The 288,358-nt window shown below is 43.1% G+C and overlaps 1 protein-coding gene across 1 annotated transcript; it reads left to right on the forward strand.

Annotated features, from left to right (window-relative positions):
- Positions 1 to 26,550: 26,550 nt before the first annotated feature.
- On the forward strand, positions 26,551 to 206,000 carry LOC147621085 (GPI transamidase component PIG-S-like protein). Its single transcript, XM_086823782.1, has 14 exons — positions 26,551 to 26,705; positions 65,153 to 65,993; positions 109,686 to 109,770; positions 123,887 to 123,976; positions 124,194 to 124,267; positions 142,963 to 143,047; positions 143,223 to 143,303; positions 143,430 to 143,560; positions 162,381 to 162,462; positions 204,523 to 204,570; positions 204,875 to 204,947; positions 205,241 to 205,344; positions 205,470 to 205,601; positions 205,704 to 206,000. Exons 1-13 carry the CDS (start codon positions 26,561 to 26,563, stop codon positions 205,587 to 205,589), a joined length of 1,959 nt encoding a protein of 652 aa, XP_086679908.1. The 5' UTR covers positions 26,551 to 26,560; the 3' UTR covers positions 205,590 to 205,601; positions 205,704 to 206,000.
- Positions 206,001 to 288,358: the final 82,358 nt, after the last annotated feature.

Genomic DNA, 288,358 nt, shown 5'->3' on the forward strand with positions numbered 1-288,358 from the left:
ATTTATTTAGCCAAAAATCCTAACCATTCAGAGAAGACAAAGCACGTGGATCTAAAATACCACTTCATAAGGGAGATGATTGAAGAAAGAAAGTTAACTCTTGAACACATATCAACTGAGCAGATGTGGGCAGATTTTCTGACAAAGCCTGTTAGTACTGAGAAGCATGAAACCTGCTGCAGTAGCCTCTCTCTTGTTCGGCTACCAATTACAGAAAAACTATAGTGCTATTAAAGGGGCATGAAGAAGTGAATAATACCACTATAAGTTATTGATCAATAATAAATATATTTATATAAAATCAAAGGACGCAGCGTGAACCGAAAGGTCACGAATTGCAGTTGTATAAATCAAACATTAAGAAATGAAAAGGCACAACTGATTGTGTACCTCTGCGCACTCTGTGTGTTATCGTCTACCTGTCTTCTCCTTTTCTACAGTGGGTCATCGTGGGCAGGCTAGTGGAGGAAAAAGACAAGGCAACCAACTACGTGGAGTAGATAAGGCAAATCTACAAACAAGCGTGCAAGGGCTGTGGCCGGTGGAAGAGTAGATAAGGCAAATCTCTGCAAACAAGGTAGCAAGGAAGAAAACGGCGAGCAGGGGGTCGTTGTGGGCTGATGGTTGGTTTCTCCTATATATGTATACATATATATATTAAGGGGAAGGTTCTCACACATGAGAAAATATGGGATTTTACACTCTTTTACAATTTCTTGTGGAAAGACTTGTTCTCATAGAGAGATTGGATACCATCACCCATACTTTGAATTCAAGATTTTACTCAATGACTACGAGGATGGGAGTGATGGAAGATAAATTAGCTCAACCCATGAGTCAACACCATGGAGATTCCATTGAAGGAAGAATTGATGGTTTTCATGATGGCAAACAAGTTATGCATGAATCTTCTCATGATCTCCTCTAAAGACCTCATGATTTGGATTCATGATGGATGCTAAGAGGTCACTTATGAAGGATCTAAGACCATCTAGATTTCAGTCCAATCTATGTCACTTGAATGACAAGCCACAACAAGCCTCATGTAAGCAAGTGAATTCATGCTTTGGGGAGTCCAAGAGAATACCCATTAATCGAAAGGCAAATCAACCCATAGTGGTAGATGGGAAGATGTATTGGGATGAAGAAGAAGCCATGCATGATTGGGAACACATGACTTTCTCACAAAGGCAAAGGGAGGTAAATGATACATGGGTGGAGCTACCTTATTTCATCAAGGAGTACAAGAACTTTTCCCAATTCATGAACTCTTACATGTAAATGTAAAATTACAGGCCTTGTACCCATCATGGGATATATTTTTAGCTTTACCCCAAGAGTGAGCAAGAGAAGGTACAATTTTCCTCATTACATATAGAGACTTTGCTCACCAATGGTGGATGCACTTGATCAAACAAGGAAATCTAGTGCACTCATGGGAAGACCTTAAGAAAATTGAATTTGTCTTTCACTTCACCCTTGGTACTTGATAGGTACCATTTTGATAGGTACCATGTGAAATAGTATGAACTTTCTCAAACGGACATGGTGGTGGTGAGAGAATATGTTAAGAGTTTCATGAAGCTTTCCATGTATTTGGAAGGCCTAAATAAGGTAATGAAGATGAATAAGTTCATACATGGGCTGGATTCCTTCATTAAGTCAAATACTCTCAAGGATGCTATGAGATTGGTGGAGCTCTATGAGCCTAAATATAGAAAATCTCAAACCATTTCATTCATGAAGGATTCACCCAAGTCACCTATTGCTTCTTCCAACATGAATAGAAACTCTCTCCCTACACCATCATCTTCCATTCCTAGATTTCCTACAATCTATGAGGGTGGACATCCCAAGAGTGGAGTTCAATTTGATGTAAAGAAGGGGAATGATTTGAATAAAAATCCTCTGCAAACCTTCAACAAAACTCAAAGGATGGATTATCCAAAGATTGAAGAGTTGACAAGCAATGGATTATGTTTTAAGTGCAAATATAGGTGGTAGCCCGGGCATATATGTAAAACAAAGAAATTTCTGGCCACTATGATTCTCATGGATAAAGGGGAGGAAGCCAAGGATTTTCATGAGAATGAGGAGTTTGAGGATTGTCATGAAGATGTGAAAGATGAAGAGTCAAAAGAGGACCATTCAAAAGAGTCAAAAGATGAAGAGTCAAAAGAGGACCATTCATTTATAAAAATGTGTAAGGTCCTCCCCTTCTAAAATAGGGGAAACACTTAAGATAGTCTACTGAGTCTTAACTTGGAGAAAATTTCATACTCGCCGACACCTTGACCATGCAAAGATTCAAGGATACGATTTGTAGGTAAGACCTAGTTCTATCCCACAGGGGGAGCATGGTCTTTTAAAAATCAAATCACCCATAGGGTAATTGATCATAATTTAGACAACTACTAATCTCGATTCCTAGAGATAACGCTTTTTTTCTCATCCATGCAAGGCACAGCCGCTAGCCTAGTCTTCTAGAATAGAGTTGCTCAAGAACCTATTTATCTAGCATAGGGATTTCATTTAATCTGTTGAAAAGTTACCCGACTAATCGGGTCCATCCATCCGTATAGGGGATGGTGCCGTCAGGGCATTCCATCCTCCCACTTTCTACCCTACTCACGCGTTAATTTGTTTTCTAATTAATCCTACCACACTGTTTGACATAAATAAACAAGTTCCTTAATTAGGGCCCTTTCACAAGGTTCGTTAAAACAGTTTTTTTCCATAGTACAATAATGCCAAAGACAAGATTTATAGAAAAAAAAAGTTTATACAAGAATCAATTCCATACAAGCCAAATTGGCTCTCTTATTCTTTGCCTTTATACTACCGATGATCTAGAATTTGGCCTTCCAGACTCTACATGCTGGGCAAAACCCTACGGGACCATACACCTCGTCACGTCAACCTACGACGAGGACTCAAGCTGGCCTATCGTCCCCTCAAGCTGCGTCGCTCGATCCTCCCACCCCTCAGAGGAATGTCTATGCATGCTAGGGTGGGCTTATTCACCGCACTAGCCTGGGCCCTCAGAACTAGACAACATCACAATCACTCATCTCAATCGGCGAGCCTAATTCTCCCAATGGTATGAGGGATACCATGGGCCGACTCTAGGCCTTACTAACGTCTCCGTCGTCCGGCTACACAAGCACAAGAACAAGGCAACGTCAAGGTAGGGAGAAGTTATACCTGTACCTTAATTTAACCAAGATAACAATCCATTTATTCAACTAAACCATAGGACTAGAATCCACGTTACCTTCTTAAGAAAACAACCCTTTCACAAAGATTTTAACATTTCAACTTGAGATTGCCAATAAGGCATTCTTTATTAAGGCATATGCTATTGTTTAAAGAATAAAAGCTTTAACTAGTAAATCAATCAAATAGATCACTATTAACAAGTAATAGAGAAGCCGGGGCCATACCTCAACCTCTAAGAATGATATATAATTGAAAAATAATCTATATATATATATACCTTATAGAAATTTATCGTTTATCGTTGTCTTTTCTCGTTAATAAGAGATTCAGAACTTGATATATGAGAATAGAGAGTCTTCTAATACCTTCGCTTATGATTGAAATCATCCGATCATCCCCAAGCTTTATCTCATCTTACTCGTACTCTGACTTTTCTCTCTTTCGAAGGTCTATGGTGGCAAAGTAGCCTTCACTTACAGGGCTACAACATACTATTCTTTCTTTAAAAGAAAAGCTATGGAGTAGTAGTCTCTTCCTCATAAAGGTCATAGTAGCAAGCTAGCTTTCTTTTCTAAGAGATTAGATAATAATTAAGGGATATATGCATCTCAAGTTTTAGAATCACCTTGTGGCTACTAGCTACATTCTTACAGTTTCCCTGTGTAGAGACCTTAATAGAACCAACGAATTGTTTCGGCCATAACTCTCTGCTAAAAACTTAGAATATGGTCATGTAAACACTCAAAAGAACCAGAACATATCTAGTCTACAAGCCAACGCGGGGGTAAACGTATGTATATAGCCGCAAACGCGCCATCTTTAGAAACGTGTTGTTTTTCCATACTTTTTAGTGTGCATGGACTCTAAATATGTAAAAGTACTATAAATACGACCTCCTATCACCTAAATTCGAATTTCTATTTTTGGAGATACTTATCTCTTAATAGAACTATTCTTGTCTTCTTATTTCTTTTAGGATTTTTTTTGGAGCTAATATTTTTATTCTATCACTTTCCTAATGTTTCTAGCCTTATTGTCTCACTCTTCTCTAAGTGCACTCTCTTTCCTTCTTGAAATCTATATTAAAAGAGACACATACATGGCTTGGGAGAGGGACCTTACAAAATGGATGATGAATTCCCATTTGATCCCAGTGATAATCAACATGACATCCCAAAAGTCTAAAATTTTTGAATTTTTAGATATGTTTACTCTATATCTCAAGAGCTTAGAAGGGTGAGTTTCAAGGGCCCAAGTATCCTAATATTTGTGGGATCCATCAATGGGAGAGTTTCTCACATTCTAGTTAATTCAGGAAGCACTCATAGCTTCATTAATCACAAATATCTTAACTATCTAAAGCTTACTCTGATGGAGTTACCTTCAAAGTACAAGTGGCCAATGGCAAAAAGGAGGAAACTAGGATGGCATGCCCTTCTACTACCAAGGTGGTTTTATCCTCTTCATACACTTGAGAAGGTGATCTAGTGGTATTGGACATGGGTCCTATACCACTAGATCTAGTGGTATTGGACATGGTTTTATCCTCTTCATACACTTGAGAAGGTGATCTAGTGGTATTGGACATGGGTCCTATTGATGTGCTAATAGGGTGTGACTAGTTGTCATCACTTGGTGACTTCTATATAAATCTTCACAAGGGATCATGAGCTTTGATGATGAACATCATGGATAGCAAGTAGTAATTGCTAGAAATCACTCAAAGGAGCTCTCTTTGATAACCCCAAAGCAACTAAAAAGCGAACTCAAGAATCTTGGCACCATCTATGTGTTGCATTTGGCCCAAGAAAGGATGGAAAGTGATGGACAACATATAGATAAAGTCATGGCATCCCTTCTTAAAGAGTTTGAAGTAATTTTTCAAGTGCCAAAGATTTTGATGCTGCCCAAGAGGGAGATTGATCATGCCATTATACTTAAACCAAATGCAAAGGCCATCAACAAGCCTTCTTATCAATTGTCTAAGGTGGAAAGAGAAGAAGTGGCCAAGGAAGTGCAAGATCTACTTTCCATGGGTCTTATTCAACCCTCACAATCTCCATTTGCTTCTCCCATTCTATTAGTGAAGAAGAAGGATGGATCTTTTTGCATGTGTATTGACTATTGTGACTTGAATAAGGTCACTATCAAGAATAGGGACCCTATCCCACTCATTGATGATCTCTTAGAGGAAGCAAAATTCTTCACTAAAATTGATTTGAGATCAAGATACCATCAAATAAGTATGAAGGAGGATGATGAATAGAAGATTGCATTTAAGACCAAAAGGGGATTGTTTCATTTTATGGTCATACCCTTTGGCCTACTAACAAATGCAATGGCCACCTTCCAAACATTGATGAGAGTATTAACACATTTTCTATTCAAGCTTGTGCTAGTATATATAGCAAGAACAAGGAGGAGCATTTGTTTCATGGTTACTTTATTTAAAATTTTAAGGTAAATTCCCAAAAATATGTTTACAAAAGGGGTTTTTTTATTGATTTTGAAAAAAACATGTAAGTTCATAAAGAAAAAGGGGTCATTTTATTCATGAAAAATTCACAGGTAAGGAGTTTTTTAAATACCCCTTGAACACACATGATACTATATAGGGTCTCTTAGTAGTGCACCCCTTGAGAAGATACATAGCTTGCTACTTAACATAGTGTGTGATAGAGACACTAAATTCATGGGAAATTTTTGGAGATATTTTTATGAGAATATGGATACAAAAATTACATCTACAACCTATTATACTCAAATGGATAGTCAAATAGAGTGTACCAAACAAGTGGCTTGAGGGGTATTTGAGGCATTATTATCATGGAATACAATCTTTATGGATGGTCAAACAGAGTGTACCAAACAAGTGGCTTGAGGAGTGTTTGAGACATTATTATCATGGAATACAATCTTTATGGTGTGAATGGCTATATCTTGCTGAATTTTACCATAATTATAGGTGTGTGTGTGTGTGTGTGTGTAAGGTCCTTACACTCTTCTCTAAGTGCACTCTCTTTCCTTCTTGAACTCTATATTAAAAGAGACACATACATGACTTGGGAGGGAACTTACACACACACTGTGTGTGTGTGTGTATGTGTATATATACATATATATACATACATACATACACACACACATATACATATACATATACATATACATACATACACACACACATACATACACATACATATACATGTACATGTACATGTACATATGTACATACATACAAACATACATATATATGTATGTATGTATGTGTGTGATGTATGTATAAATACATACATACATACATACACACATGTATGTATGTATATATATATACATACACACACATACATACATACACGTACATATATATATATATATATATATATATATATACGTACGTACGTACGTACGTACGTACGTACCTACATACGTACACACACACACACACTTAGTTGTTTTTTATATTGAGGAACTCTAGGTTTTTTTTGGGTTATTTCTATAAAGGCCTTAATACCAGCCACATAGGGTTTGGCTCTATCATAATCAATATCATTATCATATTGCTCTGGCCGCATTGGATGGGCTACTCTGCACTGATTTCTTTACAGATTCCTCATCAAAGACGATGGCAGTGATAGTTGGCTTTCTCTGCTCGGCTTTGACTATAAAAGGGGCTTCATCTTGGTGAGTTAGCCTCACTTAGTCTGTACTCTGAATCACGGGTGTTGTTTAGCATGTCTCTTGTTCTAGCTTTTGCTGGGAGCTCATCCTCTCAAGTGTTTGTCATTTAGCTATGGCTTGTTTACACTCTTTAAGCTATATAATAGTAGTTTTTCTATGAGATATTGAATTTTTGAATCCCAACGAATGGATTTTTATGGGTTAACACTTTAATTTGGCATGCACAACTTGCTCTAATAAATTGTCGCTTCTCTAATGGATTATGGGATATTATATTCCCTGAATCCTTTTGACAATTTACATGCATGTAAGCTATGAGAGTTAAGGGTATAGATACTTTGCTGCTTGCATGACCTAGATAAGACTATGGTTATCTTCTTATATATCTGAACACAACATATTTTTTTCCTAGCATTGCATATGCATGTCTAGATAGGGTTCTTAACATTGGTGATTTCCAAAAATAATTACTTTGTAATTTAGGGCATACACATCTTGCTATTGCATGCCTTGACTATGGTCTTGTTTTTCTGAATGTTACGACTGAATACTGTTACTCTAGTTTTGATTAGGAGTTTTATGGGATAATGAGTCTCTGGATCCTAGTTTAATGGGGCTTTTTTATGGAGATTAATGTTCGGCATCTACATTTGATGTTTGCATCCTGCATGTAAACTTTGAAGATATTAATACTTTGTTTGGGTATGAAAATTATAATTTGATGAAAGGCTAAGCTCTCGCTTCTCAGATGGACCCTTGGATAATGATTCTTGAATCCTTCAAGGACTACCAGCATGGCTCTAAGAATTCGGAGCATTTGGATCTTGCTGCTCACGTAGAAACTGTGATTGATCTGGCAATGGGATATTTAACATCTGCTATTGTTAAATATCCATAGCTAAATTGATTTATGACCAGCACTGGGATAATTCTCTATGATTAGTGAACCCATTCATGAGAGGTCTTGTTAGAACTTATACATAACCTTTTGAGATTGGTATATTGCAGTGAGATCTTTGACCAGACTCTTATCAGGCACCATAGACATGTACATTATGGTTGGACCCATTGTGAAAAAAATCCATTAGGATAGTGAATTAGCATCTACCTTTGTGCCTTCTTTGCATGTTAAACACTTCATTTATCAAGACTGATTGGGTTCTTGAACTTTTTGATTGGCTGTAGATATGTTATTAAGATAAAAAACACACATGCTTGCTACAATGTATACCCTTTTCACAAAAAGAATATACGGAACCCCTGTCTTGAAACTTTATGACCTTGGAGTTTAGCTTCCCTCACTATCATAATGCTCTAGGGCCAATAGTTTTTAAGCTGGTAGCTTAACACCTAGGTTGAGATTATGAGTCACAGCAATAGTGCTTTGCTTGCTGGGGTTATCTATTTTTCATATATTCACAGCAGACATCACACAATGCTATGAAAATTTGTAAAGAGGAAAAGTAATCATCCATTTACTCAAGACTTAAACACCATTATTGAGCCTTTTCACCTGGTAATATACTCTTTGACAAACCCTTTTGTCGCTTTTAAGGATGTCTCTAAACTGATAAATAAGTTGTGGATTCTAGCTAGTAAACGAATGGCCTAGGGTTAAATTCAGCCCATCTTTACTTATCAACTTATTGAGGAAGGAGAGACATACTCATGGGGATACTGCCTCAATACTTATGAGTATGACGCCTTGGTAAGGGTGGGCGCACACACGCGCGCGCGCACACACACACACACACACACACACACAAACACATAGACACACATTCACACTTAGTTCTTTTTTCGATGTTGATGAGGAACTCTAGGTTTTTTTGGGTAATTGCTATTAAAAGCCTTAATACCAACCACATACGGTTTGGCTCTATCATAATCAATAACATTGCCATACTGCTTTGGCTGCATACGATGGGCCACTTTGCACATGATCTCTTTGAAGATTCCTCATCAAAGATGATGATAGCTGGGGATTCATGTTGGTGAGTTAGACTCACTTAGCTTGTACTGTGAATCACGGGTGTTGTTTAGCATGTCTCTCATTCTAGCTTCTACCGGGAGCTTATCCTCTTAGGTATTTATCATTTAGCTATAGCTTGTTTACACTCTTTATGCTATACAATAGCAGGTTTTCTATGTATATATATGTATGTACAAACAAACATACATACATACATATATATATGTATGTGTGTGTGTGTGTGTGTGTGTGTGTGTGTGTGTGTGTGTGTGTGTGTATAGAAAACCTCCTATTGTATAGCATAAAGAGTGTAAATAAGCCATAGCTAAATGATAAATATATAAATATAAATAAATAAATGAATATATGTATGTATGTATGTATGTATATATATATATATATATATATATATATATATATATATATATATATATATCTATATATATATATATATATATATATATATATATATATATGTATGTATGTATGTATGTATGTATGTATGTATATAAATTCTTTATGCATCTATTTATGCATAAAAATCAATTTTAATGGGAATAACACTTTTGAAATAAAAATAATTCCCTTATGCATCTTTCTATGCATAAAAATCAATTTTAATGAGAATAACACTTTTGAAATAAAAATAATTTTCTTATACATCTTTCTATGCATAAAAATCAATTTTAATGAGAATAACACTTTTGAAATAAAAATAATTCCTTTATGCATCTTTCTATGCATAAATATCAATTTTAATGAAAATAACACTTTTGAAATAAAAATAATTCCTTTATGCATCTTTCCATTAAAAATCAATTTTAATGAGAATAACACTTTTGAAATAAAAATAATTAATATCGTGATATCCATGCATATTCATAGGTGAATATGTACATGGAGTAATCAGAATATTTCTTTTAGATGCAAAAATAGTGGGAATTACTCTTTTGGAATAACATAAAAACAATCTTTCTTTTCCACAAAATTCTGGAAAATTTTGCCATAACCTCCTTTGTATGGCTGACCATTTCTCATTTTTATCATTCTTTAATTGACTTAAATTAACCCAAATTAGATTCATAGAACTCTAATCTACATAATTTTCTAAATTCAAGAGAGTTAACGATAAGAAGAGCTTAATTAATCCTTTAGTTAATCTTTCTAGGATTAAGAAAGGCTGGAATGTAAAGAAGAGAAGGGGATGGCCTTTTCATCAAGGCATAGCGTTTGTATATATACATATATATATATATACATATATATATATATACACATATATATATATACACATATATATATATATACACATATATATATATACACATATATATATATATATACATATATATATATATAGAAACACTTGTTGAATTTGGCTATCTTTAACCCATCATATGTGTAATCTATATATATATATATATATATATACATATATATATATAGAAACACTTGTTGAATTTGGCTATCTTTAACCCATCATATGTGTAATCTATATCAAAATTTCTAACTTAATCTCTCATTTATAATCTTATCATAATCTCTATAATGCTTCCTAATGCAATCCCTATGTTAATCTCTAGCATACTCCCTAACATATTCTTAATTAAACTTTGATTAAAGAATCAATTATCTCTAGCTTAATTTGAAACAATCACAACTTGGGCAACCACTTCCTAGTTGGATATTCTAGGCTTCATAGTGGCCTCATTCTCGCCTCTTGGATTGATATAGGCCCATCCTATTGGGTTTCCCATTTTCATGATTTGGGAAGAGAAGGGTCCTTTTAGGGAAATATTTCCTCAGGTGGCCATGTTGTTTACACTTGAAGCATTTGTCCTCAAGGAAAAGCTCATTGTGTTGTCTTTATTCTTGATATATAGTTGAGGGAGGGCTCTTCTTTCTAATCTTGTTGTCTAAAAGATTGGTCTTTCTTTTGATCTAGCCGAGGATGATTTCGATCATTTCTCACAATTTTTAAACAAGCAAGGGCGAACTTGCTTCTTTAATTATGTCTAGCTACATCGAAGTACTTGTCCATGGACTCTATCCAAGCCTCTACTTCTTCTCCCATTCTTTCCTTCACCTTTGAATGGTTCTCGTTGGGCTCCATGTTGTGTAGAAACCCCAACAGAACCAGTAAATTGTTTTGGCCATAACTCTCTGATAAAAAGGTTGTGGAGAGGTTGTGTAACCAATCAAAACAAGCTGAAGGCATCTGGTCTACAAGCCAACGCAGGCGCGCCATCTTTAGAAATGCATTGCTTTTTCATATTTCTAGTGTGCATAGCCTCTAAATATGTAAAAGTACTCTAAATATGACCTCCTATTACCTAAATTAAATTTTTTATTTTTGGAGATATTTATCTCTTAATAGATCTATTTTTGTCTTCTTATTTTTTTAGATTTCTGGAGCTAATATTTTCACTCTATCACTTTCTTAAAGTTTTTAGTCCTATAGTCTCTCTCTAAGTGCACTCTCTTTCTTCTTGAAATCTATATTAAAAGAGAATCACTACATGGCTTGGGAGGGATATTACACTTACACACATAAATGACTAGGGATATTTAGTGAACATTACCAACAAATCTTCCCCCTCAACAAATATCTTATTACTTAGTGGTCAATTACCTAGGTAACATGCCACGGCTATGAAGGTAGTCTATTGCCTCTTAGAATATAAGTAGAGACAAAATGAGAGAGCCCACACTATGGGGTAGTCAAAGATGAGGGTCATCATCCTTGGCCTCTTTATAAAGCCTAATCATCAGCATCATAGTTGGCTTCATGAGAGGCCTCCTTCTCTTGGTCTTCATAGCTCAAACCTTGTTCTTCAGGAAACAATGTTCTTCAGTGTGATATAAGACCAACAAGTCTTCTCATTTATGTTGATGTAGCCCTTCTTTAGAGCTCTTTTGCTAGAGGTTCCTTGATTGAAGAACTTCTTCTTTGTGTAGTTTGACTCATTATAGTTGTAGAGTAAGCTTTTCTTCTCTTGAAACCTCTTGCATTATTTAAGTAGTGTTGTCTCCACACCACCTAGCTTAGGTTCTTGTAAGTTTTTCAAAGTAGACATAAGATGTGAATATTCCTCATTGGGCATGCTTTTGAGAAGTATCGATACGGCATTTTCATTCTTCCACTAGTGCTCCTATGGCTACAAGCTAAGCCATTATACTCTTCATATAGTTTATGTGCTCTAGGAGACTATCAGATGATTTCATTTTAAGTTGATAAAAATAAATTTTTAAGCTATTTATGAATACTTCCATTTTGCTCCAAAAATGTTTTCAAGTGTATCCTAAGCCTCATGTACATTTTTTGCCTTAGTGATGTGATATATGTATGTGTCACTCAACCCTAAAGCTATTATGGAAAAAAATCATCTTTGGTAAGCCATAATGTTTCAATATCCCCCTGGTTGTTGGTTTCTTATCCTTCCCATTAATAATATTTCAAATTCCCTTTTTCATCAATACAAACTTCACCTTGTTCTGCAAAGTGTGAAAGCCTTTCCCATCAAATTTATCAGTGTGACCCTTGGAATCCATTATTTAATCAATGTCTTACCTCTTTGGCTTATAGCTCAAGGGTAGTAGTGTCTAAATGCTTTACACAAAAAGATGCTCAAATAATCATGCATTAGAAAAGAACCTCCCTCTCCCTTAATGATTATGCACGAAGCTCTAGAAACCTTCCTCTTTTTTATCTTAACCTTCAAGTGTTTCACATTTGTTGACTCACATGAAGTGGACATCACATGAAGTGGACATTGAAGCTTTGGTTGGTGTGAACATTCACTTTGGGTGTGAACTTGGAGGATGAAAATGAGATTTTGCTAAGAATAAAATGAGAAAACTAAATAGTAATGATTGAACCTCAATTTAAGCACTATAAATCTTTGATTAAGCATTATAATTAGGATTAATAATGATGATTATACCAAATACAATCCTAAAGTATGCAAAAGCTTTAATGGTGTCATTTTCTATAGATTTTAACCTTCTAGATGTGTTAACCTTTTAGCATAAGGAGCCAAATGACTTCTCCTATATTCTCTCCTAGCCCCACTATTCTCTTTCCATGATTCTAGCTCCCTAGATGCATGGTGGGTTGATTAGCATCTAGCTAGCCATTTGAAAATGTAGTAATTCATTAGTAAATAAGTTGCTTTTATAATTTTAAAAATAACCTTAGACCATACGATCCTTATACATGTAAGTGACTAGTGATATTTGGTGACCATTATCAACATGGGGGTGGTTTCAAGAGAGCAGCTTCAGCATGGAACCAAGAGGAATACACTCTAGTAATGTTGGTGGAAAGAGAACAAACGACATGATATTTGTAAAAAGGTTAATGCACATTAGCACTTGAGAAAATATAGTGAGGAGAGAAGGAGAAGAAGAGAAAAAAGAACAATATATGCTATTAAATCTAGCATTTTGACATAAGGAGTATTTTGATATTAGACCATGTGAATTCCCCATAGTAAGAAGTGTTATAAGTGGTTAGTTTATTCTTTTCCACGTCTTATAGCTCCTTTATGAACTATAATAAGTAGTTTACTTGTTTTCCACTCCTCCTATAGCTCTTTTAGGAGTCTGCTTAAGTTGGTTAAATCTATCTTAATAGGATTAACTCTGTAATAATTTCACCTTCCTAGAAGGTGTTAGACCCATAAGCATAGAAGGAGATAATAGATAAGAGACCCCATAAAGAAGACATGGAAATGGAGACCCATATGTGCTGAGGATCCTAAGTAACTATTGTAAAGTTCTACTTAGCCAATGGCCACTTTACCTGATCTCAAACCAAATCATTGACAAGCTTCCCAATATGTTGTCCTATGATGCCTCTTTTTTCCCTTTTAGTTTTAATGATCCTATTTCATTTAGCCTAGGTCATAAACTCAATTCATCTTCTTTCAATTTTCTTTCTTCCATGCCTTGTTATATGAAGCCCCCCCAAGCTAACCTAGCAGCATCTTCCACTTTGAAGATCTCCACTACCCAGTCTCAAGATGGACAAAATTAACAAGGTTATTTTCAGGCAACCATGTAGAGATTGGCCAATCAAACATCAATCAAGCAAAGAAAAAAATAGCTTGGAATTACGAGAGGGTTGAGATGGAGTTCCATTCACTCTATCATCTACTTCCCCCCTATTGTTGAGGTTCCCAGCTCTCAAGAGGTGAAAATAGCTTCTCTCAAAACAAAGTAGAGTAAGTATCCTTGCCTCAAAATTTCTAAAAGAGGAAAGCTCCCCTCCTCCATTCTCATATTGAAGTAGATATAGAAGGTTTTTACCTCTAGTGGTGATGAGAATGGCCAAGGCGGTAATGCTAACTCAAGATCAACAAGTTGGAGACTATAAAATGTGATAAAGGTATGTTTGTTTTGCTCTCCAAACAGTGATATTAATCTTGCAATTCAAGCATACATGTACAGTGTAGTTGTAGGCCTGATCATGGTGGCTCTAGGCCTCTCTTATGAAAATATTTAATCCTAGATTAACCTTTCTTGGAATGAAAGACCCATTACCTACCTAATGGCTATATGTTCTCTAAATTTAAAATGTTGAAATGGCTAAAAATGTTGTGGGCACTAGGCCATTAGAAGTTAGCTCATGACTCCTTGTCTACGCTGACCTAATTTTAATGTTAAAAAATCCAAACAAGCCACCCTCTATATCTAGGTGGGTCAAAGATTGGGCTAACATTTATCTTTTCTCACAAACCTAGATGTAAGTAATCAACAAAATCCTCATTATTATTACCTACAATACCAAATGCCTGATTTAACTATCAAGGTAAGGGGTGATATCATCTTAGATTTGCAATAAGAATATCAACCTTGATTTTTTAGCCTTGCAGTAATAGCAAAGTGAACTACTACTTACACTAAGAAATACTATCCATGGTTTCTTTAGTGTGATCATTTAGAAAATAAACGTGCTTCAGACAATGGGATGAGAGGTTAACTCACTTAGGCATCATGTTCTTTGTATGAGATTATGTTCTTAATATATACAAGAATCCATGGTGATTTCCCACATCTTAGCTTCTAATTTTTGCATTACTGATTCTTCACTATAATTGGTATTAGAGCTCTTGGCTTGATCCTAGAAAATTTAAGCAAATTTCTATAAAATACAAGGGTTCTTGATTTCTTGATTTCTTGATTTCTTGATTTCTTGATTTTCTTGAAACTTCTCACATTTTCTTGAAAATCTTGATTCATGCATGAAATATTTCAAGCTAATCATACTTAGATTAGTGGGCATGAAGATCGTGGTACTTGGCCAAGATTTGAACTTATTTTAGAGAAAATTGCATCAATTTTGGAGTATTTTGGATGATCGGACATGTTTTGGGCCAAAAACTTGACTAGGGTAGACAAATTATGGAGGTGTGTACGTGCAAATTATGGAGGTGTGTACGTGCAAATTATGCATCTTCTTTCCTCTTCTTGTGAATGGAAAATTTGGTGGAGATGGAAGGCTTGGAAGTGGCCATTGAGCACCATGGTAGCTTAATTAGTCATTGAGGAGATTAATGGAAAGTATAAGCCGTGGAGGAGGGTGCAACTGGTGGTGGATGGGCGTAGGCAAAATCAGTGCTAGAAGCTCAAGAATGGCCACCACCTAGCATGGGGTTTTCCTTCAACCCTAATCATCATCTTGTGTCATTTACTGCTTCTACAAGCTTTCGAAGGCACTTTGCTGGGCCGAAGGCTTTAAGTACATCTGATTAGGTGACTCTAATATTGCTTAAGATACTAATGAGATGCTCCCATATTCTCTCCATGATTATAATCCATAAACTGAGCTATCAATCAACTACATTCCCTCACCCTGATTTCTCTCCTACTTGATTTCCTCTTGAGTTGCTTTTGAGAGTTTACTACTTTGGTGATTACAAATTTGACCTTTGCACCTATTCCCCTGAGGTTATGCTTCATATATTATCTCTCATTCCCATGTATACATCAATTTTATCCAACATAGATGTGCTTGTCCCCTATTGTCTTTTCTTAGCTCAACCTTCCATTTATGAGTCATTTGATGCATGAGTGCAGCTGCTACTATCGGTGCCGGCCTATGGTTCTTTTTCCCTTTGCCGTTGACCTTTGGAGGCACTATGCTAAATGATGCTTCAAATGGGATTCCTTCATAGAGATTCCTTGAAGTAGTTCCCATGAAGTTATTATCAAAATCTATGGCACTCCTGTAACATGGCTCAACGTTTTTATGTTTTTCAGAGTACAAGGCATTGTGCAAGGTCGAGTCAAGGATTCCTTCTAGGAAGCTTCTAGTTGGCTATTCATTCAAGAATTTATCAGTGTTAGCACATCGAGAGTGGACGTATCTCACTTTGTCAATGTAGTCTTTGATCGGATGTATATCACTTAGTTGATGTAGTCTCTGATTGATTCTTTCTCTAGCTATGCTTGACATGTTAAAGTTGGTTGACTGGGTTTCACCTCCCTATCGGGAATACCTAATTGTGAATACGGTTTTCAAGGTGTCAAAATCAGCCTTGTCTTTCGGTTTGTGATTGGAACCACTATCTTGCCTTCCTTTCCATGGTGAGGCCAAAGGCACTCACCATGGTAAGGCCAAAGGCACTCACCCTTACCAGGTCATTGGGTCGACTACATATATCAGACATTTGATCAAACATTCCAAATGTGCCATGGGATCTCCCATCCTATTGAAGTTTGGCGCTAACTTTGCAATTTGCATCGGTCTGATTGTATCTGGCTATCTAGGGTTTTGTAGAATAGCTATGTAGAGAAATCGGCTAGTGGTGAAGTTGCTATGTGCATCAGTCTGATTGTATCTAGCTATCTAGGGTTTTGTACAATAGCTATGTAGAGAAATCGGCTAGTGGTGAAGTTGCTATGTGTCTTGCAACCCCCCTCCCTATTTATGTTGCTATCCTTATAATATCTTCTATGGTTAGTGTAGTTGGTGAGTGACAGTGTAGGTGGAGGTTGAGGTAATGGCTATGATGGATAGTACATGTACTGGTAGATTGGGTGGCAGCATGGTATATCCAGGATATTACACTTGGCCTTGAGGTAAGTTGGGGTACCATGGAGGGTAGCCATGTAATGTTGGGACATATTGTGGGGTGTGGGATCCTCTTACTGTCGGACCTATTTCAGAGTCTCTTACTCCTTGATATAACGTTTCTACTACAATGTAAGCAATAGCTTGGTTTGTTTCTTCAGCCTTAGTAGCCTACATTGTTGCTATAGCCTTGCACGCAAAACTGAACCTGAAACCCACACCAAGGTCTAATGCTACAAAGACCGAAGATGCGATAGGCCTCCAACACAGGAAGTCCCAAATAGTCCTAAGTTCATATTTTAAGAGCTAGCTAAGCCAAAATCTACCAATGAACCATTGTTAGCAACCACAATAGTTGTGGTTCTAGGAAGGATTACTCCCTCCCCTAGAGGGTTGACACTTCTAGTTCCTAAACTAGATTAGTTATGGTCCACATCAAGAACAAATGGCCCTATGGTTGGTCTTTCTAGCCAAGACTTCTTGTTTGCTAGTTGGTTTGGTGATTCTTTGACTCCCACTTGTCAGTTAGGCATCCCATGTGATAATGTCCCTAATTATGTCTACAAGACTCCTTTGAGTGGTTTTAGGGGATTCAAGTACTCTGACTAACGAGGCCCTACAATGATAAGTTCCTAGTAATAACAGGCTTCACACATCTTTGCTATACTCTGTTAGGAGGGTCACCTAGCTCTTGTAAGGTCCTAGGGACTATGAAGTGTGTAGTGACTCTTGAGATGGTGCTCCTCATTCTGCATTGTTTGAGGCAATCTCCTCTAGTGGGGGATTGAGTTTGAAAATCCTTCCTAATTTTATGTACCTGTAAGGGTGATTAGCTTAGAGCACACCTTGCTTAGACATATGGCCCTAGATTCTCATGGATTTATTTTTTTGTTTTTAGTCTCTGTGGGACTTGCAAACGTGTGTTCACAAGTCAGATAACATGTCTTCCCTCTTGGCTTAGTCAGGTGAGATGGGAATGTGTATGGGCAAGTCCTTGCTTAACTTAATAATGTACACTTATAAGTCTGAGAATGTGCGTTGGCAATGTGCGAACATGCATGACCAAATATAATGGGAATGTGCATGGCCAAGTATGATGGGAATGTGCATGGCTAGATCCTTGTTTGACTTGCGAATGTGCGTTCATAAGTCAAGGAACATGCATGGCTAGCTGGGTACATATATGTACATCAATCTAACAACTCTGCCAAACTGCAGTGGGGGGATTTCAAGCCACATGATGGTTTAGATTTTGGGTCACGTGATGGTTAGATTTTAGTCGTTTTTAACATTATGGCCATTTACGGAAGGAATAGTTTCTATCCTTTTCAACCACAACCACATGATGGTTTAAATTTTGGGTCATGTGATGGTTAGATTTTAGCCATTTTTATTGTTATGGCCATTTATGGGAGGAATATTTTATAGCCTTTCCCTAATGAGAATATTTTCTAACCTTTCCCTTGTGAGAATATTTTCCCCTGTCAAACATAGAAACGTGTGTTCCTACTTGCAAACATGTGTTCACGGGCTCTATCGAGCATTTACGCATGCAAACCAGAGAGTATATTCACAATTTTAACCAAAAATTTAGGTTTAGTCCCTCTAATCCGTACTTAATGATGCATTTTTTGGTTTCTTTATTTGATAGGATAATTAATACACTCTTAATTTACCTACTGTAGCCTAATGGTGTTTCTATAAGGTTTAATGGTGAGGTTAATGCCTAGAATGAACCAAAACTCAAAACTTAGCAAGAGCAAACAAGTAAGCATCAATCACAAGACAAAGAAAAAATCAAAATCTATTGTGAGAATGGGATTATGTGTTTACTCATTAGTTAAAATGTCTTATATATAAGACTCATATTTACAATGCCCGACCACCCAAGAAATGTCCTGGAACCCAAAAGCTAATCTAGGCCAATTTCCTAGTCTAAGTAGATACTACTAGCATTACACATGTCATAAGCTCGATTTTGACTATCTTCTAACATTACACAAGTCATCAGCTTGGAGGTTTCCCATAATCATTTACATGAAACACTTTGTGTGGTACAAAGAGTATGGCTTAAAAAGTATTGCCATGCATTTGGAGTAATGTTAGCCAATGTGGTTAATAGTGCAGCTATGAAGTACCCTTTCTCTAGTACCCAACACCTTTTTTGGTACATATTCAACCATTCAGTCTTCATCCATAGAAGGAATATTATCATGCATATGTACCTCTAGCCCCACATATGAGATACGTTGCAGACATCATGTATCCTAGCATAAAAGGGAGTAGTTATTGAAGGCTAATTCACCAACCCTTCTCAACACTTTGTAAGACCCACAAAAGCATTGAGCAAGCTTGGTGTTAGTATTTCCCTTGCCAACTTTGGAATTCACAAGAACACAAAATCCTATGAGCATCCTCATAGTGCTTCATCTTCTCTTGAGACCTCTTTAAGTTATTCCTATAGTGTTAGAGGAGTGCTTGTATTCTTTCCACCTCTTCCTTTGCAATGGGATTGACTCCATATTTCTTGAAAACTACCATTGGCAAGTTTACTTATAACCGGTTATACATAGCCTTAAATGGTGACATTTGAATGCTAGAATGATATGTGCTATGTTATAAGAAAAATTGGCCAAGTACAACCACTTATCCCAAGCATGTTGACTCTCAAAACAATAGTTCATCAAATAGGTCTCAAGCCACATATTTAGCTTTTCTGTTTAACCATCCATTTTGGGGTGATAAGTTGGGGCTTATGCTTTAAAAAAGTGATCTCCAAAATGTAATTACAAATTTAACATCTTTATCACATAATTTGCAGTGACATCCCATGCAACTTGAACACATTTTCCATGAATTGAGATGCCAACATTAATGCCGTATACTTCACCTTTAAAGTCATAAAATGGCCTACCTTTATCAACCTATCCACCACCACATAAATGTTATCCCATCCCCTCCTTGTAATAGGAAGTCCCATGATGAAATCCATAGCAATGTGAATCCATTTACCTTCCAAAACGAGTAAGGTATAAAGCAAGCCACCGAGCTTATGTGTGGAATCTTTGTTGAGTTGACATGGCATGCATTTAGATACATACGCATGTATATCCTTCTACATTTCTTTCTAATGGAATATTTTCCTCACTATATTAAAGGTCTTGAAAGGACCCACGATATCGTAGGCCTTGAAAAGAACCAAATGCCACATCATTGGAGAAGAATGCATATCTTTTAACACTTTTTGCTCGAATGCCAAAAAGGGCATAAGATGTAGTTTATTCTCATAGTAAAGGAGTCCATTTTGTAACCAAAGGTGACTGAAATCATTACTAACACCTTGCTATAATTAATGAACCATATGGGCTCCCTCCTCAACAAACAAATACTCGTCTTGGATATCTACTTCAATATGGTTGCTAATGATTAATGAACCATATGGGCTCCCTCCTCAACAAATACTCATCTTGGATATCTACTTCAATATGGTTGCTAATGAACATGCCCACATCCTAGATAATTAATTGGAAACCACATTACCCTTTTCTTTGGTGGATATGATCTCAAAATAATAATTTTGCAAAGTAACCAATAATCCTCTTTGCTTTAGAGAAAGATTGGCTAAGAGGGAAAGTAATTTAGTACTTTTTGCTTTGGAGAAAGATTGGCTACAAGGGAAAGTACTTCAGTACTCATATGATCACTCCTTACATAGAGCCGACTCCCATAAAGATAATAATGCCAATTCTTAATAGCATGTATAATGGTAATCATCTCTTGATCATACATATACATGCTATTAAGAATTGGCATTATTATCTTTATGGGAGTATTTCCATCTCTTTATCACTTAGTTTATGACTATTACTCCATGATCTTGATATAATATGGCTCTGATACTTCTCCCATAAGCATTGGATTTCATGAAAAAAATAGCTTAGAGAAGTCTAGCACACCAATATAGGGGTTGAAAGTGAGCAATCTTTTGAGTTCTTCAAAGCTCATATGGGCTATAGCATCCCAAAAGATAACTTCCTTGGTTGGGCTTGTCTCGAATGGTGTCATAATTTGAGCATATCTCTCTATGAGCTATAGAAGGAGGAGAGCCCTAAGAATCCTCTCAATTGTGTGGCATTGGTGGTGGGAGTTGGCCAATTTTTAACACACTCCACCTTCTTTGGATCCACCTAACTCCATCTTTGCCCACAATATGGCCAAGATACTCCACTTTGTGAAAGTGCATTTACTCTTCTTAACATATAAAAATATCATATGCATGTGCTTCAATGCTCCTCTTGACTTTTTTTATACACCAATAGGTATGTTATCAAACAACATTAGCATAAATGAGGAAGGGCCAAAGCACTTTGTTCATCAAAGCTTGAAAACTAGTGGGTGAATTACATAGCCCAAAGGATATAATCATGTAATTAGGGACCCCTCTTGGTCCTAAATACCATCTTGCACTCTCCACCAATCTTCATTATTAGTGGTATCTTGATCTCAAATCAATCATGGTAAAAAATTATGCACCCTTCAACTCATCTAAAAGATCATCAATCCTTGACATAGGGTGCCTATTCTTGATTCAGATCTTTATGCAAAAATCTCATGAATCCTTGCTAAAAATTCATGATAATGGAACCAAGTATTTGAAGCCAATCACATCCCAACATAATGCTAATTGACTCCATGTCAAGCACCACTAAATCAACTTTATATGCATATTCTTTTGTGAGATCTAAGTCCACATTGTCACACACCAATGTGCAATCCATATATGGACTATAATTTAGATTACAAAATGATTTGGCATTAAGAAATCCATGCGTGCTCCCACTATCGACCAAAACATAACCCACTCTACCATTGATGTATGCCTTAAGCCTCAAAGTGTTGCCTCCCTTACAACTAGCATAATCATACGATAAAGTGCATAAAGTGGCTCCATTGCATGATGCATCCATAGCATACATAGAAGTATTTAAACTATCATCATAGTCATATTTATATTATTTTTCACCACTAGGCTCAAATGGAAATGCACCCTCAAGCTTAAACTCATTGTCCTCATCCATCAATTCTTGGCAATTATCAAAATTTTTAGCTTCATTGTCATGATCATCCTTAATCATCATGTTGAGAGCAACATTCCTTGCCTTCCAAGACTTTTTATGGTTCTTATGCCACCTCTTTCCACATTTGTAGCACAATCTTCTACTCCACAGCTCATTAATGCAATCCTCCTTCACAAATTTGCTCTTGTTTGGCACATTAGATGTCTTTCCTTCCCCATTTAAATGCTTTAAAGAGGCGTTACTACCACTCTTTCTCCTGAGACTATTGGAAAGCTAGTAATGGTAAGAGTTGAATATGTTTCTCTATATGCTTTTCATATGGATAAGAAGTCAAATTAGCTTGTAAAAATAATATCATAACCATTAGCTTGCAATGTCTATCCCTCCAAATGAAAGGTAGCAAATTATAGCTTTGTCTTTTCACTCCTTGGATTAAAATATAAGTACAAATCCATCTTGTTTGCCCATTCTTCAAAGTCTTTTTTTGAAGTGCCTTCATGTAACATTATATAGTAGTGATGTGTGTAAACACACTTAGGACCGTTGGGGCACTTTTTCTCTCACTAGGAGGTTTTCTCCTCCCCGTGCATATGTACACCCACTTATCTACTCATTTTGGGGTGTGTACTTATCTTTTGTATCTGATACACATTTATTCATTCTAATCTAGTGAGTTTGTGTGCTCTCAAGCCTCTCTTTCTTGTGTACGTGCATTGTTGCAACCCTAATCCTAATTCCAACAATTGGTATCAGAACTAGCTTCCTTGGCACTTGATCTAGTAGTTTGCCTCCCTCCTCTCACAACCCTGTTTTTCTGTCTCCAATTGAGATACCCTCTTAGGAGAAGAAGGTATATACTATAGTGTGTTGTATACGAAGTATATAGAGTTTTTAAGGTCCGCAGTGCGATTCGGGCATGATTCGAGTGTTTTGGACACCGCAAGGTTTCACCAAACGTTTTAAAGAGGCGTCATTTTGGATTGGTTCTACTCAATTTTGGGTGTTTGGGCTGTGCAGCCGGCAAAGATTTGGTGTGCAGCAACATCTACAGTGTCTTCAACAACGTCGACCTTTATACTTTCGCAAGTAACACTATTATCTACTCCCTGTTATTTTTCATACACTTTACAGGTGATTCAGTCAGTAGCAGCAATCCAGGGTTGCATTCAGTGAATACTGAGTACTTACGGGTGTGTTCAAAGATTTTGCATTTGGTAGATAGACATAGCTGGTAGTAGTGATGTATTCAACACGTTGTTTGTTTAGGACAAACTTGATGGGACTAGCTGCCCATTGTGATCCTATATGATGAGGCATGTACTGGTTGCTAGAGGCCTTTGGAATGTGGTCAGTGGTAGTGAAACTCGTCCAATTTCACAACTACCAGTGCAACCAGGTGCTGCCAGGTACATCTGATATACAAATGTGGCTCCTCCACATGCACCACCAGTACCTCCGATTGCTGCTCAAACGAGATGGGATGGAAGAGATGCATAGGCATATACATTGCTTGCACTTTATGTGAAGCGAAGCATTATTCCTCATATTCAGTCATGTAAGACTTCAAACAAGCATGGGATGCACTTATTGCATTATACCAGGTACATAATGAAGCACGTGTTGCATATCTACGCAAACAGTTGGAGTCCGAGCACATGAATGAGGGAGACACAATGGAAAGATTCTTGACAAAGATCAAGGATTTTAAGGAGCAGCTCGCTAGTGTGGATGAGATATATTCTAATAGTACATTGGTGCCCATAGTTCTCAATGCATTGCTGGATTCTTATTAGAGTTTTGTCACTACCGTTAGACTTATTGATGAAGGGAAATCCAAATTCCCTTACGTTTGATGAGCTGGCAGTACTCTTGCAAAGAAGAGCAGACTAGGCAAAACAGATCTGTTATGCGAGTTGGTGACCAAGCTTTTGTAAAAAGGCAAAGGTAAAGCTTCTTTGCATGGTGGCTATAAGCTAAAATCAGAATCCTCATATAAGGATGCATAGACAGAACGTGATAAGCCTAAAAATAAGGGCAAGTGCCACTATTGTAGGAAACCATGGCTGTGGGTGATGCATCTGCACCAAGTGCAGAGAAGAAGGAATCTGCAAGTTTTGCTCAAGATGATTGGGCATGGACTATACATTGTAGTTATGACACTTCTGTTGATGATGTATGCATGTTAGTGGCAGAATCGGATGCTTGGTACTTTGACAGTGGTGCTAGTAAGCATATTACTTCACAATTTTTTTTTTCTCATCTCTGGAATCTGTCCCAAGTGCAGGAACCGTCCTCACATGTGCAAATGGTTCCCCATATCTTGTCAAAGGAGTTGGTAGAGTTGTACTCATTGCTGCAAATAGGGACACATTTACTCTTCCTAAAATTTTATATGTCCCAGGCATCAAGAAGAACTTGCCAGGCTTGATGGTGAAATTTGTGGATGACAAACATACAGTTCAGGATAGAAATGATGGTTATTCTATCATTGGCTCAGGTACCTTGTTTCATGGCCTATACAAGATGGATGTATTTGAGAAGTTGCAGCATGATACTTGCTCAGTCTCTATGACTCGTGCTATGAGTGATGCATAATTATGGCATGCACGATTTGGCCATCTGAATTATGGCAGTTTGTTATGCCTTCAAAGGCATGATATGGTGTCCAAGTCTCTAACTCTTGAGACCCCTGCTAAACATATATGTGAGGGGTGTATTCTTGGTAAAATGCATCGGACATCATTTCCAAAGGATGAATTTGTGAGAGCTGCTAAGAAATTATTGCTTATACATAGTGATGTATGTGGTCCTATGAGGACACCATCTATTGGGGGATATCTCTACTTCGTTACTTATGATTACTCTAAATATAGCTAGGTGTATCCATTAAAGCAGAAGTTAGAGGTTTTTATGTGCTTTAGGCACTTTGTATCCATGGCTGAAAATGCATTTGAATGTAAGATCGAGGGGGGGGAGTATATGTCCAAGGAATTTCATGTATATATGGCTGAAAAAGGCGTAAGGCATCAATGTACAGTGCCATACACACCTCAAAAAAATGGTGTGGTTGAGAGGAAGAGAAAGTCTCTCATGGAGATGGCACGATGTATGGTGAAAGCCCAAGATTTACCTCATGGTTTTTGGTTAGAGGCAACTATGTGTGCAAACTATGTATTGAACAAATGTTCTACCAAGGCCTTGCAGTCTAAAACTCCTTATGAAGTTTGGCATGGCAGGAAGCCTCCTTTAGCTTATTTGCGTGTTTTTGGTTGTCTTGCTTATGCTCTTGTGCCTGAGCAACAACGCAGTAAGCTTGATGATAAGGCAGTTAAATGCATATTGTGGGGGATATAGTTCAGAAGCAAGGGATATCGACTCTACCATCCGGCCTCAAAGCGGATTTTGGTAAGTAGAGATGTTTTTGTTGAAAACTCAATTCAGCTCATGATTTCATGCAAAAAACAATAGAATGTATGCTCACAGGACATGTTTGATTTGCTCCTACCTTTGTTTAATGAAGGGCAGCCATATGTAGAGCAATTGAATACTCAACCAAGTGCTGAATACTCAACCAAGTGCTGAAATTCAGCCTTTGCTGGTGCAAAATCAGCCTTTTGATGAGGCAATTATTGAGGATGTAGTGGATGAGGAGAGAGCAGCCATAGAAGAATCTAGGCATATGCCAAAATGGCTTATGCAGACATTGAGGGATAGCAAGTTGGCAGCTCCTTTACCTAACAGAACTCGTGTAGGTTCTCATCATGCAGATTATTCTCATGTGGATAATGTTCTCATTTCTACTTTATGGAATGAGGAGGAATCTGCTTTCTTTAAGAAAGCACAGGATGATGATCCTTGGATGCATGTTATAAAGAGTGAGTATAACTCCATACTCAAGAATGACACCTGGTATTTGATAGATCTACCTCATGGTGGCAAAAGAAGGCCATTGGTACTAAGTGGGTTTACAAGTTAAAACGCAAAGTAAATGGTAGCATTGATCGCCTACAAGGCCAGACTTTATAAAGGGGTATGCCTAGCAAAAGGGCATTGATTATGATGAGACCTTTGCACCCCAATCTCATATGACTACCATTAGGTGTCTCATTGCTTTGGTAGCACATCATGGGTGGAATGTACATCAGTTGGACATTAAGACTGCATTCTTGAATGGTGATTTACATGAGGAGGTAAATGTATCGCAACCTTCTGGTTTTGTTGTGAAAGGAGAAGAGTCTAAAGTATAAACTACACAATATGATTTATTTCTTTTTTAATAAAAGTTTTTGACCTTTTTCCGTCACATGGAAGGTTCATATTTTTCAACCTTCATTGTGAAATGCAAATGTTTTATATAAATTCAGTTTTTCCTCAAGCGAGGTGGTGTATGGAGCCCGCTATGCCTTCTAGTTTTGTTGTGAAAAGAGAAGAGTCTAAAGTATAAACTACACAATATGATTTATTTATTTTTTAATAAAAGTTTTTGACCTTTTTCCTCATGGAAGGTTCATATTTTTCAACCTTCATTGTGAAATGCAAATGTTTTATATAAAAGCAGTTTTCCCTCAAGCGAGGTGGTCTATGGAGCCCGCTATGGAGATCGCGGCCTCCAGGACTAGCAGGCCCGGGAGGAAGCGGCTTTTCCTTGTTTTGTCCATCCTGCTGTCTTTTATCCTGGGTATGTGTCCTTCTTTGTTGATATATTGGTATGTGTTGTGCATGGCGCGCGCACAGAAAGAAAGAAAGGGAACTCTATTAATGTCTGCGGAGGGCCAAAATAAAATGACATGTGAGACCATAAACGAGCTTCAACATAGGATGGACTTCAAAAAAAGTATTGAGAGAGGTTATCGAGGCTCATGAGAAGCAAACCAGACAGAGCTGGTATTGTCCTTTTGGTTACACGGGGCTTGATCACTCTTTTCTTAACCTTGGGTGAAGGCATTGGAGTCCAGCCGTAAAAACCCTTCTTCGTTTTGACCCAGAAATGTGTCTTTAAACAGTTATCTTATCCCTTTGGAAAAACTACCCCTATGTATGCGCAAGAGTCCATCACTACTTGAAGTCTTCTGTGTTTATTACCTTACTTCAGGAATGGACTTTAGTTTATTGGAAACCTTATGGAAATGGAAGCTCAACTGGGAAGTCAAGTTTCTAGAGCCTGTTGAAGAGCGTAGTCCTTGCACAACTCCGCAAAGCAGGGAAACACTTTGTTGAACATGGCACGTACAGTAATTGCTTAAATTACTGCCGGCAAATGAAAATGTGATCCTAACCATCTGGTTCTTTAGCTCTGATCTTATGGGCTTTCGAAAAGTGCCAGCCGTGGACTTGTAAGTATTCAAATGTAGATCTTGGTCACTCTGTGGCTCACCATTATGGTCTTCTTGTCACTTGGTTCCATGAGGGCACCATCTTTATGGAGAGGATTTATGGTATTTGAATACTAGGTTTATAGAAAGCTTTAGCAGTAGAGAAGTTGCCAGAGATGGGCACATCAGTTGTTAATGGAATGAGATTGGCCAAAAAATCAAACACCATGTAGATAAAGGCAAGAGGAGAGCCGACATTGGTGAGGAGGATGTTCATCCCACAGCAAGAGAACCAAAGAGTTCAAGGTAGGACACAAATCTGTAAACTTTGAGAACTACCATCGCGAGTATGACTCTACCAAAGCTTTATCTCATTGCCTAGTTTAAGATTGCCTTTCATGAGGGAGAGTTTACCGAGGAATAAAGCTAAGACTTGTTGGCATGTATTTGAAAGATATTGTTGTACATTGTTGGTTGGTCGAGAAGTTTTCCGGCAACACCATTGTTACATGGATTGAATTCAAAAGCAAGTTTTATGCTCAGTTTTTGCCTCCCAATTTTGCAAAAAACATACGCAAAAAGTGGGATTGGTTGTGTCAAAAAGAGGGGGAATCAATCACTTCTTATGTGTCAAATTTTTGGAAGGTATTATGGGAAGTGATTTCTTTGATGAAGATTAATGAAGAGGAAAGGAAGAGAAAGTTTGAGTTGGGGCTTCAACCCATTGTTTAAGATGCGCTTGAAATCTACCCTGATCAAATTTTGGAGCAACTCATAAATTTAGCTTTGGGCTCCGAGCAACTCAATGTCAAATGGGTGCAATCAAAGATTGACCTAAGCATGGAAAAAGGAAGGACAAAGTTGGTTTTAGCATGCAAAAAGGGACTTCAAGGATATAAACAATGCTCCAAAAGCTGTAAATGCCAATGGGAAGAACCATGGAACAAGAGGAGCACATTTGGGTCGTCTCCGCACAGCAAAGGGTGTAGTACATGATGCGAGAGGGAAAATGCTTTAAATGTGGTAGTAAAGACCACATGTTGCATCAATCCACAAACAAAGATAAGAAAGCAGACGAGCCTAAAGTGCATGTGAGCATGGTGCCCAATTTGCAGGGCAATATGGGTCATGCAACCAAGAATAGAGTAGTATGCAAAGCATAGGGGCAACTAAAAAATCAGCCCGCCTTATTCATGCTCTATCGATAACTTCATCTCCACTCAAATGGTTACTGCATTGAGCATTAAAGTGCAATGGGATCTGAAATACATGCATGTTCAACTTTTATTTCGAAGGATGTGAAGGTCACTCCTCTTATTGGAGAGCGGTGAATTCACATCTAAGGCTACCTTGACCACAAGAACTTTCTTATTGTACCTCTCAACGGAGGTGATGTATTACTAAGCAAACCGTGGCACGCTCACCTTGAGCCTTGCAAGAACTACAAAACAAACTCACTCTCTTTTATGTATGAAGGCCGAGAGCATCTTATAGATGCATGCGTATTGGGTGAGACTATCCCTATTGTATCTCATGTACAAATCAATAAAGCACTCAAAAAGAGTGTTTCTTTGTACTTGGTTTTTGTATGCAATGATGTGGAACATAGCAATGTGCACGTAGATTCTCTTACCCGTGATAGGCTGAATTTTCTAAGTGAGTATGTCAAAGAAAGCAAAGCAGACTCTTCAGTTCATTAAGGAAGGTCGGTGCTTCACTTGTGGTCAACAAGGGCACATGAGGATGAACTGCCTACAAGCGAAGGCAAGTCAAAGTCAAAGAGAGCCCATGTGATTGAGGTTAAAGGTAAAATTACTTTCATACATACTATTGTTTCATATGATATATCTGAGTTCTTGTAAGGGTTGTAGCTATAAGATGAAAGTTTTCATTCCTGGAGACCTAATATGGATGTATGGGTCAATTGTGGGAAAAATTATCACATCTTTTTAACCTTGGGAGTACTTACAACTTCATGAATGCCAAGCTTGGTGCAAAAGCTGGAAGTGGAGACATAGCCAAGTGATCACTAGTATCGTATCAACATGCCATCGGGCGCACGGTTTTGGGATTGACGGGTGTCTCTGCTGCCTATAACTATACAGAGCTACTTGGAGCCTCTAGATTTCATGATTATGAAATTGTATAGAGTATATCTTATTATAGGAAAAGAGTGGTACCATAACCATGATGTAGGGATAGCCTAAGGGTCATAAGCGATCTTTCCTCATGGACAGTGTCCAGTTTTGTCCACAGGGTGATTTTGATGTCTCATCCACTACTCTTGTAAACGCATTTGAAATTTGTTCTATAGTAAAGGATTCTAATTATGAAGTGTTTCAATCTATTCTAGATACCATATCATCTGATGATAATTGTGAGTTTAATTCAGTTTGACTTGATATATGGGAGAAATAAGTTTTAGAGAGTATCAAGGCACAGTTTGTCGATGTTTTTCCAGCTGAGTTACCTCATGGTCTTTCACCCAATTGGTCATGAAATATGTAAGTGTAACATGCGGAAGCTTCGGGGAGGATCGGTATCTTCAATGCTCAAAAAATCAGTACACTTTTCGTGACGGAATTAACGAACAAAACTGAATGAAGATGTGCATAAAATAGAGAGAGAGAGAGAGGGAGAGAGGATAGGACACAATATTGGGTCCCGAATACCCTCTGTAGGGCTCCCACCACGAATGGTGTATTTGCTTTATTAGAATGATGCAAATCTGAAAAAAATATAGAAAACTTGACCTTTCTTGGCTGAGATAACTCTGCCCTTGACCTGCAGTCCTTCACTCCTTCGCGTTAGCAACTTCTTGGCTGTCCTGGTCCTTGTTTGCCTTAGCTCTTGGTGAACGATGAGATCACACAATGGGATTGTGGGCTCACTATTTATGCTACTCCATAAAAGTAGTCGGCCAGTATTAATCCAGGCGGCCAGCTTATATTCTGCCCACGATTGAAATAACAGCATTAAATGCTGAATAAAATCGTAGAAATGCAAGGTAGGACTGGGCAATGTTTACCAGTTGTTTGGGGACTACAGGCTGTCCCATACTTGTCGTACAACCATATAAAGGCTGCATATTCTGTAAGCTACCCCTGGCCTGCCCCTAGGGCTGTCCTACAGCCCCTCCATGGCTGGTGGGTTCAGCCAGGGCCTTCCTGGCTCTCATGGGGGTGGTTTTACACTATCCCCATGCCCACACAAGGACTTGGGGTAGCCCTATGGGCTAGCCCCTTTTCCCAAAAGCAAACCCTAACTACATACACAATGATCTGGCATCTAGTATCATACCAGATACATAGAATCATTGACATCATTCCAGAGGGAGACTCACAGTGCGGACTGGCACTACTTCATGTGTAGGACAATGCACACCTGACCTTGGACTCTTGTGCAGGACAATGCACACCTGACCTCGGACGACTTGGATGGAACCCTGGCTGACTCGTCCCGGACTGGGCTCACATGGGACGAGTTTACTATCCTAGGTCCTACACCTTCTGTACAGATATGTCTACGTGGCATCCAAGTGCGGGATGCAAGTGACATCCCCTTCTGCTTGACTTGACGGAAGCTGCATAGCCCCCAAATAATCTGTTAATAACGTTGGATAGTCTTCGAAAAACTCTTTGTCAATCCATACCGCGTCGTGGGTCCCTCGGTCCTGAAACTTCGTGAGGAACTATCTTGGTCTTCGGCCTGAGCCATGCTTGAAACGGTGCAAAAGAATCTATTATGGAACCATAACTTCTGCTTCATCAACAATATCTGGTTTCGCCTCGTCTTTAACTTCTGAAGGGATAGGACCTGCATATAGCTTTAATCAACTAACGTGTGTAACTTACACAATGCTAATCAATACACTTAAATACACTAAGATTTGATGGACACTTGTTTAAATACAAGAAGTAAATTGTTGAATTGACAAGAGACACACAATGAGCTGGAACAGCCGACTCCTCCCTCAAATAAAGTATATTGATCTTGGGAGAATCAAGTACATAGTGTCATGGGCATTTCTGACTAGATTTCCATACCAGCATATGAATACAGTATTGCAAACAAGTGGTTGTCGATGTAGACTTGCAACCCACACCCTCTCAGGTGTCCATGTTCCCTACCATCTGCTCTCTATTGTTCCACCAACACATGGTAGCAACAATCTGCAAGAGTCCCTTCTTGCTTAAAGCATCGGCCCCACTGGATTGGCCTTTCCTAGAAGGTACTCAATCATACCACCGAATTGTTGGAATTTATGGCTCCAGCGGTGTCGTCGATCACTCCATTGTGCACTTGGCATTGTTTGAATCCGACGTAATGCCTCATGGTCAGTGTGAACCTCAACGTCACGGCCATACAGAAAATGTTTTCAATGTTTCAAGGCCTGTATAACTGCTAGGAGTTCACGATCGTAGACCGAGTAATTTTTCTTTGCGGGCAGTAACTTACGAGACATGTAAGCTACTGGATGACCATTTTGTTGTAACACACCTCCAATTGCGATGTTACTCGCATCGGTGATCACTTGAAATGGCTCGTCCCACGAGGCAAGTGCTAAACAAGGCGCTTCTGATAAAGCCACCTTGAGGTTCTTGAATGCCTCCAACGCTCATGGAGTCATTCGAATCCGTTGCCTTCTTGTCTTCACTCCCTTTAGGAGATCGGTGAGATCTGCCGAGAGGTCAGAAAACTTGTCTATGTGGGTGGAGTATGCCTGGCATATACCCACAAAGGATCTGATGTCATAGGCTGTCTGAGGTATTTTCCAATTGACAATCTCGGCTACTTTAGTCGGATCAAGTCGAATGCCTTCTGCACTAATTATGTATCCCAAGTAATGCACTTGGAACAAATAAAATTCCGACTTCTACTCATTGACGTAGAGCTCGTTGCTTTCTAGCAACTTAAGAACTTTCTCCACATCAATGTCATGTTGCTCAACCGTAGCTGAAAATACCAGTATGTCGTCCAGAAATATAAACACACTTTCCAATCAAATCCCGGAAAACACGCATCATCATGCGGTTAAATGTAGCTGGGGCGTTCGTCAAGCCAAATGGCATGACCACAAATTCATAGTGGGCCCGTTCCGTACGGAAGGCTGTATTGGGGATGTCCCTCTCCACAATCCTCACCTAGTGGCATCCACTCTTTAAATCAAGTTTCGAGAACACCTTTGCTCCATTCAGCCTCTCAAGAATATAATCTATCCGAGGTATCGGGAATCTACTCTTGATAGTCAGCTTATTGAGTGTGATAATTAACACACAAACGGGAAGACCCATCTTTCTTCTTGACAAATAAGATCGGTGCTGCAAATGGCAACACGTTGGGGCGGATGAAGCCAGATTGCAACAATTCTTGGAGTTGGCGGTCCAACTCCGATTCCATAGCCTTGGAAAGGCGATACGGAAACTTGGTCGGGGGTTCTGAGCCTGGGAGAAGGTCAATCTTGTTGCCCTCCGGTCTGGACAGGGGGAGCTGGGGAGGGAGGCCGTCCCGAATAAAAATCTTCTAGAACTTTTCATGGAGAGCCGAGTACTTCTCAGAAGCACTGGCCATCGTCTGGGTTGTCTGGATGTATATCATCGCACAATGTGCGCCTTTCCTGACTGCTCGCTTAGCCTGCAAGTGGCTTATGAGCGGAAAGTTCGGAATTCCTGGCTCGCACTTAATGGTCACTGGGGCGTTTGACACATTCCGATTGATCTGAACTTGTGCTTGTCCCACTTGACATCGGGAAGAAGCTTGTGAAACCACTGAATACCCAAAATTATGTCTGCTCCTACAAGAGGGGCAACCATAAAATCACGCACAAATTCTATGCCCTGAATAACTAATTTAGCACCTAGAGCTTCATACTTGACGCTTGTTGTCGTACCTGTGCTAAAACCCTCAACCTGTTTGTCCACCAAAGTCAGGATGAAACGGACACACCTAGCGGCCTGTTCTGTGACCACATCCTCCTTGCTGCCGCTATCAAACAAGACAATGACTCTCTGGCCACCTATGTAGCCAAAGGACTTGAGCAATTCGTTGCGCTCATACTCTTAGTCATGGGCGCCCTTCTGCTTATCTTCGAGCTCGCGGCTAATAATTGCTCCAACTGAAGCACCGGGATTTGAAGAACTAGGGGTAGCCACTGGGGTCTGTGGGGGAGCTGAGCTCACCACGGAAGCTGTGGAGGCAGCGACGGCGAGCTTTGGAGGCTTCTTAGGACACTCCTAAGAAGTATGTCCTTTTGTATGACAAAAGAAACATCTACCCTTCTCCTTGTACTGAAAAAGCTTCTCAGCACTCAACTTGCCACCTGTCTTACCTGCCTCTGCTTTCTGGTCTGGAGTAAGCTTAGACGCATTGTTCGAGTTCTTGGAGTCAGAGGCTCCCGGGTTCTGTCCTGGGGAAGACCTTGTCTGGTTCTGGCCTTTTCCCCCCGAGGCGGTAGCCTTGGGAGTAGCTGGCTGGGAAGTCTTGGGCTTGTCACCATTATGCTTCATTTCTGCACTTTGCGTGCGTCTTCAAAAGTGGCTAGTCTAAACATACGCACCTCCCATTGGATTTGCGTGTCAAGGCCATACAAAAACTGCCCTTTCTTGTCCGAATCAGATAAAGCCTAATTGCAAACATAAAGTTGAAATTCTATTGGCAAACTGAAGGACTGGTTGCGTGTTTTGACGCGCTCCCCTGAACTCGTCTTCAAACTCGTCCCACACAATCTGGTGTGGGCATGAGCCCACTGAGTCCACCAAGGGATGGCCTCACCTTCCAAGTACCAACTAGCTAAGATCACTCTGTCAGTATCTGCCTTTCTAACTGCGGCAAAGTAAGCTTCAAACTGATGCAACTATGAATAGAGAGTTGTGGGGTCGAGTTTACCATTATACTTACTGAAGTTCATTTTGTCGAGAAAATGATTCGAGGGTGCTGCCGGTGTTAATCTGGCGTCCAAAGCTGCGAGGTAACACTCGTGTTCCACGCGTCGCATGGCTTCGTCTTCACGTTGCCGGATCTCCAATGCACGCATCTGCAACTCAAGCAAAGAGCTCGGTTGTGGTCGTGACTCTGCGAGAGGGTCCCAGGATCTGGAATCTGGGATACGGAAGGAGAGGGAGGAGGAGATGGAAAACGCGACGCTGGAGAACGGGTACGTTCTTCCAGAGCCAAGATTTGCGCCTTCTGCTCTTCCCCATCCACACTGTGTGTGGGAGACGTCCGGAGGCTGAAAACCAACTGTCCGTCACTCCGAAAGGAGTAGTCCACCGGCGTATGAAAACCAACCACATGAGCGAGAAAAAATTTTGGTTTCTTTGCTGAATCTTTGCACTTGAAGTAGGCTCTGATACCACTGTAACATGCGGAAGCTTCGGGGAAGATCGGTAACTTCAATGCTCAAAAAATCAGCACACTTTTCGCGACGGAATCAACTCACAAAACTGAATGAAGATGTGTAGAAAATAGAGAGAGAGAGGGAGAGAGGAGAGGACACGGTATTGGGTTCCGAATACCCTCTGTAGGGCCCCCACCACGAATGGTGTATTTGCTTTATTAGAATGATGCAAATCTGAAAAAAAATACAGAAAACTTGACCTTTCTTGGTTGAGATAACTCTGCCCTTGACCTACAGTCCCTCACCCCTTTGCGTTAGCAACTTCTTGGCTGTCCTGGCCCTTGTTTGCCTTAGCTCTTGGTGAATGATGAGATAACACAATGGGATTGTGGGCTCACTATTTATACTACTCCATAAAAGTAGTCGGCCAGTATTAATCCAGGCGGCCAGCTTATATTCTGCCCACGACTGAAATAACAGCATTAAATGCTGAATAAAATCATAGAAATGCTGCACATCTCTTCCCTTGGCTGGTTGGGCACTAGGCTCATGTGCAAGGTAGGGCTGGGCAATGTTTACCAGCTGTTTGGGGACTGGGCAGCCTGTATGGGCTGCCCCATACTTGCCCTACAGCCATATAAAGGCTGCATATCTTGTAAGCTACCCTTGGCCTGCCCCTAGGGCTGTCCTACAGCCCCTCCATGGCTAGTGGGTTCAGCTAGGGCCTTCCTAGCCCTCATGGGGGTCCATGCCCACACAAGGACTTGGGGTAGCCCTATGGGCTGGCCTTTTTTCCTAAAAGCAAACCCTAACTACCTACACAATGATCTGGCATCCAGTACCATACCAGATACATAGAATCACTGGCATCATTCCAGAGGGAGACTCACAGCGCGGACTGGCACTGATTCATGTGCAGGACAATGCACACCTGACCTTGGACTCCTGTGCAGGACAATGCACACCTGACCTCGGATGACCAGGATGGAACTCTGGCTGACTCGTCCCGGACTGAGCTCACATGGGACCAGTTTACCATCCCAGGTCCTGCACCTTATGTACAGATATGTCTACGTGGCATCCCAGTGCGGGATGCACGTGACAGTAAGCTCGGGTTATTTGGTGGAGTGTGTGAACACACTTTAGAGGTGCAAGATATTATCTTGTGAGTTGTGGAAAGATAAGAATGCCACATGAGATATTTTGTGAATGGTGAGAGCCACATGAAAGAATTTGGTAAAGGGATTGTCACATGGCATGACACATGTAAAGGAGATTGGGCTAGAGGCTATCTATATTAGAAGTCTCTCCTTTTATGGTTTACAACACATTGCAATAGAGATTGGTTGAGTGTGCCTTTCTTGTCTGACTTGCATTAGTGTGCTAATTATCATGATGGATTTTCTTGATTATTTTGAGCCTTCTTAAGCATATGCTAATCATGTGATTAGACTAGGCTTAGCACGATTTCTTAAATTCTTAATATGGTATCAGAGCAAGGTTTAGCTAAGCCTAGGTTATTTGTGGTTGGTATTTTCCTTATGTTTTCTTATTTTCCTTATGTTTTCTTTTACTGTTTTGAGAGAGAAAAAAATGGCACGCTCATTATCATGTGGAGGCTACGTCATTTGAAATGCTGAGAAGAAGGGGGAGCTACAGTCATCAACCATCTCAAAGAGCTGTTGCTAAAAATAATTTTATGATATGGTGCAAGTTCAGTGTTGTAATTTTGGTTGAAATTTATGTTAAGATGCCCTGCGTCATGTGGGGACCTTTGTGAGGAGCTGGTTATAGTAGTAGAGGCTCTACGTTGGGCACCGAAAGCAGAATACCCACTGCTGGTGGGATTAGAGCCATTTCATATCATGTAGCCAACCTATATATTATATCATGAGTTTCTCAGTTTTATAATTTTATTGAAGGTTCCTGCTTTCTTCATTTACAGCAAGCTTCAGACTAGAGTGTGTAGATGCTTCACAGCTGAGCTTTTAGAACTTGAATTTCAGCTTCTGCAAATTGCACCTTGGACTTCTTATCATTCTAAAGACTATGAACTCAGCATCTTTGACACTGCCCCCTCTCCTCTTGGTATATCTCATCTTGCCTCAACTTCTTGCATCAACCATAATTCACCATCAACATGTCGGAATGTATAGCGGAAAATGAGATGACTGTTGTGAGAAAGAAAACGTAGAAGTAGAGAGAGAGAGAAGCTGTATAAACTTTGCCATATACAACAAGATCCGGTACAAATGGAGTGTGGGGGAAATACCACCCTAGGCTGCTGGTCGGCCAGCCCAAAAACAGTCAACAGTAGCAAACATGTCCACGATTGGGTAAAAGACCTGTTGGCCAGCACATATGCAGTCGGCCATGACAAAAATGAAGTCGGCCAGTACAGAGGCAGTCGGCCTATAGTCACGACCAAGAAAAATAGAAAAAAAACATGGAAAATGAGGAAAAATGGAGACTACTCCTAACTTGGGCGGGCACACCCACAATAGAGGCCCTCACTCCCTATTGAGTAATATGGTACAGACAGGAGATGACTGCTAACACCCCCTCTAGGCTCCTGGATGTGGAACCAACCCCAGTGAGTTGGAGTGCTGCCGGAGCATTGCCTGAGGTAGAGACTTCGTGAAGAGGTCTGCTGTATTGTCCTCCGTTGAACAAAACTCTAGCAAGATGTCATCAGCCAAAATCTTCTCACGAACAAAGTGACTCTGGATGATCGTGGGTTCCTCTTGTGGAAACCCAATCTCGCAAAGTATCCTCCACAACCACACCACCTCGCAAGCAACACCACAAGCAGCCCGGTACTCTGTCTCTGTAGAAGATAAGGCAATAGTTGGCACCAAGAAATAGCTCCCGAGTCAAGGGTAAATCCGTAGCTTGATGTAGATCTCCTCGTGTCTCGATCTCCTCCCCAATCTGAGTCACTCCAACCTTGGAGTCTGACTCGTTTCGTCGTTTCCCCTCTAGTGTCTTAGAAGAGTCCAAGATCCTTCGTACCCCGCAGATACTGCAAGATCTGCAATCACGCGTCCAACGAGTCTTCAAAGGTGTTTGCATGGATGAACTCAACAGTCCCACTGGAAAGCTCAAGTCCAATCTGGTGTTCAGCAACTAAATCAATGAACCAACAAGCTTCCGATACAAGGAGGCATTAACTTGCTCACAAGGATCATTAACTGTAAGTTTGGTATTCGGGTCCATCGGTGAAGAAATAGGCTTGCGGTTCTCCATCCCAAAGGTCTCCAGCAACTCATGAACATACCGCTGCTGAGAAACAAAGAACCCCCTCTGGCTCTGCCAAATCTCCAATCCCAAAAAGAAATGGAGTAAGCCTAAGTCGGTCGTCACAAACTCCTTTGACAAGGCAACCTTTGTCAGAGTTATGTGCTCCACATGACCGCCACTGAGAATGAGATCATCCACATAAAGGATAATCAACGTGACCATATTGCGTTCTCGGAAGAGATACAAGTTAGGATTTGCAACTGATCTCTGAAAATCTGTCCGTAGAAAGAAGACATCAATCTTCTTATTCCAAGCCTTGGGAGCCTGCTTAAGACCATACAAGGCATTCCGTAACCTGTAATCCATCCCCTTTGATCCCGGAACCTCAAAGCGTGGAGGTTGCTCAATATACACCTCCTTCTGCAAGTCACCATTAAGGAACACAGATTTTACATCCATTTGATACACCGGCCACTGTTGAGAAGAGGCAAGGGCAAGATTTGTCCGAATCGTGGTCATCCTCGCTGTCGGTACAAAGGTATTCTCATAGTTGATGCTAGGCCGTTGAGCATAGCCCTTAGCCACAAGTCTGGCCTTGTGCTTGTCCATAGACCCATTAGACGTATACTTGGTCTTATAGATCCACTTGACACCAATGGACTGACCGTTTTTACGGCCTCGAAATCAACTCCCAAGTGTTATTCTTCTCAATGGCTTCAAGTTCCACTTGCATGGCGTTCCTCTAAATCTCCTGGGAAAGAGCTTCCTTAACGAAAGTGGGCTTTTTGTCCCGAATGATAAGAGACATCAAAGCATAGTTCACTTGTAACAGCTCCTCTGATTGACTTTTATCATGAACTTTGTGCGATCTTCGAGGTCCATCCTTTGTGGTCCACTCGAAGGGATACTCCGTAACACCCGACTCCCAAATGGTGTCCAACAACCACTTTGGTACTCGAACAAAACGCGGAGCATCCTACTGCTATTGGGGCTCATCTCCAGCCTCGGGCTCAAACTCGACAACTCACTGAGGCTGTCTAACTAGAACGATAGCTTGGGAGTCATCCTCAGACTCATCTGGTTCTCCAAGAAGTGGTGGCTTATCAACAGTGGAAGCTGGAACATGCTTATCAAAGACATCATCCCTGCTGACAACAACCTCGTTCCGCTCTGGGTCGTATAACCTGTAGCCTTTGGAAAGAGAGTTATATCCCACAAATACAACCTTCTGGGACTTCGAGTCAAGCTTACCCCTCTTCTTCTTTGGTATGTGAACATAGGCATCACTCCCAAACACACGGAAATGGGAGACATGTGGTTTCCTGCCAAAATAAGCCTCGTATGGAGTCATCTTTGGTACTGAAGTCGTCGGAGATCGGTTGAGGGTATGGACAACTGTAGCCACAGCCTCTCCCCAAAGTGGATGAGGAAGATCACAATGCTCCAGCATCGTCCTTGTCATCTCCACCATAGTTTAGTTCTTACGCTCAACTACTCCATTCTTTGAAGGTGAACTTGTATTGGCTAGCTCCCGCTTGATGCCATGCTCCGCACAAAACCGCACAAAAGCATTAGAAGAGAATTCCCCTCCTTTGTCAGCCGGAAGAGTCTTCACCTGCAAGCCAGACTCCTTCTCCACTATAACATGCCACTCTTTGAACCGAGCAAAGGCTTGGTCTTTCTGGGAAAGAAAATAAACCCGTGTGAACCTGCTACAATCATCCACAAGTAGCATAAAATACAACGAATCTCCCAAAGATGGGGTCTACATAGATCCACACAAGTCAGTGTGTACCAACTCCAAAGGTTTCGAAGTTCGCCTAGTAGCTTGCTTCGAAAAAGATTCCCTGTGCGGCATACCACGAATGCAAGAACTACAGTGTCCTCGCCTGCTGTCAACATCTGGCAAGCCATCCACCATCTGGTCCCGAAAAGCCCGTCAGAGCGCATCCACATTCAAGTGGCCAAAACGGAAATGCCACAAATCATCAAGCTGAGCACCTGTTAGGAAGAGAGCATAGAGAGTTTGTAAATCCCATTCTCCACTCCGCCTTCCCAAACAACGTGGTCTGTTGCTTTGTCCTGGAGAGCAACATAATGCTCATGAAACTCCACCCGTATGCCAGCCTTGCAAACCTCATGTTGTACTGACAAAAGATGAAAACCAAGAGCTGGGACATAAAGAATCCAGGAGAAATGCTTCTCCCCTTTGCCATCGGGAATAATCTCCATCCTGTCCTCACTGTAAATCGGGATAGTGGAGTTGTCACCAATGAAGATACGACCTGTCTACCGTTGAAGATCCTGTAATAATTCTCGGGAAGGAGTCGTGCCTGGAAGCACCACTATCGAGAATCCACTCCCGAGTATCCTTGGCAGTGAGACTAACTCCCTGCTCGAAGAAGAAGAAGCGTTTGTGTCCATAATCTCCAAGTGCACAAAAGCTGGAGTCTTTGCAGCTGTAGTTGAAGAATCAACACTCTTCTCGGTACTCCGTTGAGGACATTTCCTCCAATAGTTTGCTGGGCCTTCAAAGCATCACGCTCTGAGTTGGGCTTCTTCTCAGAAGACTTCTCTTTGCCCTTGTTGTTGTTGTTGTTGTGGCCTTTCGATTCGCTGGCCAGTCAAGGCCTCAAAACCTCCGCCTTGTGAAGGGTTCGTGAACTGCTCTTCTTGGTCCAAGACCATAAGCACAAGCTCCTCCCATGTGATGGTACCGAGCCTCCCACTGGTGATCAAAGAGGAATAGAAAGTTGAATATTGCGAGGCCGGATGAGACAGCAAAGTGATAAGGGGAGTGCCATGCCCGAAGTAGATCAGTCCACAAAGGGGAGCAAGCCCAAAGCTTTGCGGAAAGCTTCGAACTTCTCACGAGGAAGTGCCTTTGTGAAAAGATCGGCGAGGTTGTCCTGTGTTGGCACATAGGCCAAGCTGATCTCTCCTATTGAGAGTCTCTCCCTGACATAGTGATAATGCACCTCAATGTGCTTTGTGCGAGCATGAAAAACTGGGTTTCTCGCAACTGCCAATGCACTCTGACTGTCAGTGAAGATAGAGGTGGCAGACTCCTGTCCAACACCCAAGTCAGCCATAAGCCGTCTGAGCCACACACACTCAACCGTAGCTGTGAAAGCTGCCTTGTACTCAGCTTCACAACTAGAAGTGGCCACAGTAGGTTGCTTCTTGCTCAACCAAGATATGCATGAGCTACCGAGCATGAAATAAAAGCCACTTGTGGACACTCTTGTGTCATAGCAACCAGCCCAATCTGAGTCCGAAAAAGCATGTAAATCTAGCGGCAACGATCCCCCCTTGGGATAAAACAACCCAAGATGTATGGTGCCACTCAAGTAGCGAAAGATGCGTTTAACTGCCTTCCAATGCTGAGACCCTGGGCTATGCATAAACCTGCTCACCTGGGAGACTGCAAACTGAATGTCCGGCCTCGTAATGCATACATAAATGAGGCAACCAATAGCTGTCTGATAGAGTGTGACATCAAAGTGATCTCCAGCATCATGACTCAACTTCAAACCTGTCTCCATTGGAGTAGCAATAGGCTTACAGTCTTCAAGGCCAAATCTTCACAACAATTACTCAATATACTTTGTTTGACACAAAGCAATACCTCCATCACACTGCTTAAATTGCTATATCCTTTGAAGATATCTCCTTCCTAGCTTGAAGAACCTCCTGCTGAAGAGCTTGGAGTTTGTTGATGTGCTCTCGCATCATCGAAGACTTTGCAGGATTCATCACTCGCATCTGCACTTCCAAGGAAATCTGCTTCATGGGTGATACCGTGTTGTAGAGAGAAGCCAAGTGTTGCCAAATCCCTCGGGTCAGCGTCATGTGTTTGATATGATTGATCACTAGGGGTGTGCAATAAAGGAAGATGAAAGAACGCACACGGGCATTGACATGATCCCATAACTGTGCTTGATCCTCCCGTTCTTTCATAGTAGAAGGTAAAAGCTCCTTGTCCTCCAACTCTGGTTGTGGAACACCAACCACAATGAAATCAGCCAAGTCATAAGACTCCAAGACAGACTCCATCATTACCTTCCAGATGCCATAGTTGGTCCCGTCCAACTGTCGATCCACCGGGAATGTGGGGAGAGTGGGGATCTTCACATGCTTCTCAGCCATCTCAAGAGTTCACAAGGCCTTGTGAAGGGAGGGTGGGTGGGAAAAAAAATGAAGAGGAGGCCGCAAACACTATGCAAGGTGGCTGTCCAACAGTGATGGCCGCCTTCTACCGTTCTCCAAGTCTTGAACAGCCCAAGAATTCTCCAATCAGCACCAAAAAACAGCAAACCCTCAAGCTCTCACTGTCTCCAAGGTTCAAGCCACTTGGGGCTCTGATACCATGTCGGAATGCACAACAGAAAATGAGACAACTGCTGTGAGAGAGAAAACGCAGAAGTAGAGAGAGAGAAGCTGTATAAACTCTGCTATATACAACAAGATCCGGTACAAATGGAGTGTGGGGGCCAAGGGTGGTATTTATACTACCCTAGGCTACTGGTTGGCCAGCCCAGAAACGGCCGACAGCAGCAAACATGTCCATGACTGGGTAAAAGACCAGTCGGCCAGCACATATGCAGTCGGCCAAGACAAAAATGAAGTCGGCCAGTACAAAGGCAGTCGGCCTACAACAACAGTCCCCCACAACCAAGAAAAATAGGGAAAAAACATGGAAAATGAGTTAAAATGGAGACTACTCCTAACTCGGGCGGGCACACCCACAACAGAGGCCCTCACTCCCTACTGAGTAATATTGTACAGATAGGAGATGACTGCCAACACAACATGGCCATAGTGAGCCTCCCATTATGCTCACAGTCAAGAGGTTGCTTCTTCAAGTCCATTGAGGACCTTAGCTCCTCCCTTGAGCTTAGTAAGTCTTCATAACCCTTCTTTCTGCTGCAAGTTTCCAAACTGCCTCCTGCCTTGAGGCACTTGATTCCCTCCTGGCCCAATCCAAGGCCACTAGCCATGCATCCTATGGCTTCTTCTAGTTGGAGAGACCATCTCTCTCATACAAAGCTTGCTTACCAAGCTTTCATGTGCACTACATTTGTGCATCCACTATGTGCCTTCTTCAACCAAAAGCACCCAGCTTCATGCTCAACCACCTTGAGCATATTCTAGCAAATTTCTTGTAGCAACCATAGTGCTCCCTATTGAAGCACTCTCCAACTTGCCCCTTCTCACTGTTCTTGCATCGGCCATCGCTTGCACAAAAGGCTCTGAGCCCGCCATGTCAAGGTTATAGAGGTGGGGGAAGGCCAACCAGAAAACAAGCAAGAGCCTCATGGGACATCGTTCAATAAAGAACCATCGAAGGAGAAGAGAAACTCACTTCCAGCCGCATCAAAGCATAAGGAAGCACAGCGAGAGCTACTGTAAAACAACTGAAACAGCCAGGATCTGTAGTGCGTGGTGACCAAACTTGCAGAAACTTACTAGCAAGAGCTAGACAGTTGAAGAAGGGCTGTAGAAGAAGCTTCCGTCAAGGCAAGGCATGGAGATGGAGATGATGAAAGAAAACGGTGGGTGCCACCCACCACGGTCCCGGTGCTACATCATCGCTATGGCATGAAGGTGCAAAAAGGGATAAGATGAAAATTGTTCACATATGTGGATAAGGGTTTGAAATCCTAAAAATTTAAAGGTATTTCACACCACATGGTTAAGCAGTTGTTTTTATGCAGAAGGTTTCCTTGTTGGAAGTTGGAAAATTTGAACCCTCTTGAAAGCACGTGTTCTTACACAGTTTTTTGTAAATGATTAAAATGTCTCCTTCCACCCATGTTCACACGGGCATGCAATTTTTTTTGGCTTTTTTTGAAAACCATGTATTTTTGACCACATATGTTTGGGCTTGCTGTCTGCTGGCTGCCGACAGGGTTCCATGCCCTCCAATGATGCTTATGCAACTGATGGTAATGCTGCTGCTATGATGGTTGTCACGTGCACACCCTTCAGGTGTGCAGTGACATGGCATCATTTTAGCATCATAAACATATAAACATCATCAGGATTTATTAGGCATTTTATGGGCATTTTTCAGGCATTTAAATGAAGGTTTTCAGCATGTACCACATGGTATGGGCTGGATTCAGCATTGTAGCATCACATTAGCCATTTAGACCAAAGCATTTGGGGCTTGTGGAGGCAGCCGACAGAGTTTGGACAGCAGCCGACAGCATTTGCAGCCAAGATAGCATTTTATGCTATTTTTACATTTATTTTGTCCAAAGTTGCTGGCTGACCAGCCTTATTTGAGCTATATAAAGCAGGCGCCTCTATTCCTCACAGCATTCCAGCATTCAACAGTGTGTTCTTCAGCGTTTCTACTCCAGGAGGGCTGGGAACAGCAGCGCATCCACGCATCACAGCATCTACATCAGCATATTCAGAAGGTTGCCAGGTTACCACCCAGCAACAGTTTAGCAAAGGGGAATGTCACGTGCACACCCTTCAGGTGTGCAGTGACATGGCATCATTTTAGCATCATAAACATCATCAGGTTTTATCAGGCATTTTATGGGCATTTTTTAGGCATTTAAATGAAGGTTTTTAGCATGTACCATATGGTATGGGCTGGATTCAGCATTGTAGCATCATATTAGCCATCTAGACCAAAGCATTTGGGGCTTGTGGAGGCAGCCGACAGCATTTGCAGCCAAGATAGCATTTTATGCTATTTTTACATTTATTTTGTCCAAAGTTGCTGGCCAATAGCAGTATGGTGGCCGACCAGCCTTATTTGAGCTATATAAAGCAGGCGCCTCTATTCCTCACAGCATTCTAGCATTCAACAGTATGTTCTTCAGCGTTTCTACTCTAGGAGGGCTGGGAAAACGCATCACAGCATTCCAGCATTCAACAGTGTGTTCTTCAGCGTTTCTACTCCAGGAGGGTTGGGAACAGTAGCGCATCCACGCATCACAGCATCTACATCAGCATATTCAGCCATCTTCCCAACTCCTACATAGAGGGATACCAGCATACAAGTGGTGGCACTCAGCATTGGAGTCAAGACAGCCATCCTTCATCATCCTTCAGCATGTTTCCCTCTCTTCCAGGGGTAGACATCATCTATGACAGCATAGATCCATTTCATTGCATTGCATTGACACTCATCTCTCTTGTGTCCATCTCAGTTTATCATCTCTTAAGTAAAGTGTAGCACTAATCCAAGGTTGCTTAACATTGATCAGTCCCTGCATGTCACAATGGTGCTGATTCTGATGCTGATGCTAATGATACTGATGACGATACTGATAAAGATGATACTGTGGATGACCTAAATGCTGTCTTAATTGATGGATGAATGAGGGATTATGCTGTTCATGCTGGAGATTAGCAATGATTGTCCCCATGGGTTTGTTAGTACCGTCACCAGCCTGGACATTTTCCAGTATGAAAGGAGTTTGGTGGACTCCAAGATGTCTAAATATTTGGAAAGTACAAGCTTTGGGAATGGGGGATTATCCTAGAATACAAAGGGACCACACTCCTAAAATTTAGGAGAGTTGCTATTTTTTTTTCGAGAGAGAGACTTCTATTAAGTATGAGAAAAACATACAACAATCACAGCTATAAGCCGGAAGAGAATAGAATCACCCCAATATGTAAGGTGATTTCAACCACTGAGGAGCATCATAATGCCATGTAAGACCTGTGGTACTAGAGGAGAAGAAGATGCCATGGTCCCATTCCCGCATAAATATCACATGCTTTGCCTGCGCAGAACGAGAGGGCCCCTGAATGCGAGCCCAAGTAGCCAAAAGAGTGTGGATGATATCACCCCATATAGTACTAATGCACTTCCCAAAAATCTGGACACCCTCAATAGCCTCCGTGCATCTAGCTCTCCAGATCTGCCATGTTGTAATACTGGCAATAATCTCCCAACTGGTGTCAATCCTCTGTCTAGGGGGTATATAATCAGAGTGAGGAACATCCTGCAATAGACCATGCTGGGCAATACCTCTACGAATGAAAAAACCAGAATCTGTACCACTGCCCTCATAAAAAAGTTGCGGACCGGACTGGGAGAGCCAAGCAACTGCCCCCCCCAAGTCAGATGCATGGCTCGGCCACTCAATTTGCCCATAAGTTGGGCTACAAGACCCCAAATCTGCTGTGCACCCCATAGACAATGTTGTACAGACTCAGAATCTGCCACACATCTAGGACAGGAAGGTGCTACACCAAAAACTGATCTCCACTGATTGATGGGGAGACCACCATGTAAGAATAACCAAAAGAAATGAGAGATTTGGCTCCTACTGTATGAGTGCCAAAGTCTATGCCAATATCTGCGCTGTATCACTGGAGAAATATCAAAGCTCTCCCAATGAGGCCTGAGAGTAGGGATCCTATGCATCTGTCGAGTGAGGAGAAGCCTGGCATTCCGAACAGTGAAACTAAAAAAAGGGAGGCTTTTCAAAGGATCGAAGGCATCAATCCACTCCCACTCTCCTGGATCCCACTGAAGATATCTGATAGGACTGCCACCATATAGCCACAAACACCAAGAGCCATGAGTCACTATCTGAGGAGAAGAGTCAATAAACCAGTGCTTTCTCGAGCGACCAACAATCCTCACTGGACTAAGCCTAGTGTTTGGTATGATCTCCTCCATACTACATCTCCTCAATCTCCCACCAGGCATGATAGAATACATGAGAAAATCTGTATCCTCCTAGCCTGGCAGAGCAATAACCTGCAGAGGTATGCCTATCCTCGAAAAAACTCCCAGCCAACTCGGATGATAGTCTCCGTGAAAGGTCCCAGAAAGCCACTCATGCGGAATAGCTGCATCAATCTGATCAATACGAATGTGAGAGCCCCTAAGATGCTGAGTGGATGCAACTCTCCGATCCTCCGGAAGACTCTTAAAGGTCTTCCAAGCAAGAACTGTGTATGCGCATCTCTCCCATCCTGACCATTGCATATAACGAGATGCACCAAGTGGCCGACCAGCCTCATCCCTAATGAACTCGTTCCACATAATAGGTTGTTGGTCAGCCTCGTCCAAAGACCTAGGAAGCCTTTGTCGCAAAAAATATCTCATGCTTCTCCATGCTCTGACAATGGCTGCAATAAGAGGGAAGATGGTGCCCTAATATTAGCCTTTGTGAACAAAAAACACGTGTTGGGCATCCAGTCTCTCCCGACCCTGGGTGTACATCTGGAAATCTGAGACAAGAAAAAATCCTTCCAAGGCTCAGTGCCGGGTAGGAAACCTTTGACCACAAGTTTGCAAAGCAATGCCTTGCATTGAACATCCGGATCGATAATATTCAATCCCCCCTCTCTTTTGGGATGAATAATTGTGAGCCAAGCTACCCTAGCACGAGTCCAAGCTGAGGCAAGCAAAACCTGATTAGCCACCAAAGCTCTGGAGGCTAAATCTAATCTCCTGGAGCTCCAATGGAGGAGCTTCTTCCGGATACTCATAAGTACCGGAGCAAATTGCTGTGCAGGAGAAATATCAATCCCAACTTGGCATCCCAAATATCTAGCAGTATATCCTCTGTTGATCCAAGTAAAACCAAGCTTTGCACCCCAATCAACTCTCGGTGAATCACTAGACCAAAAACCAACAGATTTGTGCCAATTAATGAGTGCCCCTGCTGCCAAACAGAACTCCTCTAGTGCTGCCCGGAAGGAACATAAGCATATATGTGAAGCCTCCAAAAACAGGGCTGTGTCATCAGCTAACTCAGAGTCAACCAACTCCTCATGACTACGAAGAGGCAACATCAATCCTGAAATACCAGCAGTGGAGCGGAGAAAGATGCTCATGGCCTCTGCAACTATGATATATAATAAAGGGGCTAATGGGCAGCCCTGTCGTACTGAGCGAGAAATCTAAAACCGCTCTCCTCTATCACCGCAAGCAAGAACTCTACTGTGGGCATCACGATACATGCATGAAACTCCCTTGATCCATCTCTGAGAGAAGCCCATATGACTAAGAGTACCCTCAAGAAAGTCCCAATCCACTCTATCATAGGCCTTCTCAAAATCCAAGAGCAGAATGGCTAAGGGCTGATTGCTCGCTTGAGCCCATTCGACGGCCTCCCAAAACGAGAAAATGTTATCAAAGATGCTTCTGCCGTGTAAGAATCCATTCTGGGTATCATGAATAACATCCTGCAAAATTGGCTGCAATTTGATGCTTAGTGCCTTAGCAAGAATCTTATAGGCAGTCCCAAGTAAGGTGATAGGTCTCCACTGGCCAATCAATGTCTTATCCCTGCTCTTAGGAATAAGATAAATAAGCCCCTCAGTGAGAGAAGAAGGCATAGAACCTGTGTTCCACATCTCCTGCAAAGCCGATGTTATCTCAGCCCCAATCTCATCCCAAAAAGTAGTGAAAAAAACAGGGGAGAGGCCATCCTCCCTTGGACACTTACCATGAGGTAAGGCATGAAGAGCATGACTGAACTCCTGCATAGAAAAAGGGGCATCCAGAGCGGCACACATCTCCTCGGTGATCAAATGTGGCAATGCATTCCAAACCTTCCTCTGTGCCCTGTGTCTCAGATCAGAATGCGGCTCAGCACTAAGAAGCTGGCAATAGAAATCAGTGGCAATGTGTCTAACCATGAGAGGATCTGAGTGAAGAGTGCCATGTGAATCCTGCAACTGCCTGACACTATCTCTGGCATGAGATGGGTCGTGAGAAGCAAAGAAATGTTTGTTACATCTGCCACCCATCTGTGTCCCAAAAGGATTCCTGGGCATGGAAACGATACTCCGCGTGCTGCTCAAGAGAGTGATGAAGTTCTGCTCTAATAGTACATAAAGAATCTGCAACCCATTGAGCATGAGGATGTTTCTTGTGCTCTTTCTGCAAGGCAGCCAATCTATGTCTAATAGCCCTTTCTAAGTCCAAGGCCTCTTGCCTCTTAGACAGGGCACATGTGTGATAAAAGTCACTAATGTCACAGAGAGCATAGGCTAGGCTTTGAGAGGCCTGTACGAAGTCATGAGATCTCCAAATATCAAGCATATGACGCGATAGTTCTGCATCTGAAAACAAATGATTAGGGATGCGTACATGGGGTGCTGATCTATGGCAATTCGGATCTCTAATACATAAAACCACTGGGTAATGATCCGATTTGGAGGTGCCTGTAGCAATCAAAGTATGTCCACCTTTGTCAAGCACCCAATCATCCACATAAAATTTGTCTAACCATGCATAGATACATCCTACATCTCTTCTCTTGTTAGACCATGAATAAAGAAGAGTGGATGGACTCATCCTCATGCCAACAATCTCTACCATGAATGGAGAGTATAAACCTCTCCCAAGACGCTCTTTCAAGAGGATGCACTAAGCCCTCATGTCCATCTCTTTTATCCGTTGGCATCTCAACCATGTTAAAATCCCCACCAATAATCCAATGGTCGGCAAGAGGCATCAATGTAGTGAGAGATTTCCAAAAGGCAATCCTCTCACCTCTATGGTTAGGAGCATAGAGATTGAGAATACCAATGCGTGTAGTACCCTGCATAAGAAGGATCCACTGCGCTCTCGCAGGCAAAATGACACCATGTCCAATGATGCAAGGCAAGATCAAAGCTGAAATAGAGATACAAACACCACCCTTGGTACCAACAGCCGGTGACCAAAAGGTGTGTTTCGAGAGAAGCTTGCCTGATCTCCCACATTGACTAGCATCCAGTTTATGCTCTTGCAAGAGCAATATATCCATAGGTCCACCTGTGACTGCACAATGAAGCTGGGTTTTTACAATTTGTTTCCGTCGACGTGGAAAAAAACCCCCAAGACCCTAAATGTTCCAAGAGACAATCCTCATAAAGACTCAGAGTAGGAACGACCAGATCTCGTGGTCGACGAAGGACCCCCTTTAGAGGCGGAAGTACGTCTCGCATAGGTAAGGGAGGGAAAATCTGACGATGTAAACCTTACGTCTCTCTCCCACTCCGGGGAAAAGCCAGGGCTAGTCCTCAGAACTGGAGAGGTACCATGACAATGCGAATGTGCAACATCATCCTCAAGGGTGCAATCATCCTGTAACTGTAATGGAGCATCCTCCTGCGAGGGATCCAGATCATGTGCGTGCAAGGCCTCATCCTCCAAAAAAGGATCAACATCCTGTGAGGCAAGAGCTGCATAGGGGTTAGGGTGCTCCACAGGGAGTGTGGGTGAAGGGGCAGGTACGGGGGTCCGAGGGTGCCTGCCATCCCTAACCACAACCCAACGTTGTGTGGTCTGTTGTGTCAAAGGAGCAGCTGGAGTCTCGGCATCTGCAGAAGGCCTTTGATGGGCAGGACCACGCCGCCTCCTAGCATGGCCCCTCGATCTAGGACAATCTCTAGCAATGTGACCCTGTCGACGACAAATCCGACATTGGTCAGGTCTGCCTGCAATCTCCATCCTCTGGCGGAAATGAGATCCGTCGAGTCTTTGAAGCATAACATGATCATCAGTAATCGATGGATCAGGAACAAGCACAAGGACCCGGGGTACACCATCAAGAGTGGCAGTAACGGCCGCGAAAGCTGAGGCGGGAGAGCTCGGGAGGATTGGTTACCTCTAGAACCTGGCCAAAGGATGCCCCTATGGAAGCTAAAAGCTTCCAATAGGACGAAGGAAGAGCAGGGAACCGTAGTGAGGGTAAGGCGCCGATCCTACACCACTGGATCAAAGCCCACTTGGTACTAAAAGAAGAAAATCTTCCTAGGACCAAGAGGAAAGGGGTTGCTAGCCAAAGCCTAAGAAGTAGCTTCTGAAGAATGAAAGTCCACCTGGAAGAAGCCTCGACCAAGTAAATGAGTATCCTGAAAGTGCACAATCAGCTCCGAAGGGAGAGCTGCTAGAAGCCATTCACGGGCCTGTGAGAACGAGAAGGGTGGGAACCATAAACTCTCGCAACAAGAGTAGTCTGGACCTCAAGGTCAATGTTGTGCTGAAGAGAGGTGAGCTCGTCTTGTGAAAAATTGATGATTCTCCCGGCCAGTGGGGGTGATGAGCGATTGGCTGCGGCAGAAAAAGCCATAAGACCAATCAAGAAAAGTGGGCGGCCAACTTGAATCTAGATAAAATAGTTGCTGGGGAAACGGGAGCAGAGGAAGGGGGGCAAAGGTGGGGAGCAGGTGGGGAAGCAAGGGCAAAGGGGCAGGCGGGGGCAGCAGAGGGGTAGGCGGGGAGAGTTGCTATTTTTGGCTTGACTCCGATGGAAATTTTGTTCACGTCATTACATCTGGAATTCAGCAGATACCAAGAGTTGGCAAAGTGCCTATGACAGAATGTTTACCAGTTGGGATATTTTTAGAGATAAAGTTTATGGAAGGACCCATCTCTTAGATTGGGACATGTGGCAAGAAAGTGGACCAAAGTGAGACAAGTGGCCTGACACTTCTTAGAAAATGGATCAAAGTGAGACAAGTGGCCTCACACTTGTCACTTCAGCTATTGTGTGGCTCTCCACTTGTCATTGTAGCCTCCTCTTGCCATTTTAGCTCATGGGAGGCCCAAATCTATAAATTGGAGCCCTCTCTCTTCATTAATGAAGGCTCTCTTACTGCACAGTAGCCTCTACCACCGTTGAAGACTTCCCTAATGATGGCTACTCTCTTTCTCTCTCTCTTGAAGGCTGCTCATGAAGAACACCGGTTATTGGGGACTGTTCTGGAGGCTTCCATCGCGAAGAAATACTGAAGGCAAGGATATTTAATCATTTATTATGATTTCTAGCCATTTTACTTGTTGTACCAGCCTTTGTACTTGCTATACCAGCCATTGTACTGGCTGTACCAGTCCTTGTACTTGTTGTACTTGCTATACCACCCATTCTACCGGTTGTACCAGCTTTTGTACCTACTGTACCAGCCATTGTACCTACTATACTAGTCATTGTACATGTTGTACCAACATTTGTACTTGCTGTACCAGCCACCATACCGGCTGTACCAACCTTTGTACCTACTGTACCAGCCACTGTACCGGCTGTACCAGCCATTGTACCTACTGTACCGACTGAATGGAGAGTTGTACTTGCTGTACGAGCTCTATTGCATGAAGACCCGTGGTTTTTGGGGAAGAATCAGTACCCACACAGAGGTATATGGATTATATTGTTGGCTCGGCATTTCTACAGCCTATGTTCCGGCTTGGTTGCCTCGTGTTGAGCTGTGTTATGGCATTTGTATATGGATAATCCGGCACCTCCCATGGGGGTCTCACCCATTGTTTGGGACATGGATTCTTTAGATATATTGGATTTTTGAGACCTCGCCCACTTGATGGGACATGATTATATCTTGAATATATGGCTTGAAGCTTAAAGTTGCGGACAACTTTTAAGAAGTTGGGAAGAATATCACTAGCTTGGACATTTCCCAGTATGAAAGGAGTCTGGTGGACTCCAAGATGTCTAAATATTTGGAAAGTACAAGCTTTGGGAATGGGGGATTATCCTAGAATACAAAGGGACCACACTTCTAAAATTTAGGAGAGTTGCTATTTTTGGCCCGACCCCGATGGAAATTTTGTTCGCGTCATTACATCTGGAATTGAGCAGATACCAAGAGTTGGCAAAGTGCCTATGACAGAATGTCTACTAGTTGGGATATTTTTAGAGATAAAGTTTATGGAAGGACCCATCTCTTTGATTGGGACATGTGGCAAGAAAGTGGACCAAAGTGAGACAAGTGGCGTGACACTTGTTAGAAAATGGATCAAAGTGAGACAAGTGGCCTCACACTTGTCCCTTCAGCTAATGTGTGGCTCTCCACTTGTCATTGTAGCCTTCTCTTCCCATTTTAGCTCATGGGAGGCCCAAATCTATAAATTGGAGCCCTCTCTCTTCATTAATGAAGGCTCTCTTGCTGCACACTAGCCTCTACCACCGTTCAAGACTTCCCTAATGATGGCTACTCTCTTTCTCTCTCTCTTGAAGGCTGCTCATGAAGAATACCGGTTGTTGGGGACTTTTTTGGAGGCTTCCATCTCGAAGAAATACTGAAGGCAAGGGTATTTAATCATTTATTATGATTTTTAGCCATTGTGCTTGTACCAGCATTTGTACCTGCTATACCAGCCATTGTACTAGTTCATGGGAGGCCCAAATCTATAAATTGGAGCCCTCTCTCTTCATTAATGAAGGCTTTCTTGCTGCACACTAGCCTCTACCACCGTTGAAGACTTCCCTAATGATGGCTACTCTCTTTCTCTCTCTCTTGAAGGCTGCTCATGAAGAATACCGGCTGTTGGGGACTTTTTTGGAGGCTTCCATCTCGAAGAAATACTGAAGGCAAGGGTATTTAATCATTTATTATGATTTCTAGCCATTTTACTTGTTGTACCAGCCTTTGTACTTACTATACCAGCCATTGTACTAGTTGTACCAGTCCTTGTACTTATTGTACTTGTTGTACCATCCATTGTATCGACTGTACCAGCCATTGTACTTGATGTACCAACCACTATACCTGCTGTACTAGTCACTGTACATGTTGTACCAACATTTGTACTTGTTGTACCAGCCACCGTATTGGCCGTACCAACCCCTGTACCTGCCATTGTACCGGTTGTACCAGCCAATGTACCTGCTATACCGGTTGAATGGAGAGTTGTACTTGCTGTACTAGCTCTATTGCATGAAGACCCGTGGTTTTTGGGGAAGAATCAGTACCCACACGGAGGTATATGGATTATATTGTTGGCTCGGCATTTCTACAGCCTATGTTCCCTCGTGTTGGGCTGTGTTATGGCATTTGTATATGGATAATCTGGCACCTCCCATGGGGAGAGTAAGGCCCTCAAAGCTTGTACATGGTATTATTCTCCTTGGGTAATAAAATACTCCAAGGGTGGGGTCGGCCCATTCCAGCCTCTATGCGGTGTCACACGTGCAAGCTCCATTTTCAGCATTTGTGGATGTTTTGTCCATCTTTTATGTTTTATGCAAAGTGATGATGGATATGTGTTAAGGTTGTTTTACAAGTACCCTCAATGCATTGGCATATGTATAGCCATCTAGACATAAAGTATGGTTATTTCGAATGTTTGTATGTCAATGCATTGAGTACCCTCAATGCATTGGCATACGTATAGCCATCTACACATAAAGTATACTTATTGCGAATGTTTGTATTGCAGAATTTCCAGCTGAAAGTACACTTATGGATGTATACATATATATTTGGATAGCGTTATACATATGTATGTGTTGAAGTGTCTTAGCTTGATCCATAGGGATTAACCACCACTGTGACCTAGCTGAAAGTTACGCAAGTAATTACAAAGTGTTTGTAATGTTTTTGGTACAATTTCAGCCTGTGGCTTAGAGATTTGAGAAATGCTTTGGAGCTTGCTATGGTGGATCTCACAAAGGCCGAAAAATCAAGAGTGCAACTCCCATGGCTGAGATTGAGAAGTGTATATCATTGCAAACTATTCGGACACCAGAGTCTCAAGGTAACAAGAGAAGCAGCTCTAGCTTTGGTGGAAGGTCTCAAAATGGAAAAGGGAAATCAACTCCTACATCTAAGGAAAAGAAAATAGAAATTCCAGCTCTGAAGAAAGACAATGGAGCAGCTTCAGTTGCTCAAAATTGAAGGCGCGCCTCTTTATTTACATCGGACAGGCTGGATTCTAGAAAAATGGAGCTCGGCCTGGGTATTCATGGAGAGGGAGATTGTCCAATATATTTTACCCCATGGCATTACTGTATGCTTGGAATTGTTTCGCGTGAACTTTCTTACTGCATGCAAGATCTGTATGTCTATTTTACGAGCAGGGGACGCCCTCTCATGGACCATGCGTGTGAATCTTGCAGCCTCACATTGCTTGCAAGAAATGTTACAAGTTGCGAAGGAATCTATTAGAAGTGCTCAAGATCGAGACAGATTTTATTCTAATAGACATCGTTCACCCAGAGACTTCTCTGAAGGAACGATGGTGTATTTGCGAGTTCCGAAAGATTCCGAGACTTTACGGACAGGTCAATCTCCGAAAATATCCCCTAGATACTGTGGACCATTTTGTATTACACGACGAATTGGTTCAGTCGCATATGAATTGGATTTGCCTTCTCATGTGAAAGTTCATCCTGTATTTCATGTCAGTAGACTTAAGGAAGTACTGGGTGGAACAGACCAGTTAGTTACTCCTCAAGAAATCATAGATGTCGAGGACATGACATTCGTTCCACACGAACCTGAAAAGATTCTTGGATTTCGTGAAAGAAGATTGCGTAATATGCTTATCACGGAATACAAGATCAATTGGAAGGATCGTGTTGAGGAGGACATTACATGGGAGGCATTGACTACTCTTCACAGAGATCACCCTGGCTTTTTAGTGAGCTCAGGAGTAAGCTCTTAGAGGAAGGGGAGTATGTCATGTGCACAATGAAACCGATCCCGTCAAGTGGGAAGACTCCGTTGGACACCCACACGCTTAATAGCACAACTTTAAAACCACAAATTTGAGATGGACAACTTAATACAACTTGAAATTGAAATGAAAATGAAATGGAAAGATGGACACCAGCACTGGGGCCGGAACGGGCCGACCCCCCTCTCAATATATATTTATTGGGAGTATTTAATAAATACAATGCTCCATGGGTTCCAAGAACCAGATGATGTCCATGTACATATGAAAACAGTACCAAACAAATAGGCTCGAAGTCGAAATTCAATGTAGATGCTCGAAGCAGAATGACCACTAGCGCGGTCCAATCTCTACGGTCCTGTGCTTTCACTGGACTCCGCGGAGAGCGCCTCAGTGGTGTTCCGAGACCACGCACAAACAGGCGCTCTCGTACTAACGCCTGGCTCTCCCGATCTTAGCACCTTTGGACCGAGGTTCTCCAATAGAGCTTGGACAACCCGGCACCGAACGGGTGTTGGCCGTATAGGGAGTCGGGAATCCCTTATCAGATTTAAACACAAAATACTTTACTTAAATCTGAAATTCACTTACTTGTGGATGGCTGATAGAGAACCAATACCCGTGGTATTTGTGTAGAAGATGTAGCCACCCAGGAGATGTGAATTCCTCTTTTAGTCGCCAGTGGAGAAGATGTGCAACCTTGTTGAGATGGCACAGCCGCCTTGTAGATAAACTTAGTGTGGCCACCAGGGTAAGTACAACCACAAAGAGCACAGCCGCCTGCTGTGAGAGAAGGAGCACCTGCTAGCAAGGGAGGAGATGTCTGGCTGCAGCGTGGAAAGGATGAGCAGTTCGCAGGAGATGGAGCGCACAGCCACCGGCCTTACTGGAGATGTAGTGTACAGCTGCCTGGAGGTGGTGATGCTGTGCACGATCGTCTACAGGTGATGATGCGCAGCCTGTATAGATGGGAGATGTCTGGCTGTAGAAGTGCACACAACCGCCTGTTGAGAAAAGGCAGCGCAGCAGTTCTTGAAGTGGAGGTGGAGCCGGCTGATTTGAATGGGCAGCCGTCAGTAAATGGTGGGCAGCCGCCTGTGGATGGTGGCCAGCCTTGCTGAAAGACAGGCGCTTGCAGCCGCCAGTAGATGGTGGGCAGCCTGAAGCGTGTGCAATCGGTAGAGCAGCCAGCCGCCTGGGAAAAACAAGCGCAAGAGAGATGGTCGCCGGTTTCTCAACGTAAGAAGGTGATCGCCGGGTGATGATCCATGCTTGAAGGAGAAGGTTTTTTTTATAAAACTTAAGGTGGAGTTACACTAGTGATTTCCACGCTTGCATGTGGGTGAGGAGTGTGGGTAGGTGACTATGCCCACCCCCACACTCACTTAAGTGGGGCTCCCCACCTTGGGCCCTAAGTGGGTGCCCACTTTTAAATGAATGTGAACACTTAACCTTATAAAACAAAAGGTTAGAAATAAAATATTAAAACAACATGTGCGATATACTTACCACCTGGTCACATGCACCAAAACTCGTCAGAAAACAGAGCAGACTTCACGACTCACTGGCAGGCGTCCCCGCTCAGTAAGTAACACGTCAAGCAGGCAAACACAAAAATACATGTCATGCGAAAACAATTTCAAACATGCAAAATATGTGTGCATGTGCAAATAGTAACATGGATATATCTCCCGTTCATGGAACAAGTACAAAATATCTGTCGGCACAAAACTGGCACGACATAAAAACATAAAAACCTGGTCTTCCTATGGAGTGACAGTCCCATAGGTAAGACACAGTTCCAGGCACGAGTTTCCCTATGGTGTGACAGTCCCATAGGCAAAACACGGCACGAATACTGGCTCTTCCATGGCGTGACAATCCCATGGGTCGAACACAGTCCAGGTCATACACGGGTGGCACCAGTCTGGCTCCCGTCCATACGACACCATCCTGCTAACACACGGGTGGCACCAGTCTGGCTCCCGTCCATGTCAGCAAAATACTGGCCTCTTCACATGAGACACTGGCCTGGCCTCAAGTGAACGAGACACAAAATCTGGAGATGGACCAAATGGTCGGCCAATTGGTGACATGCACAGTGTGTATCTACCGTGTGCTACACGCACACAAGACTAGCTTCGAGGTTTGGGGAAGCTTGGAGCTAGGCAGGCTGATTGATGAGCTGAGCTAGGGATAGACTAACGGGCGGGCACCCAAGTATGGACGGGCGGGCATCCAAGTGTAGACGCCCGATGACCGGCCAAGAGCCTATAAAAGGGTGGCCAAGGTTAGTGATTAGTCATATAGAGTCTCACGTGACGTTGTGAGAGCTCTATGGCTAGGAGCTTGGATCTAGTGCAGACGTGCACCTGCTTCATGCAGCCGAGGCTGGCAGCAGTCTCGAGGCCCGCGAGAGTAGCTTCGTGGCGGTATGGGACGTCACGAGGTAGAGAATGGTCGGTATGTCCATCTAGTTAGCTCAGCTTGTTGCTCGGTGGGGACAGCCAAGTCTTGTGGGCTTGCCCACGGCGACTGTCGAGGTTGGGAGGTGAGTCAAGCCTGCACCCCCGTCTTGTTTGTTTGGTTTGTTTACAGGTTTCGAGTATTGTACCAGGAGCGTTCTACGAGGAGATCCTATGGGGATTTACAAAACCCTAGCCAAGTATCTACCTGCTAATCCTTGATCTTGAGGTCTTCTAACCCCAATGAAATTAGAGAAAATCTTACTCAAACTAGCTGTCTACTCCAAAGTCCGAGTCCTCTGCCGCTCTATCTTTCCACTTAATCTTATATTCAGGGATCAACTTGTTCCTAAGTTGTCTTTCTCTGAAATCTATCATCCTCTCGAGTTCATGTAGAACATAGGACAAGTCCTCAACCTTAACAAGTTCTTGAGAGGTAACAAGATTATCCTCAGCTCCCAGCATCTTTCAGTGGACGGACAGGAAAGACTGGATGAACTTTCACATTCGGAGGCAACTCTAGTCTATAAGCAACCTCACCAATCTTTTTTAAGATCCTAAAAGGTCCATAGTAACTTGAGGATAACTCCCCAACCTTCCTTGTATGTAACGTCTCTCAACTCTTGGGCACTCTCAAATAAACTAGCATTCCTTCGGTGAACTCACTTGGTGAATACTACCTATTAGCTTAAGACCGTGCACAATCTTGTGCACTTCTGATAGCGTCGCGTACACTGACTACCATTTGTTGCATATTTGCTAAGAAATCTCTTGTTGCATCAATCTTAATACCCTTAAGTCCAAGGGTTACATGAGATCTAGGTTGGTATTCGTACATTAGCATAAACAGACTGTAACCCGTAGCCCCATGCTTAGCATTGTTATAGTTAAACTTGACTATCAGGATGTACTTCTCCCAATCTAATGATGCCTTGGAGACATGCACGAAACATATCCTCCTTGATATTTTGATATATAATCGTACTCTTGAAGAATGTCATGCGATGTGGCAATCCCTTTTCCACATTCTTTCATGTGGCTCTCACCATTCACACAATATCTCATGTAGAATTCTTATCTTTCCACAACTAAGAAGATAATATCTTGCACCTCTAAGGTGTGGTAACACACTCAATCAAATAACCCGAGCTTACATATTTCAACGCCCCCTCTTAAGCGAAGGATGTGTTCTTTCAACTCACAGTTGACCACTATCCAATTAACCAAACACTCACCCACCACAATTTGGCATTGTGCCAAAGTCATCTTTTAACACTTCCCCTCAATGCTAAATTGGAGTGTTCTACTCAATGCGTGTGCAGGTGTCTACCAGTCTAGGCACTTAAGTCCATTATGCGCACCATCTTGCTTGGGCGGATTCACCCGAGTACTTTTTGAACACCCATGTGCCCAAGAAAAGGAACCAACCCACAAAGTGCATTGCCTCTGTTTGCACAACTCAACTCACACCACAAATACATTCATTTTGAGCTCCCTGGGCTCAAAACAGAGGACCCGCCTAAATGGGGTGAGAGATTACATTCATTTTATATGTCAAAGCAAGGGTAGAGGAAGCAACCGGCATGGAGTCCAGGCAGCAGTTGGCAGCATCTAGGTGAAGGCCATTAGGCTTGGGGCAAGCAGTATAGTAAGCGCAACATTAAATACATATTTATCAGCATTTTCTTGTCCAAAACTGGCCGACAGCATCTGGGACTGGCTGACCAACACCTCAACATAGCATATAAGAATGAAGCCATTATTCAGTAGAATCAAGTCAATCATTCATCATTGTAAGAAGTAGTATTCAGCAGTTAGCATGTAGAAGGGGCCAAAGGTCACCTGTAAGGGCTGACCAAGGGCCTAACCATGCACAAGCATTCAACAACCTTTTTGTACCATATTAATACAAGAAAACTTGACACCAACTATCTCTCTCTTCTTCTCTCTCACGTGTCTTAATCATGTTTAAATCAACATCTTGTTCTTAATGAGGCTTAGGGCTATGGATCAATACAGCAAGGCTTCCGCGCATGCAACACACATTCAAAATATCTCTTCTAACGGATATAGGAATCCTTGTTCTTTTTGGAAAGTCGTACCTCTTACGCTTTGCAGCGTTTACTTCTTTCTCTTGCTTCTCAGCTTTTGTGAAATTCTTGGCATCCTTGAGTCCCTTTTAGGTGGCTATCCACCTTCTTGCAGAAATGGGCGTGCTTTGTCCTTCCCTTTTTGCAAACTATTAGATTTCAAGCCCATGTTGGAAGATGGGTTGAAGGCCCGATTCAAACTTTCTCTTCTTTACCTCTTCATCAATTTTTACGAAGGGAATCACCTCCAACAATACCTTCCAAAACTTTGATACATATAAAGTGATTGATTCCACCTCTTTCTAATCTAGCAAAGCCACTTTTTGTGTATGTTTTTGGCGAAATTGGGAGGCAAAAATTGATGTCTTTAAATTCAACCCATGTGGTGATGGTGTTGGTGGTGATGGTTTTGACGGAAGCTTCTCGGCCAACCACCAATGTGCAGCAATACCTTTCATGTACATTCCCACGTTTGAGTTTTTATCTTTCTGAGAACTCTTCCTCATGAAAGGCGATTTCAAACTAGGAGATAAAAGATAGGCTTTATTGGAGTCAAACTATCCACGATAGTTCTCAAACTTTCATGATTTGTCTCCTGCCTTGAACTCTTTAGTCCCCTTCCTGTGATACACATCCTTTTCATCAATCTCGGCTCTCCTCTTGCTTTTATCTGGCACGAGAAACATAAGGCTCCAGTTCCATCGTTGTAGAGGCAGAAACATGAGTTGGTTTCTTGTGATGAGCACTTGGGAGTGAAGAGGTAGGCCTGTGAGATGGGGTACCATGTGTAGTAGAATCATGACGAGAGGTTACTAACACCTGTTCCCTCTCATGGTGACCACACATTTCCGCTTTGCGGAAGTATCTCCAAAAGGGTTCAAACGAGGTGGCTTCTTAAACAAAATCTCACCTCCACTACATCACCTTGATCGATGAGAAAAGAGAGTGCCATCTCTCTTGGTTTGACACTCAATTCCAATGCAACAGTTTCCAATGCATCATTCACAAAAGCCGAGTACCTTTGTGCATCCAATACCGGTCTTAGACCAGGATCCTCATGCAAACTCTTTTGTTGGGCATCTCTATTATGAAGCTACCTCTAGATATTTTCCATCCCGGCAAGCATAGCATCTTTCTTATTAGTGTCGCATGCACTCTCTCTTTACCATGGGACGGCTGTCCCTTGAACACATAGTCAACTATCCCTTTACTGTGGAACGATTGTCCCTCATGTGCATAACCATGATGGAATACATAAGATAAATTTTTAGCATAGTGTCCTTCATTTGCATTTCTACCACGGTGATTCAAGCTTCATGGGCAATATTTTTCAGATTTCCAATGACATTTATGAAATGAAAATAAATTTCAATCATGTGTGTGCCGATGTAGGATGTGGAAATCCAAACTTGCAAGACATGTGGGGAGAGAGAGAGAGAGAGAGAGAGAGAGAGAGAGAGAGAGAGAGAGATTTTATTAACGTCTTCCAAAAGACCGAACTCGGCCTATCAGAAAAATCGGAGTACCTGTATGGGGTATCCTCTGTCATCCCAACAAAATGAAAAAGTACTGAATAAAAAAAGCTGAATCTGGGTGTGCAGGGGATGGAGCTCTACTACTAGGAGAATGCAAAGCTATATGCATGGAGTATACAATCATGATATGCAACCTAGCTAGCTCCATCTTGTACCATACTTTGGGTATAAAATGGTATACATCAGTGAAGGGGGTGTCCACAGCTCCCTGAAGAATATGCCTGGGTGTGCTCTGAAGCGAGCTAGTCGCTCCGCACCCTCTCTGTGAAACTGAGCTCTGATCTCTGTCATCTCTCTCTGGTATAGGCGTGGTGTCCGAAAGCCAGGTGTCCTCTGTCTCCTGCGGGCTCTAAGTGTCTCTGCTCTCTGGAGAGTAATTCCCTGCCGTGTAGGGGCTGGGAGGGGGATGGATCTCTGAAAAAATGTAGTAATCTGTGTCTGTCGCCCCCCCTCTGGAGCTGTCTGAGCCTGTAATAATGTCTCTCTGTGGCAATGTATGTCTAGAATGTATCTCCCCAGTATGCGCTGGTCTGCTGCCTCAAAGATCTGGCGTAGGGAATGTGGCTCTCTGAATAAAATGGGATATCTCTTTCCGATGGCTGTATATGCTCTGCATCTGCATACATAATGCTCCTCACTCTCCACCTCCTCTCTGCACAATCTGCATACCCTCTCCTCTCGGGGGATCCGTGCTGCTCTGCCAGTCTCAATCTCCAATCAGTGTGATGAAACTCTGAGCTGACCAATAGCCACTCGGGAGCCGTGTGGTAAAAAGCCCTCCATGTATCTAGGCCTCTCTATAAATCCATCATCAGTTATACTCATGAAGTGATCTCTATAGTATAGCATCTTCGGTGGAAGAGGTTGTGTAGGCGATATCCATGTCTCTCGTGTATAGAGCTGCCATAGATCCTGTCTCAATACTCTGTTCCTCTCACTATGAGAGAGACGGATATGTGGTGCATCCCTGTCATACTGGAATGGTGGTAGATGATCCATGTCTAGGCCATGCTGTGAGAACCAATGTGTGACCTGTGCATACCATGATCCTCTGTCTCCTACCTCAGCCAACTATCTAGATGCCTCAAAAGCTCTGTTTGATAATCTGTCCTATGGCATCTCTCTGAATCTATCTAGCAGGCATATAGTCTGAAATATGGCCTCTACCATCATAGGAGGCGTAGCAAACTCTGCTCGGATAATGTCATGAGGTACTGACGGTTTGCTGCGAAAAATACGTGCCATCATGAGGGCATGTGGTCTCTCTATCTGTGTCCACCAATGGGTAGCAAGTTCTGGCGCCCATACTGCTGCTCCATACATCAATGCCGGTGTGACTAATGTGTCAAATAGCCACCCCTTCGTCCGGGGCTCCTGAAAATGCGCCTGGTGGCACTGTCTCTCTAGCATAGCCAATGCTGCATATCCCCGTGTCAATCTAGCTCTGGCTGCTAAACCCATGGTGAAGCGTGTGGCTGCTGCAGAGAAGGTAACCCCTAGGTACACGTATGATGTCACCACCTCCACCTGGCATCCTGCGAGAGTGGATGTCAGCTGACTCCTGCCCTGTCTCGATGTATGAAAGACCATAACCTTGGTTTTCCCAAGGTTCACAGTAAGACCCCTCTGTGTGCAGAAATCATCGAGTGCATGTAGATGCTGCTGTAGACCACCTGGAGACTCAGACACTAATACAATATCATCAGCATAGAGCATAATATGTACTGAGGTGCCTGCTAAATCAACTCCATCTTCACCTCCCCGTGTAATGAAGTCAGCCACCTCATCAATGTATAACCCAAATAGCGTGGGGGAAAGTGGGCATCCTTGCTTCACACCAATGGTGCTAGCAATAGTCTCGGACATACCTGCTGGACATCTGACTCGCCCAAAAACCTGCTCATATAATGCATAGATGCCCCATGTCATATTTGCTGGTATGCCAAGAGACTGCAGGCGCTGAAAGAGCCTCTCTCGTGGTACTGTGTCAAATGCCTTGCGGAAACGGCTCCCAGGGCTCTCTGTATGCGGAGCCGTGAGTATAGGGCTCTGCACTCGTCATCATACCATCTGTTCTGGGGCATAGTCCCAGGTCTCGCAGGCTCTCCTGAGTGTACACGATGTGGGAAGCTCTCTAATGCAGCCGTGTGTAGGAGTGATGCCAGCTGGGTTGTAATGGTATCCATAGATGCCAGGGGATCCATGAGTAGGAGCCCATCCTCCACTCTGCCAGTGTATATGTCTACCATGTCATGTGTGAAGTAGATGGTAGTGTGTGGCGTCGGTATGTGGGGGGCTGGTGATACTGGTGATCCGGCTAGTGAAAATGCCAAGTATGTATGATCTGCCCCAATAGTGAGAGTTGTGTAGCTCCAAAGGGAAGGTGGTGGACAATTGGTCCACCTCACATGACACCGCACCTCTCCCATAAGTGGAGAGGGCGTCCACACATTTATTGATAAAAGAGAGTGCCTGTTTAATGCCTAGCTGACTGAAAGGTATAAAAGGCCCAAACTCACTTATAAACTATTTGCCCATACTTTAAAGAAGTTTGAATACCCAAACTACTTCTAAGTTCTAACATGTCCACCCACTCTTCAGTGAACTTTGGACTGCAAAACTAAAAAATGAGTAATAACTCTTGTACACATAAACAAAGAGTTTGCAGTCACACTTTGCACCTGTTTACAGCCCACAAGAAAGGTTAGAATACAGATTCACATGTAGTGTTCTCGGGACGGCATCCCTTGCCCGTAAACCAGACATAGAGATCTTGCATGCAATAAAAATAGTGCATGTGAAAACAATTCCAAGCATGCAAGTATGCCATGCAATAAAACGTATTGGACAATCTCCCTTTCATATCGCTTGTACTTGTCCATGTGGTTGTCTAGCCTCACCAAATATTGGTAAGAACCAGGGTGTCAGGACTAGATTGTGACATGTGGTCCTTATCAGATCACAAAGAAGATAAGTGATGTAGCATATCTGTTGGAATGGTGAAGACGTGTTGCATAAGAGCAGGAGACCCCACCAAGTAATCCATAGTGCTTTACCTCCTCCATAGGGAAAGCAAGAGTTTTCAATTGATGCACAAAAGAGGACAGTAAGCTTCAATTTTTGCATAGCATTTAGGGCTCAAATCTGATTTGGATCTTTACCAATCATTCTAATTACTTATTTTGTAGCTTAGTGTTAATCATCATTAAGCATGCTTCCATATAGCCTTATAGGTTAGTATGTTACAAAGATCTATGACAGGATGTCTCATTGGCCAGCATCGGATAGAGTGACTAATATGGAGGTGTACTTGGCTGATCCAAATAATATGACTGCATGCGCCCTTCGTCTTGGCTTTGCAACCTTTGCCTCTGAATGCTCAAGAATGACCCTTGACCTGCCTTCATATAGGGATTTTGATAGCAATTTGTATTCAGGTCGGCCAGCTCTTTTCAGGCCATAAAAAATGTCATAAAATATGTTCATATTGTACCCAATACTTGTCCCAACTATTGGTGCATGTCTTGGGCACCTATGACGCTGTCAAAACTGCTCCAAACTGCCCATATATGGCCTCTAACTTTACCCTTCAGGTGGCTGCAAGGAATAATTATGTCTACGTGGCACCAATTTAAGATGTGCACATAACAATCTTATACGCCTCCAAGGCTGTCCGTTGAGAGAGAGAGAGAGAGAGAGAGAGAGAGAGAGAGAGAGAGAGAGAGAGGTCTTATAACACATGGTTGCAGGTTTTCCATTCTGGATGAAGTCCACTGAGATTTATCGAACACCTCTTCCCTTTGCCTCTATTGAAGAGCATACTGTGAATGTGATGTCATCATCTCTTCTATTCCCTTGCTACTTTCATTTTGTTTTTGCTGAAGAGCAGAGTCTAGTCGGCAATGAAAATTTTGTAAAGCAAGGCCTGGAGGAGGCAGTTTTGACAATATCAAACGTCATGCACCATCTTGTCAGAGAAAAAAATTCTAGCTATGGTGGGTGTGGCTCGTCTTTTGTTGTCATGGCGACCTTTGATGGTAGAGATAGGTGCTTGAGGTTGGGAGTTCCGGAAGGCTTTCCAGTTTGGCCTTGTGGTTTAATGAACTCAAAGTTACTTGATTTCATGGAACAAAATGATGATGATACAATGGATGAGTATCTTAGCAATTATTCACATGGAGTTTTCACTAGTCGGCCTCAAAACGACTCATGGAGAAAAGTTGCAAGTGGTATCTATACAATATTGAGTATAAATAATTTGCACCAGGGCATTCCTCAAAGTAAAGTGAAACTTGGGCCTACAGATGGACATATTTCTGCTCTACTGCCAGTTTTACAAAAGGCAGTGATCGGAAAGTATCGCCATGCATGGATTGCAGGTGCCAGAAAGGACACTTTTATAGCAGACAAGGAGTTGACCTTGATGAGCGACATAGCAGTCAGGTTCTTCATGAATGGAGGCAGTTATCAACATCAAAGTAAGATGTCAATCGAGGAAAAAGGCGAAACCATGCCTCTCGCAGCAAATGGAAAGGCCATTCTTTCATTTAGTCTGCTTAATGCTGAACCTAAGGACTGGATTTTCGATTGGTAAGGCTTTACAGATTTTTGGTTTGGATGTTGTGATGATTTCTAGTCAGATTGTCTTGTAATAATATTTCCTCTATGAATACAGTTGCAGATAACACATGCTCGCTGCTTTTGTTTTAAAAGAGAGGGCTGTTATTCTATATACTACTGAACTTGCGATCATTTTTAGTAAGGCAAAGTTTTATTCAAATTTTTCGGAGCTTAAATTTAGCAAGTAAGACAAAGTGGATAAAGTATCACAAAATCTAGACCCAGACAGTGTTATGTAGATCAATTGATAGCTCCAAGAGTCGTACAGTAAGAAAATTCTGTCAGGGATGATTTCAAAAAGGCCATGTTATGGATGACTCCAAGAGTATACGGTAAGGAAATTCTGCCAGGGATGATTTCAAAAAGGGCATGTTATTGATGAAACCTATGGGGGAACGGATATTGATTATTAGATGAAATGAAAGAAACTTGAGTAAGGTATGCCTTGATCTACCTTGGTTGCTTGAGCGATTTCAAGATGACAGTCTAGAGCCTTTGGGGTTATGTAAACAACTCGTATAACATTGAGTCTAGGCTAAGAATTTGTTTTACAGAAAGCTGTACAAAGTCTATAGCTGCAAAGGAGGAAGTTTGTATCGACCATGCATCTCCTAATTGGGAATCCAAAAATTAAAGAATTCGGCTTTCTTGAAATTTTTGTGCATTGGAACTTTATGCAGGAATGTGAACAAACTCTGCAAGAGATATCTGAGTAATGAGTGCTACTTTTTTTGCTAACTAATAAAAAAGCATTGGTTTTAGAATTTTAATTTCTGTGGTCCTGCCTTTGTCTCTTTTGGGTACGTTATATTTGTAGAATATCTGATTGCCATAAGTTCTATCATGACCTGGGACAGCGTACCAAAGAGGCAGTGGAACCTCAGTTGTATCTTAAAGTGCATTGGGCATCTAAAAGACTAGTGCTCCTGCATCCTGATCTCTAGAGGGAGTAGAGTCTACAAATCTTGTCGTGGAGAGAGAAATGAAATGAAATGATATATTAACGTCCTCAGAAGGCCAAAATGACCTATGAGACCAAAAAGGTTACAACAATTGGTGGATCTGATACAATGTCTGTGTAAGAAAAGCTAAAAGCAACTAAACAACTAACTGAAACTGAAACAACTATGAGGAAAAGTAAGGTACTAGGAGCTCCTAATGGATAACATCTGGGAGGAAAACTCCAGCAACAAAGGTAAGCATCATATACATCACTATCCAAAGATGTCTCTCATCGGTCGATGGAGGATATCCTCAATGTCCTCCATGGTGAGTACTTTAACTGGACGTCCTCCATGCCGTGCTAGTATGGTCCTAATCCTTTGTTGTAGTCTCCGCCGGTGTCGAGATGGGCCTCTCATCTTGGGGCGCTTGGACCGCCCCAACTCTATAGCCCGATCAATCAGTGTACCTCTGGTGTGGCTATACTCTGGGGCTAGCTGCAATGCCTGCTGGCCTGACTGCTCAATCTCTGGTCGAAAGAAGTCTGTAATTTGCCTCTGTAGGTGTCTCTCCCTCTCTGGTCCCCTCCCTCTCAAGAGACCCTCTCTATGTCTACGCAGCTCCAGCTAATCCGAGGCATCTCTGATCCTGGTATCACATGACTCTAGAAAGTGGTCCGAAACCCTCTCTGAACAGGCAGTGAAAACCGCCTCGTATCTCATAATATACTGGACAGTGACATATGTACTGGCTCCATTTGGCACAGCTAACAAATCCTGGCCTCAGCTGGTACTCCTCTGAATCTGCCAGTCTCAATCTCTAGCTGGTGTGAAGATGTGCGCATTTGACCAATAGCACACCGTACCCCATGAGAAAGATGAGTATCCATGTAGCTGGGTCTACTCACAAACCCATCCTCCGTGAGCTGGAGAAGATGATCTCTATAGAAATCCATCTTCGTACCAAGCTCGTGTGTCGGCTGTATCCATGTCCTCCTGGTGTCCAGCTGAGTCAAGTCTTGCCTGATAAGTCTGGTAATCTCTGCCCGTGTGAGAGAGAGGGAGGATGCATCCAGGGATGTACCGAAATGGAGGTAGCCTGTCCATACTAAAGCCATGCAGTTGGAACCAAGCTGTCATCGCACGAATAATATCATGTGGTACGGAGGCCTTGGCCCTAATCATCCGGGAAATCATAGAAACCAAGGGCCTCTCCATACATCTCCATCCATCAGTGCTACCAGCTCGGCTATGGTGATCCATTGAGGGTCCCCATATCTCCACTCCATACAGCATGGCTGAAGTGACCAAAGTGTAAAAGAGCCAGAGCTTTGTTCGAGGTTCCTGAAACTGAACCTGCGAACACATCCTCTCTAGTCTCCCCAATGCTGCATAAGCTCTGTTCAATCTGGTCGCCGCTGCTCTCCTCATCAAGGAAAATAGTGGGCCACTAAAAACCACACCAAGGTAAGTATATGCATCTGTATACTCCACTGTCTCTTGACCATATGTAAAGGTGGGTACTGACCTCCTAACCCACTGTGCTATGGTGTTAAACACCATCACCTTGGTTTTACCAAGGTTAACAGACAATCCACTGTCTTGTGTAAACGTGTGCAATGCATCCAAATGACGCTGCATCCCCTCGGGAGAATCTGAGATCAGCACAATATCATCAGCATACAATAACAGCGGAATCCATGTCCCTGCTACCTGTGCTCCTCTGTCACCCTCCCGCTCTACATAGTCCGAAACCTCATCCACATACATCCCAAATAAGGTGGGAGAAAGGGGGCAGCCCTGTTTCACCCCAATAGTGGAGTGAACCATCTCAGATATACCCTGAGTAGTACGTACCTGCCCCACAACTGTCATGTATAAAGCCATGATTCTCCAAATCAGCTCTGTGGGCACTCCTATCTCCTGTAGTCTGCGCATCAGACTGGCTCTCGGTACTGTGTCAAAAGCTTTGCGGAAATCCACAAAGCAACAATAAATCCTCCTGCCATATAATCTGCCTTGCTCAATAATAGCTCTGTGTGTCAAGATATGGTCAAGAGTGGAGAAACCTCTCCTGAACCCTGCTTGCCCTGATGCACGTATGTCCTCTCTCTCTGCCCATCTACTCAACTCTTGCGCAAGAATAGATGCATATAATCTAGCCAATGTGTGACGAATCATGATGGTATGATAATTCCCAGGAAGCATGGGATCCCCTGACTTGAAGATAGGCACAATCGTGGACATATTCCAAGTCTCAGGAAAACCCTCACACATGGCTTGGTTAAACATCATAGCAATAAGCTCTGCAAGCATATCTCTGGCATGAATAAAGTCTCGGCTACCAAACCATCATGATCATATGCTCTCCCAGTCCTCATCATGTCAATTGCTTTCCTTACCATCTCAGCAGTAAAGAAAGCACATGTCTCTGGGCATGGCTCTGATGGGTTTGGCAGGGGCGGCTGTCGTGGTGCTGTGTACAGGGATCTTGCATACTCACCCCAAATCTCTGTGGAGGTAATGGCTGGTGATGGTGAATACTCATGGAATAGTCTCCATGCCTCGCCTGAGTCTTGACTCATAAATAACTGATACAAATCCCTCTCTAACTGAGAAAGATAAGTCCCCTTCTTCCGTTGCACTAGGTGTCGGAAGGTAATTCGTGACTGTCTATGAGTTGTAACACCCATGAGCACCTCTCTCTGTAATCTGATCCTCATCTCTCTGCACTCCTCATCATACCAACTGTTCTGGGGCATGTTCCCAGATCGTCTCCATGTAGGCTGACTATGGGGATATGCCTTTGATGCTGCAGCATGAAGCGTCTCTATCAATATCTGAGTGAGCTCATCTAATGGCCGTCCCGGCTCCTCGGCACATAAGCGTCTGTATATCTCATCCGTGTACACGGTGTCAGTCTCCGTCGTAAAGGTATAACGAGTGTGTGTGGAGACCTGTCCCAATGGAGCGGTGCTGAACTGAAATGTGAGAGTGAAGGAGAAGATAGCATGATCCATTGCTATTCCAACCGGCCTAGTGCCTACCATAAAATCCTGAGACTGGGCTGAGCCATAACATAGTCCACTGTACTAGCACCATGCCGATGTGGAAAGCTAGTGAAACTGCCCGATGTCGGGAATCTCTGTAGGCCATTCAGGATGGCCAATCCATGTGCAGTCCCCATGTCTATCAAATACTGCCCATACACTGTATGTGTTCCTCATCCTGTGCTAGTCTAGATAGGCCCATATCCCTAACATCAAGCTCCCTCAACATCTCCTTTGAGGTATCATAAAATACTGTCTGGTTATGGGCGGTCTTGGCATTGAAGTCCCCTAGGAGAATGATGTCACCATCCCTGGAGAACTCCCAAATGTCATCATCCAAAATAGAAAAGGGAGATTGCCCGCTAGGTAATGCATACACTGATGTACTAGGAGCAAAATAGCATATAGCAATGTAGAGATATCTGCCCGTCTCTGCCCTCAGTCTAACCCACATGTACCTAGCCTGCTCATCTCTGCGGACTATATGTATCAGTGGCTGTAGCTCCTCTCTAAACAATACTGCCACTCCTCCTTAACTTCTTTCATGTGGGCAAGTTGCGCGAGTGTGAGGTCATCTCCAAGAAATATTGCCGTCTTCTTGAGTGTAGGACGTCTCTTCAAGAAGTCTTTCTTCGCTTCCATGGAGGGGAAAGGAATGATAAGTGCTCTCTCCTTAGAAGATTCGCCACTACCTTCTCTCTTCTTTCCCACTCTCCATGCCTTTGTGTGCGTGGCTTCAATGCCCATCATAGAGAAGAGCTCCTTGGTTTCCCCTTCCGCATCATCACGGTCTTTTAGATCGGACACTCGTACATGTAAGGCTCGGGTCTTCCTCCTTTGCTCCTCTTCAAGGGTCATGTTGATGATGGTGGGAGTGGGGATGGGTGGCGATTCTTTACCTTTCCCTTTCTTGGCGACCTCGATCCATTTCTCCGCCTCGTCCATCTTCTTTTGTGCCTTTGTGATCACCTCCACCCATGAAGATGTCTCCTCTTTATGTTGCTCCTCCTTCTCTCCAATGATCCTCATTTGTTCCTTGATGGTATTCAGCTCTTCAATAAAGGAGGGCTGAAATTTTCCATCCTCAAGCTTGCCTTTTGAAGTTGCTTCCAACTCCTTTTTGAGGGCTGAGATTTCAGCCGCTTGACTTTTAGCATGCAATTTGGCCTCCACTAGTTCCTCCTTTAAGGCTGAAATCTCAGCCTCTTGCTTGGGTGTTCTCTCTTCGAGCTCTTGGGTTTTATCAAATCCCTTCTCGAGTTTGGAGAGGCGGTTTATGATTGCGGTAACCGAAGAGTCGACCATCTTCTTGTTTTCTTTGATAATTGTTCCCACCTTCACAAGCTCCTCTTTAACTCCGGTCTTGGCCATGACTTTTTGCAGAACTTCCCACAGCCAATGGACTGGAAATTAATCCATGACTCCAGCGCGAAACAGCAGCAACAAGGAGGGGGGGGGGTTTTCAAGCCATGTAGGGGAAAGAGAAAGAGAGAAGAGATTCAGCAGAGAGAGAGTTATGTTGCTGCCTTGGGGGCCTGAGGAAGGGACGGGCCAGCCCAGGCGGGAGAGAGGCGGGCGAACAGCGAAGAGAGAGAGAGAGAGAGAGAGAGAGAGAGAGAGAGAGAGAGAGAGAGAAATGAAATGTTATATTAGCGTCTTCAAAAGGCCAAAGTGACCTATGAGACTAAAAGGTTACATCATGTCCATGAAATACATCATCATGGGTACTAAAAATAAAAATCAAAGAAAGTAATAAGAGCTGAAATGTCAGATCTGATCCCAAAACCAAAATTGTGCAGCTCTCATATCACCCTAAAATATCCCACATAGGACGCTGCAACATGGCACCCAAAGAGAGAGAGAAAGAAAGAAAGAAAGAAAGAAAGATATATTAACGTCTACGAGAGGCCAAAGTTGGCCTATGAGACAAAAAATAATACAACTGTGTTCTTCCGGTCATCGGAAGAAAAGAAAGAAAAGAAAAAGTGTGCATGTGTCTGGATACAACTGTGAATCATCATGGATCGGTGGAGCCCATATACAAACTGTCACCAGCCTCGACATTTCCCAGTCTGAAAGGGGTCTGGTGGACTCCAGGATGTATAAATATTTGGAAAGTACAAGCTTTGGGAATGGGGGATTATCCTAGAATACAAAGGACCACACTCCTAAAATTTAGGAGAGTTGCTATTTTTGGCCCGACTCCGATGGAAATTCTGTTCGCGTCATTACATCTGGAATTGAGCAGATACCCAGAGTTGGCAAAGTGCCTATGACAGAATGTCTACCAGTTGGGATATTTTTAGAGGTAAAGATTATGGAAGGACCCATCTCTTAGATTGGGACATGTGGCAAGAAAGTGGACCAAAGTGAGACAAGTGGCCTGACACTTGTTAGAAAAAGGATCAAAGTGAGACAAGTGGCCTCACACTTGTCACTTCAGCTATTGTGTGGCTCTCCACTTGTCATCGTAGCCTTCTCTTGCCATTTTAGCTCATGGGAGGCCCAATTCTATAAATTGGAGCCCTCTCTCTTCATTAATGGAAGCTCTCTTGCTGCACACTAGCCTCTACCACCGTTAAACAGGCTGCCCTAATGATGGCTACTCTCTTTCTCTCTCTCTTGAAGGCTGTCCATGAAGAATACCGGCTGTTGTTTGGAGATGTGGTAAAGGGAGGTGGCATATGCATGCCATACGTCGGGTGAGGTGATCGGGGTCGGTGGGTGACGATCCTAGAAGAGCCTCCAGGCCTCCTTACAGTCCTGTCCGAGAAACAACTGGTATAACTCCTGCTCGAGGTGAGCTAGGTAGGCTCGCTTCTTCATCCGTGCGAGATAGCGGATGATCTGTTGTGCTTGCCTGTGAGCGTTGGAGCCCAGAGCGACCTCCCGCTATAGGCAGACACGGGTCTCACGGCACTCCTCATCATACCAACTGCTCTGTGGAATAGTCCCTCCAGTATGGTCCAAGTATAAATGCTGGTGCAACAAGTACAATGGCTAGAAATCATAATAAATGATTAAATACTCTTGCCTTCAGTATTTCTTCGCGATATTCCCCAACAGTCGGTATTCTTCATGGGTTGCCAACAAGAGAGAGAGAAAGAGAGTAGCCATCATTAGGGCAGCTTGTAACGGTGGTAGAGGCTAGAGTGCAACAAGAGAGCCTCTATTAATGAAGAAATGAAATGTTATATTAACGTCTTCAAAAGGCCATAATGACCTATGAGACCAAAAAGTTACATCATGGTGGATCTGATACAATGTCTGGATAAAAAACCAAAAAATGAAAAATAAAGATGATACTATTGGCACCTAGAAAATGAAACTGGAACTGGAAGGTAAACAGAAACCCTTATAGGGTGTGAATATAGTGAGAGGGGGGGGGGTACGCTATGGAGGTGAGTGGAGTACAGTGAGGGGTTACAATATCATGTGGGACGGGGGGGTACACTATGGAGGTGCCTCCATCTCATAATATGTGCCGCATCAGACGTTGGCGGATCTCCTTAATATCCTCTGTGGTCAGCACCCTGACTGGGTGTCCCGCATGTCTCGCAAGAATAATCCGAATCCGCCGCTGCAACCTCCGTCTATACTGGGATGCCCTCCTTCGTAGTCGTGGGCGTCTGGACCACCCAAGCTCAATCGCACGATCAATCAGTGTACCGCTGGTGTGGGCGGTATCCATGGCCTGCTGTTGCTGTGGTCCATCTGGTGCAGTGATGGCTGGACTAAAGAAGTCTGTAATGTGCCTCTGAGTCTGGCTCTCTGTGTGCCTAAGGAGGCTATCTCTCTATCTCCGCAGCTCAAGCAAGAACAATCCCAAACACCTTTGGTCCTGGTACCCCATGACTCTGGAAAGTGGTCCAAAACCCTCTCTGAATAAACAGTGGAAACGACTACTTATCTCATGGTATGCAGTACAATGGCATATATAATGCAGCTCTTTCTCTGGCGCCCCATGGCATACTTGGCATATCCTGGCCTCAGCTGGTATACCTCTATATCGGCCAATCACAATCTCAAGCCGGTGCGAGGATGTGCGAATCTGACCAATAGCACATTGTACTGCATGAGACAAGTGTACATCCATGTAACTGGGTCTGATCACAAAACCATCTGCTGTGAGCTGAAGAAAATGCTCTCTGTAGAAAGCCATCTTCGTGCCTAGCTCCTCAGTCGGCTGTATCCATGTCCTCCTAATGTCCAGCTGAACTAAATCCTGACGGATGAGTCTGGTAATCTCTGTCCGTGTGAGAGTGAGAGGGGGTGCCTCTAGAGAATACTGGAAGGGAGGCAATGTGTCCATGCTAAAACCATGTGCCTGGAACCAAGATGTCATCTGTCCATACCAACAAGCCGTGTCTCCTTGTAAAGCTAACTAAGATATTGAATTGAGGATTGCATCAAGCTCAATACGGCTTTGTTCCTAGAAGACAAATCACAAGCCGCCAGCTCTGCTCAAATAATCTTATGAGGTACCACGGCCTTGGCTCTAATAATCCTAGCAATCATAGATACCAAAGGCCTCTCCATACGTCTCCACCCGCCTACGCTGTGATGGCCCACTGAAGGTCCCCACATCTGCACTCCATAAAGCATAGCTGATGTCACTAGAGTGTCAAAAAGCCAAAGTTTCATTCGAGGTTCCTGAAACTGAACCTGCAAACACATCCTCTCCAAACCACCCAGGGCTGCATGTGCTCTAGTCAATCTAGTCTTTGCTGCTCTCCTCATCGAAAACACTGGCCCACTGAATACTGCCCCAAGATATGTATATGCATCTGTATACTCCACAATCTCCTGCCCATATGTAAATGTGGGAGCTGATCGCCTAACCCACTGTGGCGTGGTGTTAAACACCATAACCTTGGTTTTGACAAGGTTGACAGACAATCCACTATCATGTGCAAACTCATGTAAAGCAACCAGATGACGCTGGATACCCTCAGGGGAGTCAGAGATCAACACAATATCATCAGCATATAACAATAGTGGGATCCATGTACCTGCTAGCTGGGCTCCTCTGTCCCCCAATCTCTCAATGTAGTCAGAAGCCTCATCGACATACATACCAAACAATGAAGGAGATAACGGTCAACCTTGCTTCACTCCTATAGTGGAGTGAACCAAAGTAGAGACCCCCTCTAGGGTGCGTACCTTTCCTGCAAAACTGATCTATATAAAGCCATAATCCCCCATATGAGCTCTGTGCAATGTGGGTACCCCCATCTCCTGTAATCGCCTCATCAATTTGGCTCTGGGCACTGTATCAGATGCTTTGCGGAAGTCCACAAAGCTACAATAAATCCGTCGCCCATGCGACCTGCCCTCCTCAATAATGGCCGGCAGAGTCAAGATGTGGTCAAGAGTATAGAAACCTCTCCTGAACCCTGCCTGTCCCTCTGCACGAATGCCTTCTCTCTCTGCCCATCTACTCAACTGCTGCTCAAGAATGGATGCATACAATCGTGCTAGTGTGTGACCAATCATAATAGTGCGATAATTCCCTGGCTCCATAGGGTCCCCTGACTTGAAGATAGGCACGATGGTGGAAGCCTTCACACATAGCACGATTGAACATCACTGCTAGAAGCTCTGCCAGCATGTCTCTTGCATGAATAAAGTGCTCAGCGACCAATCCATCATGATCATATGCTCTCCCAGTCTTCATCCTATCAATGGCCTTCCTTACTATCTGTGCGACGGTAAAGAACGTACATGTCTGTGGGCATGGTGCTGGCGGGTCAGGAAAAGGTGTCTGTCCAAGAACTGTATATAGAGATGCTGCATAACTACCCCAGACCTCTGTAGAAGTGATGGCCAAAGCAGGGGAGGACTCATGAAACAAACGCCAAGCCTCCCTTGAATCCTGGCTCAAGAACAGCTGGTATAATTCCTGCTCTAGCTGAGCAAGGAAGGCCTGCTTCTTCCTTCGCACGAGGCGTCCAAGCTCTTGGAACGGGGGAACGCGTTCCATAGAGATAGCCGTTCCCGTTCCCGTTCCAAAATGGCACCGCAGACCATGTAAGAAATATAAGTGAACTAGAACACATCTATGCATTATCATGGCCACTACTGAGATGGTTTGAGGTTCTTTCTTTACTATGCCTCTTTCCAAAGCATTTACAGATATATAAAGTAAATTTATACACACATTTATGCAATGATGTGGCGTTCCCGATTCCTGATGTGGCGTTCCCGATTCCGTTCCCTTTTATTCAAGCTTTTCGTTCCCGTTCCAAACAGTCATCCGTTCCCCAAAACGTTCCCGTTCCCTTGTGACTATGCTCCCAAAGCAACCTCCCGCTGCAGTCGGGCTCTTGTCTCTCTGCACTCCTCATCATACCAGCTGTTCTGGGGCATACACCCAGAACGCTGTCTCTGTCCAGGCTGAGTATGTGGATATGCCTCTCTCGCTGCATCCTCCAAAGGTCTCAGAGAGAGGACTCCAATTTATAGATTTGTGCCTCCCATGAGCTAAAATGGCAAGAGAAGGCTACAATGACAAATGGAGAGCCACACAATAGCTGAAGTGAAAGTGTGAGGCCACCTGTCTCACTTTGATCCACTTTCTAACAAGTGTCAGGCCACTTGTCTCACTGTGGTCCACTTTCTTGCCACACGTCCCAATTAAGAGATGGGTCCTTCCATAAACTCTCTCTCTAAAAATATCCCAACTGGTAGACATTCTGTCATAGGCACTTTGCCAACACCCGGTATCAGCTCAATTCCAGATGTAATGATGCGAACAGAATTTCCATCAGAGTCGGGCCAAAAATAGCAACTCTCCTAAATTTTAGGAGTGGTGTGCTTTGTATTCTAGGATAATCCCCCTTTCCCAAAGTTTGTACTTTCCAAATATTTAGACATCCTGGAGTCCACCAGGCCCCTTTCATACTGGAAAATGTCCAGGCTGGTGACAATATCCCCTAGATTGGAGAACTCCAGAATGTCCTCATAGAGTGGTGTATTTGGATGTGGATGGTGCAAAGTAGCAAACTGCAAGGTAGATATCTTTGGCCCTCTCCATCCTTATCCTCACCCACATGAACTGTGCATCCTCATCCCTTCTGACCACCTGTATCACATACTGTAGTCCCTCTCTGCATAATATGGCCAGCCCTCCTGAACCTCTAGTGCCGCCTACTGTGCATGGTTGTGGGCGGTGTATGGCCTCCCATCTATATCCCCGCACCTCAGGTAAATGGCTCCCTGTGGCACTGGTGTGTCCCTGTATAAAGGACTATGTCATGCTCTCTAAATGTTGCTTTGAACAGACCTGCATCTATTCGTAATGTGCCATTGCAGTTCGAGACCGCAATCTCTAGTGTGGTCCCATAGGTCGCCTCATTGAGGGATGGATGAATTTTGCCTTCTTCATATTGTGTGCGTGCCCCCATTGAGAGAGAGAGAGAGAGAGAGAGAGAGAGAGAGAGAGAGAAGAAGAAGAAGAAGAAGAAAGTTATATTAACGTGTACAAAAGACTCATAGACCTCAAGGTCTATGAGATCACATGTATTACAAACTATTCATGATGAATAATGAACCATGGAAAAAGAAAGTGCAAAAAAATAGCTATATAAGCTAGGATGTGGTGTACATGACGCCGACGTGTGGTCACACAGAGATACCATCCTCCTCTAGAATCTCCCGTAGAGCTGCAGCAATGTCAGTGGCTTGGGGGTGGAATCTCTCTATGTTGTATGAGGAGGTCGCGGATCTGCAGCTGGCAGGTAGAAGGTTGCCCCTTCGGTGGCTGGGGGTGTCTGGCTCTAAGTTTAAGTTGAGCTCGCTCTTTGGTCACCCCCTGAGTGCTAGAGGTCTAGGGGGCTCGGATCCAGGTCCATAGTCCTCATCCTCACTGTCGAAAGATGGGAAAAGAAGTCGGTGATATAGGGGCCTGGGAGGCATCCCTGTGGTGCTGTCTCCGTATGCCCTCACGATGTCTCTGGATTTCCAGTTAATACATGCCCAAACATTTATGATCATTGTCCTGGATGACTTGAGAGAGAGGCACGAAACCATCTCCGAACAGGCAATGAAATCTCCCCTGGATCTCATAGTAGGATGGGCATCAAAACAAATGGTGCTCCTGTCTTCATGCAAATCCTGCAGGTCTGTCTCTCTCGCGGAATGCCCTATGCCATGCCAGTGTCAATCCGTATGTGGTGTGATGAAGCTCTCAGCTGACTGATGGCAATCCGTATGGAATGAGACATATGCCCTTGTAAGAATGTGCCCCCCTCAATGAGACCATCCTCCGAATCATTTGAGAATCGCTCTATAAATATGTAATTTCATGGGGAGCTCCATGGGGAACAGCAATGTCCTACTAGTGTGGAGAGCTATCAGATCTAGTCGGATGAGGTGGTTAATCTCCTGTTGACAGAATGGAAGATAAGGAGGTGAGGTTGTACTGAAAGGGAGAGAATTGCCCCACCTCAGTGTAATGTGAGATGGGGGGACGGGTGTGTGTGCAAGTAAGAGTCAAAGAGAGGTAGGCATGGTTAGCTTGAAAGGGGGGTGGCAGGATGGAGAAGTCGGGGAGGTGTGCCAAAGCCGGAGATCCCATCAAGTAGTCCATGGAGCTGGTACCTCCTCTAGCTAACCCTAAGGTGTCCGTTCACACTTGGATGGCCATGGGGTAAAACCTGGGGGGACAAAAGTGCTCATGGCATCAGTACATGGCCTCATTGTAGTACTACCATAAATATTTAACACCCATCCAAGGCTCCCCTAGTAGGAAGATCCTTGGTAGTTTGTTGCAACTTGTACTATCCCCATAAAATGGTAAGTACGGTGACTTGCCATGCTAGGCGGCATAAGGGGAGTGGGTCGGTGCAAAATTACACACAGCAATGGGGATGACTCTGTCCCCAGTAAGTTGTGGCCGCACCCAAAGATACTGTGCATCCTCGGCCTTCCGGAGAATGCTTAGAATCTGTTGGAGGTGGGATCTAAAAAGGACAGCTACCCCTCCCAAGCCATGTACTCCTCTTGATGTGCGGGTCTTGCCTCGGAAAGTTGACTCCCACTCATTCGTGGCTATGTATAGTAAACCCCTCTCAGGGTTCTGATGAGTCTCTATAAAGAAAATGACATCATCCCCGTCTGTGAGAACCTCGCTCAAACCTCTTGGATTTGAGCAGAGGGTGCCATTGCAGGTCCATACCACCTACTTCAGGCGTTTGATCTCATAGGCCCCGAGTCCCTCTGTCTCAGCCTCTGTGTGACAAAGCTGACATATCCTATCCTCTGGTGCAGTTGCCCTCGGCCCTTGCCCTCGGCCCATATCTGGCTATCTCCACTCTCAACTGATGGGATGAGGTGCGGATCTGTCCAATCGCACATCGCACCCCAAATTAGGGTGGTTAGAGCCATCAGAGGCCTTTGGTAAGAGGTGGGTATGGTACGCGCATCGAAAGACTCGTATTTTTTAGAGACGTTAGAGACGTGTTAGAGGCGTCTGTTATATATATATATATAGATAGATAGTGATAGATAGTTAGATTATTAGAGAGAGAGAGAGAGAGAGGGTGTCACATGATTGTGTATGAGAGAGGGAGAGAGAGTGAGATAGTGTGTGAGAGATGGGCTGCCTTGAGCAAGGTTTAAGCCTTAAGGAAGGAAGAGAGAGAGAGAGAGAGAGAGAGAGAGAGAGAGAGAGAGAGAGAGAGAGAGAGGGTGTCACTTGGGTGTGTATGAGAAATGAAATGAAATGAAATGTTATATTAACGTCTTCAAAAGGCCATAGTGACCTATGAGACCAAAAAGTTACATCATGGTGAATCTGACACAATGTCTGGATAAAAAACCAGAAAATGAAAATAAAGATGATACTACTGGCACCTAGAAAATGAAACTGGAACTGGAAGGTAAACAGAAACCCTTATAGGGTGTGAATATAGTGAGGGGGGGGGGGGTACGCTATGGAGGTGAGTGGAGTACAGTGAGGGGATACAATATCGTGTGGGACGGGGGGGTACACTATGGAGGTGCCTCCATCTCATAATATGTGCCGCATCGGACACTGGCGGATCTCCTCAATATCCTCTGTGGTCAGCACCCTGACTGGGTGTCCCGCATGTCTCGCAAGAATAATTCGAATCCGCCGTTGCAACCTCCGTCTATGCTGGGATGCCCTCCTTCGTAGTCGTGGGCGTCTGGACCACCCAAGCTCAATCGCACGATCAATCAGTGTACCGCTGGTGTGGGCGGTATCCATGTCCTGCTGCTGCTGTGGTCCATCTGGCGCAGTGGTGGCTGGACTAAAGAAGTTTGTAATGTGCCTCTGAGTCTGGCTCTCTGTGCGCCTAAGCAGGCTATTTCTATATCTCCGCAGCTCAAGCAAGAACAATCCCAAACACCTCTGGTCTGGTACCCCATGACTTTGGAAAGTGGTCCAAAACCCTCTCTGAATAAACAGTGGAAACGACCACGTATCTCATAGTATGCAGTACAATGGCATATATAATGTAGCTCTGTCTCTAGCTCCCCATGGCATACTCGGCATATCTTGGCCTTCAGCTGGTATACCTCTATATCAGCCAGTCTCAATCTCAAGCTGGTGTGAGGATGTGCGAATTTGACCAATAGCACATCGTACTGCATGAGACAAGTGTACATCCATGTAACTGGGTCTGATCACAAAACCATCTGTTGTGAGGTGAAGAAAATGCTCTCTGTAGAAAGCCATCTCCGTGCCCAGCTCCTCAGTTGGCTGTATCCATGTCCTCCTAATGTCCAGCTGAACTAAATCGTGACGGATGAGTCTGGTAATCTCTGTCCGTGTGAGAGTGAGAGAGGGTGCATCCAGAGAATACTGGAAGGGAGGCAATCTGTCCATGCTAAAACCAAGATGTCATCTGTTCATACCAACAAGCCATGTCTCCCTGTAAAGCTAACTGTCGGGAGGACTCAAGGGCGAGGCGTGCATATCTGTCTCGGGGGAGATCCCACAAGCCATGTATGTAGGAGACTGATCTCGTAAGAGCCTCAATCACCAGGGGGCAGCCGCCAGCTCTGCTCGAATAATCTCATGAGGTACCACGGCCTTGGCTCTAATAATCCTAGCAATCATAGATACCAAAGGCCTCTCCATACCTCTCCACCCGCCTGCGCTGTGATGGCCCACTGAAGGTCCCCATATCTGCACTCCATAAAGCATAGCTGATGTCACTAGTGTGTCAAAAAGCCAAAGTTTCGTTCGACGTTCCTGAAACTGAACCTGCGAACACATCCTCTCCAAACCACCCAGGGCTGCATGTGCTCTAGTCAATCTAGTCTCTGCTGCTCTCCTCATCGAAAACACTGGCCCACTGAATACTACCCCAAGATATGTATATGCATCTATATACTCCACAATCTCCTGCCCATATGTAAATGTGGGAGCTGATCGCCTAACCCACTGCGGCGTGGTGTTAAACACCATAACCTTGGTTTTGCCAAGGTTGACAGACAATCCACTATCATGTGCAAACTCATGTAAAGCATCCAGATGACGCTGCATACCCTCAAGGGAGTCAGAGATCAACACAATATCATCAGCATATAACAATAGTGGGATCCATGTACTTGCTAGCTGGGCTCCTCTGTCCCCCAATCTCTCAATGTAGTCAGAAGCCTCATCCACATACATACCAAACAATGAAGGAGATAACGGTCAACCTTGCTTCACTCCTATAGTGGAGTGAACCAAAGTAGAGACCCCCTCTGGGGTGCGTACCTGTCCTGCAACTGATCTATATAAAGCCATAATCCCCCATATGAGCTGTGTGGGTACCCCCATCTCCTGTAAACCGCTGGTGTGGGCGGTATCCATGTCCTGCTGCTGCTGTGGTCCATCTGGCGTAGTGATGGCTGGACTAAAGAAGTCTGTAATGTGTCTCTGAGTCTGGCTCTCTGTGCGCCTAAGCAGGCTATCTCTGTATCTCCGTAGCTCAAGCAAGAACAATCCCAAACAGCTCTGGTCGTGGTATCCCATGACTCTGGAAAGTGGTCCAAAGCCCTCTCTAAATAACAGTGGAAACGACCACGTATCTCATAGTATGGAGTACAATGGCATATATAATGCAGCTCTGTCTCTGGCTCCCCATGGCATACTCGACATATCCTGGCCTCAGTTGGTATACCTCTATATCGGCCAATCTCAATCTCAAGCTGGTGTGAGGATGTGCGAATTTGACCAATAGCACATCGTACTGCATGAGACAAGTGTACATCCATGTAACTGGGTCTGATCACAAAACCATCTGCTGTGAGCTGAAGAAAATGCTCTCTGTAGAAAGCCATCTTCGTGCCCAGCTCCTCAGTCGGGTGTATCCATGTCCTCCTAATGTCCATGACGGATGAGAGAGAGAAAGAAAGAAAGAAAGAAAGATTTTATTAACGTCTTCCAAAAGACCGAACTCGGCCTATGAGACAAATCGGAGTACCTGTATGGGGTATCCTCTGTCATCCCAACAAAATGAAAAAGTACTGAATAAAAAAGCTGAATCTGGGTGTGCAGGGGATGGAGCTCTACTACTAGAAGAATGCAAAGCTATATGCATGGAGTATACAATCATGATATGCAACCTAGCTAGCTCCATCCTTTACCATACTGGGGGTATAAAATGGTATACATCAGTGAAGGGGGTGTCCACAGCTCCCTGAAGAACATGCCTGGGTGTGCTCTGAAGCGAGCCAGTCGCTCCGCACCCTCTCTGTGAAACTGAGCTCTGATCTCTGTCATCTCTCTCTGGTATAAGCGTGGTGTCCGAAAGCCAGGTGTCCTCTGTCTCCTGCGGGCTCTAAGTGTCTCTGCTCTCTGGAGAGTAATTCCCTGCCGTGTAGGGGCTGGGAGGGGTATGGATCTCTGAAAAAATGTAGTAATCTGTGTCTGTCGCCCCCCCTCTGGAGCTGTCTGAGCCTGTAATAATGTCTCTCTGTGGCGCTGTATGTCTAGAATGTATCTCCCCAGTATGCGCTGGTCTGCTGCCTCAAAGATCTGGCGTAGGGAATGTGGCTCTCTGAATAAAATGGGATATCTCTCTCTGATGGCTGTATATGCTCTGCATCTGCATACATAATGCTCCTCACTCTCCACCTCCTCTCTGCACAATCTGCATACCCTCTCCTCTCGGGGGATCCGTGCTGCTCTGCCAGTCTCAATCTCCAATCGGTGTGATGAAACTCTGAGCTGACCAATAGCCACTCGGGAGCCGTGTGGTAAGAAGCCCTCCATGTATCTAGGCCTCTCTATAAATCCATCATCAGTGATACTCATGAAGTGATCGCTGTAGTATAGCATCTTTGGTGGCAGAGGCTGTGTAGGCGATATCCATGTCTCTCGTGTATAGAGCTGCCATAGATCCTGTCTCAATACTCTGTTCCTCTCACTATGAGAGAGACGGATATGTGGTGCATCCCTGTCATACTGGAACGGTGGTAGATGATCCATGTCTAGGCCATGCTGTGAGAACCAATGTGTGACCTGTGCATACCATGATCCTCTGTCTCCTGCCTCAGCCAACTGTCTAGATGCCTGAAAAGCTCTGTATGATAATCTGTCCTGTGGCATCTCTCTGAATCTGTCTAGCAGGCATATAGTCTGAAATATGGCCTCTACCATCATAGGAGGCGCAGCAAACTCTGCTCGGATAATGTCATGAGGTACTGACGGTTTGCTGCGTATCATGCGTGCCATCATGAGGGCCTGTGGTCTCTCTATCTGTGTCCACCAATGGGTAGCAAGGCCTGGCGCCCATACTGCTGCTCCATACATCAATGCCGGTGTGACTAATGTGTCAAATAGCCACCCCTTCGTCCGGGGCTCCTGAAAATGCGCCTGGTGGCACTGTCTCTCTAGCATAGCCAATGCTGCATATCCCCGTGTCAATCTAGCTCTGGCTGCTGAACCCATGGTAAAGCGTGTGGCTGCTGCAGAGAAGGTAACCCCTAGGTACACGTATGATGTCACCACCTCCACCTGGCATCCTGCGAGAGTGAATGTCAGCTGACTCCTGCGCTGTCTCGATGTATGAAAGACCATAACCTTGGTTTTCCCAAGGTTCACAGTAAGACCCCTCTGTGTGCAGAAATCATCGAGTGCATGTAGATGCTGCTGTAGACCACCTGGGGACTCAGACACTAATACAATATCATCAGCATAGAGCATAATATGTACTGAGGTACCTGCTAAATCAACTCCATCTCCGCCTCCCCGTGTAATGAAGTCAGCCACCTCATCAATGTATAACCCAATTAGCGTGGGGGAAAGTGGGCATCCTTGCTTCACACCAATGGTGCTAGCAATAGTCTCGGACATACCTCCTGGACATCTGACTCGCCCAAAAACCTGCTCATATAATGCATAGATACCCCATGTCATATCTGCTGGTATGCCAAGAGACTGCAGGCGCTGAAAGAGCCTCTCTCGTGGTACTGTGTCAAATGCCTTGCGGAAATCCACAAAGCAGCAATAGAGCTTTCTCTTCCTCACTCTGGCCTGATCAATCATACATCTCAAAGTGAATACATGGTCAGTGGTAGAGAAAGCTCTCCTGAAGCCTGCCTGCCCTGATGAGCGTAAACCTGCTCGCTCAGCATATAAGCTAAGCTCTTGCTCCAGCACTGCACCATAGAGTTTGGCCAGCACGTGGCCAACCATAACCGTCCTGTAGTTGCTCGGATCGAGCATATCCCCTGTTTTGTGAATCGGCACAATGGTGTGCATCGTCCACTCCGCAGGCAAACCCTCTGCTAGTGCCCTATTAAACAGGTGTGCAAGAAAAGGAGCTAAAGAATCTACTGCATATATGAGATGCTCACCTTGCAGGCCCATATGGTCAGCGGCCCGTCCATGCTGTAGGCGGCGGATAGCTTCCTGTACCATCGAGTGGGTAAAGAAGCTAGCTGTGGTAGGTCGAGGCTCCTGTGGCTGAGGTATAGGTGGCTGCTGTGGGGCATGGTATAGACCCTCTGCATATGTGTGCCATGTCTGTGGGTCTGCAATAGGTGTCGGGGTCCGGGGCTCTCTGAAGTGTCGCCATGAGACAGGGCTATCTCTACTCATGAAGAAATGAAAGATCTCTAGCTCCTGTGTCTCTGCGAAGGCCCGCCTTTTGCGGCGAGTAAGTCTCCTCATCTCTCTCCTCGACTCCTGCTCTGTGATGGCTCCCAAGGCTCTCTGTATGCGGAGCCGTGAGTATAGGGCTCTGCACTCGTCATCATACCATCTGTTCTGGGGCATAGTCCCAGGTCTCGCAGGCTCTCCTGAGTGTACATGATGTGGAAAGCTCTGTAATGCAGCCGTGTGTAGGAGTGATGCGAGCTGGGCTGTAATGGTATCCATAGATGCCAGGGGATCCATGAGTAGGAGCCCATCCTCTACTCTGCCAGTGTATATGTCTGCCATGTCATGTGTGAAGTAGATGGTAGTGTGTGGCGTCGGTATGTGGGGGGCTGGTGATACTGGTGATCCGGCTAGTGAAAATGCCAAGTATGTATGATCTGCCCCAATAGGACGAGGTGGAATGGAGAATGAGGTGACAAGCTGTGATGCCTCCAAAGACCCCATAATGTAGTCTACCACCGTGCCTCCGGTCCGTGTATGACCCCCATGTGGGAAGCATGTCAGCCCTCCTGATCCCGGCCACTGTAGCATCCCATTATAAATAACGAGACGATGTCTGGCTCCCAACTCTAGTAAGTGGTCCCCATAATGTCCTCTGTCTGGTCCAGTGTCCTCTGATGCCCGACTAGCCCCTATCTCCTCTGGATCCACAGGGTGGAGGATCTCCATGTCATCATAGTCATACACCTCACACTGTCTGCTCTGTGTGTGGGCATTGAAGTCGCCCGTAAGAAATACTTCCCCTAGTGTAGAATAATGCATAATCTCCTCTGACAGACAAGTGTATGGCAAGGCTCCTGTCTCCTCCTCCTGTGGCATATCCTCTGTAATGACATAGGAGGATCCTGATGGAGAAAAGTAACATAGAGCTATGTATATAACCCTGTCCTGTGAGAGCTGTAAGCTGATCCACATGTATCTGGCCTCTGGATCCTGTGCTACCACTCTCAGTCTCCCCTGTAGCTCCCGTCTGAATAGAACTGCTACTCCCCCCGACCCTCTCGAGGTACCCTGGCGTGTGGTCCTCCTGTATGCTGACTCCCACTGGAATCCCTCTACTCGAGGTAGCCCTCTCTCTGGGCTCTGATGTGTCTCTGTCAGAAGTATGATGTCTCTCCCCACCATAACATGCTCCAGTCGTCCAGGCTGCACCCATAGTGAACCATTACAGTTCCATACTGCTATGTGTATCTCTGTCAGTGGCCTGGTCTGTGTCCCATAGGCCCCAAACCGCTAATCCATGGGCCGGCCATCAATGATGACCCGACCATCTCGATAGAAGGCCTTCTTGCCTTCTCTCCTCGCGTGTAAGACTCGTGGCATGCAAGTTCTCCTATGCTCAAGCTGCATCCTCGTGAGATCATCATCCAAGAAAATGGGAGCTCCCTCTAAACCCTGTAGTATGACCCTCTTCCTCATGAAGGTGACCCTCTCCGTCTCTCCTGCAAACTGTAGGATGAGGGCTCGCTTGCGTGTTGAGTCTTTCCCGGCTCTCCATGCTTTGGTGAAGGGGAGAGGGTGCTCTTCCTTGTAGCCGAGCTTCATGCATAGAAGCTGTCCATCTTTCTCGGGAGTGGAGTCAGGTGTCTCGGCTATACCTGTGACCCGAATGTTGAGGCGGCGAGCATGCCTCATCTTCTCCTCCTCAATGGTGGTGTGAATGATTTGGTTTTCTTCCCTTTGAGTCTCCTCCCTCACTTCTTTACGGATGTTCTTTTTCACCACCTCGACCCATCCTGACTGCTTGGCTTCGAGCTTTCCTTCCATGTCCTTTGTGATCTCCTTGGAGATCTCTTCTTTGATGGCCGTGAGAGTGTTGTCATTGATCTCCCCTTCTTCCTTCTCAGCATTCTTGATGGCTACCATTTCCACTTTCAATGCACTCACCTCCTCCTTGAGTGCCGTGTTCTCTTGTTCGAGGTTCGTGACCCGTGCTTCGAGAGCTATGATGTGCCTGTGTAGTTTGTTTTCCACCTCATTGAGGTTGGAATCGGATGTCTTCTTGTTCTCCTTGATTAGTGCCTTCATTGCCATCTCGAGGGCCTCGAGTTTCTCTTGGAGACTCGGGGCCATTCCTCCAAATCACTCTGCAGTCCTTCCCACAGGCAGGGAGGAGAGAGAGAAAGAGAGAGTTATGTTGCTGCCTTGGGGGCCTGAGCAGGGGTGACTGGGGAAAGGGGAGCCACAATGCGAACTGGGCAGAGAGGTGGGTGGGGAAAGGGGAGCCACAATGCGAACTGGGCAGAGAGGTGGAATGAACTGGCGGGCAGAAGCGAAATGGACTAGCGGGCAGAGAGAGAGAGGCGAAATGGACTGGCGGGCAGAAGAGAAATGGACTGGCGGGCAGAGAGAGAGAGGCGAAATGGACAGGCGGCCACAATGCGAACTGGGCAGAGAGAGAGAGAGAGAGAGAGAGAGAGAGAGAGAGAGAGAGAGAGAGAGAGGGAGGGAGGGAGGGAGGGAGGGAGGGAGAGACCAAAGTCGGCCTATGAGACAAAAAATAATACAACTGTGTTCTTCCGGTCATCGAAAGAAAAGAAAGAAAAGAAAAAGTGTGCATGTGTCTGGATACAACTGTGAATCATCATGGATCGGTGGAGCCCATATACAAACAATATAAGGGGGGGTGGGGATGTGGATGGAGTGCTAAGGCAAGATGCATCTCTATATGCTGAAGGGGTAGTACAAGCATGCTATGCAGATCTATGTCGAACTCCATCCAGTGCCATAAGAGGGATATAAGATATCATACATCGCCGATGCTGAGGCTGTGAATGGCGTGAACATGTACCCTGAGTCTGAATGAAAGCGAGCTAGTCTCTCCTGTGTCTCCATATGGTGTCTCATTCGGATAGCTGCTATCTCTCGGTGATGGAGTCGGGGTGCTCTATGTCCAGTCTGTCTAGGTGTCCTCCTGGCTCTCAATTCCTTTGCTCTCTGTGCGGTCACCCCACGTGGTACATCAGCTGGCACTGGCATAGCTCTCTCGAAGAAATCTGTGAGCTGGGACTGTCTCCCACTCCTAGTGGGAGCGGGTGTCTGGAGGAGTCTCTCTCGAGAACTATGAAGCTCTAGTAGTAGTCTGCCAAGCTGCCGCTGGTCTGAGGCCTCCATCAACTGATGTAGTGAAGAGTGCTCCTCAAACAATTCTGCATATCTATCTCTGACCCCCTGGTGGGCTGTACATCTACATACAAAGTGATGCTCAATCTCCACCTCCTCGTGGCACAATTTGCATATCCGCTCAGCTCTGGGAACCCGTGCCGCTCTCCCAGCCTCTATCTCTAGCTGATGTGATGACACTCGTAGCTGTCCAATAGCAACGCGAGAGCTGTGGGGCATGTATACATCCATGTACCGCGGTCGATGTATAAACCCATCCCCTGAGATGCTCATAAAGTGGTCTCTGTAATACAGCATCTTCGGTGGTAGTGGGCTCTCTGGTGCTGTCCATGTCTCCTGTATGTAGTGCTGCCATATGTCCTGTCTCATCACTCTGTTCCTCTCATTGAGAGAGAGGTAACCCCGTGGAGCAGACTGATCATACTGAAAAGGTGGCAACCGCTCAATGTCTATCCCATGATGTGAGAACCACTGTAGCATCTGTGCATACCAAGATCCAGTGTGTCCAGCCTCGGCCAGCTGTCTGGATGCCTCAAAAGCTCGGCGGGATAATCTCTCTGTGGGCATCTCCCTCATCCTGTATATAAAGGAGATCGTCTGGAACAATGCCTCCACTGCCATAGGTGATGCAGCAAACTCAGCTCGAACAATGTCGTGCGGGACGGATGGTTTGCTGCGTATCATCCTCGAGAGCATCAAGATCTGTGGTCTCTCCAGCTGTACCCATGTGGAGACTGCAATCCTTGGTGCCCAAACCAGTGCTGCATACATCAAGGCTGGTGTCACTAATGTATCAAAGAGCCACCCCTTCGTGCGGGGTTCCTAAAAATGTGCGTGATGACACTGACGCTCAAGGCCAGCAAGAGCTGCATACCCCCGGGTCACTCTGTCTCGGACTGCCTGAGCCATGGAGAAGCGTCCAGTTGAGCTAGTAAATGTGATGCCAAGGTAAACATAAGAGCTCACCACCTCGACCCGCCCTCCTGCTAATGTGAGAGTAGTGTGGCTCTTGACAGCGGGTGAAGTGTGGAAGATCATAACCTTGGTTTTCCCAAGGTTCACTGTGTGAGCCCCTGCTGTGCGCAGAAGTCATCAAGAGCCACAAGGTGTCTTTGAAGCCCAACCTGCGTGTCGGATACCAAGACGATGTCATCAGCATAAAGCATAACATGGACAGTAATACCTAATAGCTCAACCCCAGAGCCTCCTCCCTGTGTGATGTAATCGACCACCTCATCAATATAGAGCCCAAAGAGCGTGGGGGAGAGCGGGCACCCCTGCTTCACACCAATGGTGCTAGCAACTGTGTCGGACAAGACTCCTCGGCATCGGACTCTCCCAAAGACCTGCTCATATAGCCTGTATATGCCCCACATCATGTCTGAAGGTATGCCTAGTGTCTGTAGAGTCGCTGAAAGAGGCGCTCTCTGGGCACAGTATCAAATGCCTTGCGGAAATCCACAAAGCAACAATAGAGCCGTTGCCTCCGTGCCTTGGCCTGATCAATCAGGCACCTGGCACCTCAATGTAAAAATGTGGTCGATGGTCGAGAAGGCTCGACGGAAGCCTGCCTGGCCTGCTGCTCTCAATCCCCCAACCTCTGCATGAGTGCTCAACTCTGCCTCCAAAACTGCCCCGTATAGTTTGGCCAATATATGGCCAATCATGATGGTCCTGTAGTTCCCGGGGTCTAGTACATCTCCCGCTTTATGGATCGGCACAATAGTGTGCATCGTCCACTCAGCCGGAAACCCCTCTGACAGAGCTCTGTCGAAGAGATGAGCAAGAAATGGTGCCAATTTATCAATAGCATAGATGAGATGCTCTCCCTGTAATCCTATATGATCTGTCGCCCGTCCATGTTGGAGTCGGCATATGGCCCTCCTAACCATAGGTGGGGTGAAGAAGGTGGAGATTGTGGAGCATGGCTCTGTGGGCTGTGGTATAGGGGGCTGTGCAGGCACATCATAAAGTCTCTCTGCATTTGTCTGCCAGGTCTGAGGATCGGCAATAGGTGTGGGAGGACGGGGCTCTCTGAGTCTCCTCCAAGCAGCAGTAGCATCTCTGCTCATGAGCATGTGATATGTGTCCCAGTACTGAGCCTCCTCATAAGCTCGCTGCTTACGGCGGGTGAGAGTATGCATCCTCCTGCCTGCGTGCCTCTGGGTGATCTCCCCGCGAGCCCTTTGCACTTGGAGACTGCGGTAAAGGTTTCTGCACTCATCATCATACCATCGGTTCTGGGGCATGCTCCCAGATGTAGGTGGCCGTCCTGTCTGTATGTGGTATGGGAAACTCCTTGCGGCTGCGGAGTGCAGTACATGTGAGAGCTGGGAGGTGAGCATGGCCATGGGTGCCGATGGATCTAAGGCAAATAGCTGATCATGAACATGATAGTCGTACACCTCGGCTAGGTCCTGAGTGAAGTGAAAAATAGTGCGTGGTGGCTGTATGATGGGTGGGTGGGTCTCCAGTAAGCTCCTGAAAGTGATTAGCCTCTCCTCCACCCGGCTCCTTGGTGGTGGCAAACCGCGACCCCTTTGGAGGAAAGTAGCAAAGGGCGATATAAATCCATCTGGTCTCCGAGAGGCGTGAGCTAATCCACATGTATCTCGCCTCCGAGTCTCGTGCTACGACTCGAACATGCTCATGTAACCCATGTCTGAAAAGCACTGCAATACCTCCTGAACCTCGGGAGGTGGCCTGTCTCATCCCCTGTCGGTGAGTTGACTCCCACTGATAACCCTCAACCCATGGTAAGCCCCTCTCCGGGCTCTCATGTGTCTCTGTCACATCAAGATGATATCCCGGCCCTCCATCACCTCCTCAAGTCTCCCTGGATGTGTCCATGGGACTCCATTACAGTTCCAGATTGCTATGTGTATCTCTTTGTCTTCATGTTGTTTCCTCCGTGTCTCATAGGCCAGATGGCGCTATTCGACCCTCTTCCCATCAATGTAGATGTGACCATCCCTATAATGTGCCTTCTTCTCTTCTTTGCGTGCCACCTTGATCTTCGGCATGCATAGTCTTCTGTGCTCGAGTTGCATCCATGTGAGGTCATCATCGAAGTAGATGGGGTCCCCTGGCAAGCTCCTCAAGATAGCCCGTCTTCTCATCCTACTCTCCTCGTCCGGGAACTGTAGCACTAAGGCCTTGCCTTTGGTGGAGTCCTTTGGGGTTGTCCTCCATACTCTAGTGAATGGGAGCGGCTCATCCTCCTTTAGTCCTAGCTTGGTACATAGGTTCCGCCCGTCAATCTCGGGCGTGGAGGTAGTGCTCTCTGGTATCCCTGTGACTCGGATGTTGAGGCGCCGGATCCGTCGTATCTTCTCTTCATCAAGAGTAGACTGCATCATGTGTACATCTTCTTGTACCTCCTTCTTGATGTTCTTCTTCATCACTTGGTACATCTTCTTGCACCTCCTTTTTGATGTTCTTCTTCATCACTTCTACCCATCCTTCGCGGGCCGCCTCCATTTTCCCCTCGATTGTGTGGGTGAGGGTTTTGGTGACCTCTTCTTTGATTGCCTCTTTGTCCACCTCAAGAGTGTCTCCTTCCTCCCGTGGACGATCGCGTAAGGATGCCACTTTGCCCTTCAAAAGGTTGATTTCCTCCTGCATGGCGAGCTTTTCCTTCTCCCACTCCTCTTGCATGGTAAGCTTCTCTTCCTTCCATATTTCCGCTTCGGCCTCCAGCTTCCCCATGCGCGTCAGTAAGTCCTTCTTGATGGCGGTGATGGTGCTGTCCAATGTCTTCTTCTGGTCCTTGATAAGATCCCTAAGGATATGATCAAGTTGGCTGATTTTGTCATCTACAGACCCTCCCATTGTAGAGGGAGGGAATGTTTGAAAGGAGCAGGTAAATATGTGGGAGAGAAAGAGAAGAAATGGATGAAATTCAAGTCCCCATTATGTTGCTGCCTTGGGGGCCTGAGCAAGGTTGGGTCGGGAAAAGTGCCCAAAGCGAATTGGTGACAGAGAGCCCTGACGAGAGAGACGGGCTACACACAGAGGGGGGCGAATGCAGGCGAACAGTGACAGAGAGGCTTGACGAGAGAGACGGGCTACACATAGAGGGGGCGAATGCAGGGGAATAGGTGTGATGGAGAGAGAGATGGGCTACACAAGCAATGGAGGATAGGCCAGCACAGCGCGAGCTGGGCAGCGAAGGGGGCAGCAGGAGGGGTGGGCGCAGAGCGAAGCGGGAGGGGGGGGGAGGGGGCGAAGGTGGAGGGGTGGGCGCAGCGGGAGAGAGAGAGAGGGGGGGCGTAGGCAGGCAACGAAGCGAGCAGCAGGAGAGAGAGAGAGAGGGGGGGCGCAGGCAGGCAGCGAAGCGGGCAGCAGGAGAGAGAGAGAGGGGGGGCACAGGCGGGCAGCGAAGCGGGCAGCGGGAGAGGGAGAGAAATGAAATATTATATTAACATCTTCAAAAGGCCAAAGTGACCTATGAGACCAAAGTTACAACCATGTGACATCTGATACACTGTCTAGAAAAGAAAAGAAAGAACTGAAGGTAAGTATCTTGCCCTCCAATACATCAGTAGGGAGCATCTGGAAGCAGCAACTAGGGAGAGTAATGCTACTAGTCAGAATGAGGTACACGAGTACATGGATACATGAATACATGAATACATGAATACATGAATATGGGGGAGCACAAAAGTGACAGTGAGTACAATAGTATATGGCTGAAGTGGTAATCATCCTAGGAGCTCTAGCATGGGTGTCTGCCGGCGGATGGCCTGGATATCTGCCATAGTGAGATGCCTGGTCTGACGAGCCCGATGCCTCGCAATGATGCTCTGAATCCTCCGGTGTAGGCACCGTCTCCGATGTGAGGATCCGCGAGCCCTCGGGCGTTTGGATTTGCCCAACTGGATAGCTCTCTCAACTAGAGTCCCACGGGGTGCCCACTGCTGGGCTGTCGGTTGTGTGTCCTCTCGGGTAGTCCCTCTAAAGAAGTCAGTAATCTGTCTCTGTGTTGCCAGTCGAGCGTTTGCTCCTGACAATGGACTCTCTGAGCCTGCGGATCTCCAAGAGATAAAAACCCAAGCATCGCTGATCACAATAGTCCGTGACTCTAGCCAGTGGTCCAAATCCCTCTTTGAAAAGGCAATGGTAGCGTCCTCGAATCTCATAATATGCTGTGCAACGGCAGATGTAGTGCTCCTCCGTCTCTGGCTCTATCCAACAAATCTGACAAATCCTATCCCCTGGAGGTATGCCTCTAAATCTGCCTGTCTCTATCTCTAATTGATGTGAAGAGGTGCGGATCTGCCCAATGGCGCACCTCAATCCATGAGACAGATGGGTATCCATGTAGTTTGGTCCAAGTATAAAGCCTTCCTTAGTGGTGCGGAGAAGATGGTCTCTATAGAAAGCCATCTTCGTCCCCAACTCGTGTGAGGGCTCTAGCCATGTCCTCCTAGTGTCCAACTGAATGAGGTCCTGTCTGATGACTCTACTAATCTCAGAATGTGTCAAGGTGAGAGAGGGTGCCTCCAAAGAGTTCTGGAAGGGTGGAAGTCTGTCTAAACTGAACCCATGGAGCTCAAACCAGGATGCCATCTGCGAATACCAACATAAAGTGTCTCCCTCCATGGCTAGCTGATAATAGGACTCTAAAGCAAGTCGTGCATACCGGTGTCGGGGAAGCTCCCAGGTGCTATGAATGAAGGACACTGATCTGGCAAGAGCCTCGACTACGATCAGTGGTGCTCCCATCTCGGCTCTGATAATCTCATTGGGTACCGAGGCCTTAGCCCGAATCATCCTGGAGATCATGGACACAAGTGGTCTCTCCATCGATCTCCATCCATCGTATGTGCGTCCTGATCGACTGTGACGATCTAGGCTAGGCCCCCAGATCTGTACTCCATATAGCATAGCCGATGTGACCAGCGTGTCAAAAAGCCACAGCTTAGTGTGTGGCTCCTGAAACTGTACATGTGAGCACATCCTCTCTAGACCTCCTAGTGCTGCATATCCTCTAGTCAATCTGGCCTCTGCTGCCCCAGTGAACACCACTCCAAGATATGTGTATGAGTCAACATACTCCACTGTCTCCTGCCCATATGTGAAAATAGGCGCTGATCTCCAGACCCACTGAGCTGTAGTGTTAAACACCATAACCTTGGTCTTACAATGGAAGACGTCTACAGAAGACCCCAAGGACCTATGAGACCAGAAGTAATACAATGGTACCATGGATATACTGAGCCATGGAAAACTGAAAGAAAAAGTAAAATGAAAACATCTGACAGTACATGTGATCAACAAGTGATCCTGTGTAGAGTGAGATGTGTTGTGATTAGCTAATGTCGATACCCGCCTTGGCCTGAATCGATCTGATGGTGGAGTGAATGTTAGGCCTCTGTGATGGGAGCGTGACACGTCAGCAGAGAACCTCACGAATTCATCTGTGTGGTGGAGGGTCTTGATGCTCTGGGTCGGGGACGTCTGGCTCGCAGAATGGATCCAGCTCTCTCACTAAGAACTTTGGGGAGTAGAGCTCGAGCGTGGGTACGGGTGGTGGGCTCTGATGTCGTAGTAGAGGAACTGTTGTGGGTAGTAGATTCCGATGTGGATGTATGTACCACAAAGAAATCTGTGTTGGCTCTCTGTGAGGTGTCTTGTCAGAGCCGTGGCCGTATCTCAGCATGCTGCCTCAACACTACATCCCTGTGTGGTCAGAGCTCCATCAAGTACATGCCCAAGCACCTCTGATCCTCAAACTGTATCACCCGTGTGAGTGGTCCGAATCCCTCTCGGAAGAGGCAGTGGAATCTCCCCCGCATCTCATAGTAAGCGAGGCAACTGAGCATATAATGGGCCTCATCCTCTACTGCTCGTGTGATGCATATTGTGCATGTCCTCTCCTCATGTGGGATATCCTCAGCTCTCCCAGTCTCTACACTGAGGCGGTGGGAGAATACCCTGAGCTGGCTGATCGTGATACGCATGGCATGTGACATGTGTATCTGTATGTATCCCGGGATCTCAAAGAATCCATCCTCGGAGAGTCTCAAGAAGTGATCTCTGTAGAACTCACACTTCTTACCAATCTCTGACGGAGACACCCATGTTTGGTGTATGTGTAGCCCGAGTAGATCTAACCGGATACTTTGGTTGATCTTCTGACGTGAGAGATCAAGGTATGGGGAATCCAGGCTATACTGAAACGTGGGGAGACGGTCGATCTGTATGCCATGTGCATGAAACCACTCGACTACCTCAGTGTACCATGCATGTGTCGGTAATGGTGGTGGCCGTGTGGCTGAGGAGGAGGGCAGTCCAGCTCATCTCAATCGCTCCCTCTCCCTCTCGCCGTATAATTGCATAGAGGACTCTAGTGCTAGTCGTGGGAGGCGATCTCTGTCAAGCGTGTATACATGCTGCATATAAGTGAGTTCGAAAAAGGGCATCTGGAACCAGTGGGGCCACCCCAAACTCTGCATGTAGAATGTCATGTGGTAGAGATGGCTTACTCTTGATCATGCGTGACGACATCACCTGTAGCCTCTCTATGCTCCTCCAGTGATCCTTCCCTAGGCCTGGCCCCCAAAGGGCTGCACCATACATAGCCGCTAGTCGTACTAAAGTATCAAAGAGCTAGTACTTAGTGGGGGGTTCTTGGATATGTGCTTGGAAACACTCTCTCTCCATATGGGCTAGGGAGGCGTGCCCCCTCGCATGTCGGTGAGTGGCAGCTGTGGTCATGCAAAACAAAGGGCCTGTAAAATTGACTCCCAGATACACATACTTTTGCACAATCTCCACTGGGGCATCTCTGTATATGAAAGAAAATCGTGAGGCGATTGCATAAGAGGTGTTGAAGACCATAACCTTGGTTTTGCCCAAATTGACCGTAAGGTCTTTCTCCCTGCAAAATCTGTCCAATGCATTTAAGTGTTTCTGTAAACCCTTGGCTGAATCTGAGATCAAGACAATGTCGTCAGCATATAGCAATATGGGCACTACTGTCTGAGCCAATGGTGAACCTCTACCTCCGAAACTATCCACAAATACTACTATCTCATCAATGTATAGGCCAAAGAGTGTAGGTGAGAGTGGGCAGCCATGCTTAACCCCAATAGTGCTACATATATCTCCCGAGGTCCCAACGGGTGCACGTACTTGGCCGAGTACTGCCTCATATAGTGCCATCACACCCCATATCATCTCATGTGAGAACTGGAGCTCCTGCAAGCGTCCTATTAGACGAGATCGAGGGATGGAGTCAAAGGCTTTGCAGAAATCCACAAAGCAGCAATACACATGTCTCTTTGAGGCCTCCTCTATGATAGCCTGTAAACTAAAGATATGGTCCAGCGTGGTGCCCATGGGCGAAATGTTTTGCGCGTAGATCCTCATGATCTTTTGCCCTCCCATTATGCAGCTTTTTAAGAGCCCTAGTGACATTGGGGGAATCAAAGAGATAAGATGATGTAGGCCTAGGGATGTGACATTATTGGTATAGGCTGGTTTGACACATCATACAGCTGTCGTGCATAGGCTTCCCAAAGGCTAGAATCTGTGATAGGTGTAGGTGCTCTTTTTTCTTCTAGAATGCGCCAAGCTTCTGAGTTGTCCTCGCTCAAAAAGAGTTGGTGTAACTCTTGTTCTCGTCTGGCGAGAAATGCCCGTTTCTTTCGGCTAGCGAATGTACAGAAGATGCGTTGCATCTTAAGTGCTGAAATCAGCCCATGTTCCCTCTCGGCGTAAGAGGCGAAGCCTGGTGGTTTTGCACTCTTCATCATACCATCCATTCTGGGGTGGGGATCCCACTGGCAAACTTGCTGTGGAGCATGTGGTGTAGGGGAAGTTGGCGTGGGCGGAGTCATGGATGATGGAGGCAAGTTGGGATGTGATGGTGGAGATAGGGAGGGATAAGTCAAGAGCTGAAATGTGGCGGGAGAGGTGGCCCTCATAGATGTGGTCAAGATCATGATGGAAATGAATCCGGGTGAAGGTGGTGATATATATATATATATATATATATATATATATATATATATATATATATATATATATATATATATATATATATATTAACGTCTACAAAAAGCCAAAATGACGTATGAGACCAAAAGATTACGTCATGTCCATGGAATACATCATCATGGGTACTAAAAATAAAAGAAACGAACAAGAGTTGAAATGTCAAAGCTGATCCCAATACAAAGAGTGTCAATCTCTCACATATCTTGCATAGGACATTGCATCATGGTACCCAATGTATTAAAGTTGAGCCGGCGGGACAAAGCCTTGCGGTGGTGGGAAATGATGGCTCTGATCCTGATGTGGTCATGCGAGCGTGGTTGGGGGCATTGGGCTCTACATACCTCGATGGCTCTCTGTAGCGTCACTTCTCTTGGCCGGGCACCTCCATCAACCTGGAGGTTGAGTAGTGGGTGGATCTGCTCTCGGAGCTCTAGTTTGGAAGAAGTTGGTGAGAGCTCTCTGTGCTGGCTCTCGAAGCTGGTCTGGGCTGCAATAAGGACTCCTTGTGTCTGCGGAGCTCCATAAGGAAGAGCCCATGCATCTATGGTCTGGCCTTTGTCTTAGCCTCCGTATGACAAAGCTGGCATATCTTGTTCTGTGGTGCAGCTGCCCCCACAGCCCATTTATGGCTGTCTCCACTCTCAACTGATGGGATGAGGTGCGGAACTGCTCAATTGCACATCACACCCCAAATCACAGATGTGTGTCCATGTAGCACGGGTGTACGATGAAACCGTCCTCTGCGAAGTGAAGACGATGATCTCTATAGAAGGCCATCTTCGTCTCCCCATGGGCTAAATGAGTGAACGCGAGGTCCTCTGAGTTTCCAGTCTCACAATGTCCCTCCTGATGACCCTGCTTAGCTTTGTACGGCTCAGAGCAAAGGAGGGGGCCTCTATGCTGTACTGAAACGGGGGGAGTGCCCCCCATCTGCGTGCCCTGTATACCGAACCAAGTGCTCGCCTATGCATACCAGCACTGTGTGTCTGCGTCTAGTGCCAGCTGTCTCGAGGACTCTAGGGCGAGACGGGGGTATGTATCTGGTGGGAGCTCCCATAATCTGTGCCAGTACGTCACTGTCTGGAATAGAGCCTGTGCAGTGGCCAGCCCCCATCTCTGCTAGCACAATCTACAAGTAGCCGTATTCACTTTATTTAAATCTATACACGTGAAGCTTTCCATTTTTCTTGGGTACAATCATAATTGGAGATACCCAATTTGTGTGCTCAAGCTCATAATAAAATCCACAACAATGAGTATGTTAATTTTTTCCTTTACAATTTTCTAAGTATTTTAAATTCATCTAGTAAGTATGTTGCCTAATTTGTTGAGCCTTCCATGGTAGGGATGGTTTGTTGAACCACTTCTAGTGACATGTCCCTCATAGTGCCAAGTGAAGCAATCCTTAAACTTTTTCAAAAGAGTAATCAAATCTTCTTCCTTCTGTATGGGGTTAGGACATATGTAATGTAACTCTGTCTCTGGCTCCATCTGGCACAGCTGACAAATCCTGGCCTGAGCTGGTACTCCTCTGAATCTGCCAGTCTCAATCTCTAGCTGGTGTGAGGATGTGCGCATCTGACCAATAGCACACCGTATCCCATGAGAAAGATGAGTATCCATGTAGCTGGGTCTAATCACAAACCCATCCTCCGTGAGCTCGAGAAGATGATCTCTATAGAAAGCCATCTTCGTACCAAGCTCGTGTGTCGGCTGTATCCATGTCCTCCTAGTGTCCAGCTGAGTCAAGTCCTACCTGATAAGTCTGGTAATCTCTGCCCGTGTGAGAGAGAGGGAGGGTGCATCCAGGGGGTACTGAAATGGAGGTAGCCTGCCCATACTAAAGCCATGCAGTTGGAACCAAGCTGTCATCTGTGCATACCAACATGATCCGTCTCCCTATGATGCCAACTGTCGTGAAGACTCCAAGGCTAAGCGAGCATGTGTGTCTCTAGGGAGAGCCCAAGTGCTATGTATAAAGGAGACTGATCGAGTGAGTGCCTCTACTACCAATGGGGGGGCAGCCATCTCTGCACGGATAATATCATGTGGTACGGAGGCCTTGACCCTAATCATCCGAGAAATCATAGAAACCAAGGACCTCTCCATACGTCTCCATCCATTAGTGCTACCAGCTCGGCTGTGGTGATCCACTGAGGGTCCCCATATCTCCACTCCATACAGCATGTCTGAAGTGACCAAAGTCTCAAAGAGCCAGAGCTTTGTTCGAGGTTCCTGAAACTGAACCTGCGAACACATCCTCTCTAGTCTCCCCAATGCTGCATAAGCTCTGGTCAATCTGGTCTCCGCTCCTCTCCTCAAGGAAAATAGTGGGCCACTAAAAACCACACCAAGGTAAGTATATGCATCTGTATACTCCACTGTCTCCTGACCATATGTAAAGGAGGGTATTGACCTCCTAACCCACTGTGCTGTGGTGTTAAACACCATCACCTTGGTTTTACCAAGGTTAACAGACAATCCACTGTCCTCTGCAAACGTGTGCAATGCATCCAAATGACGCTGCATCCCCTCTGGAGAATCTGAGATCAGCACAATATCATCAGCATACAATAACAGCGGAATCCATGTCCCTGCTAGCTGTGCTCCTCTGTCACCCTCCCGCTCTACATAGTCCGAAACCTCATCCACATACATCCCAAATAAGGTGGGAGAAAGGGGGCAGCCCTGTTTCACCTCAATAGTGGAGTGAACCATCTCAGATATACCGTGAGTAGTACGTACCTGCCCCACAACTGTCCTGTATAAAGCCATGATTTCCCAAATCAGCTCTGTGGGCACTCCCATCTCCTGTAGTCTGCGCATCAGTCTGGCTCTCAGTACTGTGTCAAAAGCTTTGCGGAAATCCACAAAGCAACAATAAATCCTCCTGCCATATAATCTACCCTCCTCAGTAATAGCTCTGAGTGTCAAGATATGGTCTAGAGTGGAGAAACCTCTCCTAAACCCTGCCTGTCGTGATGCATGTATGCCCTCTCTCTCTGCCCATCTACTCAACTCTTGCTCAAGAATAGATGCATATAATCTAGCCAATGTGTGACGAATCATGATGGTACGATAATTCCCAGGAAGCATGGGATCCCCTGACTTGAAGATAGGCACAATCGTGGACATATTCCAAGTCTCAGGAAAACCCTCACACATGGCTCGGTTAAACATCATAGCAATAAGCTCTGCAAGCATATCTCTGGCATGAATAAAGTGCTCTGCTACCAAACCATCATGATCATATGCTCTCCCAGTCCTCATCCTGTCAATAGCTTTCCTTACCATCTCAGCAGTAAAGAAAGCACGTCTCTGGGCATGGCTCCGATGGGTCTGGCAGGGGCGGCTGTCCTGGTGCTGTGTACAGGGATGCTGCATACTCACCCCAAATCTCTGTGGAGGTAATGGCTGGTGATGGTGAATGCTCATGCATTAGTCTCCATGCCTCGCCTGAGTCCTGACTCATAAATAACTGGTACAAATCCCTCTCTGAGGAAGATAAGCCCTCTTCTTCTGTCGCACTAGGTGCCGGAAGGTAATCCGTGACTGTCTGTGAGTGGTAACACCCATGAGCACCTCTCTCTGTAATCTGATCCTCATCTCTCTGCACTCCTCATCATACCAACTGTTCTGGGGCATGTTACCAGATTGTCTCCGTGTAGGCTGACTATGGGGATATGCCTCTGATGCTGTAGCATGAAGTGTCTCTATCAATATCTGAGTGAGCTCATCTAATGGCCGTCCCGGCTCCTCGGCACGTAAGCGTTTGTATATCTCATCCGTGTACACGGTGTCAGTCTCCCTCGTAAAGGTGTAATGAGTGTGTGTGGAGACCTGTCCCAATGGAGCGGTGCTGAACTGAAATGTGAGAGTGAAGGACAAGATAGCATGATCCACTTCTATTCCAACCGGCCTAGTGCCTACCATAAAATCCCGAAAAGAGGGAATGAGACTGGGCTGAGCCATAACATAGTCCACTGTACTAGCACCATGCCGATGTGGAAAGCTAGTGAAACCGCCCGATGTCGGGAATCTCTGTAGGCCATTCAGGATGGCCAAGCCATGTGCAGTCCCCATGTCTATCAAATACCGCCCATACACTGTATGTGTTCCTCATCCTGTGAGAGTCTAGATAGGCCCATATCCCTAACATCACTCTCCCTCAACATCTCCTGTGAGGTATCATAAAATACTGTCTGGTTATGTGCGGTCCTGGCATTGAAGTCCCCCAAGAGAATGATGTCACCATCCTTGGAGAACTCCCAAATGTCATCATCCAAAATAGAAAAGGGAGACTGCTCGCTAGGTGATGCATACACTGATGTACTAGGAGCAAAATAGCATATAGCAATGTAGAGATATCTGCCCGTCTCTGCCCTCAGTCTAACCCACATGTACCTAGCCTGCTCATCTCTGCGGACTATATGTATCAGTGGCTGTAGCTCCTCTCTAAACAATACTGCCACTCCTTTTGAGCCCCGTCCTCTATGCTCTGAATGAGTCTCCTGTCTAAAAGCTGTCTCCCATCGGTATCCACTAACATGTGGCATGGACTGTCCAGGAGCCTGATGCGTCTCACAGTAGAAGATAATGTCCCTCCCAGTGAAACTATCCTCAAAAGTCCCTACATCAAGGCGTAGAGATCCATTACAATTCCAATTAGCAACTTTGAGTGTAGTCCCATAGGTCTTGCGCCGTCATGAAGAGCGCCTCTCCATAATCACCACTCTACCATCTCTATAGAAGGCAACTTTCCCTTTCTCTCGGGCTGCCCTTATCTCTGGCATAATTTCTGTCATGTGGGCAAGTTGCGAGAGTGTGAGGTCATCTCCAAGAAATATTCCCGTCTTCTTGAGTGTAGGACATCTCTTCAAGAAGTCCTTCTTCGCTTCCATGGAGGGGAAACGAATGATAAGTGCTCTCTCCTTAGAAGATTTGCCACTACCTTCTCTCTTCTTTCCCACTCTCCATGCCTTTGTGTGCGTGGCTTCAATGCCCATCATAGAGAAGAGCTCCTTGGTTTCCCCTTCCGCATCATCACGGTCTTTTAGACCGGACACTCGTACATGTAAGGCCCGGGTCTTCCTCCTTTGCTCCTCTTCAAGGGTCATGTTGATGATGGTGGGAGTGGGCATGGGTGGCGATTCTTTACCTTTCCCTTTCTTGGCGACCTCGATCCATTTCTCGGCCTCGTCCATCTTCTTTTGTGTCTTTGTGATCACCTCCACCCATGAAGATGTCTTCTCTTTATGTTGCTCCTCCTCCTCTCGAATGATCCTCATTTGTTCCTTGATGGTATTCAGCTCTTCAATAAAGGAGGGCTGAAATTTTCCATCCTCAAGCTTGCTTTTTGAAGTGGCTTCCAACTCCTTTTTGAGGGCTGAGATTTGAGCCGCTTGACCTAAGTGATTAGCACTCCCAAACCCTAACCCAAGCATACCACACATGCTAGATTAGAGTTGCAAGAGACAAGGAGAGAGAGAACGCTCCAATTCTATTGCACAAGTGGGAGAATGAGTTACAAACAAGAGAAATTGGCTTTTATAGTTCCAATCCTTTCCCCATTAGGCCGCCCGGGAGTACAGGCCCAAAGTAGAAGTTTTAGCTCACTTTTGCCTTGCGCGTCGTGAACCCACCCTTAAGGTTATAAGTGGTCTTTTCAGGCATTTTATGGATGTAAAAACGACCCAAGTGAGTCGGGGACGTAAACCAAAAGCACGTCAAAAGATTTGGAAATTTTAAAATTTTTGAATTTTTGAATTATTATTAATATTATTATTTTGGGAAGGAACGTCCACAGCACTTGGGAAGGAACGGCCACGACACTTGGGAAGGAACGGCCGGGAAGGAACATCCACGGCACTTGGGAAGGAATGGACGGGAAGGAACATCCACGACACTTGGGAAGGAAGATCCGGGAAAGAACGTCTCCACGGCACTTACAAGAAGGAACGTCCATGGCACTTCGTCCAAGAAGGAACATCCACGGCACTTGGGAAGGAACGGCCGGGAAGGAACGTCCACGGCACGTGGGAAGGAACGGCCGGGAAGGAACGTCCACAACACTTGGGAAGGAATGGTTGAGAAGGAATGTCCTTGGCACTTTGGGAAGGAACGACCAGGAAGGAACGTCCGGGAAGGAACATCCACGGCACCTAGGAAGACACGACCGGGAAGGAATGTCCATGGCACTTGGGAAGGAATGGCCGAAAAGGAACGTCCACGACACTCTTGAAATTTGAATTTCAAATTGGAGAGAAGTGAGTGGCAGACAACTAAGACCCCCTGTTTAATGCTAGGTGAGTGGGATAGGGCTAAAGCTAGAGGCTACCTCTAAATTAGTGGATTTTGACTAATTTAGGGGTCCTCTAGCTTAACTAAAGATTAATTCTCTTAATCCCATTGTTAATCACTCTTTAACCCTCTTCTTAGCTCTCAAATTACTTCTAATTGGTGAGGAGGTTAATCATAGGGATTTTGACTAATTTAGGGGTTCTCTAGCTTAACTAAAGATTAATTCTCTTAATCCCACTGTTAATCACTCTTTAACCTCTTCTTAGCTCTCAAATTACTTCTAATTGGTGAGGAGGTTAATCATAGGGATTTGATAGGTGGATTAGCAATGTTTATGCTAATCTAAAGATGTGATTACTCCCAAGTAATTTAAGTAATTATGTCACTAATTAATCCACTCAAAAGAGAAAAAAATAGATAAAAGAGATCAAATTAGTGCTAATTCGTACTAATTAAGGCCTAACTGGAGTGAACTAAGCATAGATTTAAGTCAAGCCAAGTGTTTAGAACACTAACTCCACTCCAATTAGTCTAATTGCAAGCAATTCAGCTTAATGTTTTAGTTTTTAACTCTCTTTAAGTCATCTTGAGGGTTCCAAGGAATGTTTTTGGGTGCTATTGTCTAACACATGGATAACAATGCCCTATTTAATTACATAATGGAACTTCTAAGTAGGAGGTACTATTTTGCACTGTCTATAATATTTTGAGTTTTTCTCGTGTTAACTATTTCAGGCATTACTTTTTGGAATCCACATTCTCTCACATTGGTTTTATGTCTGTCAAATCCCCATGGATCTCCTCGTAGAGCAATCTTGAAACACTACTTGAAACCTGCAAAACAAATCCAAACAACGTGAAGGGGGTGCAGGCCTGACTCACCACCCAACCATGACAGCCGTGGACAAAACTCACAAGTCCTGGCTGTCTCCACCGAGCCACGAGCTGAGCTAACTAGCAAGATGCACCAACCAATCTCTACCCCGTGACGTCCCATACCGCCAAGGAGCTACCCTCGCGGGCCTCGAGACTGCTGTTGGCCTCGGTTGCATGAAGCAAGTGCACGTCTGCACTAGATCTAGGCTCCTGATTGTAGAGCTCTCGCAAAGATTTGCGAGACTCTATGACCAACTGACTAACCTTGGCCACCCTTTTATAGGCTCTTGGCCAGTCATCGGGCGTCCACACTTGGACGCCCGACGCCCGCCTGTCCATGCTTGGGTGCCCGCTTGTCAGTCTATCCCTAGTCCAGCTCGCCAATCAGCCTGCCTAGCTCCAAGCTTTCCCAAGCCTCGAAGCTAGTCTTGTGTGTGTGTGTGTTGCATACGGTAGATACACTTTGTGCATATGACATACTTCCCTTCCTCTAAGAGCTCACTCCTGAGCTCAGTAAAAACCTAGGGTAGTCCCTCTGAAGCGTGGTCTCTGTCTCCCATGTAGTGTCATCCTCAACACGATTCTTCCACTTGATCTTGTATTCCGTGAGTAGCGTATGCCGCAATTGTCTTTCACGAAATCCAAGAATCTTTTCCGGTTCGTGTGGCACAAATATCATATCCTCGACATCTATGATTTCTTGAGGAGTAACTAACTGTTTTGTTCCACCCAATACTTCCTTAAGTCTACTGACATGAAATATAGGATGAACTTTCACATGAGACGGCAAATCCAATTCATATGCAACTGAACCAATCCGGCTTATAACCTGAAATGGTCCGCAATATCTAGGGGATAATTTTGGTGATCGACCCGTCCGTTAAGTCTCGGAATCTCTCGGAGCTCGCAAATACACCATCATTCCTTTAGAGAACTCTCTCGGTGAACGATGTCTATTATAATAAAATCTCTCTGTCTTGAGCACTTCTAATAGTTTCCTTTGCAACTTGTATCATTTCTTGAATATATTGGAAAAAAGTATGTTGCTGAAGTTTTGAAAATCCCACGGTAACAGGTAATCGAGGTTGAAATCTGTATATAAGCATAAAAGGACTAAAACCTGTACTCGTATGCTTAGTAGTATTATATGCAAATTCTAACATAGGAAGATAATCCTTCCATGAACCCATCTTTTGGAGACATTCACGAAGCATGTCCTCCAAAGTTTGATTCACCCTTTCAGTCTGGCCATTAGATTGAGGATAATCTGAGGAACTCAGATTCAAAGTTGTTTCCAACTTCTCAAAAACAAGCCTCTAAAAGTCACTTGTAAACTTAGAATCCCTATCATTGACTATGTCTTGTGGTAAACCATACAGTCTAAACAATTGCTCGATAAATTGCCTTGCTAATTGCCTAGTTGTAACAGTCTTCCGTGTAGGTAAAAATCTAGCCATCTTTGTCAAGCGGTCCACCACAACCCAAATAGAATCGTGGCCTTGACGTGTTCTTGGCAATCCGGTAATTAAATCCATGGAAATACTTTCCCACTTATTACCTAGGATTTGCAAAGGATGCAACATCCCAACCTGTCTAAAGCGTTCAGCTTTATTTGTTTGACAAATCTGACACTTGAGGACATAATCTTCTACATACCCCTTTATCTTTGGCCAATAGAAAGTGTGTTTCACTAAAGCTAATGTCCTGTGTACCTCGGAGTGTCTACCAGAAAGGACGTCGTAACACTCCTTAAGAATCTTGGACCTAATGTCTGGGACATGTGGTACACAAATTTTGTCGTTACGGAACACTAAACCATTCCGAATCATCCATTGGCCTCCCGTAGCTAGAATGGTAGGTTGCTTAGTCAATGAGTCTTGGTCAGTCAATGAGCTCCCGTCCTGGATTCTGTGGCAATATGAACGAAAATAACTATCAGCTCTGCAAAGCCTTCTCAATGATTGAAATAAGTCAATGGAAATCTTGGTGAACGACAAAGTATTCACCTCTTTGATCTGACTAAGCGCATCTGCTACACTATTCATGGACCCCTTTCGATAGCATATTTCAAAATCAAAATCTTGCATTAACTCTGTCCATCTAGCTTTTCGTCCTCTCAAATCATCCGCATCACACACATACTTGATTGACTGATGAGCAGTCAATACCGGAGCCATATAAATAATGCATCTAAATCTTGAGAGTGTAAATGACAGCATAAAGCTGTTTCTCAAGGGTTGGCCAACGAGAGTGAGTGTCGTCCAGCTTTTGACTCTTGAAAGCAACAGGTCTATCATCTTGGAATAGAGCAACCCTGATCGCATAGTCACTCGCGTCAGTCTCAAGAACATAAGGTCGACTAGGATCGGGTAGTGCTAAGATAGGGGCTTCCTTGACTTTATCTTTCAAAAGTCTGAAGGCCATATCTAAGTCGTTATTCCAAGGGATAGGCTGATTCGACTTACGTCCACGACCTTTCAACAAGTCGGTTAGTGGTAGTGTGAGCTGAGAGTCCCCCCGCACAGATTTCTAAAGAAAAACAACAAAACCGAGAAAAGAACGAAGTTGTCTCACTGTCTGTGGTATCGGCCAAGCCAAAACCTTATGAACTCGGTCATAGTCAATGCTCAACCCGTCGCTTGTGATCTTGTGTCCCAAGAAAATAATTTCCGTCATAAAAAGCTCGCATTTACTTAGTTTAGCATAAAGTCGATTCAGTTTTAAAATAGTCAAGACAATCGTGATGTGTCTAACATGATCCTCAAGAGTATGACTGTAGACTAAAATATCGTCTAGGAACACTACCACAAACTTCTCCGAATGTTATATGGCAATGACAAAAAGATTCAATTGGCAGCAGATTATATGGATGAAATTGGAAGGGGACTTTCCACTTATGTAGCCACGTTGCTTTTGCTCGCCCCCAAATTGCTTCGGAGTAATGTTGGGGCCTAAAGCAAACGCCAAGGTATCCATACCCGAGAGAGTAGACAGGGTAGTGGTCAATAAAGAGATGGAATTCTGCAAAGTTTGCATCTGTGCGACCTTTGCCTGACGCTCCGTGAAAGAAGCCTCGAAAGTAACTTTAAACTCCTGAAAATTAGATTTAGTTACGAAATCTTTGAAAAGATCGCCATTGGTGGTCTCGATAGCCGGCAGGTCTTCATGTTCGAGAACGGGTTCCATCTCCGATTGTTGGGTCGACATCGTGAAGTGGAAAAATTTGAAAGTGAGAGAAAGTCTTGGTTGGAAGCAAGAGATGGTGCAAGAGAGCTCAAGGAGATGTGTGGCTAGAAGCCCACTCTAGGTGTAATCTATAAGGCCTCCCAAAAACGTTTGTTTTTATGTGTTGCTTTTGTGTTTTTTATTTTTTTCAAAAAACCACGCTAGAGGGCTTTTATAAAAGCTACACATAAGGCTTGTAAGTGCCACACATAAAAGCCATGCTAAAAAAAAAATAAAATCCACGCTAGGTGTTTAAAAAAAAAATGTTGCTGTCATTTTTTTGAAAACTCCATTGCCTTCGTTTGCTTTTAAAAACAAAACGTAGTTTTGTGGTTTTTATTACTATGCTACTCTTTTTAAAAGAAAACGTATGGTCTTCGTAAAAAAAAAACGAAAAGCATCAAAGGCTGAAAAAAAACATAGGCAAAAAAAAAAACACTGGTTTTGACTGTTGCCACCCGTCGGGTTGCCAACTGGCAGCCGCGAATAGCAACTTGGAGAGAGAAAAAAAAATCACCCGACTGCTTAGCTGCCACCGAGCTTGGTTCCCGATTCTCACAGACAACCGACCTGCTCTCACGCACAGCTGTGTTCGAGTTCTGGCTGCCGTTTTCTCACACAAAGCCGACTATCTCTCCTGCTTTTCTCTTTCGCTTGCTGATTCACAGCAGCCTCTTGCTTCTCTCCTTGCCCAAAAAAACAACTTTCTTCACAAAGTGTCGAAGTTGACCCTTTTCATGTACACCACCCTACTTGGGGTCTAGCGATGCAAATTAAAATCATAGGCTGAATTCTGAAAAAGAAAACAGCAGTATACATGAAAAACAGTAGTCATCTCGAACTCATACCTCTTTCTTTGACCTCTTTCTTCTCTACCTACCGACTTGCATGCTCTTCGAGGCATGCTTTGATACCACTGTCAAATTCCCACGGATCTCCTCGTAGAGCAATCGTGAAGCACGATCGAAACCTGCAAAACAAATCCAAACAACGTAAGGGGGTGCAGGCCTGACTCACCATTCAACCATGACAGCCGTGGGCAAAACCCACAAGTCTTGGCTGTCCACCGAGCCACGAGCTGAGCTCACCAGCAAGACGCACCGACCAATCTCTACCCCGTGATGTCCCATACCGCCATGGAGCTACCCTCGCGGGCCTCGAGACTGTGTCAGCCTCGGCTGCATGAAGCAGGTGCACATCTACACTGATCCAGGCTCCTGACCGTAGAGCTCTCGCAAAGACTTGTGAGACTCTATGACCAACTGACTAACCTTGGCCACCCTTTTATACCAACTGACTATCCTTGGCCACCTTTTTATAGGCTCTTGGCCAGTCATCGAGCGTCCACACTTGGGTGCCCGGCCGTCTATACTTGGGTGCCCGCCCGTCAGTCTCGCCAATCAGCGTGCCTAGCTCCAAGCTTCCCCAAGCCTCGAAGCTAGTCTTGTGTGTGTGTGTTGCACACGGTAGATACACTCTGTACACATGACAATGTCACTCCCAATAGTTGACTCAAAGGAAATGTAAAATTTTGTAACAACGAGAAGACCCTAAGATCTTAGTCCATTCAATGCCGCACCCTTTTGAGGATGCGATTTTATATATCGGGTTTCCTATTCCTACATTTCCTCATGGAGTTCTATCCCTAAAGGATTTTGTAGGACACATGTTTGAAATATGTGCATGTGAAGTCCTTCCCAAAATCTGCCCTAAACAGAGTTGAAAAGAAGGTTAGTCCTAAACCAAATCTGTGGTTTTGATGAGCTTTACGCTGGCTTGAGCGTAAGTGGATGCTGTACGGTAATGGATTGGATATGTTAAACTGTTATTAAGGCATTTCTTTACTCCACCTTTTCAAGGCAAGAAAATGTTGAAAGATACCAAAAGTAAGATGTTTTGTTGATTTGTTAAAGTGAATGCTTGCAAAACGGGACAAACCTCTTATTGTGCTACAATTTTGAGGGTTGTAATTCTCTTTTTTGAAGCTGCTTCTTGAAACCTGTGGCTGATTTTCTTACAGGGACTTCAATGACTTGGAAATACATTTTTTGGCACCTATCATGAAGGCACTGCAACATGTTGCTGATTTGGATGTGGAGAGCCAGGTGAAAAGTTTGAGTTGTCCTGATCTTCCAATTTGTTTTTACCTAGTAGAAGGACTAATTCATGCTTTTTGTTTGATGTTCTCATATTTAATGCTTATAATTTACTTAATGTCATCTAGGGAAAATTCTGCCTTGAACTCTCACACTCTTTGTCCATTTTTTAAAGCCAGACTACGGTAGTACAGTGTGAACTGTGTACATATAAGTTCTTGGTCGTAGAGAAAGTTTCAAACGCGTCAAAAGCTTTGTCCTGAAATATGGCTAGTGGGGGTTGTCAAAAATATGAGAGCCCATAAGAATATTTAGAAGCTAATCTCAACTCATACCTTTTTGTAATAATGAGCAAGGGAGGGCTTTTTGGTTGCTATAAGATTTCTGTGAACTTATCTTTTGCAATTGGCTAGAAGAAGAATTCTCAGCAAGAAACAGTGTCACCCATTTCCAATTATGCAATATCCTGTGCAGGTTTGTCCTGCTAAAAGGAATCAAGAGACATGGTTTTAAGCTCTACAAGTCGATCAGTAGAAAAAGGATCAGAAAAACAGGCCAACTACTAGAGTCAGACTCTGTTGATTGCTTTGTTGCGTGGATGCTTGAATGTTTGCATGTGTGCTTTGACTGACTGGTTAGTGTATGTTCAGCCTTGGTTCTTTTGCTTCTCAGTGTGTGTTGCAATTTCTGATTGTTTTTTTGTGTAATAGCCATTACAGACTTGGGCACGGCCAAGCAAAGCCCCTAGCAATGATGACTAAGGCTGTATGGAAAATCTTGACAGGCAGTAGATGGAGGAGGCTCCATTGCAAGCTTTGGTCTGAATCTACTATGTAGGTCTGAGATCTACTTTAGCCCACATAGGCATTTGAAAGGTTGAGTGTGCCCTAGACATCACACTTATCTTCACTTTTAGTGAGCGGTCCCATTACTCTCGGTTCTAACTGATCCTCCTACCTATAGAGGGTGATCTATAGCAGCCTCCACACCTCGCGGCCTACCTTTTCCAGTTCACAATTTGCCTTAGCCTCACCCACTTGCCGATGGTTCTTACTAGAGCCCAAAGGTGTCAGCAAACAAAACCTATGGAGCCCCATTATTCGGAGTCTTCATCTCAGCCTACTACTATGGAGGACCAGACCCACCAGCGTGGCAATCTGGCTCCAGTCGACTGGCAGCAGGCTTTAAAGAAGATGCAGCAGGAGTTCCAACAGCACTTCAGTCCCGTGTTCTTCCTTTTCCTGGTTATGTCCACCCACTCCTTGTCCTCCGTTGCCACCTCAACCCAGTGGGAGGTCTCATTGCAGTGCGGCATTATTGGCTTTCGTATTTTGTATGTCCCTAAGAAGCCATGTGTTTGTTCAAGTAAGTCTCTCCGCATCTCTTACTTGGCTGCCTGTAACTCATTACAGAGTTCTGTATTCTCTTTCTTCAGCTCTTGCTGCTGCAGGTGCATGGCCGTTACCCATTAGACTTTGTAGATTTGTTTTCTTTTATTTCTTGTAGCTCCTTTCTGATGGCTTTGAGCTCTGCCCTCAATGCAATGCCTGCATCCAGCTGTTTCAACATTATTTTACTCAGCACGTACAACATTTTCCAGTTGAGTGTAGCCATTGTTTCCATCTGTTCAAAATAATTGTGAGGTAGTTGAATATCTCCATTCACTCTTTCTAATTATAACAAGCTTGTCATACCCTTTGGGCATCAAATTTGGATATTGTTAGCCTTGAAACTACCCTTTTGATCCCATCAATTACCTAGCATACTTAACCCATGGCATAAAAGGAAACAAATTCAACTTAGTATAATTAGCATAGAACATATAAAGTTGATGAGTACTGGAAGACATTATCTCATATTAATGGAGTTCATGACTAGAAGAAGTTATAACATGTGGGGTGTATGGGGGGATAAGTTCAATGAAAATGTAAGATAGAAAATGCATTCAACAAAAGGATATTAATTTCTTATGGAGGAGTTACATGGCTCGCAAAATGGATCGAGCTCTCTCGCTAAGAACCTCTGCTGCATGGGTACGGGTGGTGGGCTCTGATGTCGTAGTAGAGGAACTGTTGTGGACAGTGGATTCCGATGTGCATGTGTGTACCACAAAGAAATCCATGATGGCTCTCTATGAGGTGTCCTATCAGAGTTGGGGCAATCTCTCAGCATGCTGCCTCAACACTATATCCCTGTGTCGTTTGAGCTCCTTCAAGCACATGCCCAAGCACCTCTGATCCTGAAACTGTCACCCGTGTGAGTGTCTGAATCCCTCTCGGAAGAGGCAGTGGCATCTCCTCCGTATCTCGTAGTAAGCCGGGCAACTGAACATATAATGGGCCTCATCCTCTACTGCTCTTGTGGTGCATACTGTGCATGTCCTCTCCTCATGTGGGATATTCTCAGCTCTGCTAGTCTCTACTTTGAGGCGATGGGAGGATACCCCGACCTGGCTGATCAGGATACGCATAGCATGTGACGTGTATCTGTATGTATCCTGGGATCTCAAAGAATCCATCCTCGGAGAGTCTGAAGAAGTGATCTTTGTAGAACTCACACTTCTTACCAACCTCTGACGGAGACACCCATGTCTGGTGTATGTGTAGCCCGAGTAGATCCGGTTGATCTCCTGTCGTGAGAGATCACGGCAGGGGGAATCCAGGCTATACTGAAACGGGGGGAGGCAGTCCATCTGTATGCCATGTGCATGAAACCACTCGACTACCTCAGAGTACCATGCATGTGTCGGTAATGGTACTGGCCGTGTCAGTGAGGAGGAGGGCAGTCCAGCTTGTCTCAATTGCTCCCTCTCCCTCTCGCAGTATAATTGCATAGAGGACTCTAGTGCTAGTCGTGGGAGGCGACTCTTTGTCAAGCGTGTATAGATGCTGAATATAAGTGACAGTCTGAAAAAGGGCATCTGTAGCCAGTGGGGCCACCCCAAACTTTGCATGTCGAATGTCATGGGGTGTAGATGGCTTACTTGTGATCATGCGTGACAACAGCATCACTTGTAGCCTCTCTATGCTCCTCCACTGATCCTTCCCTAGGCCTGGCCCCCAAAGGGCTGCACCATACATAGCCGCTGGTTGTACTAGAGTATCAAAGAGCCAGCACTTAGTGCGAGGTTCTTGGAAATGTGCCTGCACGCACTGTCTCTCCATACGGGCTAGGCCCCTCGCAAGTCGGTCAGTGGTAGCTGTGGTCATGCAAAACAAAGGGCCTGTAAAAGTGACTCCTAGATACACATACTTTTGCACAATCTCCACTAGGGCATCTCTGTATATGAAAGAAAATCATGAGGCGACTGCATAAGATGTGTTGAAGACCATAACCTTGGTTTTGCCCAAACTGACCGTAAGGTCTCTCTCCCTGCAAAATCTGTTTAATGCATTTAAGTGTTTCTGTAAACCCTTGACTGAATGTGAGATCAAGACAATGTCGTCAGTAGCCCGTAAAGTAAAGATATGGTCTAGCGTGGAGAAGTTTCTCTTGAATCCTACTTGGCCTGATGCTATGTTTCCCATCGATGCTATGTTTCCCATCCTCTTTGCCATAGAGCTCATCATGTCCTCTAGTATTGCCCCATAGATTTTGGCCATTCTATGACCAATCATGATAGTCTTGTGGTTACTTCGGTCCGTGGGGTCTCCCGCTTTGTGGATGGGTACAATGGTGTTGGTAGTCCAAGAGGGTGGGAAGCCTTCACAGAGTGTTTTGTTAAAAAGACTGGCAAGAATGAGAGCCAATACGTGGTACCCGTGGGCAAAATGTTCCGCGTGTAGATCCTCATGATCTTTTGCTCTCCCATTCCGCTGTCGTCGAACTGGCCCTGAGGTGTGGAAAATCAAGGCCTTGGTTTTCCCAAGGTTTCCTGTAAGCCCCCTCTGTGTGCAGAAGTCAGCGAGTGCATGGAGATGGTGCTGTAGTCCCATCCGCGACTGAGAGACCAGAATAATATCATCTGCATATAGCATAATGTGGACTGTGGTACCTGAGATGTCTACCCTGTCCCCACCACCGTGACCAATGAAGTCAGCAACCTCATCGATGTATAGCCCAAATAGTGTAGGAGAGAGTGGGCATCCTTGCTTCACACCTATGGTGCTAGCAATAACATCAGATAGCCCCCCGGGGCATTGTATGCCCCCTGAGGACCTGCTCATATAAAGCATAGATGCCCCAAACCATCTCTGATGGGATCCCCAATGACTATAAGCACTGGAAGAGTCTCTGTCATGGCACCATGTCAAATGCTTTGCGGAAATCCATAAAGCAGCAGTGTAATCTCTTCTCCCGCACACTAGTCTAGTCAATCAGACATCTCAAAGTGAATATATGGTCAATAGTGGAGAGAAATGAAATGATATATTAATGTCTCTGATAGGCCATAGTGGCCTATGAGACCAAAACTGAGAGTACATCTGAAGTTGGTGTCTCATCAAAGAGAACAACTAAATGAGACTAAAAAGTACAATAAACTGATTGTCCTATAGTTATAAGAACAGAACTGTAAGACTCCGAGATGATACTGAGTAGAAAATACTGGAAAATACTGAAAAATGTATTTGAGGTAGATCCATGTATGTTGATCAGTTGAATTGTTGCTCTCTCCTCCTTAGATCAAGTATCTCCGCCGTGGGGCTGTCTAGAATGGAGAGGTCGTAGAAGCGAGGTAGGCGCCTTCGATGCGAGCAATAATGGCTCTGATCTGGCGATGGCGAGGATGCCATGGTCGGGATCCTGATGGGCGTGGCCGACGAGCACGACATAAGATAACTGCTCTCAGTGGTGACTCCCTGGGACCGTGGTCGGTGCCTTGATGGCCCAATGGAGGAGGTATCAAGGTGTTTGGGCTGGGTTGCTGGTGCTGGTGCCGAAGAAATCTGTCAGGGTCCTCTGTCTAGGTACATCATGGCTCGGCCTCCTGTCTGCCAAGAGGGTCTCTCTGTGTCTCCCTCTGTCTAGGTACATCATGGCTCGGCCTCCTGTCTACCAGGAGGGTCTCTCTGTGTCGCCTGAGCTCAAGTAGAAACAATCCCAGGCATCTCTGATCCTCAAACTCCATGACCCTGCGTAAAGGCCCAAAACCCTCTCGGAAGAGGCAGTGATATTTCCCTCGGATCTCATAATAGATTGTACATCTGCAAATGTAGTGTTCCTCTGTCTCTACCTCCTGGTAGCATAGCTGACAAATGCGGTCATCCATGATCTGATGCACATATCGCCCTGTCTCAATCCGCAGCTAGTGTGATGAGGTTCGGATCTGTCCAATGGCACAATGTATCCCATGTGATAGGTGTACATCCATGTACGCCGGGCGGCTGATAAAATCATCCAGTGAGAGGTGTAGAAAATGGCTCTTGTAATGAGCCATTTTCGTGCCCAAGGGCTCAAGGGGGCTAGTCCATGTCCTCTCTGTGTCCACTTTGATGATATCCATCCTGATTACGCGGTTTCGCTCTGAGCGGGTGAGATCCAAAAATGGACAATCCAGACTGTACTGAAAGGGTGGTAGTGCCTCTATCCGCAAACCATGTAGGTCAAACCATGATCTCATCTGAGCGTACCAACAATGAGTATCTCCATCCTTTGCCAACTGTATGGATGAGATCAATGTCAATCGGGAGTACCTTTGCTGAGGGAGCTCCCATAGCCGCTCTAAAAAGGTAACTGCCTTGAATAGGGCCTCGGTTACTACTGGTGGAGCACCTAGCTCAGCCCGAACAATCTCATGTGGTACTGATGATTTGCTCTGAATCATGTGGGCAATCATGATAATCAGTGGTCTCTCCATTTGCCTCCATCCCTCATATGCCCCTCTCTGAGATCCGTGATGTATACTGGGTCCCCAAGTTCGAGCTCCGTACAGGAGGGTCGGTGTGACAAGCGTATCAAATAGCCACAATTTGGTGCGTGGCTCCTGAAACTGTATGTGTGCACATTGCCTCTCAAGTGCCCCCAAGGCTGCATGCCCTCGAGCTAATCGAGCTGCTGTTGCCTGCTTCAGGGAGAAATGGGGTCCTGTGAAAGTAACTCCCAAGTAGACATTTGACCTGACGTACTCTACCGACTCCCCTCGGAAAGTGAACTCAGGCTCTAATCTCGTCACCCATGCCTGTAACCTTGGTTTTCCCAAGGTTCACTGTCGGGTCTCTATCCGCACAGAAAGCCTGTAATGCATCCAGGTGTTTCTGTAATCCCTCCGGAGAGTCTGAGATTAAAACAATATCATCAGCATATAACAAGATGGGTATCAACACCCTTGCTAGCCATGCCCCTGGGCCTCCCAATCTGTCTACATAATCATATACCGCATCAATGTACAGTCCAAAGAGGGTGGGCGATAGCGGGCATCCCTGCTTCACCCCTATCGTGCTGGTCACCCTATCAGATAGTCCGCCTGGAGCTCGGACTCTGCCTGTCACAGACTCATACAAAGCATATATCCCCCACTGCATATTCTCGGGTACCTCAATGTCATGCAATCTGTGCATAAGCCTCGCACGTTGTCGTGACGTGGGCGGTATCGCTGGGAAAGTGCGGGACTTCTGGCTGTGAGAGTAGCTTCTATTCCCAGCAAGGAAACAAAACATATAACTCTTCAAGGGGCATAAGACATCTCCATTTTGGATGACATGTACATGTGTCAATTCACTTCAAACATTCCCAATTACAGCTTGATGATTGCACACAAGTCACAAACCAAGAGCTTGATTAACTCAAATCACAGATCACCTGTCCCTTTATCCAAGTGCCTCATACATAACACATGTAGGCATAGCACAATCTTCAAAAGATTTCCATATACATGTGACCATTCACATCACATGTTTCACATAATGTCAACATCACCATTTCAAGATGATTCTTGATCTCATGAAAACCTCTGCATTCAGATTCCAACAACTCACAAAGCAAAAGATGGTATATGGCATATAAACATCATCACATGATTTCCAAAACCCAAGAAAACAAATAACATTATGACATTAAGACCTCTGCAAGCGGTCTCCTCCGCTCATCTACACCCCGACTCCATACTCGAACAGGCCTCTTCACTGCTCCCAGTCGTCAACCACTCGCCTCTTCAGTCTCGCCGTCAGCAGCAGCAGGTTCACCCTTCACGTCTGTCCTCTGCAGCTTCATTTCACGGCCACTTCATCGTTGGCTCTCTTCACCTTTTGCTGCTGCTCAATCACCCGAGCGGTCTTCCACAACCAGAAGCTTCAGAATGCGAAATCATCCCCTTAACCATGTGTTTCTGAATGAGGAATTATCCCGCAGAGAGGCATTATGAGGTTTATACTCCATCACATAGCTTTGAGGTAAGTGCAGGTGCCGCTTTATGGAGTCCCGCAGGGACATAACAGCCTGGTTATCTGAAGAATTGCGATTCCAAACACTCAATATGTCCTCTCCGAAACGAATACTTAGTACAGCTCCACATATACTGTCAGCAGCCTCTACAATTCACGAGGTGGCAACACCACCAATCACTCGGCGTCTGCACGATCACCCCCAGCCAGGCTCTGCCCACACCAAGGCCGCCCCAGCGCCTGTCTGTACTCACGATCACCCGGCCCCTTTTTTCCCGAGAGATCCCTCCCTTCTACTCGGCGGCTTCTTCTCTTTTCCTTGCACTTGATGCTGCTCACACCCTCCCTCGATGCTGGCTCTCTACGCCCACACCAGCTGCGCCTCAGAGCCCCGCCGAATCCCCTTTACTTTGCCTGCACACTCTCCCGCGCCTCTGCCCTCTGCGCTTGTTGACGACCCCTTTTCTCTCTGCTCATCAACCCCCTTTTTTTTTTTACCAGCCCGGCCTGCCTACTCGGCGGCCTTCCTTCCTGTGTGTGCCACCACAAGGCGGCCCTCCCTGTATACCTGCAGCTGCGCGCGGGTTGACAGCGTCCGAGAAGCCCCCTAGCCCTTCGACTCCTCGCCACCTTCTAGACTGCGCACGCTGGCAGCCGTGTAAACCTTCCACATGGCTATTCTCACTAGTGCCACGTAATGCTTTCATTTCACACCAACATACATACACACCATCCAACTATACCTCAAGTTCTGGATGGGCCATGGATTCACCACACATTTAGCCCACCCCATGGATCAAACACATTCATGTGTTTGATATCTCGTTTTTCTTCAAACCTCTCTCTCCAGCACCCACTTTATAACATTATATACAATATCAACATCATGACCCATTATCACATTTCCCTCTTGGATCAAAAGGGATCAACACCCTTTTCCATAACCATCAAACTGCACCCACGACCTTCCAAAAACAATGCTGCCCGCAACCTTTGAATCATCAGCATCATTATTACCAAGACACGGCCATTCCAGATTGGTGCCCTGCATTTAGCAACCACCCGCACACCACACTCATGTACTGAGGCTTCGAGACCTGGCTCAGCTTCAGCTTGTCTTATTGAACCTCATTTACAATATGAACATATGTACATGGGCATCATATAATGACTCAAGTCATGGCACTTAATCCCATGCATCTGAATTTGTATTTAATGGCCTTACATGCATGGTTTCACACCATAGACGTGCCATGGCACGACATCCACCCCCTCTAAACCTGCACATCCTCCGGTAGGTGCCAAGTCATCATCAAGATCCACATATATTTGAATGTCATCTTCATACATTAATCAGCAAAAAGAACCTGTCATCTGGCCAACCCCCATGTTTGGAACACTTTAAAGTGTTTCAAACCAAGCTTTGGTATCCATAAATATCAAACAAGTAAAAAAAACAAAGCCTTCCTGATTATCCACCATTGTTCTGCATTCAATCCCCAAATACATTTGTCATGGTTGCCAACAATCCATATACCACGATCAAATACCCATTTGCATTCCACATGAGCCTGCTCCATTGACTTATAACATATCCTTGGTTCAAATACACATAATGGCATCATAGCAAGCCATTCATCACATTGTGCTCTTTTGCATATTACCTCCTCATCTATCTTCACCACCAATATGCTGTCAAAGCCTTTACATGCTTCACATGCATCTATGCAAACTGGTGCAAGAAAATCAAGGTGTGATGCTACATCAAAATGTCCCGGTCCATCAATAGCATAAACATCAAAAGCATCATCTTTGTCATGTAAACAAAACACATCTCTAGCATCATCAAGAGTGCAAGAAGCCTCATTCATAGATTGTTGGTTACCGATGTTTGCAAATAGAAACTCATCATCATCAAACAGCTGAGCCATCCCAAGATCCTCACTGTCTTGAGCAATAGACTCATCCACATAAACATTAACTTCACTAAACTGATCCTCTAACAAAACCTGCTTGTCTTGAAAGAGAAACTCCAAACAAAAACCACCATCTGCAAAGCAAACATCCTCTGAAACAACATTCGTATGACTTCCGGTCACATATGCACTATCCTCCATAACATCATTAGCAACATGCATATCATCAACACCTTGAACACTATCAAACAAACATGGCAAAGCATCCATAGAAGCATCATAACCATCATCCGTGGCATCTCCTTCGTCATTTTTCCTCTTACGCTTTTCCTGTACCTGTGCCTCATTATTCTGGCATTTTGCAATGTAGGCATGAACAGATTGAGAATCCACAGGTTCTTCCCAGCTAGTCTCAAGACGTATACGGTCTCCTGCCTCATGCAAAACCTGCTTAGACACCTTCTTTGACGCAATTAGCTCCATTGTTGATGGCCAAAAATCTTCATTCTCATAATCTTCATCATTCTCAGATTCCTGCTTTGATTGACCAACCTTTAACCCATAGGTTGTTGCCTCAACCATAGAGATGGCATGGCTAGTAGCCATATCCTCAACCAGCTTTTTCATCCCTCCTTTCCCAAAGTTTGTGCTTAATGGAAGACCAGTCTCTGTAAGGTGGATTTTCCCATCTTTGAAAAACACAAGTTGATTTCTGAGCGCTTCCTTATAGCTAGCACAGTCTTTCTTTGCATGTTCTGGGTCATCACACCATATACATCTGAATGTAAACCCTTCTTTGCTTTGAGGCCTTTGCATAGAAGCCTGCCCTAATGGTAGCCCTTTTTCTTCAATCCTAGACATCTTCAATTTTAGGTCTCGCATGCCCTTAATAAGCTCTTCCATTGGCCCTTCTACCTTTGGGATTGCAGCAACTGGTTTTGGTAGATTCTCAGGGGTAACAGCAGTTATAGGGGTTGCCAAGCTCATCACCATTTTATCCCTCCTTCGCTGCCGCTTTGCTAGCATGGTGACCGCATCCTCGACATCATTCCAATCATTCTTTAGCCCCTGCTCTGTATTCTTATCCTCAAGGAGGATTTCCAGTTTCTCTTGGAGATCTTTCCCAGCTGCTTGTAAGAAGAGCTCTGTTTTTTTCCTGTCCAAAGTTGTGCGCTCTATCCTTGACAGCTGGGCATAGCGCTTCTCAAACTCTCTTAGCAACTCTGTGGCAGAAATTCCCATTTTGGGTTTTGTGACCCATTCCAAGAAAGTTCGCTTGGTCACCCGCTCAGAATCCTCCATGAAATAATCATCCTTCAAAGCAAGCTTGAACTCCTCCCAATTTCTGCCACCATGTGCTGCCTGTAATCCTCTTATGCGCTCTCTTATTTCAGGAACACATACCAGCTCAAAGCTTCGAACCATATTCTCCTCAGTCACCCTGTTTAGCTCCATTTCCTTTGTGTAATTGCGCAGGTATTTTGTAATGTCTTTCCCATCAAATTGATCCACCTTCTTCACGATTGACCGAAGTGCTTTAGTCGTGGAAATTTGCCCCCTCTCAGCCACTTGCTGCTGATGCATATACATAGTAAACATCTGAAACATTTGCATAACCCCAGGGTCAAAACGAACCCCTTGTCCCTCAAGATACTCAGCCATAGCTTGCACTGTGTATTTCACCACTAACTCTCACCCCAGCAGTTTCACGTCGGGTTTACCAAAGCTGTCGTGACGTGGGCGGTATCGCTGGGAAAGTGCGGGACTTCTGGCTGTGAGAGTAGCTTCTATTCCCAGCAAGGAAACAAAACATATAACTCTTCAAGGGGCATAAGACATCTCCATTTTGGATGACATGTACATGTGTCAATTCACTTCAAACATTCCCAATTACAGCTTGATGATTGCACACAAGTCACAAACCAAGAGCTTGATTAACTCAAATCACAGATCACTTGTCTCTTTATCCAAGTGCCTCATACATAACACATGTAGGCATAGCACAATCTTCAAAAGATTTCCATATACATGTGACCATTCACATCACATGTTTCACATAATGTCAACATCACCATTTCAAGATGACTCTTGATCTCATGAAAACCTCTGCATTCAGATTCCAACAACTCACAAAGCAAAAGATGGTATATGGCATATATACATCATCACATGATTTCCAAAACCCAAGAAAACAAATAACATTATGACATTAAGACCTCTGCAAGCGGTCTCCTCCGCTCATCTACACCCCGAGTCCATACTCGAACAGGCCTCTTCACTGCTCCCAATCGTCAACCACTCGCCTCTTCAGTCTCGCCGTCAGCAGCAGCAGGTTCACCCTTCACGTCTGTCCTCTGCAGCTTCATTTCACGGCCACTTCATCGTTGGCTCTCTTCACCTTTTGCTGCTGCTCAATCACCCGAGCGGTCTTCCACAACCAGAAGCTTCAGAATGCCAAATCATCCCCTTAACCATGTGTTTCTGAATGAGGAATTATCCCGCAGAGAGGCATTATGAGGTTTATACTCCATCACATAGCTTTGAGGTAAGTGCAGGTGCCGCTTTATGGAGTCCCGCAGGGACATAACAGCCTGGTTATCTGAAGAATTGCGATTCCAAACACTCAATATGTCCTCTCCGAAACGAATACTTAGTACAGCTCCACATACACTGTCAGCAGCCTCTACAATTCACGAGGTGGCAACACCACCAATCACTCAGCGTCTGCACGATCACCCCCAGCCAGGCTCTGCCCACACCAAGGCCGCCCCAGCGCCTGTCTGTACTCACGATCACCCGGGCCCCTTTTTTCCCGAGAGATCCCTCCCTTCTACTCGGCGGCTTTTTCTCTTTTCCTTGCACTTGACGCTGCTCACACCCTCCCTCGATGCTGGCTCTCTACGCCCACACCAGCTGCGCCTCAGAGCCTGGCCGAATCCCCTTTACTTTGCGTGCACACTCTCCCGCGCCTCTGCCCTCTGCCTTGTAGACGACCCCTTTTCTCTCTGCTCATCAACCCCCGTTTTTTTTTACCGGCCCGGCCTGCCTACTCGGCGGCCTTCCTTCCTGTGTGTGCCACCACAAGGCGGCCCTCCCTGTATACCTGGAGCTGCGCGCGGGTTGACAGCGTCCGAGAAGCCCCCTAGCCCTTCGACTCCTTGCCACCTTCTAGACTGCGCACGCTGGCAGCCGTGTAAACCTTCCACATGGCTATTCTCACTAGTGCCACATAATGCTTTCATTTCACACCAACATACATACACACCATCCAACTATACCTCAAGTTCTGGATGGGCCATGGATTCACCACACATTTAGCCCACCCCATGGATCAAACACATTCATGTGTTTGATATCTCCTTTTTCTTCAAACCTCTCTCTCCACCACGCACTTTATAACATTATATACAATATCAACATCATGACCCATTATCACATTTCCCTCTTGGATCAAAAGGGATCAACACCCTTTTCCATAACCATCAAACTGCACCCACGACCTTCCAAAAACAATGCTGCCCACAACCTTTGAATCATCAGCATCATTATTACCAAGACACGGCCATTCCAGATTGGTGCCCTGCATTTAGCAACCACCCGCACACCACACTCATGTACCGAGGCTTCGAGACCTGGCTCAGCTTCAGCTTGTCTTATTGAACCTCATTTACAATATGAACATATGTACGTGGGCATCATATAATGACTCAAGTCATGGCACTTAATCCCATGCATCTGAATTTGTATTTAATGGCCTTACATGCATGGTTTCACACCATAGACGTGCCATGGCACGACATCGTGGTACGGTATTGAGGGCTTTGCGGAAGTCCACAAAGCAGCAGTATATCCTTCTCTTCTGTGCCCTGGCCTCTTCAATAAGTGCCCAGGGTGTCAGTATGTGATCCAAGGTAGTAAATCCTCTCCTGAAGCCAGCGTGTCCATGTGCTCGATGTCCATGCCTCTCTGCCCATCGGCTTAGCTCCGACTCCAATATAGAGCCATATAATTTGGCCAAGTAATGACCAATCATGATCGTCCGGTAGTTGCCTGGTAGCATGGGGTCCCCACTCTGAAAGAGTGGTACAATGATATGCTCTCTCTAGCTTGTCGAGAAACCCTCACAAATTGCACGATTAAACCCATGTATGATGAGCGGAGCCAAAGCGTCTCGTGCATATGAGAAGTGCTCTCCAACTAGCCCATCATGATCCTGTGCCTTTCCATTCTGTAACGTGTGTTGGTAGATCTCCTCCTCTAGCTTAGCCAGATAGGCTCGTTTCTTCCTCCGCACAAAGCGCTGAAAGATCATCCTGGCCTGTCTATGCGTGTGAGACCCAATGGCAATCTCATGCTGTAGCTGTGCTCGTGTCTCACGACACTCATCATCATACCAACTGTTCTGTGGGGCAGTGCTGCGGGGGTGGGTGGAAGGGATCATAGTGCAGGGAAACACATATGAGGCGGATGCATGTAGAACACCTGCCAATCCTCTCGTGATCTCGTTCAGAGGGCTATGCGGGTCTAAAGCAAACAAGCCATCAGATACTGCATCCCGATAAACCCCAACTGTCTCACGTGTAAACTGATATCTCGGGTACCTAGGTAGATGAGTGGCTGGCCCATCTCTCGGGGATCTACCTACTAGTGTGAAACTCAGGTATGCATGATCGGCTGCTATGCCAATGGGCCTACTGGAAATCATGAAACCCCGCACATCAGGTATCAATGAAGGAGATCCCATCAAGTAGTCCACTGTGCTCGCTCCCCCTTTAACTGACTTGAGAGAGAGAGAGAGAGAGAGAGAGAGAGAGAGAGAGAGAGATTGATTGCCAACCAAACACTAAATTGAGGTAACTGACTTTAAATATGAAGCTTGTTTCCTTGCAGGTGTTATACTACACACCAAGTAGTGTTCGTTCATTGTGGGATCCTAATCTTAAAAAACATGTGGTTTTTTCCAAGGATCTTCCCTTTTTTGTGAGTTCTCTTGATTTTAGAGAGCAATTTCGATGTTAGCTTTCTTGACGTATTCTTTAGTCTCAAGGATTTTGCTTACTGGTTAGATAGTTTTTACAAGTGGAATGAATGTTTTTAGTACCGTATGTCAGGATTGACGAATGCATATTTCAGCTTGCACATAAAATGCAGGCTATTTAAATGTGAATGTCATGGATGCTTTTAATTTTCTCTGCAGGTGAATGCAAACGAGTGGCATTTAGATACTTCGAGTGCAGCTGCTGGCCGTTCAAAGCTTCTGCATTTTGCGATGTAACTTTTTTAGTGCTCTAGAGCTCTATTCATGATTTTTGCTTCTGTGGTCCAATGCGATTTTTTTCGTAGTGGTCTATTGTTCTACTTTAATCATTATTAGGTAATGGTTTTTGCAAAATGGCTTAAGCAGATGCTTGTGTGGAAAGAGGCAAATTTTGGAAACCCCTTCCTTTACTACACACCCCCTCCCGCTGACCCCCTTCTTCCTGGTGAACAATACTTTTATCAGGTGTGATAAAACAAATACAAGAGCCAAGGCTTCAGGAATCAAAACACGATGCAGAGCATGAAAAAAATCACGTAGGTGGCTGCAAACACCAAGATAATCCTGAGGAAGACTAAGAAAAGAAGAGACAGTCTTTCCATTCTGAGGAAGTTCGTTCTTCTGGCAGTTGCAGATCTCGAGAAACTATGTATCCTCAACCAAATGGCCAGAAGTGTTTGCACAATATTAGTCGGGTGGCTGGAAAGGCTCCAAGAAGGCAGGATCTGAGTTCTGCCATGTTTTCAGTAATTGTAGTCTATAAATTGTGGATTGCTGCCTCTTGCCTAAGAGATGGATGATATCAGGAGCTACTTTTAGTGGTGATGGGAAAGTTCCAATCTGGTGAAACGTACAAGAAGAAACACAAATATGAGCAAGACACAGTTAAAGCTGTTGGTCATTTTGATGTTTCTTTTAGTGATGAAGAATTTACCAACAAAGAGTTTAAGCTGCACTATTTCCACATGCATGTAAAAGACACTGATCGCCATGTGGATGGGTCTTAAGCTTGAAGGGAAAGGTCCCACTACTTGGAAGAAATTTAACAAAGCTTTTCATCTCTAATGTCTTGAAGAAAGATATGACGAGGGATTGGGTTATTTTGCCAAGTGGAAGCAGCGAGTGTGTATGGCTATTTAATTCCAAATAAAGAGACTGTGAAGACTTAGCATAAATCACCCTCAAATGCTCAAAATTTGAAATTCAATGCTTCAGTGAAGATTTATCCGAAATCTGGCAAATCTAAAGAGAAAGTATGTGAAGACCTAATAAAAATCACCCTCCAAATGCTCAAAAGTGGAAATTTAATGTTTCAACAAATATAGCTCCAAAATCTGAAAAATCTGGACAGGTATCAATCTGGCCAATACCTTAGGAGAAAATGCTTTAATGAAGATTGGTCTGTAGCCACCAAGCGAGTGCATACGGACTGGCCACGGCAAGAGTGACAGTGTCACACCGTCACAGTGAGTCAACGGAGGCGCCAGAGACACGAGATGCACGCAACAGCATTGAAGCCTCCAACGGCACTGACGGCACCGACTGACTCTCCAACGGCATCTCCTAGAGATGGGAGATTCTTTCAAAGGCTACACTGCCACCTCAAGGCATCCACCAAAGATAGGAGATGCCACCGACTGGGCCTCAGGCATATATGACCCCTCAACCCATCTTGGAGGACATCCTTTTATTCCATCTTGGAGGACATCCTTATCCTGCATCCCTCACCATCATCCTGAAGGACATCCTTCATGCTCATCCTTCATACCACTTGTACCCTGTGTTTTGTCATTAGCTTGAGCTGTGTCGTCCTCTTCAGTGTGACCTCTTCTAAGTGTACACGATACAGTGAAGGACATGTATCACTGTTCTCTGAGTAGTGCAAGTGTTCTCATTCCTTTCGTAGTCTTGTCTCTTCTTGTGTCGTGTTCCGCACACCACCAACATTGTTGGAATTCTAGGAGCTAGCCTCCTGAGTCCCAACTTGAAAATGCATGACTCATGCTTGAGCGTGATGTAGGCTTTGTACAACCAACAGTGACACATTCGGATGACCCGGTGGCTCAGTTGAAGGAGCTGGAGGCACTCAAAGTGGGCCAGAAACTTCCGAGCAAGGAAAGTACCTTGCTCCAACTCAAAAGGGAGATTGAGGAATTGAAGGCTCAGCACGAAGCCAAGAAGGGGCTGTGGTGTGCTATATACCAGTCACTTGGACACAACGTCCAAGAATGCCCAAAAAGGCGGTACTGTTGTAAGCCCAATGGAGCGTGCAGTGACATATTCAACCACGTGTCCAAGATAGATAGGTAGAGAGAGAAGGGGTGGAGAGAGAGAGAGGTATAGGGGTTTTACATAGTACACCACATTGAGCGAGGAACACGCTCCCCCTTTCAGGAATTTATTTCAAGAGCAATCCACGGGCTCTTCCAAGCCAGGACCAATACAACAAATGAATACAATATCAAACAAAATGTGCCGATGACGAGGACATTGCTGGAGTCGATGTCGAGGCACAAGATATTTGATGCCTGAGCACACCACGAGGATGACCCACAAGTGTCTTACATCGGGCTAGTACCAATACCCATTTTTGATGCTCTCAAATACCCATAAGAACTCTGCACCCAATTTGGCAAAAGGTTCTCGAGAAATACAAAACACCAAGACGGTGGTGTTAGTACAACAGGGTGGCGACGGTGCCCTGAAGGCGGTGTTGGTGGCTTTGTGCAGGAGCCACAGTGGGGCAGCTATTGTGCTGGCGCTGTTGGCGGCATTGCGCTCTGATGCTGGCGTTGCTAGCACTGGTGGTGATTGAAGGCAGCTGGTGTAGGCGGCGCACACAAGTAGAGCAGAGGCGGCTACAGGCAGCGCAGGGGCGACGTAGCTAGGCAAACAGTGCGGGGTAGCTAGGTGTACAGGACGTTGTGGGGGCGGTGCACGGCGGAGATGGTGGAGCATAGTGCTGCAAGGCATTGCAGGGCGGCGTAGTGATGGAGCAGATAGTCAACGCATGCAGGCGGAGCAGTGGCGATCCTGGGCGTTGCAGAGGTGGTGCACGGCGGAGCTGCTGGAGCAAGGCGGTGATGACTTCACAGTGGCGGTGGCGTGCGGTTGCAGGGGCGACGCACGATGGAGATGGCGGAGCGGAAGATGATGATGGTGATGAAGATGATGCTCTTCCCAAGATGGCTCTCCACAAGTTGATATATCTCCTCAAGAGGGTACAAGCTTCTTCTACACTTGAAGGGGGGAGGGGGGGGGGGGGGGGGGGGGGGTCCTTGCTTTTTGCTATGCCTTGCTTTTGCCTTCTGCTTTGTTTTTTTGCTTTTCTCTTTTAAATATTTCATTAATAGTCAAAAATAGCCAAAGCTCTTTTTGTAGCTTCAAGGCCTTGCTTTCTGGCCCTGGAGCTGCTTTTTTGGAAAAGAAGCTTTTAGCTGTTTCACCAGTTCAATGTTCTCTTGCCAATGGTGCCCTCAACTCTAGTTCAACATAGTTTGACTTTTTGCTTTTTCTTGCTTTTTGACCAAGACCGGTGCTAGCTTTATGAACCCTGTTCCCACGTGTTCATCAACCTGTCCATGTGTCCGGGCATGAGTTCTATCATGTGAAAAGAGCTTGAAGGGCCAAATAGTTACATTCCCTCCCTCTTATATGTAGGGAAGAGTGGTTAGGGTTAGGGTTTTGGAAGGTACACCAACAGGAGGCGTGTGTGAGAGAGAGAGGAACACGTTTGCTCATATGATGATAATGATAAAAAGGAGTACAATAGCCACATACAAAAGATGTGACCTAAAGTGTGTTCACATGGTCCGGCCATAAACTGTGCCAGGTGGGGACCAAACCACTTATAAACCACTATAAGTGAAACTACGCTAAACTGGGGGAAAAAACCTCCACTAACTGAAGTAAAAAGTGCCTTAGTAACCTACTGATGATCACTAGCACTCCCCTGGGTGCATACACAGCATAAAACCCAACAACCCCCCCTGGAGTGATATGTGATCACTGTACATCATCCACCAAAAGGAAACAAATTCAAAGCAGTGCAGAATGCTTCGAATTTCGGACGTGGTAGTGCCTTGGTGAAGATGTCTGCCACATTCTGATCTGTAGGGCAGTAAATCAAACTGATATCACCTGCCTGGAGTCTCTCCCGAACAAAGTGATAGTGAATCTCAATGTGTTTCGTGCGAGCATGAAACACAGGATTCCTGGCCACGGCAATGGCACTCTGACTATCAGTATAGATAGGTGTAGGCTACTCCACTGAAATATCCATATCAGTCATAAGACGACGTAGCCATACACACTCAACGGTAGTAGTGTAGGCTGCTCTGTACTCTGCCTCACAAGACCAAGTGGCCACTGTGGTTTGTTTCTTGCTTAGCAAAGAAATACATGAAGAGCCAAGAAAGAAACAATTTCCACTAGTGGAATGTGTGGTATCAAAATCACCAGCCCAATCTGAATCGCTGTAAGCATATAGCTGCATGTCACCCCCCTCAGGATAAAGCAATCCAAGAGACAAGGTACCCTGCAAATACCGAAATACAAGCTTGCCAATGTGACAATCGCGGGCTGTGCATGAATCTGCTCAACTGAGATACGGCATAATGAATATCTGGCCGTGTAGTACACAAGTAAATAAGGCACCCAACAGCCTGAGCATATATAGTGGCATCAAATAAAATACTGTCATCTTGTAGTGACAGTTTCATCCCAGGCTCCATAGGAGTGCTGATAGGCTTGCAATCCTGAAATTTGAACTTCCCCAGAAGTTTAGCAACATACCGAGATTGCAACAACCCAATGCCTCTGTTATCCTGCACAAACTGTATGCCCAAATAGTAGCGTACGAGCCCCAAATCAGACATGGCAAATGTCTGTGTTGCAGTATCTCTTTAAAAGCTGCAATTTTGTCATCATTTGATCCCATGAGCAAAAGATCATCTACATAAAGACTGATGACCAGCAGATCTTTCTCTTCTTTCGTTACATACAAAGTGGCTTTTGATGGACTGTTCACAAAGCCTTGAGTGAGCAGGAAAGTATCTATCTTTGCATACCAAGCTCGTGGAGCTTGTTTCAAACCATACAAGGCCTTTTTCAGCCTACCCCTTCATGACCATGTTCTGCAAAACCTATGGGCTGAAGTACATAAACTTCCTCCTGGAGGTCCCCATGTAGGAAAGCAGTCTTGATGTCCAGCTGATGAACAACCCAACCACGATGTGGAGCCAACGCAATGACACTCCTAAGTGTCGACATACGGGATGTAGGAGCAAATGTCTCCTCATAATCAATGCCCTTCTTCTGTGCATAGCCCTTTGCAACTAGACGGGCTTTGTACCTATCAGTGGATCCATCTGCATGTCTTTTCAACTTATAGACCCACTTAGTACCAATGGCTTTCTTGCCTTTGGGCAGATCAACCAAATCCCATGTTTGATTCTTTTTAATAGTATCAAGTTCATCCTGCATGGCTTTGTTCCAATGCACATTGTCTTGTGCATCCACAAATGAATCAGGCTCATCATCATCCTGTAAACTAGCTGCCATAACCATATTTAAATCCATGATGTGTGCATGCTCATTGGTCCATGTCTCCCTACGAGTACGGCCAGCAAGAGGAGCATCTAGATGGCTGTCCTGTAATGTCCTCAAATACCATCTAGGTATATGTCTGACTTGTGGAGCTTGTTGCCCCATATTTGGCTCAACTTCTGGCTCAATCTCCTGCTGAATTTCTGCACCACCTTCATGATTAGCTGGCTGCCCTGCACCCTCATGGGTTGGGTCACCAACTGTGGAATGAAACTCCATAGGTAGTAGGCCTTCAAACACATCATTTTCAGCCTGATTTGCATCATAACTAGCCATGGATAATTTTGATTTTTCATCAAAAATCACATCCCGACTAGTGAATATCTTCTTGGACAGTGGGTCATATAACCGGTAGCCCTTGCTCTCACGGCTGTACCCAACAAAAATACATTTTGTGGCTTTATCATCCAACTTCCTCCTCAACTCTTTGGTATGTGTGCAAATGCAAGACACCCAAAAGTACGAAAGTGTGATACCGAAGGTTTGCGGCCATGCCAAGCCTCAAAAGGAGTAATGGAAACCAATGCCTTTGTGGGAAATCGATTCAAAATATGACAAGCACACATAACAGCTTCCACCCAAAAGACATGTGGTAGCTTCTTTGCCTTTAACATACATCTGGCTATCTCCATGAGTGACCGATTCTTCCTTTCTGCAACCCCATTTTGCTGTGGAGTATAAGGAGTAGTATATTGATGCTTGATACCTCTACTCTCAAGAAAGGAATTCAACATGTGTGACACACATTCCCCCCCTCGGTCAGAACGGAGGGTCTTAACCTTGCATCCTGACTCTGTTTCAGCAAGTGCTACAAAGGCCAAAAATGCATCATATACCTGTGATTTCCGTGTCAACGGATAGACCCAGCATATATGAGAGAAGTCATCAATAAATGTAGCAAAATAGAAGCAACCTCCTAATGACTTCGTCTGCATGGGACCACAAAGATCACTGTGTATAAGTTGCAACTTTGCAGTTGCTCGTAGAGCCTGATCACGTGGAAAGGAAAATTGATGCATTTTTTCCAAAATACATCCTTCACATATGTGATCTGGAGGCTTCTCCATAAGAGGTAGGTTTGTCAACATGTTATGTCGCTCCATAAGCATAAGACTACCAAAATTTACATGCCCCATGCGAGCATTCCATAACTCCGCATCAACCATAGCTGGAGTAAGAGTGAATGCATGATAAGCAGACTGATCCACTGGCTGAAATGCATCCAACTGATAGAGTCCATGACATAATGTACCAATAAGCATCAAGGTCAAAGCATTAGCTTTGTCTCTGACCATGCATTTGTCATCATCAAAGTTGACTTGCATACCACACTGTGCTAAAGAAGAAATGGACAAGAGATTCTTCTTTATCCCTGGTACATATAAGGCATCTGTAAGACGAAGAATAGAGCCATCAATGGCTGTGAGCTGAATCTCCCCAATGCCACGAACTGGATATGAAGCATTATTGGCACACTGAACGGTCTTGCCAACAGGGGCAGGGCATACATTACAAAACAAATCCCTGCGAGATGTGATATGCTTTGAAGCACCACTATCAAAATACCAAGTACATGCATGCTCATTCACACTGAGTGCCTGTGAAGACCAAGAGGCATCATAACTGCATGTGTAGAAACAGTAATCCCTGTCTTCAACAAAGGAAGGCAGTCTACGGAGGAGCTTTAGAGGTATCTTTTATAGACAACCCAGACGACTCCTTCTCATTGGCAATCCTCTTCCTACACTCTGTGATGTAGTGACCTGGCTTCTTACAGTAATGGCATTTGCCTTCTTCTTGGGCTGTCCATCACCTTTCTTGGTATCCTGAGATGAACCACCATCACCTGAATTCTGATTTGAACTCTTTGGCTGAAACTTGCCTTTCCCTTTTTGACCTGTCACAAATGCTTGTTCAGCACTTGTATTCATGTTCATGTTCTTCCTGATTTGCTCTTCCTGTAACAAGAGAGCAACAAGTTCCTGATACTTTAGGGGCTCAATAGCATTCCTCATGCTAAGGTTCAAAGAGGTATGAAAAGCCAAGTATGATCTTGGCAAAGAGTTTAAGATGGTGGATACAAGTTGTGTCTCAGGAATAATCTCATCCACATTGATGAGTTGCTCTCTCAAATCCTGCAGCTTGTTCAAGTGGCTAGACATATCATCTCCTTCATGCATCTTCTGGTTTTCCAGCTCTCTTTTCAATAATGAGATCTTGCCTCATTACGAGCAGCATACATTTGCTCCAAAGTCACCCATGCATTCCGTGAAGAGCCAGCTGAACGAATATGAGGTATAATAGACCTGTGTCCTGACAATGCAATAAGTGATAAGGCTTGTGCATCTTTGGCATCCCATGTCTTCTGGGCATTTGTTCTTTGAACAGGCTATGGCTGAACCGGTGCCTGTGCCTGTTGTCCTCTTCCACGAGCACCCCCTTGGGGAGGAGTCTCTGGAGCCAATGGACCTGGACGTGGTTCATCACCACTAACAAAATCCCAAAGACCTTTTGCCACGAGCACATTTCTCAGCATGAAACTCCACAAGGAGTAATTCATGCCATCCAGCTTGTCTTCCTTAGACAAGTACGTGAACACATCACTCTGCTGTTGATTTGCCATTATGCCAGTGCACAATGTTGTACCTGTGTATCAAAAAACCCAAAAACAACAACCCTGAAAGCAACTGTACTCCACTGAATACAACTGGCCCAAATATGCTTGCACTCTCAATCCTCTGAATGTGCAAAACAATGCACCACTGACTGAGTAGAGCAACAAAAGTGGCTCACAGAGTTGCAAAATGCCCAAAAAATGCCCAAAATTTCTGCACCCAAAGCTTTGCAAAAGCCTGTAGAAGTTTCTTTGCAAGAAAACCTCTCTGTATCTGCCAGAAAAGCTTTCACAGAAAAAACGCCCAAATTTCAAAACATGTAAAGCTTTAAATTTTACCCATGTGATTTTGCAGGTACTGGTCGGCTATAGGCTGTACGGAACAGCTGTCCGGAGCAGTGTACGGAGAAGAAGCGACGACTGTATTGCTGCAGGGATACGCAACAGGTGCTGGTCGACTGCTGTCTGCTGTACGGAATCGCTGTATGGAACAGCCGGCGCCTGTATGGACAGATAGCAGGCCTGTATGGACTGTACGGCTGTCTGTGTAGGACTGTACGTGGGCTGGACGGCTGTTTGTGCAGGACTATACCACAGATGAGTGGCGAGCTGTACGGGCAGCTCATGGCGAGTTGCAGCTGATGGCGAGGGCTGCACGGGCAGCTGATGGCGAGCTGTACGGACAGCTGATGGCGAGGGCCTGTACAGATAGGGCAGGCGAACCTGCTCTGATACCAAAATGTAGCGAAGAGTGGTTAGGGTTAGGGTTTTGGAAGGTACACCAACAGGAGGCGTGTGTGAGAGAGAGGAACACGTTTGCTCATATGATGATAATGATAAAAAGGAGTACAATAGCCACATACAAAAGATGTGACCTAAAGTGTGTTCACATGGTCCGGCCATAAACTGTGCCAGGTGGACCAAACCACTTTTTTTTTTTTTTTTTTTTTCCGGAAAAAAGATCCTTCTATTAGTTAATGAGAAAACGCCATATGGCTACAAAGCTCACCTCGCAAGGAGGGATAAAACACAATGAACACCTGAGCTCCCCCCCGTGGCTGGCCGCTCTCTGGGGGGGGCTACCTAGTAATACATGAAGGAGGTGAGAAAAGCCAAACTGGCGGCCGATAGTGCCAAATGACATCCTCGTCCCTCGCGGTGAGGAAAGGGCCAGGCTGCCAAGTGCGGAGGAAAGCCTTGCGGCGCCCTCTCATGCGATCCGAGTCTCCCTGGAGTTTCCCCCAGTGTCCTCTCAAGGTGTGGATGATGTCCACCCAGAGGGCCTGTATGACCTCCGCCGGTGGAGTCGTCTGGTGGTCAATGGCCTCCCTGCATCGGGCTCTCCATATGTGCCAGGCCGTCATGCTGCTGATCAACTCCCATCTCTGCCCGACCCCCTCCTGAGAGGCTGCCGAGGAGAAGTCTGGCGTCGGAACCACCGCCATCGCCCTGTCAGAGACCTGGATGGTCACACTGCCAGGAGCGTCCTCATATCCAAGTGCAGGGCCGCTATCCGTGGCCCAAGCTACCGCACCCCATGTCACCAACATCTCCCCTGGAGAACCTGCAAAAACCATCCTGAGAGCGCGCTGCCAGACCTGCTGTGCCTGTGGGCAATCCCATAAGCAGTGCCGCTGTGACTCCTGTGCATGATCGCACCGAGGGCAGGACGCTGGGTGTCTACCAAAAGCAAGCCAAGCCCCCACAGCCAATCCTCTATGCGCTGTGAGCCAGAGAAAAAGTGTCACCTTCCGGGGACGGAAGCTGGCCCAAAGGCGCTGCCAGAAGTCCCTAAGAAAGGCAGGGGAGAGCCCCTGTCGCCGCCAATGCTCGGCCGCTGCCGGGGTGCTCTCTATCCTGTGTCTCTGAATCCGCCGCCCCAGCCTCGCTGTGTACTGAAAAAAGGGAATGGCAGGGCTGGTAGGGGCCGAGTAGGGATCTCGCCAAAACCACTCCCCTGGGTCCCACTGAAGGTGAACAAGAGGCTTGCTGTCCCAAGCCCAGAGTCTCCAAGAACAATCCTCCCCTATCGAGGCCGGTGAGGGGTCTACATACCACTGTCTCTGATGAAAGCCGACCACCCGAACCCTCTGAAGGATACAACCCTGGAACCCATCCAAATCTAGTCGTGACCTCTGAAGCTGGCCACCCTCTCCCACCTCGAAAGTGAGTGGGGCGACTCTCTCCGCTGTGCCGCAGACCGCTAGGAGGATCTCATGCCGAGTAAAGACACCCATCCACTGTGGAGGTGAAGGGTCCTGTACTGGGGTCCGCCACTCCCGGGGGATGGCCGCCTCAATATCCTGTCTCATCAACTCTCTGCCCCTCATCCCACTGAGTCTCCTCTCCTGAGCCTCTAGAGGCAGCTGCTGAAAACATATCCAGTCGTCTAGGGACTGGGCTGGGCCGGAGCTCAACGGGCCCCACGACACGTGAGACCGCGAGCCAACCATATGGCCACTGGGGAGACGAATCAAGGGGTTCCAGATCAATGGCTGCCTCAGGCGCTCCTCATCGGTGCCCGGGGGAGTCTGGAAGAGTGCCGGCCTCAGATGCGCCCAGGCCCTCAGAAGGCTGGCTGCAAAACGCTCCTCGAAGCCAAGGCCCACTCCTCTGGAGCGCTGCTCCGTAAAGATCCACCTGATGCTGGGGTTCCAGGGGCCGCTAAGAGACGGAGTGCGACTGAGCATCCTGGAAACAAGAAGCTCCTTCCACGGCTCAACACCTGGCAGGAGACCACGAACTACCAGCTTGCCAAGCAAAGCTCGGCTTTGGCAAATAGGATCTACAATGCCCAGGCCGCCTCTCTCCCTCGGCTGAGTGATCACAGCCCATGCCACCTTTGCCCTAGCGGGTCGCCCATCGCCTCCGGACCAAAGAAAGTTCCTGATGAGCGTCTGCACCTGGCCAATGCACGCCCGAGAGAAGGCCCAGCAGGAAGTGATGTACCACATGGTAGCGAGCAGAACCTGGTTGGCCACCACTACGCGGCCAGCCAGAGATAAACGAGCAGTACTCCAATACAGAAGCTTCTTCCGAATGCTCAGAAGAAGGGGGGCTATCTGCTGCTCCGGAGATATATCAATGCCCACATAGCAGCCCAAATAACGCACTGTAGTGCCGGGGGGCAGCCACTGAAAACCATCAACTGGCCTCCAAGTCGGGGGGGGCATAGAACTGACCCACAGCCCACACGACTTGTGCCAGTTGATCAAAGCGCCCGAGGCTCTGCAAAACCTGTCCATGGCTGAGGCGAAGCGGCGGAGGTTCTCCTCACCTCCCTGAAGATAGACAGCAGTGTCATCCGCAAACTCCGAGTCTAGGAGCTCCTCCGAGGTGCGGATGGGAAGCTGGAGGCCCCTCAAACCTGTATCCTGTGCCGTCAAGAAGGTGCTCATGGCCTCCGCCACAAAAAGAAAAAGAAAGGGCGCCAAGGGGCACCCCTGCCGCACCGAGCGCGAAAGCTGGAACCTCTCTCCGCACACACCCTGTATCAGCACCTGGCTATGAGCCGAAGTGTAGAGTGCAGATACCCCACGGATCCACTGAGGGGGGAAGCCCATCCTCTCCATAGTGCCTTCCAAGAAGGCCCAGTGGTGGACCAAACCACTTATAAACCACTATAAGTGAAACTAAGCTATCGTTTTGCTCGCTGAAGCTCACGCTCCCTCCCCTACTCGCGCTGCTGCCTGCGCGCCCTCCCCCCTTCCCGCCCACGCGTCTGCTCCCCCCCTCCCGCCTGCCCTCACGCAAGCTTCCCCCCCCCTTCTCCGCCTGGCTTTCTTGCATGCCCCAACGCACCCGCCCCCTGCTCCTCTCCTTTGCGCCCCCCCTCCCTTCATTAGCGCCCCGCCCCCCCTCCGCCAGCCGTCGCCCTCTCTCCCCCCCCACCCCCCCCTTTTTTTCACGCTGCTTCCGCCCCCCCTCCCCCCCCCGGGGTTTTTTTGTCTTCGCCTATCCCCCCTTCCCCTTTTTTCTGTTTTTTCGCCCCTGGGGTTTTTTTGCCTTCCGCCTTTCCCCTCCGCCCTTTGTGTGCAGCTCGGTTCTTGTAGGACTCTCCCCGATAGGGTGGGAGGCAGTCATGTCACAGTGCACGGCACGGAGCTTGCAGCTTGGGAGCGATTTTGCATGACACTGAGGATCACTGATGTATGGCAGCATGAGGCTTTCTCCTGCTCTCAAGACAGTCTTAGTTTCTCTCGGTCGGATCGCCGGCAAGGAGGGACTAATCTATCACGGATTGATTGCTTCTATGTGGGCGACAGGTTAGGGGAGCGAGGGGGCTCCGTTGGCATTCTCGCTCTGGCACCTCTTTTTCAGACCATGTGCGAGTTATTTTGACACTTTAGGAGAGGACACAGAAGACCAGCTTGCAGTTCAGGATCCCAGAGAGGATACTTACAGATCCTAGTCTCGCTGAGGACATTGAGAGGATATGGCATGATAGCCAGAGCTCTGACCGGGATTCATCGAGCTCAGCTCTTTTTTGCACGCTGTGAGCAGCAGCCTACATGTGAGTGGGTGGCGTCCCAGTTGAGCCGGGCACGCCAGGAGGTTAGAGAGGCAGAGGAGCAGAGACATGAGTTTTACTATCGTCGCCAGGCCTCTCAGTGGACGCAGCTTGGTGATAGAGTGACTGGGGAGTTTTTTGAGATTACTGGATCTCGCCATGCTGGAGCAGGAGTCCGCCAGCTCAGGAGGCAGGATGGATCGGTAGCCACTGAGCCCGGGGAAATCAGAGCTATTGCCACTGAGTTCTATAGAGACTTGCTTTCAGCGGAGCCAGCCACTGAGGCTCGGGATGCTTGCAGATAGACTGTGTGGGCCCATGTGCAGAGGAGGGTCACAGATCGTATGCAGTCTCTTTCAGAGGTTGAGCTTGCTGAGGCCTTGAGAGTCCTTCCGCGCCACAGTTGCCCTGGGGAGGACGGATTGACGCCTGCCTTTTTTATGCGATATTGGGACCTTTTGGGGCCACACCTCCGCAGGGGCTTTCAGTATGTTTTGGACACTGGGGTGATGTCGCAGAGCTTTTCAGAGGGCTTGATCTTTCTTATCCCCAAGGGGGAGGGAGTATCAGATGATATTCGGCATTGGAGACCTATTACGATCCTCAATACTGTCTACAAGGTCTTAGCAAAGGCCTTGAGTTTGAGGATCCCAGCCCTTCCTGGGGGAGTTGATTCATGCTACCTAGACAGGATTCGTCAAGGAGCGTAGTATCCTTGACAACATTTTCACCTTCTGGGAGGCGACGGCCGAGCTAGATTTCTCGGTGAGGACCTGGTCGTGATGCTTCTCGATTTTGAGAAGGCATACGATCGAGTCGATTGGAGTTTCTTAGAGGGCACGATGCTTCGCCTAGGCTTTGAGCCAGTTTGGATTCGAGGAGTGGCGGCTCTATATTCCACAGCTCGTAGCTAGGTGCTGATGGCAGGAGGACGGGGGCCGAGTTTTGAGTTGACCAGATCAGTCCGTCAGGGGTTTCCTCTCGCCCCGTTTCTTTTTCTCTTCTTTGCTGAGGGTATGAGCATGTATCTGACGGTAGAGGAGGTTGGTTTGAGAGGACTCCAGCTCCCAGTCCGGGGGGAGGACGTGCTCGATGCTGAGTTTGCTGATGACAGGGGTTTATTTTTGCATGGCCAGGAGGCCAATCTTCAAAGGGTAGAGCAGTCGCTTCAGGTTTTTAGTGCAGCTTTGGGAGCATTGATCAATTGGCGCAAGACAGTGGCCTTTTGGTTCAGTAGCGCTCCCACTCCGGCATGGAGCCGAGACCCGGGTTTTCGATGGATTCCTCCTGGCACAGCAGTGCGGTATTTGGGATGCCAGATTGGACTAGATTTGTCACCTGAGCAGCAGATTGCCCCGCTTCTTCTGAGCATTCGGAGGAAGGTTTTGTATTGGAGTACAGCTCGGCTATCCTTGGTTGGGAGGGTGGTGGTGGCGAATCAGGTGCTTTTAGCGACCATGTAGTACATCACGTCTTGCTGGATCTTCTCGAGCTCTTGCATCAGCCAGGTACAGAGGTTGATCAGGAACTTTCTTTGGTCTGGGCGGGACGGTCAGTCAGCCCGGGCTAAGGTCGCTTGGGCAGTTATTACACTTCCGCTGGCCCAGGGGGGCTTGGGCATTATAGATCCAGTTGATCAGAGTAGAGCCTTATTGGGGAAGCTTATTGTTCGGGGGCTGCTTCCAGGCGCTGAGCCTTGGAAAGAGCTTCTTTTGCAGCGGCTGCAGGCTCGGGCTCCTCCAGCAGAGGGCACTTGGGCACCGGAGATACGATGGATCTTCATAGAGATGAGGAGGACAGGCCTCAGTAGAGGATGGGAGGACAGATTTGCCTTGAGCATCCTGCGAGCTTGGGAGTTGCTGAGACCGGGACTCTCTCAGAGACCTCCGTCTTGTGTTGAGGAGCGGTCCAGACAGCCGCTCATCTGGAGCCCAGCGGTTCGCATAGAGCAGGGTCATATGCTGGGTTCTCGGCCTCGTCTAGCCTGGGGACCATTGGCGGCAGGCCCAGCATGTAGTTTTGGAGGCTGGCAGGCCTTCTGCAGTCTCCCAGAGGAGATCCAGGTGTGGAGGCTGAGTCACTTTAGAGGGGGGCTGATTATGAGGGATGACATTCAGGAGGCACTCACAGAGGAGTGGTTCACGCCGGTCGAGCCAGTGGCCCCACGGTGGATGGGAGCCTTTACACAGTTGGAGATCCTGATTGCTGTCAGAGCTTACACTGAGGATGGTAGATGCCTCTACTATGAGATCCAGGATGAGGGCAGACTTCAGAGAGTGGAGGTGGAGTCGCCTTTGGTTGCAGAGTGTGCATTTTTCAGAGGATACGGGTAGTGGCCGCCGCTTCTCGGAAGTGGCATATTGACCCAGACCCTGCACATGTGGACTCTGATTGGCGCATATGGGCTTATGCAGCGCGCCCCTTGGCCCGGCTCCAGTGGGACCCTGGCGAGTACGAGTGGCATGATCCTTATGCATCCCCCGAGGCCACAGAGATCACCTTTTTCCAGTATACAGTTCGGTTGGGGCGACATATTTTGACGGCGAGGAGATTGGTCTCTCCAGCTGCATCGGAGCATTGGCGGCTACAGGGACTCTCACAGGAGTTCCTGGAGGATTTTTGGACCAGGCTCTGGGCTAGTCGACAGGCACGCAGGATCTCGACCTTCCAGTGTGGCTGGTCGCCCACAGGGGCTCTGCAGTTGGCACCTGGCTTGTCTACAGCGGTCTTCCGGCGGCCTGCTCTGCCGATGCGGCCACCCTATGGAGACACAGAGACATTGCGTATGGGACTTTCCTCAGGCACAGCAGATTTGGTTGCGGATGCTGCGCATTCTAGCCCCCCTCTCTCCAGAGGGTATGTATACGTGGGGTGCCGCTGCTTGGTCGACTTTGTCAGGGCCTGCTATGGGCTATGAGACGGAGCAGGACAGCCAGGCCATCAGATTCATTAGGGGCCAGCCTCGCCTGGTTCCTTCACCGGATTTCTCGTCCGCCGGCTGGACACAGGAGAGGGATCTACGATGGGAGCTCCTCAGCAGCCTCACCATATGGTTCACCTGGAGAGCCCGGTGTTTCAGGGCCTTTGAGGGGAGACTGGAGCTACCAACAGAGACTGTTCGAGGGATTTGGCAGGAGTTAATCCACACTTTGCGAGGTTAGTATGACCGCATCCGGGGTGACTCGGATGAGGCGATCTTGCGGCACCAAGCCTTCCACACCACTTGGCGCAGCGGCGCCTTCTATACCCTATACGCGGGTTCCCCCCGCTGGCACTACAGGCCACCTGTTTGGCTTTTCCGCCCTCCTATTGTATGATATAGCCCCTCAGTCTTTATACTGATATTTGTATTTTTTTGCACCTAGGGAGAGTCTCCCTAGCTGTCTTGCTTGGATCTCTGCTTTGTTTTCTTATGAGCAGGAGAGGATCTTTTTCAGCCCTACGGGCGTTTTTATATAACTAATGAAAGGATCTTTTCTCGGGGGAAAAGAAAAAGTGAAACTAAGCTAAACTGGGGGAAAAAACCTCCAGTAACTGAAGTAAAAAGTGTCCCAGTAAGCTACTGATGATCACTAGCACTCCCCTGGGTGCATACACATCATAAAACCCAACATTATATCGTAGTTGTCCTCAACTGTGGGGTACAAATATTCCATAAGATCGTGGAACTAGCCCCATCTGATGTTCTTGTAAGCCCAGCGGGGCGTGCAGTGATAGACTCAACCACGTGTCCAAGAGAGAAAGATATAGAGAGAGGGGAGAGTGAAAAGGGAACGGGGATCTTGCACAATACACCACACTGAGTGGGGAAAAGACCCGGCCCCCTTTTAGGAATTTATTCAGGAACAATCCACGGGCACACTGGCTAGGATCAATACAATCAATGAATACAAAACAAATAGATATGTCAATGTAGGATATCCAAGTCGATGTCGATGTCTAGGCATGAGATCTCTGATGCCGAGCACACCACGGGGATGACCCACAAGTATCTCTCTTCGGGCTAGTACCAGATCCAATATCCAAATCCAAATCCAAGTTTAAGTCCATATCCAAGTCGAGAAACAAATCCAAGTCAAAATCCAAGTCCAAATCCAGATCCATGTCCAAGCTATATTTCCAAGTTCCATGTTCATGTCCAAGCTCTATGGTCCATGTCCAAACTCTATGTTCCATGTCCAATGAATCCAAGTGACTACAAGCTCGCACACGAGGTACAGGAGATGTGTGTAGATGATGGAGTATGTGTGTCCAAACTGTAAGTTCTGTTGTCCAAACTAGAACAGGGACAACCCACAAGATGACGTACTAGAAGGTATAATCCAGGACCAGTCCACCGAGCAACAAATTACAGACTAATCTGTATTAATAGCATACAGTACAAAATAGCTTGTATGTTGGAGTTCAGTCTGCATGAGTTGGGTGGCGATGTAAAGCAAGCGCATGGCAGCTGGCAGCCTGCAAATACTGACAGGTAATAGAAGTTGCTGACTGGCGCAGGCTGCAGTTCTTTTGGTGGCGACTCCAATAGGCAGTGGCAGTAGCAGCACATGGTAGGCTGTGGACAGCAGAGGGCGCAGTCCACACAGGAGGCTGCAAGTATTGCTAAACAGCAGTAGTCGTCGTCGGCGCTGGCTGCACAGGTGACTGGTGGCAGCAGCACTCAGGTGGTGATGACAAAGCTGGCTGTGGCTGGTGCCGGTGATTCAGCCAAGCGCTCGTGGTCAGCTCAGAGGGTGGCAGTTCAGTCCTGTACGACAGCGCTGGAGGCAGGTGTACGGCAGCGCTGGTGGTTCTGCTCAGAAGGCAGCTGATGCTGGCAGTGCTGGCGTAAACGCTGGCTGAAGTTGGCGCAAGCACTAGTTGTGCTGGCTAGGCAGTAGGTAGAGGCGGCCCAGATATTGGAACAACTCGGCAGCTCTGTCCAGAAGGTGACGACAGCAAAACAGGGCTGCATAGGAGGCGACAAGAGCTTATTGGTGGCGGCGCACTGGCGTAAACAGGTGGAGAGAGAAGGAAGCAGAATTTTCCACGCTCCACAGTTTAGTAATGATGAGAAGCGCCTAAGTCTTGTTGATAGAGATCAATGATGAGGATGGAGACGATGATGAAGAAGTTGTTCAGCTCCACAAACTTCAATAATGATGGCTTGTCCCTTCATGATGAGCAAGAGAGCCTCATGGTTCTTTTATACCCAAGAGTGGTCTTGCTTTTTTGCCAAAAGCTTGTCCAAGATTTTGCTTTGCTTTCTTTTTTTACTTTTATTAATAAAATATTACTCATCTTTTTATGCTTTGGTTTTTCTGACTTTAAGGCCTTAGAGGTGCTTTTTGAGAAAGTGCCTTTTAGCTTTTTGGTCCGGCTCAATCTCCTCTTTCCAATGGTGCCCTTGGCTCGTGGTTGACGCTGTTTGAAGTTTTGCTTTTTCTTGCTTTTTGACCAAGAATGGTGCTTTTTCTTAATCAAACCTTATGGACATTGTCCCCATGTCTTCTTCCACGTGTTTGGTTGTCCGGACATGGTTTCATCATGTGAAATAGAGCTAGGAGGACCAAGTTCTTGTGCATCTGGTCTGTCCTCATATATGTGCTGTCTACTGCTTATTTGGCAACATCTTTATGCCATTTTCTTGATGGTACATCTTCATAGCATGTCACATGTGTTAGATATAATAAATGCATACTTACCTTCTGTAAAAACTAGACACAAGTTAGTCAACAAACGAGTATGCCTGTGAAAAGCTTTTTGAACTCTTGTGAACATTGGGGTGGTGTGAGAAACCAGTGTGCTTTGTTAAAAATTATTCTGTTACTTCTGCTAGCAACATTTCTTGGTCCTATTTCTCTAGGGATTGGTTTATGCCTATTGGTGCCTAACGAAAGACAAGTAGAGGGAGAGAGAATGTGGGCATTGGAGAAGTGGACGACCTGGGTAACTTCCATTAGAACTAGGTTTAATTGCATGAGGTGTATGATTATCAATACAAAAATATCTTGTCTTCAGTGCTACTGAGATGTTTTTTTTTTGGGAAGAAGTTGGTTTGTTTTCAAGTGTGCTACGTGAAATGAGGAAGATTCATAGTTACGTCTTTGCACTAAGTTTGGAGTGGTGTGTACGATACATTGTATTGCAATCAAATTACAAATCCAAGTTCTAGTCTTGCTGATGCTGCAATAAAATGCATTGTTATTTGAAAGTTATGTTCCAGCTGCAGATGAATGCCCACTTCACTTGAAACAAAAGGATGGTAGCTTGTCAAGAACAAATGGGTTCACGTCACCAGTATGTTTCTTCTTTCTCAACTGCGCACTTGCATTGGCATAAGAGTATTACAGAAAATATGCAAAATCAAAGCTGCCTATGTTTTTTTGTGTTATTGATCTAATATGTCTTTTCCTTGTAAAATTAAACATTAGTATGAGGACAAAGAATCTCATAATCACATGTTTATTCACAGGGTTGGGGAGGAGTTGCTATCTTTAATCCTCCAAGGTGTAACATAAATTCTAATAAATCGGTTCAGCATTTATCCATTAAGGTAATATATCTGAACACTTTTCTTGACCATGCAGTTCATGTAGTTATCCATTACAATGACGTACTTTTACTGTTTCTTTCAGCATGAAGTTTTTGTAGACAGTGAGACATGCAAATTTGAATGCAGGATTTGAAACCAGTCATGCGTGTCATTATTGCTCAAATCCGTGTTTTATTTGGGTTACCACCGGTGGCATCGATGGACGAGGACAGTGTCATTGTTTGTGTTCCTGCAATCAGCACGGCATTTTCTGAATGGTATTATAAGTTGTCAAGAATAAAAAGTTCTATCTCACAAGATGCTTAATGGTCTTTTGATAAGATGAAAACAGAAAATAGACAGAATGAACGTCCTTGCAATTAAGGTTCGGTACTGGAGGAAGAGTGGAAAACTTGATGGCTTGTTGGAAAGGGTTGGTTGTATGGTTGTGTTAAAGATGATAAGGTATACCTCATCGAGTTTTTTTGGTGGATCAAGGAGAAAGAGAAGCTCCCGTTATCAATGAATGGCTTTTGTTGTTCAAAGGAGGATAAGTTTTTTTATCAAGTGCCTTTTGTAAGCAGATAGATATTCGCCCTGAAAGTGTTTTGTGTTGGAGGAAGAAGATCAGCTTGCCTTTTTTTTTTCTACGATTTCAGGATTTTTGTCTTTTTTACAGAGGGTAAACCTTATGTTTTCAATGATCATAGATAGGTTCTCGATGAGATTGCGATTGAGTCCAACATCTGCATGGGACGAACGCGGTACTACCTTTTATAAACTTGTTTTCTTGAATGCTTTTTGTTGCTGGAGGAAAATTATATAAGCATCCCTTTTTTGCACAATGTAAACCTCCATTTCCCAACGATGGAGATAGAGGGTCAATCTGCCAAGAGGGGTCCTGAAAACTGATAATTTGCACCTGCTGAAGAGTCCCAAAAGTTCTTGTCTCAGAGATGTCTCCGGCTGGCTTGTGATGATTGGAACAATCAGCTACAAAAACAAAGGGGCAGTTGCCAAGGACCCACGGGAAGATGTGTTTAGACAAGGTCACTGTCTGGTGGAAAGGGGAGGTGAGGCTAAGGGACTTCACTCGTCCAGTGATATGGAGAAACCAATATCGCCGATGAGGTTACAACTGCCACACAACTGTGCACTTTGTTGTCATTGGATCTATGAGAAGGTGGGAGAAATGGAGCCAAGAATCAAAAGACTAAGCAAATGTAAGCTCTCAGTTGGGCTATTCCAGAACCTTGGCTGCCCAAATATGCATGTACTTTTGATGCCTAGCTCTAATTGCTTGCTTAAAGAGCCTTTTTTGACAAACGTACCTATCTTACATGTTGTGCAACCTCAAAACGGGGTGGTTGCTGTACATAAACTTCGTCTTGAAATTCGCCATTCAAAAATGAAGTTTTAATGTCCAACTGATGCATCTTCCAATCATGAAGGGCAGCCAAAGAAGTTACCATCCTGACCATCCTGACACTGGTCATCTTGGCTGAGGGAGCAAAAGTCTCTTTCTAATCAATCCCTTTTCTTGGGAATATACCTCAGCGAACAAAGTCTTTCTTTATACTTGTCTATTGGGCCATCGGACTTCCATTTGATTTTGTACACCCACGTTGTACAAATCACATCCTTGCCAAGTGACGAATCCACAACTTCCCAAGTTTTATGTATGTGCTGATGCTAACCATAGGGTTTGTTGACCTAATCTAGGGGCTAGGAGGCTGATCACCAATAAAGCTTATGAGTGACTTATAAGTGAATAAATCCCGTACTTACAACTTTTATTGGTAAAAGCTATAGAAGTGAGGATTATATGATGAGTGGGTTATTGTATTGTTGTAGCCTTGTGCTATGATAATTGTTTGAGTACGTGGGCAATGAGTGCTTACTAGTCCGTAGTGATGTGTAGACAATCTGCTGATGGCCCTTTAGGGTAGGTTCCAGGGGTATGGGACACCACAGCTTTGTGGCATGGTCTGTATGGACGGGAGCCTTGACCCCTATGGTTGGGGGGTGATTCAATGTACTAGATCTACGGTTGGAAGGTGAGCCTGAGCCTGTTGAATCTAGTTTGGAATAACGTGTGTTTTTGTGTTTAGGGGATCTTGGAGAGGATCTAGTCGCGAGAAATTGTGACAATATTGCCTTTGGCCTAGAGTTGTGGGAAATTGGGAAGCAGAAACGGAAATGAAAACAATTTTTTGAGCGAGGTGAAACGGAAATCCCACATTGGCAGGGAAGTGGAGAGGGGATGGGGGGTGGTTTTCATTTAACAATGAACATAGACATGTCATAAAACCAAACTCAACTTAACATTCTAGAATTTGTCACACTGATAGACAACCAGTATAGCACCTTTCTGGCTTTTTAGACTCATGATGATCACTTGCAAGGAAAATCATCTTGAGCCTCGGTAGGCTTGCTCTGTGAATATTCTCTGCCTGATTCGCTGCCTCTTGAATTGAACCAATATCTTCATCTGACTTGTGAAAGCCAATGTATAAATCTTGTGTATACTCTTGCTTCATCTTTGTTTGCAAGAGAAAGTTTGCATTAACAAAGTCGAGATCATCGGCTTTCTGAACTCCAAGCTAGCTCTCTTCCTTGTGTGGAATAATCGCACCATTGTGGAGGAAGAGAAAACTTGGGTTAATATTCAAATGGCCAAGTTTTGGAGCTTGGGAGAATCAACTCCGTAGTCCTCCCACCAAGTAACAACACCAACACGGAACTTGAAATTCGGGATTCACTCACCAAGGTGAAGTTCCTGTTATTTTGTGTACACATTTTTTACTAAGGGATTCTTTCATTGCCTTTGCCCACCAGTGATTGGGAATACCCCCTAGGCTATCATATCCCAAGCATATATTCTCATAAAGTGTTATGCTAAAGATAGTGTAGGCCATTACCCTTGGATCTTCGATCCAACTCCACAACTTGGACTTGATATCATTGCTTAGCATCCAAACATGCCCTCCTAGTTCCGATAGCTTGCATGTTGGTTCTTCACTCTTTGACGTTGTTTAGGGAACTTGTAGATTTCTCAAGTGTGGAGTTCCAACCTTGAACTACCTCACCATATAATTGTTGTTGCCTTCACTTGTGTTGAAACACAAATACTCATCCTGCATGATAGTGGTGAAGGACAGTTTCCCCAATGCTACCTTTGAAGTAGGCCAATATGCCTACTCAAGGCTTGCTGCCATTTGCCTCAATGAAGGTCTCATGTTGTAGAGATGGCAAAGCATAAGAAAGTTAGAAGCAAAGCGTGTCTCGGAGTATTTGAGAAGAACCTTCTTGGTAAACTTTCAATACAATGCTAAGGAGTATCGATGAGGTGTGATGAATGTGATGATCTCCTTGCCTGCAGCAATGGTGCTTTTAGCTCGTGGCAAGGTGCCAATATGCTTAAGCAAGTTATCTAGACAATGTGCCATACATGGACTCCACGTGATATGTGGATATATTTGCTCTAATAGTGCCTGTCTAGCATTGTTGGTGCTCTCTAAATGTGATACAAATTGCACAACATTTTGTGGACCCACATATTCCAATGCTTCACTCCAAAGTTCACAAATGACAGGTGGTGTTTATTTTGGCGTACACAACATTCTGTGGACTTAATGTACAACGCCTTGCCCCTACATGATATGCAAGGACACCCTCCAAAGAGTGGCTGCGTATGTCACTCAAGTAACTCACTCCACATTTAACAAACGAGGGGTGGTTTTTTGGTGTAACTTATGTACAAAACCTTGCCCTTGCATGATGTGAGGACACCCTCTAAAGAGTGGCTGCGTATGTCACTCTAGCCATCTCCCATCAAAGATAGACCTTCGATATCCCAATTTTCCTTCACACCACGAGTGCATCGGACCAAAGGATCCCACAAGCGGGAGGGTTGCAGTCTCTAATCTGTATGATCCCTGGAATCTTGTAAAGCTTGGATGGTACTCTCCGGCATGGGCACAATGCAATCTGAAGAAGTCTATAATGGATGTCCTGAAAGGCATCTTGTTGGCTCTGACCATGGTCTCTTGGTGGCGGCAGAGCTCCACTAGGGACAGGCCCACGCATCTTTGGTCCTAATAATGCATAACCCTTGAGCGAGGGTTGAATTCGTCTCGGAAGTTTCGTGACTCTCATAGTAAGATGGGAATTTGAACATGTGATGCTCTTTTCTCTTGGCCTCCCCTGTCCTGCATACTCTGCATATCCCTTCCTCCCGAGGGGTGCGATTTTCTCTATTGGAGTCAATCCGTAGGCTATGGGATGATACTCGTGGTTGGCCAATGGCGATTTGCATGGCATGTGACATGTGCCTCTGAAGATAGCTAAGGATAACAATAAATCCATCCTTTGAAGCTCGTAAGAACTGCTCTTTGTAGATGTGGAGTTTTGTAGTGAGCTCTAATGCAGACACCCAAGTGCGGCTCGTGGGCAACCTAGAAAGATCGAGGGAGAAAGAAAGAAAGCTATATTGATGTCTAGGGAAGACCTCTAGGGTCTATTAGACCATAGTAATGCAAAGGTACCATGGATATAATGAGCCTTGGAAGAACTGAAAAGGAAATGAGACAAACACCGATGTGTATACATCTAGATAGCAGATGATTATCCTATGAAGATTTGTGCAATGGGGCTCCATCTCGCTCCACTGGTTGAGAATCCCACAGTGAAAGTGTCTCACGACCTCCTTTTGAAGTGAGTTTAGCACCCCTAAACCATTGGCCTGCTTTGCCTTCATGGCAAGGTCCAAATGAGCTGATCCTGGTGGGATCATCAATCCTTTCGATAGCTTTGCAAACTTGATCAAGCTTTTCTAGGTACTGAATGGGATCTCCAGTTGCGTCAAATTTGGTCATCATCCTTGAGATGTGGATTTGCTTATTCTTGCCCAAATCTGGGCCTCTTGGTGCTATGTTCGTGGAAACCCTCCTTCCCACTTCAGATGCCATCCTTAGCATGTCTTCTACATATTGATGCGGTGGTGAAATATAAGGGAATAGGTGCAAAACCCTGTGTCTTTGATTTTAGCATTTTATGTCCCATGGAGTTGGGCTATGTGGTTCCAATGGCCCTGGTCCTACGCTTGCAGCAGCCAAGGACACACGTGATTGCCCTTGCAGAACACCTAGGTGGGAAGTAGTTCTTGTAATTGGCTCTTTACCTTTTCTTGCATTTCCCTGTTCCTCGTGCGAATGTAGAGGAACTGGAAGTTGGTTCCGTGGTGAAGAAGCTTACATAATGGGCTCCTTGGAGGAGATCATGGACACTCCGCCATATATAACCAACTTCTGCATAGCCACCATTCTCAAGTGGTTTTACCATATGTTGCTGCATTCCGAATATCCTCGTTGGCCCTCTGGAGGCCCATCTCAACCAACTTTGACAACATATTGCCATCTCCTTGGAAGTCATATGTCCATACATATTCCCCTTCTGTCCATGCATCAAAGTCTCCTAACAAGAGGAATTCTTCTTGTTGGGAGAACTCTGCAATTTCAGCAAATAATGGCGCATATGGGGTCTCCCCTCTCTCTGTCACCTTGCATGCAAATTCTGTTTTCTCTGGTGGGAAGTTCGATACTGTAATATCAAGTAAGGCTTAGCTAATCGCATCCACATAAAGGAGGCCTCCTCATTTTGTGTGACCACTGGGAGCATCTGTCTTAAATGAGGCCAAAACAAGCATGCCAATCCTCCTGAACCAGGCACCCGTCCAGTTGTGCGTGTCTGTCCTCACAAGGTTGATTTCCATGTATAACGTGCCAGCCTTCTCTCGGGGCTTTGATGAGTACGTCTCTATGAATCCTCCTGTGTGTGACCATCGAGTTCCGTTGCAATTCTATACTGCCATCCTCAATGTATCTATGGTCTCTTAGACCCCATGCTATCATGCAGGGCGCTTATCTGTGATGACGACCGTGCCATCCCAGTAGACTGCCCTCTTACCTGCTTTCTTGGCCTCCATCACCTAGGTCATCCTAGTCTTTTTATGCTCTACCTGCAAGGGTGTGAGATCATCTCCTAGTCTTTTGATGCTCTACCTGCAAGGGTGTGAGATCATCTCCTAGATAGATCTTAGTGCCTTGTAGAGCCATCCTCTTTAAAGAACTCACCTTGCGATGTACGGTCTAGGAATGTGAGTACGAGGGGTTGTTCCCTCCTTGCATGTTTCCCCACATGCCATGCATCTACGAATGGGGTTATGTGTGACTCCCATTTTCCTGTCACCATCTTTCGAAGGCATGGGGCCTTTTTAAGTGAGTGTTAACTCCTTATTAGAGGGTGTTCACACACACACCACATATTTATCCAGGCTGCTTAGAAGCTTTTCACACATAGGTAAGACCTTGATTCCCAACAATCCCCCCTCAAGGGATTACCTCATACTGTGTCAAGGATAAATCTTAGACTCATGGCCTAGTTTCTCATGCCATTTATGGAGTCCCAAGGGTAAAGTACACATGGGATCAATCACTCATATAACACAACTATACAACACACAATTAATCACAACAACAGAAGACATAGCTTTGGACTCTAAAATGTCCACTCAACATGGGAGTAATTTTCTTCCTCTGTGGAAAGCTCTTTCTCCTCAATGATGCTGGCATCTTCTTTTTTATGATAGCAGTACTTTTCATTGTGGTTGTTTTCCCCACAATGTTTGCACGGCTTCTTTTTCTGTATGATTTTTCGGGAACACCTTTGAAGTTCTTTGTGAAGGAGCTGTACCCCCTTGCTTCTTTGTTCATCTTCTTCTCTTCTTCCTTGAAGGAGGTTATAATCCCTTCCAAGGTGAGATTGGGAAGGTTTCTCAAGGTGGTGATGGGGTTTCCGTAAAGCTCATCTGGTGCGGACTTGATTAGCATGGCTACGGCCACATCTTCGTGAACTTTGGCTTTGAGTGCAACAAGCTAGTTCATCAAGGACTTCATCTTGTTCACATGACCGTCAAAGCTCTCATGTGGCTGCATCATTAGACCATAACTCTTTTTGTAAAGAGACTTTAGAGTTCTTTCCCTGTGCTCCAAAGAGCTTACCCAATATCTCATAAGCTTTTTTTGAAGTGGGGAGATTAGCAACATGGGGTATGAAATTGCCGGACAAGCCTAGGGCTATGAGGCCAAAGGTTTTTTGATCCTGGAGCTTCCAAGATTTCTAGGCTTCATCTTTTGCTTCAAGCATTTAATCGTCTCCTTCAATGGACGGCCAGAGGCCGTCTCTCATTTGATTAAATTTTTGTTTAGTCTGCCAGGTATAGAAATTATCCTTGTTAAATTTTTCAATGAATAGATGAGAGGCCATGATAGGCAGTGGATATGGGAAGTTCTTACTGAAGGAATAAAAACATGCCCAAAAATTAGGGTTCCAGAATTTAGGATTTTTGGAAATTAGAGTCTCTAAATTTGGGGGTTTTTGAAAATGATGCTATAGGAGGCTATACCACATCTTAATGTCACATATGTACTCTCAATTTTAAAGAATGAAGGAGGATTTGGGATTAATGCTTTGATTAAGATAGATTTTCAGAAAATGATAAAAGTCCAAAAATTTTACTTTCGATTTGAACTGATGTTCGCAGAAGCTTTGTTGACTAGATGCAGGCTCTTCCTTCTTGTTCTTATTCTACTGGTGATGACAACGTTGGCTGCAAGGGATCTAGACTTTGGGCTGAGAGAGATCAATTCGCTCTTACAGAGGTTAGACTCAGCATGTTTTGAGAGCAAGAGAGGAACCTTCACATGAGCCTAGCCCCTCTTTAGAGACTGCAGGAGCAGACCCCAGATAGCCCATGCTTTGAGGCACAACTAGAGACACCCTGCATGGAGATACACTCGATTGAGGAGAGGAGGGTGGAGTTCACGTCCCATGCCCGTGCATCTTTCTGGACTGAGAAGGAGACAGGGTCATGCAGGATTTTTTCAAGCTGGCTGAGGAGTCCAGACAGTTCTATTGAGTCAAATCCCCTGCAGGTGTGGGCCCTTGCCACAAACTTCTACAGAGGACTAACACAGCCAAGGGAGCACAACATGGACTTCCCTATGACCTTTGCTAGCTATCAAATCAATGACACTAAATCCAATTGCGCAACCACTAAGAGAAAGGGGTTAGAACCATGGTATATGTTGTAAAAATGTATAGGCATTACCTCTTGATTGTTGTTGAGAATCTAAGGTGCTAGGGACAGGCTTGGTAGAGAGGGGTTAGAGCCATGGTATATGTTGTAAAAAAGTATAGGCATTACCTCTTGATTGTTTGGAATCTAAGGTGCTAGGGATAGGCTTGGTAGAGTGATTGACATAATAAGAGAGATTACATTAGGGAGGTAGCTCTTGACAACTGCTATTTAACGTTGATATAGAACTGCTAAGTATGGTGTTATCTGCTTTCAACTTTTTAGATTCTCTCAATCATGCCATCTTATTTTTCTGCTTATCGAAAAAGGTTATAGCTTCAATAAGATTTTGAAAAAGCTTCGTTCTTTAATGAATCGTAGTAAGTTTATCTTTGGTATTTAAGCTTTTGGAATGTTTAAAATGATAAGGAGTAAGTTTTATAGAAGTGGGGAGATGAAAAGCCCACTTAATTCATAGTTCAATGCTCTTTTTTGTAAAAGTGGCTTGTGTCTAGCTTAGAGTAGGGTTTGTTGTTTTAACTTAGAGTAGGCCTTGTTTAGTCTTTTTGTAATTCTTTCTCGCTCTAGCTTAATATAGACTTAGTTTGGTTCTTTCCTATGTTTTGTGATTCTTTGTTGTTATACCTTAGAGCAGACTTTGAGTGCTAGTCTCTATCATGGCTGAGTATGCCCATCACCTCTAGACAGTGATAGAAACTCAGGTCGCTGGTTTTATAAAGCATGTTCTTTTGGATTAACCTTATACAAACCTGCACCTACTCTTGGGCACTGATGACCTGAGTAGGGATGTCATAGCTTATTGTCCACGCTATGCATGATAGAGTTGATGAACCTACACTTCATGTTCGGACAGACATTGGAGTTAATGGTTGCACTTTTGAGTCGAAGTCTTTTTTAAAGTTTAGCTTAATGTCTGGTTCTTGCTCTTAAGTGCTTTAGGTCTAGAGTTTAGAGTTCTTTGTTTGGCTATTTTGTGTTGTTGTTTAGTATCTCAGCTCAAAAGGTTTAAGTTCTTATTAAGAAGAAGTGTGTATGCTTTTGTGTGTATGTATTTTTTTTAAAAACTTTTTTAAGTTTCTTTCATTCATGTAATTGTGTTTTTTTTTGTTTTTTTGTTTTTTTGTTTCTTGTTTCTTGTTTTTTTTTGTTTTTTTTTTAAATTTTATTTTTGTTTTGTTTTGTTTTGTTTTGTTTTTGTTTTTTTGTTAATGTCTTAATTAAAAGTTGACATTATCTTTTGATTACCTCTCCTTAGTAGTTAGGTTTGTTAGTTTATTTATTTTTGATCTTTCAAATGCTTTGTTTGTCTTTGTTCTTCTTCACCATTATTTCTTTCTCAAATCTCTCAATTCGTAAGTTCAGATTTTTCTGACCTTATGAAGGTACATATATAGAGCTTCTGTATGGGCAGGCAGCATAGTGAAGGGTCACACCCTGTCACATGGGTCATCACTGAAGGACACATCTCTTCAAAGAGACACATCTATTGATCAAAGTTCACATCTCTAACTCCAAAGGACATAACTATTCATTCAAGAATCCACCCTTTCGTGAGAGATGTGCCTTTTCATTTGTACCTATTAAAGCCCTATTTAACAAGCATGTACTCGATGGGGAAGCGGAGGTACACGTAGGCGTACACGTGGGCTTCAATAACAAGCATGTACTCGATGGGGAAGCGGAGGTGTGTGTAGGCGTACACGTGGGCTTCAACTTGTCAAAGACGAGCTGTTGGACGAGCAGTAGTAGCAGCATGCAGGTTCTACTTATGGTGTATATGGAGGGTAATAAGGTGTACCTTGGTTGAACACAATGCTAATCAGTACATTTAAATACACCAAGATTTAATGGACAACATGCTCAATACAAGAAGTAATTTTCTGCATTGACAAGAGACGCACAATGAGCCGGAACGACCGGCCCCTCCCTCAAATAAAGTATATTGATCTTGGGAGAATCAAGTACATAGTGTCATGGGCATTTTTGACTAGACTTCCATACCAATGTATATGAATACAATATTGTAAACAATGTGGTTGTCGGTGTAGACTTGAAACTCACACTACCCTCTCAAGTGTTTTTTACACTTACAAGCTATGGAGCTTCAAGCTTGAATGTGAGGGAAGGTTGGGAGGGGAGGAGTCTACAGTGCTTGAGAAACCAGTACATGGATATGTGTCTCTCCCGGTTGGATCTCCCGATTGTCTCCAAAAAAGAACCTGGATGGGTAATGCAATACCAAAGGTCTCCCAGTGTAGCGTTTATGACTAAGGGACCGTCCTTGCACAAATACGAGGAGTGCATCTAGGGTGATAAGTTTAGGGACTCCTCTCTAGATCAAAATGGCCATGTCCAAATGTTCTCCCTTGTGCATAACTTGAGAATCTAATTGTCTAGCCTACCTATACCAGGGATCCCCAAGTGATGTAGCAAGATTCTCTCATCCTACCAATCAAGTGTACACTACCAGTCTACCTCGCCAGATTTTTTAGGTCTCTCCACAACCCCATATGGAATACTGAGTGGACACGAAAGTTGCGAAGTATTGCGAGCATTTGGGATCTTCGTAAAGCAGGGTTTCTATTTTTTTTAAGCATTTGGAAATTTTTTTTCAAGAAAAAAAAATTTTGGGGGGGGGGGGGGGGGGGGAAAAAAAACCTAACTCGTACCGTACGATATCGTACGAATTCGTACGGTATCGTACCGTACGACTCGTACGTACGAATAGGTTCGTACGCGTACGAGAAACAACCATGGGCGGGTGTTCCCTTACCCGGAACTACATATTGGTCAGGCAAGCATGAAAACATCATGCAAATTCAATTGTAAGCAAGCACATAAAGATTCTATGCAATGCAGCATTGGTATGGCAATCCTCGTTCATGAGACTATACCAAAATAGACGTGCTCCAGGCAAGTACACGAGGTATGAGACCCAATGGAACACCAATCCTCCAGGCATTTTCGGGCATGTACACATAGGGACAAGTCCCATAGGAAAGCCAAGTCCACAATATCACATGAGTGGCATCAATCCCCAGCACATGCAACTGCCATGGATGCTAGTCCAATTGTACATACATAATGAGAAAGCACGGGTGGATCAATTGGGTGGCCAAATGGTGACACAAGGCGCACATAGCAAGTGCAACAGTAGTGGCGGCCGCTAGGTCAGGCAGATCAACTATTGTTGACAACCATCAAGGTGGAGGTTGGGATCAATAGGGGGCGTTGAGAATGGACCGGGGAGGCTGAACGTGGGGGGGAGAAACAGAGGAAAGAGCAAAGGGGGAGGAGGGAGGAGACCTATGGACCGGGGGGGGTGGGGGAGGGGGGGTTCACAACCAGAGGAGGGGGGATCTTATAAGCCACCTCACTAATCCTTTTTCAGGACTTGATAAGGTCCACAGTAGCTAGGGGGCAACTTCCCAACCCTCCCCATCGGTAACGACTAAGAACTTTTGGGCATTTGTAGATAAACAAGCATTTCCTCGAAAAGCTCACAGGCGAATGCTTACTATCAGCATAAAACTGTGCTCTATCCGGAGCTCTCTCGATAGATTCCCATGCACTGATTAGCATCTCTTGCATATTTGCTAAAGAAATCTCTAGCCGCGTAAATCTCTAGAGATCTAGGTTGGTAACCGTACATCAGCATAAATGGACTGTAACCAGCAGCCGAATGCTTATCACACTTGTAGGCAAACTCGATCATTGGGATGTATCACAGACAATTAAATGGTCGCCTCAAAACATATGCATGAAGCATATCCTCGAGAACCTAATTCACCCTCTCCGTTTGTCCATTGGACTTAGGATGATTAGAGGAACTCATACTCAGCATAGTCTCTAATTTTTGGAAAACTAGCTGCTAAAAGTGTCCAAAAAGCTTGGAGTCCATGTCACTCACTATGTCACAAGGCAACCCATATCATCCAAACAACTGCAAAACAAACTATTGAGCCAAATCAATTGCTCTTATGGTTTTTACCTTGTAGGTGTAAAACCTTTGTTTCTTTGTCAGCCTGTCGACCACCACCTAGATAGCATTATGCCCTTTGTGAGTGCATGGTAACCCGATAATAAAATCCATGGAAATGCTTTTCCCACTCCCAAAAGGGATCTCTAGAGGATGTAACTACCCTCTAGCTCTAAGATGCTCGGCCTATTCACTTGACATTGATGACACTTCACCACATAGTCTTGGACTTCCGCCTTCATTTTAGGCCAGAAAAACATCCTTTTTACTAAATCATTAGTCTGTTGTGTAAGCCTAGCGGGGCGTGCTGTGATAGATTCCACCACGTATCCAAGAGATGGAAAAATAGAGAAGATAGAGAGAGGGAGAGAGTACGGTTTAGAGAACTTTACACATGACACACACACTGAGCGGGGAACAGGCCCCACTCCCTTTCATGAATTTACTTAGGAACAATCCACAGCTCGCTAGCCAGGTTCAGGTTCAATACATCAATGAATAGAAAAGAAAACAAATATGACGATCAAGTTGTAGTCGATGTCGAGGAATGAGATCCTTATGCTGAGCACACCACGGGGATGGCCCTCAAGAATCTCTCACGGCGCTAGTACCAAATCCAAATCCAATGTACCCAAAGCTTGTACACGAGGTACTCAAGAGACAAGTGTAGACGATGAAGCTTATGATGATCAGCTGTAATTTTGTCGCCAAAACTGGAGAGGAAACAGCCCACAAAAAGTTGTACATCAGATGTATGGAACTGGTACACATGGCAGTATGGCGACAGTAGGCGCAGTTTGGTACAGTCAGCAGACCAATCAGTGGAGGCACCAAGCATTATGGTCATCAAGTGGAGACGCACCACCACAACCGACACAAGGAGGTGCATTGAAGGCTGCAATGTTATTGACGGCATTGACTGACACTCCACCACATCTCCGGAGATGGGAGATTCCACCAACGGCAATGCTGCCACCCAAGGCATCCACCAAAGATAGGAGATGCTACCGACTCGACCTCAGGCATATATGGCCCTCGTCCCATCTTGGAGGATATCCGTATCCGGCAGTCGTATCTCACTTGGAGGACATCCTCATGCTCATCCTTGATACCACTTTGTACCTGTTTTGTACCCCTTGTTCTATCATCAGCTGGAGCTGTGTTCTCCTCTTCACTATGACCTCTGCTGAGTGTGCATGGTATAGTGAAGGACATGTATCGGTGTTCTCTGAGTAGTGCAAGTGTTTCTCCTTGTGTTGTGTTCCACTGCATAGTGTCTTCTATGTTGCGCCATGTTCATTGAGGACTTTAGACATCCTGTCCAGAGAAGAGCTACCACGTAGTGTGCTGGGGAGACAGCCCTGCTACAGGTACACTAAAATTTGGCATGTTCGGTGGGAGTCCTGATAGCTCACCCTTTCCTCTGCGTTGCGTCCTCTTTCCGTGTTGTGTCCTCTCTGCATGCCCAAAACATGCTCCCCTGGTAGGCCGGTGAGCCCATCCAAAGCTCCTCTCTCAATACGGTGAGCCCATCCAAAAATCCTCTCTCAATACATTGCTACAGTCGGAAGAGGTTCAGCTACTTGCCACTCAAGGAACCTCTTCCACCTCTTCCTATGGTGGCTAACCTTGGTAACCCCACCCTTGGCAATGCGGGAGGCGAAGCCAACTCCCCTGGTCTAGCCAATCCTCCTGGCGTAGAACCCCTTTCCACGGTGTTGGGCCGAGTCAACGTGAAGCTTCCCACCTTCAAAGGATCATCCGCTGAGGATGTGGATGACCACATCCGACGGTTCATCTCCATTTGTAAGAGCTGAGGTTTTCGGTGGGAGGATGCCTTCTTGGTGCTCTTTTCGTCCATTGTCCAAGGTTCTGCAGACAAGTGGTTGAGTTAGTTTCCAATCGACCACTTTACAGACTGGATCACTCTGAAGGACACATGCCTCCGGACCTTCCGTCTTGGTAACTATGAGGACCGCATTCTCCAAGAGCTAGGGAAGCTGGAACTGTTACCAGGGGAGAGAATGTCGGAACTCGTGACTTGGACCACAGTGCTGGTGGCCCACTTATCGACTTACCTTGGCAACTTCATGGTTCGTCAATGGGTGACACAAGCCTTACCCAGATCCACCTAGCAGAAGATTCGGGAGAGTTGGCCCACACCAACATTGTTGGAATTCTAGGAGCTAGCCTCCCAAGTTGAAAATGCACGACTCATGTTTTGGCATAGTCGATGATTAACAGGCCTGGGGAGGAGCATGTGGGCCTCAATATTTACACTCGTAACTCCATGGCAAGTCGAGCAAACTTCTGGAGCAGGGTCTTCCCCATGCTGATTTTTTGTGTATGGGGGGCGAGCTAAATATACTGGAAATCATGGAGGATAGACTTAGGTGGTAGCCAAGATACCATATCTAGTGCAAAGCTTGCGGCTTGGGAGAGTTTGTCTTCACCGTAAGGGAACAAGACGCCTGGCATCTCTGAGAGTTTCGGCATAGCTTGGGGATTTTGAGATTGTCCAGATTTGACACGAGGAGCTAGGTCCCAACAACCTCTCTTGTTTCGATTGTTTATATGTTGGGCTTGTGGATAATGTCCGCATACTAGTGAGGTTGATTTAGGACCGGGAGATCTGCAGCAGGACGATTGAGGAGCTATGGAAGAGCTTGGTATTTCATAGAGGCGGCCTAGGCATTATTGATCCTTCGATTCAGAGTAGAGTCCTTTTTGGCAAGTTGATCATCAGAGGACTTCTCCTAGGTGGTGAGCCTTGGAAGGACTTTTGTATGGCCCACATCTTTGCCCGCACTCCAGTGATTGACTGGCAGTCGGTGGTCCCCCAGCTGCTATATTTCTTCACACACATGAGGACCCATGGCCTTAGCCTAGACTTTGAGAACTGATTCGTGGTTAGCCTTTTCGAGCCTTGGACCACATTCGTTTTGCTCTTCACCAGTGTAACTCGCCCGAGAACCACTCATCCCAAATCCTCCTCCCCCAACCACCATGGCAACAGCCCCCGTGAACCGTTCTATTTTCCCTACCCAACCTCGCAATCGTCCCGTGCTTTCCTATAGATGTGGGGAATACAGTCATTACCAAAGCCGCTGTCCCCTTCGTCAAAGTGCTCCGCCTTGTCGGCATTGTCTGGAATCCAAGGATCATTATACCTAGGATTGCCCCAAGCAAAGGGCATCCACATCCTCCGACTTCACATTTCCAACACCAACCACCCACTTAGTCTTTGTAGGACATCCTCCATCTCAAGGACATCCTTCTTCCATAGGACATCCGGCACTTGCCAACCTTCCTCTCCCACTCTTGGGGTGTCCGTCACAACCCCAACACCTACCCATGAGGATCCACCATCCACCACAGTGGGCACCAGATCTCAAAGGAAGGCCATGCCTCAAGAGCATCAATGAGATGAGCCAGATGATAAAGAAGCTCTCCCCGTTCTCCACACAGTCATAGATTAGTCCTTCTTGCAGGTTTTCAAGGACCTCCACAACCAACCTTCTGTGTCTGACAATCCACCTACCCCTTTTCTTCCACAATTCAAACCACAACTCATACCTTTCTCTGTGGAGGATCTACTCAAGGGAAATACCATGTCAGTGAATCTCTTTCACTTGTTCCGCATTAGCCCAAATGTCCGACAGGCGGCTGCAGTCAGGTGTAGGCGGTGCAAATGAGAAACTCCACGCTTCAATGCTGATGATGATCATGAGTGGCTCATGCTAGTTTTATATTCTGGGGGGGAAGGGGGTCCTGCTTTTTGCCAAAAAGCTAGACAAGCTTTTGCTTTCCTCTTTTTACTTTTTTCAATAAATTGCTTTTTCAAATATTATTCAAAAGTGGCCAGCTATTCCAACTTTAGGGCCTTGGTTTTTGGCCCTAGAGTTGCATTTTTGAAAAAAACATTTTTTTGCTTTCTGGTTTTGGTCAATCCCCTCTTTTGTCACTGATGCTCCTGGCTGGCGGGGTCAACTCAGTTTGACTTTTTACTTTTCTATGCTTTTTGACCAAAACTAGCGCTTTTCCATGTGCAAACCTTATGGTCCATGTCCCCATGCCTTCTCCCACCAATCCAATGTCCTGGCAAGGGTTTCATCATGTGAATAGAGTGCCAGGAAGGCCAAATAGTTACACGTTGTATCCTTGGATGGCCTGCTGTAGGAGAGTAATGACATTCATGAAGAACATTCCTCCTAATCTTAGCACAATCCCATACAGAGACTCTTTTCATTGCGGAACAAAACTGTGGAGCTCCCTGCCTGAACCTGGTGCCCACACCGACTAAAATGCCCATCGGTCTGGCATAGCCCTCTCGGTGAATCATACAAGTCAACAATAAAACTCAAAAGATTCACCTCTCCAATCTGACTTAAAGCATCTGCAACCCGGTTCAAACTACCCTTTCTATACTGAATCTCCATATCAAAGTACTCCATAAGCTCTATCCACCGTGTCTTCCTCCGTCTCAACTCAGGTCTATCACAAATGATCAACTCATGGTCATTCAAGACAACAAATTTGGATCCATATGAATAACGTCTCCAAATTTCCAATGCATGTATCACCGCATACAAGTCTTTTTCCTAAGTATGGCACATGATGTGGCTATCATCAAACTTCTTGCAAGCCATAGGTCCCCGTAGAATAAGGTAGTCCCAATCGCATAATCATTGGCATTAGTCTACACCATAAATGGTTGACCAAGACGAGGTAAGGCTAAAGTAGGTGCCTCTTTTACCTTAAGCTTGAGAGTCTAGAAAGCCTTGTCAAGGTAATGGGACTATTGGACTTACGTCCGCATCCTCTGAGAAGGTTTGTAAAAGGAACAGTTGGATTCGAATACTCCCTTAATTGACTTTTTCAGAAAGAGTGTGAATCCCAAGAATGCTCGAAGTCGCCTCACGGTTCGAGGAACTGGCCAATCCAACACCTTTTGGATCCAGTCAAGATCAATGCTCATACCATCTTGAGAAATCTGATGACCTAGGTATGTGAGCTCCTTACAAAAAAACTCACACTTATAAAGTTTAGTATACAATCTTTCCTGTCTCAGAATCCCCAAGACTATCCTGAGATGCTCAACATCTTCCTCAAGGCTAGGACTATAAACTAAAATGTCATTTGTGAATGCTACAACGAATTTTCCTAAATAATTTGAAAGAGATTATTCATCATCTCCTTAAACATAGCAGGAGCATTTGTTAGCCCAAAAGGTAATATGAGAAACTCGTAATGGCCATATCGCGTAAGGAAACCTGTCTTTTCTCGGATATACTTATCTGGTGATAACGAATATGAACGTCAATCTTCGTAAAATAGGCATCATGCTGCAACCTATCTATCAAATCATCCGCTGTGGGAAGTGATACCTATTCTTTATTGTAACTTTATTCAACTTTTTATAATTCACACATCTGCCGAGTACTGTCCTTCTCGTGCTTCAAAAGCATCGGAGCTCCTCAGGGAGATTTGTTCTTGCGTTTCTGTCCCATCGAGTGAGATTCCGATAACTGTTGGGCAATCTCATGCTCTTCCAGCTAGCTCATGAGTCTTGTAAGGTGCGATATTCATAGGTTGAGACCTTGGAACCAAATTAATCTTATGATCTACCGACCTTGTCGGCGGTAAACCATAAGGCAATTTAGCAAGAAAGGCATCGGCAACATCCGCCTTAATTTCTTCTAAAGCCTATGTCTCCCAAGCATCCAACTTAACCATGTTCAAACTACAATTAACATTCGATGAAAGGGGATCAAGAACACACTCATACACCTCATAATCTGAATTTCCAATAATATTATGAACTTCTGCTGAATTTACCAAAGCAGAGGGTGGGACTGCAACCCTAACCTACATGTGGCCTTCCCCTTATCCCAAGGTAACCAGATTAGGCCTTAATCCAAAAATTACTGTTAGGTACATAACAATGCAGGGTTGAAGCCATGGTGCCATCTCGCGAAGAACGCTTGAGTGTTGCGTATCACGACGGGACTCTATTGCATCATACAATCTGCCACCACGGTTGAATCAAATTCCACCTGACGGTGATCGCTGATGAGGGTTGCGTGGAGCAAATCCCGGATTTGTCCGTGCACAGGGTCGCTCCCTACGATCTTGCAAACCAAAGAAGAGGGGCGAGAGAGGATATTGTCGAAGCTAAGAGCTGGAGGTCCGCCTCTTAAAATAGGCAAGGGACAGCGGCCTCTGTTGGGGATGACAGAGAAGCTGCCATGGAGTCCTCCTGTAAGGCGACGACCAGAGGCGCCTACTCTTTCCGATGAAGAAGAACCCAGAAGCCAACTACAAGCGCTAAGGAAAATAGGTGGTGGAAGAGGGAGGACTGGCAAGATGGAAAGCTCGCAAGAGGAACTGTCTGGGAGTTGGGTAGCGAAGGGGAGGCGAGGGCAAAAGCGAAGAGGAAGAGGAGAACAAGGAGGCGCAATGGAGGGGACTGGGGTCGGCGCACAGCCAGGAGGGCTGCGTTGGGGGGCACAAGAGCTGGCAGTGAAGAGGAAGAGGAAAAGGATGGAGGGCCAAGGTGAAGGAGGGAAGCGAAGCAGCAGGACTGAGACGGGCTCAGGTGGGCAACAAAGGCAGCAGTGGGATGAGGAAACGGGAGATGAGGGGGAGGCGGAAGTGTTGGCGAAGGTGAGGGAAGGACAGAGGGGGGGCGATTGGCCCGGGCAGCAGATGCGCAACTTGGGGAACCTTCCAGTGCAAGCTCGACTTCTCAAATGTGATATTTAGTTTAGATCAACCATCAGTAAATACTCTCACATGGAAGTGCCTTACAGAAAGTATGGCTTTGAATAATTTAGCCTGTTTATATATCCTTAAGATTGGGTCATTTTGGTAGCGTACTAGTATGTAAAATTGCAAACATCACATGATCATGTGTTGACTATTACGTTTTTTTGTTTTTTTTTTGCAACGTGAATTTCAGGGAGCTGGATGTACTTCTGCGTAGACGTGCAGCTGCTGATGTGGCATCGTTTGCTTCCACTTTAAGGTCACTTTCTCGTTTGGTGAGATTTGAAATAGCTCAAACCATACTTTCTTTGAAGCTTGTCACTCTTATAATTGTTGAAGATATTATGTGTGTTTCTTTTATGTTTTTTTTTTTTTTTGGGTGGGGGGCAGGCGGGGGAGGTTTCAAGAAATATATTAATATGAGTGCCAAACTTGAACGTATGATATGTGCCCATGTGTTAAGCCCATAGACCATCTTTAGCACACAACAAATGTGATTAGCTTACAAATTTCGGGTTGTGCAGGCTAGCTCACCACCCAACTATAGGTCTGCATCGGCAGGCCTACAGTTGGGTGGTCTGCTTCAGTAGACCACGCTTGAGCACAAGTGCTAAGGCTCGGAGTGGACTGAGGCCTAGGTACAAGCCTCTGTCATTGGACAACATGGTATAATACGATAGGCTCACCCCACTTATATAGCCACTTTAGACCTGTAAATAGCTATAATTCATGTAATCACCCTGCTGTGCTAATCTTTAGGGTCTTGTGACCCAAGACTAGGTCGACTAACCCTACAGTATGCGTCCAGTACATAACACGATTCCCCTCCTCTTACATATCTACTCTTAGAAACGAATCTAGGAAAGTCTAGCTACATTGAACAAGTGACTCCAAAGTCAGGTTCATATACGTATAATCTTTCCACACACATACATGTTTAGGAACCAGCTTAACCACAAGCTAGTGTTCCAACAAAACTATCTTGGTGGAACAAATGACAAAATCAGAACTAAATCAAGGTGTGTGTGTGTGTGGGGAGGGGGGGGGGTGTTGTGCTTGAAGAAACATATTAATATGAGTGCTGAACTCGAACATATGAAATGTGCCCATGTGTTACGCCCATAGATCTCCCAAGCATAGGACAAATGCGATTAGCTTACGAATTAGGGGTTGTGCAGGCTAGCTCACCACCCAACTATAGGTCTGCATTGGTAGACCTACAGTTGGCTGGTCTGCATCAGTAGACCACCCTCGAGCACAAGGGCCAAGGCTCGGAGTGGACCGCGTCCAAGGCCTCTGTCATTCGACAACACGATATAATACAATAGGCTCACCCCAATTTTATAGCCACTATAGACCTATAAATAGCTATAACTCATGGGATAACACTAATGACCAACTTAACCCATGTAATCAACCTGCTGTGCTAATCTTTAGGGTCCCCTGACCCAAGATTAGGCCGACTAGCCCTATGGTTAGCTAACATGATTGCCCTCCTTGGGCATATCCACTCTTGGAAATGAATGAATCTGGGAAAGTCTAGCCAGATTGGACAACTGACCTCAAAGTCAGGTTCATATATGTCTAATCTTTCCACACACATACATGTTCAAGAACGAGCTTAACCACAAGCCAATGTTCCTACAAAACTATCTTGGTGGAAGAAAGGACAAAATCAGAACCAAACCAAGGTTGTGAGAAACACAAACAACTCCTCAATCCAACACGCACGGAATCAGACAACTTGAAATCATTGAAAACATGTGTCGTAGCTAGTCACATCATATTATTTATCCTCATGAGCATTGGGTACTTTGTCGTACTGAGAGGATACAAAAAATACCTCCCTCTCAGTGATTCGTAGAACTACCATGTATCTCAACAATCTCATCATAGATAACATTGGAGAATTCACACATCAAGACCGTGTTCAAACCAAAACACCATTGATAAAACCCTCTAGTGCGAGTTATCAACCTCGCATATGAGAACATCTATCAAATGCATGACAATGCATTTCATAGATGTTCGCTCCTTTCATAGGCTATATAGTAGGTTGGCCTTTTCCAAGAGTTAGCTGCACCTAGATCTATACCTTAAAGCTCTAAAGTCTCAAGAAAATCTTGGCTAATAGCTGTACTAAATAAAACCTACCCGTTGTCAAGAGTCAAATGCTTAGTATCATTATATAGGCAAATTGTCACTATCTGGGAATTCTCTATCTTTCTAGACCTATGGACGGGCTCTATGGTGTGGTATGACAGCTCACGGTAGGGGATTTACGTGTATGCCAAGCATTATGTGGATTGGCACCTTATGAAAGGGAATAGATGTGAACACCAAGGACCAATAGGTTGGATATGGGAGGCTGAGCGTTTTGGGCCACGCTCATATCTAGATTACAGTATTCTTATTGGCCTAGGGATGTAATGTTTATGCGTAGAATGACCGCGTGCTACAAGTGTTAACCACATATTGGTTAACACATTTCTATGACAACTATGTCCGCACACTTACGTAATGGGCGCCCGTGTTATATTGTAAATCTCGTCATTCGATGAGGGAAATGTCCTAAAGACGCTTCCAAGTATTGAGCTTCAAAGGACAGACAAGAGGATCTTTGTCGGTTGGACAAATCATAGAGAAAAGCCTTGTAACTTGTAACATGCCCATCTTCAATAATGCTACTTGCCCATGAATTTATGGTCTTTTGTGATGTAAAAAAATCAACAATTTTAATAAACGAGCTGTTTCCACATAGAATCTTAGAATTCTCAGTCCAAATTCGGAATCTGCGCGCGATTTTACCTTAATATACGATTTTACAGCATTCAAAACGAACACTGGATCGAGCCTATACGTAAATTTTTAGTTATTTTCAGTTAAAATACGGCAAACTTAAACCTTAATAAATGCACGACCGGGTGTCCGATTGACAAACGGTTAGCACCCTTACGACCAAGGGGATATCTTGGACATTTTCGTCGAAATTTGTTTTTCGCATCGCGGGGCGTTTCGGTACGCATATTGAGGCCGGTGTCCCAAACTAGGGATCCTCGTCCCAAAAAGATGTTGCACACACTCGGGCGCTCGTGCAAGGACCAAAGGCTCACCGTCCTAGTGTACGGTCCACATAGACTGCCACGTGGACGCCCATGCTGCCTCTGACCCGGAAGGTACATGCGTATCATAGCTTCTGTCCACACACATGCACCACTCCTTTCTCCAAGCTCATGCAGACCATAGGACGGTGTACTTTCACCGTACACCGTCCTTTGCACCCACGCTTTGCTCTCCTTTTCCCTGCACCCGTACCCGTACTTGCACCTATATCCCTCCCGCTCCCCCTAGTACCTCGTGGCCGACAGACACCACTTGTCATTCTATCGGTGTCTGCACCCAACTCCTTGCGCGGTATTGAACCATCATACTGTATTCGACAGCCTTCTAGCAAGCCATTTTCGACCATCTCCAAGTAAGGCATCTGTAGATTATTTCTTGCCTCCTCTCACCCTTGAGGCTAGGGTATCCTTAGCTGCTCCCCTCCCCTCCCGCCCGTGTGAATAGACTTAAGGGGAGGACGACTCCTCTCCCTCTAGATTAGATTAGCATAAACATTGCTAATCCACTTATTAAATGCCTATGCTTCAATCTCCTTACCAATTAGGAGTAATTTGAAGACAAAGAAGAGAGATAAGGAGTGATTAATAATGGGATTAAGAGAATTAATCTTAGAGTGCCTCTAAATTAGTTGAAATCCACTAATTTAGAGGTAGCCTCTAACTTTAGCCCTTTCCCACCTACCTAGCATTAATGGGAGGGTCTTAGTTGTCTCTCACTCACTTTCCTCCAATTTGAAATTCAAATTCAAATTTTAAATTTCAAATTTCAAATTTCAAATTGAAATTGAAATTCCAATTTGTGACGACCGTTTCACATTTGCCACGGCCGTACCGACCTAAAGCTACGAGCGTATGCTTTTTTTAAAAACTCCGTACGGTCATACCAACCTAAAGCCACGAGCGTACGCTTTTTTTTAAAATTCCGTATGCCGTTAAACATTTGCCGTGGCCGTTCCATACTAAAGCCATGGACGTACTCTTGTAAGCATACGGTCGTACCAAACCAAATAAAAACTTTTAAAAAAATAAAAAATAAAAAAAATTTTGAACAACCGTTTCATACTTGCCGCGCGGCCGTTCTATACTAAAGCCATGGACGTACGCTTGTAAGCATATGGTTGTACCAAACAAAAATAAAAATAAAAATAAAAATCGTACGGCCATTTTGCACTTGCCGCAACCGTTCCATACTAAAGCCACGAGCGCACGCTTGTAAGCGTACGGTTGTACCAAACCCAAAAAAAAAACTTTAAAATAAAAAAAATCTGTACGGTCGTTTCACACTAAAGCCACGGCGTACACTTGTAAGTGTACAGCTGTACCAAACGAAAAAAAAAACTTATAAAAAATAAATAAAATCCGAATAGCCATTTTATACTTACCGCGACCATTCCATACTAAGGCTATGGGTGTACGCTTACAACCGTACCAAACGAAATCTTTAGAGGTGCTTTTGGTCTCTCTCCTCGACTCATTAGGGTTATTTTTACACGCATACAATGCCTCAAAAGACCACTTTTAACCGTAAGGATGCGTTCACGCGCAATGCAAAAGTGAGCTAAAACTTCTATTTTGGGCCTGCACGCGTACCGTTGAAGCTTTTTTAAGCTTGCCCACACACCATGACACCTTTCGGTGATGGTTGCATGCCCTCAATGCCTCCATTCCATTCGGCGGCACCCCGGCGTGTCAATTGCACATTCACATTCACATGTGGTCGCCATGCTATATATATATGGTCGGGAGGGCGAAACGATCTTTGAAGAGCCCTTATCTAGTGGGCCTCTCCATACATGCACCTCGGTGTGGATAGATGTCCCGAGCACATCACGTACTCTCTTTTCTATCCACCATGGATCTATTCCCATCCCCCACCCTTTAACCACCTTGCCTTACTCTAGGAAGCCTGAAGGGGAGTGTCACATTACTTGCACCCACAAACATCACATACAAAACCTATGTGGGTGAAAATTTTCAAACTTCTGCCAAAATTCCACGGAGTTGGAGATCTCGTATATTACATCGAGGTCTTTAACCAAATCTCTCAAGCATTTGAAATTTTTGACTATGCAACCAAAGTCCATCTGCTTGGAGTCAGTCTTGAAGGCAAGGCCGTGCAATGGTTTCAATCCTTGGACCCTCCGCACAAAAGTGTTTTCAGAGAGGCCTTCATTCTTGGATTTGCACCCTACGAGCCCAAATGGAGCCCCGTCATCCAACTGTTGCAATTGGAACCAAAGGAAATATTATGCAATTACATTGCACACATCAAGTACCTTGATTCGTGTTGCAAACAGAGGGAAAAATTGTGTGATAAGGAATTAATGGACTGTTTTCTCTTGGGCTTGCATAATCCAAGGCTTCACGACCACCTGTTGGTCAAAGACCCCTCCACCTATGATTAGGCCTGCAAATGGGTGATCTTTGTCGATGACAACATGCGAGAAAGCTATTTCACGCAATTGGCCACTGCGCCAATAACAATCCAAAGCTCATTTTTAACGTTACCTTCCTAGGCCCCAAGCCTTACTGGTGGCATTGCCCCAAACCAACTACTCACATAACGTGCCAGCACACCTCTCTCCACTGCCAATCTTTCCATTCCAACCGTTGCCTCCCCAGGCACACCCTATTGCTTATGCAAAGATTCCAACCAGGTCCGTTGCTAAACCTATGGAGCCCATGCCCTCCGCAATCCCCGAGGCACCCCAACACGTCATCTCCCTTTGTCGATGCCTCACATGGACCCTAAACCACTTGTGCACACTATAGGTGCACCCGCAGGGAAACCACCTCTTCTGTGTTTCTGCTATGGACTCCATAGAGTGGTAGAATGCCCTCAAAAGAAATGTCTGCCGCTTTACGACCACAATGTCATGGTTGTGGAATTGATCATTACTATAAGGATTGCCCTTTGCAATCAACTTCTCATTCCACAGTCGAAGACATTACATACCTCAACGTGTTGAGCGTTCAACATGAGAAGATATCCACTGTCCCATTAAACGTCGTCACACAGTTTGCAGGCCAAGCTAAAGAAGGCTACATCCCAAAAGAAACAATGCTCTAAGCACGTTGGCCACGGTGACGATCGGCTTAGCATCTGCACGGGCTCAACAAAGACCACATCCTCCTCCTCAGGGAGCGATCACTCAGCCTAGTACATGACCTCAAGGTCAAAATCTGTGAAATGACATTCCACCTTACATTTGTGGTCATGGACTTCGTAATGCCGCCTATGATGCCATCTTAGGTCGATCCTTCATGAGACAAATTCGACTAATCCATGATTGGGACGTGCATCATATCTACCTCCGCAAATAGTCTCAAACACTTAAGGACAATTTATATACCTGGCACTCACATTCCATGGTCAAATCTCCCTTTGCTGAAGACTTTGTGACCACTGCTAGGAGCAATGATCTCTTGGTTTGCGAGGCTTGTCATCAAGTCCTTGATGATGCGCGGGTGCCATGCATGGTCGCTTCTGTTAATAGTGACGAAGTCGACCATGAGTGGCTTAAAATTCTTGCTACACTTGACACCCTCCCAGGCTGCAAACTCAGCACACAATTCGTGCTCCCAAATGGCCAGACCCTTCATGAACCCTACAAAGCCATTGTCTCGCTTAACAGCCTGAGTGTAAGTGTAGCTCCACAACCTGAAACAACCACTCTTCAGGTTTGGCTAGATTTCTCCTTTGGTAGAAACATGCAAAGAAAACATGCTTTACTGTCTCATAATCTTTTGCCATGAGAAACATGGGTCTCTCTGGGCAAACCCTCTCTTAAAACTGTCCATACCAAAGCTCGATTACCTAGTGGACAACGCATACAAAGCCTTCGGTCTTTTACATAAACTGTACAGACTGTAGCTAATCCATTATCTTGTAAGTTTTATGTGGTTCCCACAGGTGAAACAAAAGAAGCAATCATCCTTGGAGGAAGTTGGGTCTAGAACGCCACAAGTACAATCAACTCCGTTGACAACACAACTACCCTCCAGCTTCCCCAGGACAAGGTAACAATGATTCTCTGGGACAGGGGTGCATCGACTCTAATCCTCTACCCCACCAATTGCTTCCACAAATGGTACTCCCTCACCCCCCACAATAACTGGCAAGTCTTCCACTGCTCCTGAACTACCACCAGAACTCAACCCACCATAAATATGGATTGGACTCCCGACCGAGAATGGTCTACAATGGTGGCAAGCCCACATATATCCTATGGTGCACACCAATCTCATATTCTTGGAGGCGTGGAAAGCTAAGCTCTTGGAAAACCCACACTAGCAAAAGAAAACACTTATATTCAAATTTCACTTGAAATGCGTTTAATGAGTGTTGGGTCTTTCATTCCTAAAATTTCTATTGGAAATAACTAGTTGGAGTGTAGATTTCATGTCATTGATGCAGGGGCACTCCAAGGCCAGATTATCATTGGAAAGGAGTGGATTGATGCCACTCACTGTCAAATCAATTGGCGCGAACAAACGGCCACCATGGAAATCAATGGCCAGAAGACCACTGTCCTGTTGTGTCCCCAAGAGGAAATCATACACACATTCTCGCCCCCAACTGTCCTTACTCATCCCGCCCCATCCTTATCATCTGCAATCTCCCCTGTTCCCACACTCCATGACTCACCAAAATTGGTCGATCGGCCACTGACGACACCATCCACAATTGACAAATAGCCTCGTCGTCAACATTGCCCCTCAACTCTACAACCTCGACCACCCACATTGCAAGCACTCCAACCTTATATCTTTATCATGACAATCAATGGCAGATGTCCAAGAATCTTCTTGCCGCTTAGGGATTCTACGATGGCTACACAGAACTATGGATCCCGAGACGGCCATCTCTAAAACCCAAGCGCAAAAAGTCAACTATGCCAACAAACACCAAACCTAAGACAAAGCTTCAACATTGGCTAGTCCCCGACTACCTGTTACGAGCACAAGGCTACTATGAAGGCAACACTCGCCTCTGGCTACCCAAGCACGCCGCCTGTGCTCATTTTCCAAAAAGTCCCACAACCACGGGTTCGGCAACCCCAAGCATAGCGAAGCCAACAACGCTGGGTGCCTACCAATGTGCTCCAAGCACAAGGCTTCCATGAAGACAACACGGCTTCCCAAGCCACAATCAAAAGCCTCTTCTCCATGTCGACAACCACCTCATAGCTCAAAGCCTTGTCGACAAAAAAGCCTGAAGCCTCGCCAACCACATACCTTCATCACTCGGCAGCGTTGGGTGTTCAAATGTCTCTTAGAAGCCCAAGGTTTCCATGATGGCAATTCCATCATTTGGCTCCCAAGGCATATTCCTCAGCAGTTCGCCCAAACCACACTCACCACACCAATACTTGTCCAATCGACAAAGATGGTTTGGCGACCAACGGGCAGGCAAGTTTCCTTCTCCTCGACAAAATCCTCCAGACTTTCCTACACCCAACACATGGGCACTCCTCCAAAGCTCAAATCGCCCAACCCTTTCAACTCATTGAGCCTCAGCTACGAAGCTTCTCCCGCCCCTCCACTTCGTCACCAAACCAAGGGGCAGTGCTACACATGGCTGAGCTTATCCAACCACTCAAAGATAAACTCAAAGGTAAGCTCACAACTCTAGCCATTGGATACAAAACCCTTTTTAGGGGTGCTGGCCAATAAACACATGTCAAAAAAAAAAAGAGAGAAAAAAAAGGAGTCTCTAGATGATTAGGATCTAGGTGGTAAAGACCACGGGCACACCTTTTGCCCTCGCCCATGCACAACACCTGCAGATCTCACTGGGCTCTACCCTATGCGCACACACCGCATAAAGCTTCATTATTAATAGCCATCTAGGTACATCTCTGGATGGGGGGACCATGGTGGGCGCAAGCCTGGTCTATGGTACAACCCATCGCATGGATCTTCTTAAATCACCCCTACTGCACCCGAATAACTGCGCTTCATGTCTAATCAATCCTAACCAAAACTACTTCTTTGGCTCAACACCTATGGATCCTCAACATCGACTACCACTGCTATCAACACAGGATCCCAGAGCTCTAATGACAGAAGAAGACAAAGCATAAAAAGAAAAATAGAGAACACCGCGACCTGATGGCTCAACATTCACGAGAGCCAAGATACCCATCACGTTGTCTTGACAAAGATGCTAGAGCTTCATGAACATCGCCATCGACATACAGCATCTCGGAGCGCAAGTAGTCTCCATGCGTGTTGCCTCCTTGTTCCTTTGGAATCCCCCTCGCCACTTGCTTACTAATCCCATTGTTTTACTAACTCCTCTTTAATCATACTACCTACCACTGGGATACTAGTCATTAAGTATTCCGTACTAGTCTACTCATTTAAGTACTCTGACTCCTCTAATGAGGATGTCCCGCCGCAAAGGCGAATAAAAAACACCAAAAACAAAATAAAGAGTACTACTGGACACATACAAAAAAGCAAACTCATAAGAGCCCAATGAGCCTAGCTGGATACTTAATCGCCAGTACTCCACTAACTTCTTTCCATTATACTAACTCCCCCACTCCCTCTCATTTCCGGAGAGACAGGAGAACCAACCAAGTGTGACACTTCCCCGTGTGCCTTGACAACCCCTCACCAATCACGAGGACGCGATCAACTTTAGGAAGGGGAGTATGTTAACCACATATTGGTTAACACATTCCTATGACAACTATGTCCGCACACTTATGTAATGGGCGCCTGTGTTATATTGTAAATCCCGTCATTCGATGAGGGAAACGCCCTAAAGACGCTCCCAAGTATTGAGCTTCAAAGGACAGACGAGGATCTTGGTTAATTGGCCAAACTATAGAGAAAAGCCTTGTAACTATGTTTTGGGCGCCCTGTGTCACTTATTCCCGAGCGGCCTAGTGGAAAAAGGTTTGGAACTATAAAATCTAATTTCTCTTGTTTGTAACTTATTTTGCCATTTGTGCAATAGAAGTGGAGTGTTCTCTCTCTCCCTCTCTCTTGCAACTCTAATCTAGCATGTGTGGTGTGCTTAGGGTTAGGGTTTGGGAGTAATTAGTGCTAATCACTTGTTCCCTCTTGCCTCCTCTCTCTCTATCTCTTTCTATCTCTCTCTCAGACAGTGTATCAGATGTCACATGGTTGTAACTTTGGTCTCATAGGTCACTTTGGCCTTTTGAAGACATTAATATAACATTTCATTTCTCTCTCTCTCTCTCTCAATTAGGTTAACCAACGTGATCCTCTTCCGTGGAGAATCCACACGATCTTCGCTAGAGAGCTTGTATCACCCGTTGGATTAGAGCAACCGCCTTGGTGTGACGACGAGTGCGGAATGATGGTGGTGACGAGTTGCTACGGTGGAGCTCTTGAGCCATGCTTAAGCTTGGCGGATAGGCAACTTCCTATGACACGTTATGGTAGGGTTTCCTTATCAACAAGCTAAATGAAAGGGAGATTGTCCAACACATTCTTATGCATGTCATACTTGCATATGTGGAAGTGTTTTCTCGTGAAATGTTTTTGCCTATGTGGCATACTTGTATAGTTTATGGGCATGGGACGCTCTCTTGTGAACAGTGCGTGTGAATCAATATTTTGACCTCGTTTGTGGGCTATAGACAGGTGGTAGGTGTGACTCAACTCTTTGTTTAAGCAAGCTGTAACTATTTGGCCCTCCTAACACTATTCATATGATGGAACCCTTTTTGCTTATGAAAACGCACTAGTTTTGGTCAAAAAGTAGAGAAAAGCAAAAAGTCAAACTGTGTTGATCGCCGAGCTAGGAGCACCACTGGCAAAAGTCGCTCTTTCAAAAAGCAGCTCTAGGGCCAAAAAGCAAGGCCTTAAAGCCAGAAAAGCAAAGCAACAAGAACTTTGGGAAAAGTTGTATTCATTGATGTATTATCTTGGCTTGCGAGGCTATGGATTGTTCTTAATTAAATTCTTGAAAGGGGGTGGGGCCTGTTCCCCGCTCAGTGTTTGTATTTTGCAAAGTTCCCTAAACCCTTCTCTCTCTCCCTCTCTCTGTCTTCTCTCTCTATTTTCTATCTCTTGGATACGCGGTGGAATCTGTCACGGCACGCCTCGCTAGGCTTACACAAGCTACAGTTATAGCTCACTTTGCTATTTTGCAAATCCAAGCTTGTTGTCACCTCAGCTGATAGAATTGAAGCACTTTTTTGGGTGTGAAACACATGAGATACTCACGGCCATGAACATATATTGGTTTTTCATGTCGATTGAACTTTTGGATTTCACGTCTTTGAGCTGATTTTGTGAATCACCTAATCACCTTGAAGACCTTGGTATGATTTATACTACTTTAGAACCACCTTTTTTTGACGTGAAAAACTCGAGATACTCACCGTCGTGAACTTCAACTGGTTTTTCATGTCAATTGATTCTTTGGTTTATCTTTTTTTGAGGTCCTTATTTGAGGTTGTGTGTGGTTTATGTGATTCCTTGGACAGGCTGGGTATGATTCTCACGCTTATTGGAACAACTTTGGGCATGATATTCATGGCGTGAATATGTGAAGAAAGTCATGCACAAATACTCCCGCTTGTTTCCCCCCCCCCGGAAACAAGATCCTTCTATTAGTTAACAAAAAAACAGCCTCGAAGTGCTAAATACATACTCGCCTCCATGTACGGAGCGAGGACCAAAGAACAAAAGGGGAGGAAGGATGCACTTCTCCTCCGGTTGGCCGCTCTATGAGAAGGCTATCTCATACAAGGGGAGGGAGAGGGAATAACCACACAGGTGGTCTATAGTGCCAAGTGGGCTCACCGCCTCTATCTGTGAGAAAAGGGCCAAGTTGCCATAGCCTCAAGAAGGCTTCCCAACACTTCAGCATATGGTCAGAACCACCCTGAAGCTTCCCCCACTGGCCGTTGAGGGTATGAACGATGTCGAGCCAGATGCCCTTGATGGACTCCACAGGCAGAATGTGGGTGCCGTCAATGACTTTGCTCCATCGAGCTCTCGGGATGTACCATGCGGCAATGGTGCTATAAATCTCCCATCTCTAGCAAGAACTAGGAATTCAAGGGCTAGTAGATGGGGCTGGGAGTGGCACTTTCGAAATGCAAAGGTGAGAGACTTGAAGGGCTAGCTCCCCACCTTCCTCCTTATAAGCCATGACAAGCTGAGCCTTAGTGGCCCAAGCGACAGTGCCCCATGTAATAGTACGGGAAGAGGTCATGTCCATAGTGAAGAGGTGGAGAACTTGTTGCCAAACTTGCTGAGCCTTCGGGCAATCCCAAAGACAATGTCGCTGGGACTCGGGGGTGGCCACATATCGGACATGCCATTGGTGTACCACCAATGGCCAATCACGTGCCAACCGCCAAACTCCTATGTGCAAGCAACCACAAAAAGAGGGTGATCTTTCGAGGTGGAAAACTATCCCAGAGTCTTTTCCAAAAGTCCGAGGGAAAGTGCAGTGAGAGGCCGTGAGACTGCTAGTGTCCTTTTGCTACCTGAGTGCCCTCGACTTCGGGCATCTGGATCCGACAACCAAGCCGTGTGGTGTATGCAAAAAACGGGTTCCTAGAGTCTCCTCCCTATCTGCAGGATCACATCAAGTCCACTCCCTTGGGTCCCATTGGAGGCGTGTGATGGGACGGCTCTCCTTGATTCATAAAGGCCAGAGTCTCTCCCTGGCCACCTTGGTTGGAAGTGGGTCAATGTTCTAGTCATGTGTATGAAATCTGATCACCCTTACCCTTTGTAAGGTGCTTGCACTAAAGTCATCCAAGGGGGGCTCTGATCTCTCTTATTTGCCATGAGGTCCAATCGAAAAAGTGAGCAAGGCGGAGCTCTCATCCGCACCATGGACTGCCAGGAGAATATCATGCCTTGTAAACACTCCCAGCCATTGTGGGGGAATAGGGTCAGGGATAGGGGTCAACCACTCCAGAGGAATACACACTGCCACTTGTTTGTTTCGACAAGGTTGTGTAAACTAGTATAATCCTCCATGCATAGTTGCAATGAAACGCGTTTCATTCCATCTGAATGAAACGAATAGTTGGAATGAAACGCGTTTCTTTCATGTAGCTTCGGAAAACCTACGATTTTCGATGTTTTTTTATCCAGAGAGCACGTTTTTCGAAAAAACGTCTACAGGCGACTGGGAAACATATTGAAGGAGCTCCTGCCTTGCACAAATCAGCTCCTACCAACTCCTCTCGCACTTTCGAGGTTCCGTGCCCGCCATCTCTCAGGTTGGTTGTGCTGATTTGTGCTTTTTGTCTTTGATTCTGTAAAAAATACACATATTTTGAAATTTGGGGGTTTTCATGCTAGGGTGCCAATCTAGCCCTGCTTTTGTCAAGATGCCTCGCTGTAAGGATGCCATGTGGGCCCATGTCACTCCTGTATCTAAATATGGTGGTTCAGGCGCACACAAGTGGAAATGCAATTTTTGCGGGGTTTGCTGAGGAGGGTCCATAATCCGTGTTAAGGCCCATTTCACAGGTTTAACCGAGGAAGGCATTAGTGCATGCAAACTTGTGCCTGCAAACATCAAAGCTGAGCTACAAGAATGGAAAAGACAGCAGCTGGCAAGGTGCGGTTGTGGGCCTATGCTTGGGGATATTGGGGCTAGTGAGGATATAGGTGATGCATCAAAGAGAACACGGTTGGGTTTAGAGGAAGATGCACAGAGCCAAGTAGGATTTGGGGGTGCTGGTAGTTGCACTCCCACGGCAACACGAACCCCTTTGCTCGTAGCACCCAAAGCCTATCTAAAGAGAGCAAGCATTCAAGCAAGCATGCAAAAGCAGGCAATTAAAGATGCAACTAGGGAACTCACTAGGCTTTTCATCCAATGTGCTTTGTCTTTTCACATTGTGTGTACACCACGATGGAAAAAGGCCATGAGGGCAATCAGCCGCATTGGATGTGAGTGGGAGGGACCCTCCTATGAGACCTTGCGAACTAAAGAGCTCAGAAGAGAGCAACAAGCAGTGGAGGTGGAGATGGAACCATTAAAAGCCACTTGGAGCAAGTATGGTTGCACATTGTTATGTGACGGGTGGTCAGATATACGCAAGAGGAATGTGTACAATATTTTGGTGTCCTCTTGCAAGGGCACTATGTTTTTGTGTGCCATTGATGCATCTATGCGTGGGAGAGTGGTGAGAGGAGCATTTATATGGTCACACCTCCGCGAGGCTATCATGGAGATAGGTCCACAAAACATAGTGGAGGTGGTCATTGATAATGGTAGCAACTATGTCTCTATAGGACGGATGCTAGAGGATGAGTTCCCGTAGATTGTATGGACTCCATGTGCATCCCATAGCCTAGACTTGCTCGTTGAAGATCTTGCCCAGATTAGGTGGATTGATGACATCTTTGACACTGCGCGTAGCTTGGTGAAGTTTGTTACCAAGAGGCCTAAGGTCTTGGCAATGTTTCGTGCCAATAGTGACCTTGAGCTTTTGAAGCCATCACAAACCAGGTTTGCATATATGTTCATTGTGGTTGAGAGGGTAGTGAGAGTCCGACAAGGACTCATGCGCATAGTGGTTAACCGAGAGTGGATGAGCTAGGAGGACCATGAGCACCCGAAGGCAGTTGCTTTTGCACGCAGAGTGATGCAAGAAGAATGGTGGAAGGAGGCAGAGGCTTTATTGAGCATTCTTCAACCAATCTATAGTGTTCTTCGCATCACCGACATGGAGGGCAACACTCTTGAACTCTTGTATGAGTTCATGGACAGGATTGGAGAGGCTCTTAACCGATGCACTCTCTTGACAGATGAGAGGTACTGAACTTCCAACTAGTTTCCTTCTTGTTGTAACTTGTATCGTACTATTGTAGCCTGTAGGAGTGAGCTAATAGCTTTGATCATTCATGGCTAATTTTCAGGGTTGAGGACATTCGACGGGTTTGGAACGACCGGTGGGATTGGTTCCATAGACCCATCCACGCGGTTGCCCACATATTGCACCCTCTCTGAAGTAGTGAGGCGCAATATATTAATGAAGAGTTGGAAGATGGATGGCAAGATCACATTCAGAAATGGACAGGAGGAGACGTGGAGCTCAGGAGACGCTTGGAGGATGAGCAGCTAGTGTATCGGAATGCCAGCCACGCATTTGGTAGACAGACTACATGCGTGTGAGAGAGACAGCTTCGGCTAGTCTCATGGTGGGAGAAGTATGGGATCAATAGCCCTCACTTGGTGAGTACAACTCTAAAAGACAAGTCTGTTATTTACATAATACATTGATCAATGATGATTATACTTAGACTTTAGTACACTCTACTTACAAAGTTTCTGTATTTTAATGGCAGAAACGCCTCGCCATTCGAGTCCTCTCACAGGATTGCAGTTCGGGTCCTACTGAGAGGAACTGGAGCACATGGGCCCTCTTCCATACAAAGAAGAGGAACAGGTTGTCTATAGGTCAGTTGGAGTGGTTGGTGTATTGCCATGGTCCATCGCAATCTCCGCCTAATTGAGCAATCGGGCAATCCGATAGAGCCTCGCCAGGTCAATGTCGATAAAATCAACATTGAGAAGATGAAAGATGTCCCAGAGATTCCTCACGAGGAGCACGGCATATATGCCATGTTGTATGAGGAGTTGATGGCACCTGCTCATGGCACACGAGCATTTATAGTAGCATTATCAGGAGGTGCTAGTACTAGTGCAGCAGCTGAGACGAGTGCAGCAGCTAAGCCAACATCGTCCTCTTCTGAGAGTGACATTGAGTCTATCGAGGAGACTACTGATGAGGACATCGAGGATGTTGAGGATTGAGTGCCCAGTGCCCACACTCCAGATTGAGGACTCTAGTCTTTGGGGCTATCAAGCTCCTCTAGTTTACTATTTGTCATGCATGATTGCATCTATCAGGCTTCAACATGCTTTACTTTGTGTATTTCAGATTTCAGTTTACTTTTTTTGTATCAGCTCAGGATTCAAACTTTTTGTCATCACTTTGAGTGCTATTATTGAGTAGTTGCCATTATTGATGATGAAATCAAGATCTTGATTCTTGATGTTGCCAGTTTATTTATGCCAGTTGGTCAGTGACTCAGTTGGGTGCCCACTGTAACTGGGTCACCCAGATTCTTTAGTTTTAGCTTGTAAATATGTTTTAATGTGTAAATAATGCATGTTTAATATTCTTTTGCAGGGAAGGCAACATATTTTTAACATATTATAAACTTGTATATAAATTTTGGGGCTTGTAGCCCCCCTTTTTGTATGAAACGGTTTTGAAACTTGTGTGGAAAATGAATGAAACATTTAAGAAATGTTTCTGAAACACGTTTCATGAAACGCCTGGCAAATATGCCTCCAGGAGTACCACATTACTGCCGCATCGGAGGCTATGCAACTGCCTCATCAAGGGACGATAAAGCCACACATATGGTAGATCCTGGCATCCCATACCACCAGGATATGCCCAATATACGTTTTTCAAATCCGTCACCAACGAGTTTGTAGACTCTGGAATGTTCCTCGCATTGTAATAAAGTTGCTAGCAATTCCCACAACCTCCTCTATCACATAAAGAGTATCCTCTCCGTCACATAAAGAGTATATGAGCGGGAACACATTGGAGTCGTAGCGCGACCAGCTCTCTCCCCCTCCTCCTGCGATTCTACTTGCTCCCCCTCCCCACCCCCCACACCCCCCACACCCCCCCCCCCCACCCCTCCCCTCCCCTCCCCTTCCCCCATCCCTGCCTTTGCCTGCACCCCTCTTTCAGCTTCGGCTCCCATCATTTCTCCCTCCCAGCCCCCGCTTGCCCTGTTTTACCACTCTCCCCCACAAAACCCCCCCTGCGCTGTTGCGCTTGTCCCCCGCTTTCTTTTTTGTTGTTGTGCATGCCCCCCCCCCCCCCCCCCCCCTCTCCCCTTTTCCGTACTCTCTAGTCTGCCCCAACCCCTCTCCCTTTCCCTTTCTCAGCCTGCGCCCCTCCCCTTCTTTGTTTCTTCGCTCCCCACCCCACCCGTCCCGTGTCCCCCCCTTCTCGGTAACCTCTCCTCTGTTTCCTTCACCTGCTCTGTCGTCTTCAGGCAGCTTTCTCCTATTGGTAAGTCTCGGCTTTTTCTGGTCTTCACCCTCGGGAGGACTCCCTGGCTGTTAACCCCGACTGAGGTCGCCGTTACTTGCTTATCATTTTCTGAAGCGGACCTTCAGCTCCTCACTATGACTCTTGCATCATTAGAGGCCTGCACTCTAGTATGAAAGATGCCCAGCACGCGGACAACTCATTGATCTTTTACAGGCGAGCCTCATCGGTGGGCCTACAAAGATCATAGACATTCATCCTCTAGGGTGTGGCTACTACTATCAAGTGGAGTTGGAACTGCCAGCAGAGTCATGCAGCTGAGCCCCGTTGCACTGTGTACGGCCGAGGCCTTCTTTGCATGGTGGGCAGCACGGCTTCGACCTCGTGTTCGACCCTCCGGCTGCGTGTCGGACTTCTCAGGCCTTAGGGAGGAATACCTTCCTCTTCTCCCAGTGATCGGTAGAGCCATAGGAAGAGTGATGGAATCCCCTCCCCACAGCTGTCTCGTCTCTTGCGTGGGCAGCCGGGATTCCATCCCTTCGTATTTGTATTGCCTCACCGGAGACTATGCCTCATGTCATATCTATCCCATGCCTTCAAGGCAATCCCATCATTCAACGAGTGGAGTTCTTAGGCCTCCTGGGCTAGTGTTTCATTTGCAGGTAGATGGGCGACCTTGCTAGAGATTTCCCTTGGCGCCAGTCCAAGAGACCCCGCCTCTAGTGGTCCCCCCCGTGGTTCCTGTTTAGATCATCACTAGTGGGCATAGAGAGAAGTAGGCTCTCAGGTAGCGGAGCACAAGGATCCGGCCGTGGACGACCCTGCTGTCGGAGAGTGGTGAAGAACAGTTGGCCCGTGCTCGGGTCGCCAGCTGACTACCAGAGTTGTGCATCGCCACTGCGCGCACCAGGCTGGGAGCGTAAAGGAGGATTTGGTTCTATTAGAGAACCGTTTCGAGCATTTATCATAGCACCCACCTATCGGTGATGGGCCCCCCTCCAGCCACCATGGAGAGGGTCCCTTTGACCCCTCCGATTTGGCGGCCGCTTCCCTGGCGAGATTTCTTTTCTAGTTCTGAGTTTTCGGTGAGGCCAGCTCGCCTCACTGAACCCCTGACGAGGCTCTCCCGATAGTCTCCCTCTTCGATGGATCACTCTCAGTCGGTCCCTTCTTCCTCTTGGCCTCCCACCCCCCATCCCCATCCGTCTCTGCCCCCCAACAGGGCCGCTCCGCCGCCTCCCCCATCCTCGCCTCCGACTTTTCCCGTAGCAGTCTGCTCTGCCCCATTCTCACCTCTGACTTTTCCCACAGCTGTCCCCTCTGCCCATCCTCTTTCTATGAGCCCGCACTGCCCCCTCCCTCTGCCTCTCTAGATCACTCTTGCTGCCCTCCAGCAAAACCCAACCTGGAGCAGAGGCAGCTGACGAGTTCCGTTCACCATTTGATCCATAGATTCTTGGAGCCGGTAGAGATGACCATCGTTGCTTACCCGATGAAGACTCTCCCGCCAAAGTCCCCAAGTGGGCCTCCTAGGATCTTGGGGCTGCTTGTGGATTACAGTTTCTTCCGATGTCTCCCGTTGGAAGGAGCAGTTCTTGTTTAGGAGACAGCAGCACCCATTCAGATGTGTGGTGTTCCATCACTCCAGACCTTCTACGCTAGAGAGTGGCATGATGATTTTTTTTTCCCTTTGAGTGCAGTCCGGGAGACGAAGTGAGATTTGGAATTGGTGGCTGTCGCCATCGAGGGGCAAACAGTTTAGCTTTCACACCATCTTCACGATCTTCGCATCACCGATGTGCTCACCCACCTCTGGTTCTTGGCCAGGGTGGAGATTGTAGACTCAGGCCATAGGAACCAAGATGGGGAGGTGGTGGCCTCCAGCTTGGAGGTGCTGCTCTTTGTATTCCTGCATATCTTAGTCACAGTACCATTCCCCTCCTCTTGTAGATACCTCCATTGTGATGGATGGAGTTCGGAGTATGCCTACTCTCGCACTTGGACAGAGTGGCGACACATGGAAGACATGATCTGTGCCCACTTGGCGTTTCTTCGCCCCAAGGTAGGATCCGCGCCCACTTGGTTGGGACTGAATTACTGTACTGTTTAGGCCAAAAAATGGCTAAAATTGTCCACCAAAGAGGCATTAACAATGCACATCACATGCATAGATAACCTTCACCACCTCAATCACTTATTGCCATCAAATCTCATTGTCCATTGCAACCATTGGCCTTTGCATTGTATAATCACCATCCATCGATACTTGTATAGTCAATTCATTGTCCCTTGCTTGCATAAAACCAATGCCCAATCATCAATGACCCAATTGCCGATTTGATTTGAGAAGAGTGTTGATGATGAGGATTTACTTGTCGATCTCCCGGCCAAGCCTTCCCAACCCCTTACCAAAGTTTGGAATCCAATGGCAAGGGTTCAGGCCAAGTCTTCACTCTGATGTACCTAATCCCCCTCCTTACCATTTTTCCAAAAGCACTCACAACAAGGAGAGTTCAAGACATGCTCCCCCTTGGCCTTTTTACCAATGTCCAAGGGTACCCTCTTATCATGCTAGATTCTAGTGCTTGTTTGGAATGAACTTATACAATTTGATTGAGAATCTACCAATGTAAAGAGGGTAGAGTGTTTGAGGGCTTACAATTCATAGCATGTACTCATGCTCATGTACATTACAAACGTTAGCATGAACTCATGCTTGCATTATGCTCCTTGTTTCCCCATCTTCGTCAAAATCCATTGCTCAAAAGCTTGCAAAAAGCATCAGTGATTGCATGCTTTTCTCCTCTTTCAATCCAACTGTTGCCTTCTTTGCATGTGTAGGGTAAAAGTGATTGGGGAAATGTATGGGAATGATCAAGAGCATGTAGAGGTTCAAGGCAATGTAAGCATTATGCAAAGACATGATGAGAATCCCTTGATATACAATGATTTTGTGCTAAATCCTATTTTCTCCCAAAACCCTAATACCCTTGGCCAAATTGATCAAGCAATGCATGATTGTGTAGAGGAGATCAAGGGAAGAAGGATTATGGATTGAAAACTCAAGAAATCCCACGAGAAACCCTAATCTTGAAGAAAATTTCCAAAATCGTGTTTCTTCCAAGAAACTCTAAAATGGTATTCATTATTGCAAATAAATGTCGGAGGGTAGAGGAGAGATAGGGGAAGAGAACTAACACCTTGGATCTCTTATTATTTGGGTGGAAATCCGAATTTTTGCAAGGAATCCCAAATCCCCAAACTAGCCAAGAAACCCTAATTTCTTATCATGAATGTAACAAGGTTGGCATCTATGGGTAGTGGAGAGTGTAGGGAAGAGCAAGGTAATGCCAATTTCATGAAAATGTGTGAGAAAACTCTAATTTGGTATGAAACCCCAAATCTTAGAAAAGCCATGAAATCTCACCATTGAGGCTTGCAAACACTTCCAAAGTCTCCAATGTCTTGATTAGAAACACCATTGGCTTGTTATGGAGCACAAAGAGAAACCTATTTGATGCTTCTATCTCGACAAATTCGCACATAGCCACGGCAGCCTTACGGGCAAGAATTCGCGACCTTCTTAATGCTTATTAGGTGTTCTTTGTGCAGCTCTTCAAGTTCCCAAGCCTTGCCCTAAGCATTGGCAAGCTATAGAAGCAAGAATGGTAAGGAATGGCCATGGAAAATTGAAGCACAAGGAGGGAGAAGAGAGAAAACGTGAGGATGCAAAAATTTGCTTAACTTTGGTCCCCACAGTTTTTTCGAAAATTGGTCCCGCGTCCCAAATTTGGTCCACAAATCGCTAAAGTTGATTCAAACCTTGCTCAAATGCTCCAAAATCGATGAGATGAAGCAAAAACTTGCAACTACATCTCCCCTATCAATATGAAGAAAATCCAAGAAAATGCAAGAAAGTATGTAAGAAATTAAGAAAATACCAAAATCACACATAAAGGTCCATTTTCTTGCAAATTCCTTGCCATATTAGTATCAAAATATCCATGATCAAGATCAAAGCTCTGATACCAAATGGAGTAAAGAATCACTAATGCAGATTAGAAGCTAAGATATGGGAAGTCACCATGGATTAATTTAAGATTAAGAGCGCTCCATAAGTCAAAGTAAGAAATCCAAAGGCTCCAAAATCCAAATGATCAAATCTCCAAAATATACAATAGTGGCCCATGAGTCCCCTTTTATACTTGAGCCCATGACCATAATGCCTAAATCTAACTAATGAAGTTTCTAGTTCATTACAATGCATCTCTATGGAGAGGGATGCTTTGGCACAAACATGTAAAAGATATTTTTTTGTTTGAGCAAAGGTGCGAGTCAATGTGTGATCCAAAGCTGTCATTCTTAAATCTTCATTTATAAAGGATTTCCAGTCATTATTTCTTGCTTCTTCTGTATATGACCATGGGCAATCCGCAAGAAGTGGGCGTAAAACCTCTGCTTGAACTCTTCCCATAATCAAACACGATTGAGGGAGACCTTCTTTGTAAGCCACCAGTGAGCATTCATAATGTCACAAACCCCTATATTCTAGGGACATGCGGATGCGTGTCAGGCCTAGAAACATGCGGATGCATGTATGTATTATACCTGGGCATGTGTATGGATCATATGAGTCCAAGGACATGGCAGGACATTTGTGGACTTTCGGGCGGTGCCCGTGTGGATTCCGGCCATGCACACATGGTGTGTTATAATGGCAGGCGGAATATTTTCAAGTACAAGAATGATGATAGGTGGTTCTCCAAGTTTACATGTGCACAATGCATAAATGATGCATGCCATAACTTTATTTTACTTTGTGTGACATTGTCTTGCTGCCTGGACAATGCTTGTTATTTTGGCTTGTGAAGTCCAAGGGACCGGGGACGCCCGGGCACCTTGTGGACACGTGTGTGCACTCCTGTTTGGGCCTAAAACTGTGGGCTTATGGGTTTTGCAGGTGGTAAGTGCGTCCACACTCAATTTACAGCTTGTTTCATTTACTACTAAAGTTTATTGGTTTGCAGGTACACACTCATTAATAAGTGGCCGGACAACTTATAATGCGTTCGCATTTGGTTGGACCAAAATTAATGAAGTCCGGATAGCTTATGGCCATTTCCCATTTGGTTGGACCTAAACTTATACAAACAGGACAAATGGAGCACTATGGGCTGGACACCTACTTGGACACCTTATGGGGGACACTTGTCAGCCTGTATGTGTACCCACCAAGCCCATTAGGTGGCACTGGAGAAAGGCGCCTCCTTCAAGAGGCCTTTTGGGCTGTTTTATTCATAACTCAACACATTGGAGAGCTGGTTGAAGCTTTGGGAGTTGCTACAGGGCTGGTTGCTTGCTTCCCGGACTCACACAAGCTTGGATAATGATCCCCACACTCTTCTAAAGGGCTGGTTGGTAAATTTGAGACCTGTAATTTCTGGTTATTGCGAGTTTTGGGCTGGTTACAGGTGTCCAAAGTCAACTTGGACAGTACAGGACAGCTCTAGGGACCTCCACAGGGCTGTAGGACCCTTTACAGGTGGATTTCTCGCGATAGAAAGTTGTTGTTTTGGACTGGTTATTGCACAAAACAGGCCGGACAGCAATGAAATATGTGAGCATGGATATGTCTCAAGGATTCCTGGTATAACAGGTGCTTAGGGCAAGCATTGGGGACACTTGCTCGCGGAGAACAGGTTTCTGGATCAGTTTCTCGCGTGGAAACAGGGCCTAAAGATCCATTTACATCTTGTGCAGGGTGGAGTACCTGTGAGGATTGTGATACTCTTGTGCAGGGCGGATGTACCTGTGAAGAGGCTTGTGCAGGGCGGATGTACCTGTGTGTAGGGCGGATGCACCTACAGATTCTCTTGTTTGAAATGTATTCATTCATGATGTATTTGGAAGAATCAGGTGCAGGCTGGTGGTGAATCCCCAGGCACCCGTAATCTTGTACTTTGCAGACTCTTTTGGTAATATAACCTAAAGGGGGGGGGTCAGCCTATCATCGGCCCCTTTATGTGGTGTACTGCCATTTTCAGCTTTGAGGTTGTAATGCTCAATTGTTAAGTGCTCAGAATCTTGTTCACATTTATACGATTCCAATACACGCGTCCGCCTCCCGTTACATTGGTATCAGAGCTCAGTTTTTCCCCTCATTGGAAAACGGTCTGAGGCTTGGAATCATAAGTGGTGACCTGATTTGAGTATCATGGACAGCCACATTTCTGATAGTGTGGAGAACACACAGGACCGTGAATTTCATGGTACAAAGGATGCAAGAGATGCTGCAGGCAATGATGTCTATGGAGATGCAGGTACTCATGACACTATGCATTCTGATTTGGAATCTTTGAGACGTCAAGTGCGACGCTATAGGGCTGAAACTGAAGAGCTTAGGTCATTGAAAAATGACCCGGATGTACAAAGGGTGTTGGCTGCGAAGGCAAAAGCTTCGGTCCATGAAGTCACTTTTGAAGCAATTGCAAAGGAAATGGATGTTGAGAAACCCCGAGAGCTTGCACTTGCATACCTAATGGTTAAGGGTGATGTATACACTGAAGCAGATGGTAGTTTGGCTTTCAAGAAGCCACCCCTCATGGTTGCCCGTGGTGATGCACAGGATGCACAACAAGCAGAAAGAGCACAGCAAGTGCCAAATGCTGAAAGGACAAGAGTCCCTGGTGCTAGGCTTGATGCAGGTCAAGAGAAGAGTAAGGATGAGGGATCCTCTACTCATTCCCGCTTTGCTCCAAGAAGACATGTCCGTTCTCGTGTTGAGCTTTCCACTCATTTGGAGAGTAGAGAACGAAGAGGGATCGTGAATCTTCATCGCGGCATCATCATCATGCAGATGAACAGGATGTACATAGGGATGCATATAGAAGGAAGAAGCCTCGAGAGTTCAAGTCCGGTGACAAGGATGTAAAGTTTGAAAACTTTCAGGGACGGATGGACTCTACCAAAGCACTTGCTTTCATTAGACAGTTTGAGATAGCTTTTTGCAATGAAGACTTTTCGGAAAAGTCTATGCTCAGGCATGTGGGAATGCATCTCAAGGATACGGCAAGTGATTGGTGGCTTGCAAAAATACTTGATGGAAGTGCTGCCCCAACCTGGTCTTCTTTCAAAATTCAGTTTTATGATCAATTCTTACCACCAAACTTTGCAAAGGATGTACGCAAGGAGTGGGATTGGCTGTCCCAAGATGAGGGAGAGGCCGTTGCTTCATACATAGCAAAGTTTTGGAAAGTCCTTCTCAAGGTTACTCCCTTCATGAAGATTGGAGAGGATGAGAAGAAGAGAAAGTTTGAATCGGGGCTTCATCACATCATCCAACAAAGCTTGGGAGTGTACCCAAATAAGACCATACAAGAGCTTATACACTCAGCCATGATTGCGGAGAACTCGCACATAAAAGCACCCACAAATAAGCCATTTGCAGGTCAAAACAAGAGCAAATTCAGGGCTGGTTATGACCAGAAAAAGGGTGGACAGCCACCTGAGAATGCTCCCAAAGATGGCCGAGATGCAAAGGATGACTCCGAAAAGAAGCCGGGGGGTAAACGCCACAATTTTGGGCTCTCAAAACAGCAATTGGAAGAGTACAGGAAGGCTGGAAAATGCTTTAAGTGTGGCAGTAAAGATCATATATATCCTAAATGCCCACAGAATCCTAAGAATGCTGAGCCTAATGTGGAAAAGCCTCTTGTGAATGTTGTACCCGATGTGCAGGGTAATACAGGGCATGAGCCCAAGAGTAGAGTCATATGCAAGGCTTGGGGCAAATTGAAGGATCAACCCGCTTTGTTTCTTTTTGATGATGCTTCCACAGATAACTTTATATCCGTACAGATGGCTGCCGCCATAGGTCTCAATGTGGATGACATGGGAATGCAAATGAATGCAGATGCCGCCTTTGAGGGCAAACAGGTTGATGTAACTCCGGTCATTGGTAAGCTCCGTGTACATATACAGGACTACCTCGACTATGAGAGCTTTTTAGTGGCTCCTCTTACAGGTTTTGATGTTTTGTTGGGGATGCCCTGGCATCACCGTTTAGAGCCTGTTAAGGCTTACAAAGAGAAGAAAATCAGCTTTGTACATAGAGGCCGTGAGCACTCTATAGATGCTGGTACTACTGGAAGTACCATACCTCTTGTAAGCCATGTACAAATTAATAAGGCAATAAAGAAATCAGCTTGTTCTTACTTGGTTTTTGTACGTGATACCATTGAACATTCTAGTGTTGATGTTAGTGCATTAGATCAAGACAAGCTTAACTTTTTGAATGAGTTCAAAGATTGTTTTGCGAATGCTTTGCCAGCAAGGTTGCCACCAGAGAGGCCGGAAGATCATTGCATAGATCTAATTCCCGGTAGCTCTCCACCTAATAGGCCACCATACAGGGTGAGTGCTAGTCAACAAGAAGAGATTATGGCACAGAGAGCAGACGCTTGCAACATGTAGAGCTTCACTTACAGGTTTATGAGAAGGAGTTGTTGGCTGTAATTCATGCCCTTACTATTTGGAAACACTATCTTTTAGGGGCTGATTTTATGGTCAAAACTGATCATCAAAGTTTGAGATACTTTTTGACTCAAAGTAAGCTCTCAGAGAAGCATATGAGATGGGCAAATTTCCTCTCAATGTTTCATTTTCAGATTTTACACACTCCAGGGAAAAAGAATGTGGTGGCGGATGCCTTATCTAGACGACCACAGGTTCATGCTATTACAGTTGCATATCATAAGGACTTATCGGATGTGCGTAATACTTATCATCTGGATGAGGATTTTGCACATGGATGGGCTGATTTGCAAGAGGGTATTGCTGTCCCATCTTATGTCATAAGAGATGGATATCTCATGATGCAAAATCGTATGTGTGTGGTAAAGAACCTTCGCCATAAGGTTATGGATGAGTGTCATGCTCCTCCATATGCAGGTCATAGAGGCATTTTGGCCACAGCACAAGCTTTGGAGAGGTATTTCTTTTGGCCACATATTCGCAAGGATATTGAAGCATATGTACGTGAATGTATGGTATGTCAAAAGGTCAAGTTTGACCGACATAAAGCACCTGGATTGCTTCAACCTTTGCCTATACCAAATGAACCATGGGAAAGCATTGCTATGGATTTCATTATGGATTTGCCAAGGACGCCACAGGGAAATGATGCTATTTGGACCATTATTGACAGGTTTAGCAAGCAGGCACATTTCATTCCCGTGCGCAAGACAATAAAGCCAGATCATATGGCCAGGATGTTTTTGGCACAGATATTCAAACACCATGGCATGCCTAAATCTATTGTGGGGGATAGAGATCCTAGAACCACAAGCTTATTTTGGCGCGCATTGTTTGACAATATGGGTACAAAGCTAAACTTCTCATCAGCTTACCATCCACAGACAGATGGGCAAAGTGAAATAGCAAATTCAGCCGTCCTCGACTTGCTGAAATCTTATGTATCCGACCACAAATCGGATTGGGAGAAGTATTTACCACTTGTGGAATTTGCCTACAACAATACGGTACATACTTCTACGGGCAAGGCGCCCTTTGAGATTATCTATGGCAAGGTAGTACTACCACCCATCCTTCGTACAAAGGATGAGATTTTTGCAGCAAATGAGTATGTCAGAGACTTGGATACTGCATTTGCACAGGTACGGACAGCCATAGAGAGGTCTCAAACCAAGATTAAAAAGGCAGCTGATAAGCATAGAAGGGATGTACAATTCAAACAAGGTGATTGGGTCTTGCTGAAATTTGAAAAGGCACGCCTTCGGAAGAGGCCAGGGAAAGAGAGAAAGTACCCTAAGCTTTCCAACAGGTACTATGGACCTTTTCAGATCTTGGAGAAGATCAATGATGTTGCATTTCGGCTTGTACTCCCAGATCATTGGAACATGCATAATGCTTTTCATGTGAGCCTATTGAGGCCTTATGTGGGACCAATACCGTTTGAGCCCGTTTTGGAAGACCCACCCGAGGTGGATGAGCTGGAAGAGATTCTTCAACCTGAACAGATTGTTTTTCACAAGGAACGAAAGCTTGCGGGAGGCAAACTTGTTCGTAGGTATCTTGTGAAGTTCAAGAATTATTCAGTTTTGGATGCGAAATGGATGGATGAGGCCTACTTCGAGGATTACCCAGATCTTCTGAAGGCCTATCTGGAGGCTTTTCAGTTGCGGTCAACTGATTAGAAGCCGGGGGGATGTCACAAACCCCTATATTCTAGGGACATGCGGATGCGTGTCAGGCCTAGAAACATGCGGATGCATGTATGTATTATACCTGGGCATGTGTATGGATCATATGAGTCCAAGGACATGGCAGGACATTTGTGGACTTTCGGGCGGTGCCCGTGTGGATTCCGGCCATGCACACATGGTGTGTTATAATGGCAGGCGGAATATTTTCAAGTACAAGAATGATGATAGGTGGTTCTCCAAGTTTACATGTGCACAATGCATAAATGATGCATGCCATAACTTTATTTTACTTTGTGTGACATTGTCTTGCTGCCTGGACAATGCTTTGTTATTTTGGCTTGTGAAGTCTGAGGGACCGGGGACGCCCGGGCACCTTGTGGACACGTGTGTGCACTCCTGTTTGGGCCTAAAACTGTGGGCTTATGGGTTTTGCAGGTGGTAAGTGCGTCCACACTCAATTTACAGCTTATTTCATTTACTACTAAAGTTTATTGGTTTGCAGGTACACACTCATTAATAAGTGGCCGGACAACTTATAATGCGTTCGCATTTGGTTGGACCAAAATTAATGAAGTCCGGACAGCTTATGGCCATTTCCCATTTGGTTGGACCTAAACTTATACAAACAGGACAAATGGAGCACTATGGGCTGGACACCTACTTGGACACCTTATGGGGGACACTTGTCAGCCTGTATGTGTACCCACCAAGCCCCTTAGGTGGCACTGGAGAAAGGCGCCTCCTTCAAGAGGCCTTTTGGGCTGTTTTATTCATAACTCAACACATTGGAGAGCTGGTTGAAGCTTTGGGAGTTGCTACAGGGCTGGTTGCTTGCTTCCCGGACTCACACAAGCTTGGATAATGATCCCCACACTCTTCTAAAGGGCTGGTTGGTAAATTTGAGACCTGTAATTTCTGGTTATTGCGAGTTTTGGGCTGGTTACAGGTGTCCAAAGTCAACTCGGACAGTACAGGACAGCTCTAGGGACCTCCACAGGGCTGTAGGACCCTTTACAGGTGGATTTCTCGCAATAGAAAGTTGCTGTTTTGGACTGGTTATTGCACAAAACAGGCCGGACAGCAATGGAATATGTGAGCATGGATGTGTCTCAAGGATTCCTGGTATAACAGGTGCTTAGGGCAAGCATTGGAAACACTAGCTCGCGGAGAACACAGGTTTCTGGATCAGTTTCTCGCGTGGAAACAGGGCCTAAAGATCCATTTACATCTTGTGCAGGGCGGAGTACCTCTGAGGATTGTGATACTCGTGCAGGGCGGATGTACCTGTGAAGAGGCTTGTGCAAGGCGGATGTACCTGTGTGTAGGGCGGATGTATCTACAGATTCTCTTGTTTGAAATGTATTCATTCATGATGTATTTGGAAGAATCAGGTGCAGGCTGGTGGTGAATCCCCAGGCACCCGTAATCTTGTACTTTGCAGACTCTTTTGGTAATATAACCTAAAGGGGGGGGGGGGGGGGTTCAGCCTATCATCGGCCCCTTTATGTGGTGTACTGTCATTTTCAGCTTTGAGGTTGTAATGCTCAATTGTTAAGTGCTCAGAATCTTGTTCACATTTATACGATTCCAATACACGCGTCCGCCTCCCGTTACACATAAACTTGCTTACATACCGGATCATGGATTTCTGAGTGAAATCCTCATCACTAAAAGTAGTATCAAATTGAGCAATAAAAGCAAGTGCCTTTGACACATCATATTCTCCATGATATGTATCAAACTTAACAGATTTGTCTCCGGCTTTGAAGTCACTAGACTTTGATGCATTAGCATGCATCTCAACATGTCTTTCCATATGCATGTCCATTGGGACAGCCCCTGTGTGACTGAAATGATTTTGGAAACAAAAGGGGATACGTTGGGTATAGAAACATGTGCCCTATAGCCAATGAGGTGATAGCACAAGTGGTGAAGATGTTTGTCTAGGACCAAGAGGTCTTGGGTTCAAAACCCCTCTTGGTTCTTCCTTGGCGGTATTGCCAGGAACTATAGGAGGATCGTGGGCCTAAGGCCAGTTGAAAAAGGAAAAAAAGAAAGAAACATGTGCCCTATAAGCATGAGGCATGGTTGGCCCCTCAACATACATTGGTGCATTTTCACCCATAACTCCCTCACGAGCACACTCGAGGGCATGAGTAGCATGAGAGATACGCGGAATACTTGCACCAAGAGAAAATTGTAGGCCATGTTGCATGTGTTGTGCATGCACATTAGCCAGCAATTGCATTTGACATACATTTTGACTGCCATAAACATTGCATTCTTTACGGGCTACATAAGATACACTTGCAAGGTTTGAAGTCGTCGATGGTTTTTCTCTATTGTATGAGGATTCATCCTCTTAGACATGTGCCCTTGTTCAACCACCTGTGGGGATACCAAGACATGTGGGATGGTTGTCTTTTCTGCATAGGCATCCTCGGTACAAGCCAAGTATGCACATGTTGCATCCCTGGGTTGCATGTGCAACTCTTGAGCTATCATTGCCATGGCATGATTCATAAATGATTCAGCTTTCTTGGCCTTCAAACGATCATGTACCAATGGATCTTGGTAGTAGAGCTTCAATTTGTCTTCTTGTGCCTAAAGAAGAGCCTGCAGACGGATAAGTTCAGTCCTTTCGGCTATGGATTCTCTTTCCTGCATTTTCTCTTTACTATGGGACGATTGTTCTGCATGTTCCTTTTCCCTGGTACGCACCATATGAGTATGTTCTTCTTGTAAAGCATTGGGAGCATACAAATTATTGGCCTCGTCTCTTGTGTTGGCATCTTCAACATGCATTGAACATGCATTGAGTGCGTTCTTCTTATAAAGCATTAGAAGCATAAATATTATTGGCCTCACCTCTTGTGTTGGCATCTTCATCCACTATTGGGCACTGATGACGTTAGTAGGGATGTCATAGTATCTAGTCCATACTAAGCATAATGGAGTTGATAGTTATATAGTCTTATGGGTTGACTACCATGAGTATATAACATGCATGTTCCTAAAAGGTGAATTTAGGCATGTTCTTGGATTCATCTAGGTATGTATATATATATATATGAATTGTATGTGTTACGACCATGTGTTTTTCCCTCTGGACAACAATCAGGTGGGCACGGACACGGGACGCATAGTGTGACTAAGCATCAAGTTTGGGTATAAAAAGGAAACTCATAAATGGTGGCCAGCCCAAGTGTGAAAGGAGACAAAAGGGAATTTTTAAAGTTATAAGGTTTTTAAACCTTGGATTATTTAAAGGCTTATTCTTATCTTGAAAAGCATGCGTTTTGTTTAAACCTTTGCTTTTGGTGTTTTTAATCAAAAGCGTATCACTTCTATTTAAATCTAAGGGTGGCGAGTTGAAGAGGTGGCCGTGTGCTGGTCGCCGTGTGGAGATCGCCGGATGGTCTTCACGGGCGCATCCCTGGAGTGTAGTTGCCGGCTGCTAGGCGCTATTGCACATAGGGCCACCAGGTTGCTGCCACCACCGCCGAGAGGATATTGGTCTTTCGAGAAGAAACAGGACTTTGGTATCGAGCATACAGGCCTATGGTTTATGGATACAGGTCTATGGTTTATCGGATATAGGTCTTTGGTTTCATGTGGAAAGCATGTCTTTGGATTCATGTGCACAGGTTATAGTTTTCTCGAGGTTACATGCAGGCTGTGACTATAGGAAGGACATATGGTTTGGTACAGCCCTACTGTTGTTTGGGAAAGGGTTCGTGGGGATCCGTGGTTGAGATGGAGAAGACCTTTTCAAGCAGGGAGGTGTCGTACAGGTGTGCCTTCCCTATGGAATGCCTTGCTGTAGTAATGAGAGTTCTTATTTGGAAAGTCCTGGGTGAAAAGCTAAAAGGAATCCTATTGGTAAAGGATTCAACAAGTTGTACTGTGTATTCATATTTGATCAAGTAAAGAAATACCGCAAGGGACGCCACTGCGTTTTGGGGCCAATCGATGTCCTTGTACCTTTTGCAGGAGCATTCTAGCTCCCCTGTTTGTTTTTCTTTTTCAGGTTCCCATGGATGATGAAGTGTTTTGTGTGCGAGTGTTTGTTTCACCGCCCGTCAGATTTTTGTAGGCCGTTACAGTTCGACTGTCCATAGTGTTCCAAGTGTAGAGATAGCTAGTGTTCACTGTGATCGTCTTTTACAATGGAAGTGAAAGAGAACTGAATGCTCTGATACCAATGTAATTCCACCGGTCGGTGTGGAATGCTTGGTTGAACACAATGCTAATCAATACACTTAAATACACTGAGATTTAATGGACAACAAGCACAATACAAGATGTAATTTGCTGAATTAACAAGAGACTGACAATGAGCTGGAACGGCCGGCCTCTCCCTCATATAGTGTATATTAATCTTGGGAGAATCAAGTACAGAGTGTCATGGGCATTTCTGACCAGATTTCCATACCAATGCATTTGAATATAGTATTGCAAACAATATGGTTGTCGGTGAAGATCTGCAACTCACACTACCCTCTCGAGTGCCCATGTTCCCTACTATTTTCTCTCTATTGTTCCACCCACACATGGCAGAAACAATCTGGAAGAGAGCACGTAGGACTTGAGAACACTACACAAGGTATATGAACATGGAGTCCTGCTCTTCCTTTGTGCTTCCATAATTGAGCATTAAGGCTTACCAATTGCAAGTAGAGTTGTTGTCAATGGGCAGTCTTCGCCATGGAAGCATCTGGGTGTTGAAATCTTCAAATTGTTGCGATCCTTTATGACAAGAGTCTTCAAGTGGATGCATGGAACTTTTGGAAAGCTTCTCCTATGGTTCAGCTTGAGAAAGGCAGGCTGAAATTAGGGTTTTCACCCAAAGGACCAGAAATTACAGCAAAGAAAAGGGCTGTTTTGCTGAATTTTAGTCATTGAGGGTGTGTAGGAGAGTGAATATGACCTGGAAACACTCTTAGAAGCTTGGAAAACACACTAGCAAGATTGGATATGGTGTAGGGAAGGAGAACGAGCAAAAAATACAGCCAAAAGGCCTCATAAAGGAGGGTGCCAACTTTTAGAGAGAAAGAAGAGAGATGATGAGTGTCCACCCTGGGTGTCAGGCAGAGAGCAAAAGTGAGTTGGGGTGCAATCTAGGATGACTGTCACATGCCACATAATCATGTCAACAGACAGTTTCACAGGCATGGTTCATGGGCAGGCATCCCCTTACCCGGAACTACACATTGGCCAAGCAAGAATGAAAACATCATGCAAATTCAATTTGCAGGCAAGCACAAAAGATGCTATGCAATGCAACATTGTTATAAACAATCCTTGTTCATGAGACTATACCAAGGTAGACGAGTTCCAGGCATGTACACGATTTACTAGATCCAATGGAACAGCAATCCTCCAGGCATGCATCATAGGCACAAGTCCCGATAGAAAGTCAAATCCACAGTATCACACGTGCGGCATCAATTCCCTGCATAATAGCCCCGGCGCCAATCCAATGTATACACATAATGAGAAAGCACAGGTGGACCAGTTGGGGGCCAAATGGTGATACCAAGCTCTCACTCGCTGGTTGAGTAGTGGTGACGAACTAGGTCCTTCTCGCTACCATGTGGTACATTGCCTATTGTTAGGCCTTCTCTAGTGCATGTACTAGTCAAGTAGAGTGGTTCATCCGCAACTTGCTTTGGGCAAGCAGTGACCGCAGGCCGGCATGGGCCAAGGTGGTGTGGAGAGTCATCATTCAGCCTCACCATAGAGGCGGCCTAGGCATTATTGATCCTTCTTTGCAAAATAGAGCCCTTTTAGGCAAGCTGATCATTAGAACACTCCTCCCAGGTGATAAGCCCTGGAAGGACTTTCTCATGGCCCGCATCTCTGCCCACACTCCACTCCTTGGCGGTCTCTAGTCCCCAAGCTCGAGATGGATCTTCACAAAGATTAGGACCCACAGCCTTAGCGCAGTCTTCGAGGACCGATTCACGGCCAGCCTCTTCTGAGCTTGGGACCACATTGCGACTTGGTGTGCATCAGTCTCCCCTAGTCCTAGACGAGGAGAGACTTCGACAGCCACTAGTTTGGAACCCCTTGATTACCCTTCCTAGTGGCCACATACTAGGCTCCCGTCCTCACGTCTCATAGGGCGCATTGAGCGAGGGACCTGGCCCAGTCTCTTTGAGAGTGGCTCACCTTTAGACGCCTCCCACCAGAGGCTTAGGAGAGGAGCCTAGTTGGGATAGTGGCATGATCCCCTCGCCCCCCAAGGATGTCCTTGACATCCCCTTCTTTGAGTATACAGTCCGTCTGGGCTGCATAATTCTGATGCTAGAGGTTGATAGTACACCAACGGAAGCAGGACACTGGCAGACCCCAGGGCATCCCAATTCCCCATGCGTTTCCTCCATGATTTTTGGAAGCAGCTGTGGCCAGCTTCTGGCCATGGAAGATTACCCTTTTCCTTTGGGAGATAGCTCACAGGAGCTTCGCAGTGGGCTCTTGGCTGTTGGCAGTTGGAGGGCAGCTGGCACTTCGTTCTAAATGTGGACACCCTCTGGAGTTACAGCAGCATTGCCTTTGGGATTGTCCCAAGGCACAGCAAGTTTGGTTGCGATGGATCCTCCGCAACCATGGACCTAGCACCAGCCCACACCATCACCGGGGGTGGTAGTTTGGGCCTAAGAGACAGCACTGGCCGTAGCATATGCGGAGACGGGACAGCAGCTTGCCCTTCTTCTCTCTCACTGTAGTATCATGATAGCCCCGCTATCAGCAGCCCCAGTTGGGAGGAGGCCCAAAGGCCCCTCTTGAGAGGTGGCGGATCATCAGCAATATAGTAGCATGTCACATTTTGTGTGCTGGCTGGACAAGGCCATAGAGGGTCCTACCATGCCTCCCACTCAGTCCATCAAGAGCATATGGACAGACATCATACACACCCTCCATGGCTAGTGGGAGAAGCATCAAGGCAGCTGTGAGCGAATGCGGAAGGGCCGAGAGGCTTTTGTGCAAATTTGGAGCAACGGTCTTTTCCTCAGTGTAACTATTTGGTCCCCTAGCTCTATTTCACATGATGAAACCCATGTCTGGACACCAAAAAGGTGGAAGAAGACATGGGGACAGGGTCCATAAGGTTTGATTAAGAAAAAGCACCATTCTTGGTCAAAAAGCAAGAACAAGCAAAAAGTCAAACAGGGTTGACCATGAGTCAAGGGCACCATTGGAAAGAGGAGACTGAGCCAGACCAAAAAGCTAAAAGGCGCTTTCTCAGAAAGCAGCTCCAGGGCCAAAAAGCAAGGCCCTGAAGTTAGAAAAGAAAAGTTTAAGAACTTTGACAAAAGTGAGTAGTATTTTATTATGAAGTGGAAAGCAAAGGGAAAAAGACAAAAAGCAAAAGCTTGGTTAAGCTTTTGGTAGAAAGCAGAGCCCTCTTCAAGTATAAAAAGGCTTGAACCTCTCTTGTAGCATCATGAAGGAGATGGTGGAGTGTAGGTGTGGGCATCATTATCATCATGGAGAGCTTCTTCTTCGCCATCAACACCTTCTCCATCTTGCTTTTCAGAAGTACGGTTAGCCCTACACTTGTATGGGCATATGCATGGGCCGTGTACAGACATGTACAGACAAAAATTTCAGAAACCTTAAAACTGCTCCAAAAACCCTCAAAATTGCTTTTTGGAGGTTTTTATTGCCCAAAAACCATTAAAACAGGTTTTATATCAGTTTTCTTGCGAGAAGGAGCTTTTCCATGGTTTTCTTCATGGACAAGGCTATAGGAGAGTTGTGGAGATTACTCATGGGGTGAGAGGACTTGGACATGGAGAACTTGGACATAGAGCTTCGACATAAACATGGAGAACTTGGACATATAGCTTGGGCATGAAGCTTGGACATAAACATGGAACTTGCATATATAGCTTTGGCATGAAGCTTGGACATCAACATGGAACTTGGTTATGGAACTTGAACTTGGATTTGGATCCAAACTTGGATTTGGATCTGAACTTAGACTTGGACTTGGACTTGGACTTGGACTTGGATTTGGACTTGGACTTGGATTTGGATTTGGATTCATTGGACTTGGATTCATTGGATTTGGATATTAGATTGGGTACTAGCCCGGTGAGAGATACTTGTGGGTCACCCCCGTGGTGTGCTCGGCATTAGAGATCTCGTGCCTTGACATCGACATCGACTTGGATATCCTATATTGACATAACTGTTTGTTTTGTATTCATTGATTGTATTGATCCTGGCCAGCGTCCCCGTGGATTGTTCCTGACTAAATTTCTAAAAGGGGGCGGAGCCTGTTCCCCGCTCAATGTGGTGTACTGTGCAAGATCCCCATTACCTTCTCTCCCTCCCCCCTCTCTATATCTCTATCTCTTGGACACGTGGTTGAGTGTGTCACCGCACGCCCTGCTGGGCTTACACTCAGGTCAAAGACAATAAGGTCACTTGGCTTTATAGGCCACCTGTTTTTGGTTGTTCCTCCCATTGAATGAGATAGCCTTCCTCCAAGAGGGGCCAGTGTGCGAGGAAGAGCCCTTCTCTATCCCCTAATGTTTTCTTGTCTTCCAAGATTGAGACTGGGCCATGTACTTAGGCGTTTCGGCTGTATATATATACACATATGTATGTACATACATATATGTATATATATATATATATATATATAGATATATATACACACACACACACACACACACACACACTCATATATACATATATATACATATATATACATATATACATATACACACACACACACACACACACACACACACACACACACACACATATGTATGTATATATATATATATATATATATATATGTATATATATATACATATATACGTATATATACATGTATATGTATATATATATATACGTATATATATATACGTATATATACACGTATATGTATATATATATACGTATATATACATGTATATGTATATATATATACGTATATATACATACGTATATATATACGTATATATGTATATATATATACGTATATATATACGTATATATATATATATATATATATATATATATATATATATATATATATATACGTACATACGTACATACATACATACTTTTTTGTGGTAATATCCAGTGCAGTATATTTATATGCTCATAAATTTACAAGATGGGAAGTCTCCGAAATGGAGAGTATCCCAAATGTCAGAAACATAAAGAGAGAAGCTCTAAGCAAGAGACATCTATATCACCCTCATGGCAGGCATCATATAAGGATTGCTGCAATGAGGCTCGAAAGGATTCATATGACTGATAATTCTGCCGACCCAAGTATGCCAAATTATGCTCACTCCAAATTGTCCAAAGAGCCCAATATCTCACCCAAGAGAGAAATAGTGAGAATTGAGACAAGGACCGCATAAATCTGCCAAAAAGCCAGAAATGAAACGGAGCCGAAGAAAATCTGAAATTCTCCTGAGGGTGATCTTGGAACAAGAGCAGTGCCAAAGCAGATGAAGAACAGTTTCTGAGGGAGCGTGACATCTTAGACATGTGGAAGGTGCAATGTGACGTTTAGCAAGCGTGACCCCCACTGACAATGTGTCTGTCAAACATCTCCAAAGAAAAAGTCTTTGTTTCAATGGCACTTTACACTTCCACAATATCCGGAGATTCTTCCGCCACCATGAGAGGGGCTTCCTTATATGCCACAGAGAATTAGCATGCTGGTGAATCCATGGGGGAGGCTGAAGAAGCCTGTAGGCTTTTATGGAGGTTAAGGCAGGAAGGGGAATAGGATGTATGCATGTAGTAGATGGCTGCAATTGCCAATCCATAAGCCTGTCTGTGTCAGCCACCACAGGTGGAATAGGTAAAAAGGGATGCAATAAATCAGCAATTTTCTTCCATATCGACCTATGATGCATTCCCAATGCATAGGAAGCAGTGGCCCGGGGAAAGGATAAGACATATCCCCGATCATCTACCACATCATGTATGTACCTAATTCCCAATTTCATAAGATTGTATGCCCGAACAGGTTCCTGTAAAGCAAGTGGAGTGTCAAAGATGGCACTCCAATGAATACTTTCTTTCCTCATCGAGTTTGTCCTCAAGCAATTATCAGGAGCCCATTTGACCTTAGAGAGAACTTGTTTCCAGTCAAGTATGAGGGCAGTAGAGAAAGGACAACCAGGTATCCTCCCTACAAATCTCCCAATCACAACCTCCCAATGATCCGTAATCCAATGACCATAAGCACAAGTCCTCATGTTGACACACATGGATGCTAACATACAAGTCCATGGTTGCTGTTGACGGAAGAAAGTAAGCAACATTGTAGCCTTCCTTGCAAGTACATGATATCTTATATTAAGGACATTAAGTCCACCATGCATCCTTGGGGAGCACACCATTTCCATCTTCATCAGTCTCAATGCTTTCACAGCAGTTTTTGTCTTCCATAAGATCTCCATAGCTTGAGACATAAAAGCTGAAATATCCCTGGAGGACCAATGCAGCAAGGGCAAATAGAACTGGACATAGGACATCACAATGGATTGTACTATTCTGAGCCTGACATGAAGAGGCCAAGTAGAAATTTTCCAGTATTCCAGTTTATGTTGAAGTTTTTGGAAAATCCATTTTAACCGCTGCTTTCTGGTGATATGCCATCCTATGGGATATCCCAAATGCCTGACAATATCTCTGGAATGCACCACCTGACCCGGCCAAAGAATAGAATGGCAGTCACATTGTTTGAGGGGGAGTAATTTAGATTTGTCAAAATTGACATGCAATCCCACTGCCAACCCATATAAAGAAAGAGTGGCCATAAGCATGCGAAGTTCCTTAGGAGAATTCTTTGGCATGAAGAAGGAGTCATCAGCATATGCTTGTGCCAAAAAAGATGTAGCCCTTGGGATTTTAAGACCAGTCATGTGTCCTGTGTTTGTAAGATGATCAAGATACATCAAAAGAGGATGGGTCTCAATGGCATAGAAGAGAGCACTAAGAGGGCAACCCTGTCTAACTGAACGGCCCAATATCCATGACCGAGACAGATGGCTCCCAAGAATGCACTGAGCAGTAGAGCCAGAATAAAGCCAATAAACAGCATTTGCCATCTTGGGACCAAAGCCCAACTTTGTCATGATGATCCCACTAACTTGGAAGAGTGTTCTGCCTCATTGAAGCTCCCTTGGGTAGTGTTGGAGGTGGCCCAAACGGCGTGGCCGTAGGTCCAAAAAATGATGGCATCTTGCTCCCTATGCTTTGCGAAGATCCCACGTATGTAAAAGGATCCACTCCATTCCCAGTCCGTCAAGTGGTTGCATGTCCTCTCTCCTTCGGAGCTCCTCCCGCCTCTCGCTAGAAATGGAGGAACAAAATGCTATTTCCTTCCCTGGGACATGAAGCAAATGCGATCGAATGCGAGATGCACTCCCGCTCTTACTTTGACTGCAGTATTTGCATTTCCAGCACTCAGTGCCGCCCGTTTTGTAGGCGTACTTCTCCACGACCTCATCCGACCAAGTCCACGAGGGATTTGGACCTCCTTGAGCTAGACACGACGGTGCTCTTTGGAGCCATAATCGACGCTGCCAATATTACATAGTAGGTTTCAATAAGAAATGAAAAAAACATTTGGACTACATTGTGCAAATTAATGAGCAAGCGACAAAGTGAGCGTTATTTTTCCATTAATATTTCCGTAGGATAAGTTCAAGATACAAACACATGGCAACTGCCTTAATTCAAGGTGAGTTTTCAACATTTGGAATGGAACTAACTCCTCCTAGCGAAAGTCCCTCAGTAGGAGAAGGTGCTTGTGCAGGCGGCACATCTTGCCACATAGGGGCCCAACGACGACGACATTTTCGGGCATATTCTTCTTTCTTTTTTAAGCAGTCGTCGTCAAGCCAAAACCATAGAGGCATGCACCGGCAACGCTGGGCCCTCTTTCGGATCGCATCAACCAAATCTAGGCTTTCCCTTAATGGCAAAGGGCAACGACATCCGGCAGTTTTGATATATTGTCGTTTTGCCACACACGGGCAACTAAAGCAAACAGTTTGGTCATAGAACGCCATACTAGCAAGCACAGCCACATGAAAAGGCCTCACCAGTCACCAAAATATTACAAGCAGGAGTTGAAAGAACTTATAATTTAGAAAAAAAAATGGGTAAATTGAAGGCCTCAAATAATGCAAGAAAAAGTCATATGCAAATATTGATTTAAAAAAATACCTACTAGTGTAGATTCGGTGTAGATTTGTAGCTCACACAAGCTTGGCTCCGGGACCAACTCTGCACGTAGAATCTTCTTTGTCTGCAGCCTTTGAGAGAGAGAGAGAGAGAGAGAGAGAGAGAGAGAGAGAGAGAGAGTAGGAAGGATACAAGAGAAAGGGGCCAGGGCTGGTGTAGAAATGAAATGAAATGAAATGTTATATTAACGTCTTCAAAAGGCCATAATGCCCTATGAGACCAAAAAGTCACATCATGGTGGATCTGATACAATGCCTGGATAAAAAACCAGAAAATGAAAAATAAAGATGATACTGAGAGAGAAAGAAAGAGGAACTGGTTACACTATGGTTGATGTAGAGAGAGAGAGAGAGAGAGAGAGAGAGAGAGAGAGAGACTCTTGTGAGAAAGTACCTCCCCATATGTTTTTTATACAGATTCTACAACCACAGGTCCATAGCCCAACGTACATAAGAAAACAGCCCACAGCCCACCAACGTACATAAGAAAACGGCCCACAGCCCAACGTTTAGAAAAAAACGGAAGGAAAAAAAACGTGCTGCACTTTTTCTTTTGGGAAAAACCGGGCTGCCCTTGTCTAGTAAAAAAAACGAGCTGCGCTTTTCTATCTTGCCACGTTTTTTATTTTAACAAAAATGGCTATGCTTTTCTATTAGAAAAAACGGGCTTCAAACGTTTTTAAAAAAACAGACACCCTTGCACGTTTCCGCCCGTTTCCAGCCGCCTTTTCATGCGATCCCTGTGAGAAACGCCCGTTGCTAGTCGATTAGCGATTCTTCAGCGTTTCATGCTTCATGGCCCCAAAAAACGCGTTTTCACGTTTCCACCCTTGGAAATGGGCGTTTCTTGTGTCTATGGTGTACATATATGTGTGTGTGTGTGTGTGTGTGTGTGTGTGTGTGTGTGTGTATGTATGTATGTATGTATACATATATATGTATAGATGTATGTACACATACATACATACATACATGCATGCATGCATGCATACATACATACATACATACATACATACATATATATATATATATATATATGTATTTACAGATGCATGTATGTACATACATACATACATACATACACACACACACACACACACACACACACACACACATATATATATATGTGTGTGTGTGTGTGTGTGTGTGTGTGGTGTGACCTGCTCGCCGGGACCTGCTTGCCTGTGGACTTGCTCGTCGGGACCTGCTTGCCTGCGCACGTGTCTGAGAGAGAGCAGATTCTCCTTTGCTTCCCCTCTGGCTGCAGCTCTCACCTGTGTGTGTGTGTGTGTGTGTGTGTGTGTGTGTGTGTGTGTGTATCGTTGCTCGTTTGTGTGCTTGCGTCCTGCCAAGCTGCGACCATCGACTTGTTCTACTTCATTCTCTGCGATTGATGTGTGCGCCTGTATCTTGAGTCTAGTGTCCCCTGTGATCTGCAGCTTCTCCTGTCCTTCTCTGTACATCCCTCTGTGTGTGTGTGTGTGTGTGTGATCTCTGAGAGAGAGAGAGAACATTATGGCTTCTCCTACAAAATATTATGCTCATAAAAAACAAAAGCAGGCTGTGGATCAGAATGACCCTGTGCATGAGACGCCCAAGGCTGGGCTGATTTATGAGGTAATGCATGAAGGATTTCAGGATACACGCAAGAATTGGAAAGATCCTGTTCCTATGGTGGGGCTTGCAGTGGATGTGGATGAAATCATAGATCCCATTCGAGAATATGCGAAGCATGCTGTGATTATCTTTTTTCCAGGCAGGATGCCCGTTGCTGCTGATGTCGGGAATTGGTTAACACGGACATTGGGTGGTTGTTTTGTTCGCAAAGTCCACTATGTGGCAAGAGGTTTCTTTGAGGTCATTATGGTGGATGAGCACCATAAACAAACGCTTTTAGAGCACTCCCCTCTCTTCTATGGACAACAGATGGTTCATGTATTGCCATGGTCCCCCACCAGAGACTATCAGGCTTTGATTAAGCATCGCTGTCCTGTTTGGGTAGAAGTGGTGGACTTCCCCCAATGTTTGGCCTCCTTGTTACCTAAAATTGCAGCATCTCTAGGAAAGGTTGTATGCCCTCCTAGACCAAATGGCAACTCAAATCGATTCTGTATTTTATGGGACACAGATCAGCCCACTCCAGAATCTTATGCTGTTACCATAAATAACGTTTCCATGGGGAGTGCATTTTTCAGACTCAAATGGGGTCATTTTGCAGGTGCATGCTTTGAGTGCAGAAAGTTTGGACATATGGCATCTCAATGCCCTCTGGTCCTCCATAAGATGCCGCCTGATGCCTTGCCCATCCCAATGCAAAATAAGGACACTCCTGGTCCTTCAGGGATTAAAAACAAAAGTATGAAGACTCCTGTTATGCCTCAAGAAAAAGGCAAAGTGCCAGTCTCATGCAAGCTTGAACAGTGGACTTGGCCCTCCAAATTAGTATGAGTTTTCATACCATTATGTATTCTTTACTGCAAATTCGTATGCTCGTTGCTTCACAGAAGTATGTAGTTGTGATAGCCATGATGTGTTGATATGCTTACTTGCCCATATTCATGTCTCTATTATGTCCTGTGTCATCAAACCCACATGTAAGTCATCTATTATAGGCCTGTTTTTATTTAGTGATAATACACTACTTTTTTTCAAATATTTAACTGGATTTTTAATGAAGTTCTCCAGTTTTCATCTTACAGAACATGTCTGCAGGTTCAATCACTTCCAAACATGGTGATCATGGAAGAGATTGGTGATCAGGTATTCTCTGCTTTTTGTCCTGCAAGTTCTGGTATTAAAAGAGAGAAGAAAAGACCCAGCCTTGGATATATGTCAGTCAAAATGAAAGGGCTAAGATGTGAAGGAGATCCTTGACAGAATAATAGGAGATCAGGCATCATGCTGTTGCTCCGTTTTTCATGTTTTGGATGTATTCTTCATCATCTTAGTGAACTTTTAGAACTTCTTGTGTGTTCTAGATCCAGATTTAGCAGAACTGGTGAGTGGCAATTCAACATTTGCAAAGATTGACCTCTGTAATTCTTGTGTCTGGGCTTCATTGCAGGTTAGAAGCTCACTCTTAGCAGCAGCAGCTGCGGAGAAAAATGCTTCACTGGGGCTGTACAATGTGGCAGCAGGTTATGAACTTTTTCTTTAGATAGAAGGCACTTATCTCAGGCATAGCGGGGTTTCCTTGCTTCAGACATTATGTAGCTACAGTAGTAGTAGTGAAGGCTTTTCTCATGCTTCCTTGATAGCATTCCACTTATTAACCCCTCTCTCTCTCTCTCATCATTCCTACGATGTTTGGGGTGTCCTCCAGCAATGTCAGAAAGGTTCTGCAACTGTTTCAACTCTTTCAGTTATCTCTTGAAGATTTTGTGTCTCTTTGTCTGACTTAACTTCAAACTGGGGTTGTAATCATCTGCAGAGGCTGCCCGAAAAGCAAGAGCCTGGGCTGAGGAAGCCTTTTTCCAACCATCCATAATGTCTCTTCTGTATCTACCATTGGAGCATCATTTTGCTATTTACACGGTAACAACAATTATATTTGATATTGACATACTCGAGTCATTTTTGTTTTACTTGATTCTTAGGGAAACTTTAAAAAAGCAAGATGTGGTGATTGCTCACCACCATTGATGTTGGTTTTGCACCAGCCGTTTTTTGTACCTGTCCTTCTGCACACAGTTCTTGCAGCAGTCAAGGAGATCAGGAGGTACAGTAGAGAACGCAGAAACTTCCTACTTCAAAGGGTCCAACCCAACAATATGTTGTAGTAATCTCATCAGGTAATGCTTTGAATGCATGGAACAATTTGCAATTCTCCCTGGAATGCATTCTTCAAGGTCTAAAAAGTCAGTGTTAACAATGTCTCTGATTCGGCTTGTTAGTGAAGCACTGCATTTTGTACAAAAAGTGCGAGAGTTTTCGACATGGAGCACCCACAACATCGAGGGGGGACATTGCCAGCAGTGCTCGGAAAAACCCGACTTGTAGAGTATTTTTACTGGCTGAAATTAAGAATCCCGGTTGAAATTTGGCATTGCTTTTCTTTTCAAGGGACAAAAATCATACATTTTAGTTGTCAAATCCCGGTTACCTTTAAAAATCACCTTTACTTGGAGAAAACATGCTTTTTCACACTCGGTTTTGTATGTGCTAATGAAACACGTCTTTTCGTGGAAAAATATTTAGTTTGAAAAGAAAGTCCAGTACTTATGAGATATAACAGACACTTTGTTTTTGTGAGTCTTCTCGGACCTGCCCCTTCGGTAAGAGGGGAGGCCTGCGCTGGTACTTCCTATACTTGGGAAAGTGTGTTGTCCAACTTGCCTGGGTAGATTCGAACCTAGTTCCTCACTTTGGGAGGCATCAACGCTACACTGTGGCTAGGGGGGGTGGGAGGGGAAAGTCTTAACATCATGTTCACACAAAGTGCGTATCAAATCCGGGAATCCCTAAGCACGTCCTAACTCTAACCTTGGGTTAGAAAATCCCCTGAACCTTGGGTTATCCTAACTCCCGGTTAACACTACCCCCCCAGGGGTTGATAGGACCCGCCCAAGGTTTAAGGACTAGCAAAATAAGGTATAGATTAGCCTAGAGTCAGTAAGAAGCTAACTAGAGGCTAATTATGGCTGAGAGCTTAATAATAAAAAACAGTGGTTATTATGATTTAGGCTTAATTATAAAAGCAGTGGGCCAATAATAGCCCGGTTATTACTATATTCAAGTGTGTTTGGGCTCACGTATGAGGATTATGAGGTATCCACATAGAGGGGCAGGTCTCCAAGTCGTGCAAGACCTCAAGGCTAGACTATCTGTAGGCAGGTAGGCGGTCTGGTGGTATGGGGACGCAAGGGAGAGCTTTCGGGGCTTGGTTGACTCACGGAAATCTGACAGTAGGCTCGGGGGTGGTTCTGGAAGGGAGCCTATGTCTGGGAGGAGAGTCACTAGCCACAATCTTTCACGGTCATCGACCCAAATTCAATGTGGGAGAGACACATGATGGGTATCCGAGCTTGCCCAAACAATCTAGTGAATCTCGGCTGCATGTAAGCTGTAGTATGGCTGCACCGGGCCTATACGGGGCAGCAGACCCATGTAGGAGACTCATAAGTGCTTGTAGGACCATCTGTGGCATGTGCAAAGATCTTGCAGCAGAGGGATTGGGCTGTGCAAAGACTGTACAGGCCATACAGGGGGTCCAGGCCAGCATGGGGGGTGCTGGACAGACTGGATCGTGGTCTTGACCAACCAGGGCATCCTCTGCATGGCTGTGGGCAGGAACCCTGACTGGAGCACAGTGGATGCACTCTATTTCCTCTTCCTAAACATGAGGTGAACCTATGCGCATTTTATATTTTTGAATGCCTAAAAAACGAATCACTATACTTGGAAGCTTGCTCCTTTTTCTGAAAACGCCCATCTCAAGCCACTTTTTGGGACTGCTTTCTTGGCTATAGCTAGCTATGGACACACTTGATAGCGGGACTGACCTCATAAGCAGCAAGTTGTAGACAGCTTGTGAGGGGTGTACTTTTTATGTCAATGGTCAACAAGTTGTGCCTATGGAATCAGTGGCTAGTAATGGCTTGGAGTCAATGAAACCACCGGGATGCCTTGGGTCCCATCCTGCTGCTTTGAAGGACGATGACTAGGAATGTGTGGTCTAGAGCCCTAGTGGGTTGGCCACGACTAAACCCGAGGTTGAGGAACCATGGTCCCGGCGATCATAGAAAGACAAACATGGAGTTCTCTATTTGTGCCAGGAGGTTCTTGCTATATTTGGGATTCATATAGGAATCCACACATTGATAAATTGGATTTGATAGAAGACGGAGTGTTTAATCATTCCACGGGTCATATGCTGGGCTATCTGGTAAACTCTTAAAAACCAGTTGGTTGTTCGAACATATGGATATGCTTGGAACACTTCTATTCCACAGTTGAGGACAACTACGATATAAGAGGGAGGGAATGTAACTATTTGGCCTTCCCTAGCTATATTCACATGATGGGGCCAAAGGAGCAGATGACACCATAGATATGGGGAATGATGAGATGCACAAGGTGCCCTGCTTATCAATCAAAGACAAGGGAAGAGAAAACCACAACTCTTGAAGATGGGAGTGTCGCTTCCTTTGAAAACTGATTTGTAAGGGCACGATTTCGAACAGGAGTTTCCAGTACTGCAATTTCATTAGCCTACCTCGTAATGGGGCCATGGGCTCTCTTTTTGAATCTCCAACCTTCTTTGGTCTGGTGTGCTCAAATGTAAACAACCAAAACCTTTAACAAGCAAAGTGAAAAAGGCAAAGCAAAAGCTTGGATAGCTTTTCTGGCAAAAAAGTAGGACCCCTCCTCAACTATAAAAGAAGCATGAACATCTCCTCTTGATCATCAATCAAATCATAGAGTTTATCATTGCTGCCCGTTGATTTTAGAACGCCACCATCGATTGTTGTGCCATGTCATCATCTGTCCGTACAACTGTACAGATCCATATAGCCGTACAGAACTGTACGGACACCTAGAAGTTTGTTGCTTGCTAGATGCTCCCGCCATGTCACGACCCTGTGTTTTTCTCTGGACAGTATGCAGTGTGCACGGGGACATGGTGGACAGTGTGAATGGCATCAGATTGGAGCTAAAAAGGAAACCCATGTGTGGACAACCCCAAGTGTGAAGGGGGCGAAGAGATTTTAACTCAAAAGGTTTTAAAAACCTTTAAAAACATTATAATATCTTTTATGAAAGAAAACGTGGCCCATATGCTATTATTGCGGCCACGTGTGTGCTTTTTGGAAAAAAGAGGGGCTGGCGGGCAGAAGGGAGGCGCCTATCTTTTGATGAAGGTGTGCTTTCCGCTTAGGAGGACTGCTCTTACACGCCGGTTTCCTCCTTTGCACAGAGGCGGCTGCTAGACAGAGGAGCACATGTGGGATGGTTCTCCTTTGCAAGGACAACTGTCAGCAGGCTCTATAGGCTTCTGACAGGTTGCAGAAGGGAAGGTGTTAGGTGGCTGTTGGACTGGCTGCAGGCGGACTGAACAACCGCTGCAGGTACAGGTGTCAGCATGCCATGCTCTCTCTCTCTCTCTCTCTCTCTCTCTGCAAACGGGCAGCTGCAGGCAGCGCTGGATAGAGCAGTGCATGCTTTTCTCCACGCACAAGGGGGACTATAGGCGGCTGCTGGACAGAACAATACGCGCTTTTCTCCACACGCCTTTGGAAGGCTGGTCGGGGAGTTTACAGGCAGCTGGCTGCAGAATAACGGTGGGGAGCAGGGAGCATTGTGTCCAGCTGGACAGCAGCAGGCAAGGGCTGGACTGTAGGCGCAAGATTTTTCTTTATCTCCCTCTCTCCCACCCATAGAAGGCGGCCAGGACTGCAGGCCGTTTCAGGAGGGGAGGTGCTGGGCTGAACACAAGCAGGCTGAGCAGGTCTCTCTCTATCTTTCTCTCTCTCTTGGAAGGAGCAGGCTGAAAGAGGCGCACAGCCAAGACTGTTTTGAGATTGTTTATGAGATGTTTTGGTTGGCTGCAAGTACAGGTCACTTGAATGTGTTTCTTGGCATGGGAGTGAAGCAAGCTCGCATGGCTGCATGCTCATGGAGCAGATTGTTTTCTTCCTACTAGAAAGGAGCAGAGGGACCTACTGTTATGGGCATCTCTATGTTTCCAGATGTTTCATGAGGGAACAGGTAACTAGATGTATCCCGTTGTTGGCACTGTTGTTGAATGGTGCCATGAATGGTTCTGTATGGAAACAGGACAGAAGTTTCAAAGGGAAACAAGCCTAAGGGTTTCATGTGGAAACAGGTCGTAGGTTTCTCGAGGAAAGATAAATATCACTTAGATTATCCGTCTCGGAAATCAAAAGAGTATCCTTCACATACACCAGTATGAGTATCTTTCACAGATACCAACGCAAGTATTTCTCATAGACACCAATACAAGTATCTTTCACAGACACTAACACAAGTATCTCTCACATCTCTCACACCACAGACACCTGATTAATCTTATTTGAAATATAAAAGAGAATAATTTAAAGAAAGTGTTTTAAGTGAGATGTTAAATTTTAAAGATTGAACGTGAAATAACAATAAGTTACATACATTCTTCGGTGATCAGTCGTCGAAAAACATGTGCATCATTGTTAGTTTACTCAAGTCTTGATAGTAAATGGTCTAATATGTATTTTCTTTCGCGAATAGAAAGTACATATCAATCATTAAACTATCTTCACCATTATATTTAAATTTAATTATAGTTTTTTTTAATAATAATAATAATAAAATTAAACAATACATAAATATGAGTTTTAGACTTATCTCTCTAGTGGTAAAAATCATGATTGGGAGTATTCTCTTGTTTAGGTTGGTCGCCTTTGTCTTCGTCTTTAACCACGTTCAAGATCGTAACTCGATTCTCTCTTTTATGGGCACTCATATGCATAATCTCCTTCTTTGTCGCACATGTAACATGTAATCACACGAGGTTTTGATTCCCATTGTTGGTCTTTTTTGTAGCTTCAGTTTTCTTTCCATTCACTTATGGACTTTATCTTTGTGTTGAAGCTTCTTAAAATGTGTAGATCGAAAAGACTGAGGAATATGAGAATCTGTCACACTGTAGTGTCTCTTGGAAATTCATTTTTCTTCTCGCAGTTTGTCGCTAGAGAGATGGCATTGCTAAGAGAATGAGGATGAAACATGTTCACTTTTGCTCTAATAAGTGGCTTCAGACCTGCTATGAACATCCTCCTTTATTCTTTTTCATGAACTTTCTCTATAGCTTGAAGTTGCAATAAGGTTTGCTAAAATTTGTCAACATAGGCTGATATGTTCTCCATTTCGAGCTGTCTAAAAATATTCCACTACTGTCTGGCTTTACTCTTATATGAGAGAGATAAGAAATCCTTCTTGATCAGCTTCTGGAAGTCTTTCCATGACTTTGGTTTACATTTGTCGTGTCTAATAACATTCCACCAAAGAGTTGCATTGCCTACCAAATGATTAGTAGCACATTTAACCTTATCTTTCTAAGAAAATTTTTCTGGAGAAAAATAATCATAAAGTTGGCTCAACCATGTGAGTATGACGTGTGCATCCTTTTTGCTATTATAATCTTGAAAAGTAAAAGCTTTTTTGTTGATCTTGTGTTCCTTTTGAGACTCTTGAGCTTTGAGAGTAGCTCGCATAGTTATTTCGATAGGGTCCTCATTAGAATCCAATGAATCAGATTCGGAATATGCACGTCTTTTCTTCTTGCGAGTAAATTTTCACTCAAAATCTTCTCTTTGTCTCTTCTCACTCAATAACTGAGTTTGAAGTGTGTTTATTAGATCTTGGATAGTAGGTGGTTGTGGATAGATTGCTATTGTAGAAGAAACAAGTAAAATATTATGGAAATGTAGAAATAAAATAGAAAAGGTAGCAGACTTATCTGACTTCCGTGTATTTCAAAAGAAAGATTGTTGAAGTGCTCATGTCGATGGCATCCCACGAAGAATAAAAATAATAATCCAATTATTGCCTTGATGTCAATAATTCAGAAAGAAGTCCGTTCAAAGTTGCTTCGAAAAATCTTCAGAAATATTGATGAGAAATAATCGTGAAGATACTTGTTGCAAGAGGCTTCTAAATAATATAAAGAAGTTTCAGTAATTTTCTACAATCTTGAAATTTGTAATAATTGAACTCTCTTTCTTCTTTGATCTCTTTGAAAGCTTTTGAGCTTTTTAAAAAAAAATCATCTTTTAAGCTTTTGAGCTTTAAAAAAAATTTAAAAAAATGTAAGGCTTGTATAAATTTATAATGATTATTATAAGCTTATAGTGTTAAGCTTTTATAAGCTTATAAAGCTTTTTTATCTTTAAGCCTTTTTAAAAAAAGCAAAAGTTTTAAGTTTTAAAATTAAGCTTTTAATTTAAAGCTTTAAAACTAAGATTTTAATTAAAGCTTTGTTATGAAAGCTTAATAAAAAGCTTCTCCAACCAATAGCTACTCTCCCACAGGCTGAACGGCACATCGCACACTACAGAAAAAGAAGAAAAAATTATCCTTGCGCGTAGCGCAATTTGGAGAGAGGAAAAAAATAATAATAATAGTAATAATTTATAAAGCTTTATTTATATTAAGCTTGAGTAAGATTTATAAATTAACCATCCCCTAGCGTGCGTTTACGGCTTGCACAGAAGGAAATCGCCCTTCAGCGTGTAGCGCAAATTGGAGGGAGGGAGGAGGAGCTGTTATCGCTATGAATTGAAGAGAGGGAGAGAAGTAAAAATAAAAGTTTTGCTTTTTTGATTCTTCAATTTCCTTAATTTCTTACAAGCGTGAGAAGAGAAAAGCGGATTAATTTCTATACTTGTAAATCACTTTTGAGCCCACCATTATAGAAATCGGATGTTTTCACTGGCTTAGCAATCCAAAAATTGGACCAAAGCCTCCTTCTCATACCGGTTTCATCCGTACAGGCGGATCGTGTGAAAAGGTTGAGAATCCATGAAAACCATTTTTTGACGAAGAGGGTAGTTTCTACAAATCCACTTGTGGTTTTCCACCTTCTTTCCTTGCTCTCTTGATGTTTAATCACATCCAAGGGTGTACAAAATTCTCATAACCATGCCTTCTTTTGTCCAAACGTCTTTCACACCTTCTCTTCTTTATCTCTTGGATTTTTGAAAGAATCTTGTCTTTGTCCAAAGCCTTTGTACCCTTGTTGCAGATTTTGCTCTTCTCATGCAAGTATTTTGAATTTGTTAAAAAGCCTTCAAATTTTCTCCAAGCCAATAACCTTTAAGTAAAAATCAATTTCTTGATTTTTCTTCAACTCTCCATGATCCAAATTCAATACTTGAATTTGTCGTACTCTGATTCCACTGTTTTTACAGGGCCATAGTACATGGAGATTAGATTATTTCATAAATTAAATAATAAAAGAAATAAACCATAACATTAAAGTATAAATCAAGAGCATGAAAATCAAAGAACATAAGATTGGGTGCTATCTTCCCCCCGACGTGTGGATCCACTCCCACACGCAGTATTCAAATCATATTCATAAATTTAGCCCTTGGAGAGCCATAAATAGCATAGCTTTTTCAAATTTGGGCTTTTACAAAATTGTATCATCATAGTCTAATGCTTTTAAAGCATCTCATCAAAAATAAACCTTGCCTAACATATGTACAATGGGCCAAACCATACAAAATCAAATATTTATCACATGTGCTTGGCTAAATAATCTCGTCCAATGTCTACCTTGGTTGTTCCGAACTCATGATCTATACTCAATATAGTCCACAATGTCAAATCATAATTACTTTGGAATCACTCACAAAAATAACTCTAACAAATGAAAATCATTCACTACCATGCATTACACATAATTAATTGGATTCACTCCCATGATAAAATATTCTAAAAATTCTCTCGTGATAATCCTCCCGTTTGAGAAAACAACCGTTCTCATTTGTAACTATCAACACACACGAGTGATCAAACACATTAATTGTTTCCACATTAGATTCACTCACAGCGTCATTATGTATTTAAGTAAATTCACTCTCACATAACCTTTACATGCGTCACACATGTCTTGAGTTGATCGGAGTCACTCACAATCAAACTCACAATGTTTTCATACGCGTCACACGTATTCACAAAGTATAGCGGAGTCACTCATAATCAAACTCACAATGTTTTCATACGCATCACACGTATTCACAATGTTTTCATACGTGTCACACGTATTCACAAAGTATAACACACGTTTCACACGTGTCACAGTTGGTTGGATTCACTCACAGCCAACTAGGATCACCCTCATCAAGAATCAATTCAAAAGAGTTAATTGGGTTCACTCACAATCAAACTCACACATTTCTTACAACTCACAATCAAACTCACACATTTCTTACATACGTCACACGTCATAGTTGGTTGGATTCACTCACAAACCAAAATAATCACTTGGATCACCCAAGTTATTCTTTTCACTTATCGGATCACCCAATAATAAATTAATTATCGTAACATTTCCTCTTGTTTGGGTTGCAACTGACCTCAATTGTATATTTAATTAGCAAGTGAAGAGAGTTAGAATATAGTATCTATCACATATAAAATTTCTCTCAACACTAGATTGTGATAAGTTATCTGTCACAGATAAATATCACTTAGATTATCCGTCTCGGAAATCAAAAGAGTATCCTTCACATACACCAGTATGAGTATCTTTCACAGATACGAACGCAAGTATTTCTCATAGACACCAATACAAGTATCTTTCACAGACACTAACACAAGTATCTCTCATATCTCTCACACCACAGATACCTGATTAATCTTATTTGAAATATAAAAGAGAATAATTTAAAGAAAGTTTATTAAGTGAGATATTAAATTTTAAAGATTGAATGTGAAATAACAATAAGTTACATACATTCTTCGGTGATCAGTCGAAAAACATGTGCATCATTGTTAGTTTACTCAAGTCCTGATAGTAAATGGTCTAATATGTATTTTCTTCCGCGTATAGAAAGTACATATCAATCATTAAACTATCTTCACCGTTATATTTAAATTTAACTATAGTTTTTTTTAATAATAATAATAATAAAATTAAACAATACATAAGTATGAGTTTTAGACTTACCTCTCTAGTGGTAAAAATCATGATTGGGAGTATCCTCTTGTTTAGGTTGGTCGTCTTTGTCTTCATCTTTAACCACGTTCAAGATCGTAACTCGATTCTCTCTTTTATGGGCACTCATATGCATAATCTCCTTCTTTGTCGCACATGTAACATGTAATCACACGAGGTTTTGATCCCCATTGTTGGTCTTTTTTACAGCTTCATTTTTCTTTCCATTCACTTATGGACTTTATCTTTGTGTTGAAGCTTCTTAATGTGTAGATCGAAAAGACTGAGGAATATGAGAATCTGTCACTGTAGTGTCTCTTGGAAATTCATTTTTCTTCTCGCAGTTTGTTGCTAGAGAGATGGCATTGCTAAGAGAATGAGGATGAAACATGTTCATTTTTGCTCTAATAAGTGGCTTCATACCTGCTATGAACATCCTCCTTTATTCTTTTTCACGAACTTTCTCTATAGCTTGAAGTTGCAATAAGGTTTGCTAAAATTTGTCAACATAGGCTGATATGTTCTCCATTTCGAGATGTCTAAAAATATTCCACTACTGTCTGGCTTTACTCTTATATGACAGAGATAAGAAATCCTTCTTGATCAGCTTCTGGAAGTCTTTGCATGACTTTGGTTTACGTTTGCCGTGTCTAATAACATTCCACCAAAGAGTTGCACTGCCTACCAAATGATTAGTAGCACATTTAACCTTATCCTTCTAAGAAAAATTTTCTGGACAAAAATAATCATAAAGCTGGCTCAACCATGCGAGTATGACGTGTGCATCCTTTTTGCTATTATAATCCTGAAAAGTAAAAGCTTTTTTGTTGATCTTGTGTTTCTTTTGAGACTCTTGAGCTTTGAGAGTAGCTCGCATAGTTATTTCGATAGGATTCTCATTAGAATCCAATGAATCAGATTTGGAATATGCACGTCTTTGCTTCTTGCGAGTAAATTTTCACTCAAAATCTTCTCTTTGCCTCTTCTCACTCAATAACTGAGTTTGAAGTGTGTTTATTTGATCTTGGATAGTAGGTGGTTGTGGATAGATTGCCATTGTAGAAGAAACAATGGCAATCTTCTACAATGGCAATCTTTGCTTCTTGCGAGTAAATTTTCACTCAAAATCTTCTCTTTGCCTCTTCTCACTCAATAACTGAGTTTGAAGTGTGTTTATTTGATCTTGGATAGTAGGTGGTTGTGGATAGATTGCCATTGTAGAAGAAACAAGTAAAATATTATGGAAATGTAGAAATAAAATAGAAAAGGTAGCAGACTTATCTGACTTCCGTGTATTTCAAAAGAAAGATTGTTGAAGTGCTCATGTCGATGGCATCCCACGAAGAATAAAAATAATATTCCAATTATCGCCTTGATGTCAATAATTCAGAAAGAAGTCCGTTCAAAGCTGCTTCGAAAAATCTTCAGAAATATTGATGAGAAATAATCGTGAAGATACTTGTTGCAAGAGGCTTCTAAATAATATAAAGTAGTTCCAGTAATTTTCTACAATCTTGAAATTTGTAATAATTGAACTCTCTTTCTTCTTCGATATCTTTGAAAGCTTTTGAGCTTTTAAAAAAAATTAATCTTTTGAGCTTTTGAGCTTTAAAAAAAATTTTAAAAAAATGTAAGGCTTGTATAAATTTATAATGGTTATTATAAGCTTATAAAGCTTTTCTATCTTTAAGTCTTTTTATTATAAGCTTATAGTGTTAAGCTTTTATAAGCTTATAAAGCTTTTCTATCTTTAAGCCTTTTTAAAAAAAGTAAAAGTTTTAAGTTTTAAAATTAAGCTTTTAATTTAAAGCTTTAAAACTAAGATTTTAATTAAAGCTTTGTTATGAAAGCTTAATAAAAAGCTTCTCCAACCAATAGCTACTCTCCCACAGGCTGAAGGGCACACCGCGCACTACAGAAAAAGAAGAAAAAATTATCCTTGTGCGTAGCGCGATTTGGAGAGAAGGAAAAAATAATAATAATAGTAATAATTTATAAAGCTTAATTTATATTAAGCTTGAGTAAGATTTATAAATTAACCATTCCCTAGCGTGCGTTTACGGCTTGCACAGAAGGAAATCGCCCTTCAGCGTGTAGCGCAAATTGGAGGGAGAGAGGAGGAGCCATCATCGCTATGAATTGAAGAGAGGGAGGGAAGTAAAAATAAAAGTTTTGCTTTTTTTGATTCTTCAATTTCCTTAATTTCTTACAAGCGTGAGAAGAGAAAAGCGGATTAATTTCTATACTTGTAAATCACTTTTGAGCCCACCATTATAGAAATCGGATGTTTTCACTGGCTTAGCAATCCAAAAATTGGACCAAAGCCTCCTCCTCATACCGGTTTCATCCGTACATGCGGATCATGTGTGAAGAGGTTGAGAATCCATGAAAACCATTTTTTGATGAAGAGGGTAGTTTCTACAAATCCACTTGTGGTTTTCCACCTTCTTTCCTTGCTCTCTTGATGTTTAATCACATCCAAGGGTGTACAAAATTCTCATAACCATGCCTTCGTTTGTCCAAACGTCTTTCACACCTTCTCTTCTTTATCTCTTGGATTTTTGAAAGAATCTTGTCTTTGTCCAAAGCCTATGTACCCTTGTTGCAGATTTTGCTCTTCTCGTGCAAGTATTTTGAATTTGTTAAAAAGCCTTCAAATTTTCTCCAAGCCAATAACCTTTAAGTAAAAATCAATTTCTTGATTTTTCTTCAACTCTCCATGATCCAAATTCAATACTTGAATTTGTCGTACTCTGATTCCACTGTTTTTACAGGACCATAGTACATGGAGATTAGATTATTTCATAAATTAAATAATAAAAGAAATAAACCATAACATTAAAGTATAAATCAAGAGCATGAAAATCAAAGAACATAAGATTGGGTGCTATCTTCCCCCCGACGTGTGGATCCACTCCCACACGCAGTATTCAAATCATATTCATAAATTTAGCCCTTGGAGAGCCATAAATAGCATAGCTTTTTCAAATTTGGGCTTTTACAAAATTGTATCATCATAGTCTAATGCTTTTAAAGCATCTCATCAAAAATAAACCTTGCCTAACATATGTACAATGGGCCAAACCATACAAAATCAAATATTTATCACATGTGCTTGGCTAAATTATCTCGTCCAATGTCTACCTTGGTTGTTCCGAACTCATGATCTATACTCAATATAGTCCACAATGTCAAATCATAATTACTTTGAAATCACTCACAAAAAGAACTCTAACAAATGAAAATCATTCACTACCATGCATCACACATAATTAATTGGATTCACTCCCATGATAAAATATTCTAAAAATTTTCTCGTGATGGTCCTCCCGTTTCAGAAAACAACCGTCCTCAGTTGTAACTATTAGCACACACGAGTGATCAAATACATTAATTGTTTCCACATTGGATTCACTCACAATGTCATTATGTATTTAAGTGGATTCACTCTCACATAACCTTTACACATGTCACATGTGTCTTGAGTTGATCGGAGTCGCTCACAATCAAACTCGTACATTAGATTCACTCATAATGTTTTCATATACGTCACACGTATTCATAAAGTATAGCACACATTTCACATGTGGCCCAGCTAGTTAGATTCAATCACAACCAAGGGTCATCCTCATTAAGAATCAATTCAAAAGAGTTGATTGGATTCACTCACAATCAAACTCACACATTTCTTACATGCGTCATACATATCACAGTTGGTTGGATTCACTCGCAACCAAATTAATCACACTTGGGTTATCCAAGATATTCTTTTCACTTATTGGATCACCCAATAATAAATTAATTATCGTAACATTTCGTTCACAATCAAACTCACACATTTCTTACATGCATCACACATGTCATAGTTGGTTGGATTCACTCACAACCAAACTAATCACACTTGGGTCACCCAAGATATTCTTTTCATTGATTGGATCACCCAATAATAAATTAATTATCGTAACATTTTGTTCACAATCAAACTCACACATTTCTTACATGCGTCACACATGTCACAGTTGGTTGGATTCACTCACAACCAAACTAATCACACTTGGGTCACCCAAGATATTCTTTTCACTGATTGGATCACCCAATAATAAATTAATTATCGTAACACTTGGGGACCTTGAAATGTGGCTCGTGAACTTTGGCCATAAGTGAACTCTTAGGTGAGGAAAAACCAATGTTTTAGTTCTACGACAATGCTATTTTGGGGAGCTTGGGTGGTTAGGTTCTTCATACTATTGTTAATCTTACCACAAAGATTCAATTTTAATAGATTCTTGAATCAAAAGCTATAACCTATCAAAGTTGAGCCTCTCAAACTAGATTAATACAAATTGTTTTGAAATACCAGCTTCTTGACTTTTATTGGTATTATAGCAAAGGTAACTTTCAAAAAGAAAAAATGAGAAGAAACCATAAGTTTGGATAGATAAGATAAGAGAACAAGTGCATAGTAACAACATGTTAAAGAAACAAGAGATGTATGCATGCACAATTATTTATGGAGAGTGAAGTGATTTGATGGATGGTTGCAAAGTACAAATAGAGATTGTTGAACAAGAAAATAAAAAGGTAAGATCAAAAAATTAGATTAAGAGTGAATAAAGATATGAAATATTATGATACACTTGATTTGGATGTTTTTTATATGCTGCTAAAGTTTAATCAATGTTATAAAGTTGGTGATGTGGTTGATAAAGAGAAAATTCAATTTGCAACTTCAAAAATATAAGGGAGACGCGCAATATGGTCAAAGCATTTTCAATGGAAATAGATGTTCAAAGATAGGTCTCGTATATTGACTAATGGGATGACTTCATTTGAGATGAACTATTCAAGACTAATAGAAATTGAGGGTAAAAGTGAGATCAAAGTGTGAAGAACATGGAGATACTTCTACAAGTTATTAATAGATCTAAATTTATAAGAAGATGAGATACTTCATGTGTTTTTCATATGACAACTCATTTTAGAGAAAGAAATTGGTAGTTTAACAAGAATGTAATGCATTTCACATACAAAAGAAATGATGGTTACAACACTTATATTGGCCTTGCCAAAGTACTTATTACAGTGGAGTGTGATGAATTCAAATGGTTATTAGAGTAGTTCTTGTTAAAGAAGGTAGCCTTCTTTTAGTGAGGAACGTAAACATATTGTCCTTATGACTAGAGCTTTATGCATTAACCTAAGCATTGGAAGCATTGCTTACTACGTAATAAGTTTGTTGTGATTGGGAATCAATAAGCTTTAAAATATTTGTAAAGCCCAAGAGAATTTACAATCAAGGCATGCTAAATTGATGAACAAGCATAGTACAACATGTAAAAATGTCTCCAACCTTTAATTCTCTCTCTCTCTCTCTCTCTCTCTCTCTCTCTCTCTCTCTCTCTCTCTCTCTCTCTCTCTCTCTCTCTCACACACACACACACACACACACACACAGAGTACAACCTTTTAAATGTCTCTAAGTATGTAGCTTGCAATAGCCACATTCTGATGTGTACATAAGATAGTGTTGCAAATGATCTCTCAACCAAAACACATTCAAACGTGCGCACACACAAACACACTCACAAAGTTAATATACGTGTGTGTATGTGTGGGTGTGTGTATCAAAATAACATTTTTAAGAATTAAAAAAAACATGAAAACTTCTAACATTTAAAAAAATCTAAAGTGCATCCACACTTCTTAAGTCCTTAGGGTCAATATAAAAATATTAATTGTTTCTTGCATGGAAAATATAAAGCATAGTACAACATGTAAAAATATCTCCAACCTTTAATTCTCTCTCTCTCTCTCTCTCTCTCTCTCTCTCTCTCTCACACACACACACACACACACACACACACACACATAGTACAACCTTTTAAAATGTCTCTAAGCATGTAGCTTGCAATAGCCACATTCTGATGTGTACATAAGATAGTGTTGCAAATGATCTCTCAACTAAAACACATTCAAGCACACACACACACATACACTCACAAAGTTAATATACGTGTGTGTGTGTGTGTGTGGATGTGTGTATATCAAAATAACTTTTTTAAGAATTGAAAAAAAAACACGAAAACTTCCAACATTAAAAAAATCTAAAGTGCATCCACACTTCTTAAGTCCTAAGGGTTAATACAAAAATATTGATTGTTGCTTGCATAGAAATATAAATAATAGCACAACCTATTTAAAAAATGGCCCAAACCTTTAATTCTTTTAAAATGTCTCTAAGCATGTAGCTTGCAATATCCACATTCTGATGTGTACATTAGATCACGTTGTAGATGATCTCTCAACTAACACACAAACATACATACACACACAACAAAATCATTCATAAATCTCTCTCTCTCTCTCTCTCTCTCTCTCTCTCTCTCTCTCTCTCTCTCTCTCTGTGTCTCTCTCTCTCTCTCTCACACACACACCACACACACACACACCCCCACCCACTCTCTCTCTCTCTCTTTCTCTCTCTCTCTCTCTCTCTCTCTCTCTCTCTCTCTCTCTCTCTCACACACACACACACACACACCCACACACATTTTTTTCTATTCTCAAAACTGAAATATCTCGCCCTCATATACACAGTTTTTCCACAATCACTCTCTCTCTCTCTCTCTCTCTCTCTCTCTCTCTCACACACACACACACACACACACAAACAATATTAATAAAACATTCATTTTTTTAAAAGTACACATAAAAAAACAACTCTCAACTTACATTCAAACTTAAGACATGCAAAAAACTCTCACATACACATACACACACCCACAAACACACACACACGCTTTTCAAATTAAAAACATCTTTAAGAACTCCCAAGTTTTTTAAAATCCAACAAGCGCATACACTCTCTCTCTCTCTCTCTCTCTCTCTCTCTCTCTCTCACACACACACACACACACACACACACACACACACACACACACTGTTAAATTGTGTGTGTGTGTGTGTGTGTGTGTGTGTGTGTGTGTGTGAGAGAGAGAGAGAGAGAGAGAGAGAGTGGTTTTTTGTGTGTGGGTGGGTGGGTGTGTGTGTGTGTGTGTGTGTGTGTGTGTGTGAGAGAGAGAGAGAGAGAGAGAGAGAGAGAGAGATTTATGAATGATTTAGTTGTGTGTGTATGTATGTTTGTGTGTTGGTTGAGAGATCATCTACAACTTGATCTAATGTACACATCAGAATGTGGCTATTGCAAGCTACATGCTTAGAGACATTTTAAAAGAATTAAAGGTTTGGGCCATTTTTTAAACAGGTTGTGCTATTATTTATATTTCCATGCAAGTAACAATTAATATTTTTGTATTGACCCTAAGGACTTAAGAAGTGTGGATGCACTTTAGATTTTTTTAAATGTTGAAAGTTTTTGTGTTTTTTTAAATTCTTAAAAATGTTATTTTGATACACACGTATATTAACTTTGTGAGTGTGTGTATGTGTGCGCGCACGTTTGAATGTGTTTTGGTTGAGAGATCATTTGCAACGCTATCTTATATACACATCAGAATGTGGCTATTGCAAGCTACATGCTTAGACACATTTTAAAAGGTTGTACTATGTGTATGTGTGTGTGTGTGTGTGTGTGTGTGTGTGTGTGTGAGAGAGAGAGAGAGAGAGAGAGAGAGAGAATTAAAGGTTGGAGACATTTTTACATGTACTATGCTTTATATTTTCCATGCAAGAAACAATTAATATTTTTATATTGACCCTAAGGACTAAAGGAGTGTAGATGCACTTGAGTTGTTTATTTATGTGTACTTTCTTTTAAAAAAATAAATGTTTTATTAATTTTGAAATGGCATGTGTGTGTGAGAGAGTGAGAGAGAGAGAGAGAGAGAGAGAGAGAGAGTGATTTTAGAAAAAGTGTGTGTATATCTGAGATCGAGAAAATTATTTTAGTTTTGAGAATAGAAAAAGTGTGTGTGGTTGTGGTTGTGGTTGTGGTTGTGGTTGTGGTTGTGGTTGTTGTTGTTGTTGTTGTTGTTGTTGTTGTTGTTGTTGTTGTTGTTGTTGTTGTTGTTGTTGTTGTTGTGTGTATGTGTGTGTGTGTGTGGTTGTTGTTCTTGTGTGAGTATAAGGAACGTAGGGTTTTTTTGTGTGTCTTAAGTTTTTTTGGTTGAGAGATCATCTGCAATGCGATCTTATGCACACATCAGAATGTGGCTATTGCAAGCTACATGCTTAGAGACATTTTAAAAGATTGTACTATGTGTGTGTGTGTGAGAGTGAGTGAGAGAGTGAGTGTGTGATTTTGGGGAAAGAGTGTGTATCTGAGGGCGAGAACTATTTTAGCTTTGAGAATAGAAAAAGTGTGTGTGGGTGTGTGGTTGTTATTGTTGTTGTTGTTGTTATGTGTGTGTGTATAAGAAACATAGGGTTTTTTGCATTTCTTAACTTTTTTTATTTTGTGGGAGGATTTTTGTGCATTAACTTTGTATAGTACTTTGTGCCATATGTTTTGTATAGTAGGTTTATAAGAATCCAAGTTGCACTTACACTTAGGGAGAGTGGTTTAATAAAGAGAAACTCTCAAACACTATCACACAGCAAGAAAAGGAAGGTACTTATGTGTCTTTAATTAAACACACATGTACACACACAAAGAGAGAGAGCCATAATGACTGTTCCAAACATACATGTACAAACACAATGTAATTCCATTAGTATATTTGAGACACATTGACGCATATAGTATTCATACATCTACTTACTTATATAATTTTATGTATGACATATGGATGAGGTGACTTGCATTTTTTTTACCACATAAGAAGCACTCTTTCCTTTGAGGAAAGAGTGAATTTGGTTGCAAAGTTTGAGCGTCGTTATTTCCATAGTCTAAGTTGGCGGTTGTGTTGTTAATTAGAACAATGTTTTTCACATTAATATACGATTAGATTCAGATAAATTAGACGAAAATATTGTACTCATGATTATTCAAAGCCTCGGCTTGATCGATTGTTATGAAATAAACTATAATGTGCATGGTGATAGAGACCAAGCACGACAAGTATTTGATGAGGTAATTAAATGTATCCCAAAGCATAAGCTCCTTCGAAAATAAATATGATTGTGTTTTTATTTATTTAGTGACCATTCATTCTAGATTGTATAAGTATTCTTTATTCTTTCTCTCTATCCCCAAGTATAAAAAAATCACGATTATTATTATTAATATTTAACTTGATTATGTTTCATGCAGAGACATGCCATTAAATATCTTGAAGTTGACCTATAACAATAACAAATTGCTGGATGCGATCTTCTTTGAGGAGATGCCACAATTGGACTCTTTTGGATATCACTGTAGCCCAAAATGGGAAGTTCTTAGATTTGATGGGTGGGATGATATTAATCCTCGATATATTTATATAGTCTTGGACCCTTATAGGCTAGATGACAATCTCAAGCTCCTCTTAATTAAAGAGGCATTGGGATTATTAGATGGCTTTTACATTGTGGGTAGTAGATGTAGGAGCTCTGAGGAAAAGCGCTTCATTTTTAGGAAAATATTGAGGTGCATTCCGTCGTTGAAAAGTTGGTAAAGATAATGTAATAAGATTTAAGTTTGTTGATGGGGGGTCTTCTCTCTCTCTCTCTCTCTCTCTCTCTCTCTCTCTCTCTCTCTCTCTCTCTCTCTCTCTCTCTCTCACAAAAACACACCCACATGAAATACACCAATAGTTATTCTTGCTCCTTATTTTGTATTTGGTGTGAAATATAGTTAGGAGAGGGTGATAAAAATAGAGAGATCATAAGTTTGTTATTTTTTGTGTCTGTATGTGATTGTGTAGAAGCAAGCACAAGGACGATTGAATCAAAGTTGGTGCTTTCGAGTATATTTCTCTCTTCAACTTGAGGTTAGTTCTTTTGATGCCGTCACTGTCTCTCTGAATTTTTATGTTAAAAAGGGATGCATAGAGTAAGGGTTAGCTAGAGAGAGAGAGAGAGAGAGAGAGAGAGAGAGAGAGAGAGAGAGAGAGAGAGAGAGAGAGGATTGTGTACATAAAGATACTTTTTTATTCTCTTTCTATCTTATGAGTGCTTTGTTGTTGATAATTTGTATTGCAAATGTTAGTATAATATTGATATACTAGAAACCTTTCATTTTTAGACTTCTGCCTTTGAGATTGTATAGAATATATAGAATATACAGATAATTAATTATATCACTGTGTACTTCTTTTTGTTGTGGTATATATGTAGGTTACTAGAGCTAGGTATATGTTGGAAAAGATATATAGAGATAATTGTAGAGCTTTAAGATATTAATTTTGGATTTCAAAATAGAGATTCAAAATGATAACAACCGCTCCAAAGTTGTAGTGGCTATGGATGATCTTCAAATGAAGAAGTAGCTTTGTCTACACCGTCTGAGTTGATGAATGTTCGAGCTACAAAACACCTTGCTCGGTCAAGGTCTCCATCTGGACAAACAAGCTCTAAACATCTACAAACTATTATGGATATATGTGAGCGCACTGAGAAAAATTCGGTTGCTTGCAAAGGAGTACTTAGATTCCCTTTGGGATGAGATTCGTGGAAGTGGCAGCCAAAGGAAAGATACGTTAATAAGAGATGAGTTGACTCATCATCTCCATTGCGTCCATGACAGTAGTGGTCGCAATGGAGGCAAACCAACTAGACATGATTTCTTTCATGGAAAACACGCATGTTGAAATTGGGGAATGTCTACGTGGATGTAATGGGCAATGTAAAGAACACATAGATTCTCAAAAAGATCAAGTGCGTACATTAGGCTTGAAGGTTTTGAGTCTAAAGATATATGTTAATCAACTCAATGCAATTATGAAAAAGATGTGCCGTCTTTTAGAAACCAAGGTAGTTGCCTAGAGACTTTGTAAGAGGAATGATGTTTTTTTGTCAAGGGACAAATTGTGTTGCAACTTTTAGATTTGGCTCTCCATTTTGGCGATATATATGAAATTTCTATTTTCTCAAATTTAATATTATTCTCTTCTATTTTGTTCTCGGCTCTTATTTTTCGTCTCTCAACATGTTTCAACTCTCTCTCTCTCTCTCTCTCTCTATATATATATATATATATATATATATATATATATATATATATATATATCAATCTGTGTCATTGTCTCTCTCTATGTCTATCCTCAAGTGTTGTGTTGTTTTTTGAAGTTAAGAAAAATAGTATTCGTTATTTTGTGTTTCGAAGGAGATTGAAGATGGTTAGGAGCTGTGCATACTTGAGTTTGAAAACCAAGTTCGTCGGCTTCACATTTTGGATGCAACACGTATGACTCGCCATCGTAAATGATCAAGGACAAGAGCTTGCATTCGAAAGCAAAATGTTGCTAATCTTACGGATTACTTTAACCTAGGTAGAATTAAAACATTTGGAAGGGTCACCTTGAGACAAATCATATTCAGTTCAATCTAGATGGGAATTTAACTGACTGTCAATTCAGAGTTATACCTTTGGGAGTTTTCGATGAGATCCTTGGAATGGATTGGCTCCACAAAAATCAAGCTGACATTCATTGTCATAATGGAACCATCTCCTTCGGTGACCTTCACGGAAACAAAGTTCAAGGAACCGAAAATTCAGGATCCCCTAGTCTACAATTAGTAAAGGCTTCTAAGTTACTAAAAGGACTTAGAAAGAAGCAACACATTTATCTTGTCAAAATGAATCCGGTAGACTCAAAGTTAAAAGCTAAAGAACCTGAATGGTTAAGTGATTTATGATGATTTATTCCCAGTAGAGCTAACAGAGATGCCTCCAATTCAGGAAGTAGATCATGTGATAGAATTGACCCCCGGAGCTCATCCACCAGTAGCCTTGCACACGTACAAAATGCTAGTTCCTGAAGCCATCGAACTCAAGGAATAGCTTAGACAGCTGTTGGAATAAGGGTTTGTAAGACCCAATGTTTCACCTTGGGGTGTGCCAGTTCTCTTTCAGAAAAAGAAAAATGGAACGCTAAGACTCTATGTGGACTACAGAGGTCTCAATCAGCTCGACAGTTAAGAATAAGTATCCTATTCTCAGAATCGATGAGCTTCTGGACAAGCTAAGTGGAGCCCAGATCTTCACAAAGATAGATCTCGAATCAAGGTATTATCAGATCAGGATTAATGAGTAAGATATCTCGAAGACAACCATCAATACTCGGTATGGGCATTATGAATTCACTCTCATGGATTGACAAATTCCCCAGCTACATTCAATCACTTAATGCAAGACATTCTTAGTGAATACTTGGATAATTTTGTTCTTGTTTTCTTTGATGATATTCTGATTTACTCAAAGAATGCAGCTGACCATGAAGCTCATGTCAGAAAAGTTCTTGAGATTCTAAGGAAGCACCAACTCTTTTCAAAAAAGGGAGCAAATGCACTTTCTTTGCTGACCATGTTGAATACTTGGGCTTTCTGGTATCCAAATATGAAATTTCTCTAGATTTCGCTAAAGTCCAAGTAGTCATAGATTGGCCTGAACCAAAGACAGTGAAAGAAGTCAGAGGATTCTTGGGATTGACTGGTTGGTATAGAATTTTTATACCAAAGTATGCTCTCATAGCTTCCCCCCTGACTAATCTTCGTAAGAAGAATATCCCGTTTCAATGGTCTGCCAGGTGTAAGAGTGCTTTTGATAAGCTGAAGATCGACCGCCTTGGTAACCAATCCTGTTCTGAAGCTACCAAATTTCTCTCTACCCTTTGAGAAGGTAGTAATAACGGATGCCAGTGGTTTTGCCCTGGGAGGTGCACTCATGTAGGAAGGTCATGCCACTAGTGGCCTATGAATCCCGAAAACTCAGAATGCATGAGAGGAATTACGCTGTCCATGACCCGATGTAGTATATGCCCTGAAGTTGTGGAGACATTACCTACTGGGTCAAAGATTCACTTTGATGTGACAGATCATCAGAGCTTAAAGTGGATCTTCACTCAGAAGGATCTCAACATGCGCCAGAGAAGGTGGATGCAGACCCTGCAGGAATTTGATTTTGAAATCAAGTACTGCCCAGGCAAAGAAAATGTGGTAGCAGATGCCCTCAGCAAAAAAGCCTCCTTGCTTGCAATTACTGTAGTGTCAAATCCTTTGATTATTGAAGCAAGAGAGAAGATCATGCAAGATAGATTCTTTGGCCCTATTGCTACCCTACTTATGTAGGAAAGCAAAACTCCATAGGAGTTAACCGAGTTCAAGGGTACAACTACCTGGATGATGGAATTATGTATTATAATCGCAGGCTATGCATTCCCAATGATGAGGGAACTAAGGGTCAAATTCTGAATGAAGCCCATGATAACCTTATTGTAGGACATCTAGGTTTCATCAAAACCTACATGTCTGTGAAGAAAAGTATGCATCAGTATGGATTTTATTACTGGATTATCTTTATTGCAATCAGGTTACAACTCCATCTTCGTGGTAGTTGATAGACTAACCAAAGTTGCCCATTTGATTCCAGTAAAAGAAACCTACACTGCAGTGGATGTTGCCAGAGTGTTCCTCAAGGATATCTTCCGATTTCATGGCCTACGAAGAAGAATAGTAAGTGATCGAGATCCCAAATTCACGTCAAGATTCTAGACTGCATTTTTAAAGCAGTAGGAACTTTCTTGGATCTCAGGACAGCTTACCACCCTGAGATCGATGGTCAAACAGAAAGGGTGAACCAAGTAATTGAAGATATACTTCGGTCATGCTGTGGTAGGGAACCCAAGAAGTGGCTAAGCTATCTGCACCTAGTCGAGTTCGCCTACAATGCTTCTTATCACAGAAGTACTGGGATGAGCCCTTTCAAAGCTTTGTATAGACAAGATTGCTTAACTCCATTAACTTGGTCTGACCCATTGATTAGGGTCGAGATGTCCAGACATATGCTTGATGACATGGAGCAGTAGAGATATAAAAGCTGCCCAGGATAGACAGAAGTAGTACGCAGATAAGAAGAGGATAGACAGAAAATTCGAAGAAGCAGATATGGTCTTCATTCGAGTACGCCCCAAAAGAAGTTCTCTATCTCTTGGGAAGTACAAGAAGTTATCCCCCAAATATTGTGGGCCATATCTGATTACAAAGAAAGTAGGTGACTTGGCCTACAAGCTTCTTCTGCCTCCTCATCTCAAAGTACATAATGTATTTCATGTCAACCTTCTTAAAAAGTATGTACCAAGCCCAAATCATGTACTTGAGATGAAATCTTAACTTCTTCAACCCAAGGGTAGATGGAACTCCAACTTGAAGAAATCCTTGATGTTTGAGAAAAGGTTCTCAGGAATAGAATTCTGAGAGAATTATTGGTCAAATGGAAGTTCTATCCTTTTGAAGATGCCACCTGAGAGAACGAAGCCGAACTGTTGCGGGATTACCCCCAGTGTGTGAGATGAGGACATCTCGCATTTTTCAAGTGGGAGAGAATGTAAGATTCCTCCCCAGCCTCTCAAGATGTCCAGTATCTTCCCCTGTCATCAATCCCCTCTTTAGAAATATAAAAGATCTTGTTTCTACCTGTTTTGGCCTAGAGAGAGAAAATATTCTAGAGAGAGATTATTCAAATTTTGAATATTTTTGGATGGAAAAATATCTCTTCTTATTAAAATAAGTTCCCCCGAAACATAAGTTCAAAAAGATTTTCAAAAGGTGCATTAGAAATCAAGTATCATCTGTTCAAGAGGCCTTATCCTAGGGGTCTAGATTTTCAAAAAAAAATAAATTAAGGTTTTGAGGGGCCAATCAGATTTATCCAAATGTGTGGAGAAGATAAATAGAAGAAATAAAGAAAATCTCCCCAAAAATGATTAAATACTCACATAAGATGAAGAGTGGACTAAGGACCAAAGGAATTACTAAAAAATTACATTTTTGACACCTCACAATAGGGATTCCCCCTTCATGAATGAGGCACCTACTTCACATGTGTGGTGGAGTTTTAAATCATCAAAAATTGAGATATTTCATCTCTCCTCTCTCTTAATTCAAGTCTAGTTCCAAAAAATAAGCTAAAGTGACCTAAAAATGGTCAAAAATTGACCAAACTGATCTGGAAAATTCTAGAATCAGTTTGCTTGGTTATTAGGAGCTCACTTTTTCCTAAAAATACAAGCCTCCCCCTTTGTTGACGCTTAATAGTGTTTTATGCATTGTTACTCTACTCCTCCCAAGAGCCAGGAACTGTGAATTTCTTAATAATTCACTAGTTTTTGACCATTCCCTCTTCTAAAGAATTGGTGCCACTCTTGTTGCAAACAAGAGTAGATCCCTCAAACCATCAAGCCAAAGGAAAGCTCCTAGAATTTAGTGTAAGTAAGAAATCTTACTTTTTCTTATTCTTTTTATGATTTTCTAAATTATTTATTATCTTAAAATGATAAACAGATGCTATGCCTTCTTGGAAAGGCTTTCCCCCTCTCTCATTCTTAAATTCAGCCCTTCTCTATCCTAGTTAAGTGATCTAATTATTGGAATTGAACTTTTCATATTGTTTCTCTCTTAAAAGTAAAAATTGATTAGTTTAGAATGCTTTAAACCAATTGGGGATAATTCCTAAGTAGATTAGGATAAGAAAAATTAAAAAATGGTCAGCCATACAAAGGAGGTTATGGTAAAATTTTCTAAAATTTTGTGAAAAAAATTCATCTTTTATTAATCAAAAAGAGTAATCCCCATCATTTGTGTATTCTAAAAGTGTCATTTTCATTCATGCATAGAAAGATCCATATTGATTATTTTTATTATAAAAGAGTGATTTTCAATAGAATTAAGTTCTATGCATAGAAAGATGCATATTGATTATTTTTTTATTACAAAAGAGTGATTTTTAATAGAATTAAATTCTATGCATAGAAAGATGCATATTGATTATTTTTTATTAAAAAGAGTGATTTTTAATAGAATTAAATTCTATGCATAGAAAGATGCATATTGATTATTTTTTTATTATAAAAGAGTGCTTTTTAATAGAATTAGATTCTAGGCATAGAAAGATGCATATTGATTATTTTTTTATTATAAAAGAGTGATTTTTAATAGAATTAAACTCTAGGCATAGAAAGATGCATATTGATTATTTTTTTATTATAAAAGAGTGATTTTTGATAGAATTAAATTCTATGCATAGAAAGATGCATATTGATTATTTTTTATTATAAAAGAGTGATTTTTAATAGAATTAAATTCTATGCATAGAAAGATGCATATTGATTATATTTTTATTATAAAAGAGTGATTTTTAATAGAATTAAATTCTATGCATAGAAAGATGCATATTGATATTTTTTTATTATAAAAGAGCGATTTTTAATAGAATTAAGTTCTATGCATAGAAAGATGCATATTGATTATTATTTTTATTATAAAAGAGTGATTTTTAATAGAATTAAGTTCTATGCATAGAAAGATGCATATTGATTATTTTTTTATTATAACAGAGTGATTTTTAATAGAATTCAATTCTATGCATAGAAAGATGCATATTGATTAATTTTTTTATTATAAAAGAGTGATTTTCAATAGAATTAAAGTCTATGTATAGAAAGATGTATATTGATTATTATTTTTATTACAAAAGTGTTAATTTCATCAAAATGGATTTTATGCATAAATAGATGCATAAAATAACATTTTTTATTATAAAAGTGTTACTTTCATCAAAATGGAATTTATGCATAAAAGAATATTTTTTTTATTATAAAAGTGTTACTTTTATCAAAATGGATTTTTATGCATAGATAGATGCATAAAAGAATATTTATATTATAAAAGTGTTACTTTCATTAAAATGGATTTTTATGCATAAAAGGATGCATAAAGGAATTTTTTTTAAATTGTAAAAGTGTTACTTTCACTAATATTGATTTTTATGCATAAAATGATGCATAAAAGAAATTTTTATTACAAAAGTGTTGCTTTCACCAATATTGATTTTCATGCATAAAATGATGCATAAAAGATTTTTTTATCAAAATAAGAGTTCACTTTAATCCTATGTTTAAATCCCATGAATATTGAAAAAATGATGCATAAAAGATTTTTTTATCAAAATAAGAGTTCACTTTAATCCTATGTTTAAATTCCATGAATATTGGAAAAATGAATAAGTAAATACTCAGTGAAGGAAAATTATACCATTTTATATTCTCTAGGATGGTAATGAGAAAATTCAAAAAAACTATCGAAGTCAAAATTTAGATAAATGACTAATTTATTCCTCATAGGAATTCGTGTTTAGTTTTGAATTCAGTAAAGTAGTAATTGAAATATTATCTTCGAGAAAGATAGTTTAGGGAGAACCTTTCTGGACTCAAACCCTGAATCAAACTATGACCAAGACGTAACTCCTTCGTCAGTTTCAAGAAATGATGATGTGACGAGTTCAGTAATCTACACTCAAATCACCCACCGAATCTGAAACTAAGTTGAGACCTTTGATTTTGATCTGAGGATCAAGATTTCAGAATTCGAGGAATTCTGCTTGGGAATCCAGACCTGTGATCTAGAAGTCTTGGGATATGGAATTAAGATATACTCATTGTATTCAAAAGAAAATCAAAACTAAAAACTTACATAGAAACCCTGGAGGGAGCATTTGGTATATGTGTGTTCTAAGGGAAGTTCGGTTACAACAGCTGGCGGGGAGTGTTCAAAGGACGGCTCACGCGGCAAAAACTTGCCCAGGTCTTGACCAGCCTGGGTATGGTGTAAAATGGTGTGCTTCCGGTGTACGATGGGCGAGGGCTGACTAAGCGGTCCCTAAGTGAAGTGCCAAGACACCTAGGAGGATCCTGGAGGATTTTGACCAGGAGATGCACGGGCTCACAGTGCCAAGGACACCCATGCATATGTCATGGAAGATATATATGTAGGATGACGAGGAACTTATTGTAATCTGGTACTGGATCTCGTTGCTGACCTACTGATCTTAACGGAGAGTCCAGAGTGATACTGTTTTGTGAGAAACAAGGACTGAATGGAAATTTTGAGTTGTGACATCTGTACCCTTGTCAATGGATTGTTTTATAAATTAAAGTTTAAAGAGGAGTGTGTGAGTATCTGTATTCTAAAGCAAAAGTTAAGAAAGGCTTTCAATTATGGGTGGGTGCGTACTTGTCTGGTTCTACTATTCCAGTGGTTGGGCGGTGGCTAACACATGGGCCGGATGGGGTAGGCTGGAATCAATAGAGTTTTAATAATAAAATTGATTAGTAAGATTACGCTTGGAACTCGAATAGTTAAATAATAACCTGAAGACTTCTCGATGAATAGATCAACGGCTGTGCCTAATTCAATTAGGAAAAAAGCGTTGATTCCTTCAAGTTAAGTATGTTATAGTTTCCCTTCTATCTGGTTTATTCAGATGAAGGTTAGTTCAGTCTTGACTTCGTTAGAAAAATTCGCTAAGAAAATCAAAATGGTGGAATCGTCCCTGCTTTCTGGGCATGGAAAATTTTCCCAATTTTGGTTTTCGGAATGACCACCAGCTTAGTCTCGTGCTCGGACATTCGAGGGCGAGGCCTCGAGTGGAAAACCCTGCTCACGCATGAGGAAGCTACTTCCGCTGCTACCATCCAAAAATCCGCCCGGTGCGCAGAGGGGGCAGGGGGGGCAGTGGGATCTCACAAGATTTATTTTTATTTCAAAAGTGTTATTCTCATTAAAATTAAAATTATGCATAAAAGATTTATTTTTATTTCAAAAGTGTTATTCTCATTAAAATTGAATTTATGCATAGGAAGGATGCATAAAAGATTTATTTTTATTTCAAAAGTGTTATTCTCATTAAACTTGAATTTATGCATAGAAAGATGCATAAAGGATTTAATTTTATTTCAAAAGTGTTATTTTTCTTAAAATTGAATAATGTATAAATAGATGCGTAGAGAATCTTTATATCAAAAATTAGATTTCTCTTAAATTCTATGTTTAAATTCTATGAATAGATGTGATGAGATAAGGTGTGAATTAGATAGATGTGAATGAATGGATGGATTGATATGATGTGAATTAGATAGATGGGAATGAATGGATGGATGGATGTGATGTGATGTGAATAGAAGTGATGAGAATATGAGGTGCATAGATGTGATGAGATAAGATGTGAATCAGATAGATGATTGGATAGATGTGATGTGAATAGAAGTGATGAGAATATGAGGTGAATAGATGTGATGAGATAAGATGTGAATCAGATAGATGATGATTGGATGGATAAGATGTGAATCAGATAGATGATGATTGGATGGATGGATGTGATGTGAATTAGATAGATGCGAATGGATGGATGGATGGATGTGAATAGAGGTGATGAGATGTGAGGTGAATAGATGTGAGATGTGATGTGAATCAGATAGATGGGAATGAATGGATGGATGGACATGATGTGAATAGAGATGATGAGAATGTGAGGTGAATAGATGTGATGAGATAAGATGTGAATTAGATAGATGATGATTGGATGGATAGATGTGATGTGAATTACATAGATGCGAATGGATGGATGGATGTGATGTGAATAGAGGTCAATAGATGTGATGAGATAAGATGTGAATCAGATAGATGATGAATGAATAGATGAGATGTGATGTCATATGAATCAGATAGATGGTGAATGAATAGATGAGATGTGATGTCATGTGAATCAGATAGATGATGAATGAATAGATGAGATGTGATGTCATGTGAATCAGATAGATGATGAATGAATAGATGAGATGTGATGTCATATGAATCAGAATGTAAATGAATGATATGGGATGTGAGTGAATGTATGTGATGATAATGAATGTGAATGTGTATGTGAGGAATGGATGTGAATGAGCATGTGAAAGAATGGGATAAGGATGTGTATGAGAAGAATGGATGTGAATGTGTATGTGAGGAATGGATGTGAATGAGTATGTGAAAGAATGGATAAGGATGTGTATGAGAAGAATGGATGTGAATGTGTATGTAAAGAATGGATATAGATGTGTATGTGAAAGAATATGATGTGGATGAATGAGATGAGATGTGTATGAATGAGATATGATGTGGATAGAAGTGATGTGATATAATGGTGATGAGAATGAATGTAATGAATATGAATGAAAGTGAATGTGATGGATATGAATGAATGTGATGTGATGGGATGTGAATCGGGATAGATGTGAATGAATGAGATGTGAGTCAAAATGAATGAGATGTGATGTGAGTGAATGTGAAGTGGTCTGAATGGATGAGATGTGGATGAATGTGATGTGATGAGATGTGAATATGGGTAGATGTGAGTGGATGAGATCTGATGAGGTTAAATTGAGGAAAGATGAGATGAGATGAAAATGATGAGATTGGATGAGAATACAAATACTTATGAAATGGTTGTGGAATTATTTAATGTGGTTTGATGTGGAGCAATGTGGAAACACGAGAGTTCGTTATAGAAACTGTATTTTTGAATTGTTTTTTTTAATGACTATTTTATGTCAAGAATGCTGGAGAAGCATTTTGACCGTCTTGTGAATGAGGTCATGGTGGAGACCTAATCTAATAAAGTTGCAACAGCTGACGGAGAGTCATTGGAGGACGTCTCGCATAGCAAGGCCGAGGTCTTGACCAGCCTCAATTAAAATGGTGAGCTTTTGATACGGTGGATGAGGGACCAAGGAAGCGGCCTATGAGTGAAGTGCTAGGTCACCTACGAAGGATCCTAGAGGGTACTGACCATACGGTGCCTGGGCGCTCTGGGTCGCCGAGACGATACCCACACGTGTGTCGTGGAAGATATTGAAACAAGGAGTATGAGTTGTTTTCTGAATTCGGGCATGGATCTGGTTGATCAACCTTGCTAGTCCTCAATGGATGAGTCCATGGCTCTTTTATATGGATCCGTTGGTTGATCTTGCTGATCTTTAATGGAGATTCCATTTTCTTATGTGAATATATTGCTAGTTACTATGAGCTAGGAACTATCGAAAAGGCCCCTGAGTGGATAGGTGGTGAGCATTCTAGTTGCCAATGATGCCATAGGTACACCGATGAAGGAATGATTGAAATAAGGATGAGGATTATGATCAGTGACACAATGGTTTCATTAAAGATTGTTTCTTTTTAAATAGTTGATTATGTGAAAAAGACAATTTTATATTGGTTGGGTGTATAAGTGGTGTGACTAGTTTTAAGTGCATGAATATCTGGCTAGGGGGCCTGGGAAATCTTTTCCCTGGTACCTGGGACAAAACCTAACCAAATTCTTAATTGGATCTCATCACTACAGTTGTTGGGCGGTTGGCTAACCCTCGGGATTGGATGGGGTTAGGCTAGACTGATGGATCCCTAAATTGAGACTCAATTCTGTTATGGTACGATAGACGAAGTAAATTCAGACAAAAATTGTTCTATAGAAAATAATCAATGGTTGTGCCTCTCAATGAGGAAAAAAGCGTTGGTCTCTATGATCCAAGTGTAATCTTTTCCCTGATCTGACTATGGGACTTACGGGTTTGGTCAGATCAGTTCAATTAGTTAAGGCTCTTGACTACGTTAGAAAAAGGTTATCCTGGAGGAATCGCTCGTGCTTTCCGGGGCAAGGGAAGTTTTTTTCAGGTCAGTTTTGGAAGAACCGATGGATTAATCTCTTGTCCGGATATCCATGGGCGAGGCCCCGAGTGTGGGCCCTTGGCCCGTGTAAGAAGTGTTACTTCCGCTACTGCTAGCACCCCTAAATTTGTTGCACAGTGGGGACAAGGATCTTACAGCTGGTATCTAAGCGATTTTGGCTAAAGTGGATCAACCGAGAAGCCAAGAATGTCATAAATTTAAGAAGTAGCAGTAAAAGGTTGAAATTGTGTGATGAAACTCATATAAATTGATATTTTGAATGAAATTCCTAAATTAATAATTGGGTATAGAAGTAATGAGAATATGAGGTGAATAGATGTGATGAGATAAGATGTGAATCAGATAGATGATGATTGGATGGATGGATGTGATGTGAATTAGATAGATGCGAATGGATGGATGGATGTGATGTGAATAGAGGTGATGAGATGTGAGGTGAATAGATGTGAGATGTGATGTGAATCAAATAGATGAAATGAATGAATGGATGGACGTGATGTGAATAGAGATGATGAGAATGTGAGGTGAATAGATGTGATGAGATAAGATGTGAATTAGATAGATGATGATTGGATGGATAGATGTGATGTGAATTAGATAGATGCGAATGGATGGATGGATGTGATGTGAATAGAGGTGAATAGATGTGATGAGATAAGATGTGAATCAGATAAATGATGAATGAATAGATGAGATGTGATGTCATGTGAATCAAAATGTAAATGAATGATATGGGATGTGAGTGAATGTATGTGATGATAATGAATGTGAATGTGTATGTGAGAAATGGATGTGAATGAGTATGTGAAAGAATGGATAAGGATGTGTATGAGAAGAACGTACGTGAATGTGTATGTAAAGAATGGATATAGATGTGTATGTGAAAGAATGTGATGTGGATGAATGAGATGAGATGTGTATGAATGAGACGAGATGTGTATGAATGAGATATGATGTGGATAGAAGTGATGTGATATAATGGTGAGATGAGAATGAATGTGATGGATATGAATGAAAGTGAATGTGATGGATATGAATGAATGTGATGGGATGGGATGTGAATCGGGATAGATGTGAATGAATGAGATGTAACGCAAAATGGATATGAATGAATGTGATGTGATGGGATGTGAATCGGGATAGATGTGAATGAATGAGATGTGAGGCAAAATGAATGAGATGTGATGAGAGTGAATGTGATGTGGTCTGAATGGATGAGATGTGAATGAATGTGATGTGATGAGATGTGAATATGAATGTGATGTGATGAGATGTGAATATGGGTAGATGTGAGTGGATGAGATCTGATGAGGTTAAATTGAGGAAAGATGAGATGAGATGAAAATGATGAGATTGGATGAGAATACAAATACTTATGAAATGGTTGTGGAATTAATTAATGTGTTTTGATGTGGAGCAATGTGGAAAGACGAGAGTTCGTTATAGAAACTATATTTTTGAACTATTTTTTTTAATGACTGTTTTATGTCAAGAATGCTAGAGAAGCATTTTGACCGTCTTGTGAATGAGGTCATGGAGACCTAATATGATAAATTTGCAACAGCTGACGGAAAGTCATTGGAGGACATCTCACGTAGCAAGCTCGGCCGAGGTCTTGACCAGCCTCGGTTTGATTAAAATGGTGAGCTTCCGGTACAATGGAGATGAGGGACCAAGGAAGCGGCCTATGAGTGAAGCGCTAGGTCACCTGCAAAGGATCCTAGAGGGTGTTGAGCATACAGTGCTCGAGCTCTACGATACCCACATGTGCGTCGTGAAAGTATGAGTTATTTTCTGAATTCGGGCATGGATCTGGTTGATTGACCTTGCTGGTCCTCAACGGATGAGTCCATGGCTCTTTTATATGGATCCGTTGATTGATCTTGCTGATCTTCAACGGAGATTCCATTTTGTTATGTGAATATATTGCCGGTTACTATGAGAAAGGCCCCTGATGAGTGGACAGGTGGTGAGCGTTCTGGTTGCCAATGATGCCATAGGTACACCGATGATTGGAAATAAGGATTCAATCGGAGATTTTGAGGATTATGATCAGTGACACAATGGTTCCATTAAAGATTGTTTTTTTTAAAAGATAGCTGATTCTATGGGTTGATTCTATGAAAAAGGCAATTTCATATTGGGTGTGTAAGTGGTGTGCCTAGTTTTAAGTTTGCATGAATATCTGGCTAGGGAGCCTGGGAACTCTTTTCCCTGGTACCCGGGACAAAACCTAACCAAATTCTTAATAGGATCCCATCACTATAGTGGTTGGGTGGTTGGGTAACCCACGGGATTAGGCTGGACTGATGGATCCCTGAATTGAGACCACTCAATTCTGTTATGGTACGATAGATGAAGTAAATCCCAGATAAAAATTGTTCTATGGAAAAGAATCAACGGCTGTGCCTCTCAATGAGGAAAAAAGCGTTGGTCTCTATGATCCAAGTGCAATCTTTTCCCTGATCTGACTATGGGATTTATGGGTTCAGTCAGATCAATTCAGTTAGTTAAGGCTTTTGACTACGTTAGAGAAAAGTTATACTGGAGGAATCACCCGTGCTTTTCGGGCAAGAGAAGTTTTTTCCGGGTCAGTTTTGGAAGAATTGATGGGTTAGTCTCTTGTCCGGATATCCATGGTGGGCGAGGCCCCAAGTGTGGGACCCTGGCTCGCGCAAGAATTGTTACTTTCGCTACTAGCACTTTGTTGCGCAGTGGGGACAGGGATCTTACATAGATCATACAAAAAAATGTGTTAGCCTATAGACATGAGTCTATAGATGATAGATGTGAGCCTAGATCATTAAAAAATAATGTGTTAGCCTGTAGACATGAGTCTATAGATGATAGATGTGAGCCTAGATCATTAAAAAATAATGTGTAAGCCTATAGACATGAGTCTATAGGTAGGCATGAGCCTAAACCCGTGAGTCTAAAGCATGAGCCTAGAGGCTTGAGCCCACTAGTAGGTGTGATGAGAGGCTAACTCATTAGATGTTTGTGAGCTTGTTTCTTCAAAAATTGTGTGAGCACAATTTTTGAAGAGGCTAACTCATTAGATGTCTATGAGCTTGTTTCTTCAAAAATTGTGTGAGCACACAAACATGAGTCTAGAGCGCGAGTCTAGAGGGATAGGTCTAGAGAAATGAGTCTAGAGATGTATGTCCAAATGCGTGAGTCCCATAGAAATAACCTCATGATCTTGACTCCCTAAGAAGAGGGATACCAAGAAATGCAATATAGAGCGTCAAAGAAAGCAAATTTGTTAGAAGCACTTAAAAATATAAATGAAATGGATCTAGAGCAAAATATGGAATCAAACACATCAAAGCAAGAATCTAGCATCCATTAATCATGAGATTAGTGATTAAATGGCTCATCACATGAATATACAAGAGAGAGAAAATCTATAAGTGCATGTAGCAAGAGAAGATGCACAAATAGCCTAAGTGTGTTTAACCTCTCACCAAGAGGATGACCATGGAAGGCCAAATCTCCATAGATGGAGCCCAAAGATATAAGATGACCAAAATTAGTAAAAGTGTCAAAAGATCCTACCAATGTCCCCCAAGTCCTATTTATAGTCACTTTCTCCTTTTGCCCATGGACCCCTATGTACATGTGCAAATCAAGCTCTATGGTTCATGATAAACCATCCCTTCCCAAAGATTTTGTCCTCAAAATCATACAAGATATTTACAATTGAATCGCAATCTCAATGTAAACCCATGGGAAGTAGAGAGGTCTTCAAATATGCGCCTCGAATACATTTGGAATAGGGAAACCAAATGTAGTGAAGCCAGCAAACTCCTTCTCCAAAAATAGCATGTAGGACTGTTATGGTAGCCATGTTGTCGATGAAGCTTCCCTTGAAATTCTTCATGAAACCTCCATAAAAATGAGCTACAAATGATGCGTAGCTGCACCCAAAAGGGTCCCACATATTTGTCATCGAATCAAATGATCTTCCAAGTGTGTTGGAGTAGATTGGTAATCCCAACAATAGATCCAACCAAAGCTATCCAGAAATTACAGCACATATAAAACCTCATGATATGCCCTTTCTTCACATAATAATCATGCCACTTGATCAAGGAATACTTTCATCAAGTATACCATGTTGTTCACAAGGAATTTATCAATGTTTCGGTTCCTCAAAACCCTTGTCCTCTTGTCCACAATCCTCTCTGGCTCATAGATAATCTCTCCTTCTTCATCCATCGGTGGTAACTCTTCAATCTCTTGAGGAAGAGATCCCACAAACCTCTTAAGGTTGGATACATGGAACACATTATGAATCCTTGTAGAAGGAGGTAGGTCAAGCTTATAAGCCAAATCACCCACTTTGTTGACTACCAAATATAGTCCATAGTATCTATGTGCCAACTTGGAATTGGAAGACCCTTTGAGAATATTGTGATGGCTCTTAGGAAGCTTGAGCAACACATAGTCACCTTCCTTGAACTCCATTTTGCGTCTATGCTCATCCGCATTTGCCTTCATGACTTCTTGTGCCTTCTTCATATTATCCTTGCATAATTGAAGAAGCTTCATGGAAGGCAATAGATGGCACATGCACTTGATACCCATATCGAGCCTCGAAAGGTGACATCCCAATACTCAAATTCTTGCTTTAATTATAACAAAATTCAACAAGGTAAAGACATTCATCCAATGATGCTTGCATGTCATGACAATAGTGCCTCAAGTACACTTCGAGCCATTTGTTTGTGTACTCCGTTTGCCCATCCGTTTGAGGGTGATAGGCTGTAGAAGGAGTGATTTGAGTCCCCAAGTTCTCATACAATGTCCTCCAGAAAGTGCCCATGAACTTGGTATCTCTATCACAAACTATGTTGAGTGGCAAACCATGTATCTTGAATACATGCTCCATAAATTGCTTGGCAATATGAGAGGCCCCATAAGTAGTCTTGGAAGCAATAAAATGAGCTGATTTGGTGAGTCTATCCACCACCATAAATACTTGATCCCATCCATGCTTCGTCTTTGGCAAGCCCGTGATGAAGTCCATGGAAATGAGAGGCCCCATAAGTAGTCTTGGAAGCAATAAAATGAGCTGATTTGGTGAGTCTATCCACCACCATAAATACTTGATCCCATCCATGCTTCGTCTTTGGCAAGCCCGTGATGAAGTCCATGGAAATGTGAGTCCATTTTCCATCCGGAACAGGCAAAGGATGAAGTAAACCTCTTGGCAATTGGTGACTATCCTTATTCCTTTGGCATGACACACATTCCAAAACAAACTTCTTGACATCCCTCCACATGCCTTTCCAATAGAAGCTTTTGCCCACTTTGTCAAATGTCTTGAGAACACCAAGATGACCCGAAAGCGGTGAAGAATGCATCTCATGAAGCACCTTGGGAATGTAGGATGAGGTTGAAACCAAATACACCTTATCCTTGTGCCATAGTAGACCATTCCGAAGCTTATAATGAGGAAATTCTTCACCGTCTCCTTGCTGTAATTTTTTGTAAATATGGGCAGCACTCTCATTCACAATATACTCCTCTTGTAAATGCCCACATAAGATGAAGAGTTGATTGAGTATAAGGTTTATTAGTTAAAAACTATGAGATATTACTAAAAAATTGAGATATTTTGGTATAATGATACATTTTTGACACCTTGGTAAGGAGGGGGGAGACTTCAAGGAGGTGCCTATTTCACACATGTGAATGAGTTTTAAATTAAAAAATATTAAGATATTTTTATCTCTCCTAGATCAAAAAGGGAGCTAAATTGGTCTAAATCTTGTCCAAATGCAGCCAAACTGAAGCTGAAAATTTCTAGAACTTAGTTGGACTCAGTTAGTGGCCTCCCTCACCTATAAATAGACCCTCATTCTTTTGTATTCTCATCTATAAACTAGACCATGCCAATATTACATTAGAATAAGCATATTATCTCCAAAAGATCCTCTACAATTTGGAGAGATTGGAGCTTCTCTCTCTCTTCAACCTTCCTTGGAGATTTCCTCTCAACATACTAACCAATTGATTGGTTGGGGCCTTCTTCCAAGAATAGAGAAGCAAGCAAAACAAGAGGTAAGATGTGACTTTATGGTTTTTTCTTTAATATTCTAAATGTTTTTCACTTCTCAACCCCTCTCAAGCTTGAGAAGTATTCAAATGAATGGTTTTTCAATGCAAATGAAGCTCTCCATAATGATTGATTAATCACAAAAAAGTTTACATTTATGCTTAATTAGGATGTTTTTTTAGTATATCTCTCTCTCTCCCCCAAAGAATGGTCATTCCTATGACCAATTCTCTATTCAAATGATGCTTCTCATGGAGCAATTCTTAATTCTAAAATCAAACTCTATGCTAGTCAAGCTAGAGGCTAAAGAAATGGCTTTTTAATGCTTTTATGTTACATAAATTATGATAAAATTATGATTTAGATCCATGAATTGGATTTAGATCTATTGATAGTTAATCTATCATAAGTGTATTACTAAGTCTTATGCTTTTCAAAATTATTAAAAATTATCAGTAATAGCAGTGGAGCTATGGTAAAATTTTTAGAAATTAACACATAAATTATTTTTATGCATAATGTGAAAAGAGGGCTTCCTACCATATTCTAGGATTAGTCATCCTATGTTAAATGAATAATTCTCATCATATCCATGGAAAATTAATTTTTAATATTTATGCATAAATAGTTAATTAGAAAAAAAAGAGAAATTTTTGTTAATTTTATTTTTATGATAAAAGAGGAATTCCCATGATAATGGAGATCCATGTATTCCAATGGAGAAAGAGAAAATTTGGAATATTAAATAATGGATATTTTATTTAAAATTAAAAAAATAGATAAATTATTTTATGCATGAATAAATTTTAATGATAAAAGAGGAATTTCCATCATATTTGGAATTCAATCATTTAAATGGAAAAAGTGGAATTCTTATCATATTTGGATTAATGGATATTTTTATTCAATTTTAAGAGAAATTTTAGATAAATTATTTTATGCATGAATAAATTTAAATGATAAAATAGGAATTCCCATCATATTTGGAATTCAATAGCCAAACTCTCTCGGGTGGGGAGACGTAAGGCCATAGTCCCATTTAAAAAAAGCATGAGTCAACACGCATAAGCTTAGAGATGTGCGCCGTGAGTTAACAAGTGAGCTTAGAGACGAGTTGTGAGCCTAGAGACACACTGTGACTCTAGAGGCATAAGCCATGAGTCTTGAGTCACGAGTCTAGAGTTGTGAGTCATGAGTCTAGAGGCGTAAGTCAATAGACATGAGTTTGAAGGTGTGAGTTAACAAATGTGAGTCTGGTCAACCTAATAGTATACCAGGCAATGAAAACACATGGTACTAATGTGATTCTAGTCTACTAAGCCTAACTCGAGAAAAATTTCCTACTTGTCGACACCTTGACCATGTAAAGACACAAGGATACGATTCATAGTTAAGACCTAGTTCTATCCCGCAAAGGGGAGCATGTTCTTCTAAATGACTCTTAAAATCAGATCACTCATTGAGTGACTGACCTTAATTCGGGCAACCTCTATTCTGATTCTTAGAAATAAAGCTTTTTTCCTCTTCTGTGTAGTAATAAGGCACATCCCTTGGCCTAGTCCCCTAGAGTAGAGTTGCTCAGGAACCTACTTACCTAACGTAGAATTTCCAATTAATCTGTTGGAAAGCTACCCGACAAATCGGGTCCACCCGTCCATAGGATGGTGCCGTTAGGGCATTCCATCCTCCCACTTTCCACCCAACTCACGCATCAACTTTGTTTTCTAATTATTCCTACCACTGTGTGTGACATATATAGACAAGTTTTAATTAATTTCCTTACACATCATTCGGTCTTCCAGCCCTCTATAGACTGGGCAATCCCTACGGGACCATACACCTCATCGCGTTTGGCAGTTGGCGAGGACTCAAGTCGGCTTGTTGCCCTCTCAGGCTCCATCACACTTGATCCTCCTACTCCTCAGAGGGATGTCTACACACTAGGGAGGGCTTATTCACTGCACTAGCATGGGCCTATACAAAACTAGGCATACAAAACTAGGCAGCATCATATTACTCGCCTAAACCGGCGAACCTCATCTTCCCAATGGTAGAAGGGATACCTTGGGCCGACTCCGAACCTTGCTATAACGTCGCGCTTAGCTACACAAGCATAGAAATGGGGTTAGCCTCGAGGCAGGGAGAAGATGTACCTGTACTTCTTACCTTAAGCAAGGTAACAATTGCTTAAACTAAACCATAGAATACGATAAACAACATCACCTTCTCAAGGACAATATCATAAGGATTTTGGTAATTTTCAAAGCAAGGATAGTGATATCTTTCTCTTAATTAATTTAACTTAAGCAGGATAACAATTGCTTAAACTAAACCATAGAATACGATAAACAACATCACCTTCTCAAGGACAATATCATAAGGATTTTGGTAATTTTCAAAGCAAGGATAGTGATATCTTTCTCTTAATTTAATGCTAATATTAAAAATTCAATCAAAAACCTCTTTTTAAACGATGACCAAGCTAACCTGGCCATTAATTCCTTGTGGGACTCCCAAGGGGAGAGATGGGGTCGCATCCGGAGAATTCCCTCTAGGGTCGCTGTTATACATGCTTCCCGAGGTGGTATTTTGGCGTCTTCATGGAGGAGCCATTCCCTTCACCTTCTCATAGCTCACGTCGCTGTGCAAACGTAATGCTTCAGTCAGATCACAAATTGGAGCTTGTTTGCTCACTTTATGAGCATAAACTCCTAGGTGGGAGCCACCTTTAAGAGCCAAAGAACCCTTACTAAAGTCACTATGGGGGAGAAGGTGTCCTTAAACTGGAATTTGGGGCAAAAAAGGTTGCACCTAGGGGGGGGGAGAGCAAGTCACTCTCTACTCAACAAAAGGGTGAGATGGTGAAAAATTTTCTACAAAGCTTACTTGGAGATGGGCTAAAAAGGCTTACTCTGGGAGAGTGGCTACAGAGGGCTGTCGAGTACAGTCCCATCATAGAGTGTTAGGTACGAGCTGTTGAGCGGAATGTCAGGTAGTACGGACAACACAGGGTGTCAGGGGTGTCAACCATGGAGGTGTTGGGGGTGTATATAGGAGCTGGTACGGGGTACGGGTGTGTAGGGAAAGGGAGAGCAAAGCGGGGTACAAAGGATGGTGTATGGTGAAAGTACACCAGTCTGTGGCTGCATGAGTCTAGGAAAAGGGATGGTACCTGTGCATGAGCAAAAGCTAAGGTACGCATGTATCTTCTGGGTTAGTGGCACTATGGGCATCCACATGTCAGCCAGTATGGACCATACATCGGGGTGGTCGGCCTTGGGTCCTTATGCGGCTATTGCATGTGCACTCGAGTATGTGAACGTCATCTTTTTGGGACGGGAACCCTAATTTGGGGCATCAGCCTTAATATGTGTGTCGGAGCACCTGGCAAGTGCAAAATTTGTTTCCAATGAAAATGTTTGGGGTGTTTCCCTGGTCGTGAGAGTGGGGGTGCATACCGTTTGTCAATCGGACACCCAGACGTGCATTTATTAAGGTTTAAAGTTTGCTATATTTTAACTAAAAATTTTCGTATAGGCTTAATCCAATGTCTATTTTTTAGTGTTATAAAATCCTATACTAGTGTAAAATTGCATGTAGATTCCAAATTTAGACTCAGATTTTTTAGATTCTAAGTGAAAATAGCTCGATTATTAAAATTTACAATTTTTACATCATAAAAAGATAATAAATTCATCTATCAAATGGGCTTATATTATTATTGAAGATGGGCATGTTACATCCTTCCCCCCTTAAAGAAATTGAGATGTCCTCACATCTCATGTCATGAATTCAGGGTGTTATTTTAAGAGTGCAGCTTCATCTTCCCACCAAGTTGCATCCTCTTTAGGGTAATCTTTCCATTGTACTAGATGTTCTACCAAAGTTCTATTACAGAGTTGCCTTTCTCTAAAATTTATGATCCTACTAGGGTGCAATTCAAGGACTCCTTAAGTTGGGATTACAACTTGCTCGTCTCATCAAGATGCCCTTAACATTCAAGCAAAATCTCAATTTTCTATGTTTTTTTTCAAGTTTGCGTTCTAGCTTAACCTTCAAATTAATCTCAATTTGTTAGTTTAAATCATGCATTATAGGCAATAATAGGTAGCTAGAGACTAGATCTAGCTCCCTATTGAAACAAAAACACAAAAAAACATTGGGCAAACACCTAAATCAACACGTGTTTGAGGAAAATTCCAAGCAAAACTGCTCTGTTTGGCTGCACTAAGAAGTAAACACCCGTTCGCTTATCAAGCCACGGTCGTGGCACATATACCACGTCTATTCCTTCCTATACAATAGGCTAAATCCAGTCATATCCTCTACCTAGATATGGCAGAGGCATTAGAAATAAAATAAATGCATTTAATTGAGCTTGAATTGCATTGAAGTGCATTCAATCTTGGGAGGGTAACTGTATTGACAGAGAATATCCAAGGAGGCTATCAGACCTGCAGTCATAAAGCCCCAATCAATTTTAAAAATTCCTAGTTTTGGCAGTGCCACGGTTGTTTCAAAAGTGCCACATCCATTCCCTTCTCATCTGAAGTGAACAACCATTTCTAATCTCAATTGCAACTGCCACACCCGCGTCTTTTCCTTTGATTCCTAGTTTTGCAAACAAATGCGCGTTCCTTCTTCATTCGGATCTGGAACGTACGTTCCATTCAATTTTTTAAAGCAAAAATCTGTGGCTTCTTTGCCACACCTATTCTATTTAGGACTCAAATTCGAACACCCGCTCCCTTCTACTCCGAAGCAAACACCCATTTTATCCTCCAAATCTAAAATCTAGAGAATAGCACTTGGCCAACCTAGAAGCGAACATCCATTCTTTGTCTTCCTCAAGCGTACGCCCGTTCGTTCCACATTTTGAAGCATACACCCGATCGCTCCAAAGTGTACGGCCGTTTTGTTTTGCCCAAAAAAACATCTTTTTCTTAGAGGGGATCTACACAATAGTTCCATATGCCCATGCACCTACGATCGGGTAGATTGATGCAAAATAACCCTCTCTTCGATGAAGCAAACTCTTAAGACGCTCCTTCACTTGTAAGATCGGGCCCATCAGCAAATACTGAGTGGAGTCAAACAGTGCTTGTCTTTGATAGTACCAGTGAAAGCAAAGACCACCCAAGCACGGGACAAGGAACCCCAGACCTTGAAGCAAGAGAGCCAGAACTTTAGTGTATGGAGAGGGCCATTTGTCTAAGAGCAAGCTCTTGTCTCTCCCACACAAGCCTAATAGCTCTTGTCTCTCCCACACAAGCCTAATAGCTCTACTGACTCTGAGGAAAAAGAATTTCGCATACCCCATAAGGTAACTGGAACCCCTACGGTTCGAGTGAATAAGCTTGGATAGTTCTTCAAAGGTGATGAACTCAATGTTGCCTTGCCAATAACCTTTGATGGCCACCAAATTATAGCAATCTTGGATGGTGGAGTGGGAGTGAGCATTGTTACAAAACAATGCTAGGAAAAATGGGGAGTCCCCGCCTTGGATAACACCACTTTACTGGTTAAACTTGCTGATGGAGCCACCGCTAGACCCATTGGTCTACTGAGAGGGATATCAAGATTAAGATCATGGGAACCACTTACCACCACATGTTCATGGTAATGAATTTTGGATGTCAACCAATCTCATACGGTTGCATCCTTGGTAAACCATTCATGAGAGAGTCAAAAATGATTCATGATTGGGATATCGACCACATATACATCCAGCAAAAAGATCTAACATTCAAGATCAATCTATGCACATGGAAGGTCTACCCCATGAGCGGCAGACCATTCACAAAGGACTCTGTTACAACAATGCGATCCACTACAGTCCATGTGTGCCATACATGCCACAAAACACTTGAAGATGAAAATGAGAGTGAGGGGTGTGCACCTCTTCCAGAGCAGCCTAAGGAATCTGAGAACTGGATGCATATCCTTGCTACCCTGGACATCTTACATTGATGCTAAATTCATCTATGAATTTGAGCATACAGAAGGGTATCACCCATTGTGATAGTGCCCAAAAAGAACGGAAAAGTTAGAGTGTGTGTCGACCTTAAAAAGGTCAATGCCACCACTATCAACAAGGACCACTATCCCTTACCTTTTACAAAACATGTGCTAGAATGAGTAGCCGGAAAGGAAGCCTATAGTTCCTCGATGGATTCTCTGGTTACAATTAGGTGCTGATGATCGACCCCCTAAGGACTAGCACAAAACAGCCTTTGCGACCAAATGAGGCACCTATGTATATCGAGTCATACCGTTTGGGTTGACCAATGCCCTCGGAACCTTCCAACATCTTATATGTATAGCTTACAAGGAATATCTTTGGAAATTCATTGAGGTCTTCAAGGATGACCTCTATGTCAATTCCTCCTGGAAGGAGCACCTTGCATGTTTGCGCAAAGTGCTAGAAAGGTGCAGGCTATACATCTTGTTCAACCCACTTAAATGCCAATTTGGGGTTTGATATGGAGTGATCCTGGGACACATCCTAGAGGTAGGGAATCTCTACCAATGACAGCAAACTGCAACTCATCCTAGAGCTACCACCACCCACAAACTTCAAAGGAGTCCAACGCTTTATGGGACACGTTGGCTACTATCGGGGATTCATTTTTATGTACACAGATATTGCTCGACCTCTCTACGAACTCCTCATTGTCTTCCAGTTGACTGAACAATGCCAATGGGCCTACACTATGCTTAAAAAAGCCTTGGCAAGTGCAACCATTCTCAAGTCCCCAAAAACTAGGATATCATCTTCCACGTCCATATTGATGCCTCAGCCTTTGCTATCGGATGTGTGCTGGCCCAACCAGGAGAACACAAGATGGATTTCCCCATGAGTTTTCTAGCCGCCAACTCAATGAAGCTAAGAGGAACTACACTACTACCGAGAGAGAGGGATTAGCCATGGTCTACACTATCAAGAAGTTCCACCATTATCTTTTGGCAACTAAGTTTGTTTTCTTCATGGACCATTAGGCCCTTTTGTACCTGGTAAATAAGCCCTGCATGAGCAGAATCACCCAATGGGGCTACTTATTTTGCTTGAGTTTGACTTCACCGTTTACAGTGAGGAAAGGCTCTCATGTCCTTGTAGACGACATGTCAAGGATCCCCAATGATGAATAGCCGGTAGGAGTAGATGATGATTTACCAGATGCCACCCTATTCTAACTATGCTTGATTCTTGAATGGGGTGAGGAAGTGGCTCACTTTTTAGCCAATGGCTTATCTATTAATCCCCTCCTCAACAAAGATCATGCTCGTTGCTTAATCAAAAAAGCAGCCCCCTACCAACTCATTGTTGCAAGCCAAATTTATAAGCAAGTCAAAGATAGAATTCTTCGATGTTGTGTTCGGGAGGATGATGAGTATGTCTTCCTCCTAGAATAGGCTCACTCTGCTTGCGTTGGGGGGCACTTTGCAGCAGGTATCACTGCTTGTAAGGTCCTCACGGTGGCTCACTCTAATGGCTGACACTGTAGAATATGTTAAACAATTTGATAAGCGCCAGTGTACAACCATTCCCTGTACCATATGCCTAGTGTCCTTACAACCATTCAAGAAATGGGGCACAGATTTCATCGAACCTATCAGTCCGACAGCCAAATACACTCAAGCACATTATATAATTGTTGATACAGATTATTGCACCAAGTGGGTAGAAGCTCGTGCAACTTGCAAGGCTAATGCTAGATCACACTAAATTTCTTAATGAATCAGTCATCACCCGCTATGGTTGCCCCCTCGAGCTTGTTAACAATGGGACACACTTCATTAATAATGAGGTAATCAAATTCCTCTTGCAAGAGTTCCTTGTCACCCACAAAAATTCCTCCCCATATTACCCACAAGCTAATGGCCAAACAGAAAGCATGAACAAAATCATGTGTGCCATTCTAACCAAAATTGTGGAGGCCAGCCCAATGATTGGGAATAAAAGCTACCGATTGCGCTTTGGGCTTATAGAACTTCATACAAGGTAGAAACCAATGCTACCCCTTTTAGTTTAACCTATGGTACTAAAGGGGTCATGCCCATGGAGTAGTACAAGAAAAGCTCACTGGAAACATCTTAGGCTGTCGCATTTTTGAGCTCAAAAAGCTTGACAAAACATGCCTTTTAGCTGTATACATCATGATTGTTGAGAAGTTAAGGCGTAGACAATGGTTTGGTGATGATCAACTTAAGGATAAACAGGTGAATGAGGGCGACATGGTCCTCTTATTCAATACCAAGACACATAAAAAGAAACTCAAGCTCAAAGGCTTAGGACCTTTCCTAGTCACTGAGATAACACCACAAGAAGGCGCGGTGCACATCAAAACACTGATGGTGTTGAGATGGCTGGTTACTTCTTCAACGGTAGCAAACTAAAATGCTACTACGGCCCTCTCACTAAGGCCACCTTAGAAGCCATCCCCGGTAAAAAACAGCAAAAGAAAGACCATGAGGATATGAAATGAGATAGAAGAGGCCAAAGCAAGGCAAGCCAAGCTTAGGTAGTGACATATTATGTTCAAAATGACCCAATTGGTCGACCTAGAAGAAGACAACTAGAAGGTGAAGGAGCTCGGTTGTGGTTAGGCATGACCACTCCGACAAGCTTTGTCCAAAAATTAGCTCTTGTTGATATAGGGGCTAGTTACAATTTGATGTCGTATGAAAATTGGTGTTCCCTTAGGGAACCTACACTCAAAGAGAACCCTGCCAATTGTTAACCACTATTGCATCACATCATGTTCATTGCGTAGGCACAGTCACACTTTTATTCCACATTGGAAATAATACCTTGGAAGGGAAGTTCTACATGATGCCTGTAGGAAAAATGCATGAAGAGATCCTCCTTGTTGGAAGGGGTTGGATGGGATATTACCGATGCAACATCGACTAGGATGCACAAACGGTAAACCCTACAATTGGCTTCGGGACAAGTTACTATTCTCATGACAAACAAAGAGCCCATACCCGCTAGTTCCCCATGCCAAGCACTTCCCATTTCACCACCCACCATCATCCCTTCTCCTCATCCTTATCAATGCATTCCACCAGAAAAGAGGCCGCTTCTCATTCCGATCACATCAATGCCTCTCCCACCCACACCACCACCATGCACAGCAACAACCCCCACTCATATTGCCACTTCACAAGCTGCTACCCCACCAATCTGCACTAACCTAACTAATATAGCTAACATCACTAATAAAACTCCGTAAAATTTGATCTCTTGCCATTGGGTACCTAAAAAGCTTCTTGCAATAACACAAGGATATTATGAGGGCAAATCTCAATTGTGGATCCCCAAAAGATCCAACCATCCTCTTCATCCACAGGCACCCAAATCTCCTCGTCTCCCCAATGTTGGCAACAACAAATTTACCAACCTCAAGCCTATAAGGTATAAGACAAATTCAAGCTTGAGTGCTCTGCACGGAGTTCCAACCCTTAAGTATACCCAAAACCAACTCCCTAGTGGATCCCCAAACCTCTCCTACAAGCCCAGCACTTCTACGAGGGCAATCATGAGTGTTGTGCACGGAGTTCCAACCCTCAAATGAACCCTCAAGTATACCCAAAACCAACTCCCTAGTGGATCCCCAAACCTCTCCTACAAGCCCAGCACTTCTACGAGGGCAATCATCACATTTGGGTCCCTAAATCTCCCCAACCTCGACTTCCACCCTATGTTGCTTAGCACTCCCCTACCCTTCAATGGTTGCCCAAGGAAACATCCTCCGTTAAGACTGCCCAAGAAAAAGGAAAGAAGAAGCTCCATAGTGACACTACAACCCCCATGCTACCACTGACAGAGCTCCTTAGTGATATACATTCAACGTCAGCAACCCCCCCACCTTTCATTGTGAGGCTGCAACAATTGAGTACAACAATGCCATCATCAACTTCTTTAGTCTCAGGTACTTCCTTGCCAACCGCTTCAGAATCCCTCAAGGAAGTGTTACCTACCACCTCGCCATTTTGGAATCAACTCCTTATTTTGGCGAATTGGGCACACTGTCAGTACAAAACCTGCACTGGGGTGCAGGCAGCATAGTCTTTGGGTGCAAAACTTGTTTTAGGGTGCCCATAAAAAAAATTCCATGGGTGTTTCACATTTGCCATGGTCATTCCTTTGCAGGTTTTGAAGTGCCACAACCATTCTAGAACTGCCCAGGTCGTTCCAACCTACCTAGGCCTTGCCATGCCCATTCGAAGTTTGCCATGCTTATTCAAAGTTTGCCAATGGCCGTTCCAAATCCGATTCAAAGCCCTAGGCCGTTCCTTTTTGATTTCATGAGTGAATTCCCATTCCCTTCTTCAATCTAGAAGCCCCTGCGCGCGCCCATTTGTTCTTGAATTGTTGATCCCGCGGTCATTCCTTTCTTATTGCTTGAGCAAATTCCCATTCCTTTTTGTTTTCTGAAGGCCACGATGTTTCCCCCGACCGTTCGCTGAGCTTGCCATGCCCGTTTGTTTCCCTAGTCCAACTACCACATCCGTTCCATGAAAGTGCCACGGCCGTCTCTGGATTTGCCATGGTCGTACCCTTGTGCTGCCAAACCTATGGCTCTCAAACCACGTGGGTCAAATGGAAAATGTAGAGAACCAATGTCGATGGTGAAGCTAGGTATGAATCCTCTTGGGTCAAATGGATAAATGTAGTATGCAGCATCACAGACTCTCGAATCCCATACAACAATAGTTTGACATGTCAAAAGGGAAACCCAAGTCTGAGGGATAGCTCATAAGCCAATCCTTGTGACCAAAACATGGTAAGAGACATCACAAGTGCATCTAAATGGTATGCCATGTAATCATCTACCATACATCCCAAGTGGCATATCATACACCCAAAGATGAATATCCCGGCTCCAAAGAAACTAGGGTCATGTAGACCATCATGGAAGCCAAAGGAACAGATCTCAAAGTCAGAAACGTGTAGGAACTCATTTGAACCAATGCCGACATCCACTATAGAATAGCTCGAATTATCTAAGGCATGATCCACTACATCAATGTGTGTATAGGCACGATCCAAAATATGCAACATGCCCTCATGTGTGAAACCCTCCGCATATATGTGGTCCTTCAAAGCTGTAAGATTCCTCCCCAGCCTCTCAAGATGTCCAGTATCTTCCCTTGTAACCAATCCCCTCTTCAGAAATATAAAAGATCTTGTTTTGCCTGTTTTGGCCTAGAGAGAGAAAATATTCTAGAGAGAGATTATTCAGATTTTGAATATAATTTCTTGTCTTATTAATATAAGTTTCCCTAAAATAGAAGTTCAAAAAGATTTCCAAAAGGTGCATTAGAAATCAAGAGGCATTATCCTGAGAGTCAAGATTTTTTCAAAATTTTAAATTAAGGTTCCTATGGGCCAATAAGATCAATCCATGTGTGGGGAGAGGAGATAAATCCAATTTGTAAAAGAAAATACCCAAAAATGAGTAAATGCTCACATAAGATGAAGAGTTAACTATGTACAAGGTTTATTAGTAAAAAACTATTGAGTAATATTAAAAAAATGAGATATTTTGGGTATAATGATTCCATTTTGACACATATGTAAGGAAGGGGAGTCCCTTCAAGGAGTCACCTACTTCACATGCTTGAATGAGTTTTAAACTCAAAAATAATGTGATATTTTTATCTCTCCTCTCTCTTGGATCAAACCGAATCAAAATCGAATAAAAAAGGAACCAAACTAGGTCCAAATCTGGTCCAAATTCAACCAAACTGAATCTGGAAAATTCTAGAAATCGGTTGGCCTTGGTTAGAGACTCCCTCTCCTATAAATAGAACATAAGCCCTTTGTAAAAAAATAGGAGAATTATACTATCCCAGAATTATGCTGAAATAATGATAATTTTTACTATTCTCTAAAATTCTCTCCAAATTGGAGCTTCCCTCCTCCTTCAATCTCCATTGGTGGCTCCATCAACACACCAAACCAATTGATTGGTTGGGCGCCTCTACCGTGATCAAAGAATCAAGCAATTTGTAAAGGGCAAGGGTGAATTTTTATCTTTTCTACAATTTCTCAATGTTTCTTTCTTCTCAATCCCTCTCAAGCTTGAGAAGCTTAATTGGAATAGCTTTTTAATGCTATTGAAGTTAATTGATGAATGATAGTAAGGAAATGCATAAATTTCCATCTATGCTTAATTTTATGGTTTTTTATGATTTTTGTCTTCTCTAAATTGAAAATGATGTTATGCCTCATTGAAAAAAGGCATTCCCCTCTCTTCTTTATTAGTAAATCCAACCATTCTTTATCCTAGATGAATGATTAATGGATAAAATCAAGTTTTTCATAATGTTTCTCTTAAATAAGTAGAAATTGCTTACATTAGAATGAATTAAATACTCTTGGTGAAATTCTAGTTGATTTTAGAAAATTAAAAATTGAAAATTGGTCAACCATACAAAGGAGGTTATGGTAAAATTTTCTAAAATTGTGTAAAAATAAGTTTTACTTTTTTATTCTAAAAGTGTAATTCCTACTAAATTGGATTTATGCATGGATAGATGCATAAAGAATTTAAATTAATCCAAAAAGTGTTATTTTCATCAATTTTTATTTTATGCATAGAAAGATGCATAAATAATTTTATTTTTTTAATTCAAAAGAGTGATTTTCATCATAAATAATTTTATGCATAAATTAGATGCATAAAAGAAATTCTTTTATATTAAAAGAGTGATTTTTATCATAAATGATTTGTATGCATAAACATATGCATAAAAGATATTTTTTATATTAAAAGTGTGATTTTCATCATAAATGATTTTATGCATAAATTAGATGCATAAAATAAATTCTTTTATATTAAAAGAGTGATTTTCATCATAAATGATTTGTATGCATAAACATATACATAAAAGATATTTTTTGTATATTAAAAGTGTGATTTTTATCATAAATAATTTTATGCATAAATTAGATGCATAAAAGAAATTCTTTTATATTAAAAGAGTGATTTTCATCATAAATGATTTGTATGCATAAACATATGCATAAAAGATATTTTTTTCTATTAAAAGTGTGATTTTCATCATAAATGGATTTTATGCATAAAAGAAAGTTTTTATTTTAAAAGAGTTATTTTTCATTGGATTTAGTTTTTATGCATGGGAAGATATATAAGAGAAATTCTTTTATTCTAAAAGTGTAATTCCTACTAAATTGGATTTATGCATGGAAAGATGCATAAAGAAATTTATTTTTATTTCAAAAGAGTTATTTTCATCAATTTTCATTTTATGCATAGAATGATGCATAAAGAAATTTATTTTTATTTCAAAAGAGTTATTCTCATTTAAAATGAATTTATGCATAGGAAGATGATAGGAAGCTGCATAAAAGATTGATTTTTATTTCAAAAGTGTTATTCTCCTTAAAATGGAATTTATGCATAAATAGATGCATAAAGAAATCTTATATTAAAAATAAGAATTCTCTTGTATTCTATAAATAGATATGAGGATGTGAAATGAATCAGATAGATGAAAATGAACGAGGAATAGATGGAGATGTATGTATGTAGAAATGGATGTATGGATGTGGATGTGGATGTGGATGTATGAATGTGGAATGTGGATATGAAAATGGATGTATGGATGTGAATGTGGATGTGAATGTATGAATGTGGAATGTGGATATGGATGTGGATGTGGATGTATGAATGTAGATGTGGATGTGGATGTGGATGTGGATATGGAAATGGATGTATGAATGTGAATGTAAATGTGGATGTATGAAGGTGGAATGTGGATATGGATGTATGGATATGGATGAGGATGTGGATGTATGAATGTAGATGTGGATGTGGATGTATGAATGTGGAATGTGGATATGGATGTATGGATATGGATGAGGATGAGGATGTGGATGTATGAATGTAGATGTGGATGTGGATGTGGATGTATGGATGTGGATATAGATATGGATGTATGGATGTAGATATGGAATGTGGATATGGATGTATGGATGTAGATGTGAATATGGATTATGAATGTGGATGCGGATGTGAAATGGATGTATGGATGTAGATGTGAATGTGGATGTATGAATGTGGATGTGGATGAGAAAGTGGATGTATGAATGTGGATGTATGGATGTGGATGTGGATGTATGGATGTAAATGTGAATGTGGATGTATGAATGTGGATGTGGATGTGAAAGTGGATGTATGAATGTGGATGTGGATGTATGAATATGGATGTGAAAATGGATGTATCGATGTGGATGTATGAATGTGGATGTGAAAATGGATGTATGGATGTAGATGTGAATGTGGATGTATGAATGTAGATGTGGATGAGAAAGTGAATGTATGAATGTGGATGAGAAGATGGATGTATGGATGTAGATGTGAATGTGGATGTATGAATATGGATGTGGATGAGAAAGTGGATGTATGAATGTGGATGTATGGATGTGGATGTGGATGTATGGATGTAAATGTGAATGTGGATGTATGAATGTGGATGTGGATGTGAAAATGAATGTATAGATGTAGATGTGGATGTGGTGGATGTATGAATGTGGATGTGGATGTATGGATGTATGAATGTGGATGTGAAAATGGATGTATGGATGTAGATGTGAATGTGGATGTGGATGTGAAAGTGGATGTATGAATGTGGATGTGGATGTGGATGTGGATGTATGAATGTGGATGTGAAAATGGATGTATGGATGTAGATGTGGATGTGGATGTACGAATGTGGATGTGTATGTGGAATGCAAAATGTATGTGAATGGATATGACGTCGATATGAGCAAATGGATGAGATGAGATGTCATGTGAATGAATGATATAAGATGTGAATGAATGAGATGTAATGAGAAATGGATGTGATGAGACGTAATGTAAATTAAGAAAGATAGGAATGAATGCTATGTGAAGTGAATGAATCTGATGTGATGGAATGGAAAATGATGTATCTGGTCAAGAATGGATACTCATATGAATTGAATTTGGGTTAAGTAATATGGATTGATGTGGAACAATATGGAAAGATGTGAGTTCATTATAGAAACTGTATTTGTGAGAACTGTTTGTAAATGACTGTTTTATGTCAAGAATGCTGGGGAAGCATTTTGGTTGTCTTGAGAATGTGGTCGTGGAGACCTACCTGATAAAGTTGCAACTGCTGAGACAGAGAGTCAATGGAGGACGTCTCGCGTAGCAAGGTCGGCCAAAAAATTCATAGTTATGAGTAATATTTCTTAAAATCATACAAATACTTTGTATCTCTTTGCTATTTATCATTACTTTTGTTGAATTCTTGCAAGAAACAATTGAAATATAAAAGAACAAATGAATACCAAAAAACAATTAAAAAATGCTAAGAAACATCATGAGATAAGGTTGTTTACAACTTAATCATGTGAATTAGTGCTAATCTTCAAAGATTAGTATTAATCTTGTGAAAGTTTGAGTGTTGTGATGTCTTCATAAAACAAGTGTAGTTTTGGAAAAGATTGATTACGAATTACAGAAATTATACAAGTTTGAATCTAGTACAAAAATGAAGTCTTGAATAATTTTTTGGCATAGCATTAATCAAATCTAAGTTAAAATATAGATTTTTATCAAGATATGGATGCAATGTATAAAACAACCCAATCAACTAACCTTGTTGGGAATCGAACCCAGGCCACTAGTGTAAACCAGTGTGCTCGATATATCACAGGGTTTGGGGTGTTAGTTGTTGAAGATGCAAGTAGATCATTAATTGATCTACATGAAAAAGAGGGGAAGGTAGTGCAAGGAATGGATGTAAGGCATAAACTAAGGAAAGTAGGCTTAGGGTGCGAGAAGCGTCAATGTAAAGTCACAAACAAAGAAAGGCACAAACAAAGAAAGGAAGCCTAGCTAGCTTGCATGCAAAGGCAGGACGAAAGCCAAGCTACAAGCAAAGGCACAAGGGGAGGAAGACAACCCAACAAAGTGTGTTAATTCAAGATAGCAGAAAATATAGGAGAACTGTTAACATTCAAGGAGCTTATGCAACTGGGATCAAGTCTAACAGCCGACATGTGTGTCTGCATTGTGCACATGCATCTCATAACTTGAGGAGAATAGTAGAGTAAAGATTGCATTGGGCATGTTGAATCTCACATATTAAAGATTGCATTGAGCAAGGTGAATCTCACATATTATAGCTTAACAGTTAGTGGGACCACAATTCAAGCATCAAATAATCCTATAAAGTGTGCAAGCATCAAGACTCATAGTACAACACATGCATATACAGAGTCAGCCACACATGCAAACCTGAAAAAGAGAGTCAACCTTGTACGCAAGAAAAAAAAAATAGTAAACAAAAGCTTACAGCTCACTATAGTAAACACAAGCTTACAGTTCATCGTTACAGTAAACAAGGAACAGAAAAACACAGGTTCTAGCCATCATGAGACAACACAGGTTCTAGTCATCATGGAGGCAAGACAACAGAAAAACACAAGTTCTAGCCATCATGGAGACAAAGGCTTGAACTGGCTAGCCAACCACTGTGCGAGGAAGGAGCTACAGCATGAGAATCTCTGTGTCCATGCCACTTAAGTGATTGAAGCAAGAGCTTATGGAGTTTGCGGAAGCACACACCTAGCTTTGGAAATGACCAAGATAAACAACAACAAGGCAGTGAGATAAGAAGAGGCGAAGTAGCCCACAGCCAGCAGGCAGTGAGAAGGAGCTGGCCAAAGCCATGAAGGCGCATCGCAGTGTAGAATCCCAGGGATGGAATAACACGCAAAAGCCAATGCAGGCAAAAGCTATTTCTTGAAGTCGCCAACAGCCACATGCAGCAGTGAGAGGCAATGAAGCGAAGTAGAGGGCGCCGCCTCTTGAAGTTGCCAACAGCAAGGCCACAAGCAGTGCGAGAAGTCACCAAATAGTCGTCGTGAGAGAAAAATAAAAGGGAAAGCAGGGTTTGGTTTGTGACCCTCGGCTCTATTTGCCACGGGCATGGCAAGGGGGATCCACGGTGGAGAGAGAGAGAGAGAGAGAGAGAGAGGAGTTTTAACATCATACCCAAGTCATTGGACCACATATGATGGCTTATTGTAGGCTCGCCCATCTTGTTCTCTGTCCAGAGGGTATATCAACTCGTAGGACTTGCAATGAAAAACAACATAAAAAAGTGAAGGGTATCAAAATTAAGAAAAGAAAGATAACATGATTGAATATGTTTGGTACAATAACCATTGGGACTCTTATCTCATTTTGGATTGAGGTTTTAGCAAGTTTTAGATGTTGGATATTTTGGAGAGTCTAGTGGTGTGTGAACAATGAACACCCTCTTATTAAGAGATAATGTGATTGGATATGTATGTGTGCCATACGCATGTACATGATATCAAAATGAAATGTGTGTGGAAGAGAGGCAGATAATTGTGGCTCTAATTGCTCATTAGGTGTACAATTATTGCTCTTGTCTCTATAATCACTCCAGCTTCTGCATGGCGAGGCTTGTGGGCACTCAAGAGATTAACTGTGGTAGAGATCACTGCATCCATGATAATGATGATAATAATCAGAGAGGAAATGCTAAGCATGTCGTTGAGTATGGTCTAGCCTTGCACTGTAGGGGGGAGAGAGAGAGAGATCAAAGAGTCAAGAGGGAGTGAATACATAAACGGTGTGTTTGAGAGAGAGAGTGAACACATAAACGGTGTGTTAGAGAGAGAGGGGGTGTGCGCATGTGAGAGAGAGCCAGCCCTCAGCTTTGGTCAAAACATGTGATTCCCCCCCAAAAAAACACACCCTCTCTCTCTCTCTCACACACACACACACACGATGATCTTGGGAGTTAGGAGTAAATGCCATGGAATTGATTAAACTCCCGAGTCCCTAGAAGAAAACCTTTTTTTAAACCTACGTGAGAGATCGAGAGAGTGATACACAATTGACTTGTTCAAAAGCTCTTTCCTCTTGTTGTCTCGTTGCCTTTTAAATTGATAGACATGATATGTGCCCCTTACGCATGTACATGATATCAAAATGAAATGTGTGTGTGTGTGTATATGTACAAGCAGCACAGGAACGCAGAAAGCTGCTGTGAGCACACAAATAGATAGAGCTATACAAGCAGCAGGCAAACAATTAGTAACTATCACACTACTTTGTATGTAACAGAACGTCTATGAGATCAGAAATATCGTATACACTGCGACGTCGAGGCTGGCAGACTGGATGATTTGACCCTTGAAGGTGGACCAAGCTTCGGTAATCCAAGAAAAAGAGAGGCGTCGCCAGCCCCCTCAGCTCTATTTGGCACTAGCCAGCTGTCGAATCATTGCCGCTAACATCTCCCACGAGCCAGCTGCTGCCGAATCATTACCACTGACATCTCCCACCAGCCAGCTGCTGCCGAATCATTACCACTGACCTCCATGGCCATCCATTATTTTCCTAAATGGTCATCTACACACTATTTACCCAAACTCTAGGGTTGGGAACACTTTTATACTCTATGACTTGAACACTTCCCATTAACCGACCACTCACACACTATCCTTTGTTGACCTTTTTGCATGCTATGTGTGGACTTTCAAGGTTTTCTTTTACTTGAGCGTATCTTTGTGAATTTCTTTGGATTTTATTTTTTACGCGTATTTGAAACTGTGGGCCTCATTCACACGTTTTTGGGGTCTTTCACACGTTTTGCATGCTATGTGTGGACTTTCAAGGTTTTCTTTTACTTGAGCGTATCTTTGTGAATTTCTTTGGATTTTATTTTTTTTACGTGTATTTGATACTGTGGGCCTCATTCACACGTTTTGGGGGTCTTTCACACGTGAGTTGAGTCTTGTGAGTTGTGGAGAGCGTTCACACGCTTCATTTTATGGGCTTGTTCACATACCTTACCACATTTTGGGATCTTTTTTAACACATTTTTAGGGTTTTGTGAGTTTGCTTACTCACCTTAGGCATTATTAGTGGTTGATTTCACGCAACCATGGATTGTTCGTATTACTTTTATCCTTCATTTTATTGTCATGGTGCAAATTCACATCATCATCGACATCATTTTGATAGCATTTCTAATTATGATGGTAGGAGAGTCCCTCATGCACTATCATCATGGCTCTACAATTGCTATTGTGGTTTGCCTTCTTGTGTCATGTATTGCATATCTTTTTCTGCATTTGCTCATGCCTTTGGCATTTCGAGGCTTAGACCTCTACATCTTCACTCATTGACTTCTTGCTATCATGAGGTAGCATATTCATACCAGTATTTTAGATGTTCGAGCTTTACAGTTTGATGCTGTAGCATTATATGGTAGTGATGTGCGTGAACACACTTAGGACTCTCGGGACACTTTTTCCCTCACTAGGAGGTTTTTTTCCCTGTGCGTATGTACACGCTCTTATCTACTCATTTTGGGGTGTGTACTTATCTTTTGTATATGGCACACATTTGTTGATTCTAATCTAGTGAGATTGTGTACTCTCAAGCTTCTCTATCTTTTATGTGTACATTGATGCAACCCTAACCCTAATTCCAATAATTGGTATCAAAGCTAATACCTAATTGAACATATAACCGTTTCAAAATACAACAGGGCGTGAGGTGTAGTTTTGGTTCCTCCAAAAAAACACCTAAAATCACCTAAAAATGTAAAAAAATCTAATAATTTATGTGGAAAAAAATTAGTAACCTTATTTTAGATAGTTTTAGTGACATTTTTGTTTCAAATGGCTCAGACACTAATTTAAGCTCCAAACTCCACTCAAAATTGGTCACTTTCATGACAAATATTAATTTTTATCTTAAAAAAGCTTACAAATTTGGTCTAAAACAATCATTTGTTATTACCAATCAATGGAGAGTTCAATTTAAATCAAAATTTTAGGAATTAAAATGATTGTTATTTTTTAAAAAGTAAAAAACAAAGATGTTCACATCTTCTTAAGATATAAATACTACAAAAACATTGTTATATAACAAAAAAATATCTTTAGATAATGTGGGACAGGAGGTGAACGTCATCAATTATACTTTTCACCACGTGTTTTTTTATTTATGACCGCTTTTGACAAGATCTATGATAAATTTATATTAGAGAAGAGATTTTCATCACAAAAACAATCATGCTTTCCAAAAAGCAAAAAGTGCTTTTCAAAAAGCAAATGTGCTTTCTTTGCTTTTCTCTAAGAGGACGAGATCCTAATGAAGAATCTATTTTCAGATAAGAAATTTGACTTTGTTAAGTGATTGCTTTCCACAATTAAAGATTTGCATATTTTTTGGTTATTTATAGCATACCATGCCAAATTAAGCATGGTTGCTTTTCTGCATGCTAAAAGTAACTAAAAAGCATGCAAATCACTAATTATGGAAAGCAAGCACTGAACACAGTGAGATTTCTTATTTGATCTCATCCTCTTCGAGAAAATCATGAAAAGCACATTTATTTTTTGGAAAGATCAGTTGCTTTTGTGATGAATATATCTTTTGTAATATAAATTTATGAACTCATTAAAAATCAAAGTCTTGCTTGCTCCGCACCACACCAACCCCCCCTGCGCTCCCTCCACCCACCCCACATCACCCCCACCGCCCTACCCCCTCCTCCCACAATCCACACTGCACCTCCTCTCCCCCTGCACCCCCCAACTGCTCCTTGTACCCCCCTCTGCCCCCGGCCTGCTCCCCTCTCACATGGCTCCCTCCCAACACTACACTGCCTCCCCTCCCCCCCCACAAACTCGGCACCCCCGCATTCCCACCTTGCCCCTACCCCACCCCGACTCTTCGCCCCCTACTTGTCCCACCCTCTCCATTCCCCACCCCTCCTCCCCCCAACTTAACCCACCTCCCTCCCTCCCCCCCCCAAAAAAAGCTATGCAACCCCACCGTGCCCTGCCATCCCCCCTCCCAACTTGCTCCACCCCCTCCATTCCCTGCCCCTTCCGCCCACACCCCCACCCCTCCCATTTATGGCTTGTACCTCCATCCCCCATCACTATCATCATGTGTATCATCATGTGTATGTATAGTGTCATCATGTGCACGTGTGTGTGATACATTAATGTCATCATATGCGTATATGTGTGATACAACATCATGTGTATATGGGTGTAATACATCATTATGATCATCTAAAACTGTGTCGATGTAGTATGCATCCTCAAGAACATAATCATGATGACCCAAGACTGTGGGATACTTAATCAATTCGCCAAAAGAAAAATCGTCCTAATGCTAACAATATCGAACCATGTGTGTCAATGTAGCCAAGCAATAAAGTGATGAAGTTGTCGTGTGTGGACCACCTAGACCATCTGGCACATATCTCCTCCTCATCAAACAAATGTCCAAAATGATTAGGCATCAAACTCTAAAGCTCAAATATCCAATACTAGCAGGAATATGTCACCTCATGGTAGCAAGAAGTCATCGGAGTGAGGATGTATAGGTCTAAGCCTTGAAATGCCAAAGTTATGTGCGAATGCCGCAAAAGATACACAATACATAACACGAGAAGGTAAAGCAAAATAGCAATCATAGAGGCATGATGATAGTATATGAGATGGCTCTCCTATCATCACAATAAAAAGTGCTATCAAAATGATGTCGATGACAATGTGAACTCACACCATGGTTATCAAATGAAGGATGAAAGTAGTAGCCCATGGTTCCGTGTGAACACGATCCAAAGTGTACGAAACGTGTGAATGTGTGAAAAAGATTTACAAAAAACATGAGATGTGTAAACAAGGCCCAACAAACAATAGTCAACACAAGTCAACATGTACTTCACGTGAAAGAGTCCCAAATGTGTGAATAACCACCAAGAACACTCAAGGCATATGAATCACCTCAACAAGCACAATGCATGTGAAAAATCCTAACCTCTCACAACACAAGGTGTGTGAACAAGTGTGAATGGACAATGTGAAAATAGGGGTATGAAGTGTGAATGGACAAGGCCATAAGGGTTAGGCAAAAGTTTAAGTGTGGATGTGAAATGGTAAAAAAAAACCTAGTGTGTAGAGGCTTCACCTTTAGGGTTTCTTTGGGTGGGAAAAGTAAGTGGGCAAGTGGGCTGGGAAGAAGGTGCGAATGGACAAGTGGAAAAAAGTGATGAAGGCTTGAGCGAATGTGAAAGGGTCAATACATAACCCTAAAGCCAACTTAAGTTCTTTTTTTTTATCTCAACAAAAACTTATACGCTGACCCTTATGAAAGAAGCGTTAAATTTTTTGTTTGTTTGTTTTTTAAAATCTCTTGCTGAGCTTCTTGTTGTTGACAACAGTGTTCACAGAAAACATGCAAACCCTTACAATGCACCTGTAAAATTCATGATCTCACTTGTTAATTTTATTTTTGCAATTTTAAAGATCGACAAAATTTCAAGCATTTTAGTGGAAAAACCTGTAAATATTGAAGAAACACTTGTAAATTTTAAAATTACAAATTTTAAGATCTGAGAAGAAAAATATTCTCAGTGGACCCTGGTTGACAACCTGAGAGCTTGAAAGCATTGTGATGGCTTCTCAAGGTCTAAGAGCTTGTAAGCTCTGTGATGGATGAAACGAGATAGATCGAGAGAGAGAGAGAGCGATGGCAGCATGCTTTTTTTTGGAAGTTAAAAAAAAAGAAAGAAAAAACACCATACTGTGTTGTGCTACGTTGCAACACAAATATACCCCTGCTTTTTATCAGCAATAGGGATGAGCTCTTGTGTGTTGTGCTGTTGATAAAACCATGATGAAGTTGCACTAAGTGACGTGATGTGTTGCACTAAATAATGCCGCTGCACTGCTCTCTCAAGCGATGAGCCTGAGAAGAAAATTGTTTTTTTCTTCACATTAGTGAAGTGTAGGGGTTCACTGTATTCTTACCTAGAGCTCAATAACCCCCTATTTCCTTTATAAGGATAAGTGGGGTTGGAGATAGTACCCAACCAAATAGTCAAGCTCCTTCTACAAAAGAAAGATTTTTGTGTGCAATCATGTGTGTCATTGCTTGCTTGCCCATGAGTATCCTTGCCAGCTTGCAACAAGTCTTCACATTGCCAGTGATGAATACTTTTGACATTAACAGCCTTCACACAAGAAGTTGCGAGTCTTCACTATATTGGAGCTTTACTTCAAGAACCAAGGGTATGGTTAGTCATTCTGAGGTCATTCTAGAGTTTGAAATGCTTCCACGTCTTTGTAATTACAGATTTGTGTATTTGTGTGTTCACACTGTAAACTATAAGCTTTTGCACTTAAGAATTGCAACTTTTGCCTCAACCCATTGGCTAAAGAAGAGTTGGAGAGAATGAGGCAAAGTCTTCAAATATGCAAGGGCAAAGCCCAAGAGGTTATGAAGGCTAATGCGGATGAGCATAAGCATGATGTGAAGTTTCAAGAAGGAGATTATCTACTCTTGAAGCTACCAAAGAGCCGCCATAGCACTCTCACGGCTTCTACCAATCCCAACTTTGCTCATAGGTACTATGGTCCCTACCTAGTACTCAAAAGAGTAGGTGATTTAGCTTACAAGCTTGACCTTCCTTATTATATAAGAATCCATGATGTATTCCATGCATCTAATCTCAAGAAGTATGTGGGTTCTATACCTCAAGATATGGAAGAGCTTCCGGGATGAAGAGGGATAAATCATTTATGAGATAGAGAGGATTGCGAAAAGAGGGATAAGAGAGTTGAGAAATAGAAGCATAGAAGAGCTCCTTATCAAATGGAAGCATTTAACCTTGGATGAAGCTACATGTCTTACGTGCAACAACAAGGTCTATCTATGGAGAATATTTATTGACCATGTGGCATGATTTTCATGGACTTTTTTCTTCTTACATAGGGAGATATACATTCTATAATTTTATGGATAGATTCTATAGAGGCGATTTTTGTCAAGATAGTCTCCTACATATGAGTTTATGGTTATTATTTATCGAATTATGAATAATAAAAGCTTATGAACTGAAGTTTTCTAAGACTGATTGAAGGCTTACAGGCTTACTCAATCATTTCCTTGGAGGCTTTATTCATGGGACCATGTGGAAGACTAAGGACATTTCTTTTCTTATACTTGGAGGATCTAGTTCTGCATCAACTATGCTATCGATGTGGCTACTTTTGGAAGATCTAGTTCTGCACCGACTATGCTATCAACATGGCTACTTTTGGAGATCTTCCCATTTAATTTTATGGTCTTATGGGCATGATGGAACCTTCACTTCTCATTGATACATAATTGTACATATGATAGATTTTGAGAACAAAATATTTGGGAAAGGATGGTTTGTAATGAAGTAGCCAACTTCATTAGTTAGATTTAGGGATTATGGTCATGGGCTCAAGTATAAAGGGGAGGCTCATAGGCCACTATTGTATCTTTTTGACATTTGATTATTTGGACTATTGGAGCCTTTCGCTTTCGTAAATTTTTTTTATGGAGGCTATTTCCATTCTCTTGGTGAGAGGTTACTTAGGCATCATGGCTTTTATATGTGATTATCTCCTTAATACATACACTAATCCATGGTGATTTTCTTTATCTTAGCTTCTACATATTTTTTGATCTTACATTAGTGATTCTTCATTACACTTACCTTATGCTTAATGTCAAATAGGAAAAGTTATAGACTCCATATATATACTTGCTTAAGACTAGTAATAGAGGTTGAACCATTTTTAAGTCGGTCTAGTGTGAAAACTAATGATCCATGAATACTATACTCTTAAATTACTCTCTAAAAAGGGTTTTAGCTAGCCAAGTATTAGACTTATGCACTACTTAAGAGTTAATTAGTTGGTAAGTATAGTCTAGTCATTCTAAAATATTGCACTTATATGTAGTCCAAAACATTACCTTCTATTAAATTACTCTACACGTATATTTAATAGACTCTTCTTTTTAGGATAATGTTATGCAGTTAAGAACATTCATTTCACAAAAGCACATATGTGAAAAACATATCATTTAATGCTTACACTTCACTCACACATTCTTCTCAAACAGAATTAACACTTTACTTTTTAAAATCATACATAAATTTCTAACAAATATGCAATTATCACCCCTTTAAAACCTCTTAATTTTGATCACTTAACAAATCAACTACCATTGAATCAACTCCATTCAAACCAAAACCTTTTACATCTTTAGTTAATGATCCTTAACTAATTCCTTGATTAAGACCATTTTACAAACAAAGTATATCTTTAATATTTTATTAATCTCTTTTTTCACAAACATTCCTCATAAGAAATAAACATTAGTTTGTTTTTAAACCATCAAATTCTATTTCTTTACTAAGTTATTAATTTTTTAATAGTATGCTAAAACTTAAAAAAATTAATATTTTTTATTTTAAAAAACTTTATGCACCTCCACATTATCATTATGCATTTCAATGATAAAAAAACATTCCCTCAACTTTACATAAAAACCTCCATTTTCTAATTATTTTTCTTATTTTTTATTTATAAAATATCATAAAAACATGAAATTATCAAAGTAAATCTTCATTAATAATTATTTAAAAAAATGAATAACACACTAAAACTCATCTTTGATCCACTCCTTAATACTAATCTCATTGATTTGGTATGTTTCTTGAAATTATTGTTATAAAACAAAGTATTTTGTTAATTCATCTTTAATTAGCAAATTATTTCTAAAAACTATCAAAAATTCAGAATACACTTTTCTAATCATATTGTTACTCTGTTTGAAATAAAATATTAAAAATCATCATTACAACATGCACTTTCTTGTTAATTGAAAATCAATCAATATTAGTAAACTTAATTAAATTAACTCTTAATCATATTTAATTTAAAATATAAAGTGTTCATTCAACCAATTATAACATGATATCTCTATTATTCAATATTTTATTAATTTTGATAGTCATAATTGAGCCACATCTCCCAACTAGCATACCAAAAGATGAACACCAAAATTAACCCAACTTAGAAACTAATACTGATTAACTCTATACTTCAATGCTATTCAAGAATGTCTATGGTTATGAACCTTAGTCTATAGCACAATATGTCTTGCTAGAACTAATCCGAAAACCACACATTCTAATTCCACCATTGAAAATTGGTAAGTAATCAGACTTCCCTAGAAGTTATTTATGCCTTCCACTTTTATTTATCTTGAAGCATATTTCACGGTATAAAAAATATGGCTTGAAAATGTTGTTGTGCTTTCGAAGTAATTGTTAACCAATGTGATTAACAACCCCCCTCCCTAATTATAGTTTCACCGTTAGAATGGGGGATGAAGCTTCACAAGAGAATGGTAGAAGCCATTGAAGCTCTAGTAAAAGTCAAAATGGGACACTTCGTATACTGAGTGGTGCAGTAGTGGAAGGCCTTGTAGGATGTCCAAAAGAAGGCAATTTTCAATATGTCTTTGTATGTGAGCATCCTCTAGCCTTGTATCCACCACTGTACTCATTTGAAGGGTTAAATAATACCCTAAAAGCATGTAAAAAGTAGCATATGGTCATTTAGTTGGAAAAAACCTATAGTAGTAGGGGTGACAACCCATGAGCTAGCACTTTTGGATCATTTTGTAGCTTTGGACATTATGTCTCTCTTGGAGTACATTGGTACTACAGTTAGCTCATGGGGTGACAACCCCATGAGCCACTTTTAGATCATTTTGTAGATCATTTTGTAACTTTGATCATTATGTCTCTCTTGGAGTACATTGGTACTACATTTATGGCTTTCATGGGGGGGGAAGTGGCTAATGATCCCTAATGTGTAGGTCATCACATGGCCTCTTGGATATGGCTCAAATCCAACTCTCTCATGTACATCCCTACATGATGATGATGGATGTTTTTGAAAATGTTAGCTATGGCTATGGCCTTCTTACATTTCCTTTCCATGGCTATTTTCTTAATTTTTCATGGCCACTCTTTACATTGGTATCAAAGCTTAGATTTTGATCATGGGAGCATTTGTTTTCAACTTGGGCATGACATTTACAAGAAATTGAGCATCTACACATGAATTTTCGCAGTTTCTCAAATTTTGCAACTTGTTTTTCTTGATTTTGCTGATTTTTCTTGACAAAATCTTCATATAATTTTGATTTGGGACCAAGATTGATGGAAACTTGTGAAATCTAGTGCTATCATAGCCCTTTTCCAGATTTTGGCTATCCTAAGGTCATCAAAGCCTTAGGGTAGGGGAAGGGGACCATTTTTAATGTTTTTTTTTTAAAAAAAAGGGTAAAAAAGGATGCATGTTGATGATTTTCTTTCCGCCTCTTTCTAAGCTTCCATGGAGATCTCCTTCCTTGATCTCTACCCTCACTATGCTCACCTTTCAACTCTACTTTCACACTCTAATGGATTCACCACTTTATGAGCTTCTTGGGGAGCTCCATATCGGCATGGACAAGCTCACAAATGCACCTACAACCAACCTGAATTTGGTGACTTCATTTATGAGAAAATGGTGATGAAGATGGGCTCCATTGCTTCCATAGTGCTTGGAGATGGCTTCTCCTACATGTAAGCTTCCCTTCAAGCCTTTTCATGTAAGGTTTAAACATGGTAGTGGAGATTTAGGGTTTGCTAAGAAATCAGAATTTTCTTGTAAATCTTGTAAAATTGTGGCATTCATTTTCTTTCCATGCTCTACCCATACAATCTTTTTTCTTAAAGATAGAGCAATAGAGTGAAGAGATTTCAAGGTTCTGAATAAAATTAGGGTTCCCTAAAATTAGGACTTCTACTCCACCATTTCTCCAAATCTTCTTGGACATTCTTGAATTCATGTCAAGATTTGGGGGTTTTGCATCTATCCTTCAAATTGGACAAATTACTTCATAGAGCATGATTCTAAAGCTTCCATAAACACATTCCCTCTTTTATATGCATAGATTTTAGTTACTTTTCTAGAAAATTCAGGGTTTTCCCAAAATAAAGGTTTTTGGATTGAACCTTCTTCATAAGGATATTAGACATGCTCTCTTATGCTATAATCCATCCTCATATGCACAAACTTCATTGGCCTTCATACAAAAATTATGGGTTCTCAAATATTAGAGATTTTGGATTAAACTGAATGTAGCCATATTTGGTAGTGATGTGTGTGAACACACTGGGGCTAGCCGGGGTACTTTTTCCCTCTTTAGGAGGTTTTTTCCCCCGTGCTAGTATACACCAATCACAGGCCCATGAAGCTGCCCAACGAGCACACCCATGAGCTCTCCATCGTGGAGAACCTTGCACATGATGCCCAAGATCAAGCCCAGGTTGCGGAGGAGAGGCACATGAGCAAACTAAGCTGGACTTTCAGTGATATCGTGAATTCTCAATAGGTACCATCCACTAGTTGGAGGAGCAACTTCACGACGCTGAAGTGCCTGGGTAGCACAACCACCTTCCACCCCCTTTGCTCCTTCCTCTACCACTCTCAATCGCAAGGTTAATGCTTTGATGGAAACAACCAGCACTCCCCCCACAAAACCCATACCAGCTCATTGATCTCCACTTTCGGAGTGTCTGGTTGAACCTCCTCCAGCACAACCTCTACTTGGACGAGCCCCTCTCCTGACAACATTACACATACCTTCTCACCAAGCTCCCCATCTCTAGTATCACCCTCATCCCCCACTTCTTTTTTCAAGGCCTCTCTTTCCAACACCCCCACAGCTTCTATGAACTCACTCAACACCCTCTCCAAGCCATTTTGACCAGCTAGTGCCAACTACTCCATTTTGGCTTCCCCTCTGCCAGCATAGCTTACAGACCTCTCAGTTCCAGACAATCTTTACCCATGTCCTTACCCCTCCCAGATTTCTATAGGTTCTCTACATTATCTATAAGATAACGGCTGGCACGTGGTAAATAGCACCTACCTCTCCCTCCAAGCAAATGCTCTTTCCTCGTATTCCGCTAAAGGCCTCCTCAGGTGCCATGAGCAGCTGCAAGTGATGGCCCATCTGCTAGTTCAACAACTCTCACATCGCCTTCCCCCTTGAGTTCTCCTCCGAAGAAGCTGCAGCTGTGCTGAAGCTTTCTTCCATGCACACAGCCCCGTGGATGCCGCCGAAGCCGGCCCTGATGATGAGGATGGTAGTGATGATGGCCATGGCAATCTACCACCCCCATGCTCTTCTTCTCCCCCACCTCCCCCTCCGCAACATGGGCCCTCTCCCCCCTCTTCCAGCACCCAACCCCCACCATCCCCACCCCCCTCTGGCACATTCACCCTCCCACTCTTCCATCCCCAACCTTCTTCCCCCCCCATTAATTTTCCCACACCACCTCCCTCACCCACCCCACTCTCACCACCCTTTTCATCTCTGCAATTGGGAATCCACAGCGCCTTCCATGACATTCCATCCACCTCCACAAAACCCCCACCCCTCTTTGACACAAGCCTCGCCACCCCCACGGGACCCTCCACACCCATCGCCGACACAACCCTCCCTAAAAATCCTTGAAGAGGGAAATTCCACCGCCACCAACACTAGAGCGTGAGGAGGTCAACCCTCCACTCAACCGTCTTAACTGGTGGGACCCCCTCGACCATACAGAGTTTGAGCAAGCGATTGCTCCAGGAACAACTCCTGGTAGATCCCATCACCTGCATCACAGACCACATGGACATCCATGTCCTGCGTCCTTACCTTGAAGCCAAGCATCACCGGTGGTGGCGAGACCCCCCAAGGGTGTGTGGAGGATACCAGCGGCCACCCGCTCTACTGCTCGCCCCATCACGTTTGAACTATTGGGCGAACAATCGGTCTAGAGAGGTACCCTTTCCTCCTCAAACCTTTCATCTAGGAGACTTATTGCAATGCGCCTCGCGCACTGTGCATCAGCTTGCACTACCTCCCTATTATGAAGACAGTGGGCATGGCATGTTTTCCATGAGGAGCAGAAGCAGAACCCAAAGCTTAAGTTCAACTTCCCTTGGTTCGCTCCTTCGTCTGCGTAGCAGCCATGTACTGAAGAGATGATGATCTGGTGCTTCAATGACTTCATCCACTGTTATGACCAACTCCCTGACGACCCAACCGTGATCGTAACAATTTGCTTCTTCCACTTGATCATCACGTTAATGGAGTCCTTTTCAGATTGGGACCACTACCATGAAGGCACGCATGGGGTTGGCCTTCGAGATTAACAAAGGCCCAACCCTCAAGCAGATTTTTAGCTACTATGAGTGCATCCTGTGGATGCCCGCCTGGCGTATGTAGACCTTCGAAGATATGATGGAGACCACTTCTGGACAAGCAACAAGGTCTTCCATTGAGCCCCCCCTACTCCAACCTCACGCTGCGACTTCATCTGCACCTATTCGATCTACTACAAATAGATCCCGGCCAGCTCCAAGGATGGACTTGCATTAGGGAGGAGGGTATGTTAACCACTCTCGTTAACATTACCTTTTGCATGGCTACACTCTTTGTAATCTATCTTTTGTAACCGCTTAATGCGCTTATTGTATATGAGACATGGGATGACCGAGCTTACGACTTGTGTAATGCCGATACATAGAGCTAGAGAAACTAGGAAGACTAGCCATTGTAACCATGAGCTCTTGTATATAAGTCATTTTATGAAATGAAAAGGGACAATCGCATTAGCTCTCCATAGCTTCCTTCCTTCTCGCTCTCTACCTAGCCATTGGATCTCTTCTTGGGTGACACAAGAAGAGGTGGAGTGAGCGGCTTCACATCAAGGAGTTAACCCTCTTAGGGTTGGACAAGTGCAACTCTCCGGACTCGACCCTTGCATGTATCTCTCTTCTCTTCTCTTTCCTTCTTATGTGCAAGTTAGCATGTTATCCTTTACAAATATTTGCTAGACCATCCTCTAAAAGGTTGCCAGTGCATTTTTCATCATGAATATCATCACATTGGAAGCAAATGCTCCCCGTTCTATTACAAAGGATATTTTTCCTTTGCCCCCCTCAACGAGACCTTATTATACCCATTAAATCTAGAAATAAGTATACCTTATGGCATGTCACTATTCATCTAGTAAAGAGTCTATGAAAGGGATAGGGAATGTATCTGCAATTGTTGCTGCATTGAGTTTTGTATAATCTATGGAGACTCTCAAGCTTTCCATTTTTCTTTAGGACAATGACTTGGTGATAACCACTCTATTTTGTCCACTTAATATATGAATCTAATCTTTAGTAACTTATCTATTTCCTCCTTAACTTGTCGTGCATAGTTTGGTTTCATCCAGTATCTGCCTTGTTTGTTGATAGGTATTGCATCCTCCTTCAAATTAATCTTTTTGGTAGAATCTAGCTCAATCTCTTTTATATCCATGTAGATCCATGAAAACATGTCATTATATGAGGGTAGCAGTTTCTATAGCTCCTTTTTTGGATCTTGGCTCAGTCTGGCACTTATTCTCATCACCATGCATGGTTCTTTCTCATCACTTTGATTTACTTATGTTAGTTCATCCTCTTGCAATCTAATAACATTATGAATTTTACCTCTTTATTTAGATGTTCAAGTGTAAGAATCTTTTCTTTACAAACTCTTCTTGCCATTTCTCACTGTCTTGTGAATCTTCTTCATTTGATTCCTCTTATTTTTCTCTAGTAGGTAACTCTTTCAATTGAATTTTGGATAATATTTCAATATGATCCGTTCCACATCTCCTTTGATGAATAAGGAAAGTAAGTCTGGGTTTCCCCTCAAGATTTGGTCTTCTTCATCATCCTCTATGATATTAAGGTGTTTTAGCCCTTTTGCGTGTGTAGAGGCCGCTTGACCATATTTATTTTTTCCTTTAGCTGCCACACTGACACCCTAACTTTCCTTTTTCCTTTTCTAATGAAAATTTCCAAGTTGTGCTTGATCCTCCCACTCCTGAGCCATGGCCTTCCTAAAAGCATGGGGTAGGAGGCTCCTGATATTTCTGCCATTTTTAGGACAATGAACACCATAGGAAATTTGCATCCTTCTATTTCAATCTCTGATATTTTTTACCATTTTTAGGACAATAAATACCATAGAAAATTTGCATACCTAAGAATGGCCCCTCCTTTAATCCACCATTCTCACCACTTGGTAGGGTTGGCTGCATTGTTATGATCCCGATCTTCTTTTTTAGGCCCTCTAACACTATGTTCATACCACACCCTCCATCCAACATTACTTGGGACACCATCTATCCTCTTATGTTGATAGTGACTTCAAGAATTGTAGTGTCACAATCCTATACTGCAAAGATGTGGTGTACTCTATACCTAAGCCAAGCTACCGGATCCTATTCAATGGATACCAGTCAAGTTATTATAAGCCCAAGGCTTCTACTATGAGGGTAAACCTTTTTTTGGGTCCCAAAAACCTCACCATGTGCACCACAATCCCTTAAGCTAAAATGATCCAAGCGATGGCCCTACTACCCAATACCAGTTATGTAGTTGACATATCTTAACAAAACTACTAAGAAGAAAAAGGCTTATGTGAAGGGAAACCTTACATTTGGGTTCCAGGTTCAAAGAAAACTATGCCTCAGACCCCCACAAATTTAACCTTGAATGTCAAATCCAAGTAGGTGTGAAAACCTAAGGCCATGCTCGATACCACGTCCTAAGTGTAAGCAAGACTGGAGAGAGCGGTGGTAGCACCCCTTGAGTTGCATATCGGACCCTAGTCAACACATATTTTCTCATTTAATTAACAAGGATTATGTCCATTGCAGTGCTTGTCTATAACACTAGCTCTTTACCTTTGCCCTCCGTTTTAATGGCTATTTTATCTTCTTTCTTCAAGTTCTCCAACTTGCTCTTGTTAGAATCTGGGTGATCTAGCATCCATTATGTGCATGTGTGCACATTAACATCAGGGGCAACTTATTTGAGCCTAAGGATAGAATAATAGGCATGAAGTCTAAGGTTATTATCTTGTGTAAGTGGCCAATTACTAAAGGGAAAAGTAAAGCCTAGATGGAGCTAGATAAGGGCTAGGTGGCAAGCCCTTGACATCATTGCTTAGGTCATTTGGGAGGGCTCTTTGGTAGCCTAAATAATTTGTACCTTTCTTTGTGAACAATAAGCAATTTTGATAGATCTTTGTGACCTTCCTTTGTGGAAACACTTGTCCCAAGCTTATCTCTTTGCTTGTCACTATATGTTAATCTCTTGCTTCACTACTAGATTTGTGCGAGTTATGTTTATCTTAATATTCTTTGATTATGTTGATTAGAATTAAGCCTTGTGTTTGTGGAAATTAGGTTTCACTCTCTAGTGCAATCCCTAATATTCCAATATAGTATGAGAGCTATCTTCCTTGAAAGCTCTCTCTATGTGAGGAGTTGTTTAGCTCTTTATTAAGCTCTTTGTGATGGGAGTTACCTTTGTGTTAATATCCTTATTATCATATTCTTTGTGAGGAGTTGTGTTTATATGGGAGTTAGTTATGTGTTAATAAACACTCTAATAATTTTCATTGTAAAGTTGTTTTGTTGGAACTAACTGTGTGTTAGTGTCCTCATGATTACCCACATTATACTCTTCACCTTTCTTTGTGAAGAGTATTACATGTGGAGCTAATTGTGTGTTGGCTTCCATATTACCATGAGTTTATGTGAGGATGTAGCTCTAATCTCTTCTCATTAAGTAATACCATTAAGAGGGTATTAATACTATGTTGCTCAACTCTCTAATCATATGTGGATTGCATCATTAAGAGGAATAATCTTCTTTTGATCTTCTCTATTCTATTCTTTCTACACTTATCATATCTAAGTGTAGTGTCTCTTTAACCCTAGGGAGGTTGAGGGAGATGTTGCCACAATAGATCATGAGTATGTTAACAAGAGAGGGAGAATAGTGTGAGAGAAGTTGAGAAAAAGAAGGAGCATTCCTTTCCTTATTATATGCTACTTCTCTTCAATCTGGAATTCTCTTCTTGTGAATCTTTGTCTAGTTAAGCTATATACTACAAAGGCTCATCTTAATTGGGAGGTGGGTGATATATGGGCTTATCCTATGATTATATATGTGTAGTGTTTTCTTGTAAATCCATTGACTGACACTCTAGCGAGTTGAGAAATGTTTCTACAATAGAGAAAGAGACATGTGAAGCCATAGGGTCAATCTAGTGAGAGAGGAAAGGAGGGAGAAATTTTTTTGAGTGACCAACAATGAGAGAGAGAGAGAGAGAGAGAGAGAGAGAGAGAGAGAGAGAGAGAGAGAGAGAAGATGATGGAGATTTTTTGAAGGTGGAAATTTTCAAGACTACTCCAAAGCTCTCTACTAGGTTCCAACCTGTATGACTGGAAGAAGCATCGCTTGAAGATTCTTTGGTTGCTGGCATGTTTGGATCTTTTGCTTGTATTGTGGCCATCAAAAGGCACTAGAGTCATCTCTGAGAGTAGTTGCTGATCATGTGAACAGTGCCAAACATTGTGGGGTGTGCTCTGGTTGTAGAGGCCAACAAAGTGCTAAGCACAGTGGGGTGTGCTCTGGTTAGTAGAAGCCAATGAAGTGCCAAGTGTAGTGGTTGTCAAGGCGGTGCTAAACACGACGACTATTAATAGGCAGTGTCAAGTGTGGTGGCTGTCACACAACAAACAGTGCCAAAGTGCAATGGTCATCAAGGGGAAGCGCTAAAGCGCCCTGGTCTTCAAGGTAGTGGTGAACATGGTAGCTGTGTGCAATTCAGTGGATTGACAGGGAGGTAGTGGAGCTGAGCAGGGAGGTAGTGGAGATGAGAAGGGAGGTGCATCTTAGTTACTCACTCTAACGATGAATAGATGGTGTGCAATTCAGTGGATTGACAGGGAGGTAGTGGAGCTGAGCAGGGAGGTAGTGGAGATGAGAAGGGAGGTGCATCTTAGTTACTCACTCTAACGATGAATAGATGGTGTGTCAGTGTGACAGCCAGAAGGGTTGGTGCTGAGCTGGATCTTAGGAGCCACAACTTTAATAACATAGTGAGTGAGAACTGGCAAGGCCGTGTTGATAGAAGGTGCGCTATGTACGCTACATGGTATTGGTGGTAGCAAAGACTTTGTCGTTCATCGCTCGCTATTTACTGCTCTACTGCAAAGCTGGCGTGTTGATTGCGCAAGGGATAAAAGCTACTAATTAGCCAATTATTCTCAATGTTGTTGCTGGGTGATGACATGGCGATGTGGTGTGCTATTGGTGCACGGCACTCGACAGCTAGCCAAAGGGAGAATTTATTATCACTATTTGTAGAGGTGGAGCATTTATTGATAATGCAAGCTTTGATGCATTGATGGGCGGGGTTTGGTGTTGAACTGGAGCCCTACCGAATAGCCACTGAATTTGTAGTGTGGTGAAGACACTTCAACTTCATGGAAGCAAGCATTTGGCCTTGGTAATAGCAAGTTACGATTTTTATGCTGTTGAAACCTTGGCACATTTCTTATCTCGACTCTAGTGGAAAAAGTCATAGGGTGTTTCTCGTTGTTTTCACTCTTAGTGGAATGGCAAGATAGCAGTCCGAGGTAACGGACCAGTCAGGCAATGCCGTGGGAGACATATAGTCACCCGCCAGAGCTTCTGGATTCGAACACCAACTCTAGTGTTGTCGTGGGAACACACAGAGCACCGCTCGGCTTTGGAACTTTACACACTCACTCTCTACTCTTACACCACCACATAACTCTCTCACTCTCTCTCTATCTCAAGTACACAACATGTTTCTTAAGATGGAGTTACAACATTCCTATCCAACACATTACAACGATTACACAGAGATGAAGGGACATTGTTCTTGTATTCTTCCTGAATCAGTACAAATTTACAATTGAGCAACTGCTCAACATGAGACTAAAGACTTGCTATTCCACAATCTTTAGCTAGCGCCCTCTCCTCTCTCTCGCATTGCTTGCCTTGTGCCATCCTTTTAAGCTCGGTCTTCTTGATCTTGGCAACGGCCACTCTGGTGGTTTACAGGCCAACCATCTTCACACGTGCAATATCGAGGTGGTGCTCACACGACATGGAAGGTGGTCAGACTGATCAAACTGAGTGCTCTGCTTCCACTATGTTGCTGATCAAACTGAGTGCTCTGCTTCCACTACGTTGCTGGGCGTTGCGATTGAGCTGCTAGGCACAACACCTAGCACGCCCGGTGCTGGAGCTTCTACTCCAAAACCCACTTCCTTGATAAATTTTTTCTTAAACTTCACAAGAATTTTTGGGGGAGTGCAGTGTGGAATGTATACATTATTAGAGTATGTGGCATGCTTTTGCAACCTCTTTAATTTTGTCACTTGTTCTCTGAACACCCAACACCCTTGCTGTCCGTCTACAGAGTTTGTAGGTCGAAAACTCTCACCATAGGTCGGAGTGGGGTCTTGCTTAGAATTTTCCTTTCTGCCATTGGAATAGACCTCCACTTAACCTGTGCAGCTTCTTCCTATTCTGCTGGATGTTCTAGAGGTGGGCCTTGCATCTTTTCGACATCTGGGTCTCCAGTGCTCCACTTCTAGACATTGGCACTGCTTGGGGGTGGTTACATCCTCGGTGGGAGCATCTTTCTCCCCTTCGGAGTCTAAGAGAACAGGAGTTGAGAGCATGGATGTTCTGGAGGAAGGGGTTTTTTGCTCAATATGGGCCTTATTCTATCTGCATTTTGAAAGTATTGTGGTAACTCCATGTTGGCCTTCAGTAGCTTTGAGGAGAACATCACATGAGAGGCTTCAAAAAATGGGTTGTCTATGCTTGCCCATGGAGCAGCTGAGCTGTTGACTAAGCTATCTTTTAGGCGCTCATTTTCTTTCTTTAGGGCTTGGTTGGCATCCTGCAGTTTTCGGCCCTCAATTAGTAGCTCCCCTTGCTCCTTTCTTGGCACATCGGTTGGTAGCATCTTTGTGGCAAGCTTCGCATTAGCTTTCACCTTGGCAATTTCAGCTTGTAGCCTTGCGACTTTTTCTTTTGCTTCTCTCAACTCTAGTTTTCACTGCAATCTTATTTTCTAGGTCAGTTGTATCTTTTCTGCCATTGGCCATGCCTCCTCTATGTGCCTCTAGAGGGCTGTCTTGTATTCTTCCCAGTCTCTAAGCTTTTCTCTTCTGAGCTGATCCTCATTTTCCAGAAAGTGTTGCATTTCCAATTCCAGAGCGTTCAGCTCTCTGATTATATCCATTTCAAATTTTGTGATCTTCTCTAATTTTTCCTTATACTCTTCTGTCTGTGATTTGGCCTCGTCTCTTTTTTTATAGGCTTCTCAGAATTTTTACATACTCCTGGGAGGGTGTTGCATCTTGCAATTCCTGTAGTAATTCTTTGTTTCTCTACCAGCTTTTTGGCATCCTTCTCCCAGTGAGTTTCTTTCCATGTGGTAGCCTTTAGGGCTTAGACCAGGCTCTGCTCCTCGCTTTTCACTTGCTTCTCTTTTTCGGAAGTACTTGGCCTAGGAGAGTCTTGGTCTATAGGCTGTTTGCTGCTATTGCTTGTTGCTACTGTGTTTGTTGTTTTGTTGTTGTGGCTATTGTTGCTACTCCTTGTCACCATAAGCATCTTCAGCTAGATCATGGATGACCTTTAGAGCTTTATAAGCCATTTGTTCTTGTATTGCAATCAAAGCTTCTAAAGCTTGATCCCATACCTTACCGAGTCTGGCCTTTGCTATCTTTATAATTGTTGTTTTGGTATCTAGCGAAAGGCACAATATAATTGTTGTTTTGGCATCTAGCAAAAGGCACAATAAATTTTGCTGTTTTCTCCTCTTATTTTTCTTTCATTATTCCAAAAATTTTAGCATTTTTAAATTAAAATTTACACATTACTAAGCAAAAAATGTAAATTTTTGGTTTATTTTAGTGGTCTATGCGTTGGAACATCAATATGGTGGTTGGAACACGGTTCTTCTCAACTTGGATGATGTATCGATGTTGCGGGGAAATTTCATGAGTGGAAATGCTATTTTTTCCATTATTTTTATGTTTAAAATAAGTATTTATGGATTTTTTAAACCAAAATACCGCACATTATATGTGGATATTTTGCTAAAAAGGATTCTCCTACATCTCAAATAAATTTAGGATTTTTTTCCTAAATTTTAGGACATTGTTTGAACATTTTATGGTTAAAAAAGCATTTTTATGCATTTTTTATGTGTCTTCAATTTTTCTCTTCCACATGGGAACACCTCTTATATGGGTAAGCTTGATTAGTAACATAATCATGACTATTGTATAAATATAATTAATGTTTAATCCCCATGATTAAAAAAGAAGAGAGGAAGGAGATGAGAAGAAGAGTTGAAGTGATTGGTTAGGTGGTGAAGTGAATTGAGAAGCTTCTTCTTCTCCCACACTCATTCGCGGCGGCGGCGGCAGCCTATGTCTCCTCATTTGCTTCATTAAAAAAAAATACATATATAAAAGCTTTATCAAGCTTTGATTCAAAGATTTTTTTCAAAAAAAAAATATACATTCTTCTTCTCTTTGCGCATAGCCCGGCAGAGGGGGGGGTCTCCCCATCGCCCGAGTGGTAGCCTACAAAGTCCCACTTTATTTCTTCAATAATTTTTTAAGCTTTTGATAAGCTTTTAATTAAGTTTATTACTTTTAATTAAAGCTAATTAAAATTAGGTTAAAGCTTAAAGCTTCAAAAAAAAAGAAAAAAAACTTCTTATTTCATGTTTTTTTTATTTAAAAAAATTCATGATGAGATCTTTTGACCTTTGGGGTCCATTTTTTGGCCTTTCAAATTCCGGTATTTTTTGTCTTTTCATTTTCCAACCACCCTTGACTTTCCGTATTCCGGGATGACCTTTCGGGTTTTCGATTTTTTTTACCATTCATATTCTAATGCATTCGGGGGTGCATTATTTTTTTAAAAAAAAATAAAAAATCATAGAAAATTAGACAAAGGTTATTTAAAATTTTTGGAATATCCGAGTTTGGTTACCGGCATGTGTGTCCGTTCAGATGCCCATGACCGTTCAAATTCCTTAAAAAATCTTTTTTTTGCTAAAAAAATTAGTAAATTCAATAAAATTGTAAATTTTAATTAGATTTGAGAATTGTCGGGTAGAATTGAAAAATTTTGTATTTGATTGGATTTTCAGAATAAAATTTTTAATTACCAAAAAATTAGAAAAACTCTAGAAATTATTTTAGAAATCCTAAAAATTAGTATTTTTGAAATATCAATTGTATTTTGGCAAATTTTATTGCTAATTTTTTTTGGAAAATTTTAGATTTAGAGTTCCATCATGAGATAGAATTTAGTGGATTTCAAAATTAATAAATTTTGAGGTTCTAGAAAATAGAGAAAATTAAGAAAAAATAAAGATATTTCTTTTTTCTCGAGAATTTAATATTTTTGAGGGTTATCTAGTATTGATGTACGTTTTTTGCGTGCTGACATTACATAGATACATATTATTTGCATATAATTAATGCGAGCATGCCTCGTATTTATAGTTGTTTTCATTTGGTTAATTCTAGACGGTGTTCTCATTTTTTACCATTGTTTAGCCACCACCAAAATGCTAATTAAAGCATTTTTTTCTTATATGCAGTCAGTTCTAGCGAATTGATTTACTAGATCATTTTGGTTAAAAGAGGGCAAGTGAAGTTGAATTGTGAATCGTGATTTTTGAAGAATTTTATTACAATGGCTCATATTGACTTCTCAGTCAATGACAATGTTGATGAGATGAGTGTTGATCATCCCAACTTGGGTGGGGAAGATCTAAAATTTCAAGTTGAAGAAGAGGAGGCTGTTGGTGGAAAGAGTGAATTTTTCGAAGTGACAGAGTATCTTGAGGTAACTATTGCCAGTCATGATGAGATAGAGTCACTAAAGATGCAAATTTTGACTTTGCAAAAAGCTCTTTTGGGGCGGCACCTCTTGCTCCTACCAAAGCAGTTGCTCTGTCGATTGCACCAAAAGTGTACGGTGGTGAGAAGAAAGAGAAGACTCAAGAATGTGTAGATGCCTGGCTCAATAGGTGAACTACACATTTTGCCTTTCATCCATCACATATGCGCAAAAGCTATAGATGGTGTAGGGTTTATGAAAGGAAAGGCATTAACTTGGTGGAAGGATCTCAAAGATGATTCTATTCCCACTACTTGGCAAAGTTTTGAGGAAGCTTTTAAGAAAGAGTTTGTCCAACCAGAGGATGAATTTGAAATAATTGCCAAGCTTGTTAAAAATAGCATGGTAAATCAATCTTTTGTTGACAATTTTGTGTAGAAATTTAGACAATTAGCTGCTAAAGCCAAATCTGATGATCATACCTTGTGTGAGATTTTCATCAATGGTCTAGCTCGTGATTATTAGTATGAGGTAAAGAAATGCAAGGTGAAAATGGCTGAGGATGCTATTCAGGCTGCTCAAGTTTTTCATAAGACTATAGTCGGCACCAACACTTAAAACCATTGTCTCTAATGAAAAGAAATCCATGCTCACTTTTTCAAATAGTGGACAAAAAAGAAATTTGGTTTTCACACCAAAACCAAAAAATTTTAACAATGCCAACAAGAAGAAGAAATTTGTGAGCAAGGATAATATCACATGTTTTAAATGCAAGGAAAAGGGACACACGAAGAAATTATGTCCTTTGAATGGAGCTATAGTACCTTCGGCACCTGGACAAAAGGTGGCACCAAAGAAGTTCATACCAAAGAAATCTATACACATTACAAAACTTCAAGGTAAATTTTCTGAAGTCAATATTACGCATCTTGAAGGAAGCCAATGTTCATATTGTACTTTTAGTAAAGACGTTTTTGGTCCAAACAAATTATTTCGTGTTTATGGATCAATAAATGGACATCAAGTTTATAATTTGTTTGATCCTGGTAGTACTCATAATTTTATTGACAACATTGTGGTACAAAGGATAAAGCTGGAAATCACACAAAATGATCACATGTACAAGGTCAGGATGGCTGGAGGACAAGTCCAATTCTGGGACAAGAAGGTGTCAAAACTAGCGTTAGACATGCAATTGCACTCATCAGATAAACTTGATTTTCATGTCATGAGCTTGGGTCATGTAGACATAATTCTAGGGATGGAATGGTTTCATTTTAAAAAAAAAGGGCTTTTCTGTTGATTGGGTCAAACATTTGATGTCTTTCTATCACAGTGAAAACCTTGTTACTCTTAAAGGAAACATTGTTATACCCAAGGAAACTTTTATTAATGAGCTTGAGTTAATGGAAAATCTTTTTAACTATGAACTTTTTCAATTGGTTATGGATCCAGCGTCTTCATGTGTTCATTTTGATGTAAACATTGTTTCTATGGATGTTTGGGAAAGTAAAGTGTTAAATTCCATCAAAAGTGAATTTCAAAATGTATTGCCTGATGGATTACCTCTTAAATGAGAGGTGGACCATAAGATTGAGCTAGTGCCGGGTGTAGAACCTCTTAGTATTCCTTCATATAGGCTTAGCCAGACTAAGGAAGATGAGGTAGCAAAGCAACTAGCTAAATACTTGAGGATGGGTCAAATTAGACCAAGTAAGTCTCCTTGGGGTGCACCAGTTCTCTTGGTTAAGAAAAAAGATCAAGGTACCTAATCGATGTGTATTGATTACAAACGTCTTAACAAAGTTACAATTAAAAACAAATACCCATTGCCTAGATCAGACAATCTTATTGATAGGTTGCAAGGAGCTAAGTATTTCACAAAGCTTGATTTGTGAACTAGTTATCATCAGATCCGTATTGCAGAGGAAGATGTTCTTAAAATTTCTTTTAGGACACGTTATGGCCATTATGAATTTTTAGTGTTACCCTTTGGTCTCACTAATGCACCAGCAACTTTCCAACATATGATGAATGATATATTTTAGGATCTATTAGGAAAATGTGTGGTGGTTTTCTTAGATGATATTTTGATATATAATAAAACTTTGGCTGAGCATGAGAATCATCTTAAAGAGATTCTAGAAAGGCTTAAGAAGGAGAAATTGCATTGTAAATTATCTAAGTGTGATTTCTTTAAAAAGGAATTGTTATACTTGGGTCATAAGATCTCTCAAGATAGCTTAAGTATAGATTTGGATCGCATCCAAAAAGTTTTGGAATTGCATTGTAAATTATCTAAGTGTGATTTCTTTAAAAAGGAATTGTTATACTTGGGTCATAAGATCTCTCAAGATAGCTTAAGTATAGATTTGGATCGCATCCAAAAAGTTTTGGAATAGCCAGTTTCGTGTATGGTCAAATAGTTATGATCTTTTTTAGGTTTCATGGTATTTCTTTGAAAATCTATCAAAGATTATTCGAAGTTGACAGTGCCTTTTACCAACCTTCTTAAGGGTAAAAATAAGAAGTTTGATTCTTCGATTGAGAGGAATGAGAAGCTATAGGGAACTTTCGATACTTTGAAATATAAAGTTCAAGATGCTCGTATGTTAGCCTTACCAGATCCTAGTAGGTCTTACATTGTAGAGAACGGATACTAGTGATTTTGCAGTAGGTGTAGCTTTGTTCTAGGATGGGAAGCCTATGGCCTTCGAAAGTAAGAGACTCAATGATGCACAGACTAGATACCCATTTTAGGAGAAAGAGTTGTATGCAATTATTTATGCTTTAAAGGAATGAAGATAGTATCTCTACGGGTGTCAATTTATGGTCTTGACCGATTCATCAGTTTTTACAGCTCATTTGTTGATCAACCGGTCTGAAAGGTGAAAAGGCCAAAAGGTAGATTGGATAACATTGCTGATGCATTGAGTCGAATTGGTGAAGTTAATGAACTTAGCTTCATAGAAATTACTTCTAACTTGTACAATTCACTCAAGAGAAAATGCAATACAAATATTTTCTTTGGAAAAAGATATGTGATACTTAATTGTATTTATGTGTGCACCCTTGGGTATATGCCTGGTTCATGCATGTTTATGCATGGTTATTAGATAGAGAGATCTTTAGGGTTTTAACATCGAGGATCCTCTGACTTCGTGGTGTGATCTTATCACGTTGGATTCTTTGGACCTGAGATCCACGGACCTGGTAGCTTATGCGATTGCCCTTAAGTGTGCGTGCACCACTGTTGGCTGTTTTTCTTTGGCCCATGGGGCTGCTCGTTTTGCCAGATTTTCCTTGTAGATGACTGCCCAATTTATTTTCTCTCCTGCTTCTGCTGCTTTGAGGAGCCCGTAATTCTTGTTTAACATGTCCTTTGGCTTTTCCATGAACATTATATTATGTAAGAAGAAGACAAATTTCTCTCTCCGGGTCTCATCCTACCACCTCCTTCACCTGGTGCAGGTTGCCTGTCTTTGGGATTTCTTCCTCCACCTTGGGCTTTATGTTTGTGTGTCCAGTGCCCCATCCATTGGCAACCCTAGCGCGTGGTGCACTATGAGCTACGAAATCTTTATGGGCTCCTTCCCCTCCACATGCACGGGTCTCATCTGCCATATCCTTCGCCTGGTGCATGTTGCCTATCTTCGGGATTTCTTCCTCCACCCTGGGCTTTATGTTTGTGTCCAGTGTCCCATCCACAGGCAACCCTAGCATGTGGTGCACTACTACGAGCTCCGAAATCTTTATGGGCTCCTTCCCCTCCACATACACAGTGTTCGTCTCTCTTGCTTTTGGTGCTCTGAGTAGCTTGTTCTTGTTTGACATGTCCTCTAGCTTTTCCATGAACATTACATTATGCAAGAAGAAGACAAACTGCTCTCTTTGGGTCTTATATGCCACATCCTTCACCTGTTGCATGTTGCATGTATTCAGGATTTCTTCCTCCATCCTGGGCTTTATGCTCGTGTCCAATGCCCCATCCCTAGTGCATGGTGCACTACGAGCTTTTAAATTTTTATGGGCTCCTTTCCCTCCACATGCACAATGTTCGTCTCAAGAAACTGATTAATCAGTTTGCCCCCATCCTTGGAGTCCTACAGGTCCTCCCACCGGCGTGATCAAGCAGCATTTCAAAGCTGCACTTCTTCGCCCACTCCTAGCGTTCCTTTTTCCTGATGTCAGGGATCATTAGGAATGGCCTTTCTATCTTGTTGATCTTTGGCATGGTTCTGTATTTAGAGAGAGTGTTGAGAATTGGTGAGAAAGTTGGGAGCAAGAAAGCAATTGAGAATGTGCACATTTTGGCTCATTGTGCTCTTTTTTGCGATGCTTTTTTCAGTTTCCTTCCTTTCTTGGGGCATTGTCATTTTTAGCTTCTCGCTTTTTGATGTGACTTGACCATTGATTCGTATCATTCCCACCATCTTGTCTTGAAGGCATTAAACTTTGCTTTCAACCTCCCTGCCTTACCGCCGTTGCATGTGGAGTTTTAATGATATTGTGACAGTTGTCCTCCATGCAGTCACTTATGTCGATATTGTGGCCATTTGCACTACTGACATGGATCTAGTTGGCGTACACTTGGTTGTTTACCTCCTTTACTGACCTAGCCTTTTTTAGTTGCAGAATTATGATCTCTTATGGACTGGCCAAACTTGTGGAGTCCTTCTGTGGCTTTGTTGGTTTTTGGGTTTTCGTGTTAATTTTCACTAGCGAGATCATGCCATAGCAGATGCTCTGGACCGGCTCCTGCTATTTTGGTGAAAGGTATGCCATCCAAGCCTTCTAGTGTAAAGGCATTCTAACTTACCGAGATTTTTAACCATGAATGGGCCGTGAATTTTCCAGGGTGCGATCCCAACTTAGAGTTGTAGACTAATACCAGGTCTCCTTGTTTGAAAATTTTATGCTTGAGATGAGGAATCACAGCCTGGAAAATTTTACAAGCAAGACTGTGGTGGCCAACGGTCAATGAGTGATGCCAACATTGAAGTAAAGCAATGTGATTTCTGTCAGTGGATGGGTCAACCCGGTGATTTTGATAAATTGCCCATCTCGCCCATTTTGCCATTGTTTTCATTTATAAAGTGGGGATTGGATTTCGTTGGACCAATCAAGCCACCCACAAAAGGCAACATGTGTGAGTTTATAATTGTGGCAATTGATTACTTCACCAAGTGGCCAGAAGCTAAAGTTGTAAAGAGCAATTCCGCAGCAATTCCGCAGAAGAGGTGGTGAAGTTCCTCTTCAAGGACATCATTGTTGCTAGGCATGGTTTGCCGATGGAGATAGTCAATGACCAGTTCACACACTTCATGAGTGAATAAAGTAATGAAAGGGTTGATGGAAAGATACCTTATCAATCACAAGAAGTCCTCAATCTATTACCTGCTGTAGTGCAATGGCTAGGCGGAATCCACCAACAAGGTTCTGACAAAAATTCTAATGAAGATCATAAATGCCAACAAAAATGATTGGGACCAGAAGCTAGATGCCACCTTATGGGCATTTCGCACATCATACTGTAAAGTCTCAATAGGGTAAACACCACTCAAGATGGTATATGGGCTGGAGGCTATAATGCCCATGGAATTTGCAGTGCCCAGTGTGAGAGTGGCCATCCAAGAGAAGCTACCAATGGAGGAATCTCGGGAGCACAAAATACGGGAGCTCTTAGCTTTAGAGGAGGAAAGGCAACTCAGCTAGCTACCAATGGAGGAATCTCAAGAACACAAAATACAAGAGCTCTTAGCTTTAGAGGAGGAAAGGCAACTCAGCTCTCTACAGGCGGCGATAGTGCAATGGAGAAGGAATCCTAGATTGACAGCGATGTGTCCTCTTGTAACATGTTGCAATGTGCATACTTGTGCAAAATCAGTCTATGCCTCTTTTGTACAGCCATTCGGTAGTCATGGTGAATTTCTGCTCCTTAAGGAAATCCTCTTCTTTCTATTAGCAGTGTATCCTTCTGGGAATGTTCCATCCTCTAGGAACTGCATAATATCATAATACTAATTCTCCTCCACTCCTGCAAACTGCTACTGTGAAGAGGTGGTATCCAGGAGTTGATCATCCACTCCATCTAGGGCTGATTCTCCAGAATCCAGTCTGAACAAAAAATCTGCTCTACTGCATTTTCTTTTCCAAGTGTGTGCTGGATGGTGAACTCAAATTCTTGTAGTAGGAGCATCCACCTTGCCATCTTTCCTACCAGAAAAGCTTTGTTCACCAGATAAATTAGGGCTTGATGGTCCACATGGAAAACAAATTTGTTTCCCAAGAGGTAGTGTTGAAACTTGTTCACATCATAAATCATACAGAGAGCTTCCCACTCTGTTGTGCTGTAATTCCTTTCCACATTTGTGAAGGTCTTCCTAGCATAATGAATGGGTTGCATGTACCCCTCTTGCTTCTCCTACATCCGTGCACTACCCATTGCTTTGTCTGAGGCATCTACATCATATAC

The sequence above is a fragment of the Cibotium barometz genome, chromosome 30 (genome assembly GCF_041138505.1).
Source record: "Cibotium barometz isolate CiBa-2024 chromosome 30, ASM4113850v1, whole genome shotgun sequence".
In the NCBI taxonomy this organism is placed as follows: domain Eukaryota; kingdom Viridiplantae; phylum Streptophyta; class Polypodiopsida; order Cyatheales; family Cibotiaceae; genus Cibotium; species Cibotium barometz.

What these genes read in the sequence shown, in the direction of transcription:
- LOC147621085 (XM_086823782.1), top strand. Translation starts at nt 26,561, where the DNA reads ATGCAAATGTTTTATATAAAAGCAGTTTTCCCTCAAGCGAGGTGGTCT. An exon ending in CCTGCTGTCTTTTATCCTGG is followed by an intron (nt 26,706 to 65,152) that starts GTATGTGTCCTT and finishes ACATGGTTGCAG; the next exon opens with GTTTTCCATTCTGGATGAAG. An exon ending in CCAAGGATCTTCCCTTTTTT is followed by an intron (nt 123,977 to 124,193) that starts GTGAGTTCTCTT and finishes TTTTCTCTGCAG; the next exon opens with GTGAATGCAAACGAGTGGCA.